At 38.0% G+C, this 288,358-nt stretch overlaps 1 pseudogene; it reads left to right on the top strand.

Moving 5' to 3' along the window:
• Positions 1 to 61,375: 61,375 nt before the first annotated feature.
• On the top strand, positions 61,376 to 250,721 carry LOC102285128 (ataxin-3-like; annotated as a pseudogene).
• Positions 250,722 to 288,358: the final 37,637 nt, after the last annotated feature.

Genomic DNA, 288,358 nt, shown 5'->3' with positions numbered 1-288,358 from the left:
TTCTCCAGGGGATCTTCCAGACCCAAGAACTGAACCTGGGTCTCCTGCATTGCAGGTGGATTCCTTACCAGCTGAGCTACCATAGAAGCCCTTATTGTATTATATCCAAGGCTTTTTATTCATAAGAAGGGCCTGGGGGAAGGGAACTACTTCATCTTGGCCTGCAAAGCATGATTTTTATCAGCCTTTGCAATTCAAAGATTTTGGTTTTCATAGGTTAAGGGTTAAAAATATAATTGGCATATGAAGTGAAGTGAAGTGAAGTCACTCAGTTGTGTCCAATTCTTTGTGACCCCATGGACTGTAACCTACAAGGCTCCTCTGTCCATGGAATTTTCCAGGCAAGAGTACTGGAGTGGGTTGCCATTTCCTTCTCCAGGGAATCTTCCTGACCCAGGGCTCAAACCCGGGTATTCCGCATTGCAGGCAGATGTTTTACCATCTGAGCCATGCAGCCCTATATTTCTGCAAATTTTTAACTTGCTCTAGTCTCTTTCATTCCTCCCCACACACTTACCATCTCTCCTCTGAACTCATTTCTTATGACTCCTCTTTAAATGCAATTTATAGTAATCAACACACACCATGTTTGTTCATTTTGTTCAATTTCTTCTTTTAAAGTTGCACATACCTTGAGAACATTATCTGCTTTCCATGATATCTCAGGCAAACATTCTAGCAAGTGCTTCCCACTGCATGAAAGTATCCCCATCTTTCCAGCCTCCAAGAGAGGTTTCTTCTTCACCTGCCAAGTGAGCATTAAGCCAGAGCCTCATATTTGACACGTCTATTATAGAAATAGAGTTCTTTAAGAGCCAGCTTCCTAATTAATCAGGTAGCAAATGGTTCCTGAAACTCTGTGGCTGAAAATAAGAAAAACTGTTTCTTTCTTTTGTTATATTAACAGCACAGCTGCCTGGGAACTCTGCTCCACACCATCTCCTTTTAGATCTAGGCTGAGGCAGGAACCACCCTCTTAAAAGTCCCCCGCCTAGTTGTGCAGAGGGCAAATGAGTGCATAGGGCTGCCTCGTAAAGCCTTAAGGCAAAAGTGATGCTCCATCCACTCACACGTCTTTGGTCATTGCTATGTTCAAGTGGGGAAGTAAAATCTCACCATGTTTGGTGGGAGAAAAAATAATCTACTATGATCAGTCTTGGTGACTGCAGTAATGACAAGGATTCTCCCATCATCCAGAGTCCTTGTATTTCAAGCAGCTGGGGCAAGAGTGACTTTGCTCTTTACGGGAAGAAGGGTGGTAGTGAGTATTTGTCAGCCAAAAAGCTGGAATTTTGCTGAACACTGTCAGTTGCTTTAAAATAATCATTTGTTTCTTGTTTTTTTATTAAACAATTTAGCTTAGAGAAGTGATGTCCTAGTACCTGTGGCGGATTCATTTCGATATTTGGCAAAACTAATACAATATTGTAAAGTTTAAAAATAAAATAAAAAAAAAAAAAAAGAGTAAGGATGATTATGTGTGCTGGTAGTTGCTTTGAGAAGCACTGTGGTTAGCATGATGGAAAAGGTCTGTGTAATAAGGTATCAAGCAACTTTGACTTTTTCCTCCATTGCTCCTTTGCAATTATTGTGTGAGCATAAAGGAAAAAAAAAATCTACTCTGTATAGCTGAACAGAAATGTAGAAGAGCTTGGCGCATGGCAGCACTGCAGAACCAGAGGTCTATTCCTGGACTGCCAACATTGAGACTTTTAATTATATGTGAAAAAATGAAGCTCTAAATGATTAAGGCACCTTATCTGAAATTCAAGTTTCATGTAGTCAGATGTAATCTAGACTTAACTGATACAACATTTAAAGGCTACTCCATCTACTATTTAGTCCACCTATTATAAATATTTATATATTCACATATACATACACCTTTATACACACACATTCTTGTTGCTTAGTTGTTAAGTCATGTCTGACCCTTTTCCAGCCCCATGGACTGTTACTCACCAGGTTCCTCTGTCCACGGAATTTCCCAGCCCAGAATCCTTGAGTGGTTTGCCATTTCCTACTCCAGGGAATCTTTGTGACCCAGGGATTGAACACCCAACTCCTGCATTGGCAGGTGGATTCTTATCACTGAACCACCAGAGAAGGATATATACACACATATATACACATATCTCTAACATCTATCTATTTACTTATCTATCTATCTAGAAAGAGAAAGATCATGTAACTTGTCCAAAATTGACAGAAAGTGGCAGAATTGAGATTTCAGTTGAAGTCATTTTGGTTACAAGATGGAATCTATCCATCTATTTATCTATCAATCTATCTTAACATATCAATCTAAATGAGTTATTGTCTACAAAGATCTTCTTTCTCTTTTCCTATTAAAAATATTTCAAAATTATTTGAAAAAATATAGATACACAAAGTGCAGGCTAATTCTGCCTTATCTCTATCCTCACAACATTCCCCATAGTTTCCATAGCTAAATATTAAATTTCAAAGGTTCTCAACAGAAAGATATTTGGTTTATATGATTTGTAGCCACAAGAGAGACAATAAGGCAAAAAGAAAGAACCAAGATAAAAGGAGGATCTTCTTATCTTCAGAACTTTACAACCACAGCTTTTGGACACATCTGGACTTCTATGGGGTTAGGCAGAACAAACTCTTATAGAAGACTCATGAGCATGATGTCCCTCTGTTTTTACTTAATTTTTTTAGAGATGCTGAGACTTACAGAATGAATGGCAACTCTTAAAAAAAAAAGTACAACTACATTCCAAATAAGAACCTGTCAAGAAGCAAATTTAAGAAGAAAATAAAATGAAAGAGATAATAGCTTTAAGCCATCACTCATTTTAATTTTATTAAAGCTTTTTTTAGTAAAATAAATTAACTTTTGTTTTTTTTGATCAAAGCCAATTCGAATTACTTGGGGGTATTTCTTATTCCTAATAATTTTGAGTATTTCTTAACCTTCAATCATTTTTGAAATTGTTAAATACATGAGAATCTACGTAACAATCTTTACAAAGACCTGGTGGCTCAGACGGTAAATCGTCTGCCTACAATCCGGGAGACCCGGGTTCGATCCTTGGGTTTGGAAGATCCCCTGGAGAAGGAAATGGCAACCCATTCCAGTATTCTTGCCTGGAAAATCCCATGGATGGAGGAGCCAGGTTGGCTACTGTTCATGGGGTCGCAAAGAGTATACTCCATGAAAACGTAACACTGTTCTCCATTTCTTTGCTTATGTATCCTCAAAACACACAAGTGGTTAAGGAATCCTCTCAACTTCTGAGAAGAGAAGACAATGTCTTAGAAGTTTCATTGGCTCTAGGTTATTCACTTGGACAAAACAATCTTCATTTATTAACCCTGCAAGCTTAAACAAACACCTTGTTATATGTATTTATGAGTTCAATTAAGTATAATAAACAGTAAGGACTGCATTCTACTTACTTTTGAATAACTTCCCTGGTATATAACAGCACATCCTGAAAACTCCATAAGCAGAAATGTTCCCATCAATGAAAACTCACAGATATGTAGGAGCAGCAATGGAATCAAGAAACAGAACAAATGCCATTTCCCTCACTTGTGTCCCCTTCTAATGTCAGCACTCACCCTCTCCCTAAAGGCAATTCTTATCCTAGATTTATAAAATTTAGCTCAAATATTTCATGATTTTTTTAATTATATGTAAGTGAAAAATGGAGTGTGCATTGTTTCATTTGCTCCTTTTACTCACTGCTATGTGTATGCTATTTAGTCTTGTCTTTGAGTATAACTGATTCATTTTATAGATACTTATAATGTATTTCATGTCCAACCCTCAGCGACCCCATGGACTGCAGCCTTCCAGGCTCCTCCATCCATGGGATTTTCCAGGCAAGAGTTCTGGAGTGGGGTGCCATTGCCTTCTCCGGCCACATTACATATCTACTTGACTTTGGAAGTGCCAGTTTCCAGTTTGGGGCTATTATAATGCTGCTATGAGCATTTATGTCCCTGTCTTTTGGTACATATGTATAGTGTGCGTTTCTATTGGATACATATGTAGAAGTAGAATTATTTGCTCATTGGATGGGTGTATATCAACTGCATAAATAGTGTCAAACAATTTTTCCAAAATGATAGGACTATAGATTGTATCTGATATACGTGTGACATATTCCTTTAGTTAGTAAGCACTTGTGATTTCTCCAGTGATGTTCATTACTTTAAAGAAATGTTAAACTGATTGATAGAATTCTTACTAACCACTGACATGTTTGTGCTTAAAGATACTGTTTTTAGAAATTTATTTTCAACAATGTTTTCTGTTATATAGAAATAAAATAGTTGTATCAGATGTACTTTTTTCAAACATTTTTCCCCCCGGGCTATGGCTTGTCTTCTCATTTTCTTGACATTGTTTTACACAGAGCAGAAATTTTAATGTGAATGAAATCCAACTTTTAAAATTATTTCCTTAATTGACTGTGCCTTTGGTGTGATGTCCAAAAAGTAATCACTAAATTCAAGCCCAATTAGGTTTTCTCCTATGTTATCTTCCAACAGTTTTATACTTTGCATTTATATTTTAATCTATGATCCATTTGGAGTAAATTTTTGTGAAAAATGCAATGCTTGTCTTTAGATTCTCTCTTGTTTTTTTTTTTGCTTGTGATAGCCCATTGTTCCAGCACTGTTTCTTAAAAAGACGATTTTTGTTCTGTAATATTGCATCTGCTTCTTTGTTAAAGATCAGCTGACTATATTTATGGGGAAAGGACTTATTTCCTGGAGACTTTCTATTCTGTTTTATTAATCTGTCTACCCTTTCAGCAATAGCATACTTCTTTGATTATTGCAATTTTGTATTAAGTTTTGAGGTCAAGTAATGTCAATTCTATGACTTTTGTCTTCTCCAACACATCAATATTGTGTTGGCTGTTCTGGGACTTTCACCTCTCTGTTTAAATTTCAGAAATAATTTGTTGATGTTCACACAATAACTTTCTCTGGGATTTTTTATTAAGATCACATTTAATCTTAAATATCAAGTTGGGAAGAACTGATATACTGACAATATTGAGTCTATGAATGTGGGATATCTCTCCATTTATTGTGTCCTTTGATTTCTTTCATCAGAATCTGTACTTTTTTCATACAAATCTTACAAATAATTTGTCAGATTTATACCTAAGAATTTCATTATTTGGTGCTAGTGTAATTTATAGTGTATTTCAAATTCCACATTTTCATTGCTGGTATTTTCGAAAGAGATTGACTTTTGTAAACTTGTAGCCTACATCTTTGCCGTAAATACTAACTAGTTACAAAATTTTTTTTTTCCCCCTTCACCTTAGGTAGGACAGGAAGACAAGAAAGACTAATATTGGGTAGTTCCCTCCCCGCAGATAGGTTAGACTTTGATAAAACCCCAGAAGATTAGGCTCCTGTAAAATAAGTTCTCTTGAGGGCAGGGTTTGTTAAGAACATAATGCTCTGGAGTATTTCAAAAGTTACTTTTACCCTCCATCTGTCTCCCGCTGCACATGATTATTTCTTATATTCTGGACATTCTGGCTATTAGTATTATAAATATAGGACCTTCATAATCCTCATATTTAGCACTCACTGGATCACAATAAACTGTGGAAAATTCTGAAAGAGATGGGAATACCAGACCACCTGATCTGCCTCTTGAGAAATTTGTAGGCAGGTCAGGAAGCAACAATTAGAACTGGACATGGAACAACAGACCGGTTCCAAATAGGAAAAGGAGTTCGTCAAGGCTGTATACTGTATACCCTGTTTATTTAACTTATATGCAGAGGACATCATGAGAAATGCTGGACTGGAAGAAACACAAGCTGGAATCAAGATTGCCGGGAGAAATATCAATAACCTCAGATATGCAGATGTGACCACCCTTATGGCAGAAAGTGAAGAGGAACTCAAAAGCCTCTTGATGAAAGTGAAAGAGGAGAGTGAAAAAGTTGGCTTAAAGCTCAACATTCAGAAAACGAAGATCATGGCATCCGGTCCCATCACTTCATGGGAAATAGATGGGGAAACAGTGGAAACAGTGTCAGACTTTATTTTTCTGGGCTCCAAAATAGCTACAGATGGTGACTGCAGCCATGAAATTAAAAGACGCTTACTCCTTGGAAGGAAAGTTATGACCAACCTAGATAGCATATTCAAAAGCAGAGACACTACTTTGCCAACAAAGGTCCGTCTAGTCAAGGCTATGGTTTTTCCTGTGGTCATGTATGGATGTGAGAGTTGGACTGTGAAGAAGGCTGAGCACCGAAGAATTGATGCTTTTGAACTGTGGTGTTGGAGAAGACTCTTGAGAGTCCCTTGGACTGCAAGGAGATCCAACCAGTCCATTCTGAAGGAGATCAGCCCTGGGATTTCTTTGGAAGGAATGATGCTAAAGCTGAAACTCCAGTACTTTGGCCACCTCATGTGAAGAGTTGACCCATTGGAAAAGACTCTGATGCTGGGAGGGACTGGGGGCAAGAGGAGAAGGGGACGACAGAGGATGAGATGGCTGGATGGCATCACTGACTCGATGGACGTGAGTCTGAGTGAACTCCAGGAGTTGGTGATGGACAGGGAGGCCTGGCGTGCTGCGATATTTGGGGTCGCAAAGAGTTGGACACAACTGAGCGACTGATCTGATCTGATCTGATCTGATCCCTACTCAGAAGTAGCTGAGGCACAATTGATTGTCTGTGTTTGGCTTTCTGACAGGATTGCCAAAACTGCCCCAGTAAAAGTGGGGTACTGACCCACGTAGCTTCTTGTGGATGAGTGGGGTGGGTGTCTGTCTTCCCTCTAGGCCGCATTCACACCAGGGAGAGGAATATGGGGTCCTGAAATATAATTTCTATTGCCACAGGGTGGGGGCAAAAGCCCAGCTGATACTAGAGGGAAGAGGAAGTGGGAGTGAGTTGCCAGCCAGAACTTCCCTGATGGCTCAGACAGTAAAGAATCTCCCTACAACTCAGGACCCGGGTTTGATCCCTGGTTTAGGAAGATCCCCTGGAGGAGGACATGGCAACCCACTCTAATATTCTTCCCTGGAGAATCTCCACGGACAGAGGAGCCTGGAAGGCTACAATCCATGGGATCGCAGAGTCGGACACGACTGAGCGACTAAGCACTAACACTAGCACTACCGCATACCAAAGGGCTGTCCTGGTAGCTCAGCGGTGGAGAATCTGCCCACCAATGCAGGAGACACGATCGACTCCATTGGTCAGAAGGATCCACTGGAGGAGGGATGGCAATGCACCCCAGTATTCTTGCCTGGAAAATCCCATGGACAGAGGAGCCTGGCTGGCTATAGTCCAGGGAGTCTCAAAGAATGAGACACGACTGAGGGACAGAGCATGGCATGCCCCACCTACCAGGAGCTCTGCCATCTCCTCGATTTATGGGTGGGACTGGGGACTGACTTCAGAGCCTGCTGACAGGCGATGTGGGGGGCCACAGTGCTGAATAGCTTGCCTCACGATGCTGGGTGGAGTGGACAGCAGCCCCCACTGAGCCCCGCGGACACTCAAGTTGCAGTAAACCTCGCGCTGAAAAGCTTTGTCCCTCATTGCGAGTTCTCACTGCTGCCAGGCGGTGGGTTTCCAGGGAAGCTTAGGCGGCTACTGGGCTCTGCGGACCCTGCTGTAAGGGAAATTAGACCATGGCTTGCCTCTGCACACGTAGGTGGGATAGCAGATCGCTAGTCAACCATATTGACATAGCTTCAGCAGGTTCGTCCACTGCTCAGGGAAGGAAGAGAGCTCTCCGCTCAGCTCTGCTGATGCTACTCTTCTGGGGGTTGAAGCGCTGCTGGCATTCACCAATTAAGGACGGATGAACAGCAGCCTGCTCGTTCCTGCTGGTATCACTGGAAGAAGAATGCAGAGGACCACTGTCTGACCTGTGCATCAAGGTGTGGGGTGAAAAATTAGCTCTCACTCAGTTCTGTTGAAACCATGGTAGTGGGGGAGAGCAGGTTTCCAATGATATTCTGATGGAATCAGTTGGGTATTGACAAAAATCTGTTTATCTTTTCTCTTATACCACTGTTTCTGAATTTTTTTGTCCAAGAAGAATGGATTTTCCCAGGCACCTTATTACTATTATTTTTTCTGACCCAATTGTCAATTCCAATTAGGAGGCTTCTGAGGTGCCATGTCAGGTATATATGGCTGGAAAAAAAGATAGCCCAGTGAACACAACTTCTCAAGTCCTGAGGATCCTAGGCAGCCATCAACCTTTCCACCCTTCAGAGTCTTCCCACATCTAATCATTTTGTTATGTTCAAGGATTTTTACTTAGAAAGAATCTGGGAGATGTAGGGCTACTTCATATTACAAGATCAGAAGGCTCACCTCTTAATAATATAACAATAAACTTTTTTTTTTTTTTTTTTTTTGTAATCCTTGTTACATCAATCTTAGTCTACAGATACATTGGTAAGCTTTGTGCAGGCTTGCACATTCATTTTGTGTTTGCATATGGTTTCCAGCATCATGAGAATTTAGTAATTCTTGAATGATTTATAAGTCCTCTTAGTGATATCTCCATTTCAGAGAATTTACATGAATTTTTTAAAGGGAAATTTTAATATGTTATTAAAAACACATTCAGACAATGCCTGTAAAATTCCTGTATTTTTATTGAATATTCTATTCCCATAATGAATTCTAAGATAATTCACTTGAAACATGAGGTCTCTATAGTTTGTAACATTAATAACTAGAATAAAATTTTCCATTCTTGTAAGGAGGAAGTTGGGAGCAGGATGGTAGGGACATTTAGGGATATTTATGGACAGAAAAAGAGAGCTGGGGCCTGTGGAGCAATGCCAAAAGCATGGACTTTAGAATCAGAGGGATCAGAACTTGAATCCAGCTTCACCAATGCTTATAGACATTTTATTATAGCTTTCAGTTCACTTTTTAATTTGTGCAATAAGAATAATAATTTAAGATATTTTTCATGTAGTGGTGTTTTCTTTCCCAAAACCATACTCTCACCATGGGTTTTCTGCTGCTTTATGGGGAAAATGGGTGCGTTCTCACTCTATCCCCACCCTCCACCTCCAGTCAGTCCTACCACTGGGTAAAGATTCTTGGCAACAACTCTAGCTGGAAATCAACAGAAGAGAGAATATAAATATATAAAGCATCTTCCTAAATTATGCAAATTGCACTGAATATAAATTCCTTTCCAAAACCCTCCCCCCAATCAGTTTGGGGATGAAAAACATCTTGTGTTTTACAACTACATTTGTTATTGCAAAAATATGCAACTCTATAAAAATGAGTGCTGCAAAACCCTTTCTTTAACAGTTCTCTCTTGCTGTCCAGGAGGCTTTATCACAGAACTATAATAAAAGCAAAGCTAGGCTCATTTCCAGGAACTTAATGAGTTTTCCCAGCTGTTATCATGAGCAAAGTATTCTTAAATATGAAGATAGAGTTACTTTGAAAACCTATACTGATTTTATCTTCTGACTAGCCGTCTGCAGTTTATGGCAACACATTTTCTCAGATGCTGCCTTCATACCGTGTAAATGATGACCATTGAAAAGGAGTATTCACTCATAGTGCTATTGGCTTTCCCATGTTTAAACAAGTCATCCTGCATCTAATATTGTGGTGTTTTTTGCATAACTACCCACAGGTCATCTCACAAAGCTGTATTTGCTATTTCATTACCAGTCCCAGGAGTAATTTTTCAAATGCTTTTCTGGTATAATGCTCTTTATCCTTCCCTTAAAAATGCCCAAATATAAAAAGGCACAATAAATACTCTAGGCTATAATAAAACTTAATTTTCTCATTCTAAATGTAAATTTACATAGATTACTGAGATAAAATTGGCATTTTAATTATAGATTGCAAAGGGAAAAGATCATATTTCATTGAATATTTCAAGTTATTGCATTTAAATGGCATTGCACATAGAGTAGCCCAATCAGTCATTCCTGGAGGCTTGATGATCTTGGATAAATGTGAAATTTGCACTTCTAAATAATTAGTTTAAGTATCATTAAGCCTTTTAAAACCCATTTCTGCTTATTATAGTTTACATATTAAAATGTATTTACTGAGGTTTTGGATAATTTCAAATGTGAGAGAAAAAAGCCAGGCAATAGATTAAAAATATATTAAGCTACAAGCATCTCAGCTGATGCAAACTGCCTACCTCTCTGATGGTGTGTCTTTTCCCTTGTCCCTGTGAACATTCTTCTACTGAACTAGAATATAGAGCACAGAGTCTCCATTGCTTCTGGACATATGGCCGTGTTCCTGTTCAATATCGGAAACAAGAAGGAAAACAGCAGATCTGTGAAGAGATTTTTCTATCACAGTGTCTCCAGAAGTACTGAATGTACTTGAGGCTTTATTTCAGTTGGTCAAGCTTTGCTTTCATATCAGAACCTCTGTGTCTACGTGCTATAATGGGGAATCAGTGTGGTCCCTCTAAACTCAATCACTTTCTGGCTCACATCAATGTCTGGGTAAATGTTTCACTGCCAGTGTTTTAAATGTTCAAAAAATTATACATGAAAATGTCTTGTAAAAGATGCAAAAACGATCAACTGGGCTTTTTGAGCTGAAGCTATCAGGTATAAGTAAACATTGTTTTTAAGGTAGATAGAAATAAATTAATAAGACTTTGTCCAGACTTCAATTCCTGGCAAGCATACATGAGAGAAAAAAAATGATAGTCAAATTTTTTTTTCTATCTTCAACATGAATGCATTGATAATGAAATGTAAAGTCAATATCAGTAGTACTCAGAATGTACCTTTAAATACTTGAGGGTCTCAAGACCCCTTCATAGAGTTCACATTATGGAAATTATTTCTTATATTGATACTAGCACTCTATTTGACATATTTGCATTTTCTCTGATGTTACCAAAGCAATGGTGTGTGATTAGTGCACCTTGGCACAAACCACAACAGTAACAAACTCTACAATTTGCTGTTATTTTTGTAACTGTTATCTGCTTGTGATTCTTTAAAACAACAAAAAAAGAAGTAATGCTAGTTTCACTTCAGAATTGCATTACTCTTCGTGAAATAGTAAGTTGTTTTTTTGACATGCCTAACTTATGTATTTTTATACATTCAGATAGGATCAGTCGCTCAGTCGTGTCCGACTCTTTGCAACCCCATGAATCGAAGCACGCCAGGCCTCCCTGTCCATCACCAACTCCTGGAGTTCACTGAGACTCACGTCCGTCGAGTCAGTGATGCCATCCAGCCATCTCATCCTCTGTCGTCCCCTTCTCCTCTTGCCCCCAGTCCCTCCCAGCATCTGAGTCTTTTCCAATAAGTCAACTCTTTGCATGAGGTGGCCAAAGTACCAGAGTTTCAGCTTTAGCATCATTCCTTCCAAAGAAATCCCAAGGCTGATCTCCCTCAGAATGGACTGGTTGGATCTTCTTGCAGTCCAAGGAACTCTCAAGAGTCTTCTCCAAGACCACAGTTCAAAAGCATCAATTCTTCGGTGCTCAGCCTTCTTCACAGTCCAACTCTCACATCCATACATGACCACAGGAAAAACCATAGCCTTGACTAGACGAAACTTTGTTGGCAAAGTAATGTCTCTGCTTTTCAATATGCTATCTAGGTTGGTCATAACTTTCCTTCCAAGGAGTAAGCGTCTTTTAATTTCATGGCTGCAGTCACCATCTGTAGTGATTTTGGAACCCAGAAAAATAAAGTCTGATGCTGTTTCCACTGTTTCCTCATCTATTTCCCATGAAGTGATGGGACCAGTTGCCATGATCTCCGTTTTCTGAATGTTGAGCTTTAAGCCAACTTTTTCACTCTCCTCTTTCACCTTCATCAAGAGGCTTTTGAGTTCCTCTTCACTTTCTGCCATAAGGGTGGTGTCACCTGCATATCTGAGGTTATTGATATTTCTCCCGGCAATCTTGATTTCAGCTTGTGTTTCTTCCAGTCCAGCATTTCTCATGATGTACTCTGCATATAAGTTAAATAAGCAGGGTGACAATATACAGCCTTGACGTACTCCTTTTCCTATTTGGAACCAGTCTGTTGTTCCATGTCCAGTTCTAACTGTTGCTTCCTGACCTGCATACAAATTTCTCAAGAGGCAGGTCAGGTGGTCTGGTATTGCCATCTCTTTCAGAATCTTCCACAGTTTATTGTGATCCACACAGTCAAAGGCTTTGGAATAGTCAATAAAGCAGAAATAGATGTTTTCCTGGAACTCTTTCTTTTTATACATTAGGTCTTATAAAACAGAAATACAGAGTTAATATGCTGTGGTCCAGTGTTTATCTCAATGAAAAACACATATAGATTGAGTTGTACATTAAACTAGTTGAGTTTTTCATGAAATAACATCTTTAATTGAAAGAATAAATGGCAGACAAATCAAGGTTATTCAGACTTAGATATTTAGGAATAAATTTCTTGAAAATGAATAGTGTGAGTCTGTCAGGAAAACAACTGGCAACATATGTTACCTATGATAATATTCTAGCTTTCAAGACAAAATACTAGCTTTTGTTTTTTCAAAAAAAATTAATGGGCTACCTTGAACTAAACATCATCCCAAAATTTACAGGCTTTTCTAATGCCTGGCTTTATTGAGATATAATTGATGTTTAACATTATGTACGTTTAAAGTGTACAACACAATGATTTCATACACAGATATGTTGCAAGATGATTATCAGAATAAGATTAGGTAACATCTCTGTCACCGTCACCTCACATAATTGCCATTTATTTTTTGTGGTGAGAATATTTAAGATTTATTGTCTTAGCAACTTTCATGTATACAATATAGTATTGTTGACTACAGTCACCATCCTCTACATTAAATCCCAAGAAATTATTCATGTTACAGCTGGAAGTTTATATTCTTTGACCAACATTTCCAGCTTGTCGTCATCTTCTTCTCCTCTGGGGCTCTGATAATTCACAGATTGTTTCTGTTAATGATATCCTATAAATCTCACAATCTTTCTTCATTTCTTTTTATTTATTTATTTTTTTCCTTCTCTAACTGGATAATTTCAAAAGTCCTGTATTGTAATCCACAGATTCACTTTTCTGTTTGATGCATTCTGCTATTGATGCTGCCTATTGCATTTTCTTTTTCTTTCTTATTGCACTTTCATTCTTCAGCTCCTGTATTTGTTTAAATTGTTTCCATCCCTTTATTAAGGTTATTTTGTTTGTCTGTTGTGTTTTCCTGTAGCCTTCTGATCTTCCTTACCGCAGTTCTTTTGAATTCTTTACTGGGTGAATCACATATATCCATATTTTAGGAGTGGGTTATAGGAAGACTATTGTGACCCTTTGGTGATATTAACTTTCCTTGATTCCTCATGTTCTTTGAAGTCTTGTATTGCTGTCTTTGCTAAAAGTAGAACTCGTCTTGAGTCTTTATTGACTTCTTCACCCACTTATAAAGAGAAGTCTATAGTTTGGGTCTTTGCTGACTATGGAACTCATTTTCCTCCATGAGAAATTTGACAGGTCAAGAGGATCTCCCATGGCACTGGGTTACGCAGCCCTAGAAGACAGGTGATGTGGGTGAAATCATGCTGTTTTTCTGACCCTTTCCAGTGTGTTCAAACTTGGATATTTGATATTTCTTGTCTCGATCTTCATGCTGGAACTTCTCCACTGGACTCCTTGACTTCCACAAAGTATTTGTTGTCTGTGTTTGGTTTTATATGTCAGTTTGGCCTTGTTTGAAAGGGGCTGGAGATAGCTCCTGGGCCACTTAAGTGTTCACAGTCAACTCTGTACCTATTATGCTACACATAGGTGGACAAGACTCCTCTGGGATCCTTTGGTGTATGTTGCTGGATCCCACATCTCCCACAAAAATATGTTTTGTTTTCTTTTTTCCCATGGAGAGTTGTCAAACTCTTGTTGTTAAATGAGGGTTATGAGCAAAGGATGTCTTATTTGGCCATCTTGCTAAAGTCACTCCTTGACTATTTTTTATTATAGACCTTCAGGTCTGAATAATTTCATCATTAATTTAGACCCATTTCCCTGAAACTCCTACCCATCTGTCCTGGTATCAGCATCTGATAAGAGAACAATTTTTAATTCCCGGTAAATTGGACCTACCTTCCCATGGATTGGATTTTCTCATTGACCAGAGTCTTCTCAAAGATTCTCTAAATCTCTAAGTCGCTCAGTCATGTCTGACTCTTTAAGATCCCATGGACTGTAGCCCACCAGACTCCTCTGTCTATGGAATTCTCCAGGCAAGAATACTGGAGTAGGTTGCCACTTCTTTCTCCAGGGGATCTTTTAAACACTTTTAATTAATTATCTTCCTTTCCTAACAGACATGTCAAGCCTTTTCCCAAACAGCCAACAATCACAAAGACTGTTCTGATGAAACTGGTGGTGATATTAAAGAATGTGGTATTTTATATTGTATTATGAAATGTGTCAAAATTTTAAAGAAATGATATATCAGTAAAGTAACCTTTTATATTTGACTAATACAAGTGCTTAGTCACTCAGTCATGTCTGACTCTTTGCAATCCAATGGACTGTAGCCTACTAGCCTCCTTGGTCCATGGGGATTCTCCAGGCAAGAATAATGAAGTGGTTTGCCATGCCTTCCTCCAGGGGATCTTCCCAATCCAGGGATCAAACCCAGGTCTCCCACATTGCAGGCAGATTTTTTACCATCTGAGCAGCTGGGAAAGCCCAAGAATACTGGAGTGGGTAGTCTATCCCTTCTCCAGGTGATCTTCCTGACCTGATCAAACCCTGAACTCCTGCATTGCAGGTGGATACTTTACCAGCTGAACTGCCAGGGAAGCCCCTTCACTGATGCATGGTATCATCAAATTATACATGGGAAAAACAATTCTTTCAAAATGCAAATAAGCCATGGCCATGAAAAGTTTAATAATATGAGTTTAGATCATACAATGCTCCTAAACATTAAAAAATTGCTTGTTTAGTTTGATATATATTTAGTATTTCATGTATCAGAAGAGTCAATAATATAGTCTTCCTGTTATCCAACTACATATGTGTGTGAGGCCTGATTTTCTTCATATATGTCAGTGAAAACAATAGTAAAAAGATCGAATGGAGAAACACAGAGATGAATCCATCTATTCTAGTTAGCTAGACATTAAAGATACTTGAAAACGTACAAAAATTTCCATTCCTTTCATTATAGTTTTTCTTTCAGAAATTGTACTTATTTTTAATTAAAGATATGTTAACAGTATATTATTTTTACTTTAATGAATTAGCACATAGAAATTTATGTTTTTAACTACAAAGCCAGTTAATATCAAAACTATGATACACAAAAACAAAATTTATCTGAGTTATTAAGCATCTTAACAATATAAAGTTTGAGGACTAATGGCCAACCTTGATTGAAGTAGGTTAGAATGCACTGAGAGAAATTTTATCAGATGGAGGAAAATGATAGATTGTTTGGTATAGTTGAGTATGTCTATAAGATGCCATCAATAAATGAGGAATTGGAGTGGTTGAGATCTAATTCACGATAAGTTTTTTAAAAGGTAAATGACCAAATTTCTCAAAGATGATTGCTAACTTTAGGGAACAGAAAGTGCAACAGTGAAAACTTCATACCATAAAACATGGTTGTTCTGTTATTAGTATTTCATAGTAATGATGATTTGTGATGAACACGAAATATCTTTATCACTCCCTGCCTACCCCTGCTCCTGTCTCAGTAAGAAAATATCATTTTTTTTTCATTTGTGTGGCCAAAAACAGAGTGGGTAAAACTAAAAAATAGTGAGTTTTTTCCTTTTCCCTTCCAAAATGGATATTTTCATTTCTTGCTGCTGCTGCTGCTAAGTCGCTTCAGTCATGTCCGACTCTGTGCGACCCCATAGATGGCAGCCCACTAGGCTCCTCTGTCCCTGGGATTCTCCAGGCAAGAATACTGGAGTGGGTTGCCATTTCCTTCTCCAATGCTTGAAAGTGAAAGTGAAGTCACTCAGTCGTGCCCAACTCTTAGCGACCTCATGGAATGGAGCCTACCAGGCTCCTCCGTCCATGGGATTTTCCAGGCAAGATTCTTTTTTAATTGCTATGGCTAAGACTTCAAACACTATGTTGAATAGATATGGTAAGTGTGAACATCTATGTCTTGTTCCCGAAGCCTTTCTTTCAGTTTTCCACCACCGGCACAATATATTGGCTATGGCTTTGTTGTAAATGCCTTTTATTATGTTGACATATGTTCCCTTTACACTCACTTTGGTAAGGTTTTATCATGAAAGGATGTTGAATTTTGTCAAATGCTTTTGCAGCATTGAAAGAGATGATCATGTGTTTTTCATGCTTCCTTTTTAAATGTGGTGTGTTATATTGATGGACTTGTGAATATTGAAACATTCTTGCAATATTGGTATATTTCAACTTCATACCATATAATCCTTTTTATGTATTGATTTGGTCTACTAAAATTTTACTGAGGATTCTTGCATGTATATCCATCAAATATATGGGCTTATAGTTTTTTTTTTTTGGTATGATCTCTGGCTGGCGTTGGTATCAGAGTGATGGTGACTTCATAAAATGTTTTTGGGAGAGTTTCTCCTCTTCATTCTTTTGAAGAGTTTGAGAAGGAGAGGCATAAATTATTATTTGAATGTTTGGTAGAATTCTTCACTGAAGCTATTCGGTGTGGACTTGAAACTGCAGGGAATTTTAAAATTACAGATTCTATTTCAATTCTAGTGACCCATCATTCAAACGGTCTGTTCCATAATGATACAATTTTGATAGACTATACATTTATAGAAACTTGTCCATTTCTTCTAGATTTACAATTTGTACCATTTAATTGTTCATAGTATTCTCTTAAGTTTTGTTTTTGTATTTCTGTGGCATCACTTTTTATTCTTCTTTTTTCATTTCTTCCTTTGTTTAGTTGTGTCCTCTTTCTTTTCTCAATGCTAAGCCTGGCTAAAGGTTTGTTGATTTTATCTTTTCAAAAACCAATGCTTGGTTTCATTGATCTTTTGCATTTAAAAAAAAAATCTAGTTTATTTTCTCTCTGATATTAAGTATGCATTTTCTTCTGCTGACATTATATTTAGTTTGTTCTTCTTTTTCTCATGCCTTTTTAGGTGGTAGGTTAGGCTGTTTAGTTAATACTTTTCTTGTTTCTTGAGAAAGACATGTATCGCTATAAACTTTCCTCTTAACACTACTTTTACTGCACCCTGTTAACTTTGTAAGGTTGTGTTTCCATTGTCATTTGTCTCAGGGTATTTTTTAATTTACACTTTGATTTCATTATTGAAACCTTTTTTAGTAGCATGCTGTTTAGTCTCCATGTGATCTTTTATCCCCATGTTTCTTTCACATCTGTTGGCTTAAGTCTCAGTCCTTCTAGTGAATATTAAGGGTTGATTTCCTTTAGGATTGATTGGTTTGATCTCCTTGCATTCCAAGGAACTCTCAAGAATCCTCTCCAGCACCACAATTCAAAAACATCAATTCTTCAGTGCTCAGCCTTCTGTATGGTCTAACTCTCACATCTATACATGAGAACTGGAAAAAACATAGCTTTGACTAAATGGAACTTTATCAGAAATGTATACCTCTGCTTTTTAATACACTGTCTAGGTTTGCCATGGTGTTCCTTCCAATGAGCAAGCACCTTTTAATTTGAAGGTTGCAGCCACCATCCACAGTGATTTTGGGGCCCAAGAAAATAAAATCTGTCACTGCTTCCACTGTTTCTCCTTCTATTTGCCATGAAGTGGTGGGACAAGATGCCATAATCTTTTTTTTTTCTTTTTTTTTTTTTTAATGTTGAGTGTAAGCCTGTTTTTTTCACTCTCTTCTTTCACTCTCATCAAGGGATTCTTTAGTTTCTCTTCACTTTCTGTGATTACAGTGGTATCATTTGCATATCTGAGGTTGTTGATATTTCTCCCAGCAATCTTATTTATAGCTTGTAACTCATCCAGCCCAACATTTTGCATGATGTACTCTGCATATAAGATGAATAAACAGAGAGACAATATACAGCCTTGCCATATTCACTTCTCAGTTTTAAACCAGTCAGTTCCATGATGAACTGACTTCTTGACCCACATACAGATTTCTCAGGAGACAGATAAGGTGGTCTGGTATTCCCATGTCTTTAAGAATTTTCCATAGTTTGTTGTGATCCACACTGTAAAAAGCTTTTAGAATAGTCAGTGAAGCAGAAGTTTTTTTTTTTTTCTGGAATTCTTTTGCTTTCTTTATGTACAACAGATGTTGGCAACTTGATCTCTGGTTCCTCTGTCTTTTCTAAACCCAATTTGTATATATTAAATTTTGTATCAATTATAGAAATAAATTTAATGGAATAATCCTAAAAATAAATATTTTTGATTTTGAAAGATATAAGCAAAATTCAAATATATTTACAAGATGCTCACCTAAAACAAAGTTATGTGAAATGATTTCATAAGAATCAAATTATATCACTTAAATAGTAAGGAAAATAAGGTAATATACTTTTCAGACCAAGTAGAATTTTAAAACTAAGTAGAACAAAATGAGTTGTTTTATGTTGTTGGTGAGAAAATTTGAAAGTGAAAACAAAGGTACAAGCATAAAATATGATACTTCACATGTATTTCAAAATTATTAAAAAGGAAATATGTATTAAAAATGTAATACAGTATGTATCATTTAAGCAAATATTAACAAGTTTATAAATGATCTGGATAATATAGAAAAAAAGTATCTATGTCTATATACTCATATATTTTATCATAATATAAACAAATAATATATAAACAAATATAAACAATTTATATTTATATTACAGCTTATATAATCATAATATAAACAAACAGTATACTTACTTATAAAAACTATAGCAGATTTACAAATTATAGTATATTGGCTCAATAGTTGTATAAGTAAGATTAACTGTCAGTTCATACTGAGAATATTCCCTCTTGTAGTATAACTGAATGAATAAGTCATATATTTGAATTGGCCACATGATCTGTCCAGACTGATTTCTAAATAGACCACATTCTGTTTATCCAGTTACCTATTGAGGAACAATGGAGAAGGAAATGGCAACCCACTCCAGTGTTCTTGCCTGGAGAATCCCAGGGATGGGGGAGCCTGGTGGGCTGCAGTCTCTGGGGTCACACAGAGTCAGACATGACTGCAGCGATGCAGCAACAGCAGCAGCTCTGAGAAGCAACTTAGTTCCTTCCAAGTTTGGGCAATTATGGATACACCAGCTATAAACATCTGTGTGCAAATTTTTATGTGGACATAAATTTTCTGCTCACTTGGGTAAACAAAGAGCATGTCTGTGGAAACACAGTGTAAGAGTATATTTAGTTTTAGAAGAAACTGCCAAACTGTATCACAAAGTGGCAGTACCAGTTTGCAGTCCTACCGGCAATGAATGAGACTTCCTGTTGCTTTATATCCTCACAAGTATTTGGTGTTGTCACTGTTTTGGTTATAAGTCATTCTAATAGGTATATAATGGTATGTCTTTATATTCAATTTGCGATTCCCTGGTGGCTTGTTACTCTGAGTGTCTTTTCACGTGCCTACTTACCATTTGTTTGTCTTCTTTGGTGAAATGTCTACCCAGATCTTTTGTCAAGTTTTCCATTAGGATTTTAGTTTTTTTTTACAATTGTTGAGCTTTAAGTGTCCTTTGTATATTTTTGACATCAGTTCTTTATAAGATGAGTGCTTTGCAAAGATTTTCTCCTGGACTATGGTTTGGAATATCTTATTCTCTTAAGGAGTACTTTAGCAAAGCAGAAATTGTTAACTATATTACCATATCCAAGGTCACTTAGGTTACTTCTTGTTATTTTCAAAATGTTTTATGGTTTTACATTTAGTTTGTGAACAATTCTGAGTTAGCTTTTTTTGTGAAGAACATAAGGTATCTGTCTAGAGTCTTTCTTTTTTTTTTTTTTTTTTTTTTTGCATGTAGATGTCCAGATGTCCTGGCACCATTTGTTAAAAAGGTAATACATTCTCAAATGAATTGTCTTTGCTTCTTTCTCAAATATTGATGATATTTGTATGGGCCTATTCTGTTTCATCAATCTTTTTTGTTGTTGTTGTTGTTTGGTTTCTTTTCTCTGCTTTTAGTAATGCCACACTTCTTTATAACTATACAGTAAACCCCGACATCAGATAATGTCAAACCTCTGACCCTTTTTTCCTTTAGCTATTCTGGATTTTTGCTTTTTAATTTAAACTTTAGAATCAGTTTGTCAATGTCCACAAAGGAACTTACTGGAACCTTGATTAAAATTGTACTGAATCTATAAATCAGACTGGGGAGAACTGACACCTTAACAGTATTTAGTCTTCCTTTTCATGTACATAAGACTATCCTTTCACTTATTTAAATTAAAAAAAAAAATTCATCAGAGTTTTGTACTTTTCCTCACATACATCTTATACATATTTTGTTAGTTTAACAACATATATATTTAGATAATGAAGGGTAAAGCATATTTAAAGGGTAAAGCAAGGCCCCATCACTTCATGGAAAATAGAAGACAAAAAGTGGACTCCGTGACAGATTTCCTCTTCTCCAATTCTAAAATCACTGCAGATGATGACTGGAGCCATGAAATTAGAGGCCCATTGTTTCTTGACAGGAAAGCCATGACATACCTAGACAGCGTGTTGAAAAGCAAAGACATCACTTTGCCAACGAAGGTCCATATAGTCAAACTAGTCTTTCCAGTAGTCATATACAGTTGTGAGAGCTGGACTATAACGAAGGCAGAGCACCAAAGAATTGATGCTTTTGACCTATGGTGGAGAGATGACTCTTGAGAGTCCCTTGGACAGCAAGGAGATCAAACCAGTCCATCCTAAAGGAAATCAACCATGAATACTCATTGAAAGGACTGATGCAGATGCTGAAACTCCAATATCTTGGTCCCCTGATGTGAACAGCCGACTCATTGGAAAAGACCCTGATGCTGGGAAAGATTGAGGACAAAAGGAGAAGAGGGCATCAGAGGAGATGGATGGATGGCATCACTGACATAATGGACATGAACTTGGGAAAACTCTGGGAGATGGTGACGGACAGGGAGGCCTGGTGTGCTGTAGTCCATGGGGTCACAAAGAGTCAGACATGACAGGGTGATTGAATAACAACAAAAACAAACCATATTTAAACTATAATAATTATAATACTTAAAAGCAATATGAAGACAGAATAGTACTAACCAGAATTCCAGTTACGTATCCAAATTATTTTAAAGAATTGCTACAGTAGCTTTCTTTTTATTTCCATTTGCATGGAATATATTCTTCCTTCACTTTCAGGCTGTGTGTGTCTTTAGATCTGAAGTGAGTCTCTTGCAAGCAGCATATATGTAGGCCTTGTTTTTGAATTATTTCTATTTATTAGGTAGTTTGGTCATGTTTTCTGATTTTGGAGATGTGGCCTTATAGCCTTCTGTAGGTTATACCCCTTAGGGTCCAGCTCTAGTAACCTAGAGCTATATGCTGTAGGGGTGCCTCCGAATTTTTCTGGAGCTATCTGTCCTGTGACTGGCTTTTCCCTCGTGGTAATACTTCAAAGCCAGGGCTCTGGAGCTGCCAGGAGAAACAATGGCAAACTGTTTACCTCTTCTGCAGTAGAACTGCTTCCTCATGATCTATACACCCATGGTAAAGCCTACACCCTGTGACTGTGTGTGGAAGAAAGCCCTAATTCTCAGCTGCACTGCTCAGAATGTAGCCTCAGTAACAGGCAGCCGGGGCAGGATGAGAAGCCCTGAAGTCCTGTTCTTCCTGGGCAGGCGTCCTTTCACCTGTAATGGGAAAGAAGGAGCTTTCTGACCTTCCCTGCAGCATTCTGGAGTGGAATGTCAAGCTTGTGAGCTGGGAGGGACTACAGAAGAAATGGTCTTTGTTCAAATGTCATGGATACTCATCTTTCTTACCAAATGTTTATGAATAGATGTTTATTTTATGGTTTCTCTTAGGACAACTTCAGGATCTTTTAAATAATTAGTTTATTAAAAAATAGTTCTTACTATTTTCAATGGGAAGGGAATCATCAGTGCTTCTCACAATTGCAACACCAAAAGTTAATTTTGTAACTTACGTGAATTGTTTTACTGGTACACATCTGAAAATGAAGAGTTTTAAATGTCAAGAAGATACCAAAGACTGAGAATTCCAGCACACTCACCAGAGAGTAGAGGGGACTCCAAGAGGGACGAGCCCCTCCGCACACCTTCCCAGAGCTGCACAGCCACATGTGACCACACCTGGTCCTGGCAAGGTCAGCTCTGCTTTTGCTTTCTCTCCCATTAAATTAAATTGTTAGACTTTGTATTGAAATCCTTAAACAGATTGATAAATAGCACATTAAATGGAAAGCATGTTCAATTAGAGAAAGAGATATGAATGAATGACATGCCAGAAACAATACATAAAGTTTTCAAATCTAAGTTTTATAAAGCTAGTTTGAAGTACTTAATGATTTTATAACAAAATGCATTTTAGTCTATCATAAGCTACTTAGTCTCTCCATTTATTCATTTTCACTTGCTAAATCCTCTAAGCTTTCCTACTTTGTCGTTGTCTCATGATACCAAATTGTATATATCATGAATAAAAAAGGAAAGTGCTCTAATGAATTCTCAGTGGATCTTATTATGAACTGTGATTTCTTAATATATTCTTAACATATTTTTTTCTACTGAAGGACTTGTCAAGTTAAAAATAACTGAGCCTTACATTATGTTCCTATTATCTATTCATACAAACTCAATGAATAAATTCTATCATTTTGCTTTAAACATAATGAAAAATGAATTTGGCATCAACTATGTGGAGAAAATATTGCTTCTAAACAATACTATTTATGCTCCAAAAAGTAGCCATAGATTCAAAATCTAATGCTAAATTACTTGAAAAAATTCAGGCAAGTAGAAAATAGAGAAACTACATAAAAATAACTGGAGGTAAATATTTAATATTTTTGATTACCACTGCAAAATAGATTCTTTGATACAAAAGCTGAAAAAGTAAATTATTAAACTTTTACATCTGGAACCAAAATATAGTACTCAACTTATTATCATATAATAACTATGCATTTATATGAAGGCTTATGTTTGGAGTCTTAACCAATAAGGCACAAAAATTCAAACTATGCAATCAACCAAAAAAACAGAGTCAAAATACCTAAAGCAACCCCCAGAATGGGTGAAAAATGTTTGAAAGGCATATATCTGATGAGGGATTAATATCCAGAATATAAAAAAAAAAAAAAACTCAGTAAATTTAACAACAAAAAACCAAAAGACAATTCAAAAATGAGCAAAAGACTTTAAGAAGAATTCTCCAGAGAATATATGCAAATGATCAATAATCACATGCAAAGATACTCAACATCACTAATCATTAAGGAAATGAAAATCACTATGAGATACCATTTCACATCTTTAAGGGAGTATTATTTTAAAAATATGTAAGGGGGAATTGTTTAAAAAATATGTAAGGATTATAGGAGAAAAATGGGAAGGAAGGGAGAAAAAAGGAAGGAAAAAAAGCAAGTGTTTGCAAAGATGTGGAGAAATTGGAATCTTTGTGCATTGTTGATTGGAATGTAAAATAGCACAGGCACCAATGAAAGCAATATGGCCATTCCTCAAAGAACAAAACACACAGCATCACCCTATGATCCAGAAATTCAACTTCTGATATGTAACAAAATAACTGAAAGCAGTCTTGAAGAGGTATCTGTACACTCATGTTCATAGCACCATTATTCACAATAGACAAAAAGTGGGAGCAAACTAAGTAACTATTGGCAGGTGAATAGGTAAATAAAATGTGGTATATACATCCAATAGAGTATTATTCACTTTTTAAAAGGAAAGAAATTTCAACACATGCTACAACATGGTTGAAAACATGTCAAGTGAAGTAAGCCAATCAAAAATTAGTACTGTGATTCTACCCATATAAAGTACTGGAGACATGTTGATTGCAGGGTCTGGGGGAAAGAGGCAGTGGAGAGTTTGATTAATGAGTATAGAGTTTCTGTTTTGGAAGATGCAAGAAGTCCTATGGATGGATTGCAGTAATGGTTTCGATTTAATGTACTCAACAATGTATAACACAATACTGCTGCTGCTGCTAAGTCGCTTCAGTCATGTCCGACTCTGTGCGACCCCATAGACGGCAGCCCACCAGGCTCCCCCGTCCCTGCGATTCTCCAGGCAAAAACAGTGGAGTGGGTTGCCATTTCCTTCTCCAGTGCATGAAAGTGAAAGTGAAAGTGAAGTTGCTCAGTCGTGTCCGATTCCTCGAGACCCCATGGACTGTGGCCTACCAGGCTCCTCCATCCATGGGATTTTCCAGGCAAGAGTACTGGAGTGGGGTGCCATTGCCTTCTCCATATTGCTGAATGGTACAATATAATTTGTCTACAATGGTATGTCTTTGTTACATTTATTTTACCACAATTAATTTTTAAAACACTAAAACAAAACATAAAGTGAAATAAACTATACAAGTTTACATTCATATTTGAGTTTAGCACATATATTTTAATATGTGCCAAAAGAAGTAAACACAATATTAAGATGTGATCAACTCATTTAAAAGAAATGATGTCTTAACTGAGAGAATACACATTGTGCCCATTAATGACAGAATATACATTATTCTAAAGAGCATGCAAATACAAAAATTCTATATAATGTGATCATAGTTTCAACACATTTTAAAAATTGAAATAATATACCACATTTTCCTTGAATGCAGGAAAATGTTGGTTTCTGGCTCAAAATGTTGAGCCAGTTTGGTTCCTGGCTCAGGGAGATCCCCTGGAGAAGGGATAGGCTACCACTCCAGTATTCTTGGGCTTCCCTGGTGGTTCAGACAGTAGAGAATCTGCGTGCAGTGCAGGAGGCTTAGATTTGATCCCTGGGTTAGGAGATCCCCTGGAAGATGGCTTAGCAACCAACTCCAGTATTCTTGTCTGGAGAATCCCCATGGACAGAGGAGCCTGGCAGGCTACAGTCCATGCGATCACAAACAGCTGGAAATGACTGAGTGACTAAGCACAACCCACCACATTTTCCCTAATGCAGTTGTATTCAGATAAAAGCTAACAGTTTCTCTTTCAGACAGTGTATAGATGGATTTTAGATACATGTCTGCATGAAAACTATGTGACACATGAATACACAAAAATCTGAGCATACTGATTCCCTGGAAACTGGAATACATCATCCAGTGGTAGTCAAGATAGGCTAGTTTATTCTCTAGTAACAAAGATCACCGAAAATCTCAGTGCAGTAACACACAACATATTCTTTCCTACTCATTCAAGTCCACAGTGAGTCTGAGTGGCTGACTTTCCACGCCTTTAGGGGAGTTTTTCTCCGTTTAGGCCAATTTATAGTCTTAATTCTTTTCTGTCTCAGGAGGACACGTTCTCCATGATCATGTCTGCAAAAGAAAGGCTGAAATTTTGACAAGGTTTTCATCCTTCTATCTGGGATATGATTCCCATCACAAACATTCACATTCCATTAACCAGAAACGGGTTCACATTTCCAGGTAATGCCAAGAAAGGTGGATCACCCGACTTCTTGTACAGCTAGGAGGGAAAGAAGAAGCAGATCTTGGTAAGTACAATTCTTTTATTCATTTTAAGTTGATTTAGAGAATGTGTGTCTCTCTTCAGAGACAACTAATTAAACATTTAATGAAAACATAAGTGAACTAATGATCAAACTTATTGCACTCACATGCACTAGACACCTATTTATTGCCACTCATCTACTGCTGATCATAAGAGCAAATAGGCAGGGATAAATACATTATATTGTATAGCTTGATATAACAATTAATTAGAAGAATGTGATGACTTTATGGGAAAATCTAAAAGTATTTAAAGCTAAATATAACTATATTACTATATTTTTATCAGCATTTTCCAAAGAAAACATGAAGATTTCCACATTTAAGAAGAATAATTATATATTAATATTTGCATTAAAATAGTACTTACATGCATTTCACTATGCAAAAAACATAAGAAACTAGTAACTTCCAAAGAGGAAAATAAAGACAAGAAACATAAGAAGAAGCTCACTGTAATTTCTACTGCATAGTTTTGTCAATTTGAATATTCTATCCAAAATTTGCCTTAATTATTTTTTAAAAAGATCAATTAATTAATAATAAATTTTGAAAATACCCCACTGTCAGTTGAAGAAAAGGAAAAGAAAAGAAAATAATTTAGTAAATTTATGAAAACTGTCAGGTGTCTCCATCCATGGGATTTCCTAGGCAAGAATACTAGAGTGGGTTGCCTTTTCCTTGTCCAAAAGATCTTCCCAATCCAGGGATCAAACCTGAATCTGCTGAATTGGCAGATGGATTATTTACCACTGAGCCACCAGGAGAGCTGTAAAGTATCAGTAGTGACTACTAATGCAGGTCAAATGAGAAAGACATTTTTAAAGATATGTTTTTAAAACTATATAAAAGGTTGTATATCATATTTCTCTATTGAATTTTCTTTCAAAAACACTTAGCTACATTAAGCACATTTTAATCAACAATTCCTCAGAAGATATGAAGACTGCCACAGGTAAGAACAATAATTATGTATTAATATTTGCATTAAAATTTTACATTACTTTTAAAGGATATACTTAAGTATAGATCACTAAAAATTTGTATGTTGTCACATTAAGGGATTTTTAATTAAAAAAAAAAGATGCATTTCATGAGTAAATGCATTGTTATGACTATGTGGACCTGCAAATCCACATAGTTCTTTTTATCTACATGCTCCTAGGGGAAGGTGGGTGCTTTCTTTTTTTTCTCATCCCTAGAAGGATTTTCTCAATTATATCTTTGAGACTTTGATTTTGATCCAAATAAGTAGTGTTCTCTAAAAGTGAATTTGAAGAAAATCTTACCAAATTGTAATATCTCTAATGGACCCAAAATTTACATCGACATTGTTCCAAAGTTCAATATCTCAGTTGGTGACACACCACACACACACACAAAAACTAGAAATCTGGGGATACACATGGGCATTTCTCATTCCAATGGTCAGTTTTTATTCCAAACCCAAAGAAAGGCAATGCCAAAGAATGTTAAACTACCACACAATTGCACAGTTGCAGTCATCTCACAGGCTAGCAAAGTAATGCGCAAAATTCTCCAACCCAGGCTATAACAATATGTGAACTGTGAAATTCCAGATGTTCAAGCTGGGTTTAGAAAAGGCAGAGGGACCAGAGATCAAATTGCCAATATCTGCTGGATCATTGATAAAGCAAGAGAGTTCCAGGAAAATATCTATTTCTGGTTTATTGACTATGCCAAAGCATTTGACTATGTGGATCACAATAAACTGTGGAAAATTCTGGAAGAGATGGAAATACAAGACCACCTGATCTGCCTCTTGAGAAATCTGTATGCAGGTCAGGAAGCAACAGTTAGAACTGGACATGCAACAACAAACCAGTTCCAAATTTGAAAAGGAATAAGTCAAAGCTGCATATTGTCACTGTGTATTTAACTTATATGCAGAGTACAACATGAGAAATGCTGAGCTGGATGAAGCATAAGCTGGGATCAAGATTGTTGGGAGAAATATTGATAACCTCAGATTTGCAGATGACACCACCCTTATGGCAAAAAGTGAAGAAGAACTGAAGAGCCTCTTATGAAAGTGAAAGAGGAGAGTGAAAAAGTTGGCTTAAACCTCAACATTCAGAAAACTAAGACCATGGCATCCAGTCCCATCACTTTATGGCAAACAGTGGAAATACTGGCAAACTTTATTTTTCTGGGCTCCAAAATCACGGCATGTGATGACTGCAGGCATGAAATAAAAAGACGCTTACTCCTTGGGAAAAAAAAATTCTGACAAACCTACATAGTATGTTAAAAAGCAGAGACCTTACTTTGCCAACAAAGGTCCATCTAGTCAAAGCTATGGTTTTTCCAGTGGTCATGTATGAATGTGAGAGTTGGACTATAAAGAAAGCTGAATGCCGAAGAATTGATGCTTTTGAACTGTGGTGTTGGAGAAGACTCTTGAGAGTCCCTTGGACTGCAAGGAGATCCAACCAGTCCATCGCAAAGAAAATCAGTCCTGAATGTTCATTGGAAGGACTGATGTTGAAGCTGAAACTCCAATACTTTGGCCACCTGGTGTGAAGAATTGACTCATTGGAAAAGACCCTGATGCTGGCAAAGACTGAAGGCAGAAGAAGAGGGGGAAGACAGAGGATGAGATGGTTGGATGGCTAGACCGACTCAATGAAGATGAGTTTGAGTAAGCTCCAGGAGTTGGTGTTGGTCTGGGAATCCTGGCGGGCTATATCCCATGGGATCTCAAATAGTCGGCCATGACTGAGTGACTAAATTGAACTGAAGATGGACACTAATCACTAATTCTTTATAGTCACGCCTTTATGAAGTCTTATTGAGTCTTTCTTCAAAATATTCTCTAATTTCTCCTACTTATTCTCATCTTCTTCACAACCATTTATTCATTATCATGAATTATAAATATCACAAATTTTCCTCTAGATCTTTAATTCTTTTCCATTCGTAATCTTATTCGCCATGAATGTAGCTCATTTCTATTTTTGATAAAGAAATGCCTTTCTGAGACTCATAGGATAGGAAGAAATACATCATTCTCATCTCCATGACCCCACATTTGTAGGCCCTACCTGTTTCTCCCTGTCTGGGTCACCATGCCCCATGCTCTGCCACATTCTCAGAACCCCAGTCACACTGACTTCTTTGCTCCTGGAAAATTTCATGGTGCATTTAGTTGCAACTCTTTTGTGATTGTTCACTTTGCCTGGAATGATGTCCCTAGATTTCCAGTATGCACATGGACTAAAACATAACACTCCTCAGAAACAAACAAACAAAAAAATACAACTCAGCCTATATGAATGAGGGTACAAGAAAGTGGAAACATCTGTCTCATAGAACGCAGGAGAGTCCCAAGGTCTCCAGGATAAATAAATGAGATTCATCCAGGTAGAAATATAACTGCTAAAGGTAAGTGGACTCTACAGTATAAACATTTTCCTTTGTGACATTTGGTGAAGTCACACTCGAGCCAGTAATTGAGCCATGCCCACATCCACATGGATTTTTCTGAGCCTTCTAAATCTAGGAAAAGACACAGAAGACAAACAGCCAAAACATCCTTAAATACAGATAAATACCAAACAGCAACAGCATGAAAGCATTTAACTATGTAAAATATAAAGACACAATTAATAGATGGATGATGAAGATTGGCAGATTATTCAAGGGGTAGAGCATCACTTTATGGCTTTGCTCTGAGGAGCCCACAAATCACCTGGGGACTGGGCATTCATAAGCTCAAATGTGTGTGGAATAGATATGGTTTTTCTGGTAATTGTGTGCTGAAAATACATGTTTTCTTTAGAGTTTATGAAAAATTAAAACTCAAACAAATAGTCAACATGTAGTCCATTAACTCTGGAGCACAGCTTTTTGGTTTTACTTATTGAGCAAAATACACCTTGGCCCTGTTGATTCTCATGCTCGTGCTTAGTCATGTCCAACTTTTTGCAAACCTTTAGACTGTAGCCAGCCAGCTCCTTTGTCCATGGGATTTTCCAGGTAAGAATACTGGAATGGGTTGCTATTTTCCTTTCCAGGGTAATCTCCCTCACTCAAGGACTGAACCTATGTTTCCTGTGTCCCCTGCATTGCAGGAGGATTCTTTACCCACTGAGTCTTCAGGGAAGCCTCACTGTTGAGTCCCCTAGCTCTCAAATTTCTTCTGTTGAAAAAAAAGAGACTGCAGTGAGGAATCAGGGTCAGCATGACTCCTTTATAAGAGGGGTTATTGTTCATTGATGGGAATACCATATCACCTGACCTGCCTCTTGAGAAACCTGTATGCAGGTCAGGAAGCAACAGTAGGAACTGGACATGGACAACAGACTGGTTCCAAATCGGGAGAGAAGTACGTCAAGGCTGCATATTGTCACCCTGCTTATTTAACTTATATGCAGAGTACATCATGAGAAACGCTGGGCTGGAGGAAGCACAAGCTGGAATCAAGATTATCGGGAGAAACATCAATAACCTCAGATATGCAGATGACACCACTTTTATGGCAGAAAGTGAAGAGGAACTAAAGAGCCTCTTGATGAAAGTAAAGAGGTGAGTGAAAAAGTTGTCTTAAAGCTCAACATTCAGAAAACCAAGATGATGGCATCTGGTCCCATCACTTCATGGCAAATAGATGGGGAGACAGTGGAAACAGTGGCTGACTTTATTTTGGGGGGCTCCAAAATCACTGAAGAGGGTGACTGTAGCCATGAAATTAAAAGATGCATACTCCTTGGAAGAAAAGTTATGACCAACCTAGACAGCACATTAAAAAGCAAAAACATTACTTTGTCAACAAAGGGCCATCTAGTCAAGGCTATGGTTTTTCCAGTAGTCATGTATGGATGTGAGAGTTGGACTATAAAGAAAGCTAAGTGCCAAAAAATTGATGCTTTTGAACTGTGGTGTTGGAGAAGACTCTTGAGATTCCCTTGGAGTGCAAGGAGATCCAACCAGTCCATCCTAAAGGATATCAGTCCTGGGTGTTCATTGGAGGGACTGATGTTGAAGCTGAAACTCCAATACTTTGGCCACCTGGTGTGAAGAATTGACTCATTGGAAAAGACCCTGATGCTGGGAAAGATTGAGGGCAGGAGGTGAAGGGGATGACAGAGGATGAGATGGTTGGATGGTATCACTGACTCGATGCACATGACTTTGAGTAACCTCTGGAAGTTGGTGATGGACAGGGAGGCCTGGCGTGCTGCAGTCCATGGGGTCACAAAGAGTTGGACACGACTGAGCGACTGAACTGAACTGAAATGAGCCAAACAGGGTATACCTAGAGGTTGGTGCCTGAAGAGGAGGCAAGGCTGAGGACAAGAGTTCAATTATTATTCTTAAGATCACAGCTAACCAACAAGATGATGCATACATCATCTTCAGCTGAAGGCCAAGACTGCGGCTCCTGTAACAAGCAAACACTTATCTTAGATGCCTGGCTACACACAGATATAGTCAGTATAAGCAATGCCATGCATTTCTCTGGGCTTCCCTCATGGCTCAGAGGGTAAAGTGTCTGCCTGCAATGCAGGAGACACAGGTTTGATCCCTGGGTCAGGAAGATTCCCTGGAAAGGAAAATGGTAACCCACTCTAGTATTCTTGCCTGGAAAATCCCATGGATGGAGGAGCCTGGTAGGCTAGAGTCCATGGGGTCACAAAGACTCAGATACGACTGAGTAAATTCAGTTTCACTTTATACATTTCTCTACTGTTGTCAGATGGTTCATCTTTCCTTAAAACTGGCCTCTGTCTTATCAGCTGCTGTCCAAGTATGCAATGTATAGCCAACTTCCTCCAGCAAGCTGATATTTTCCCTATTACATTACTAAAACTTTGGCTTGAGTGGACCCCTGGCTTGAGTCCCAAGTAACAAAAGGCAAGATTAACCAGCAAATTCTCTTCCAAGAATCCCCTCTACCATGTCCTACTACAGAGAAGTCAATCCCAAATGACATTCTGTCACCTGTAAACCCAGTAGTAGTTTCAGTTTCTGCTTAGCTTAGAGCCTTTCAGTTGCACGTAAGAGAAATCCATGACACACCAGCTTATGCAAAATGAAAATTTTGACCCCAGTAATGGAAAAGACCAGAGACCATCTACCTCCCTGTCTCAGGGGCCCTGAATGCTCACAGAACACCATCAGGGGACAAGGGGACTATGAAAGCCAGTCTCTGGGTCTGCTTGCTCCCAAGTCACCTACACGTGCTGACTCATACTCTCTGGGTTGGGAACAATGACCCAGAGCCGATGCAGGTAAAGTGGTCCTTGTAATTGATGAGAGCAGAAGGGGAGAGATCATTTCTCTAACCTGAGCTGTCATAATAGCCACTTAAACATCCCTTTGATGTTGGAGGAAGATGAACGACGGCCCTTCTGTGGTTTTGTGTGCTCTATCCAGCTTCATCCTGGGCACCCTGGCTCTCTCTGATCACCTCCAGGATAGGGCAGCAGGTCCTAAAACCGAGGCAGGGAGATGATGTAACAGACTTCCAGTAGAGTTAAGTGTTATTTTTTAGAGCTACAGAGATATTGACTTTATACCTTAAAAAATAATTCAAAAGTATTGCCTTTGGAGAGTGTGAAAAATTTTAGAAGAGATAGAACAGGAGCTTTGCTTTTCATGAAAGGTTCATCTGGTTATATTTGATAATGTATTTTATGCAGAGGTAACCTCAAGGTATATTTTAAAATAAAATTAATAAAAGGATGATGTGGTTTATGTGTGTCTTTGCAGGATCAAGAAGTTATTCATACAGCCTAGATCCAGGTAGGAGGCAAGTTTTCATATCTCCCAATGCTAAAATTGAATATTAGAGAACTTAAGACCTATACAATATGAGGCAAATGTAATTTGGGGCTTTGATTTTGGCTTTTACTTAAACTAGAAGTATAGTAATAAAATAATAATGCTCAATTTTAAACTCTGATCAAGAAAGCACAATAGAAAATGATGAGCCAATCTCAATTAAGATTATGGCTGTTAAAAAACTAAATTAAAATAAAAGAGAATTAAGCTTGATGGTATATTAAAACATAATCTACCTAGACTAAGTAGGATTTAGGCCAAGAATGAAAGGTTATCATTATATTTGGGGATATATTTCTATAATACAACAAACTAACAGACATATTTCATCATCTCAGAAGCTATTCAATGCAATGAAATACACTCCCAGATCAAAAAAGTAATAAGCAGTAGTCTTTCAAGGATGGAACATAAGGATAATTCCTTTTGCAACAAGAAATATCTCTAATCATTATTATTTCTTTGGTAAGATCCTGGGAATAATAATTTTAAATTTAGAACCACTGGTGATTATTAACATTATTATTTTAAATGCTTCTGAAATATGCAGACAATTAAATATGAATGACTATAAGATATATCAACTATTAGAGAAAGAATGAAAAAAATAATAGATTCAAAAGTGTCATTGTTTTCTGGAAAACAAAGAAAATGAACTAAACATCTACTGGCATTTAAATGAAAAAAATATGTGCTAAACATAAAACTATTTTAAATCAGAGCTAAATGTCTGCAAGTGGTCATTTGTCAGAGTTAATCTCCCGATTTAGTATTTTATTATTATAGTTCTCGAATTTCAGTGTTTTATTATAACAGTTCTAATCATTTTTGTTTTCAAGTCAGCATCAGAAAAATCCATGCAAATGCTATAATCCTTTATATTCTTAATGAAGCTACCTTGGGTTACTTGTTAATAGTTTTTTTTTTTTTTTTTTTAATCCTCAATAGCAGCTGCACTTGGTTGTATTTTCTAAGCTATTCTCTTAGTATAAGTAATACGAATTCGTTGAGGATCTTCAGCTCAAAATCTTATATCATTTCTAAAAATTCCCTGAATATATCTAGAATTGCAAAATCAAATGTGCTATTCCTTCATACTCCTTCTCTCCTTTTCCAGGGTGTAAAATGCTGAAGTTGTGTGACCAAAATATTTCATGACCACTCATGCCATAAATAGTCTAACATAAACATGTTCTAGAAATGTAAGTGCTCTTCTCTGTTAATCTGATAGAAGCACATAATTAATTATGGCTTGGCTTTGAAAATGCCACATTTAAAAATGATGAAATGAAAAAAGCAGCATTCCTTTCACATGACCTGAACCTTATGTTTAGAATGTTTTATATGGAGTACCAGCTTAGTCCTTAAACTGTTACATTCAAGTAGAGTCATAGTAGATATTTTAAAACCTTGAGAGAAAAGGGCCCCCCATAAGGGGCAACATTCTGGAAGCTTCTAGTGTCATAAAGAAAAACATGCATCAAAATAAAGATCCTCAAAACTCAGAGGTTGCCTCAGTGCAAAAGTTCTCCTCCACTCCTTCAGACATGCCCACTGGGCTCCAAAACAGCTGTTTCTATGTCAAGGGTCAGGGCACATTAGGTTAGAACTCAGTATAATACAGAGAGAAAAGAGGAAAGCTATTTCCAACTGGCCGTAGGAGAAAGGGTGTGCCCTAGTGGTTGTCATACTAAGTGTACATACTCATACAAAGTTTATATACTCTCAGCTTGGTTTATGACTATTGATTTGAAATTTATATGAAGTTATGGATAAACTAGCTTTACCCAGTTTTCTGAAGACAAGGAAAGCATCAATCCTGTTCACACACATATTCCTGCAATGTGCAATCTGTTCACTGCCTGGAGCATCTACGGCCATCCAAAGACCAAAGCCTGGGAGAAGACACTTGCAGAGAAGAAACAAAGGAATAACCAAAAAGCATACAAAAAACCTGTGACTAACCAAAAGATTATATGTGTATCCATTAAGTGTCCCTTGTGCCTACTAAGTCACATCAGTCATGTCTGACTCTTTGCAATCCTATGGACTAGCCCGTCAGGCTCCCCTGGCCATGGGATTCTCCAGGCAAGAATACTGGAGTGGGAAGTGTTCCTTACTACTGAGCTAAGGTCTGAAAGGAAAGGGGGCAGATATAAGACCTTCACTGGCCTGAGACACACTGTCATTTAGTAACATAAGTCATGTAGGAATGCAGTGAAGTGAATATGCAAGTGAGTGATTGAGACAGTGATGAAATCCAGAGGTGGAGCCATTAGGATACTGTCCAGAACAAGGCTGCTGTCCCAGAATACTTATATGGCAAATTAATAACAAGTTTACTTGGGAGTATTATTTATTTTCACATGTTGTGGTTTCTTTTTTTCTTTTTTTTTTTTTTTTTGCTGTTGTTGGAGTAAAGGGTCATTCATTTGTGTTGGCATACACAAAGATATATAGTGATAAAATATTTTTAAGTAAAATAATGTTTTGTATATTTTAATTTTTACACTTTAGAATGCCTTAAAATTTAGAGAAAATTCACAAAGTTCAGACAAAGAGTTACCATATACCCTACATCCAATTTTCTCTATTAACATCTCATTTCAGTGAACAGACTACATTATAAAAAGTCTATATTTCATTCATTTCTTGGTCTTTTCTCATTCTCCAGGATCCCATTATATTTATCCATCCAGTCTGTGGCAGTTTCCCAGACTTTGTTTTGCTGACCTAGACAGTTTGGAGGAGTGCTGGCTGGGTGTAGGTAAGATGTCCCACTACTGGGAACCCTCTAGTGTTTTTCTCATGATTAGACTGAATATATGGATTTTGGCAAGCTTCCCAGGTGGTGCTAGTGGTAAAGAATCTACCTGCCAGAAGACACAATGGACCTGTGCTCAGTCCCTGGGTCAGGAAGATTCCCTGGAGAAGGAAATGGCAATCCACACCAGTATCCTTGCCTGGAGAATCCCATGGACAGAGGAGCCTGGCAGGCTTTATTCCATGGGGTCACAAAAAGTTGGACACGACTGAGCACACACACAAAACCAGTCGATTTTGGCAAAGAAGACTCTGAGATAAAATGTTCTTTTTTGACATCATATTAAGTTAATATACTCTCAGTTTGGTTTATGACTATTGATTTTAACCTTGATCACCTGGCTGAGGTACGTTTGTCAGGTTTCTCCACTGTAAATTACACTTTTTCTTCCCTTTCCCTTATTCATTCTTTAGAAGGAAGTCGCTATGTCAGCAAGATACCCTGGAGAGAGGAATGGCTACACAGTTTGGTATTCTTGCCTGGAGAATTCCATGGACAGAAGGGCCTGGCGGGCTACAGTCCATGCGGTTGCAGAGTCAGATCAACTAACAACTGACGAACACCTCACTTTTGCTATGTATCGCCCACTCTTAAGGAGCGGGGAGTTGTCTATCTACATAAGAGTCCATAGAGTCCATCTATCTACATAAGTCATTTGGAATTCTGAGCAGGAAATGTATCTATTCTTATGCATCATTTAGTGATACAATCAGTTATCTATATCAGTTTGTACTTATAGATAACTAATTTATATAATGGGTTACATATGATTCAATTTTGGGGGGCCCAAATTGTTTCAACTGTGGCCAGTACTGTTGGCTCTTATATCCTTGTAACATGCCTCAATCAATTTGAGGCTTTGCTTTCAGTTTTGAGAACATCTTCATTTTCTAGTCTAGAGGATGTTCCATTCTCATCTTGTATATTTTCTGTCCAAGTCTTAGAGTGGGCCAGTTTTTCAGGAAGCCTCATTCCTTTTATTGAAAAGTGGAATTAGAAACTATGGCCTAGGTGCCAGGTGTACTTATAGCTTCTGAGGTGTCTATTGTTTCTAAGCCTTCAACCCTGAGGAACAAGGGAATACATGTGTGTATGTTAACCCTTGTGTATACACAAATTTATAAATACTGCTGTTTGTAACCACTGTATCTGTATAAAGCAAGGCCTGAGTTGATACTGATGTCTCCAATTCTAATTCATTACCACATAGATAATTCTAGCCACCTACCCTTACTTCTCCATAACTTTCCACTATAGCAGAGACAATTCTGATCTCAGGCATCCAACATCTATTTATCTGAAGGTTCATATCCACTATGTAAAGTGGATTCAGAATTGTTAACCCATACTTTTGTGGGAAAAAACTTTATCCAGTGGAGTACAGTGTTTACACAAAGCTCCTTTTGTCTTTAGTCTTACAGATGCTTTGCTGTTGTTCAGTCTCCAAGTCATGTCCGACTCATAGACTGCAGTACACCGGGATTCCCTGTCCTTCACTATCTCCTAGAGCTTGCTTAAATTCATGTCAATTGAACTGATGATGCCATCCAACCATCTCACCCTCTGCCTCCCTATGCTACTCATTCCAAAGTTACTTAGGTTGGCATCTCCCTTCCCTCCCAACTTCAGAGAGGTGTTTTCATATCTTTCTAATACAGTTAAATTTTATTATGACAGTCTGCATTCCATCTTGAGATCTTCATCCACCTAAATACATTTTTAAAAACACTAAGCTTCTGATGAAACTGGAGCCTATTATACAGAGTGAAGTAAGCCAGAAGGAAAAACACCAATACATTATACTAACGCATATATATGGAATTTAGAAAGATGGTAACAATAACCCTGTGTACGAGACAGCAAAAGAGACACTGATGTATAGAACAGTCTTTTGGACTCTGTGGGAGAGGGAGAGGGTGGGATGATTTGGGAGAATGGCATTGAAACATGTATAATATCATATATGAAACGAGTCGCCAGTCCAGGTTCGATGCACAATACTGGATGCTTGGGGCTGGTGCACTGGGACGACCCAGAGGGATGGGATGGGGAGGGAGGAGGGAGGAGGGTTCAGGATGGGGAACACGTGTATACCTGTGGCAGATTCATTTTGATATATGGCAAAACCAATACAATATTGTAAAGTTAAAAAATAAAATAAAAAAAGACCGAAAACAACTAAATATTCAAAAATAAAAAATAAAAACACTAAGCTTTACTATTTGTGCTATGAAGCTGAAGGGTTTTGGCAAATGCACAGTGTCATGTATCCACCAGTGAAGCGTGACATAAAATAGTCTCTTCTTCTTCACACACACAAAGTCCTATGCACGTCACTATTCAGCCACTTCCGTGAGCTGGATCCCTGGCAACTGCTGTCTTAATTACTGTTGTTCTGACTTGCCCTTTCCAAAATGTTATAAATGGAATCATATATTAATTAACTTTTTCAGGCTGATTTATTTCAATTAGCAATGTGTTTTTGTAATCCATCCACGTCTCGTGTGGTTTTACCTGCTTATTCTTCTTTTATTGCTGAGTAATCTGTCATTGTCTCAATATATCAAATGTTGCTTATCCATTAACCTATAGGAGTACATCTTTGTTGTTTCTAGGCTTTGGGGATTATAAATACTCACATTTGGGTTTTTATGTGGGCATATATTTTTAATTAGTTGGGTAAATACCCGAAGACACAATTACCAGATTTTTGGGTCAGGTTATGTTTAGTTTTGAAAGCAAATACTCAATTGTTGTCCAAAACAGCCATATCATTGTGCATTCAGGCCAGCAATGATGGAGAATTCCTGTCTCCCACACTGGTATTTAAGGGATTGTCCCACCTATTTTAGTCACTTGAATAAATGTGTAGTGGTATCTCAGTGAAGTTTAGTGTGTGTTTCCTTAATGACAAATGACCTTGAACATCTTTTCAAACATGCCGCCTCTGCATCTTCTTCATTGAGGTACATCTTCTGACTTTTTGCTCACGTTTTAACTGAGTTGTTTGATTTCTTACTGTTGAGCCTTAAGGCATGGTTTGGACACAAGACCTGTATGAGACACATGGGGTTTGTTACGTGTTTTGTCTGTTTGTTTTGGCCACACCATATAGCATGCAGGATCTCAGTTCCCTGGATCACGGATCAAACCCATGTTACTTGTACTGGACGTGTAGAGTCTTAACCACTGGACCACAAGGGAAGTCCTTGTAAATATTTTCTGATGTACATGTATTACTTATATGTATTCTCATAGCATATACAGAAAGTACAGCAAATCTACCACTTACCCACCTGGGAAGGAAACCAACTTTGAGGTGAGAGCATTTGTTAAGTGTTTTGGCAGAGGGGAGGGGAGGCAGTAAGGGAGAGGGAATCAGCAGGTGTATAGTGTATTTTGTTCTTAAGCATTGAGTTTACTGCACACATTTCTCCCTAGATCTCTTGTAGGAGAAGAAATAGAGCAAAAAACAAACAAACAAACAAAAATGATAGTAGAATAAGACCCAAAGGAGACAACGTTAGCATCTGAATAAGCAATCAACACACTGGGTGTATCCCGACCCCAAAAGCTGCAAGAGGAAGGACAGGGCTCAGGAAAGCTTCCCTGTGTGACCCCTGAACAGAGTCAGCCCAGGGGTGTGGGCTGGGGTCCCTTCGAAGGGGCTTCTGTCTTGTGACAGTGGGTGAGTTTCCCCCCACGCCCAGCCTCCAGCCTGCACTGCCTGAGCCCCCGCTGAAAGCCAGTGCACCTCTGTGTGTGCAGCCTTCTGACTTGAATAGGGCTCCCATGTCCTCCAAATTATCTAATATGACCCATGTTTTCTAATAACCTTTGAGGTTGGACAACTTCTGTTAAGATGAGTGGCTATTAGAGACATATAGAAAAGAATCTTAGAAAGGCAGAGTGTGTCTTTTCTGGATTTTATTGTTATGCTGAGTCATTTTCCTGCTCCAGGTAACCCAAATGTCTCTGAAATGCCTTATCACCTAACATCTAGAAAGTCTCAGCTTGATACACATTCAGTGATGTATTGAAACTCAAGGACCTCCCTAGAAGGAGCATCTGAAGCCTCATCTTTTAGCTCTTGCTTCTGGCAACCAGGGCCCAGGTGGGGGAAACTTGGCCCCTTTCCTTGATTTCATGAAATAGAAAAAACAAGCAAACAAGCAGTGCACAGCACCATATATGTACAAGCTAAGTATTTGAGAAAATTGCATTATTATTGAAAGTTTCAGGACTTGAGGAAATTCACAAAGCAGCAAGAGAACCACCTTGAATATCACACTTCTCCCCCTTTACAGTCCTCCCAACCACCAGAACCTGGACTTTCCTGGTGCTGCAAGCCCTGCTGCGGCCCCGCTGACCTCTTAGTATGTTACAGATTTCCCTGGCCTGTTTCTCTCATCTCTGATTTTTTCCCTTTTTCTTCCTGGCCTCACTGGTTGGCCACCATGCCAATACTTCACCTTCTGTTCAGCAGTAGAAATTATCTTGCACCTTCAGTACCACACTACATTATCTAAATCCCTCAGTACACACAGAACAAAAACATCATTTAGCCATTGTGTTAGAAATATAAAGAACAAGCAGAAAACCTGAGGTCACCTCTAACTGGCTACCTGAAGAGAAGCCTTCATCCTTGAGAGGCAAGTATGACTTAAATATGTTTTCCTCTGCGACACCTGTGTTTGTTGTGACAGCTTGAAATAAGCTGAGATGCTGCTTACTTCTCTCTGCGCCTCCGTCCTCTGACAGAAGATTAAGAACGCAGTGATCACTAAGGAGATTTGTCAAATATGAGCTCTCAGTTCCTGCATGGGGGAGGGTATGTGCACACTGGGTCAGGTCCCAACGTCTTACCATTAATTTCCCTGTGATTTTTATGAATGCTGGGAAACTCAAGCACTTACTTCATGAGAAAGTATATCCTTCACCTATGCTGAATCTCAAATTGTTTCAAAAGTTTCACTTTTCTCATAAATAAAAGTTAACTGGTTATAATTAGCCAGATTATAACCAAATTCTCAGAAATTTGAGTTATTTGTGACAATTTTCTGTGTTTTCCAGAACTCTTTTAAGTTTATAACTGAACTGACTTATATATATGTATCAGTTCAGTTCAGTCTCTCAGTCATGTCCGACTTTGCGACACCATGAATCGCAGCATGCCAGGCCTCCCTGTCCATCACCAACTCCGGGAGTCCACTCAGACTCACGTCCATCGAGTCAGTGATGCCATCCAGCCATCTCATCCTCTGTCGTCCCCTTCTCCTCCTGCACCCAATCCCTCCCAGCATCAGAGTCTTTTCCAATGAGTCAACTCTTTGCATAAAGTGGCCAAAGTACTGGAGTTTCAGCTTCAACATCATTCCTTCCAAAGAAATCCCAGGGCTGATCTCCTTTAGAATGGACAGGTTGGATCTTCATACAGTCCAAGGGACTCTCAAGAGTCTTCTCCAACACCACAGTTCAAAAGCATCAATTCTTCGGTGCTCAGCCTTTTTCACAGTCCAACTTTCACATCCATACATGACCACAGGAAAAACCATAGCCTTGACTAGACGGATCTTTGTTGGCAAAGTAATGTCTCTGCTTTTCAATATACTATCTAGGTTGGTCATAACTCTTCTTCCAAGGAGTAAGCGTCTTTCAATTTCATGGCTGCAGTCACCATCTGCAGTGATTTTGGAGCCTCCCAAAACCAAAATCTGACACTGTTTCCACTGTTTCCCCATCTACTTGCCATGAAGTGATGGGACCAGAAGCCATGATATTCGTTTTCTGAATGTTGAGCTTTAAGCCAACTTTTTCACTCTCCTCTTTCACTTTCATTAAGAGACTTTTTAGTTCCTCTTCACTTTCTGCCATGAGGATGGTGTAATCTACATATCTGAGGTTACTGAGATTTCTCCCAGCAATCTTGATTCCAGCTTGTGCTTCTTCCAGCCCAGATTTCTCATGATGTACTCTGCATATAAGTTAAATAAGCAGGGTGACAATATACAGCCTTGACATACTCCTTTTCCTATTTGGAACCAGTCTGTTGTTCCATGTCCAGTTCTAACTGTTGCTTCTGACCTGCATATAGGTTTCTCAAGCAGCAGGTCAGGTGGTCTAGTATTCCCATCTCTTTCAGAATTTTCCACAGTTTATTGTGATCCACACAGTCAATGGCTTTGGCATGGTCAATAAATAGAAATAGATGTTTTTCTGGAACTCTCTTGCTTTTTCAATTTGATCGCTGGTTCCTCTCCTTTTTCTAAAACCAGCTTGAACATCTGGAAGTTCACGATTCACGTATTGCTAAAGCCTTGCTTGGAGAATTTTGAGCATTACTTTACTAGCGTGTGAGATGAGTGCAATTGTGCGGTAGTTTGAGCATTCTTTGGCATTACCTTTCTTTGGGATTGGAATGAAAACTGACCTTTTCCAGTCCTGTGGCCACTGCTGAGTTTTTCCAATTTGCTGGCATATTGAGTGCAGCACTTTCACAGCATCATCTTTAGGATTTGACATAGCTGAACTGGAATTCCATCACCTCCACTAGCTTTGTTCATAGTGGGCTTTCTAAGGCCCACTTGACTTCACATTCCAGGATGTCACACTCCAGGATGTCTGGCTCTAGGTCAGTGATCACACCATCATGATTATCTGGATCGTGAAGATCATTTTTGTACAGTTCTTCTGTGTATTCTTGCCACCTCTTCTTAATATCTTCTGCTTCTGGTAGGTCCATACCATTTCTGGCCTTTATCAATCCCATCTTTGCATGAAATGTTCCCTTGGTATCTCTAATTTTCTTGAAGAGATCCCTAGTCTTTCCCATTCTGTTGTTTTCCTCTATTTCTTTGCATTGATCACTGAAGAAGGCTTTCTTATCTCTTCTTGCTATTCTTTGGAACTCTGCATTCAGATGCTTGTATGTTTCATTTTCTCCTTTGCTTTTCACTTCTCTTCTTTTCTCAGCTATTCGTAAGGCCTCCCCAGACAGCCATTTTGCTTTTTTTGCATTTCTTTTCCATGGGGATGGTTTTGATCCTGTCTCCTGTACAATGTCACAAACCTCAGTCCATAGTTCACCAGGCACCATATCTAGCAGATCTAGTCCCTTAAATCTATTTCTCACTTCTACTGTATAATCATAAGGGATTTGATTTAGGCCATACCTGAATGGTCTAGTGGTTTTCCTACTTTCTTAAGTTTAACTCTGAATTTGGCAATAAGGAGTTCAAGATCTGAGCCACAGTCAGTTCCTGGTCTTGTTTTTGCTGACTGTATAGAGCTTCTCCATCTTTGGCTGCAAAGAATATTACCATCTAATTTCCTGGAAGAAATTATTACATGGAGCAAACTATAACTTTATAGCTTGTCACATGAAAATTCAAAGGAAAAATGTTTTCTAACATCTGCTATTTTACTTGCTATGGAAATCATAATTCAGAGAAGCTATTACCAAAGAATATTCACAAATAGGTAAATAACATAAGTGTCCAGGATGGCCAACTTTTGCCTGAGACTATATTTAAATATATGAATCCATCATGGAGAAGGGAATGGCAAACCACTTCAGTATTGTTGCCTTTAGAACCCCATGAACAGTATGAAAAGGCAAAATGATAGGATACTGAAAGAGAAACTCCTCAGGTCAGTAGGTGCCCAATATGCTACTGGAGATCAGTGGAGAAATAACTCCAGAAAGAATGAAGGGATGGAGCCAAAGCAAAAACAATACCCAGCTGTGGATGTGACTGGTGATAGAAGCAAGGTCTGATGCTGTAAAGAGCAATATTGCATAGGAATCTGGAATGTCAGGTCCATGAATCAAGGTAAATTGGAAGTGGTCAAATAAGAGATGGCAAGAGTGAATGTCGACATTCTAGGAAGCAGCGAACTGAAATGGACTGGAATGGGTGAATTTAACTCAGATGACCATTATATCTAGTACTGTGGGCAGGAATCCCTCAGAAGAAATGGAGTGGCCATCATGGTCAACAAAAGAGTCTGAAATGCAGTACTTGGATGCAATCTCAAAAACGACGGAATGATCTCTGTTCATTTCCAAGGCAAACCATTCAGTATCACAATAATCCAAGTCTATGCCCCAACCAGTAACGCTGAAGAAGCTGAAGTTGAACGGTTCTATGAAGACCTCCAAGACCTTTTAGAACTAACACCCAAGAAAGATGTCCTTTTCATTATAGGGAACTGGAATGCAAAAGTAGGAAGTCAAGAAACACCTGGAGTAACAGGCAAATTTGGCCTTGGAATACGGGATGAAGCAGGGCAAAGACTAATAGAGTTTTGCCAAGAAAATGGACTGGTCATAACAAACACCCTCTTCCAACAACACAAGAGAAGACTCTATACACGGACATCACCAGATGGTCAACACCGAAATCAGATATATAATATTTTTTGCAGCCAAAGATGGAGAAGCTCTACAGTCAGCAAAATCAAGACCAGGAACTGACTGTGGCTCAGACCATGAACTCTTTATTGCCAAATTCAGATTTAAATTGAAGAAAGTAAGGAAAACCACTAGACCATTCAGGTATGACCTAAATCAAATCTCTTATGATTATACAGTAGAAGTGAGAAATAGATTTAAGGGACTAGATGTGATAGATAGAGTGCCTGATGAACTATGGAATGAGGTTCGTGACATTGTACAGGAGACAGGAATCAAGACCATCCCCATGGAAAAGAAATGCAGAAAAGCAAAATGGCTGTCTGGGGAGGCCTTGCAAATAGCTGTGAAAAGAAGAGAAGTGAAAAGCACAGGAGAAAAGGAAAGATATAAACATCTGAATGCAGAGTTCCAAAGAATAGCAAGAAGAGATAAAAGGCCTTCTTCAGTGATTAATGAAAAGAAATAGGAGAAAACAACAGAATGGGAAAGACTAGAGATCTCTTCAAGAAAATTAGAGATACCAAGGGAACATTTCATGCAAAGATGGGCTTGATAAAGGACAGAAATGGTATGGACCTAACAGAAGCAGAAGATATTAAGAAGAGGTGGCAAGAATACACAGAAAAACTGTACAAAAGAAGATCTTCATGACCCAGATAATCATGATGATGTGATCACTGACTTAGAGCCAGATATCCTGGAATGTGAAGTCAAGTGGGCTTTAGAAAGCATCACTATGATCAAAGCTAGTGGAGGTGATAGAATTCCAGTTGAGCTATTCCAAATCTTGAAAGATGATGCTGTGAAAGTGCTGCATTCAATATGCCAGCAAATTAGGAAAAGTCAGCAGTGACACAGCACTGGAAAAGGTCAGTGTCATTCCAATCCCAAAGAAAGGCAATGTCAAAGAATGCTCAAACTACCGCACAATTGCACTCATCTCACACGCTAGTAAAGTAATGCTCAAAATTCTCCAAGTCAGGCTTCAGCAATATGTGAACCGTGAAATTCCTCATGTTCAAGCTGGTTTTAGAAAAGGCAGAGGAACCAGAGATCAAATTGCCAACATCCGTTGGATCATGGAAAAAACAAGAGAGTTCCAGAAAAACATCTATTTCTGCTTTATTGACTATGCCAAAGCCTTTGACTGTGTGAATCACAATAAACTGGAAAATTTTGAAAGAGATAGGAATACCAGACCACCTGACCTGCCCCTTGAGAAATTTGTATGCAGGTCAGGAAGCAACAGTTAGAACTGGACATGGAACAACAGACTGATTCCAAATAGGAAAAGGAGTACATCAAGGCTCTATATTGTCACTCTGCTTATTTAACTTATATGCAGAGTACATCATGAGAAACACTGGGCTGGAAGAAGCACAAGCTGGAATCAAGATTGCTGGGAGAAATATCAATAACCTCAGATATGCAGATGACACCACCCTTATGGCAGAAAGTGAAGAGGAACTAAAAAGCCTCTTGATGAAAGTGAAAGTGGAGAGTGAAAAAGTTGGCTTAAAGCTCAACATTCAGAAAACCAAGATCATGGCATCCGGTCATCACTTCATGGGAAATAGATGGGGAAACAGTGGAAACAGTGTCAGACTTTTTTTTTCTGTGCTCCAAAATCACTGCAGATGGTGACTGCAGCCATGAAATTAGAAGACGCTTACTCCTTGGAAGAAAAGTTATGACCAGCCTAGATAGTATATTCAAAAGCAGAGACATTACTTTGCCAACAAAGGCCCGGCTATTGAAGGCTGTGATTTTTCCTGTGGTCATGTATGAATGTGAGAGTTGGACTGTGAAGAAGGCTGAGCACCGAAGAATTGATGCTGTGAATTTGAACTGTGGTGTTGGAGAAGACTCTTGAGAGTCCCTTGGACTGCAAGGAGATCCAACCAGTCCATTCTGAAGGAGATCAGCCCTGGGATTTCTTTAGAAGGAATGATGCTAAAGCTGAAAACTCCAGTACTTTGGCCACCTTATGTGAAGAGTTGATTCATTGGAAAAGACTCTGATGCTGGGAGGAATTGGGCGCAGGAGGAGAAGGGGATGACAGAGGATGAGATGGCTGGATGGCATCACTGACTCGATGGACATGAGTCTGTTTGAACTCCGGGAGTTGGTGATGGACAGGGAGGCCTGGCGTGCTGCAATTTATGGGGTCGCAAAGAGTCGGACATGACTGAGCCACTGATCTGATCTGATCTGATTGAAAAGTGGCTCTGTCCAGCTGCTTGGAGACCATCTGCATTCTGTGCTATATTTATCCTGCACAATCACTGAACTTGGGAATAAGCAGTCTGTGAGTTCAGTCTCACCGTTGTCTGTTAGTCTGTAACTCAGTGGTAGAATACATAGCAATTATTTGTAAAAATCTTCATGTTTACTCAGCTGTTAGATTTGAGATGTGAAAAAGCAAAAGTAAATCTAAACTATCTTTCAGTTCATTTCAGTCGTGTCCAACTCTTTGTGACCTCATGGACTGCAGCACAACAGGCCTCCCTGTCCATCACCAACTCCCAGAGTCCACCCAAACCCATGACCATTGAATCAGTAATGCCATCTAACCATCTCATCCTCTGTCGTCGCCTTCTCCTCCTGACCTCAATCTTTCCCAACATCAGCATCTTTTCAAATGAGTCAGCTCTTTGCATCAGGTGGCCAAAATATTGGCGTTTCAGCTTCAATATCAGTCCTTGCAATGAACACCCAGGACTGATCTCCTTTGGGATAGACTGGTTGGATCTCCTTTCAGTCCAAGGGACTCTCAAGAGTCTTCTCTAACACCACAGTTTAAAGGCATCTAATCTTCAGTGCTCAGTTTTCTTTACAGTCCAACTCTCACATCCATACATGACCACTGGAAAAGCCATAGCCTTGACTAGATGGACCTTTGCTAGCAAAGTAGCTTTTTATTTTTTGTTTGTTTTTTTAAATATAAATTTATTTATTTTAATTGAAGTTTAATTACTTTACAATATTGTATTGGTTCTGCCATACATCAACATGAATCCATCACTGGTATACACGTGTTCCCCAGCCCAAACCCATCTCCCTCCTCCCTCCCCGTACCATCCCTCTGAGTCGTCCCATTGCACCAGCCCCAAGCATCCAGTATCCTGCATTGAACCTGGACTGGCAATTCGTTTTATATATGATATTATACATGTTTCAATGTCATTCTCCCAAATCATCCCACCCTCTCCCTCACTCACAGAATCCAAAAGAGTGTTCTGTACATCTGTGCCTCTTTTGCTGTCTCGCTTACAGGGTTATCATTACCATCTTTCTAAATTCCATATATATGCATTAGTATACTGTATTGATGTTTTTCTTTCTGGCTTACTTCACTCTGTATAATAGGCTCCGGTTTCATCCACCTCATTAGAACTGATTCAAATGTATTCTTTTTAATGGCTGAGTAATACTCCATTGTGTATATGTACCACTGCTTTCTTATCCATTCATCTGCTGATGGACATCTAGGTTGCTTCCATGTCCTGGCTATTATAAACAGTGCTTCAATGAACATTGGGGTACATGTGTCTCTTTCAATTCTGGTTTCCTCTGTGTGTACACCCAGCAGTGGGATTGCTGGGTCATATGGCAGTTCTATTCCCAGTTTTTTAAGGAATATCCACACTGTTTTCCATAGTGGCTATACTAATTTTCATTCCCACCAACAGTGTAAGAGGGTTCCCTTTTCTCCACACCCTCTCCAGCATTTATTGCTTGTAGACTTTTGGATAGCAGCCATTCTGACTGGTGTGAAATGGTACCTCATTGTGGTTTTGATTTGCATTTCTCTGATAATGAGTGATATTGAGCATCTTTTCATGTGTTTGTTAGCCATTTGTATGTCTTCTTTGGAGAAATGTCTATTTAGTTCTTTGGCCCATTTTTTGATTGGGTCGTTTATCTTTCTGGAATTGAGCTGCAGGAGTTGCTTGTATATTTTTGAGATTAGTTCTTTGTCAGTTGCTTCATTTGCTATTATTTTCTCCCATTCTGAAGGCTGTCTTTTCACCTTGCTTAGAGTTTCCTTTGTTGTGCAGAAGCTTTTAAGTTTAATTAGGTCCCATTTGTTTATTTTTGCTTTTAAGCCAACTTTTTCACTCTTCTCTTTCACTTTCATCAAGAGACTCTTTAGTTCTTTTCACTTTCTTTAAGAAGACATAATTAAAGTTTTCAATCCGCTTTAAAATCTTATGTTTCACAGAAGAGCTAGAGTTTGCAAATATAAACATCAGGAACAACTTAGTACAAGTGAAATGCTGCATAAAAACCTAGCACAATTACAGTGCAGTGCAAGTGACATTCACGTGAGGAAAAAACAGGAATTGCCACAACAAGCATGAAAAATCCCACTGAAGTAGAGAAGATAAAAGGACAATGTCTCCAGTTAGTGAGCTTGATAGGACCTGTTAGTTAATCACCTCAGATAACTGCAGGTCATCACAGCAGGATATGCAGTAATAGGGACAGGAAGGACCATCTTGACATTTAGGCCCTGACCCTGGAGCCTGAATTCTAGGCACACATCCTAAGACTCAGTTTCACCCTGGAGCAAGTTCTGTGATTCCACCAGCCCACCTTGGATCCTCACCTGTGTATGGGGCAAAACAACTGCCTTACTTGAGGTTGGGTGATGATTGAATAAATACTGTGTACAGAATAATTGGCATACTACTGACTGCTGGTATTGCATGAGCAGTAAAATTACCATCATTATTTTGTTGGAAATGTAATAGTCTGTACTAGCAATAAATATAAAAGTGCCTTAAGCAAGTAAGACAGATAACTTTGAAAAAAAAATCTAAGATGAATGGGACCTAATCAAACTTAAAAGCTTTGCACAGTGAAGGAAACTATCAACAAAACTAAAAGATAACCTATGAAATAGAGAAGATATTTGCAAATAATGTGGCCAATGAGGGTTTAGTATTCAAAATATGCACAACAGCTCTTAAACTCGATATCAAAATGTAAAAAATACAATCAAAAAAAAGGGCAGAAGACCTGAACAGACTTTTCTTCAAAGAAGTTGTATAGATGGTCAACAGGCATATGCAAAAAGCCTCAACATCACTAATTATTAGAGAGATGCAGACTATATTTAGGTTCCACCTAGTCAAAACTGTAATTAGGTACCACCTCCCACTGATCAGAAAAGTCTTTATCATAATGTTTACAAATAATAAATTCTGGAAAGGGTATGGAGAAAAATGAACCCTCCTAACTTTTAGTGGGAGAGTAAATTGTTACAACCACTATGAAGAACAGTAGGTAAGTCTCTTAGATAAATGAAAATAGAACTACTATATGACCCTACTCCTGGGCATATATCCTGAAAAGAGAAAAAAACTCTAATTTCAAAATATGTATGCACCCCATTGTTCATAGCAACATTGTTTACAGTAGCCAAGACATGGACACAACCTGAGTGATGTGTGTCAACAGTTGATTGGCTTAAGAAAATGTGGGATATATATATATATATATATATATATATATATATATATATATATATGAAATATATATGAAAATGTGGGATGTATATATATATTATTTTTTTGAAATAATGTCATTTGCAGCAACATAGATGGATATAGAAATTATCAAATTAAGTGAATAAAGTCAGACAAAGAAAATATTATATGATATATGTGGAATCCAGGAAGTAACACAAATCAATCTATATGCAAAAACAGATTAACAGACATAGAAAACAAACTTACGGTTGCTGCTGCTGCTGCTGCTGCTGCTAAGTCGCTTCAGTCGTGTCCGACTCTGTGTGACCCCACATATGGCAGGCCACCAAGCTCCCCCATCCCTGGGATTCTCCAGGCAAGAACACTCGAGTAGGTTGCCATTTCCTTCTCCAATGTATGAGAGTGAAAAGTGAAAGTGAAGTCGCTCAGTCGTGTCCTGTGTCTGACTCCTCGCGACCCGTGGACTGCAGCCTACCAGGGTCCTCTGCCCATGGGAGTTTCCAGGCAAGAGTATTGGAGTGGGGTGCCATTGCCTTCTCCAAACTTATGGTTACCAAAGGCCAAATGGGAGGGAGAAATAAACTAGGAATATGGGATTAACAAGGAATAAGGATTTATTCTAAAGCACAGGAACTATAGCCAATATTTGTAATAACATATAGAAAAATTATATATATAATGTATATATAAGTTGTTAAGTCACTCAGTAATATCCAAGTCTTTTTCGACCCCATGGACTGTAGCACAGCAGGCTTCCCTGTCTTTCACTATCTTCTGTAGTTTGCTCAAACTCCTGTCTATTGAATCAGTGATGCCATCCAACCATCTCATCCTCTGTCATCCCCTTCTCCTCCTGCCCTCAATTTTTCCTAGCAGCAGGGTCTTTTCCAGTGAGTCAGTTCTTTGCATCAGGTGGCCAAATTATCAGAGTTTCAGCCCCAGTGTCAGTCCTTTCAATGAACACCCAGGACTGATCTCCTTTAGAATGGACTGGTTGGATCTCCTTGCAGTCCAAGGGACTCTTGAGAGTCTTCTCCAACACCACAGTTCAAAAGCATCAATTCTTCAGTGTTCAGCTTTCTTTATGGTTCAACTCTCACATCGATACATGACTACAGGAAAAACCATGGCTTAAATTTTATTCAGACCCTTGTCAGCAAAGTGATGTCTCTGGTTTTTAATATGCTGTCTATGTTTGTCATAACTTTTCTCCCAAGGAGCAAGCATCTTTTAATTTCATGGCTATAGTCACAGTCTGCAGTTATTTCAGAGTTCAAGAAAGTAAAGTTTGTCACTGTTTCCATTTTTCCCCCATCTATTTGCCATGAAGTGATGGGACTGGATGCCATGGTCTTAGTTTTTGAAGTTGAATTTTAAGCCAGCATTTTCATTCTCCTCCTTCACCTTCATCAAGAGGCTCTTTAGTTCCTCTTCACTTTCTGCCATAAGGGTGGTGTCATCTGCATACTGAGGTTGTTGGTATTTCTCCTGGCAATCTTGATTCCAGCTTGAGCTTCATCCAGCCTGGCATATTTCTTGATGTACTCTGCATGTAAGTTAAATAAGCAGGGTGACAATATACAGCTTTGTTGTACTCATTTCCCAATTTTGAACCAGTCATTATTTCATGTGTATATATATATATTAGAGACACCTGTGTGCTTTAGTCCATGGGGTCACAAAGATCGGATATGACTTAGTTACTGAACAGCAAATATATATATATATATATATATATATATATATATATAAAATATATGCACATGTATATACATAAATGTGTATGTATATTTAAAATTGAATCACCTTCCTGTATACCTGAAAGCAACACAATATTGTAAATCAATTATACTTCAATTTAAAACTCTAGTCATTGGTTTATATTGTTGTCTCCACTAATCAATGACTTTTTTTATTAATTTGTAGGTATTTACTGAGGTTCCACTCTGTGCCAGGACACACCAGTGACCACCACAAAATTTATTTCAAAACAAGACTCTTACAAGGTAGAAGGTAGAAAGCAAAAGTGGATATAGTAAAAAAGTTCACCTACATATATGTGTGTGCTAAGTTTCTTCAGTAGAGTCCAACACTATGCGATCCTATGAACTGTGGCCCACGAGACTCCTCTGTCCATGGGATTCTCCAGGCAAAAATACTGGGCTGGGTTGCCTTGCCCTCCTCCAGGGGATCTTCCTGACCCAGGGACTGTACCCGTGTCTCTTATGTCTCCTGTTAAGGCAGGCAGATTTCAACCAGTAGTGCCACCTGGGAAGGCCTCACCTACTTGAGCAGAACTCAAAACAGCTTCTTCTCATAACCTCAGTCTCATGACTGAACACCACTCACAGAATGAATAGTAGAGGTTGCAGAAGCTGTTGCCTTGTTGCACAATGGTGCAATGAAGCAGCATTGCAAGCATTCATACATATATTTTTACTTGAGGCAGTATGATTTGTGTTTAACCTCATTTATATAGAGAATATATTTATTATAGTATGTATATTATATCCATGCATATATAATTGTCAGACTAGTCTTTTAAACCAAAATTTCCATTGTAAAATCCTTCTAAGCATTTTAATGACATACTCCCCCTACAAAAGAATTATTAGACATTCCCAAGCAGAAAATTCTGAAGGACTGTGTTTTTACAGCACAAAGCTTATAGGTAACAGTATCGTATTGCATATGTAAAATTTTCCTAAAAGGTAGATCTTATGTTATGTATTATTACTATAAAAATAATAAATAAGTAAATAAGGCAGGAGGTGATGGGTGCATTTATGGCATAGAATGTGGTGATTTTTATAGGCATAGAATTTGCTCAAATCTCATTAAATTGTGTGCATTAGATATATACAGCTATTTGTATGACAAGCCTACCAAAATACTGTGGTTTAAAAAGACTGTGCATGTGCATATTATTACCCTCTTCATACAACCGAAATTACATCAAGGTGTGAATAACTATTGAAACTAGGGAGTCTTTTGAGAGTTCTTTGTTCTTACCAGCAGAAAGTCCTTTAGCACTTTCCACTTAGAAATGTGTGATCAATCTTTTTTTAGGAGAGTATGTCATTAGAATGCTTATAAGGTTTTTAGAAAGAGAATTTTCATTTAAGACTGGTCTGAGAATTATATATTCATTGAATTATCATGCACTGAATTTCTTTCAAATATTCATTTCATGACAAATTATCGTTACAAGCATGACATTAGAATATTTCTTATTTTAATTATATGAACATGTACTTTTCAATGAATTAAGGCTTTTGTTTGTTTAAAAAAATGGAACCATGTTTTATAACAAGGTTTCTATATAATAGATTTTTTTTTTTTTACTAACTGTATTTATTTTTTTAAAAAAGCTACAGCTACCATTTTGGGTTTTCTCAAATTGCATTTCTTTTTTGGCTGTTTTTGAAAGTTTTTTTTTTTTTTCACTTAAAATATAAAGATTTGATAAATCTTTCTTCTGTAGTGAAATATTTAATGCAGGTGTATTACTGATAGCTATTTCATTAAGTACCCATGAGTTTTGACATGATATGTACTGTAAAATCTGTAGAACTCAGGGTAAACTCAGACTACTTTCAGTATTTGAAAACATCAAAAAATCAGGACATCACTAAATGTGCTTACTTTATCATGACAAATATGTATGTCACATCATGTCATAACCTTAAAGGGTTGATGGCTACAAGGAAATATATCATTTGTATCCCAGTTCTATTAGATTTGACATTTGGGAAGTGGCGAATATATCTTTCATGTGAAAACTATGATAGCAAAGATTTTCCATCATAAAACAAGTGTGAAGTTGACATTGTTATTTCTTTGGAGGGGACCGAAGCCATCTAGCCATCTGGAGCTAGCAAATGTTAAGATACAAACACAAAGGGCGCAAAAGCCACTGACAAATCGCTGGGCTGTGATTCCCCACTCGACAAACACAAAGGGCGCAAAAGCCACTGACAAATCGCTGGGCTGTGATTCCCCACTGCAAAAGCCACTGCTGCTGTGATTCCCCAGTCGACAAACACAAAAGGCGCAAAAAAGCCACTGACAAATCGCTGGGCTGTGATTCCCACTCGACAAACACAAAGGGCGCAAAGCCACTGACAAATCGCTGGGCTGTGATTCCCCACTGACAAATTCAAAAGCCACTGACAAATCGCTGGGCTGTGATTCCCCACTCGACAAACACAAAGGCATAAAAAGCCACTGACAAATCGCTGGGCTGTGATTCCCACTGACAAACACAAAGGCGCAAAAAGCCACTGACAAATCGCTGGGCTGTGATCCCCCACTGGATTACACAGAACTCTACAGGAAGCACAACTGCAAGAGCAGCGCCAACTAACGCACAAGCAGAGCAGGCCCTTCTCATGAACACTCTAGGAGAGAACCCAGCAAACTTTGAGCCAGTGTTTAGACGTCTGCCATACTGAACTGAACTCACAGCATCTGGAAAGTACATTCAGTATAAACCTCGCCTCCCCTAGCTCTCTTCCCCTGACCAGCGCTTTCTGATTTTGGTTTGTCTTTGGGTATTTGGTTGCTGTTGCTGCCATCCACGACCCAAGTCACACACATAACTGACTTTCAATCAGACCTTTTCTAAAAATCTTTCAGCCAAGTAGGTCACCAAGCTGAAAGTACAAATAAAAAGTCGACAAGCCAGGAGACAAGCCAAGACACAAAGAGGCAAGTACAGAGTCACCCAGATGGATCAAATCATGACTTGGTGATTTTGACTCAAGAAAGCTGTCAAGTGCCAGTAAAATGGACTGTGTGTGCTATTTCCAGCGGGCTTGACACAGCACACTGGGCCAAGGTTTTTTTTTACTGAACTTTTATTTTAAAGTAGCATTTACTTTGCTTGATAGCTCCAAATGCTATAAATGTACATTGTAGTTGAACTGTAAACCATAAACATATCAAATACTAAATACAAGTTACATGAAATCCTGCCACCACTAAAATGTCATAATAATTTTGATGTATCAGTATTTACATACATACAAAGTAAGGTTTGAATTAATTTTTTAGAGCCTCAATGTGCTAAAATATAGAATATTATTTTGCAACTAAGTTCAACTGCAATAGGGAAAAACAAATCTGATTCCATATTGAATCTGTTTCTTTTACTTTAACCTTTGTATTCTATTGTTTTTTCTTCTTATTAAGAATACTGCTTATATTCTGAAAAATGCAGGATATCCCATTCTCAAGACTCTGGCATTTAAGGGTGTAACACTTTTCTATTCAGATGGAGATACAAAGTTGCAGAAAAGAAAACAAGGTTTACAGAAACAGTGTATAACCTGACTTACACCATATAGCTGCAATAAAAGAGGATTCCAACACCAAGAACTTTCATCAACTAACTACATCCCTGTCTCACATGGCCTTTAAAACTGCCTTGCTGAAACCCTTCAGGGAGTTTGGAGGTTTGGGGAACATGAGCCATCCTTTCTCCTTGAATGACACTGCAATCAATGGTTTTCTGCTCCAACTCCAACCTACCAATTATGTTTGGTCCCACTGCGTGTTAGGAACATGAACGTGTTCAGTAACACAGCTTTCTCATGGTCTCCTATATCTTCTCAATTGCATAAACTGTCAATTTTCTTTAAGTTAATTCAGTCATTTCCAAACTTCATCCTAGTCTTATCCAAGTAAAATTGGCCTCTTTTGAATAATCAGTCAGATTTTCAGGATTCCTTTTCCTTCTTCCTTCCTTCGTATTCCCTTGAGTTCTGGTATATTTCAATGAGGCTCACATATGATCTTGTCCTAAGAGAAGCAACAAGGTGGAAGGCCCCACTGGTAAATCCTGGACGTGTTTTACCAGTAAACGTGACTACATGTGTAGTCTCACAGATGTCTCACATGTGTCAATCTTGCAGCCATTTCTGATATCACAGGAGCTACAAATATCAGAACTGAGGATAGGAAATAGCTTAGCAGAGAGAGGAGACAGAGGAAGGGTGAGTAAGCCTGGCCACACATGGCTCTGCTTAACCCGATGAACAACAATGGGTTATGTCTATGTTTCTTGGATAGCAAACACTGGCCTAGAGAGATGTCACCAATGAGTGAACTAATTAAGCTCTCCTGCAGACCAGTTCAGTTCAGTCACTCAGTTGTGTCCAACTCTTTGCGACCCCATGAACCACAGCACACCAGACCTCCCTGTCCATCACCAACTCCCAGAGTTTACTCAAACTCATGTCCATCAAGTCAGTGATGCCATCCAACCATCTCATCCTCTGTCATCCCCTTATCCTCCTGACCTCAATCTTTCCCAGCATCAGCATCTTTTCAAATGAGTCAGCTCTTTGCATCAGGTGGCCAAAGTATTGGAGTTTCAGCTTCAACATCAGTCCTTCCAATGAACATTCAGGACTGATCTCTTTTGGGATGAACTGGTTAGATCTCCTTGCAGTCCAAAGGACTCTCAAGAGTCTTCTCCAACATCACAGTTCAAAAGTATCAATTCTTTGGCACTCAGCTTTCTTTATAGTCCAACTGTCACATCCATACATGACCACTGGAAAAACCATAGCCTTGACTAGACACCCCTTTGTTGACAAAGTAATGTCTCTGCTTTTTAATATGCTGTCTAGGTTGGTCATAACTTTCTTTCCAAGGAGAAAGCATCTTTTAATTTCATGGCTGCAATCAGCATCTGCAGTGATTTTGGAGCCTCAAAAATAAAGTTCTTATTTATTCAACAGAAAACACACTTCTGTTTCCTCATCTATTTACCATGAAGTGATGAGACCAGATGCCATGATCTTCGTTTTCTGAACGTTGAGCTTTAAGCCAACTTTTTCACTCTCCTCTTTCACTTTCATCAAGAGGCTCTTTAGTTCCTCTTCACTTTCTGCCATAAGGGTGATGTCATCTGCATATCTGAAGTTGTTGATAGTTCTCCCAGCAATCTTGATTCCAGCTTGTGCTTCTTCCAGCCCAGTGTTTCTCAGGATGTACTCTGCATATAAGTTAAATAAACAGGGTGACAACATACAGCCTTGACATACTCCTTTTCCTATTTGGAACCAGTCTGTTGTTCCATGTCCAGTTCTAACTGTTGCTTCCTGACCTGCATACAGGTTTCTCAAGAGGCAGGTCAGGTGGTCTGGTAGTCCCATCTCTTTCAGAATTTTCCACAGTTTATTATGATGCACATAGTCAAAGGCTTTGGCATAGTCAATAAAGCAGAAATAGATGTTTTTCTGGAACTCTCTTCCTTTTTCAATGATCCAGAGGATATTGGCAATTGGATCTCTGGTTCCTTTGCCTTTTCTAAAACCAGCTTGAACATCTGGGAGTTCACAGTTCATGTATTCCTGAAGCCTGGCCTGGAGAATTTTGAGCATTACTTTACTAGCGTGTGAGATGAGTGCAATTGTGTGGTAGTTTGAACATTCTTTGGCATTGCCTTTCTTTGGGATTGGAATGAAAACTGACCTTTTCCAGTCCTGTGGCCACTGCTGAGTTTTCTAAATTTGCTGGCATATTGAGTGCAGCACTTTCACAGCACCAAGGGCCTCACAAATATTTGGTGTCCACTGGATGTGGCTTTTCCTTGTTCTCCTACCTTTTGCCAGCTCCACACAAGTCTGCTACACTTAATATATCCAAACCTATAAGTGTGCCCCATGGATTGATACTCACTGAGATGCTCACTGCTCACATTTACAATCAAGTGTCTACACTTAACACCTACCTACAACATTGTTTGGCTTGTCTTTGGTGGCACAGTTGAAATTTCATAACTCATTCAGCAATCATGCTTGATGTTCCTTAGCAAAATGTGTCTCTAAGACTAGCCCATAGGTATCTCCCTGACAATTGTAACGTTTAAAATATGTTCTCAATATTTTTAACCTGTTTTCTGAAAAGTACCAGCAATCCTCTTCAGAGTCACAATTTATGGTAAATAAATTTGAAGGTTTTGACAGTTTGATCAACTTTTCTCCACAGACCACAGGAAAAAAAAAAAAAAGAGCTCTTTTTACAAATGCTGAGACACCTGGTGAGTTCAGCAAAAAAAAAAAAAAAAAAAAAAATGCCAAACAGATAAGATTCTCAATTCAAATGTTTCTCATATCAAAATGTGTAAATATTTCAGCTCAAATTCTTTTAGGATATTTTCAATTTGTGTGTTTCAAAGAATCTACCTTCATAGACATTATTACACAACAAAATTGATCAAATATATTATCAGTTTATTTTTCTTTGAAGGTTTTCCCAATTTTTGAAAAATTATAGACCCTCTTAACTTCATTATAATTGGCTTCAGAATGCAATTTGTTGAATTAAAGATTGACATTTCCTCAGATAATTCTTCCTGCTGGTTGAGGCATCCCAAAGTAGTTCTTGTATATTACTTCACCTGCATTATTGTCATTTACCATGTTCAATCCCTCCCTTTTTTTTTGAAGCTAATCTTTGTGTCTTTTTCTATGTAGGGTTTGTTTCCAAAGTTCACTTTTTTCTAAAGCTGAAAATATAGCAGGGTTTCCCTAGTAGCTCAGTTGGTAAAGAATCCACCTGCCCCTGGTTTGATTCCTGGGATGGGAAGATGTGCTGGAGAAGGGATAGGCTACCCACTCAAGTATTCTTGGGCTTCCCTGTAGCTCAGATGGTAAAGAATCTGCCTGCAGTGCACAAGACCTAGATTTCATCCCTGGGTTGGGAAGATCCCCTGCAGAAGGGAAGGGCTACCCACTCCAGTATCCTGGCCTGGAGAATTCCATGGACTGTTTAGTCCATGGGGTCCAAAGAGTCAGACACAACTGACTGACTTGTACTTCACTTCAGTCATCACATGGTTTTATTATCATTTTCCAAAAGAAAATGGTAATATGCAACCAATATATTAATATATGGTATATAACCAGATTTTAGAAGATGCTTTTAGTCAATTTACAACTTTATATTAATAGGTTAATAAAATTATTGACATTAGTATAACTTTAAAAAGAATCCTTCAAAGCTTACATCTTCTAATTGATTTCTTGAAAGTGTATTCTGCCATGCTGACATACACACATACATTTTATAAGTAGATATTATACTATCTATCTAAAATCTTTGTCATATGTATTCAGTAGTTGACTAGTTAAGTTACAATAAAACTGTGTGTATACATATGTTGTATATAATATTTATAATAACCACAAGAAATCTAAGGTTTTTTTTTATTTTATAATAGTGTAGGTGACTTGCACACAATATAAGCTGTATTTTTATAGCAACCAATTCAAGTGCATTTCTGCTCCAGAGGTTTCTTAATGTAATAGGAAAATAGTTTCTTCCATGATGCAGTGAATCCCCAAAATCTGTCTTTGGATTTGTATGCCACAGAAAAAAATTCTTTTATACTGAATTTTAAATCTGATTTGATAATAACATTCATGGTACTGTTTCACTTTTAAGAGATAAACATCCAAAGGTTTCTTTTGATTTTATAAATTGCCTGGAAATGAAAAAAAAAATCTTTAGTAGAATTTATCAATTCTCCATCTCAAACTACTGATAGCACTGATATAAAAGCTATCATTTAAGTCTTTGCAATTTTTTCTAATAATGGAAGCTACATGATAACAGACTGCTTTTTTTCTTCTTATATTCACAAGGAAATTTGAAATGAAAACCATAAAATTAATCTGAAAAAAGATTGCACAAGATAGATCACTACTGGCCATTTACTTCAGGGCCAGTGGGGGCAGCAGTGACCAATCAGGTGACCAGTGTGTCCCTCTGCTTAAACCTGAGCACAGTTTGTTTTCTCCGAGAGGCCCCTGTGTGTTGTTCTTAAGAGAGACATGTTAGCTCCCCTGGGTCTGGAAAGGGCTAGAGAAAGAAGAAAGGTCACCTCTGTCCATTGTTCATACTGAACCTGATGTTAAAAGGACCACTCTGTGGGCCACAGTGTTATCTTACTCACTACCAACCAGACCATGGAAGAAGCTGGAGGCAACAGACAATATTACCACTACTGTTTTCATAAAAATGTGAAAGTCCAGAGCAAATGGTAGCCTGCTGGAATCTGGAACAGCAGAGATAAATCATGATTTATGGTCACTCTAGTTTTAATGGACATGAGTGGACATTGTATTCGGGATCCCATATGAAGCTGCAATCTTAGAGTTTGCCATGCCCTTAGTGAGAGTTGAAATACAAATACAAATAATAATAGTAATCCTATAAAGAGCGGCATGAGGTGAACATGCGCACTTCAGAGGTATGCGTGTATCTGTGTGTAAGAGGCCACACAATCCCTTAAAGCTTCATGTGAGTTTGGAGTCTGAATTTGTTACATTCATATGAGCACAGAGACAACAACCACAAAAAAAAAGAAAATAAATCAGTTAAGGTACAACTCTTCCAATGTGATTTGCAAAAAGAGAATTCCTCAAGACATTCTCATATAAAAAAGATCCAACGCATGAATTCACATTTCAAATCACAAAATTTTGAGAAAGGCAGTAAAAGTCAGCACAATCAGCAAAATCAAGTTTTGTTTTTTTTTTAATGACCAGGGGTTCTGGAAATATGAAATGTAGAATAGAAAATAGGCACTTAATATGTTTCTGAAAACGAAAATGAAAATCCTTGGTAGTGTGAGATGGAAAAAATGTCCAGAAGAATTGAAAATCACAAAATAAAATGCAGAGTTTGAAAATGTGAAAATCAATAAGATATTCCAGATGAACTTATTTAACATTTAAATATGTATGCTTAAAGAGAAAATCAATGGGCCAGGGGATAGATCTACTAATAAAAAGTACCGAGAGTGTAGCACAGAGAGATAACAGATGAATCAAGAAGGTAGAAAACAAAAATATAATCTCTCAGTTAGGAGATTCTTCGCAGAGGGGATTATAGAGATTGAAAGAAAGTGTCAATGAAATAATGACCACCCTTTTTTTAGAAATAAGTATGGAGAAATTCACCTTTATTGATATTGAACATACTATAAATTAGGTTTTCAAAACTCAGTATAGCTGCAGGGGTAGACAAATAGACCTTGAAACAGAATAAAAAGTTCAAACATAGACTCATGCTTGCTTGTATGGAAACCTGACATATGATAGAGAGGGCTTTTCAGATATGTGGGGAAAGGACAGACACACCATAATGACATGACATTTGTTATCCATCAAATCATGGAGAAATCACATAGACTATGTTGTAACAATTAGTTAACTGGCTTGATAAAAGAAAAATCTGGACGCATACCTAAAAATATGTTTTAACAAATAAAAGCAACAAAGATAAACATACTTAATATGCATTTAACTACTATTTTGAGAAGACAGGAAAGTATATAATATACCAAGGGAGCTCAGCTGAGATGAACAAGGTACAAATGTCACTTCAGGTAAAAATTTCAGGGTTGATGGGCTTACAGGAGCATAGAAGGTGTAGCAGTTGTGTTTCAGGAAGAGAGACCAAGATGTGTGAGCTCCAGCTGGGAAAAGCATGACATACATGGTTCAGAACAGTTACCTTTTCTTTTTAAAGATGTGTCAATTTGATAAAATATGAGAGCTCAATGGTTAATTTGCATTTCTTTGATTTCTAACACTTTTCATATGCTTATGAGTCATTTACATTTCTTTTTGATACTGATATGTCCTTTCATCATCCTGCTCACTTTCTTATACTTAAAGCAGAAAACATATTTAATATAACTGAAATTAAAATTTCAATTTAATTGAAATTAAAATCAAATTTCTTGAAAGTTTGAGGCTGACCTCTACCGATCCCAAGACACTTCTGGCATCACTCATATCTCCAAAAGGGAAGGATCAGGAAGCGAAGATGGGTTCCCAAAACTCAAGCCACCAGGAAAGGTTGGCCACCAAACTAGAAACACAAATCAGCCTGAAATGCCAGGTATAAGATCAGAGGGTCAGAGGTTGTTTAGAAGTAGAACAGGGTAAAATATGGTGAATTTGCTCAAATATTAATTTTACCCGTGTTTTATTCATTCTTGTCTTCCTATTATTCTGAACTTGCTTGTTTTAGCGACATAGGTTGTTATGTAAAAGAAGAGTCAGTGCTGGATGATCAGAGTTAAATGCCACAATTAACTCTGCTTTTGTGCCTCTGCAATCACAATGGCTAAAGGCACAGCTGTTCAGGGCATGATGTTCAAGTGTCCTGTGTATGCCCCACGACAGCCCCCATGGTAAGCAGTCAGAAGGCAATGCTTCTGTAGGCCTCAGCTGGTACTTGGTCTCTCCTGATGCAGAGAAGTTACTCAATATATTTATGGCAAATGAATTACAATTAGATGGGTTAAAATAATAATAGCAATGAATCCTGTGTTTCTCAGGAAAGACTAAATTAAAAGATTATATGTGTTCATAAAATGATACCACCAAAAAACTAAGATCATGCCATCCCGTCCATGACTTCATAGCAAATAGATGGGGGGAAAAATGGAAAAGGTGACAGATTTTATTTTCTTGGGCTCCAAAATCACTGTGGACGGTGACTGCAACCATGAAATTAAAAGACACTTGCTCCTTGGAAGAAAAGCTATGATGAACCCAGATAGCATTTTGAAAAGCAGAGACATCACTTTGCTGACAAAGCTCCATATATGTTTTTTCCAGTAGTCATGTATGGAAGTGGGAGTTGGACCATAAAGAAGGCTGAGTAAGGATCTGTTTGTTGTTCAGTCACTCATTCATGTCCAACTCTTTGTGACCCCGTGGGCTGCAGCATGTCTGACCTCCCTGTCCTTCACCATTTCCCAGAGCTCACTCAAACTTATGTCCATTGAGCTGGTGTTGCCATTCAACCATTTCATCCACTGTCATCCCCTTCTCGTCCTGCCTTTAGTCTTTCTAAGGGTCAGGGTCTTTTTCAGTGAGTTGGCTCTTTGAATCACATTGCCAAAATATTGGAGATTCAGTATCAGCCCTTCCAATGAATATTCAGGGCTGATTTCCTTTAGGCTTCACTAGTTTGATCTCCTTGCTGTCCAAAGGACTCTCAAGAGTCTTCTCCAGCACACAGGTCAAAAGTATCAAGCTGAAGCTCCAGCATTTTGGCCACCTGATGTGAAGAGGCTACTCCTGGAAAAGACCCTGATGCTGGAAAAAATTGAGAGCAGGAGGAGAAGAGGGCATCAGAGGATGAGATGGCTGGATGATATCACCAACTCAATGGACATGAGTTTGAGCAAAATCCAGGAGATGGTGAAGGACAGGGAAGTCAGACGTGCAGGAGTCCATGGGGTCACAAAAAGCAGGACACAACTGAACCACAAGTAAAGACTTACTCCTTGAGCTGATGTGGCATAAGTAACCCAGGTGTTCCAATATTTATGTACTAACTCATTTATTTGTTGGATGTTGATATAAGATTGTGAGGCATTTACCTTCAATAGCTTTGATGTTTTGCTTATATTGACTTGATACTAACATGATGACTTATTCACAAGGTTATTATGAATATTTAAAAAGAATTCTCTGGCCTTTACTAATCTCTTAATACCCAGTGTGTGTGTGTGTGTGTGTGTGTGTGTGAACTCAGTTGTGCCTGACTCTTTGCAACATCATGAACTGCAGCCTGTCAAGCTCCTTTGTCCGTGGCATTGTTCAGACAAGAACACTGGAGCTGATTACCATTTCCTATTCCAGGGGTCTTTCCCAACCCAGGGACTGAACCAGTGTTTCTCGTTTCTCCTGCATCTCTTACATTGGTGAGCAGAGTCTTTATCACTGCACCACCTGGAAAGTCACTTGGGAAGGTGTGAAGAACAGATTCATTGGAAAAGACCCTGATGCTGAGAAAGACTGAAGACCAAAGGAGAAGGTGGTGGCAGAGCATGAGATGACTAGATAGCATCACTGACTCAATTTACATGAATTTGAGCAAACTCCGGGAGTTGGTGGAGGATAGAGGAGCCTGGCATGCTACAGTCCATGGGGCTACAAAGAGTTGGACACAATTTAGTGACTGAACAACAACATGAGAAAAGTTGCCATTTCAGGTGGGGCTTGGGGAGATTATCTTAAGCCTCACTTTCTGGCCATGTTCTCTGCCTAAGATGTCTCCTTCATGAAAGCAGCCGCTCTAGACTCAATGTTTATTGTTTATTTCACCTTTAAATTCATATGTTGAATCCTAATGCCCAATGTGATGACACTTGGAGGTGGACCTTTAGGTTGATTAGATCATAAGAGTGGAGCCCTCAAGAATGGACTCAATATCTTTATAATAGATCTTCATCCTTCTGCCACGTGAGGACACAGAGAAGCAGTAAGTAGGTCTTTTCCAGATGCCAAATCTTCGTGTGCCTTGATCTTGGATGCCCTAGCATCCAGAACAGTTAGAAATAAAATTGTGATGTTTATAAGCCACCCAATGTGATGTATTGTTATAGCAGCCTGAATGGACTAAGACATCATTCAAAATGTCCAGAACAAATCATTAAATTGGAGTTTGACTCACAATTTTGCAAAATTTTTCATCTGGGACTTCCCTGGTGATCCAGTGGTTAAGAATTCACCTTGCAATGGTGGGGACATGGGTTCAGTCCTTGGTTGGGAAATTATATCTCACATGTGATGGATCAAATAAGCCCATGAGCTGTGACTACCAAGCCCATGCACCACAACTAGAGAGTCTGCGTACAACTACAAAAGATTACTCACAACGCAAAAAAAATCCCACAAGGAAGCCAAATTTAAAAAATTAAGTAAATACACAAAATTTTTCTAGTCTGTACTATTGCACATAAATGTAAAAACAGTCCATGAAAAAAAAAATAATCAATACCAACCTAAAAAAAGAAACAGAAAATTTTGTTTTAGCCGACATGAGGATTCTAACCCAAGAGACAGTCCTTCAGAAAGCTCTTAGGACTGTTTCAGTCATTAGAGATCAAAGCACGGCTATATGCACGTTTTGGACAAAGGGTTAGACATAAAATGACATAAAGACAGCTTATACAATCCAGATATGAATGTAAAAAGTGAGTCCTGGGTCATCATGACCCCTGACAGGATTAAGAAAGAAGGTTGCTTCCTATTGGGTTGTGGCCCTTGATGAGATTGAGAAGGAAGATCATATCTTAAAGAGGTGTGGTAAATGCAGATGTACAACCCACACTAAAGGAGAGAGAGGATATCCAATCAGGCAGAGACAGTGCTTATATTTAAATTTTCATGTTTTTTCCATAAAATGTGAATTTTGTTTCATCAAAAATAGTGATATGTAGTTTTGTAGACTGATCTGAATCTTTGTTTTCACATGTCATATCAGTAGGTACATGTTGACTAATCTAATACTAAGCTACTACCTGTTCCCAAAAACCTCAGCTACAGCATTAAAAGAAGCAAAACTGTCTATCATATTCTTTTTTAAAAATTAATTAATTGATTTTAATTGGAGGCTAATTACTTTACAATATGTAGGTTTTTGCCATACATTCACATGAATCAGCCATAGGTTTACACGTGTTCCCCATCCTGAACACCCCCTCCCACCTCCCTCCCCAACCCATCCCTCAAGGTCATCCCAGTGCACCAGCCCTGAGCACCCTGTTTCATGCATCAAACCTGGACAGATGATCTATTTCACATATGATAATATACATGTTTCAATGCTATTGTCTCAAATCTTCCCACCCTCACCTTTTCCACAGAGTCCAAAAGTTTGTTTTTTTATATCTGTGTCTCTTTTGCTGTCTTGCATATAGGGTCATCATTACCATCTTTCTAAATTATATATATATGTGTGTTAATAAACTGTATTGGTATTTTTCTTTCTGACTTATTTCACTCTGTATAATAGGCTCCAGTTTCATCCACCTCATTAGAACTGATTCAAATGCATTCTTTTTAATAGCTGAGTAATAGTCCAATATGTATATGTACCACAGCTTTCTTATCCATTCATCTGCCAATTGATATCTAGGTTGCTTCCATGTCCTAGTGCTGAGATGAACATTGGGGTACACGTGTCTCTTTCAATTCTGGTTTCCTTGGTGTGTATGCCCAGCAGTGGGATTGCTGGGTCATATAGCAGTTCTATTTCCAGTTTTTTAAGGAATCTCCACACTGTTCACCATAGAGGCTGTACTAGTCTGCATTCCCACCAACAGTGTAAGAGGGTTCCCTTTTCTCAGCACCTTCTCCAGCATTTATTGCTTGTAGACTTTTTGATAGTACCCATTCTGACTGGCATGATATGGTACCTCAGTGGGGTTTTGATTTGCATTTCTTTGTTGATGATTGATTCCCGGGGTCCAGCCCCGATGGATCCAGGGAATTCGAAGGGGGCACGGAGTTGGTGGTCAGGAGATAATAGCTTAATTAAGTGTTAATTAGAGATATAAAGGGTGGTTAAACAGGGATAGCTCAGTGAGAAAATTCAGTGGAGAAAAGAGGCTGAATAACGTGGTTTACGTGGAAAACCAATAAAACTCCAAGACGAGGAGTTTGCACCACCCAGGTAGGCCACAGGCATCCTCCAGTTCTCTGGAAGGAGAGGAGACACTAAGGTCTCCCCGGTCAGATCTTAGAAGCCCAGGCAAAATTAGTAGGCTTGGTGAGCCTCCACGCTCCAGATGGGAATTCAGCCAGAAGGTGAGAGAAAGAACAACATGGGGAGACCAAGCTTCGGTGAGCAAGGCCCGTAGCTTTATTTTCAACAGGGACTTTTATACCCTAAGTTACACATAGAGGATAATAGGGGGTGTGAAATCATGCAAAGTCAGCAGTCTTTGATCCTTATCGAAACCAGGGTTTCTTTTCTGCAAACTTATCGTATACAAATGGTTTAGGTGATTTACATCATCTTCTGGCCAGAAGGCCTGTTAATATTTTATGACTCTGATGAAGGTTTGTCAACCATAAGACTTATTTTCTCTAAGAGTAATTATTTTAAAGTTTGGCGCCATCCTCCGAAAGTGTTAGATAAAGTTGCATTCCTATAGGGCAAAGGTGCAGTGGGTTTACAAAAAAAGAAAGAATTTATTACCTTAAGGGTCTAAAGTTGTTAACACCAAGGCCACTACTTATTTTTTCTACATAACAACTATATTAATTAATACACTTCCAATGATACAATACAGGGGATGTGGAAACTTGGCAGCAAGCATTGGCTCAACAATGAAATCTTCTACTAGTTCTATTCTGACAATTTCTAACTCTCCGAGAGGCTCTATACTATTTGAATATCTTAAGTTTCCTGTGCCTCTCGCGGCTAGGAGACTGTGAACAATCGTATGCATAGCTGTAGGAGTCCGGGTAAACCTGTCAGCCAAGTTAGAGAGCCATCTGAGGGGTTTGGATTTAAACACTCCTATTATGCCCAGGAGGCTAATCAGCTGGAGCTCTAAGTTGATTTCCTTCGTAGAAAAGGTGGTCGCGGGATAGGACGCCCCCTGCCCCCCCTTGGGACTGTCAGAGGAGTTGGTAAAAGTCATGAAGCAGTAAGACAGATAGACTCTGGTTTTGGGGTAGACGCTCAAGCAGGCCCAGAGGGACACCTTTCAAGTTCTGGCTTGCCTTGGCCACCAGAACTCTCCCACATAACCTTGTTATGGGTGGGGACTCCTGTGCTGGCTCCCAGCAATTGATGATGAGCATCTTTTCATGTATTTGTTAGCCATCTGTATGTCTTCTTTGTAGAAATGTCTGTTTAGTTCTTTGGCCCATTTTTTGACTGGGTTATTTATTTTTCTGGTACTGAGCTGCATAAGCTGGTTGTATATTTTGAGATTAACTATTTGCCAGTTGCTTTGTTTGCTATTATTTTCTCCCATCCTGAAGTCTGTCTTTTCACCTTACTTATAGTTTCCTTCGTTGTGAAAAAGCTTTCAAGTTTAATTAGGTCCCATTTGTTTATTTTTGCTTTTATTTCCATTACTCTGAGAGCTGGTTCATAGAGGACACTGCTGTGATTTATGTCAGAGAGTGTTTTGCCTATGTTTTCCTCTAGGAGTTTTGTAGTTTCTGGTCTTACATTTAGATCTTTAATCCATTTTGAGTTTATTTTTGTGTATGGTGTTAGAAAGTGTTCTAGTTTCATTCTTTTACAAGTGGTTGACCAGTTTTCCCAGCACCACTTGTTAAAGAGATTGTCTTTAATCCATTGTATATTCTTGCGTCCTTTCTCCATTCAACAAAAAGAATAAAATACTTAGGAACAAATCTACCTAAAGAAACAAAAGACCTCTATATGGAAAACTGTAAAACACTGATGAAAGAAATCAAAGATGACACAAATAGATGGAGGAATATACCATGTTCATGGATCGGAAGAATCAATATATTGAAAGTGAAAACTACCACAAGCAATCTATAGTTTCAATGCAATCCCTATCAAGCTACCAACAGTATTTTTCACAAAACTAGAACAAATAATTTCACAATTTGTATGGAAATACCAGAAACCTCAAATAGCCAAAGCAATCTTGAGAAAGAAGAATGGAACTGGAGGAATCAACCTGCCTGACTTCAGACTATACTACAAAGCTACAGTCATCAAGACAGTATGGTACTGGCACAAAGACAGAAATATAGATCAATGGAACAAAATAGAAAGCCCAGAGATAAATCCACACACCTATGTACACCTTATCATATGCTTTTTGAAAAAATCTGGTTATAACATAAAGAAGATTGAGGTAGATATTATTATTTTATACCCAAAAGAGCTGAAAAATCATAAGCTCTAAAGAATATAAGTTCATGGTTTTCATGAAAACACTCAACTAATCTATTCTGTGATTGTATATTCCATGCTAAATTTGCTTATGAATAATTCAAACTTTTAAAAATGTTTGTATAAGTGTACAGTTTCAGAACCAAGTCTTAACCATGCATTCACACTATCTCCCCTTGATTGACTGGGTAAAAAGTTGGGGGTAAGAAGAGAGAGAACACAAATATTTCAGAAATGGAACTTAGAGATATTAGTACAGTACCGTCATTTGGAAAATTAGATCTCATGCCTAGCACTGTATTGGTTGGTGCATGAATGTGGCCTAGACATTCCCTAGATAAAACAACAAAACCTTTTTTTTTTTTTAAGAAGCCATACAAAGTCACTGCAGTGGGAACAAACAGAGAAATCAGTAGCATTGTTTCAGGGAGATGAGACCTCCTGGCTCACATGCTTGCCACAGCAGGAATGGGGAGAAGGTCGCCCGACCAGGCAGCATGACTCTCCTCCTGCAGGCCCAGCCACTTGTGCTTTGCGTCAGCTGGAGCTGATGATGACGGTGCCTTGTTCAGACACATGCTGGAGACCCCCTCATGGACCTAGGTGGGCCTTAGCCATCATGGGTGCACCCAGGACACAGCCTCAGTTCTAGATGAGGGCACACAGAGCAGCCAAATCTGTGCCATCTGCTCCACACACAGCTGAGCTCCAGTGCGGAATCAGAGCCACGGCTGTGTGTTCTAAGAGCACAGGGGGTGTGTTAAGAGGCCCTTGAACCAGCCTTGGTTCTTTATCATTTGCTTCTCAGTGCAGTTCTCTTCAAGGGAATAGCACATGGTTGAAGTGATACACTCTAATGTGTTCATCTAAAAATTCCCTTTACTTGGTATTTACAGCTTCTAATACTTTACCACTGCAAGTAGTTGCATGCAAACAAGTTTTACCTCATTTTCCTGTTAATTGACAGAAGTCATCAATTATGCCATTAAGTCATTTCTTGTTCATAATTTCACATTGTACCTGAAAGCACTTGGAAATACAAGGTCTGCTAGTCAAATTTTTCTTAACAATGCCTCGTAAATCATGTATTTTGTCACACTCTGAAGGCCTTATTTGCAGAATCAGCAGAATTTCCTGAAAAAGTGTTACAAACCCACAGTTCGCCACATTAATCCAAGTTAGTTTATTTAGCCTGTTACTGACAATAATCTGATACCGATTACTATAACAGTAATTCTAATACCACAGTTACTTTCCCTCCTGTCTTCCCTTTGTCTATATAAACTCAATTTCATAGAATTATACCAGTTTAAAAATATTTAATATCATAACCAGTTTTTGCCATATAAATGTACCTCTTTTTGTAAAATAAGTGTGCTGAGACTTATAACACCTGACACACAGAATGTATGACTTTGTCTTAAGAAAAGTGTGTTAGTATATTGTATTGGTGTTTTTCTTTCTGGCTTACTTCACTCTGTATAATAGGCTCCAGTTTTATCCACCTCATTAGAACTGATTAAAATGTATTCTTTTTAATGGCTGCATAATACTCCATTATGTATATGTACCACAGATTTTTTATTCATTCATCTGCTGATGGACATCTAGGTTGCTTCCATGTCCTGGCTATTATAAACAGTGCTGTGATGAACATTGAGGTACATGTGTCTCTTTCAATTCTGGTTTCCTCAGTGTGTATGGCCAGCAGTGGATCACCAGTCCAGGTTCGATGCAGGATACAGGATGCTTGGGGCTGGTGCACTGGGATGACCCAGAGGGATGGTACGGGGAGGGAGGTGGGAGGGGGGTTCAGGATGGGGAGAACATGTACACCCATGGTGGATTCATGTTGATGTATGGCAAAACCAATACATTATTGTAAAATAATTAGCCTCCAATTAAAATAAACAAATTAAAAAAAAAGAAAAGTGTGGGTGACTGATTTGCTCATTGAACATAGTATGTTACAAAATATCTCAGGATGTTTGCATGGATTGTTTCAAATAACTCAATATATTTTCAGGGTAACCAGAATCCACTGTAAATCTTTGATTGTATCTTAAACACAGAAAGCCTGAATAGTGATTTTTTTTATTCTAATATAGTGTTCAAATGATTAAAAAGTGGGAATGATGAGCCTCTAGTATAATCATGCCTTTTTCTAAATTGTAGGAGAATGCTTTCCTTTCATGTTCAATGCAAATTTATTATATGTAAAAAGATATTAATTTCAGACATTTTTTCCTTGTTTTAAATTTTATTTATTTATAATTGGAGGATGATTACTTTACAATATTGCAATGGCTTTTGCCATACATCAGCATGAATCAGCCATAGCTATGCATGTGTCCCACCATCCTGAACTCTTCTCCCACCTCCCTCTGCACCCCATCTGAGGGGAGAGAAAAAATTAGCTAAGATGGCTTGTTCAAGCTGTCTTGCCCCACGTTTTGTAAATAATGACTATGTAACAGCTGAGGTCACTTATAGCACTGCACATGCACATCACAAGGTATTATTTGCTTGGTCATGAGCTACTTTGTGCTATAAGGATATGAACTCCACCGAAAAGAGCAGCGCATTACTGCTGCCTCATGGCTGTGTCTGTGGGGTCAGCCACAAGAGGAGAGAATTGTGGTATAGCTGCTGTGCCAGCCAGAAGAGAGAATAAACTTGTCCTCAGTTACTACAACTCTTAACATCTTCTTCCAGCCTCTTAGCTCATGCCTCGCCTAACCTGGGTTCAACAAATAGTGTGCACAGTAGATACAGCAATATAATTGGTGTCACGAACAGGGTTAGCAATACACCATCCCTCCAGGTTATCATAGAGCACAGGCCCTGGGTGCCCTGCTTCATGCATTGAACTCACACTGGGTCATCCTTTCTTCATATGGTAATGAATATACTTCTCTGCTGTTCTCTCAAATCATCCCACTCTCTCCTTCTCCCACTGAGTCCAAAAGTCTGTTCTTTACATCTGAGTCTCCTCTGCTATATGTAGAATCATCGGTACCATCCTTCTAGATTCCATATATATGTGCTAATATACAATATTTGTCTTTCTGTTTATGACTTACTTTGCTCTGTATAATAGGCTCCAGGTTCATCCACCTCACTAGAACTGACTCAAATGCATTCTTTTTATAGCTGAGTAGTATTCCATTGTGTATATGTGCCATAGCTTCCTTATCCATTCATCTGCTGATGGACATCTAGGTTTCGTCCATGTCCTAGCTATTATAAATAGTGCTGCAATAAACATGGATGTACATGTATCTCTTTCAATTCTGGTTTCCTCAGTGTGTATGCTGAGCAGTGGGATTGCTAGGTCATATGGGAGTTCTATTCCCAGTTTTTTAAGGAATCTCTGCACTGTTCTCCATTGTAGTCATACTAATTTGCATTCCCACCAATTTTGTAAGAAGGATTCACTTTTTTACACATCCTCTCCAGCATTTATTGTTTGTAGACTTTTTGATGATGGTCATTCTTACCAGTTTGAGATGTTACGTCATTGTAGTTTTGATTTGTGTTTCTCTAATTATGAGTGACATTGAGCATATGTTCATGTATTTATTAGCCATCTGTATGTCTTCTTTGGAGAAATGTCTGTTTAGGTTTTTTGCCCACTTTTTGACTGGATTGTTCGTTTTTCTGGTATTGAGCTGCATGAGCTGCTTGTATATTTTGAAGATTAGTTCTTTGTCCGTTGTTTCATTTGCTATGATTTTCTGTCATCCTGAGGGCTGTCTTTTCACCTTGCTTATAGTTTCCTCCATTGTGCAAAAGTGTTTAAGTTTAATTAAGTCCCATTTGTTATTATTATTATTGCTTTTCTTTCCATTACTCTGGGAGGTGGATCATGGAAGATCTTCTTGTGATTTATGTCTGAGAGTGTTCTGACTATGTTTTCTTCTAGGAGCTTTATAATTTCTGGTCTTACATTTAGGTTTTTAATCCATTTCGAGTTTATCTTTGTGATATGATGTTAGAAGGGCTTCCCTGGTAGGTTAGCTGGCAAAGAATCCTTCTATAATTCAGAAGACCTAGGTTTGATACTTGGATTGGGAAGATCCTCTGGAGGAGGACATGGCAACCCACTCCAGTATTCTTGCCTGGAGAATCTCCATGGACAGAGGAGCCTGGAAAGTTAGTCCATTGGGTCACAAAGAGTTGGACATGACTGAGTGACTAAGCACAGCATATGGTAATAGAAAGTGTTCTAGTTTCATTCTTTCACACATAGTTGACTGGTTTCCCTATCATTAATTGTTGACGAGACTATCTTTTCTCCTTTGTATATTTTTTCCTCCTTTGTAAAAGATAAGGTATCCATAGGTGTGTGGATTTATCTCCAGACTTTCTATTTTGTTCCACTGATCTACATTTCTGTCTTTGTGCCAGTACCATACTGTCTTGATGACTGTAGCTTTGTAGTATAATCTGAATTCAGGAAAGGTGATTCCTCCAGTTCCATTCTTTTTTCTCAAGATTTCTTGGCTATTCAGAGTGTTTTTTATTTCTATACAAATTGTGAAATTATTTGTTCTAGGTCGGTGAAAAATCCCATTGATGGTTTGATAGAGATTGCACTGAATCTATAGATCGCCTTGGGTACTATATTAATTTTTACTATATTGATTCTTCCAATCCTAGAACATGGTATATTTCTCCATATATTTGTGTCGTCTTTGATTCCTTTCACCAATGTTTTACAGTTTTATGTGTACAGATCTTTTGTCACCTTAGGTAAATTTATTCCTAAGCATCTTATTTATTTATTTATTTATTTTTGCAATGATGAATGGGATTGTTTACTTAATTTCTTTTTCTGATTTTTCATTGTTAGTGTATAGGAAGGCATGGGATTTCTGTGTGTTAATTTTATATACTGCAACTTTAGTATATTCATTGATTAGCTCTAGTAATTTTCTGGTGGCATCTTTAGGGTTTTCTGTGTCATCTGCAAACAGTAAGAGTTTTATTTCTCTTTCAATTTAGATTCCTTTTATTTCATACTCTTCTCTAATTGCTGTGGCTAGGACTTCCAGAATTATGTTGAATATAGTGGTGAGCATGGGCACCCTTGCCTTGTTCCTGATCTTAGAGGAAATGCTTTCAATTTTTCACCATTGAGGATAATGCTTGCTCTGGGTTTGTCACATATGGTTTTTATTATGTTGAGTTATGTTTCTTCTATGCCTATTTTCTGGAGAGTTTTTTTTTTTTTTTATCATAAATGGTGTTGAATTTTGTCAAAGGTTTTCCTTGCATTCATTGCAATAATCATATGGTTTTTATCTTTAATTTGTTAACATGGTGTATCACATTGATTGATTTGTGAATAATAAAGAATCCTTGCATCTCTGGAATAAAGCCCAGTTGGTCATGATGTATGATCTTTTAAATATGTTATTGGATTCTGTTTGCTAGAATTTTGTTGAGGATTTTTGTATATGTTCATCAGTGATATTGGCCTGTAGTTTTCTTTTTTAGTGACATCTTTGTCTGGTTTTGGTATCAGGGTGATTGTGGTATAATAGAATTAGTTTGGGAGTTTTCTTTCCTCTACACTTTTCTGGAAAAGTTTAAGTAGGATAGGTGTTAGCTCTTCTCTAAATTTTTGGTAACGTTTACCTGTGAAGCCATCTTGTTCTGGGCTTTTGTTTGTTGGAAGATTTGTATTACACTTTAGATTCACATGCTTCTAATTGGTCTCTCCACATTTTCTATTTCTTCCTAGTTCAGTTTTGGAAGGTTATAGACAGAGGATGAGATGGCTGGATGGCATCACTGACTCGATGGATGTGAGTCTCAGTGAACTCCGAGAGTTGGTGATGGACAGGGAGGCCTGGCATGCTGTGATTCATGGGGTCGCAGAGTCGGACATGACTGAGCGACTGAGCTGATCTGATCTGATCTGATAGTTTTCTAAGGATTTGTCTGTTTCTTCCAAGTTGTCCATTTGATAGGCATATAATTGCTCATAGTAGTCTCTTATGATTACTTGTATTTCTGTGTTGTTTCTTGTACTTTTTCCATTTTCATTTCTAATTTTATTGAATTGAGTCTTCTCCCTTTTTTCTTGATGAGTCTGGCTAACAATTTGTCTGTTTTGTTTATCTTCTCAAAGAACCAGCTTTTAGTTTTATTGATCTTTGCTATAGTCTCCTTCATTTCTTTTTCTGCTCTGACTTTTATGATTTATTTCCTTTTACTAACTTTGGATTTTTCTGTTCTTCTTTTTCTAGTTCTTCTAGGTGTAAGGTTAGTTTATTTATTTGATATTTCTCTTGTTTCTTGAGATAGACTTATGTTACTATGCACTTTGCTCTTAGCACTGCTCTTACTGAATCCCATAGGTTTGGGGTTGTGCTGTTTTCATTATCATTTGTTTCTGTGTACATTTTGATTTCCTCTTTGGTTCTTCAGTGATCTGTTGGTTATTCAGAAGCATGCTTTTTAGCCTCCATGTGTTTGTGTTTCTAATAGTCCCCCCACCCACCCTGTGGTTGATATCTAATCTTATAGCATTGTGATCAGAAAAGATGCTTGAAATTGTTTCTTTTTTTTTTTTTTAAATTTTAGCAAAGCTTCATTTGTGCACCAGGATGCGATCTATCCTGGAAAATGTTCCATGTGCCCTTAATAAGAAGGTGAAATCCATCATTTTGAGTATGAAGTGTCCTGTAGATATCAATTAGATCAAACTGTTCCATTGTATCATTTAAAGCTTGTTTCCTTGTTAATTTTCTTCTTAATAGCATGTGGCATACTGCCTTTTGTGTTTAGGTGTATGTGCAATTATTTTCTCTGTTAGCAGATCAGAAAGCAATCTGTACCTCAGGGGGAAGGATATAGACCACAGTTTAGCATTCTGTGGTATATAGCTGTGATCAATAGGAGGACAGACAATCTCAAAGCATTAGCCACAAAGCAGTTAACAGTGTTGTAACCTGTGCAGATAGGAGATATACTCAGGCATCTGAGGAAGTAAACCTGGCGCAGAAAAGTAGCAAAAGAGTAACAAAGCACAGATGTCAAGGGAATGGTGCTTGCTACTGTCCCTGGTCACTAGGTAAGTGGTATCCATACTGTGGATATATGGTCCTCATCCTCCTCCCCAAGTACCAGTGATTTTCATAGCAGGAATCCAGTCCTGACCCCCTCAGGAACAAATAACAAAAGAATAATTCTTAAAGTTTAATACAAAACATATAATCATTGTGTATGACTCATTCAAAGTGAAGATTGCATATGTCTTAGGAAAAACTTGACTCTTTGCTGGAGCATTTGTTCACCAGGGCATAAAGATTAGAATTGAGGTGTCCTTGCTATCTTAGATTACAAAGTTTCTGTAGCATCTGATGCCTGGCATTTGTGGCAACAAGAGAATCAAAGTGAGTGCCTTGATGGCAACACTGTCAAGAACTTTGGAGTTGCTCATACTGTGATACATCACCTAAAGGAGAGAAAACTGTTCCTCCCATCCTGGAGGTCAACTACAGACCTCTTCCTTTGACATGACTTTTTTTTATTACTATTGGTTTTTAAGATTTTTGGTGGAGTTTTGGCAGAGTCTTCTTTTTTCCTGCAGCAAACAAACTTCCATGTGGAAGAACCCCATTCCTACTGGCAGCTTTATTTTCTAACTTTTCTATAAAAAAGTAGAGTATTCTCTAAATTTTTAAGGAAAATATTCATGGGGTAGATATATTGCTTTACATGAATTTGCATAATGTGTTATTCATTTTAAAATGTTACTGGATAAAACTTTTACCAAATTCTTCTTTTATTCACATTTGGAAAATAACATAATAAAAGCATACTTAATGAGTGTTGGGGTTCTTAAAAGAGGATTATATTGATAATGACATTCAACTTCTCAAGTTTATGAAGGCAGGATTCATGAACACTGCATATTTGCACCCCCAAATTTTTTAGAATAAAGTTTTGCATATATAAAAATGTCAGCCTCAGTCAAGAATAAAACTAAGCCAATCATTCTTTTCATTCATTTATACTACTTATTGAACATCAAATATAAGACAAGTACTCTGATATGGTGAAATAGCAGCGGATAAAATATAAAAATTCCTTGCTTCCAGGAATTTTACAATCACATGGGAAATAGGTCCTACAGTAGTTAATATTTGTGTGTGTGTGCACACTTTGTGCCAAGCACAGTTTTTCACATTTTATAAGTTACTAATTCAGTTAATCTTCACAACAGCAATATGAGTAAGGACCATTTTGTCAATGGTCCACAGTGAAGGAAAACAAATACTGTATATAGAATAGATATGTGGCCAGTCCAAACCACTGAGTGATGGAGCATGGCTTTCCGTCTAGACAACCTGACTGTTGAGCCAGAGTGTGAACCCACTTTTCTGCAGTGGTTCTTCTTAAACAAACAAACTGCTTACCTACCTGCAGGGCTTCCCATGGTGTCTGGCACTGGGAGATTACCTGTTGAAGTGTATGGTTAGTGTTACCTTCTGTCTGTTTCAGGTTTTAATGGCACATAAGGGGTGACAGATAGGAGCTGAGGGAAGTACTGAAAACGTGTTTGTTGTTGTTGTTTAAATCAATGGAATATGTGTGTTTGATGTGTTGATTGCAATGCTAGAGTAAACTTCATAGCTGGAAGTTAGCAAGATCTCTGATGCCACTATAAGGGTTACAACCTCATGAGTACCAATCAAGCCTTGTTCTCAGAATGGCTAGAAGATACTGGCTAGAGAATAAGGTCCTGACCTCTACCATTGATGCTCAGTTGATCTAAAAGTCAACAGAACATAGCACCTTATTTGGATAAAGTGTCACCTTAAGCCAATGTGATGGTCTCTGAGCAGGGATCTGGGACATACATTCTCTTTTCCTAACTAACACCTGATGGGCATAAATTGCCATTGAATTATAACGTGTTTAAAGGCTTATTCTTAATTTATATTTTATGCAATGCAGTTTTCATAATTCAGGGAGGTATCTGAATACTGAAGCAATGTAAGTTTCTCTTTGCCATCCTTATGCCCTGGAGCTATATATCTGCCTTCAGATTCCACAGTAAATATCAGTCATCTAAAACCTTTTTGGGGGACCACAAAGCTTCTATTGCATCAGTGTGCTTTTTATGATACTTTGGGAACTGTTTTAAGGTGAAGGTAATAAAAAATCCAACAAGAAAGTAGTGTTGTGCAGGCCTGTCTTTTAAAGCATAAACTCTCACGATGAGAATGCAGTACATTGGTGGGTGACAAGGGGATCCCAGAGGGCTTAGGGAATTGTGAGTGAAGTGCTCAGAATGTCAATCTGAAAGTTAATCCTCCATGGACTCAATGTCTAGCCTCTAACTTCCTTGGCAAATGTGACTCCCTGCCTAATCAATAATGGCTACTTTCTTCTATAAAATATCTGTTCTGTTAACAGACTTTTGTCTATCTCTGTGACAGATTGTCTCTGACATCCACTTAGATGGACCACAAGCTAAGTGAGGGTATGGATTTGTTAAACAATTATTTTTTTAGAAAGTGGACATTTAATTATTTTTCTGTGTTATATTGCACCTGGGCTGTTTTGCACAAGAAATCACAGATGCATTCCTCTAGGCTGTGGGGGGATCTGCTTGGATATCTCTCCCATGGGCGCCCCATCCATATTATCAAACTGCAGACCAAGCAGTTAGTTCACCCTTGACAACTTACAGTTGCCAAGGGAACTAGGCAGTTAGAGCCTCCTTAATAAACAATTTTACCTTGGTGAACTCTTACGTCTCTAAATAGATGATCATGGTCTGTAACTTCTAAATTTGTAACAGAATTGATTAACACTCACTTTGGGTATACCAAATTATAATCTTTACCACATGCTTCACTCAGCAGCTGACTTGCTATTAGCCAGATTGTCATGGGACTTCCAAGCTTCAGAGAATAATTGCATGGGGATATTTAATATATCAATTACCTTGAGCTAATTTATGTGAATAGATCACATTTTTAAAGTATAATTGAACAAAAGCTTATTTCTCAAATTTTAAAATGTGAAAATCCTCAAATGTTTACAAGTGTGAAAACAGTGGATTTTAATCCAGAATGTAAAGTCCTAATTTACTGTTTAAAATGGCATCTGTTGAGTGCTGATAAAATATCTATAAAAACAGCAAAAAGAAAAAAAAATGCTGTCATAATATCTTGGAAGATAACACCAACTGTTGAGGGGGCAATGCAAAGATTTTGCTGTGGGTGATCAGTATTTTTATATTTGGACACATGGAGGATCCCCTAGAGTAGGAAATGACAGCTCACTCCAAAGTTCTTGCCAGAAGAATTCCATAGACAGAGGATACTGGCAAGCTACAGTCCTGCCAGGACTATGGGGTTGCAAAGAGCCAGATATGACTGAGTGAATAACACACACACAGAGAGAGAGAGAGAGAGAGAGAAAGAGTTACTGTAACAGGCTTGGGATCACCATCTTTACACATTTACACAATTACATCTTTAATTGCCAGTAGGGTCCTGGGCTAAAATCTGTGACTTGAGCGGTTTGCATTCTCCTGCTCTGATGTAAAATTTTTTCCTAAGTTATAACATAGCACTCTGTGCCTGCATTGTCAGTGCACACAATTTATTTTATGTTGAGAACTGCCCTTCTGGTGTCTGGAAGTTTGCTACATGTTAGGCAGAGGGAGATTACATAAGCAGTCCTCAGGAAAAATCTTGGGCACTCAGTCTCAAATGAACTGAAGTCTCAAAAGAGCCCTGGTAGAAGGCCCTTCATAGACATTGTCTGTTTCTGAAGGAATTGCATGCATGCTGTGCAACTCCCTGGGAAAGGACTCTTGGAAACTGGGTCTCGGTTTTCTCTGCATTTTACCCATGTACCATTTCCTTTGCTTACCTTCTCTTTTGCTGGGATAAATCATAGTTTTGAATAAAATTGAAAATAAAAGAAGTAGCCATAGGAAAGCATATTTTGAAAACTTTTTTTGATGCCATTGTTTTTTATGGTATTCAATGCTTTGCATGAAGAGTCATACACATTTTCTTTGAATTTTATGTGGGAAAAAATGTTTCTCTCTTCAATGTATTAGTGTGATTTACTTTATTGAACAATGACAGCTATTTACCCATTTGTTTCTCATTTATCTGTTTTTTTTTTAATCAAAATACAGTGCCATTAAGTAATTTTAGGTGTACAACAGAATTTGATATATTTATATATTGCAAAATGATTACCAAAATGTTCAGTTAACATGTATCACCATGCATAGTTACAAATTTTCCCACTTGGAATAAGAACTTTTAAGATCTACTTTTGTAGCAATTTAAATAGACCTTACAGTATGATTCACTATAGTCACCAAAGTGCACATACTGTCCATGACTTTTTGACTCATAACTAGAATTTTGTCTGAATTTGGCAATAAGGAGTTCATGGTCTGAGCCACAGTCAGCTCCTGGTCTTGTTTCTGTTGACTGTATAGAGCTTCTCCATCTTTGGCTGCAAAGAATATAATCAATCTGATTTTGGTGTTGACCATCTGGTGATGTCCATGTATAGAGTCTTCTCTTGTGTTGTTGGAAGAGGATGTTTGTTATGACCAGTGCATTTTCTTGGCAAAACTCTATTAGTCTTTGCCCTGCTTCATTCCACATTCCAAGGCCAAATTTGCCTGTTATTCCAGGTGCTTCTTGACTTCCTACTTTTGCATTCCAGTCCCCTATAATGAAAAGGACATCTTTTTTGGGTGTTAGTTCTAAAAGGTCTTGGAGGTCTTCATAGAACCGTTCAACTTCAGCTTCTTCAGCATTACTGGTTGGGGCATAGACTTGGATTACTGTGATAGTGAATGGTTTGCCTTGGAAATGAACAGAGATCATTCTGTCGTTTTTGAGATTGCATCCAAGTACTGCATTTCGGACTCTTTTGTTGACCATGATGGCCACTCCATTTCTTCTGAGGGATTCCTGCCCACAGTACTAGATATAATGGTCATCTGAGTTAAATTCACCCATTCCAGTCCATTTCAGTTCGCTGATTCCTAGAATGTCGACATTCACTCTTGCCATCTCTTGTTTGACCACTTCCAATTTGCCTTGAGTCATGGACCTGACATTCCAGGTTCCTATGCAATATTGCTCTTTACAGCATTGGACCTTGCTTCTATCACCAGTCACATCCACAGCTGGGTATTGTTTTTGCTTTGGCTCCATCCCTTCATTCTTTTTGGAGTTATTTCTCCACTGATCTCCAGTAGCATATTGGGCACCTACTGACCTGGGGAGTTCCTCTTTCAGTATCCTATTATTTTGCCTTTTCATACTGTTCATGGGGTTCTCAAGGCAAGAATACTGAAGTGGTTTGCCATTGCCTTCTCCAGTGGACCACATTCTGTCAAATCTCTCCACCATGACCTTCCCATCTTGGGTTGCCCCACTGGCATGGCTTAGTTTCATTGAGTCAGACAAGGCTGTGGTCCTAGTGTGATTAAATTGACTAGATTTCTGTGAGTATGGTTTCAGTGTGTTTGCCCCCTGATGCCCTCTTGCAACACCTACCATCTTACTTGGGTTTCTCTTACCTTGGGCACGGGATATCTCTTCACAGCTGATACCGTAATTGCTCCTTATCTTGGACGAGGGGTATCTCCTCACTGCCGTCCTTCCAGCCAAAGATGGAGAAGCTCTATACAGTCAACAAAAACAAGACCAGGAGCTGACTATGGCTCAGACCATGAACTCCTTATTGCCAAACTGGAACTTAAATTGAAGAAAGTAGGGAAAACCACTAGACCATTCAGGTATGACCTAAATCAAATCCCTTATGATTATACAGTGGAAGTGAGAAATAGATTTAAGGGCCTAGATTTGATAGATAGAGTGCCTGATGAACTATGGAATGAGGTTCATGACATTGTACAGGAAACAGGGATCAAGACCATTCCCACAGAAAAGAAATGCAGAAAAGCAAAATGGCTGTCTGGGGAAGCCTTACAAATAGCTGTGAAAAGAAGAGAAGCAAAAAGCAAAGGAGAAAAGGAAAGGTATAAGCATCTGAATGCAGAGTTCCAAAGAATAGCAAGAAGACATAAGAAAGCCTTCTTTAGCAATCAATGCAAAGAAATAGAAGAAAACAACAGAATGGGAAAGACTAGGGATCTCTTCAAGAAAATCAGAGATACCAAAGGAACATTTCATGCAAAGATGAGCTCGATAAAGGACAGAAATGGTATGGACCTAAGAGAAGCAGAAGATATTAAGAAGAGATGGCAAGAATACACAGAAGCACTGTACAAAAAAGATCTTCACGACCCAGAGAATCACGATGGTGTGATCACTGACCTAGAGCCAGACATCCTGGAATGTGAAGCCAAGTGGGCCTTAGAAAGCATCACTAGGAACAAAGCTAGTGGAGGTGATGGAATTTCAGTGGAGCTCTTTCAAATCCTGAAAGATGATGCTGTGAAAGTGCTGCACTCAATATGCCAGCAAATTTGGAAAACTCAGCAGTGGCCACAGGACTGGAAAAGGTCAGTTTTCATTCCAATCCCAAAGACAGGCAATGCCAAAGAATGCTCAAACGACCGCACAATTGCACTCATCTCACACGCTAGTAAAGTAATGCTCAAAATTCTCCAAGCCGCTTCAGCAATATGTGAACCGTGAACTTCCTGATGTTCAAGCTAGTTGTAGAAAAGGCAGAGGAACCAGAGATCAAATTGCCAACATCTGCTGGATCATGGAAAAAGCAAGAGTGTTCCAGAAAAACATCTATTTCTGCTTTATTGACTATGCCAAAGCCTTTGACTGTGTGGATCACAATAAACTGTGGAAAATTCTGAAAGAGATGGGAATACCAGACCACCTGATCTGCCTCTTGAGAAATCTGTATGCAGATCAGGAAGCAACAGTTAGAACTGGACATGGAACAACAGACTGGTTCCAAATAGGAAAAGGAGTATGTCAAGGCTGTATATTGTCACCCTGTTTATTTAACTTATATGCAGAGTACATCATGAGAAACGCTGGACTGAAAGAAACACAAGCTGGAATCAAGATTGCTGGGAGAAATCTCAGTAACCTCAGATATGCAGATGACACCACCCTTATGGCAGAAATTGAAGAGGAACTCAAAAGCCTCTTGATGAAAGTGAAAGTGGAGAGTGAAAAAGTTGGCTTAATGTTCAACATTCAGAAAATGAAGATCATGGCATCCGGTCCCACCACTTCATGGGAAATAGATGGGGAAACAGTGGAAACAGTGTCAGACTTTATTTTTTGGGCTCCAAAATCACTGCAGATGGTGACTGCAGCCATGAAATTAAAAGAGGCTTACTCCTTGGAGGCAAAGTTATGACCAACCTAGATAGCATATTCAAAAGCAGAGACATCACTTTGCCAACAAAGGTTCGTCTAGTCAAGGCTATGGTTTTTCCTGTGATCATGTATGGATGTGAGAGTTGGACTGTGAAGAAGGCTGAGTGCCGAAGAATTGATGCTTTTGAACTGTGATGTTGGAGAAGACTCTTGAGATTCCCTTGGACTGCAAGGAGATCCAAACAGTCCATTCTGAAGGAGATAAGCCCTGGGATTTCTTTAGAAGGAATGATGCTAAAGCTGAAATTCCAGTACTTTGGCCACCTCATGCGAAGAGTTGACTCATTGGAAAAGACTCTGATGCTGGGAGGGATTGGGGGCAGGAGGAGAAGGGGATGACAGAGGATGACACGGCTGGATGGCATCACCGACTCGGTGGACATGAATTTGGGTGAACTGTGGGAGTTGGTGATGGACAAGGAGGCCTGGTGTGCTGCAATTCATAGGGTTGCAAAGAGTTGGACACGAGTGAGCGACTGATCTGAAATGATCTGATGACTAGTGAGGACTAGCACACTTTCAAGTACCTGTTGGCCATCTTATGTCTCCTTAGGAAAATTTTATATTGAATTTGTCTGCCTATTTTGAAAATCAGGTTGTTATCATTGCTTGTGTTGAGCTGTGTGAGTATCTAGTTGTTTTGGATATTAGCCACTATCTGATATATTATTTGCAAATATTTTCTTCCATTCCACATATTGCTTTTTCATTTCATTGATGATTTCCTTTACTGTACAGGTTTTTTGCTCATTAGTTTTTTTTTTTGTTTGTTTGTTTACTTTGATGTGTTTGCATTCATTTACTTTTTCAGCTTTCACTTTGTTGTCAAATCTAAAAAAAATCATTGCCAAGGTCTTTACTAAGGTTCTTACAATCTATGTTTTCTTTCATGAAATGAGAATGTTTGAGATAACCTATTTTGAACAATGAGCAAGACACATCATCAGATGAAACGTGGCTACATAACATAAAGATCATGATAACTGAATCAAACGATCTCTTGAATTTCTTTAGTTAGTTAACATTGGTCTAGACATGCCTAGAAGTCAGAACCTAACACATGGCCATTTGAAACCCAGAAGATCTGTGACCAAATCGGGCTTCTTACAAGAATGTGTGTGTGTTAGTCGCTCAGTTGTGTCTAACTCTTTGCAACCCCATGGACTATAGCATGCCAGGATCCTCTGTCCATGGAATTCTCCAGGCAAGAATACTTGAGTGGGTTGTCATTCCTTTCTCCAGGGGATCTTCCTGACCCAGGGACCAAACCCAGGTCTCCTGCATTTCAGATAGATTCTTTACCATCTGAGCTACCAGGGAAACCCTACTTACTGGGGTTTTTATCTAAACTAGTCCAAAGGAAGCTAAGCAACCATTTGAAATGCATATATAGTAATGACAAAAAATATTTTTAAGGATTTACTCTGCATTAGGTTTGTTCTAAGTACTTTGTTGCTCTTCTGTTTCCATGCCAATAATAAGACATTTTCTTTTCTTAGACCACCTTCTTTACATCTTGATATAGACAGATCCTCTCAAGATGGATTTCAATTTCTTTAACAATAATAAGTACTATTTTTTTCAAAGCACTTGCCAAATACTATTTGCATGTTTGAATAGTATACCAGAAGAATTGATAAATAAATAAGGACTTTTCTCTTCACAAAAATGAATTTGATGAAGCAGCATAATGATCTTTTTTTTTTTTTTTCTTATTCAGAAGCTTTATTTTTCCACATTTCCAGAATCCTTGAATAACAAGTTATAGAAAATTTCTCTCTTCTTTTAATTAGATAACATCACAAGACATCTTGTGATAAGCATTATCATGCACCATTAAACTCATCTCTAGAGCATCTTGCTGGGTAAAACAGGCTTTACAAATTGGAAAATACTCTATGGCTGCACTAATGAAGACTTTGCTCAAATAAATGCTAGGAAATACACCTAAATATATAAAACATAATATGTATCTCTGTCAATAAAAGAAAACATTTTATATAAAATTCCATGATTTCAGGCAGATTTAAAAATATGTTCAAGAAAGCATGAACATTATTTCTCCAAGTCCATTATTTTTAAGAATCACTTCTGATGGGAGTATCAGCAACTTGAAATGTTTTAGATAAAGACTGTTGCTCCCTGGTGTAATATTAGTCACCAGATCAGGATTAGGTGTCTTTAGGAGAGATGCCTTACCCTCTAACATGCCATAAGTTACCCTACATTTTAACTGTGTGGCTTGCTTCAGTTTGGTGCCAAGCCTCAAATTTCCCTCAATGACATTTGTCTTCAGGGATCCTAAAGGCCTTACTAGTTATTAATTCCAACTTCTGTAGTTCACCTCACACTTTAAAGGTCATTTTGTTTAAAAAATTGAGCATATTAATTGTAGAATGTGGGTGCCGAGTATTATGCCTTGTTTTTCTAGATTCTTGGACATTGGACATTCAAGAACAGCAATTTAAAAATCAATATGGGTTTAGGGATGTTAACCAAGTTAACATTGCACTCCTGCTCACACCCTGCCTTTAATGAGCCTTTTTTATTTTCTACAAGACTGAGCATTATAATTATTTATGCCTCAATTAGTCAGATAAAGCAAATTGCTTTTGTTCTATTAGACTGTGCTCGATTCCACTTGCATCTCTAATATATCATGCACCTGGTGTTGAGTTACAAAATAAAAGGCAGCCACAATTCCTATTCCACAGCTTCCTAAAATCCTATTTACTTTTAAACCGAGTGTTTATTATTTTTCTCAATATATCCTCCTAACATCAACATTCTGTGGAAAGCTACAGATTTTGTTTTATTTCAATCTTTTACTAACTTCGTGAAGTGATTGTGATACAACAAAGCATGTGAAACTTCTGCTAAGTGATTAGCATAAGCACACACATGCAACCTCTCCCCTGCAGTGGACAGGTTAAAGTTCAAGTGTATTTTTCCCTGGGTTTCAAATATTTACAATATTTAAAGACTATTTTTTTTTCAACATAGAGTTAAAGCTGTAACTAATTTCATCTAGAATTTATAAACAGTCAAGGATTTATTCGATTGTAATTGACTTGTTCTCCTTCCCCAGTGGTGCTAGTGGTAAAGAACCTGCCTGCCAATGCAGGATACATAAGAGATGAAGGTTCCATACCTGTGTCTGGAAGGTATGGTATGCGGGTTCCATACCTGTGCCCATACCTGGAGAAGGGCATGGCAACCCACTCCAGTATTCTCGCCTGGAGAATCCCATGGACAGAGGAGCCTGACCAGCTACAGTCCATAGGGTTGCATGACTGAATCAACTCAGCACAGCACAGCACCAATGCAACCCAGTAATAACTTTTGCGTGGGTGTGTGCTAAGTCGTTCCAGTCGTGTCTGACTCTGCGACCCCGTGGACTGTAGCCTGCCAGGCTCCTCTGTCCATGGGATTCTCCAGGCCAGAATACTGGACTGGGTTGCCATGTTGTCTTCTAGGGGTCTTCCAGTCACAGGGATTGAACCTGGGTTTCCTGAATTGCAGGCAGATTCTTTTACCACTGAGCCACCTGGGAAGCCACATAACTTCTTTTTTTTTGTTTGTTTTTTTTTTTTGTTTTTTTTTTTTTAATTTTATTTTATTTTTAAACTTTACATAATTATATTAGTTTTGCTAAATATCAAAATGAATCCACCACAAGCATACACACAGAAATCCCTTGCATTCCTATACACTAATAATGAAAAACAGAGAGAGAAATTAAGGAAACAATTCCATTCACCATTGCAACGGAAAGAATAAAATACTTAGGAATATATCTACCTAAAGAAACTAAAGACCTATATATAGAAAACTATAAAACACTGGTGAAAGAAATCAAAGAGGACACTAATAGATGGAGAAATATAACTTCTGTGCAATGTTAACTAAATGTAAGAAAATGTAACATTTACTGTTTATTATTTACTGCTCAAATGTTCTTTAAACAACTGATCAGGAAAAAAAATGTCCTTATTTCTGTATTTTTCATCTTGAAATAAGATAAATGCATAGTTTTCAACACATTGTCTTAAAATGTAGGTCACATTATGGTTCTGACCAAGGTACAACACAGACAACTTAGGGGGAATTAGACCCCATTTGATTTAAGCCATTACTTCACTAATTGAATCAAGGGTCTAATATTCAGGATTATATTCTACAGTTAATATTCCTTCTTTACTCAATGATTAACCAAAAATAAATTTCCCTTTACTGATATTTAAACTTTAAGAGCAAAAATGTTATTACTGGATAAAATTGAAAGACTATTTTGACACATTTCAGATTTGGTAAATCCCACATGATGTCTACTCTTAGCTAATGTTTAAGTGGTTGTTATCATTATCATATGTACACATGGAAGCACACACCTATGCACACATACATGCTCTTACACATATGCACACAAACGCACACATAAAAAGTCTGCAACCATTGATTTTTAATACTTGCTATATGCAGTATTCCCTTTTACAGAAAACTTGATCTTTATTTGACCCTCTGGGCTTTTTCTCTTATTATCCACCAGAGGAGTTTGACAACAGAGTTAAGCACCCAAGAGCTTTTTCTCTTCCTTTCGTTTGAAAATAAACCTCATTCTCTGAAGCTGTAACATATTTGAATGAGAGGGTTACAATTCAGAAGTTTTACAACTTCATCAGATGTTAGAATCATGAAGGGGAGCTTTCATACCATCCTAATTGGGAGGTTTTTGGAGATGTTGATTGCATAGTTGTGGGGCAGCATGTTGTCTAGTGTCTGCAGGGGAACAGAACCAACAGGATGTGTATAGACATAGAGAAAGAGATTTATTATAATAAAGCAGATTACACAATAGTGAAGATTGGAAAGTTCAAAACAGATAGTATGGATGGCAGACTAGGGTTACAGGAAAGACTAGGGTGTGGCTGAAATATGAAGGCTGTTGTCTGCAGAATTTCCTCTTGCTGTGCTAAGACTTTTTTTTTCTTTAATTCTACTCAGACCTTCAGCTGATTGTATGAGACACACATACATTATGGAGAGTAATCTGTTTATTCAAAATTCACCAATTTAAATGTCACCCTCCTCCAGAAACTCTCTCTAAATTGACACATATAATGAACAGTCACTAGTCCACCCCTTTTTAACTTGGCATCTATATGAATCTCCTTAAATGGTACTTAATTTCCAAATGGAGACAATGGAAAGATCATGACACAACTATTCAGCATATAAGCAAAAACACAATAACCTTTTCCCCAGGAAAGATTCTGATCTTTAGTTGACATTTAGTCTTCTTAATATTCATAAAGTAAATACTGTTATGTAAGTTAATGATCTGAGAAGGCAATGGCACCCCACTCCAGTACTCTTGCCTGGAAAATCCCATGGATGGCGGAGCCTGGTGGGCTGCGGTCCATGGGGTCGCTGAGGGTCAGACATGACTGAGTGACTTCACTTTCACTTTTCACTTTCATGCATTGAGAAGGAAATGGCAACCCACTCCAGTGTTCTTGCCTGGAGAATCCCAGGGACGGGGAGCCTGGTGGGCTGCCGTCTGGGGTCACACAGAGTCAGACACGACTGAAGTGACTTAGCAGCAGCAGCAGCAGCAGCAAGTTAATGATACTTATATTTTACAGCATTATGATACAAAGTCAGTGTTTTATATAACATAAGAAGTTAAGAGAGAGAAGAAAACAAAGACTATAAATATGTGTATATACACATACATGTGTATATACACACACAGATATATATATATATATATATATATATATATATATATATATACATACACACACACATATGTATGTACATATAAAGGAGAAAATAATTCATGACAATCATGGTCCTTGTCTCTGTAACCTGTCACATGGTTGTAGCTGGTATCCGTAACTGCCTTCTCAAATACCCCTTCAAGATTTCTTTTGCCTTTGTCTCAGCAGGCACTAGTGGTGAAGAATCCACCTGCCACTGCAGGAAACAGGAGACACGAGTTCCATCCCTGGGTCAAGAAGACCCTGGAGGAGGGCGCAGCAATCTACTCCAGTATTCTTGCCTGGAGGATCCCATGGAAAGGGGAGCCTGGAAGGCTACAGTCCACAGGGTCACACAGAGTTGGACACAACTGAAGCGACTGAGCACAAAGCTAGTGCCTCAAGCCAGCTGTGGGTTTTTGCCTGATTGGGCAAGCCTAGCTTAAGTCCTGTCGAGTCCCAGGTGTTAATAGTCCTTCTTGGGTTGGCCTTGTAGATTTGCACTGACTTTAGTCACAGAGCATGGTAATACACGATGTTCTAAGAGATCCCTTATACCCAGGCGTGCTGCTGCTGATCTCCACTGTGGAGATCAGCCCAGTTCCCCTTGGGAGTCAGGATTAAACTTGCCCAGCAGCACAGTGATTCCCTCCTTTGCCTGTTGACTTAAAGGCATGAAGCAGTCAAAATGACCAGATGGCAGTTTTAACTTACAGCTCAACAGAATCATTGTATCTCCTGGTGGAAATATTCCTCCTTTGGAATTAAGAAATCTAGGTCATCAGTATATAATATCACAGGAGCAGGAGACAAAAATTTTGCTTGTGGGTCACTGGGGGTAATACTGAATGGTGTCACTCCCTCCTACATCCCTTGATCTTGAACCTGTGAATTCTGGACATGGGAGAATACACAATATATTGGACAATGGTTCAGAATATATGTGGTCTCCTGGAGAACCTGCTCCAGCCCTTCAAGTTATTGCCATCCTGTTGGCTCTGTAACCAAGTCTCGGAGAGGTTATCCCACTATTTTATCAAATCAGTTGTTTCAGAATAGTGGGGAATATGTTAAGATTTGTGAATTCCAGTGGCTGGATATACTGCTTGGATGTAGTGCCTGGAGGGTAGTCTTGGCAGAGGCATTGTGCAAAAATACAAATCTGTATCCAGAGTGCCTGTTCCATAAAGAACAAAATGTTGCACTTTCTATGATGGAAGTTGTCTAATGTAATCAATCTGCCAAGTGGCTGACTGATCACCCTGATGAATGGTGTCTATGTTAGGAAACAAAGAAACAAACAAAACCCTCAGTTTCCCCTACTGTATTTCTCCTTATTCTCACACTTTACCACACTCAAGATGATTCTGATATTTCTTATAACCAAATGGGTGGGGTTCTTTCCCCTACATCAAGCAATTCTATGACACCATCTAGATGTCCTACAATTGAACTAAATTCTGATGCTATGTACTTGGAAAAAGCATCAGACATCACAGGTTAAGGGCTCAGTCTCATAAGACTGATTCTCCCACCCCCAACTTCAGATGCCAGTCACAAACAGTAGGTCCCCAGGATCTATAAATCTATATGACGTGGCTACAAACTGGAGGTTCCCATGACCTCCTTCTCCTTGGATTCAATTATTTGCTCAAGTGGCTCACAAAGCTCTGGCAAATATTATATTTATTAGTTTGTTAAAGGCTATGACCTAAACACCATCTTAAAAAGCAGAGATATCACTCTGCCAACAAAGGTCTGCATAGTCAAAGCTATGGTTTTTCCAATAGTCATGTACAGATGTGAGAGTTGGACCATAAGGAAGGTTGAACACAAAAGAATTGATGCTTTCAAATTGTGGTGCTGGAGAAGACTCTTGAGAATCCTTGGACAGCAAGGAGATCAAAGCATTCAATCCTAAAGGAAATCAACCCTGCATATTCATTAGAAGAGCTGATGCAGAAACTGAAGCTCCAATATTTTGGCCACCTGATGCAAAGAGCCAACTCATTGGAAAAGACTCCAATGCTGTGAAAGATTGAAGGCATGATAAGCGGGTGACAGAGGATGAGGTGGTTAGATGGTATCACTGACTCAATGTATATGAGTTAGAGCAAACTCCAGGAGACTTGCAGATTTGCACTGACTTTAGTCATGTCCAAGTTAGAACTTGGACATGACTTAGCAAATGAACAACAACAGGATGATAAAGGATACAGATGAACAGCCAGATGAAGAGACACATAGGGTGAGATCTGAGTGGGTCTAAGCACAGGAAGCTGTGGCGTTTATGTCTATCATCCTTCTAGTATAAATGTATTTGTCAGCATGGAGAGTCTCTGAACCCCAATAAAAATTCTTGGGCTTTTTTTGGAGGCTTCCTCACATAGAAATAACCAATTATTAACTACATTTCCAGCCTCTATCCCCTCTCTAGAGAAGTGTGTATGTGGCAGGGGAGAGCCTGAAAATTCTAAGCTTCTACTATTAATAATAATTATGTGTTAATCTTTCTTGTGACCAACCCCTATCCAGAAAGCATCAAGGAACACACCCAGAATCCTCTCTTTAGAACAAAAGATGCTCCCAGCATGCTTATCACTTGTGCCAGGAACCAGGGGCAGAGATTAACATATTTACTAGCACACAGTGCCATATTGGATACTCAGTCTTGGTCTCTGCTTCTGGCTGATTGGGTCACACCACTGGCAATAGCCAAGTCAGCCTTGGTGAGTAGGAGCCCATTTTGCTTCAATCCCTGCCACCATGTCCCTAGTGTCCATGTCCTTGGGTAATGACAAAGTGGCTGGGGAAAGAAGCCTACAGGTAACAAGTCATTCTACCCACTTAATTACTAATCCCCCCTCCTCACTGAGGTCACCTTTTGGTGACCTTTGATGTAAGCAAAAATATCTTTACATTTTTCCCCCATTCAGAGAGTTTTGCCAAAGTTTCACATCCCCAACTTTTCAATTATGTTCCTTCCAAATCACTGGCCATTCAGCCAAACCATTACCCACAACCCTTGAATCTGTTTATAATCACAAGCCTGGTCATCTGTCCTTCTGAGTAAAATAAACAGGCAGGGTACTACTCCAAGTCCTGACCCCAGGAGGAGTTCACTTCTGTCCTTCAGGGATGTCCCAGAGATGGGCTTAGGGTCAGGGTTGTCCACTTTCAGCTGGTGCCTGCATGTCACACAGACCCATCTGTGAACTTGGGCCAGCCTTCTCTTCCCCTGCCCACTGACCATAAGGAACTCTGGATGGGACCAAAGATGCAGACCGAGAGAGAAGGTGGTATAGGAGAAATGGTGCCCATGTGTTTTGAGGCCACTTCTTCATATGCTGTACCCATGCTTTCAGAGTCTGCTTGTGTCTGGTTTCACCTATATTCCATTTCCATTTGATGATGGATGGCTGCTGTGCATATACAACATAACAACTCGATAGGTCAGATAACACCCGGTTCATTATGGACAGCTCAGAGTGCCCGGTAGTCCAGTGGTCCATGAGTGAGCATCAGTCTTTACTAAGCCCCCTTAGTAAGTCAAGATCTGTTTCTCAAAAAGTCAAATATCCCTAAAGAATGCAAGATTTGCTTCAAAATTCTGAGTGTCTTCATTGTGGCTTATCTATAGGAAGGGGTTTCCAAAGGATTCAAGTATGTCCTCATCTCTAGGTAAGACTTTGCACACCATTGGATCTGCTGGATCACATAGCCCAAATAGCAAAACAAATGTTTAGTAATTGGGACCAGTTACAGAACTATTGTCCTGAGCCCCACTCAAAACTAGTAGCTTTCCAGGTCACTCAGTAAATTGACTGGTCCTTCCCTGGTGACTCAGATGGCAAAGAATTCACCTACAGTGCAGGAGAACGGAGTTCAATCCCTGAGTTGGAAAGACCCCCCTGGAGAAGGGAATTGCTACCCACTCTAGTATTCTTGCCTGGAGAATTCCACGGACAGAGGAGCCTGGTGGACTGTGGTCCATAGGGTGGCAAAGGGTCAGACATGACTGAGAAACTAACACTTAACATACATGAATGAGGAATATGTTGCCTCCAAAATCTAAACCGACATGGTATGTTGACAGGCCTCATATCACTGGACCCTTAGAAATTGTACTGAGGCAAAAGCCCCCCCAAATTTTTATTCAGATTTATTTTACATCCTCTGGCATGCAACTATCTTTCCAGTAAGTCTGGAGTAGTTGCTACTTCTTGCTTCTCACATATAACCTGTGTAATGATATCAGTGTAATGCACCAGTGTGATGTGTCATGCAAGGGAAAAGTGATCAAAATTCCTGGGAGTTAAATTATAACACAGGGCTAGAGAATTAATGTCTGAGGTATAAAAGCAAGGATGTGTTGCTGGCCTTGCCAAACAATGGCAATGGCTTCTCATAGTCTTCATCAGCATGGATGGAGGAATGAACATTTTCCAGATCAACAGCTGAAATCCAGGCACAAGAGGACAGGTTCACTTGTTCAGGAAAAACAACCATACCTGCTATCACTGATGCAATTGTAGCCACTATTCAATTAAGCTTATGCTAATCCACTGTCATTCTCGAAGATGGATTCATTTCTGCTGCATAAATAAAAGAGTTGAAAGCTGGTGTGGTGGAAATCATTGCCCGTGTATCTTCCAAGAATTTAAGGATAGAACTAATTTTTGCAGTCCCACCAGAAATGCAGTATTGCTTTTAATTTACCATTTTTCCCCCAGGTAGAGACACTTCTAGTGGTTTCAACTTGATCTTTCCCACAATAACAACCCTTACTCAGCATGTCAGGGAAGCAATATGGGAATTCTGCCATCTGCTGAGTAACTCTATTGCAATTATGCCTTCTGTAACTGGAGAAATAACCACACAACAAGTTTAGGGAGCCAGTGAGCCCACTGTAAGATGCCCCTACACTAAGACTATTTGAATATCTAATGTCCATAAATCCCTGCTTTGACTGGTGGACCACAGTGACATCTTGGGTTTTCTGAAATTAGTGTCAGTTCTGAGCTGGTGTCCTGTAGTCACCAAAAGTTATGATTAATTCCTTTTTCTCAATTCATAGTTACCCTGGTTAAAGGCCATAAATTCCTTTGGGGAAGGCTGGGAGAAAGATCAACAGTATACATTTTTGGCAGCATACTAATTTCCTTCCTTGAGGACACCATCTTCCCATTCATTTAAATATTCTGGCTCTATAAACTGGCTCAAATCAGGAAAATAATTGAGGAGCCATAGCTTTTTTGTGTGTAGCAGGTTAGGTTTTTGTCCTCGACCTAGAACTTTTCTGCTTATACAGATGAGTAAGAAGTTAGTAGGCTTCCCCTATATTTCACTTCTAGGAGCAAGTCAATTAGCCAGTTCCCTAGGTCTGTGAGAGTCACATTATTCTGATTTTTGCCTTGACTGCACTGTCCATGGCAGTAGCCAGGCCCAGCTTGCCTTTGGTCATCAAGTGCCACCACCGCCTCTTGGTGCATGCCAGCTGGGAGCCAATTACTCTCACTGCATTTAGGGTTCTCCACTTAGTGGCCAAAGTTCCCACTGTGATGTCTGGACCACAGAGAAGAGCAATTTCAGAGCAGTAAATTAAGTAGTTCTTCCTCATGCACCATACTTTGCACCCCACTTTTAAACTTTTGCTGAAAACTTAGTTAAAATGTAGGTCTGAAAGCAAAGAGAGATGATGGGGATGGGTTCTGAGGAGAGGAAACAGTATTTTGCAAACTGTCTTCTGTCTACACAGAAGTCATTGTAGCTTCCTCTAGCAATCCAGAGTGAACTCCCTTAGCGGAGGGTGGAGACTGCTCTTGGCAAAGCAGATCTATCAAAGACTTAGGGGCTCAGTGTCCCCACTTCCTAAGGTCTCCTATGGTGCCTCCATTCCAACTTCATGACTCCATTTCTTGGAATTGCCCTCACTTTAACAATAGACACCCTGCAAGACTAGGAATTCAATGCACCTTGTGAGTCTGTCACTTTCAGAATGAGATGCTGGGTTTGGTTTTCTCAGCCCTAAGGCTAAAGAAGACAAGGTCTCTTTCAGGGTAGACATGGAAGCTTCCAGATAATCTACATACAGCTTCTGTTTCAGGAAGGAGGACCCCTTCCAGGTCCCAAAAATGGACTTTTGTCTAACACTCAGAAATGAATTATCTGATGAGATACACATGCTGACAAAGAAAGAGAGTTATTGGGAAGGCACCCAGGTGGAGAACAATAAGGGAAGGGAACCCAGGAGGACTGCTCTCTCATGTGGCTTCTAGTCTCGGGTTTCGTGTGATGAGATTGGTTTCTAGGTTGTCTTTAGCCAATTATTCTGACTCAAGGTCCTTCCTGGTGGTGCATGCATTGCTCAGCCAGGATGGAGGCCAGCGAGAAGGATGCTGGGAGGTGGTCAGACATATGGCGTCCCCTTTTGACCTTTCCTGAACTCTCATAGTTGGTGCTGACTCACTAGTTCCATATTCCTTACCAGGACCCGCATCATTAAATAACTCATGCAAGTGATTGCTATGGTCCCTGGCCAGGGTGTACAGTTTTGGTCAGTGTGCTACCCCTAACACTTTAGCTAGGAATTTGAACCCATGAAGTTATCCTTTTCTTTCCCTACTTTATCCAATGGCATGAGGAACAACCAGCCAATATTTTATACCTATTAATTTGAAGAAATATGTATGAAAGAGTCATATTTCTGGTCACACAGATCTTTGCTTCCTATAAGTGTTTGATCAGGAGGTGATTGGTGATATTTTGCATGTTTTTATTTTCAGATGATATAACAAACTAACAGGCTTCTCTGGTGGTTCTGATAGTAAAGAATCTTCCTGCAATGCAGGAGACCTGGGTTTGATCCTTCAGTTGGGAACATTCCCCTAGAGGAGGGCACGACAACTCACTCTAGTATTCTTGCCTGGAGAATGCCATGGACAGAGGAGTCTAGCAGGATACAGTCCATGGGTTTGCAAAGAGTCGGACATAACTGAGTGACTAAATACAACACAGCATCACAGACTATCAGCCCTATGTCTACTGTTGGAAATAGTCATTAGTGTCTTTAGATCTATTCAGATTTGTGAGCCAATTGTAGGAACCCCAAGACCTATTCAGAAAATTCATCCTTAAGATTCTTTTTCTCCAGAACTACTCTCAGTACCAATATCTGTATTAGAGTTCTCTGGAGAAGCAAAGCTATAGAATGTGTAAACACATAAAAGAGTTTTATAAAAGGAATTTGCTTACATGATTACTAAGGATAAAAGTAGTAGAAAGAAAGTGTTAGTCATGACCCCATGGAATACCCTAGGCAATAATACTGGAGTGGGTTGCCATTCCCTTCTCCAGGGGGGATCTTTCTGACCCAGGGATCGGATCCAGGTTTCCTGCATTGCAGGTAGATTCTTTACCACCTGAGCTACCAGAGAAGCCTGTGATTACAAAGGATCAGCTCAGTTCAGTTCAGTCGCTCAGTCATGTCCGATTCTTTGCGACCCCAAAATACAGCACGCTGGGCCTCCCTGTCCATCACCAACTCCCGGAGTTCACCCAAACTCATGTCCATTGAGTCTGTGCTGCCATCCAGCCATCTCATCCTCTGTCATCCCCTTCTCCTCCTGCCCTCAATCCCTCCCAGCATCAGGGGCTTTTCCAATGAGTCAACTCTTCACATGAGGTGGCCAAAATATTGGAGTTTCAGCCTCAGCATTAGTCCTTCCAATGAACAACCAGGACTGATTTCCTTTAGGATGGACTGGTTGGATCTCCTTGCAGTCCAAGAGATTCGCAAGAGTCTTCTCCAACACCACAGTTCAAAAGCATCAATTCTTCGGTGCTCATCTTTCTTCACAGTCCAACTCTCACATCCATACATGACCACTGGAAAAATGATAGCCTTGACTAGATGGATCTTTGTTGGCAAAGTAATCTCTCTGCTTTTTAATCGGCTATCTAGGTTGGCAAGTCCCAAATCTATAGTGTGGACCCTCGCAGTCTGCAGAGCAAAGCAGAGCTGGCAGTGCATATGGAGTCCCAGCAGAGCTTGTCATGTGGGTCTGAAGTCTAAAGGCAGTCATCTCTGACTGTTGTGTAGCAACATACCACAGACTGGGTGGCTTATAAACAGTAGAGCTTTGTTTCTAACAGTTTTGGATGCTGGAAGTTTAAGATCAAAATTTCACCATGGTTGGGTGAGGGCCTTCTTTCAAGTTGCAGACTGTCTACGTTTCACTGTCCGCATATGCAGAAGGGGTGGGAACTCAGGGTTTCTTTAACAAAGGCACTAAATTCCTCCGTGAAATCTCTGCCCTCATTTTCTTTTTCTTATTGATTTATTTGACTGTGTCTGCTCTTAGTTTCAGCATGCAGGATCTTTTCTGTGTCATGAAGGATTTTTAGCTGTGGACTAAAGTCATGTGGACTCTCTAGTTGTGATGTACAGGCTCAGTTGTTGAGACACACAGGCTCTCTAGCTGTGAGCTGAGTTGATTTGCAGCAGGTAGGACCTTAGTTTTGAGACCAGGAATTGAGTCCTAGTTCCCTGAATTGCAAGGCAAATTCTTAACCACTGGACAATGAAGGAAGTCCCTATTTTCATTTCCTAATCACTACAGAGACCCTCAGCTCCGAAGAACATCACCTGGGTGGGGGGTCAAGATTTCAACACATAAATTTTGGAGGGACACAAACATTCAGACCATAGAATCTTGTTATAGTAACTAGAACAAAGCTAAACTTTTTAAAAACTTTATATTAAAGTTTAGGGAAAAATTAACCCACCCCCTAAAATAGTAAAATTCAGATAAATGTGAATGAATATTTGAAAAGATTGAAACAGAAGAAGGTAAAATTAAAACAAGCCTTCCCTGTGGCTCAGCCATAAAGGATCCATCTGCCAAAACAAGAGAGGGATCTGAGTTCAATCCCTGGATTAGAAAGATCCCCTTGAGAAGGACAGCATACTAAAAAGCAGAGACATTACTTTGCCAACAAAGGTCCGTCTAGTCAAGGCTATGGTTTTTCCTGTGGTCATGTATGGATGTGAGAGTTGGACTATAAAGAAAGCTGAGCACCAAAGAATTGATGCTTTTGAACTGTGGTGTTGGAGAAGACTCTTGAGAGTCCCTTAGACTGTAAGGAGATCCAACCAGTCCATCCTAAAGGAGATCAGTCCTGGGTGTTCATTGGAAGGACTGATGTTGAAGCTGAAACTTTGGCCACCTGATGGGGTGAGCACACTCATTGGAAAAGACCCTGATGCTGGGAAAGATTGAGGGCAGGTGGAGAAGGGGACGACAGAGGATGAGATGGTTGGATGGCATCACCAACTCAACGGACATGAGTTTGGGTAAACTCTGGGGAGTTGGTGATGGACAGGGAGGCCTGGCTTGCTGTGGTTCATGGGGTCGCAAAGAGTCAGACATGATTGAGTGACTGAACTGAACTGAACTTGAGAAGGAATTGGCAAGCCACTCCAGTATTCTTCCCTGTGAAATCCCATGGACAGAGGAGTTTGGCAGGCTACAACCCATGGGATCACAAAGAATCAGACACAACTTTGAAACTAAAAAACAACAAACAAATCAACCCACACTTGTTTTTGTTTTTTTTAAGAATGCTAGATGTACACTGAAGCTGTTAGATATAAGTAGAAACCTAATCACTACCCTTCATCACTCATGACCAGGAGGGAGGCCCTGTGACCTTCATTTTTTCTCTCATTTCCCTATTTGAGCTGCATTCAGAGCTTCCCAAATCTCAGCAGCATGTCCTCCTCCTGGCCTCCCTCCTTAGCCTTGTGGAGTCAGTGACTTTCTCCCCAGCCCTCATTCTTTGTCTCTTCTGTCTTCTTGGAAACAAGGGCTTGGGAGACAGAGGAAAGGGCTAGAGGTGAAAAAGTACTGAGTCCAGGAGGAGGCAAATGTCTCAGCTAAGAGTCTCATAAGGTGAGGAATGCAGATGTACGTATGAATGAAGACGTGCACAGGGGCCTGGCCAGGAGGGTGGGTGGGTGGGGTGAGTCCTTGCCTGCAGTTCCCTGCAGAAATATCCCTGCTGTCATCAAGTCTCTGTGGGGAGAGCCACTTCCCCACGAGCTCTCCCAAGCAAGCCTGTACACTGTTGGTGATCAGACCTGGAAAATCACAGATGGTCTTTGCTTGGAGCCCCCTCCTCAGTCACCAAGCACCCAGCCTCACCCTTCCTTCGCTTGCAGCTCCCTCTGTCCCTTACCCCTGACGGACCACTACATGTGATCAGCCTTTCCCTCCTAACTGTGTCCTGGTCCCCCCACTTTCTCCAGCAGCCCATTCCCTGCTCTGGGCTGCAGTCGCTCACCTGGATTCCTGTGGGAGATGCCAACCCAGACGGCTGCTGGGAGGCCCGCAGGGCCTGTCCTTCACTTCCAGGCAGCAGTGCCTCCTGCTGGGACTGACCCTGCGTTCTCACTTGCTCAGGATCGAATCAGAAACCCTCCTCATTTCAAGAACATTCCTTATGTAGCTTCCCTTCTCTCTGACCTGCTTTCCAAGCAGCCCTGAACCTCCCTGACCACGTGCGTCTTGAAAGAGCACGTTTCCTGTCATTTCCAGGACTTTAGAACACAGATTTATCTTCCTGGAAACACCCATCTCTCCCTTTCCAGTCAACTCAGCCTCCGAAATTCACACCCACTCTGTCCTGTTCACTCCCTTTCTTTCACCTCAAATATCAGCCTAGACTTATTTCCTGTAAGTGTTGAAGCAGTGCTACCTAGCCATGCCAGGGTAAGTTGTTCTTCAAAGGAAGTATGTTTCTATTGCTTAACTCCTTATTCACTTCTCTATAGTTCTCACTGCCACGTGGTATGAGGGGCCATGCTGTCAGTGTGGGGTCTGGAAATGGTTGTGTTGAAGAAATAGCTATTGAATTGGTGGAATTAGCAATTCTAATTGAGCTTTAGCTTTTAAAAATGCACATAAATATGCATTGGAAAGTGAATGTATTTGATAAAATAAAAATACAATACATAGCACATCAAGGTATAGTGTTTACGGAAAAGAAAACTTGGAAATTGTAGTTCCTGTGTAATTCAAAGTGTTTATCAAGCATGTAGGTGAATGCTTGAATTCAGTCTGTTAAAGTTGGAAGAATTTTAGAAAGCAATTCAAATAAACAAAGTTTCTTATCCACCCCCCCCCCCACCCCGCCCCACTCCCTTAAATAGAACTTAAAATTGGTGTGGCCTTCGGAGATTAAAAAAAAAAAAAAATGCTGCTATCAGACTCAGTGCCTCCCAGGAAACAGATATCTTTAATTCAGGGTGAAAAAAAAAAAAAAAATCTTAAAACTTGCCTTTTCTAGCCGTTAGGCACAGTACTAAAAAATGTTTAGTTATCAGAATGTGAAAAAGCAGAATATATGTATATAGATTGGAGCTTTAAAGTGACAGGGGAGCAGCCAGGCAGGTAGCTGAGAAGGATCTATAGGTTTCCAAGGCACAGTCAGTGAAAACAAATGGAAAACACACCTGGCAGCTGCAGCCTGAATCAAGCGGCAGCCGTGCATTTCAGTGGCGGGGAAATTCTGGAGGCCAGGATTAAGCTCAAGAAAGAGTGATGTGATGCTTTTTCAGCAGCAAATCTCACAGAGAGCCCTGTGATTTTTTTTAACCCCAAGTAACATAAACTTTCTACCAATAGTAAAGTTAAAATATTTTAAAATTTATTGCATTAACCAGATTCATAGTTTCATTTCATAGAGCTGCTTCACAGAGCTGGTAAACAAATATAATGCTTCCTATCCAGGAATCTGGCAAGACTTGGGAAATTCTTAGTGAGAAGATGTGGAAGCAATGCTGTAGCAGTATGGTTTAATCTATGGAGTCTTACATACTCAAAGTGTATGTAAATCTCCTGGGGCTCTCATTCCTCAAAAATGAAATTTTGGTTTTTGGGAATAAAGAGACTTCTAAAGTACCTTCTTTGGGATTGGAATGAAACTGACCTTTTCCAGTCCTGTGGCCACTGCTGAGTTTTCCAAATTTGCTGGCATATTGAGTGCAGCACTTTCTCAGTATCATCTTTCAGGATTTGAAATAGCTCAACTGGAATTCCATCACCTCCACTAGCTTTGATCGTCATGATGCTTTCTAAGGGACACATGACTTCACATTGTAGGATGTCTGGCTCTAGGTGAGTGATCACACCATCGTGATTATCTGGATAGTGAAGATCCTTTTTGTACAGTTCTTCTGTGTATTCTTGACACCTCTTCTTAATATCTTCTGCTTCTGTTAGGTCCATACAATTTCTTTCCTTTATCGAGCCCATCTTTGCATGAAATGTTCCCTTGGTATCTCTCATTTTCTTGAAGAGATCTCTAGTCTTCCCCATTCTGTTGTTTTCCTCTATTTCTTTGCATTGATCGCTGAGGAAGGCTTTCTTATCTCTTGCTATTCTTTGGAACTCTGCATTCAGATGCTTATATCTTTCCTTTTCGCTTCTCTTCTTTTCACAGCTATTTGTAAGGCCTCCCCAGAGAGCCATTTTGCTTTTTTGCATTTCTTTTCCATTTGGATGGTCTTGATCCCTGTCTCCTGTACAATGTCACGAACTTCTGTCCATAGTTCATCAGGCACTCTATCTATCAGATCTAGTCCCTTAAATGTATTTCTCACTTCCACTGTATAATCATAAGATTGCCAGGAGAAATATCAATCACCTCAGATATGTAGATGACACCACCCTTATGGCAGAAAGTGAAGAGGAACTAAAAAGCTTCTTGATGAAAGTGAAAGAGGAGAGTGAAAATGTTGGCTTAAAGCTCAACATTCAGAAAACTAAGATCACAGCATCTGGTCCCATCACTTCATGGCAAATAGATGGGGAAACAGTGGAAACAGTGTCAGACTTTATTTTGGGGGGCTCCAAAATCACTGCAGATGGTGACTGCAGCCATGAAATTAAAAGATGCTTACTCCTTGGAAGGAAAGTTATGACCAGCCTAGATAGCATATTGAAAAACAGAGACATTACTTTGCCAATAAAGGTCTGTCTAGTCAAGGCTATGTTTTTTCCAGTAGTCATATATGGATGTTAGAAGTGGACTGTGAAGAAAGCTAAGTGCAGAAAAATTGATGTTTTTGAACTGTAGTGTTAGAGAAGCCTCTTGAGAGTCCCTTGGACTGCAAGGAGATCCAACCAGTCCATTCTCAAGGTGATCAGTCCTGGGTGTTCTTTGGAAGGACTCCTGCTAAAGCTGAAACTCCAGTACTGTGGCCACCTCATGCGAAGAGTTGACTCATTGGAAAAGACTCTGATGCTGGGAGGGATTGGGGACAGGAGAAGAAGGGGACGACAGAGGATGAGATGGCTGGATGGCATAACTGTCTCGATGGATGTGACTTTGAGTGAACTCTGGGAGTTGCTGATGGACAGGGAGGCCTGGCTTGCTGCAGTTCATGGGGTTGCAAAGAGTCGAACACGAGTAAGCAACTGAACTGAACTGAAATTACCTTCTGGAATTTACAATACTTAACAGCACTGTCACTGAAATTATTATCTTTAAAGGAATTTGGAAGCCATACCTTTCCAGAGTTTTGTTTATATATTCTCAAGACTTCTGAGTTGGAAATATCAGTGAAGATCACCCAGCCCAAACACTCATCCTGTGTTTAAAATCAGCCAATAACATCTCTGATCATGACAGGCAAGGCAGAGAATTTGTGCTTACTATAACCTGCCTTGCAAAGATGCTGATTTCCCAAGGAGGTGGCTCTCAGTCTCCTGTACCCATCAAATATCTGTGTAACATACTCAACATATAGAGACCTTGATTCCACCCAAACCTGATGAATGCCCAGAGCATGCTCAAGAGAGTAACCCAGCAGAGTCCTTGTGATCAAACCTCTGTCTCTGACTCTGATGCACATCAACTGCTGTGAACCTCACACTGTGCCTCATCACAGGAATACTACAGTGAACTAAGCAGTGCACATGCGCGGCCATACTTCTGTTGGTTTCAAGGACGCTAAAGCTACTTCTACAACATACGCCTTGACACTTAAGCAATCAGTAAAGTAGGATCTTAGAAGGTCCCAGATGGTGCACTTCTGACACTCCTAGTTCCTTCAGTCCCATTCTCACCACCATAATGTCACCTCCCGGGATTAAAGGGGTTTTATTCACTGTGAAAATTTCACACGTTGAATTACTTTTCACAGAAACACTGATAAACACACTAAAGAGTTCAGAAGCAAGGCAGATTTTGGACTTGAAATGTTTGTTTGTTCAAAGTCAATTCTTCATGAGGGTCAAGAATGTGTCCTGCAATGTGTGAGTTACTGTGGACACAGAAGGAACAAGAATGGAAGCCTCTCTCTCTCCATGGAGGCTAAGTCCCAGTGAAGATGTGACAGGCAAAAATCTGAAACCTTTGCTGCAATGCTGCAATGTTTGCACCTGGATGAATCTCTCCACCACCAACAAAATACAAAGAAACTATATGGCACTAAAAATAACTGGGCGAACTTGCAGTTGGTCCAATTTTGAACAAAAGATACAAAAACGCTGCAAAAAGCCCAACTGCCCCTGGAAGAGCCAGAAGAAAAAGGGGGTGTGCTCAGAGCAAAAGCAGGGTACCGCTCATGCCCCTGCAAACAACACTACCTAAGGGATGGGGACACCACCCAGCCACTCTTCCAGCCTCACCCCTGGACACATCCCTCCTCTCATCCCATTTAAGGAATGAGCTCACCCTTCCTTGGGGAGCAAGCAAGGAAGTCTATTGCTTGTTTTCTTTCCCTCCTGCAGAAACTCCAATAAAGTCTTGTCTCAATTTCTTGCCTGGCCTCTAGTCAAGTTCTATTGATTGGAGAAGGTCAAGAACCCTGGTTGGTATCAAGAACAAGCAGGCAATATGCAGTTAACTCATTAATGAGTACAGTAAGTTCATAGTGATGACTGCTATGAAGGGGTGAAGTGGTGTGGTGTGGTACAGAGTGACTGGGGGTAATCATAGGGTCTTTATTAGCCAGAGTGCTTAGGAAGTTCTCTGAGTTATGATAATAAGGACACAATGTGCTGTGGGAAGAGTTTTCGAGCAGAAGAAGCAGGAAACAGAAGACCAGAGTTGTTAGGAAGTGTTTGAAAGAAGGAGCGTCTAGGGCATGAGGTCAAGGCAGGACAGGGTCCAGGTCTTGTACTTACAGGCCATTCTAAGTACAAAGGCTATTTGCCATTCTAAGTACAAAGGTTAATCCCTGACAACTCAATAGTTTCAGAGTGAGGAAGAAATTGCAGTGAGGGAAAGAGTAGAAGGAGAAAAATCACTTAAGTAGCTGTACAGCAGTTCATGCAAGAAGTGATGGTGGCTTAAGTTGGTCTCAATGACAGTAGGAACATAAATAAGCACAGGTCTTATTGATGGAGATGGTAAATTTATACCAACTTCAAATATTAGTTATCTCAAAATCACTAGTTTTTCATGGAGGTTTCATCATCTTACCCATTTGTTATTTAACTGTCCCAAGTATTTATAAAATACTAAAATTAAAATTTTAACATATATACTTTATCACACATGTTTCATGTTCTATGTTTATTTACCTAATTCATTATGCATATTCAGTTCAGTTCAGTCTCTCAGTTGTGTCCCACTCTTTGCGACCCCATAGACAACAGCATGCCAGGCTTCCCGGTCCATCGCCAACTCCCAGAGTCTACTCAAACTCATCTCCATAGAGTTGGTGATGCCATCCAACCATCTCATCCTCTGTCGTCCCCTTCTCCTCCTGCCCTCAATCTTTCCCAGCATCAGGGTCTGTTCAAATGAGTCAGCTCTTCGCATCAAGTGGCCAAAGTATTGGAATCTCAGCTTCAACATCAGTCCTTCCAATGAACACCCAGGACTGATTTCCTTTAGGATGGACTGGTTGGATCTCCTTGCAGTCCAAGAGACTCTCAAGAGTCTTCTCCAACACCACAGTTCAAAAGCATAAATTCTACTATTAAATTTATATTTAATATAAATTTATATTATATTTAAATTAAATTATAAAGATATAACTATATAAATAATGACTAAATGGAATTACATTTATGAAACTAATACAATTTAAGAAATTTTCTATGTATTACGTCATTATTGAGTAAATGGAGTAATTTATTAATATTATTTAGAGCTTAGGAATGGAAAAACACTTATATATTCATCAGAGTGGTAACAGTAAACTATTATTTAACATAAATTTGTTTTGAAATCCAAATTAGCTACTTGAATTATAAACATGAAATAAATTTAGAGAAGTTTCAAAATTGGACCAGGTGGTTCTAATGGGGCACTTCAATCACCCAGACTTAGATTATCAAAACACTTCATTGTGACAGGAAGTGGAAACAACTTATTTTGCCCTGTGCAGATGATTGTATCTACGAACGTGAAATTCAGATCATTAGTGGAAAAACAAAAGGGGCAATTGGGAAAAGCCGTAGTGTGGTCACCTACATCTAACAGTGATCTCATTAGAGTACCAATATTATGTTTATTTTACTTCATTGTACTTTTCACTACACACTTAATCCAAGCTTGTTATAAAACATGCAAAAGCTCTAAGAATAGAAAAAAAATACTATCCATACTTTTACCACTAAATTTTTAAAAAATGTATATTGATATACTTTCCAAAATGTTATTTTGCCTAGGTTTTGTGTGTGTGTGTCTTCTTTTTCTTAGCGGTAGTGGATGCTGGGAGAAGTTACCCCGTTTTATCCTATTATGTATGAAGTTACGTCTGGTTTGGTTTTAGTTTGCTTTGTTTTACTTAGCCATGATAATATAAGAATTTTCATGCTGTTAGATTTTTTTGAAAGTCTTATTTGTGTATATTCTAAAATATTTCAGCCTACATAAGTATAATAAATTACTTAACAACAGTATTTCTAATGTTTGAAATCTCCACTGTTTATACAAACACACACACATAAATATGTTTTTTTGTATCTATTTTCTTTGCTTTGGATTCTTTATTTAATCCATTCAGAAGAAGAAGAAACATTAGCTCAGTATCTTAAATAATTTTCATGACTGTCACACAGAAGCATTCCACCATCCCAATCCCAGCCTCAGCTGGGCTTTTATTTTATACAGAAGTAGAAACAATCCATAAAGTAGAAAGACCCAAAGTTCTTTCCAAAGGAATTAACCTCATTTTCAGCTCCAGGATGTCATCCCAGGATGACTCTGCCCATGGTCAAGGCTACATCCACGAGGAAAAGCAACAGAAGATTCATGAGGACTGGGGTTGGAGGTTGGGGAAGAATAGCTACTACTACTACTAAGTCGCTTCAGACATGTCCGACTCTGTGCAACCCCAGAGACGGCAGTCCACCAGGCTCCCCCGTCCCTGGGATTCTCCAAGAAAGAACACTGGAGTGGGTTGCAATTTCCTTCTCCAATGCATGAAAGTGAAAAGTGAAAGTGAAGTCGCTCAGTCATGTCTGACTCTTAGCGACCCCATGGACTGCAGCCTACCAGGCTCCTCCATCCATGGATTTTCCAGGCAAGGGTACTGGAGTAGGTTGGGGAGAATAGACTTCACCAAAATAATCCAGCTACTCTCTAAACAAAGAAACGAGAAAATAATTATGACAAGCCCTGATGTGGGGCAGTATCTAGAGTTGCTATAATGTATTACCTTAAGTGTCCAGTTTCCAACAAAACTTATGGGAATTGCAAAGAAATATAAATGTCTGTCCTAAATGCAGATGAAAACGCAGAAACTGTCTGTGAATGCAACCAGATGTCAAGGTTTAAGAGAAAAATATTTCAAAATAGCCATAACAAATATGTGGAACTCAAGTTAATGTGCCTGATGCACAGCAATGCCAAACACAGAAATTTGATTTTGAGCAGAAAAAGGCTTATTCCAGGGACCAAACAAGAAAAATGGGCAGCTCATGCCCCAAAGACACAAATTCCCTGATGGTTTTCAGGGAAAGGTTTTTAAAGGCAAAATTTGGAGTCAAGGTGTGTAATTTTCTTGTGACTGGTTGGTGGTAAAGTAACAGAGTGGTGGTCAGGAATTTATGCTCAGCCTGAAGTCACCATCCTACACTTAAGTGGGGGCCTTAGTTCCTGTGGAACAACTCAGAGATATTGTTGTGTGTATCGTTTGAGCAGGAACTGGGACTCTGCTTTATTGCTGCACTATTGTTTCTTGACTATTTTTCCTTTGTTTCTGCATTCCTTTACTTCCCTAATTAGTAACTACTTGAATGTGCCCTTTGGTCTAAGTGGTTGAAACCACTTTTTCTACAAGAAATGGGTGTTAACTAAAAAAAGACACACAGCTTTGAGAGTTGTGAGTCAAGTTTTATTTGGGGCAAAATGATTACTGCAGCCCAGTAGGCAGCACCTCAGATAGTTTTGAGACACTGCTCCAAAGAGGCAGTGCAAGACAGTCAACATATAAGATTTTGGTGAAGGGGAAATTCAGTACAATTAAGCCCTCCTTTTACAAAAGGTTTTCTGCTAGTTACAAGGATCTGATGTCATCATGAAGGGGTTTAGCACTTTCCTAGATGATGAGATACAAGAATTAGGATCATAAAGTCTGTTCCTGAAAATAACTATCTAAAACCTGTCCCATCGGATTCCTTGGAGCACAGAGAACCTCTCTCCAGCCTGAACTCCCTCGGGGTGTTAAAGGTTAACAGTTGCAGCAGCAAGGGGTTCAGTCTCCACAGAAAGTGTTAACTGCTCAGTCGTGTCTAACTCTTGGCAAATCCACAGACTGTAGCCCACTAGGCTCCTCTGTCCATGGGATTTTCCAGGCAAGAATAGTGGAGTGGGCTGCCATTTCCTTCTCCAGAGGATCTTCCTGACCCAAGGATAGAACCTTGGGTCTCCCACACTGCAGAGAGTTTCTTTACCATCTGAGCCACCAGGGAAGTGCATTATGCCCTTGTTCAGCCATTGACAGTAGTCTTGGCAAGTGCCAATTAGTAGTTGACATGGGGGACATGGAAACATTTTTCTACCCAGGAGTTCCCCACAGGGTCCTGCTCAGTTTCAAATATATTCAAAGAACTAAATAATTGCCAGTCCAAGTTCGATGCAGGATACAGGAAGCTTGGGGCTGGTGCACTGGGATGACCCAGAGGGATGCTATGGGGAGGAAGGTGGAAGGGGGGTTCAGGATTGGGAACACGTGTATGCCTGTGGTGGATTCATGTTGATGTATGGCAAAATCAATACAATATTGTAAACTAATTAGCCTCTAATTAAAATAAATAAATTTAATTAAAAAACAAGTTTAATAAGATAAATACAGTTATAATGAGGACTATGTTGAAAATTCCAGATGGAAAATCATAATTAGTAAGTGAAAATTTCACTAGAGAGGCTCAGTAGAATATCTGAACTGACAGAAAAAAGAATTAGTGAACTTAGAGACTATGCAATCTAAAGAACAAAGGAAAAAAGTAAATGGACAGAACTTCAAAGAAAAAGAGGGTAACTTGAAGAAAAACCACCATATGCATAATCTGACTGTCAGAAGACAAGGGAGAGAGAAAGTGACAGAAAAATATTAGGAGAAATAATAATTTAAAACCTTTAGAATTTGGTGAAAAACATGAATCTACATATGCAAATTCAAAAGACTCTAAGTTCAAAGAAATGCACTGTAGACATATCATATAAAAATGGTAAAACCAACAACAAAGAATCTTGAAAGACATAAAAAAAAATTGACTCATTACTTACAAAGGAGCACCAGTAAGATTAAAAACACTGTTTGTCATCAGAAACAACAAACATCAAAAGGCAGTGAGGTGACATATTTAAATTTTTAAAGAATTAAAACATGTCAACCCAGAATTCCAGATCTAGCAAAACTATCTCTCAAAAATAAAATCAAAGTAAGGCTGCTCATAGATAAGCAAAAATTGAGACACTTCTAGCAAGCAGACACAGCTTACAAGATATACGAGAGTTCTTCAGGATCAAAGTAAAGGATGCCTGCCAGCAATTTGAATCAACCCAATAAAGAAAGATAATTATGGTAAAGTTAATTATGAAATTACACAACATAGGAGAAATGCATATTTCCTCTCTGTTCTTAAGTGATTTTGAAAACAATTATATAAATCAGTATGCATATGATTTTATTTTTCAACCTATAACATTTCGAATATAACATATTTGCCAATAATAACACAAAGGAGTCATGTGGAAAAAAAGTCATTTTGGCAAAGTAAATGACCCCAGATGATACTGGAATCCACAGACCTGAGTGAGGAGAAACAGAAAGGTTAAATAAGAATATTATAGCAAACTATAAATATGTAATTGTTCTCTCTTCTCTACTCAACTTCTTTAAAAAATGTATGATTACATTAAGTTCAGTTCAGCTCCATTCCTTAGTCATGTCTGACTCTTTGCCATCCCATGGACTGAAGCGTGCCAGCCCTATCTGTCCATCACCAACTCCTGGAGTTTACCCAAACTCATGTACATTGAGTCAGTAATGCCATCCAATCCTCTCATCCTCTGTCTTACCTGTCTCCTCCCACATTCATTCTTTCCCAGCATAAGAGTCTTCATCTGTGAGTCAGCTCTTCATATCAGGTAGCCAAAGTATTGGAGTTTTAGCTTCAACATCAGTTCTTGCAACTAATATTCAGGACTGATTTCCTTTAGGATGGACTGGTTGGATCTCCTTGCAGTCCAAGGAACTCTCAAGAGTCTTATCCAACACCACAATTCAAAAGCATCAATTCTTCAGTGCTCAGCTTTCTTTATAGTCCAACTCTCACATCCATACACGACTACAGGAAAAGCCATAGCCTTGACTAGACGGACCTTTGTTGGCAAAGTAATGTCTCTGCATTTTAATATGCTGTCTAGGTTGGTCAGAACTTTCCTTCCAAGGAGTAAGCATCTTTTAATTTCATGGCTCCAATCACCATCTGCAGTGATTTTGGAGCCCAGAAAAATAAAGTTAGCCACTGTTTCCACTGTTTCCCCATCTATTTGCCATGAAGTGATGGGACCGGATGCCATAATCTTTGTTTTCTGAATGTTGAGCTTTAAGCCAACTTTTTCACTCTCCACTTTCACTTTCATCAAGAGGCTCTTTAGTTCTTCTTCATTTATGTGCCATAAAGGTGGTGTAATCTGCATATTCAGGTTATTGATATTACTCCCAGCAATCTTGATTTCAGCTTGTGCTTCATCCAGTCCAGCATTTCTCATGATGTACTCTGCATATAAGTTAAATAAGCAGGGTGACAATATATAGCCTTGATGTACTCCTTTCCCTATTTGGAACCAGTCTGTTGTTCCACGTCCGGTTCTAACTATTGCTTCCTGAACTGCATACAGGTTTCTCAAGAGGCAGGTCAGTTGGTCTGGTATTCTCTTCTCTTGAAGAATTTTCCACAGTTCATTGTGATTCACCCAGTCAAAAACTTTGGCATAGTCAATAAGGCAAAAATATATTTCTTTCCAGAACTCTCCTGATTTTTCAATGATCCAACGGTTGTTGGCAATTTGATCTCTGGTTCCTCTGCCTTTTCTAAGACCAGCTTGAAATCTGGAAGTTCACTGTTCATGTATTGCTAAAGCCTGGCTTGGAGAATTTTGAGCATTACTTTACTAATGTTTGAGATGAGTGCAATTTTGTTGTAGTTTCAGTATTCTTTGGCATTACCTTTCTTTGGGATTGGAGCGAGAACTAACCTTTTCCAGTCCTGTAACCACTGCCGAGTTTTCCAAATTTGCTGGCATATTGAGTGCAGCATTTTCACAGCATCATCTTTTAGGATTTGAAATAACTCAACTGGAATTCCATCACCTCCACTAGCTTTTTTCATAGTGATGCTTCCTAAGGCCCACTTGACTTCACATTCCAGGATGTCTGGCTCTAGGTGAGTGATCACACCATCGTGATTATCTGGTTCATCAAGATATTTTTTGTACTTTTCTTCTGTGTATTCTTGCCACCTCTCCTTAATATCTGCTGCTTCTGTTTAGTCCATACCATTTCTGTCCTTTATTGAGCCCATCTTTGCATGAAATATTCCCTTGGTATCTCAAACTTTCATGAAGAGATCTCTAGTCTTTCTCATTCTATTGTTTTCCTCTATTTCTTTGCATTGATCACTGAGGAAGGCTTTATCTATCCTTGCTATTCTTTGGAACTCTGCATTCAAATGGATATATCTTTCCTTTTCTCTGTTGATTTTGGCTTCTCTTCTTTTCACAGCCATTTGTAAGCCTTCCTCAGACAGCCATTTTGCTTTTTTGCATTTCTTTTTCTTGGGAATGGTCTTGATCCAGCTGGAGCAGCAAGCAGCAGCTTTGTGGCACTGGAGTGGTGAGCCACCCAAGAGGAGATATCCAACGTCCAAGGTCAGGAGCGGCGGCTGTGAGGAGATACCCCACGGCCGAGGTCACAGAAACCCCAGTTAGAGGGTAGGTGCTGAGAAAGGGCATCAGAGGTCAGACAGACTAAAACCATAATCATGGAAAACTAACAAATCTGGTCACATGGACCACAGCCTTGTCTAACTCAATGAAACTAAGCCATGTAGTGTACGGCCATCCAAGACAGGTCATGGTGGAGAAGTCTGACAGAATGTGGTCCACTGGAGAAAGGAATGGCAAACCACTTCAGTATTCTTGCCTTGAGAAACCCATGAACAATATGAAAAGGCAAAACAATAGGACACTGAGATAGGAACTTCCTAGGTCTGTAGGTGCCCCATATGCTACTGGAGATCACTGGAGAAATAACTCTGGAAAGAATAAAGAGACGGAGTCAAAAGAAAAAAAAAAAAAAACAGCACCCAGTTGTGGATGTGACTGGTGATAGAAGCAAGGTCCAATGCTGTAAAGAGCAATATTGCATAGCAACCTAGATTGTTAGGTAATGAATCAAGGCACATTGGAAGTGGTCAAACAGGAAACGACAAAAGTGAACATCAACATTTTAGGAATCAGCGAACTAAAATGGACTTGAATCGGTGAATTTAACTCAGATGATCATTATATTTACTACTGTGGGCAAGAATCCATTAGAAGAAATGGAGTAGCCCTCATAGTCAACAAGAGAGTCTGAAATGCAGTACTTGGATGCAATCTCATAAACAACAGAATGATCTCTGTTCATTTCCAAGCCAAACCATTCAATATCATGGTAATCCAAGTCTATGTCCTGACGAGTAATGCTAAAGAAGCTGAATTTGAACAGTTCTATGAAGACCTACAAGACCTTCTAGGACTAATACCAAAAAAGATGTCTTTTTTGGAATGCAAATATAGGAAGTCAAGAAACACCTGTGTAACAGGCTAATTTGGTGTTGGAGTACAGAATGAAGCAGGGCAAAGGCTAATAGAGTTTTGCCAAGAGAACGCACTGGTCATAGCAAACACCCTCTTCCGACAACACAAGAGAAGACTACATATGGACATCACCAGATGGTTAACACTGAAATCAGATTGATTATATGCTTTGCAACCAAAGTTGGAGAAGCTCTATACAGTCAGCAAAAACAAGACCGGGAGCCAACTGTGACTCAGATCATGAACTCCTTATTGCCAAATTCAGACTTAAATTGAAGAAAGTAGGGAAAACCAATAGACCATTCAGGTATGTCCTAAATCAAATCCCTTATGATTATACAGTGGAAGTGAGAAATAGATTTAAGGGACTAGATCTGATAGACAGAGTGCCTGATGAACTATGGATGGAAGTTTGTGATATTGTACATTAAGCAATAATTGTAATAAATATGTTTGGGCTAGTAACATATACAGTTCTAACTTGTTTAATGACAAAACCAAAAAGGAGAAAAGGTGAGTAGAGCAATAATAATGATACCTATATTTAAATGGAAATAAGTCAGTATGAAAGGTGGCTGAGTGGTAAAGAACCCACCTGCTAAGGCACGAGATGTTGATTCAATACCTGGGCAAGAAGATTCCCCTAGAGAAGGAAATGGCAAATCACTTCAGTATTCATACCTAAGAAGTGCCATGGACAGAGAAGCCTGGCGGGCTACAGCCCATGAGGTCACCAAAAAGTCAGACCTGGCATGGGAATCAAACAACATGGTCAATATAAACCTGAAGAATATTTGGATACATTAAGTTGTATATGGTAAATCCTAAAGGAACCACTAAGGAAATAGCCAAAAAAAAAAAAGTCAGTATACAATGTATATGGAGTAAAATATTAATAATAAATTGAAATTTTACAGCAGAAAATATTCTAGTCTAGTCAAAGCTATAGTTTTTCCAGTAGGGATGTATGGATGTGAGAGTTGGACTATAAAGAAAACTGAAGAAAAAAAAAAGAAAACTGAGTGCTGAAGAATGGATGCTTTTGAACTTTGTTATTGGAGAAGTCTCTTGAGAGTCCCTTTGACTGCAAAGAGATTCAACCAGTCCATCCTAAAGGAAATCAGTCTTGAATATTCATTGGAAGGATTGATGCTGAAGGTGAAACTCCAATACTTTGGTCACCTGATGCGAAGAACTGACTCATTGGAAAAGACCTGGATGCTCGGAAAGGTCGAAAGCAGGAGGAGAAAGGGATGACAGAGGATGAGATGGTTGGATGAGATCACCAACTCAATGTACATTAGTTTGAGTAAACTCAGGCAGTTGGCAATGGACAGGAAGGCCTGGCATGCTGTAGGTCATGGAGTCTCAAAGAGTCAGACACGACTTAGTGACTGAACTGAAATGAACTGAGAAAATATTCACTTAATGCAAAGTCTGCTTTATTGACTATGCCAAAGACTTTGACTCTATGGATCACAAAAAACTGTGGAAAATTTTGAAAGAGATGGGAATATCATACCACCTGACATTCCTCTTGAGAAACTTATATGCAGGTCAGGAAGCAACAGTTAGAACTGGACATGGAACAACAGACTGGTTCCAAATAGGGAAAGGAATATGTCAAGGCTTTATATTGTCACCCTGTTTATTTAACTTATATGCAGAGCACATCATGAGAAGTGCTGGGCTGGATGAAGCACAAGCTGGAATCAAGATTGCTGGAAGTAATATCAATAACCTCAGATATCCAGATGACACCACCTTTATGGCAGAAAATGAAGAATTAAAGAGCCTCTTGATGAAAGTGAAAGAGGGGAGTGAAAAAAATTGGCTTAAAGCTCAACATTCAGAAAATGAAGATCATGGTATCTGGTTCCATCACTTCTATGGCGAATAGATGGGGAAACAGTGGAAACAGTGGCTGACTTTATTTTTCTGGGCTCCAAAATCACTGCAGATGGTGACTGCAGCCATGAAATTAAAAGATGCTTACTCCTTGGAAGGAAAGTTCTGACCAACCTAGATAGCATATTCAAAAGCAGAGACATTATTTTGCCAACAAAGTTCCGTCTATTCAAAACTATGGTTTTTCCAGTGATCATGTATGGATGTGAGAGTTGGACTATAAAGAAAGTTGAGTGCCGAAGAATTGATGCTTTTGAACTGTGGTGTTGGAGAAGAGTCTTGAGAGTCCCTTGGACTACAAGGAAATCCAATCAGTCCAACCTAAAGGAGATCAGTCATGGGTGTTCATTCGAAGGACTGATGTTGAGGCTGAAACTCCAATATTTTGGCCACATGATCCGAAGAGCTGATTGACTGGAAAAGACTCTGATGCTGGGAAAGATTGATGGCAGGAGGAGAAGGGGACAACAGAGGATGAGATGGTTGAATGGCATCACCAATTCAATGGACATGGGTTGGGGTGGGCTCTGGGAGTGATGGACACGGAGGCCTGGCATGCTGTGGTGCATGGGGTCGCAAAGATTCAGACACGTCTGAGCAATTGTACAGAACTGAACTGAACTGAACATGCAGTGCCTAAAGAATAAAGAAAGAAAGAAAAAAATGCATGATACATACAGAAAACAAAATGTAAATGGTAGATGTAAGTCCAATTGCTCCATTATATCAATATGAAAATTAAGTGTGAATGAATTAACCTAACTGAAAGGCAGTCTGTCAGACCTGATACAAATACAAATAAACAATCAAAATATATGTTATTTATAGAGATTCCTTCTTGATTCAAAGATGTAAAGACATTGAAAGTAAAAGGATGGAAAAATATACTATGGAAATCAACTGTAAGAATACAGGAGTGGCTAATACATCAGGACGTGACTGAAATAGAAATGAGAGGAATTGACAATTCAACAATAATAGTTGATTTCTATACCTCACCTTCACTCTCAATAGTGGATACAACTAAGCAGAATTTCAACAAATTTATACTATAAACCAAGTATTCTTGACCTGTCTACTGAACACTGTATCCAACAATTGCAGAATATATAGCTTTGTCATAGATCATTTCTAGGAAATGAAATATGTCAAGTAATTTAAATGAATTATAATAGTACCAATAAGTTCTCTGATCACAAATAAATAAAATTAGCAATCAATAATGGAAAGAAATTTGAGAAACTCACAAAAAATTGAAGATAAAGAATACGGATTTATTTATTTTACTTTTGGCTGACCTAGATCTTCATTGCTGTGCACTGGCTTTCTCTAGCTGTGGAAAGCAGAGACTACTCTTTGTTGAAGTGTACTGGCTTCCTCTTGTGGTGGCCTCTCTTGTTGTAGAGCTCAGGCTCTAGTGCACACAGGTTTCAGTGGTTGTGGCATGTAGGCTCAGTCGTTGTGGCACACAGGCTCTAGAGTGTGGCTCAGTAGTCGTGGCACACAAGTTCTAGCGTGTGACTCAATAACTGTGGACCCAGGCTCTAGAATGTGGCTCAGTAGTTGTGGCACATAGGCTCTAGACTGTGGCTGAGTAACTGTGTCACACAGGCTCTACAGTATGGCTCAGTGGTTGTGGCACACGGGCTCTAGAGTGTGGCTCAGTGGTTGTGGCACACGGGCTCTAGGTGTGGCTCTGTGGTAGTGGCACACCGGCTCTAGAGTGTGGCTCTGTGGTAGTGGCACACGGGCTCTAGGGTGTGGCTCAGTGGTTTGGCACACGGGCTCTAGGGTGTGGCTCAGTGGTTTGGCACACAAGCTCTAGGGTGTGGCTCTGTGGTTGTGGCACACGGGTTCTAGGTGTGGCTCTGTGGTAGTGGCACACCGGCTCTAGAGTGTGGCTCTGTGGTAGTGGCACATGGACTCTAGAGTATGGCTCAGTAATTGTGGTGCATGGGCTTAGTTGCCTCATGGCTTGTAGAATCTTCTCATTGGACCACCAGGGAAGTCCAATAGCATAGTTTTCAATAGCCAATGGATCAAAGAAGAAATTATAGAGAAATTACAAACATGAAGATGCAAGTAAATGAAGATACAATGCATCATATCCTGTGGGACTGATGTAGCTAAAGTAGTACTTAGAGGGATATGCATAACTGCAAAAACACTTCAGTGAAGAAGAAGCAAGATTTCAAACCAGTAACCTAACCTTCTACCTTAAGACACTGGAGAAAGATGAGCAAACTAAACATACAGAATGCTGAAGGAGAAAATAGCAAAGGAAACAGGAAATAAAGAAATACAAAGTAAAAACTGTAGAGAAATTCAATGATATGAAACCTGGTTTTCTGAAATGATCAACAAAGTGACAATTTTTTAGTCCGATTAAAGATAAAATTGTAAGAAAATCAGAAAGAGAGAGAGAGAACAATAAGACTCAATTTAGTAGCACTGGAAATGGTGTAAGCATATAATTGCTGACCTTACAGAAATAAAAATGATTACAAAGGAATACTATGAATAATTATAGGCTAATCTGTTATATGACTTAGATGACATGAGCAAATTCCTAGAAAGTCTCAAACTATAAAACTAACTCAAAAATAAATAGAAAATATGAGCAGACCTAGAATATATAAAGTAATTAAGCTAGTAATCAAAAAGCTACAAAGAAAATTGTTTTACTGTTATCATGTAAGATACCATTGTAATTTTCATAGTAGAATACTGATTTTTTGATGATTTATATATTTGATAAGAACAATTTAAAACCAATAGCAAATGTGAATATCTAATTTATAAACTAAAAAAAAAAAACTTTAATGTCAAAAACAAGAAAAAAATAAAATAGAAAAGTCTGGGCTCATTGGCTTCACTAGTAAATTCTAACCCACATCTTATTAAGAATAAATATTAACTCTTCACAGGCACTCCCAAATAATAAAAGAAAAGGAAACTCCCAATTCATTCTATGAAACTGATATTATCCTGATACTAAAATCAAAGACATCACAAGAAAAGAACCCTACACACCAATATCTCTTATGAATACAAAAATCCTCAACAAATTCTAACCAACCAAACACTATAATATATAAAAGGATTACAGGCTGTGGTCAAGTGGAATTCAACCCAATAACCCAACTTCAATTTAAAACTCAAAATCAGTTAATTTAATATCCTGTGTCTACAGAGTAAAAGTCCAAAATCACATGAGCTGAAATTCTCTAGCTTTAATATGGTTGGTTTTAAAACCTGGAGTGGGCCCAGCCCTTCAAGATAAATAGTCAGATGTTAAGGATTTCAGAGGAACAGTATATATGGATTTGCATCCTAATTCTAGTGTATGCAGTGAAGACCTATCAATCACCTTCAAATGAACCAAAGGTCCCCAGTGCTTTTGTGGGAAACAGTGCATCTTCATTATTCAAATGCCTTTTTCTTTGTTTTGCATTACCTTCATATTAAAACAAATTTTCCCTAAATTATGAAAGCTGTCCTCCACCCAAACAGACTATAATTATCACCTCTTTGTTAAATGGTAACTTGTTAGGGCCTAATTTACATTCTTTGTATTTATCAGTTTCCATATAACCTTCCAAAGCTCATCACATTAGTTCATGATTTAAATTGCAGATTTCCTCCAATGAATATATTGCTTTTGTGTATAAGATAGATTTTTTATATTTTTTTTGAAAAACTATTTATGATGATGCCTTTGTCTCTGAACAAGGCTTTACTATGTCTTATGTGAGCTATATACAAGCAAACATTTTCACAACTACCAGTTAAATATAACTGTTTATTTTAGGTATGTTTCTCTCTCTTTCTCTTTTTTTTTAATCTTTATTTTCTGAACTAGAGCTTCAAGAAATATGCCATAAGTAATTGGGAATTTGTACATAGAGCAGGTTATGGACCATCACAGATGGGTGCTGTTGTCATATCCATGTTTCCTGAATGGCTTAGCCTTGCAGAATTGTCCATTTAAATTGTATTAAATGAAATACAGTGTCATGCTCAGGTGTAGAACCTTCTGGGACCTTCTGGGACTTAACATTTGGGGAGGGAGATGAAGACCATGTGGGCAACAGTAATAGAGAAATTGGCTTGACTGTAACTCTGATTTTATAGGGATGGAGAGCATATTAAATAAATAGAATTAGAATACAGAGTGGACTATTATAGAAAATGGTTACACAGGAGAGAACAAGAATCAGGGGACCAGAACATCAAGCCACATTTGAAGCTTAGGCCACAGAAATTTATGAGGCTATACAGCCATCAGGTGGCTCAGATGGTAAAGAATTCCCCTGCCATGCAGGAGACCTGGGTTGGGCAGATTCCCCTGCATTAGGAAATGTCAACCCACTCCAGTATTCTTACCCAAAGAATTCCATGGACAGAGGAGCCTGGCATTCCATGGGGTCTCAAAGAGTCGGACTCGACTGAGTGACTAACACAGTAAACATACATTGAAAATGGAAGAAGCAGCCTGGCAGAGTGAGCTTGCCTGGAGTTTGGAGCTACACTTCTTGGGCTGGTACCCGTGTCCTAGCACCTGCAACAACACGCTTTGAATGAGTTGTCTGATCTCTGTCTGCCTCAGTCTTCTCCTACCTTAAATTTGAGGAATGGTAGTATATATTATATTTTACAGGATCATTACAAATGAATTTATATAAAGCTCTTAAAGGAAGTTTGACACATGGTGAGGATTCAATTAAATGTACTAATTTTTACTTTTATAGATTTTAACGTTGACCACTGCACACCAGAAAAAGAAGGAAAAACTAAAGACAATGTTACAAATTCTCAGATATACAGAAAAAAAAAAAAACCTTCCCAACACCTATCAAAAGTGAAAATTTGCAATGGTGCTGGACATGAAAGGAGGGAGGACAACAGGACACATTAGAGTTTAGAGGAAGATTTTCAGATAGGTATACACACCCGTAAGGGGGGTATAGAACACCCTGTGAGGACTGCAAGCCACTGGCTGCTGCTAAGTCGCTTCAGTCGTGTCCGACTCTGTGCGACCCCATAGACGGCAGCCTACCAGGCTCCCCCATCCCTGGGATTCTCCAGGCAAGAATACTGGAGTGGGTTGCCATTTCCTTCTCCAATGCGCAAAATCACAATACTCAGGATGTATGAAGCCTTCATGTAGATGAAAACAGATGCCTACTGCAGCCATCTGCTTCTCACACAGGAATGCAAGGGATATAAGGACTCAAAACACTCTGAACTTTTATACAGGGGAAACAAAGAAGCACGAGCAGAGATGAGAAGAATACACTGAGAGTGGAAACATGGATGAACTGCAAGGTTAAACGAATGAAAGGAAGTTAAAAATCAGTTCAGTTCATTTCAGTTCAGTCACTCTTTCGTGTCCGACTCTTTGCAACCCCATGAATCGCGGCACACCAGGCCTCCCTGTCCATCACAAACTCCCAGAATTCACTGAGACTCACGTCCATTGAGTCAGTGATGCCATCCAGCCATCTCATCCTCTGTCATCCCCTTCTTGTCCTGCCCCCAATTCCTCCCAGCATCAGAGTCTTTTCCAATGAGTCAACTCTTCGCATGAGGTGGCCAAAGTACTGGAGTTTCAGCTTCAGCATCATTCCTTCCAAAGAAATCCCAGGGCTGATCTCCTTCAAATGGACTGGTTGGATCTCCTTGCATTCCAAGGGACTCTCAAGAGTCTTCTCCAACACCACAGTTCAAAAGCATCAATTCTTCGGCGCTCAGCCTTCTTCACAGTCTAACTCTCACATCCATACATGACCACAGGAAAAACCATAGCCTTGACTAGATGGACCTTTGTTGGCAAAGTAATGTCTCTGCTTTTGAATACGCTATCTAGGTTGGTCATAACTTTCCTTCCAAGGAGTAAGCGTCTTTTAATTTCATGGCTGCAGTCACCTTCTGCAGTGATTTTGGAGACCAAAAAAATAAAGTCTGACACTGTTTCCACTGTTTCCCATCTATTTCCCATGAAGTGATAGGACCAGATGCCATCATCTTCGTTTTCTGAATGTTGAGCTTTAAGCCAACTTTTTCACTCTCCTCTTTCACGTTCATCAAGAGGCTTTTTAGTTCCTCTTCATTTTCTGCCATAAGGGTGGTGTCATATGCATGTCTGAGGTTATTGATATTTCTCCTGGCAATATTGATTCCAGCTTATGTTTCTTCCAGTCCAGCGTTTCTTATGATGTACTCTGCATATAAGTTAAATAAGCAGGGTGACAATATACAGCCTTGACGTACTCCTTTTCCTATTTAGAACCAGTCTGTTGTTCCATGTCCAGTTGTAACTGTTTCTTCCTGACCTGCATACAGACTTCTCAAGAGGCAGGTCAGGTGGTCTGGTATTCCCATCTCTTTCAGAATTTTCCACAGTTTATTGTGATCCACACAGTCAAAGGCTTTGGCATAGTCAATAAAGCAGAAATAGATGTTTTTCTGGAACTCTCTTGCTTTTTCCATGATTCAGTGGATGTTGACAATTTGATCTCTGGTTCCTCTGCTTTTTCTAAAACCAGCTTGAACATCAGGAAGTTCACGGTTCACATATTGCTGAAGCCTGGCTTGGAGAATTTTGAGCATTACTTTACAGCACGTGAGATGAGTGTAATTGTGCAGTAGTTTGAGCATTCTTTGGCATTGCCTTTCTTTGGGATTGGAAGGAAAACTGACCTTTTCCAGTTCTTTGGCCACTGCTGAGTTTTTCAAATTTGCTGGCATATTGAGTGCAGCACTTTCACAGCACCATCTTTCAGGATTTGGAATAGCTCAACTGGAATTCCATCACCTCCAGTAGCTTTGTTCGTAGTGATGCTTTCTAAGGCCCACTTGACTTCACATTCCAGGATGTCTGGCTCTAGGTCAGTGATCACACCATCGTGATTATCTGGGACATGAAGATCTTTTTTGTACAGTTCTTCTTTGTATTCTTGCCACCTCTTCTCAATATCTTCTGCTTCTGTTAGGTCCATACCATTTCTGTCCTTTATCAAGCCCATCTTCGCATGAAATGTTCCCTTGGCATCTCTAATTTTCTTGAAGAGATCTCTAGTCTTTCCCATTCTGTTGTTTAAAAATCAGTAGTGGACATAAAATAAAAGTAAAATCATCATTTCTGAAATAAGGAAGACAAAGTCAAGACACCTTCTGAAAAAGAAGGTGAAAGAAAGAGCAAAGCTCTTAAGACAATGGGGCTTTCTTGGTGACACAGAGGTAAAGAATCTGCCTGCAATGCGGGAGACCCGGGTTCCATGCCTGGGTCAAGGAAATCCTTTGGAAAAGGGAATGGCTACCCACTCTAATATTATGCCTGGAGAATTCCGTGGACAGAGGAATCTTGTGGGCTACAGCCCATGGGGTCACAAAGAGTTGAACACCACTGAGCAACTGACGCTTTCACTTTTCCACTTATTTGGAATAAAATAGATGATGAAAGGTTCCGAAAAGAGAACTACAGATTACAGTGAGAACAAATAATAGATAAAAACAACACCTCAAGGGATGTTGGAAGAACAGAACCTGAAAGAGGTACTTGTTCCTGTAGATTAAAAATAAACTCTCTTGCTTAAACTTCAGAAGGCTAATTAAGCTAGCTTACTGGAAATGATTTAAATATTAATATGGTAATTTAGTATGGGTGTGAAAGTAAAACAGGTAAACAAAAATAATTGAAGTGACTGTCGCTCAGTCTTATCCAACTCTTTGTGACCCCATGGACTATGCTGCTGCTGCTAAGTCACTTCAGTCATGTCAGACTCTGTGTGACCCCATGGACTGCAGCCCACCAGGCTCCCCCATTCCTGGGATTCTCCAGGCAAGAACACTGAAGTGGGTTGCCATTTCCTTCTCCAATGCATGAAAGTGAAAAGTGAAAGTGAAGTCGCTCAGTCGTATCCGACCCTCAGTGATCCCATGGACTGCAGAAATCCTCCGTCCATGGGATTTTCCAGGCCAGAATACTGAAGTGGGTGGCCTTTCCCTTTTCCAGGGGATCTCTCCAACCCAGGGATCAAACTCAGGTCTTTGGCATTGCAGGTGGATTATTTACCAGCTGAGCCACAAGGGAAGCCCAAGAATACTGGAGTGGGTAGCCTATCCCTTCTCCAGGGGATCTTCCCAACCCAGGCATTGAAAGGGGGGTCTCCTGCATTGCAGGTGGATTCTTTACCAGCTGAGCCACAAGGGAAGCCCAAACAAAAATAAACCAACAGTTAATCTTCCTCCCAAGGTGGAAAAACTTCTCTCTATGAAAGGAAATTCTTACCAGCTAGACATACCCAAGATTCTTTCTTTCTTTCTTTTACCACAAGGCATTACATCTGTGTTTCATTCTGTCTTGGTTCAAATTATTTTCTGTGAGGGTCTGTTTACACATGCACATGAAATATTTGTTTCCAATTTGTCTGCCTCATTTTTATATAGCTGATTCTTAGACCCAAATGCAATATTCTTTCCATCCAATATTATTTACTTTGACATAATTTATAAACTGCCCCAGTCAACTTATTTGATTCATCTAGAAGCCACAAAACTCACTAAAAGTTACCAAAACTACAGGAATGCAAAAAGGACACCTGAAATAATTATGGTGACTTTATATGTGAATAAAGAGAATTTTGTAGAACAGTGTATTAAATATTTCACAGTTGTCTAGTATACATGTCAAGGATCAAGGCAAAGATGTTGTACAAAACACAAAGCAATGTTTCAGAAATCCACAAGGAACCTGTGATTTCATTATTTAGAACATAGTTAACACTGAAGTTTTAGTCACTCAGTCTGTTGGACTCTTTGAGACTCCATGGACTATAGTCTTTTAGGCTCCTCTATCCATGGGATTTCTCAACAAGAATACTAGAATGGTTTGCCATTCCTTTCTCCAGGGGATCTTCCCAATCCAAAAATAATCCAGGGATGGAACCCAGGTCTCCTGCATTGCAGGTGGATTCTTTACCGTCTGAACTGAATGTAGTTAACCCTGAAACCAAAACACTACTATGTAGTTATTCAAGACATGTATTTAACACACACACACACACACACACACTAATATTACACTGCTGCTGCTGCTAAGTTGCTTCAGTCGTGTCCGACTCTGTGCGACCCCATAGGCGGCAGCCCACCAGGCTCCCCTGTCCCTGGGATTCTCCAGGCAAGAACACTGGAGTGGGTTGCCATTTCCTTCTCCAATGCATGAAAGTGAAAAGTGAAAGTGAAGTCGCTCAGTCGTGTCTGACTCTTAGTGACCCCACGGACTGCAGCCTACCAGGCTCCTCCCTTCATGGGATTTTCCAGGCAAGGGTACTGGAGTGGGGTGCCATTGCCTTCTCTGAATATTACACAGAGCAATATAAAATTTAAAATAAATGGAGCTGCATTTACTGTGTTTATCATCATTAAGATGGTATGTAATAAAGGGTTTTTTCCCTCATTTCCTTTAGAACAGAGTCATCATGTGGCATGGTTGCCGAAACTCACACAAGCGCATCTTCTTTAATAGACAGAATAGTCCTAGATTTCGTTTCCATTAAAGCAATACATTTATTTCCAAGGTTATTAGCCTGAATTATACTTCATGGATAAAAAGATGTTCTATTTATCTTTTAGAAGGGTACTTAGTAGGACTTTCTGAAAAGGGACCAGGCTCATCATCTGGCTTGAAATTGCTTAGGCTGAAAGAAAGTTATCTTTGATCACTTTAATGGCATAATTTATGCTTAACGTTTTGGTAGTTGCTATGGAGACTTCAGAATTGGTTTCATCTGTTAAATATAGTGTTCTTTCACTTGTATCTCATTTGCATCTTAAAGACCTACCTTCTATCACTTCTCCACAAGTACCTTCAGTGATGGTAGCTTTCAGCTGCTTTATCTGACAGCTTTTAAATGAAGTCCACAATTTTGGTCTACCAAAACTGACTTCACATAAAATATGTTTTCTAAATTACTCTTTGAAAGGTTTATACTTCTATTTCATTGTTAAATTAGTAGGTTTTTACAACATTCTCCAAAGTGAAGCAGTATTATCGATCACATATCCATTGATTTAATTTTAATTCCAATCCTGTTATAATAAATACTACACAAACAAATTGATAACAGAGAAAGATGACCTATCTTCTGACTTTTTCCAATAATTACAAGTAGACATATTTTTTGCCATCTCTGAGCAACATATTATTACTGATAACATGAGAGTAACACTAGTAGCAAACTCACAGGCATTCTTACCATCACAAACTGAGGCAAGAAAGCATTCACTTAAAGAGAAAGCATGGACTAATGTTTCTGGTTCAGGAAGATATAAGCTTATATGAATATTTATTTAAAAACAAAACAAGCCCAATGATACCACTCTGGGACTCCTGTACTGTGAGCCCTCCATGGCCTTGTTCACACGGACATGTGATGTCAAGTCACAGGATCAAAACTTTTGCTTCCACATAAGATGGTTTTATTTTATCCCAGCATGCTTTTAACTTTAAACACTAACAATGGGAATCTCTTGCTAAGTTTTAAAATGCTTTCCATTTATGCAGAACAGAAATACACAGTAAGATATTTTCATGCAAAGCATATACCCTCTAAATTTAAAGAAATAGTAAAAAAAAAAAAAAAGATGATGGACGTTTGAAAGCCACAAAGATTTGGTATTGATGCTTAAAAGAAAAGTAGTAGCATACTTATAAGCTGTTTTTAATTATGACTTTTCTTTTTAAAATTAAACTAGTTATATTTGCAGTTTAATCTTTTGAGTAATACTTTTTGGAAGAAATTATTATTTGTCATAATGATTCTTTCTGTTCTTTCCAAATACATTGTTCCCAATCTTAAGAAGTGGACATCTTAAATAATTCAAACATTGTAACCCTTGTTTGATAAGCTGTAGACATGAATTGTATTACATGGAGTCTGTAATTAACAGTAGTATTCTGTGTACTTTAAAATTCACTGAGAATATAGATTATATGTTAATGTTCCTAACAAATAATAATAATAACAAAGAGGTTATGAGAAAACATTTGAAGTGATGGATATGCTTATGGCATAGATTGTGGTGATGGTTTCTCCAGTGTATAATTCCAAACTCATCAAATTATATATATATATATTAAATATGTATAGAAATTTATATGTAAATTATACCTCAATTAAGTGGTTTTTTAAAATTGTAAATGAAAAAAAAATGAGAGAGGAAATTAAACTGTTCCAAATATTGATGGATGGTAACTTAAGAGTTAGAAAATAAAAAGACAGTGTTTCAATCAGGAGCAAAAAATGGTTCATTTCTTTTTGGAGTGTATTTATTTCAAGGGAGACCCATGGCTGTGCTAAGAATCAGAGTTAGGAGTTCTGGGGAGAGGGATAGCTGTCAAAATTTAACTCAAGGTTCAATTTTACTCAAAGAGTCCATCAACAAAAAATTAAAATGGACATTTTTGAAGGAGTGTACATAAATATGCTGGGAAAGACTGAAGGCAATGGATAAGAGCACAGCCGAGAATGAGATGGATAGATAGCATCACTGACCTAAAGGGCATGAATCTGAACAATCTCCAGGAGATATTGGAGCACGGGGAACCCTGGTGTGCTACAGTCCATGGGATCACAGAGTCAGACACGACTTAGTGACTGACCAAAAACAACAACACAGATATTACGTAACTAATAATATATGATGGTGAAATGTTTGAATCTGAGAGAATATCTTTTATTTTTCTGAAAAAGAAGTTACTCCTAGAGGTGTTTTCTCTGATTCTCAGACAGATGCTCAGTGGCAGGTCTCTGTCAGATCAGGGTTGCCATGAGGTTTTTAACACTCTCCATGGAGACCCAGCTTTGAACAAACATCTTATAGTTCCACACTGAAACATCAAGATGAATGAGATAATATAACCAGTTTTCAAACAATGGCAATAACACTGTAACCATTCTGCATTGTTAATATATTGGGATAAAATGTTAGAGTTTCAGTTCAAGTTATGAACAAATAATCAGCCCAAGCAGCTATGAAACCTGAACAGAATGCAAGGGTCTACTATTTCAGGATTCCAAAGAAAATAACAAGTTGATTAAGGAAAAAGACAAGAATTTGAACTATCATCTAAATGACAGTGAGTTTATCATTGTTTTTATTTTCTAGAAGCCCTTGAGCTAATCTTAAATAGCTAATATTAGAAGTGAAGCTTCTAGAGAAGCCTATAGTTATGTCTCAGGGAGAAGGAAAGTTCTAGCATCCAGAGACAGAGGGAAATGCCCTTTATTTTTGTCTTTTACTCTTTCCTTTTCAGCCTCTGTCCCTGAATATTTCTGTGGCAGCAGCAGTGATGGGAACACAAAGATTTCAGAATTCTGATGGAACTGAGGACAGAATTCTGAGAATTCTAAGGAAAGAATTCTGAACTCTCCTCTCAAATCAGAAAAGTTATGGTCCTGCAATTATGAGAAAAGCCCATTGCTATATTTTTCCTCTCTCTGTCCTTCATCTACCTGCTTTCTAGTTACAGAATCAGTGACAATATTGCTCAGCAGAAGATAATTAAAACACGAGCTCTCTGGACAGAGACTTGAAAAGGGAAGCACTGCAAGCTATAAAATTCTGGGGAGATGACACAGAAGAGAACTCAGGAAAAGACTCCTGGACTGACCTGCAACTTAGCTATTCTATTCATGTGTCCATGTGTGCTGAGTCACTTCATCATGTCCGACTCATTGTGACCCTGTGGACTGTAGCCTGCCAGTCTCCTCCATGGGATTCTCCATGCAAGAATACTGGAGTGAGTTGCCATGCCCTCCTCCAGAGACTCTTCCTGACCCAAGGACTGACCCCACACCTCCTACATCTCCTGTACCAGCAGGCTGATTCTTTCTCAGTAGTGCCACCTTTACATATGATCCTATTCAGAAGAATTTGAGACCTGAAATCAAACACAGCACCCAAGGTCCATACTGGACACAGAATGGTATGCAGATGGGATAGATCAAAATAACACTTGCAAAGAATTTGAAAACTGAAATGACAATGGGACCACAAACCACAAAATGAAGATTGAAAGTTGCAACCTGAACCTAAGTAAGTAGACCATTTGCTTGGAAAAAAAAAATCTCCATGGAATTTAAATAAGATCTACAATATAATACTGAAATATCAAAGATGAAATCCCCAACGATTTTGTATATGAATAAAAAGATTATCTCAACTTAACAGAGGAAAACACATGCAAGAGACATCAATGACAAAATGAGAGATCAATTGTTTGACAAAGACTAAAAGCAGCTATTATACAAATGTTCAAGCAATTAATTGAAACCATTTTGAGACTAATGAAAAAAAAAAAAAGAATAGTCTCCACAAAAGAAATAGAAGCTATAGAGATAAGCTAAATAGAAAATTTAGAACTGAAAATATAGAATGAGGAAGGAGAAGGAGGAGTAGTGAGGAAGAAACTGCTCACTTACTGACTGAATGGCTCTGTCAGCAGAATGAAATAAGAGAATAAAGAGTTGGTGAAGCTGAAGATAGATCAATAGAAATGACCCAAAGTTAACAACATAGAGAAAAAAAGAAAACTTAAAAAAAAAAAATGAATAGCACCTCAAAGTCTTGTGGGTCAATAGCAAAATGTCTAAAATCCATCTCAGGAGCTGTGGGTCTGAAGCTGGGACAGCACAGTCTTTTCATGCTGAGCTGTTTCACTTGTACATTTACCATGAATACTGGGTAGAACAAGACCAAGAGGCCCCGAACGGATTAACTGAGTGCCAGATATATCCTCCATTATCCCAGGATCTAGTAAAGACAGCAAAACTGTAATTCAAAAGAATAGGTTTAGTTTGACTTTCTTTTCAGGTATGTCAGCTTGGCAATGCAACAGCTAAGCAATGCCACATTTTAGAGCAGATCTCACTATGTATATAGTAAGGCTATACAATGTTTTATTGCTTGCAATAGAACCATTTAATGCTTACTCACTTTTCATAAGGACAATCTTTTTCTTTTCAACTGGAAAACAAAATCAAGAACAGAGGGGGAAAATAGTAAAGCCTAGAGCCAGAAGACAATTACAGACCAAAGAAGGGTGGGGTAGTATTAGAGAAGACTTTCGTGAACATCACAGAGAAGTGAGAACACGGTGAGTGTCCAATGGGGATTATTTTTCCTCTTTGTTCTTTTTTCTTCCTTTTTAAAAAAAATTACATGAAGTATCCCATGTAAAACCTCACCTCAGACTCCCATGACATTTTCTATGGGTAGGTTTCTGTAGATAGTGTGATAGAAAATTTGTCCTACTTGACACAGCACAGGGTAAAGACAGAGGCTGCTCTCTGGCCAGGAAGACCCTTGTGAGTCCTGAGACCCTTCTGTGCCATTCTCAAGTTCAGTTCAGTTCAGTCGTTCCTTCATGTCTGACCCTTTGCAACACCATGGACTGCAGTACACCAGGCTTCCCTGTCCATCACCAACACACAGAGCTTCCTCATATCCACTGACACAGTGATGTCATCCAAACATCTCATCCTCTCTTGTGCCCTTTTCCTGCCACTTTCAGTCTTTCCCAGAATCAGGGTCTTTTGCAGTAAGTCAGTTCTTCGCAACAGGTAACCAAGGTATTAGAGCTTCAGCTTCAGCATCAGTCCTTCTAATGAATATTCAGGACTGATCTCCTTTAGGATGGACTGGTTTGATCTCTTTGCAATCCAAGAGACTCTCAAGAGTCTTCTCCAACACCATAGTTAAAAAGCATCAATTCTTCAGCACTCAACTTTCTTTATAGTTCAATTCTCACATCCATACGTGACTGCTGGAAAAGCCATAGCTTTGACTAGACAGACCTTTGTCGGCAAGGTAATGTCTCTGCTTTTTAATATACTTTCTATGTTGGACATAGCTTCTCTTCCATGGAGCAAGCATCTTCTAATTTTATGGCTGCAATCATCATCTGGAGTGATTTTGGAGCCCCCCAAAATAAAGTCTCTCACTGTTTCCATTATTCCCCCATCTATTTCCCATGAAGTGATAGAGGCAGATGCAATTTTCCTTATGTTTTGAAGGTTGAGTTGTAAGCCAGCTTTTTCACTCTCCTCTATCACTTTCATCAAGAGGCTCTTTAGTTCCTATTTGCTTTCTGCCATAAGAGTGTTGTCATCTGCATATCTGAAGTTATTGATATTTCTCCTGGCAGTCTTGATTCCAGATTGTACTTCATCCAGTCTAGCATTTCTCATGATGTACTCTGCATATAAACTAAATAAGCAGGGTGACTATATACAGCCTTGACATACTCCTTTCCTTATTTGGAACCAGCCTGCTGTTCCATATTCAGTTCTAACTGTTGCTTCTTGACCTGCATGTAAATTTCTCAGGAGGCAGATCAGGTTGTCCGGTATTCCCATCTTTTGAAGAATTTTCCACAGTTTGTTGTGATCCACACAGTCAAAGGGTTTGGCATAGTAAATAAAGCAAAAGTAGATGCTTTTCTGGAACTCCCTTGCTTTTTCAATGATCCAGCAGATGTTGGCAATTTGATCTCTGATTCCTCTGCCTTTTCTAAATCCAACTTGAACATCTTGAAGTTCTCATTCATGTCCTGTTGAGGCCTAGCTTGAAGGATTTTGAATACTACCTTGCTAGTGGTTGAGATGAGTACAATTGTGCAGTAGTTTGAGTTTTCTTTGGCATTGCCTTTCTTTGGGATTGGAATGAAAACTGACCTTTTCCAGTCCTGTGGCCACTGCTGAGTTTTTCAAATTTGCTGGCATATTGAGTACAGCACTTTCACAGGATCATCTTTTAGGATTTGAAATACCTCAACTGGAATTCCATCACCTCCACTAGCTCTGTTCATAGTGGTGCTTCCTAAGGCCCCTTGACATGGCATGAGTGATCATACCATCGTGATTATCTGGGTCTTAAAGAGCTTTTTTGTGTAATTTTTCTGTGATTCTTGCCACCTCTTCTAAATATCTTCTGCTTCTGTTAGGTCCATACCATTTCTGTCCTTTACTGAGTCCATCTTTGCATGAAATGTTCCCTTGGTATCACAATTTTCTTGAAGCGATCTCTAGTCTTTTTCATTCTATCATTTTCCTCTATTTCTTTGCATTGATCAGTTAGGAAGGCTTTCTTATCTCTCAGAATTATTTCCATAATAATAATGACATAATTTACCTTTTTACTCCCATTGTTTCATGAGAGTACAGTAGGCATCTCCCAAGGCAGATTGAATTTAGAAGCAGATCTGAAACTCCAGCTAATTAAATATAAGCTGGACACTAAAGAAATTCACAAAAATGTTAAGCAACACTATTTTTTTCTCCTAATTTCTATGTTTTGGAGACTCTAGTTATGTCTTCACAAAGATAATGTTATTTTTGTTAACATGAAATGGATTGCTGTTTTTTATATGGAAACTGATGAGTAAGACATTAAAAAATATCTCCCAACTGACTCCTAATTTGATAAGTATGAAAAGATACAACTCACACCCACAAAAACACTTTGGGTTCACAATAATTCTTAAATTGTTAAAATGACCTGAGACAGAGAAGTGTATGATTCACTGAAGTTGAGGAAGAGACCTTGCCACCAACTTTGCAGTGGAGGCAGATGCGCTAATAGGCACATTCTTATCTAAAGTCAGTAACCGCTGAAGAAAAGCAGATTTGAGAGGAGGGGAAGGGTTTTGTGTGACATATTTTGTCATGAGCCTAAGTTCAGGAAACCACCTGTGCTGGTGAAATGGGTTTGGAGCATATCAACAAAGAGTAGACAATTAAAGCAAGGGTGACCTGCAAACACAGAGAAGAGCATACACCATAGGAAACTACCACTGATGTGCTTAGGAAGTAAGAGGAGAGAGGGACAGGCTTGTGAGGATGTGGCCAGAAATTCCATAACATGGCCTTTTGTTGTTGTGGTTCAGTCATTAATTCATGTCCAACTCTTTGCAACCCCATTGACAGCAGCATACCAAGCTTTCCTGTCCCTCACTCTCTCCCAGAGTTTACCCAAGTTCATGTCCATTGAGCCAGTGAATATATGCAACCATCTCATCCTCTGCCATGCTCTTCTTATTTTGCCTTCAATCTTTCCCAGCATCAGGGTCTTCAGTATCAGTCCTTCCAATGAATATACAGGGTTGATTTCCTTTAGGATTGACTGGTTTGATCTCCTTGGCCTTTATTTATTAGCAATTTCATTATTTATTAAGATCTATGTCACACCAAATAATATTTAGTCGCTAATATTACTTATGTATGTTAATTTAATGGATATAGAAACAGTATTTCACCATGATATACTAAACATTGTATGGATACGTGCAACTTAAGTTGCATGTGGAGTACAAATTAAATTTGGCAAATGTTTTCTATTTTTGTTGCTCTGTTTCTCTTAACTCTTCTTTTAACATGATTCAGAATCATACAACTTCAGTGTTGGACTATTAGGTGGAATAACATTGCAATTTTACTTTATTATTATTATTATTTTTTAAACTTTCTGACCCAGTTGAGCAGAATGTGGATATTAGTTCTCCAGTTAAGGATCAAACCTACATCCTCTGCAGTTCATGCACAGAATCCAACCACTGGACTGTCAGAAAAGTCTCAACATTTCAATTTTAAGCAAAATGATTCCTTGTATTGTTTGATTTCAGAATTGAAGAAAATGAAAGCGTCAGTATGTAGCCCTCAAAGTTGTCTCAGTTAAATTGCAATTGTGTGTCCCCAAACAACTAACACAGGAAACTTAACCAATACAACAGAAATAATAGATATTTGGAGACCAGAAAAATTGAAGGGTTGTTTTCAATTTCTTTCTTTTTTGCCATAGGCACCGTTTACCTTAAAGGGATTTTGATCATTTTCTGGCCCCAAATGAGAGTAGAGGGTGGGGATCTGTGGTAACTGGACCATAACTATAATTTATATCAACTCCGGTTTCTGAACATATTTGCAGCCATTGAAAAGGCAAGCTCTCTTTATTATATTTATAAAGAGGTAAGAACTCTTGCACTGAATTCTCAGAGGTCCTTCACCACATGTGCCCTTCAGTACAATACCTAGGTGTTTATCTGTCTTTCTCCTTGATTCTTCCTCGATGTGATGATTGGAGTGTATATTAAGCAAAAATTGTTTGGGTGGACTCCGGGAGTTGGTGATGGACAGGAGGCCTGGCATGCTACAGTTCATGGAGTTGCAAAGATTCGGACATGACTGAGTGACTGAACTGAACTGATTGATCGATCTTACAGGCTATCTATCTATCTATATATATATCATAAGAATCAGTTCAGTTCAGTTACTCAGTCATGTCTGACTCATGCAGCCCCATAGACTGCAGCACACCAGGCTTCCCTGTCCTTCACCAAATACCAAAGCTCGCTCAAATTCTGTCCATTGAGTGAGAGATGCCATCCAACCATCTCATCCTCTGTAATCTTCTTCTCTTCCTGACTTCAATTTTTCCCAGCATCAGGGTCTTCTCCAATGAGTCAGTTTTTTGTATTAGGTGGCCAAAGGAGGGAGTTTCAGCTTCAGCATCAGTCCTTCCAATGAATATTCAGAGTTGATATTCTTTACGATGGACTGGTTGGATCTCCTTGCAGTCCAAGGGACTCTCGAGAGTCTTCTCCAACACCACAGTTCAAAAGCATCAATTCTTCAGAACTCAGCTTGGTCCAACTCTCACATCCACACATGACTAATGGAAAAGCTATAGCTTTTCTATAGTCCATAGACGGACTTTTTTTTTTTTTTTTAGCTAAGTAATGTCTCTGCTTTTTAACATTCTGTCTAGGTTGGTCATAGCTTTTCTTCCAAGGAGCAAGCGTCTTTTAATTTCATGGCTGCAGACACCATCTGCAGTGATTTTGGAGCCCCCCAAAAATAAAGTCTCTCACTGTTTCCATTGTTTCCCCATCTATTTGCCATGCAGTGATGGGACCAGATGCCATGACCTTAGTTTTCTGAATGTTGAGTTTTTAAGCCAACTTTTTACTCTCCCTTTCACTTACATCAAGAGTCTCTTTCATTCTTCATTTTCTGCCATAAGGGTGATGCTATCTGCATTTCTGAGGTTATTGATGTTTCTCCCAACAATCTTGATTCCAGCTTGTGATTCATCTAGTCCAGCATTTCATATGATTTATTGTGCATATAATTTAAGTAAGCAGGATGACAATGTAAAGCCTTGACATACTCCTTTACCGATATGGAACCAGTCTATTGTTACTTGTCCAGTTCTAACGGTTGTTTCTTGACCTGCATACAGATTTCTCAGGAGGTAGATCAGGTAGTCTGGAATATCCATCTCTTTCAGAATTTTCCACAGTTTGTTATGACCCACACAGTCAAAGGCTTTGAAATAATCAATAAAGCAGAAGTAGATGTTTTCCTGAAACTCTCTTCCTTTTTCAATGATCCAATGGATGTTGGCAATTTGATCTCTGGTTCCTCTGTCTTTTCTAAATCCAGCTTGAACATCTGCAACTTTACAGTTCATGTACCACTGAAGCCTGGCTTGAAGAATTTTGAGCATTACTTTGCTAGTGTGTGAGATGAATGCAATTGTGAGGTCATTTGAACATTCTTTGGCACTGCCTTTCTTTGAGATTGGAATGAAAATGGACCTTTTCCATTCCTGTGGCCACTGCTGAGTTTTCCAAATTTGCTGGCATATTGAGTGCAGCACTTTCACAGCATCATCTTTTAGGATTTGAAATAGTTCCACTGGAATTCCATCACTTCCAAGAGCTTTGTCTGTAGTGATGCTTCCTAAGGCCCGCTTGACTTCACCTTCCAGGATGTCTGGCAGTAGGTGAGTGATCACACCATCGTGGTTATGTGGGTCATGAAGATCTTTTTTTATATAGTTCCTCTGTGTACTCTCACCACCTCTTCTTAATATCTTCTGCTTCTGTTAGGTCCATAACATTTCAGTCCTTTACTGTGCCCATCCTTGCATGAAATCTTCCCTTGGTATCTGTAATTTTCTTGAAGAGATCTCTAGTCTTTCCCATATATTATTTTCCTCTATTTCTTTGCATTGATCACTGAGAAAGGTTTTCTCATCTCACCTTGCTATTCTTTGGAACTCTACATTCAAATGGGTATATCTTTCCTTTTCTCCTTTGCCTTTCGCTTCTCTTTTCTCAGCTATTGGCAAGGCCTCCTCAAACAACCAATTTGTTTTTTTGCATTTCTTTTTCTTTAGGATGGTCTTTATCACTGCCTTCTATACAGTGTCGTGAACCTCTGTCCATAGTTCTTCAGGCACTCTGTCTCTTAGATCTAATCCCTTAAATCTATTTGTCATTTCCACTGTATAATTGTAAGGGATTTGATTTAGGTCATACCTGAATGGTATAGTGGTTTTCCCTGCTTTCTTCAATTTAAGCCTGAATTTGGCAATAAGGAGTTCATGATCTGAGCCACAGTCAGCTCCCAGTCTTGTTTTTGCTGACTGTATAGAGCTTCTCCATCTTTGGCTGCAAAGAATATAATCAATCTGATTTTGGTGTTGACCATCTGGTGATGTCTGTGTGTAGAGTCTTCTCTTCTGTTGTTGGAAGAGGGTGTTTGCTATGACTAGTGTGTTCTCTTGGCAGAACTCTGTTAGCCTTTGCCCTGCTTCACTTTATACTCCAAGGCCAAATCTGCCTCTTACTCCAGGAATCTGAGTCACTACTTTTGGATTCCAGTCTCCTGTAATGAAAATGACATCTTTTGGGGGTGTTAGTTCTAGAAGGTCTTGTAGGTCTTCATAGAACCACTGAGTGTCATCAAAATGAAGGAATAGAAATGTTAATGTAAAGCATTTGCGTTTGTTTTCTTCTATTAAGAAATTTGAAAAGCTGCATATAGAAACAACCTGGCAACAATAGGAGAACCACCAGTTTCAAGAAGCTTTTACTCCTTAGTTTCCATGCATGCTTTGTGTTCATCATTCAAGGCGCTCTCCTCTGGGTGTATTTCTTAAGTGACAAGGTACTCTTTTTTATTTGCTTGAGAGATTTTTTTGTGTCACAATATGTAATTTTCCCCTGTAGATGGTTTAATATAAAGCTAGGAAATAGTGTTTCATAATGATAAATCTCTTCAATTGGAGGAAGTCTTCATCACAAAAGAGATATCTAAGAAATGTGATGCACTCTCACAGTTTCCAAGTAAGAATGCATGACAGTTAACGCCTCAATAGAGAGTTATTCTAGACTTTGGAGTAATGGTGTGGTTTCCTTTCTGAGTTAATATGTGACCCAGGGCAAAGAAAGGTCATAAAAGAAAATAGTGGATATAAAAAATCAGTTACTTGATCTGCTCTCAGAAACACTGACTAATGCAACATGCATATTTTTTTTAAGTTGAACAAATCAAGAGATGACTACTGTGCCTGAAATACAATATATTCAGAATGTATTACTTCCATGTATGTACTTCTAAGCTAGTGTATAACAAATTCAGCTACTCAATTACAGCTTTGAAATTTGTGCACACATTAAAGTATGGATTATAATACTGTTCTTCTTTTAAATCAAAGTAAATTAAACAAGTGGTGCTCTCACATCTAGAGTATGAATAAACATAGTAAGATTTGATAATATACTTAAATTTAGTACTGGGCTTCTTAATATATCAATATTGATGATCTCATCTTCACAAATGACTAATTCAGGAGAGAGAATAGAAAGAACAATGCTCCATAGAACATTACAGAAAACAACAACTCTTTTTCTGGGGACACCTTCAGAAAACTGAATAACTAGTATATGAGAGTCAGTTGATAGAAGCTGAGTGATAGCATTTTCATCACTCTACATATTTGCAATGTTTATATTTTATATTCTAAGACTTGATTCGAACATATTTGAAAACCTTAAATTTCTTTTAAAACATTACTTTAATAATTGCATAATATCAATTTATAGATATATCTAAAATGTGATTTTTACACCCATTTGGACTGTTCAGCCTAATGAAAATATAAGTTGTCATTTTCTTAAAAGTATTTCTTTATTAACATTTGTCTTCATCTCATTATATTCTTAGTAAAAAAAAAGAACAAAGGAAAAGGATAAAAATATATTAAAGCTCTTGAAATATTTGTGCAGATTGCTTTTCAGAAGGGCTGTACCAGATTAATCTTTTGCCTTTTTACCTGATTTAAGGCACAGAATGTTGTCAGTTTTAGTAATCATTATAAATGTAATTTAAAACTATATTCTGAAGTTTTGGAAATTCTAAGATCAGTTATGGCATTTATTTATTTTGCTCAAATTTTCTATATTGGCATTGATTATTTTTGAGTCATTTTTTCAATTACAGATAAAGGTATTAAAATATCCTACAGCAATTGGAAATATGCCTTTACCCTCTTCTGTTACTTCTTGCATAATAGATGGTCATATTTTATATACATTTAGATTTGTAATTTTAACCAATTTCTGGTTGTTTTGATCCTGTAGTCATTTGGAAAATTCCTGTTTAAATCTAGAAATGCCCTTTGCATTAAGGTTGACTTGAGTATGGCTCTACAAGTTTCTTCTGTTGTGTGTTTGCATGTTTTCATTTCTCAAATTTTAAATTATAAACTGTTTTCTTATATTCCAGATGAGTCTCCTATTAGAAGTATAGATTTTTATAATGCAGTGAAACAGGCTTCCTTTTAACTAGGATATTGTATCCATTAATATTTAATGCGATTACAGGTGAACATATATATACAAACTTTTTCATCCTTTTCTATTGCTTTTAATTGGGGGGTTATTAAATAGGGTAAGTTAGCTATAATAATAAGCACAATCACTTTAATTAAATTATAGGTAGAGAAAGTTTGAAATTGGCATTCAGTCCCCATAAATGTCAGTCTGCTTCCCATTCATGTTTCTACTTAGAATATGTCTGGTTATTTACTGTGGTTTTGTTCCATGACAGGATCTGAATCCCAGTTTTTGCGATCCCTGTTAAGCAACTCTTATAAAACTCTATGAAATTTCTGAACTTCAAACAATATATTCAACGTACTCAGTTGCTTCTAAGAGAAAGAGACCAAGTGGTGCTATCAACTGTGTCTGCTAGTCTCTTCCAGATTTTGAGCCTATAATTCTTCACTTGTCTAAGAAACTCCAAACAAATGTGTTCTCGGAAATCATTTTACCCAACTTTCTAGCCATTTTCAGGAGGAAGGATTTTACAGAAGAATGCATTTTGCTATTGCCAGAAGCAGAACTCTGATCTGAATCAACTTTAAACTTTCAGACACGTGTTGAGCAATGCTGTTCATTCACTGTCTAGTTTATTATTGGGCTAAGTTCCAAAATTTCACTTTTCACAATTAGTTTGTTTTTCTCTAAGAAATAAAGTAATAGATATTGATTAGTTACATGCCAAGCCATAAAGTATTTTTAATTTACAACACTCTTGAACCATACTATCAGTAATGCTCCCGTTAATCATTTAAATTCACCTCTTTCTGCTCTGCAGAATTACAGCATGCACATTTATGATAATGAAGGCTTTTAGTCACTTTGGAATTGTCTGTAGAGTCTTGTTTCCTTTCTCTTCCCTAGTGTCTTCCCAATTGTTTGTTGATTTGTAGCCCTAAGGTCTACACTACCACGTGTTTCACAATGGTTTTGTGTCATTCTTGGTTTTAGCTGCAGAATATCATCCTTCCTGAGTGATCACTGACACGTCAGTTTGTCTCTCCATTCAAGGTGAAGTGTTGTCATCCATCACAGGATCTAAGATTTCTGTCATCTGCCCTAGTTCCAAAGCTTGTTTCCTGCTTCCAGATATCACTCGTTCTATCTGTGCTTACAGTACCTCTGTGGCTTTTCAGAGAGGTTCTCAAAAGAGAACCCAAGACTCCTGAATTTATTGGTGAGAAACACAAAGTCATTTTAAATCCAAGACCCAAGTATCTAGCTCAGCTGTCAACTGCCTCTCTTTTACAGTGTTGGTTTTCCCTACAAGCTCTGAGATAACAACACCTTAACAACACCTATGTCTTCCAGGGATTCCAGTTGGGAGCTGGGCAAAACCTCTATTGGTCTTCTCCTGTAGCCTAGTTAACACATTGCCCATTACAACACTTTGGCCAAAGAAAGGAGTTCAAGACACTTTACTTGACCACATGATCCCCTCAAGTTCTTGCTACTCCAAGTGTGTTCCTCCCATGGACCAGAGCCCCTGCATCATAGGTACATTAGTGAGAAATGCAGAATCGAAAAACTCCATTATTAGCTACTGAATCAGAAGCTGGATTTTAAAGACTCTAGGTGAATGTACATATCTGAAAATTGAGAACCCCTGCCTAGATTATATCTTAAAAACTCTCCAAACCTGTCTATTGTGTAGTATAGTGGCCAATGTGTCATGTCTGTCTGTTATATCTTAAAATAACTTTCTGAGTTTGTTCTTTTGTTACAGATTTAACAATTCTATTCAGGTCAGAACTTCAGGAGTGATGCCCCTCTGCACTTCCTATGAGATTTTTCTCAGGTAGTCTAATCAGAGAAGCAGAGCAGGAGGAAATGTCCACTCAAAGATTTATCACAAGAAATTGGCTAGGCAAGTGTAAAATCTGTAAGACAGGCTGTCAGGAAGAAGAGGCTGGAACACACAGGCTAATAATGCTGTTCTCAGGCAGTGTTTCTTCTCTCAGAGAAGCATTAGCCCTGCTTTGAAAGTCTTTCAACTGATTAAATCAGGCTCACTCCAATTATCTAGGGTAACTTCCCTTACTGTCAATTGATTATGGACTATAATCTTCATTTACATCTACATAATACTTCACAGAAAGGTTATTCATTTAAACTCAAGGTCCCGATTTTCACTGCATTGTTCTCTAATGAGTAACCAAAGTTATCAGCCTCAGATTATGAAGCATGACAGAGGCTCTCTCTCTGTTGAGGACTAGCTGTTTTCTCTGATCTCCTGTGCTGCCAGGAGGTAATATCTGGTGATTTCATCTGGGTGCCTCTCATCACACACCTGGTAGGTAATCTGACATTATTCCTTATGAATTCAGATGTGTGTGTGTGTGTGTGTATGTGTGTGTGTGAAAAAGAGGGTGTGGATATAGGCTATACTTAAGAACTTGAAGAGTTAAAATTTGATCAACTGGTCTTTATGCATCAATTACCTAATTAACATTTGTGACAGCTTTTATTTCATTGTTGCTGATGTTTAGTTCACTGCCTTCATCGATTTCATCCCTCTTTCATAATCAAAATTTTGTACATTCATATATATCCAAATTTATCAGCATCAATTTCTCTAGAATATTTTAACAAGTTAATGTTAAGTATTAGTATTCAATGATACTCTTTTAATGTCTTGTAATCAGTAACAAAATCTGTATAATAGAAGATAGTAGTTCTAATCCTACTGTAAATAGGGGGCCTATACCCATGAAAAAGCCAAAAAAACATCTATATAAAAATATAATATGGTAAAAATGTACATGTACAACATACACATTTAAAAGGACAAATGAAATGGGATATGCACATAAAATTAAAGCAACATACATGCAAAGGTGTGGTATAAGAAAAAATTAAAAACGTATCATGGGAACATTTTTGAGGGCTGGCAACTATTATAGTTTAGGAATAGTTAAGGAAGTTTTTGTGTGTGTGTGTGTGTGTGAAAAAGAGAGGATGAATGGGTGAATTTAATGGGTGGAATGGGTGCATTTAACTCAGATGACCATTATATCTACTACTGCGGGCAGGAATCCTATACAAGAAATGGAGAAGCCATCATGGTCAACAAAAGAGTCCAAAATGCAGTATTTGGATGAAATCTCAAAAATGAAAGAATGATCTCTGTTCATTTCCAAGGCAAACCATTCAATATCACAGTAATCCAAGTCTATTTCCCAACCAATAATGCTGACGAAGCTGAAGTTGAATGATTCTATGAAGACCTACAAGACCTTTTAGAACTAACATCCAAAAACGATGTCCTTTTCATTATAGGGGACTGGAATGCAAAGTAGGAAGTCAAAAAACACCTGGAATAACAGGCAAATTTGGCCTTGGAATATGGAATGAAGCAGGGCAAAGACCAATAGAGTTTTGCCAAGAGAACACACTGGTCATAGCAAACACTCTCTTCCAACAACACAAGAGAAGGTTCTACACATGCACATCACCAGATGGTCAAAACTGAAATCAGATTGATTATATTCTTTGCAGCCAAAGATGGAGAAGCTCTATACAGTCAGCAAAAATAAGACTGGAAGCTGACTGTGGCTCAGATCATGAACTCCTTATTGCTAAATTCAGACTTAAATTGAAGAAAGTAGGGAAAACCACTAGACCATTCAGAAATGACCTAAATCAAATCCCTTATGATTATACAGTGGAAGTGAGAAACAGATTTAAGGGACTAGATCTGATAGATAGAGTGCCTGATGAACTATGGACTGAGGTTTGTGACATTGTACAGGAGACAGGGATCAAGACAATCCCCATGGAAAAGAAATGCAAAAAAGCAAAATGGCTGTCAGAGGAGGCCTTACAAATAGCTGTGAAAAGAAAAGAAGTGAAAAGCAAAGAAGAAAAGGAAAGATATAAGTATCTGCATGCAAAGTTCCAAAAAATAGCAAGAGGAGATAAGAAAGCCTTTCTCAGCGATCAATGCAAAGAAATTGAGGGAAACAACAGAATGGGAAAGACTAGAGATCTCTTCAAGAAAATTAGAGATACCAAGGGACCAACCTAGATAGCACATTCAAAAGCAGAGATATTACATTGCCAACAAAGGTCTGTCTAGTCAAGGCTATGATTTTTCAAGTAGTCATGTATGGATGTGAGAGTTGGACTGTGAAGATACGTGAGCACCAAAGAATTGATGCTTTTGAATTTTCGTTTTGAATTGTGTTGGAGAAGACTCTTGAGAGTCCCTTGGACTGCAAGGAGATCCAACCAGACCATTCTAAAGGAGATCAGTCCTGGGTGTTCTTTGGAAGGAATGATGCTAAAGCTGAAACTCCAATACTTTGGCCACCTCACGTGAAGAGTTACTCATTAGAAAAGACTCTGATGCTGGGAGGGATTGGGGGAAGGAGGAGAAGGGAATGACTGAGGATGAGATGGCTGGATGGCATCACCCACTCGATGGACACGAGTTTGAGTGAACTCTGGGAGTTGGTGATGGACAGGGAGGGCTGGTGTGCTGCAATTCATGTGGTCGAAAAGAGTCGGACATGACTGAGCGACTGAAGTGAACTGAACTGAACTGAAGGAAGTTTAGGCTATTTCTGAGAGTTTACAAGGAAGTTTAGGCTATTTCTGAGAGTTATAGGTTGAGTGAGACAGAGATCAAAACCATCCCCATGGAAAATAAATGCAAAAGAGTAAAATGGCTCTCTGGGGAGGCCTTACAAATAGCTTTGAAGAGAAGAGAAGTGAAAAGCAAAGGAGAAAAGGAAAGATATAAACATCTGAATGCCGAGTTCCAAAGAATAGCAAGAAGAGATAAAAAAATCTTCCTCAGCAATCAATGCAAAAAAATCGAGGAAAACAACAGAATGGGAAGACTAGAGATCCCTTCAAGAAAATTAGAGATACCAAGGGAACATTTCATGGAAAGATGGGCTCGATAAAGGACAGAAATGGTATGGAACTAACAGAAGCAGAAGATATTAAGAAGAGATGGCAAGAATACACAGAAGAACTATACAAAATGATCTTCACGACCAAGATAATCATGATAGCATGGTCACTCACCTAGAGCCAGACATCCTGGAATGTGAAGTCAAGTGGGCCTTAGAAAGCATCACTACGAACAAAGCTACTGGAGGTGATGGAATTCCAGTTGAGCTATTTCAAATCCTGAAAGATGATGCTGTGAAAGTGCTGCACTCAATATGCCAGCAAATTTGGAAAACTCAGCAATGGCCACAGGACTGGAAAAGGTCAGTTTTCATTCCAATCCCAAAGAAAGGCAATGCCAAAGAATGTCAAACTACTGCATGATTGCACTCATCTCACATGCTAGTAATATAATGCTCAAAATTCTCCAAGCCAGGCTTCAGCAATATGTGAACCATAAACTTCCATATGTTCAATCTGGTTTTAGAAAATGTAGAGGAACTAGAGACCAAATTGCCAACATCCGCTGGATCATGGAAAAAGCAAGAGAGTTCCAGAAAAACATCTATTTCTGCTTTACTGACTATGCCAAAGCCTTTGACTGTGTGGATCACAATAAACTGGGGAAAATTCTGAAAGAGATGGGAATACCAGACCACTTGATCTGCTTCTTGAGAAATCTGTATGCAGGTCAGGAAGCAACAGTTAGAACTGGACATGGAACAACAGACTGGTTCCAAATAGGCAAAAGAGTATATTAAGGCTGTATATTGTCACCCTGCTTTTTAACTTACATGCAGAGTACATCATGAGAAATGCTGGGCTGGAAGAAGTACAAGCTGGAATCAAGATTGCCAGGAGAAATATCAATAACCTCAGATATGCAGATGACACCACCTTTATGGCAGAAAGTGAAGAGGAACTCAAAAGCCTCTTGATGAAAGTGAAAGAGGAGAATGAAAAAGTTGGCTTAAAGCTCAACATTCAGAAAACGAAGATCATGGCATCCGGTCCCACCATTTCATAGGAAATAGATGGGGAATCAGTGGAAACAGCGTTAGACTTTATTTTGGGGGGCTCCAAAATCACTGCAGATGGTGACTGCAGCCATGAAATTAAAAGACGCTTACTCCTTGGAAGAAAAGTTATGATCAAACAAATAGCATATGAAAAGCAGAGACATTACTTTGCCAACAAAGGTCCATTTAGTCAAGGCTATGGTTTTTCCAGTGTTCATGTATGGATGCGTAGTTGGACTGTGAAGAAACATGAGCGCCGAAGAATTGATGCTTTTGAATTGTGGTGTTGGAGAAGACTCTTGAGAGTCTGTCGGACTGCAAGGAGATCCAACCAGTCCATTCTGAAGGAGATCAGCCCTGGGATTTCTTTGGAAGGAATGATGCTAAAGCTGAAACTCCAATACTTTGGCCACCTCATGTGAAGAGTTGACTCATTGGAAAAGACTCTGATGCTGGGAGGGATTGAGGGCAGCAGGAGAAGGGAATGCCAGAGGATGAGATAGCTGGATGGCATCACTGATTCAATGGGCGTGAGTCTGAGTGAACTTCGGGAGTTTGTGATGGACAGGGAGGCCTGGTGTGCTGTGATTCATGGGGTCACAAAGAGTCGGACACAGCTAAGTGACTTAACTGAACTAAACTGAACCTGAAAATACAAAATAGTATTCATATTTATTGAGTTGTTTCCAAATACCATGCTAAGTCACTTCAGTCATGTCCAACGCTTTGCCACCCTATGGACTGTAGCCCACCAGCCTCCTCTGTCCATGGATTCTCTGGGAAAGTATACTGGAGTGAGTTGCCAATTCCTCCTTCAGGAGATCTTCTTGATCCAGGGACTGAACCTGCATCTTGTGTGTCTTGCATTGGTAGGTAGATTCTTTATTACTGAGTCACTTGGGAAGCCCATTTCTAAGTACAATACCTCATGTTATTCTCTTGTTTAATTGAATTTAGCAGGAACTAAGCTTCAGGTAGATGCAGAGATTTAATTGACCGTAAGTGAAGAAGGGGGCAGGATTCCAACCCAACCATATGGATTCCAATTCCAACCCTATGGTTGCCTGTTTTCAGAATCCACCATATTCCTATTTCTCACCATTTCTCCTTTCTCCCCAGGAGCTTTGCTGCCAGACAGTAAATATCATAAGACTGGATCAAAACCAGCTACCTAGAAATGGCAAATATTCCCTTAAATGTCTTGTACATTCCTTAAAATGTACATGACTTTTTCATGCTCCTCTGCTATGCATTCATGTTACAAGAAAATATAAGGGTTTTAATCAATATCAAAAATCTCTTAAGTCTCTGCCTGACACCAGAACACCACCTCTCAGCCCAGATACCATACTGCAGTATGACTTACAGGGGCTTATCCTCTATGGACTTCCCCCGAAAGAAAGAGAAAATGGTAGTGTAGTTAAGAACAACATAACTGAAGAGCTAGACACACAGGAGGAAAAATATATGTTGGCTAGGAATTCAGCTCTTCCCTCCCTAATTTCAACCAGGTATCATGTAAGAATGAGTGTGAACTTGGCTCCAGATTCAAAAAGCACATGCAGGAAGATAGAATGAAATGTTAGCTAAAGACAGTCCCCCAGTCTCTGGGGTGTCATATGTAAACAAACTGAAATTATCCTGAATCTTTCAAATGAGACATAAAGATGTAAACTGTATTTTAGGAACATTTTTCTGACATTGTGTTTCAGAGTCCAAACACTGAGAGTCTGGCCATAGTAGATCCATAGAGAAACGTGATGTGGTGTTCATTGGGTGGAAGAGCAGTGTGGATTCCCTAAGAGGTGATATCTCCCTCCTTTAGGAACTATCCTCCCTTTATCTTAACACAGAAACACATCAGGACATTTCCAAGCCTCCCCTGATGGGAGTACATGCATTTTGGGGAAAAAGATAAATCCCCCTTCCATGTGGACATCTTCTCTTCCTTTGCTGTCTTCCCTTGACACCTCTAGGATGCATTTGGTAAAGATTTTGGATGCTTTGGCTTTGAATTTCTAAATGGCTCTTCACGCTTTTAGAAGTACGCTCACACCTCCTGCTCTTGCTGCAGCCTAGCTGGATAGTTACCTAATTGATAAATAAGCATGTATTCCATTGGAGCTGCTGTACTTGCAGTCTATTTTGTTTCAGCCTCCCCTGAGGAAAAGAAGATTTTAAAAAGTAGATACCAAGTAATACACAGGATTAAAAGTAATAACGCAATTGCTTTTAATGAGACTCAGAAATTTTACATATAAAGGCTTGTATCCTGAAATCAGGGGCTTCGCAGATGGCACTTGTGGGAAAGAACCCGTCTGCAATGCCAGAGACTTAAGAGATGCATGTTCGATCCCTGGGTCAGGAAGATCCCCTGGAGAAGGAAATGGTAACCCACTCCCGTAATCTTGCCTAGAGAACCCCATGGACAGAGAGTCTGGTGGGCTACGGTCCACAGAGTGACAGGATCAGACACAACTGAAGTGACTCTGCACACACACACACAAACATACACATCCCCAAATCAAGAGCTGCCAGAAGTAGCTTTTATTTTTCCCATTTTAACAATAACAAAACTGAGACTGAGAACTATCTTACTTTATGAGATAAGAAAATTTGCTTGATGTGATTCAATTTCAATTATGACTTCAAAAATACATGCTTTTCCCAAATGCCATACTCAGATTTTCCATAAGTACTTGTAAGATTAGGAAAACAAAGTTTCACTCAGCTTTTGTCCCCCAAACAGAATCTACACTTCATTCAGATTGGGAAATTCAACAGAGGTTAAAGAGGATAAAACATGCTTGGGGCTAGTGCACTGGGACGACCCAGAGGGATGGTATGGGGAGGGAGGAGGGAGGAGGGTTCAGGATGGGGAACACATGTATACCTGTGGCGGATTCATTTTGATATTTGGCAAAACTAATACAATTATGTAGTGTTTAAAAATAAAATAAAATTAAAAAAAAAAGAGGATAAAACATGCTTGAGAAAGTGACTCATCTCTTTGATGGTTTTAATTGTTTAATAGTGTTATTGTTCCTGGTTTACATTATAGAAATACTGAAGTTGTCTTCACTTGAGGGAAAACATAATTCTTAAAGTAAAGCCTTAGAGACACTTAGTAGCTTACTAGGCATTTAGTAGAGCACTTTATCTGCAACCTTAATAGCTTTATGCTTGCAACAAACCTTTATAGACAGAAAACAGGTTTTTTCTTGAAGACCCCAGTACCATATCATTTCAGAGGTAGAAGGCCACTCAGAGGTCATGTGGCCCAGCTCCTCTATTTCAGATAGTGACAGAAAGACCCAGAAGTGGAAGGAACTTACTCAGTGATGTAAAACTTGCTTGAGACAAAAGCAAGAACATTTCTCTTCCTTGTATTACTTAAAAGATTTTTCCTCTGCTTGCAACTGACTCACTGATGTGTTCCCATCTGTCATGGTCTTCTTCAGAGAAAGGAGATAGGCCAGATTAAGCTGCAAAACATAATTGGCTTTTCTAATACAAACACAGGCTTCCCTGGTAGTTCAGTGGTAAAGAATCTGCCTGCTAGTACACAAGACATAAGAGATGAGAGTTCAATTACTGAGTTGGGAAGATCACCTGGAGAAGGAAATGGCAACCCACTCCAGTATTCTTGCCTGGAGAATCCCATGGACAGAGGAGCCTGGTGGGTTACAGTCCATGGGGTCACAAAAGAGTCAGGTATGAGTTAGTGACTAAAAAACAACAATAGAAACATTGCTAGCTTCATTAAAGGTATCTATTGACCAGTAGTATGTTTTATAGAAAAAGCAAGGGAATTCCAAAAAATATTTACTTCTGTTTCATTTACTATGCTAAAGCCTTTGACTGTGTGGATCACAACAAACTGTGGAATATCCTTAATGAGATGGGAATACCAGACCACACTACCTGCCTCTTGAGAAACTTGTATGCAGGACAAGAAGAAACAATTAGAAACAGACATGAAACGACGGACTGGTTCCAAATCAAGAAAGGAGTACTTCAAGGCTGTATATTCTCACCCTGCTTATTTAATTTATATGCAAATTATATCACAAAAAATGCTGGGTTTCATGAATCACAAACTGGAATCAAGACTGCTGGGTGAAATAACAACAACCTCAGATCTGCTGAAGATACTACTTTAATGGCAGAAAGTGAAGAAGAACTAAGGAGTCTCCTGATGAAGTGGAAGAGGAGAGTGAAAAAAGCTGGCTTAAACCTCAACATTCAAAAAGCTAAGATCGTGGCATCTGGTCCTATCATTCCATGACAAATAGATGGAGAAACAATGGAAACAGTCAGATTTCATTTTCTTGGCTCCAAAATCAATGCAGCCATGAAATTAAAAGATGCTTGTTCCTTGGAAGAATAGATGACAAACCTAGACAGTGTACTAAAAAGCAGAGACATCATTTTGCCAACAAAGGTCCATATAGTCAAAGCTATGGTTTTTCCAGTAGTCACATATGAGCGTGAGGGTTGGATCATAAAGAAGGCTGAGCACTAAAGAATTGTTGCTTTCCAACTGTGGTACTGGAGAATACTCTTTAGAGTCCCTTGGACAACAAGGAGATACAACCAGTCAATCCTAAAGGAAATCAACCCTGAATATTCATTAGAAGGATTGATGCTAAAGCTGAACCTCCAATACTTTGGCCACCTGATGTGAAGGGCACTGGAAGAGACCCTGAGGCTGGGAAAGATTGAGGGCAAGAAGAGAAGAGGGCAACAGAGGATGAGATGGTTGGATGGCACCACTGACTCAATGAACATGAGTTTGAGCAAACTCAGGGAGATAGTGAAAAACAGAGAAGCCTGGTGTGTTGCAAAGAGTAGCATGAGATACTAGAATCAAACATGACATAGCAAAGAGTTGAACATGACTCACAGACTGAACAACAACATGTTTTATTTTGCTGAAGTTTATTGTGTCAATTTTTAATTTTTATAAGACAAATTTTATATTTTATTATATATTCTTGTATATTAATAACTATTATATAGTTAATTATTTTATAAGACAAATTAAAGATGAATTTTTATATGCATGTTTTTGGTTGAAAAGCAACTAATCCTCAGCTTTCTAGAAAGACATGTTTAATTCTCCACCTAAGTGCAGCTATTCAAAGTTATCTTTTGATGTCAGGGAGACAGAAAGAAACAGAGAGAGAGACAAAGACACAGAGAGAGACAGAGAGACAAACAGAATGAATGTCCTTCTCTAAATGTATACCCCATCTAGGTATACACAGGGAGACCTGAAGGCCTATTTGGTTATGTGAATACAAATGTCTCATTCATGTTGATTTAATGTCTTACTTAGGACCTCAGGGGCAAGTTGGATAAACATGATGACATCTCCAACTGTAGTTTCATCACCTATCCCAGCGAGAAAACTTCTAATATGTCATTTTTTGGAAGATGCCTCACAGAGTATTAAGAAAATTATAGCTTGTTTATGTTTTAATTATAAATCAGTTTCAAATTGTATCAAACTTTTTTGTATGTCTATTAAAATTGTCATACATATTTCTTCTTTTTATTGGTTAATGTTGAAGTTAATGTTTTCTATATTGTTATATTAAATTTGTTCATATTTTCTTCAGGAACATGACTTGCTGTTTAAGAGAAAAACTGATCACATTTCAGTGTGATGTACTTTTCCAGAACTGGAATCAACATTGTGCTGACCTCAAAAAATCAGTCAGGAATAGTCTCGAGTTTAAATTTGAAAGAGACTATCTTTATAGTTTTGTTCTTTAAATGTTTCACTCTTATGTGCTGTTCCTTAAATAAATGGAATTTACTAGAGAAGTCATCTGATTCTATAGATGTTTCATGCAAAGTTTTAAAAATAGAATGTGATGTAGTACTATCAAGATATTTTCATTTGTTTTTTCATCTGTTATTATAAACTTTTAGCCAATGAATTTAGGCTTTCCTCCTAAATAAGTAAATTTGAAATTTATTGACAAAAAATTGTTCATATTATCCTTCTAGTTTCTATTTTCTTATTATCAGAAACAGAAATGATTCTTGATGTATTACTAATTAGGGGATGTTCTATTTTCTTAATCTTTCTAAAGACTTACCAAATTTTATATGAAATGTCGAGAAAAGTTTTTTTGTCATTCCTTATGTTTCTATTTTATTAATTGCTTCTATCATTTTTGCATCGTTTTTTTCATTATTCTGATTAAAACTGTTTATATGGATGTTTAATTCATTGATTTCTAGCTTTTATGGATGACAAGCTCAAATTTGTGGATAATGTTGGTCAAAATTTCTATTTACAGCCAATTTACAAGTTATTGAGATATTTGAAATATTTTCTACCACGAGTTTGAATTCCATTATTAATCATTGAAATTCATGGACTTGATAGTACATATAAATTGAAACTAAATTATTAGGCATACTCAAAATAAAAATTGTTAGATTTTTCATTTGAATAGAAATTCCTATCAGTATCTCAATTAATTCCCAGAAATGCTTATTTCTTCTTCTCTTAACTATGTTTTTCTTACTTTCTGTTACTAGTATGACTATTTCAATGTATATTTCTTTTTACTTGATGTAACTTTTTTCCTTTCTTTCATTTTCAGCCTTTCCATGTCTTTCTTTTAAACTGAATTTCTTGAAACTAGCACAATTTTTTTCAGAATGATGCATGTCACTTTTTATGTGATATTTTTAATACACTTAAATTCAGCGTAACCAGTAACATTAGTCAGTTCATTTACTCAGTCGTGTCTGACCCTTTGTGACCCCATAGACTGCAGCACATCAGCCTTCCATGTCCATTGCCAACATCCGGAGCTTGCTCAAATTCATGTCCGTTAAGTCAGTGATGCCATCCAACCATCTCATCCTCTGTTGTCCCCTTTTCTTCCTGCCTTCAATCTGTCCAGGAATCAGGGTCTTTTCCAACGAGTCATTTTTTTGCATCAGGTTGCCAAATTATTGGAGTTTCAGCTTCAACATCAGTCCTTCCAATGAATATTCAGGACTTATTTCCTTTAGGATGGATTGGTTGGATCTCCTTGCAGTCTAAGAGAGTCTCAAGAATCTTCTCCAGCACCACAGTTCAAAAGCATCAATTCTTCGGTGCTCAGCTTTCTTTATAGTCCAACTCTCACATCCATACATGACTACTGTAAAAGCCATAGCTTTGACTAAATGGGCCTTTGTTGGTAAAGTAATGTCTCTGCTTTTTAATATGCTCTAGGTTTTTCCAGTGGTAATGTATGGATGTGAGAGATGGACTATAAAGAAAGTTGAGCACCAAAGAATTGATCCTTCTTAACTGTGGTCTTGCAGAAGACTCTTAAGAGTCCCTTGGACTGCAAGAAGATCCAACCAGTCCATCCTAAAGGAGATCAGTCCTGAGTGTTCATTTGATGGACTGATGTTGAGGCTGAAACTCCCAATACTTTGGCCACCTGATGCAAAGAAATGACTCGTTGGAAAAGACCCTATGCTGAAAAAGATTGAGGGAAGGAGGAGAAGGGACTACAGAGGATGAGATGGCTGGATGGCATCACCGACACAATGGACGTGGGTTTGGGTGGACTCCGGGAGTTGGTGATGGACAGGGAGGCCTGGCATGCTGTGGTTTATGGGGTCGCAAAGAGGTGGACACAACTGAGTGACTGAACTGAACTGAACTAAGTTGGTCATAGCTTTTCTTCCAAGGAGCAAGCATCTTTTAATTTCAATTCTAGTCTCTACTCTCTAAATATTAATATTTCAATAGTTATAATAAATATCACATTATTTCTAATCTTCCATTTTTTAAACTTTTTATTTTATATTGCAGTAGAGTTGATTAGCAATATTGTGATAGTTTCAGGTGGATAGCAAAGGGCCTTAGTGATACATACACATGTATCCAATTCTCCCCCAAACTCCACTCCCATCCATGCTGCTACATAACATAGATCAAGTTCCATTCTATCCAGTAGGTCCTTGCTGGTTATCCATTTTAAATGTAGAATTCTTTACATGTCCATCCCAAACTCCTGAACTATCCCTTATCCTTATCCTTCCACCCTGGTTACCATATGCTCATTCTCAAAGCCTGTGGGTCTGTTTCTATTTTATAAATAAGCTCATTTGTATATTTCTTTTTGGACTCTGCATATAAGGTATGTTATAAAATATTTCTCCTTCTCTGTCTGAGGTATAATTTTAGCACATCTTTAAAGGCTGAATGTAGCCAGGCATCAAAATTCAGCATCCCTGTATCTCTATGTTTCAAATTGCTATTTGAGCCTTTTTTATACTCTTGATTTTTCTGCTGAAACAACTTATTTGATCTCGCATGTTGCTGACTTTTTCTATAAGAGCCTTTAACATGTTAATCATAGCCATCTAAATTCTAATAGTTTCAATAATCCCCGTTGCAGTCTGATCCTGATGACTACTGTGTCTCTTCAGATGGTGCTATTTCTTCCCTGTTTGTACGCTTTGTAATGTTCCATTGAAAGCCAGAAGCACTGTATAGTACTCAGATAAATAATTATGCTCCAGGATAAGCACACACTTCTTTCCGCTGGGACTTTGCTGTGTGGATTTGTGTTTATCTGCTTAGGAGTTGGGCTGGGTTGTAAGTGTGCTGTTGCTGTGGTTACCCTCGGTGCGACAGAGGCTTCCAGTCCCTCTAGCAATGAATCCCTATGGACAGGACCAACCACACAGGGGTTTTCGCACTGTCTAGTCTGGGTTTGACCTTAGGTCCTCCCCAGAGAAAATACATCTCTTGCAGCTCCCCTGATGTATTCTACTTAAAGCTTGTCAGTGTGGTTGCGGGGCAGGGAAGGGCACATTATGTGATGTTCTAATGAAGCCTCAGAGCTAGCAAGGGGCACTGTCACCCAGAATTTCTTCTGCTGCTTTTCTGGATTTAATGTTGAATCTAATACCTACTCCTGCCCATAAGCTGGGGCAAAGATTTTTTTCTTTCCTTTCTTTCCCTCTCTTAATTACAGTGATTTTTCACTATGTGCTCAGCAGTGTTCTCAATAGTTTTTATTGCCTTTCCTCCTTCAGATTAAGGCTTTGGCTCCATATAAAGAAATATGGAGGGATGTTTCTGGGCAGAATTGTCTCAGAGGCTGCAGTTACACTCTCCTAGTTCTACATGGGAAACTTTCCAAGGACTTGCCACAGTATTCCTTGTGAGCACCAGGTGTGTGCAAACCCACAATGAGGAAAAGCTTGCAACAGGGTCCAAATCCCTCCACATCTGTAGCCAATAAGGCTGCACACCCAGGCTGGCCCATAGTAATCCATCAGCAGTTGGTTAGAAATGTCAGGTTGAACCTTCCTCTGGGCTGATTTGGCCTTGATGATGTTTTCCCAGTAAGAAAATCCCTAGGTCCTGCTACTCTTCTCTCTTTCTAGATTTCAGGTTAGCTGTTTGCTGTAACATCAGTTTTCAGATAATTCCAAGAAACCTTTATAATTTGCTGTTTGTCCAGCTTTTCACTTGTTCAGATGGAAGTAGCGAAGACTCTGTCCTTAACCAGGCTCCAGGCAATGCCTTCTGAGTCCTCTTCTCAACAAGCTCCCCCCTCAGACCCTGAAGACTTGGACAAACACTGACATAGTTTCTAACAGCTCAAGGCTGCCCTCCTTAATATGCCTGCTTGAGAAAGCTCAAGGCTGACAGAGAATTGACTGTTTGTCCCAGCCAACACCTGAGATGGGACTGCTGTCCCCTGCCCCCACCTCCAGAAGTGCCAGGTGGAAACCCTTGTGTGTCTCAGGTCCAACCACCGCTTCCCACTTTCTGTAACTTTTCACTTCCCTGATTCTTTGGAGCCCCTGGTCACCCCATTCCCTCCTCCTTTCTTTGCCTTAAAATGCCTGTCACCTGTCCACAGATCACAGTTGAGTTCAGTTCATTGAACCTTTCCCTACTGCAGGAGTTACTGCCCATTAAGATCTGCCATGATTACTTTCCCTGCCTCAGGCTTTGTTGATCTTTACAGGAATAGCACTGTTTCCAGCCCTCTATATTTCTGAGCTGAACTTTAAAGTCTGAATTATAACATGGGTTTATGTGCACTTAAATACAATGCTTTTCTTATATATAAGTACCTCCTGTATTGCATACAGACATCCTTGACTATCCACTCAACAGCCTGAACAGAGAACCTTCAATGTCTTGAATCTGTCCAACTGCAGCACTGAAACATAAGTGTCTTATTTCTGAGAGTATCTAACTGACCCGCCAAATAATGTATGAATATAAATGAGACAGAAGATCTGAATTCCTTAATCTCAGTCTAAAGAGTCAGTGTTCCTGGTAATTCCTTGTTGCAGAAGTTGAAAGTCGTCCTTATACTTACCTAATAACTTTTCATTTTCTAACTAATACAGAAAAGTGAAGCTTTATACCTCTTGAACATAAAAGAAATTACTTTTATTTTATTCCCAAGATCTGTCAAATTTAGCTTTCCAATTCAATGCAGAAGAGTTATATCTCTCTGCATATTTACTGAGAGCCAAAGCCTTAGACTTGTGTTTCTCACATTTGAGTGGCTCTCAGAAGCACAGTGGTTGATGAAGTAAAATGCCACTTTCAGTGACTTGTGCATCTAAAGCAAAATGCTTTCTGGGAAGTCAACTGAAATGCTTTCTCTACTGATGTGATCACTTTTATGTTGGAACCATAAAGTTAATAAAAGCACAGTGGAGGGTAGTCTACCATGCCCTTTGTTTTATTTTATCCAAGGGGAGCCTAACTTTTGCAGTTACAGTAAAGTATGGTGCTGTTTCCATTATAAATTCCAATTTACATGACTTTATAGCATAGCTCTGAGAGTTCAAGACGGACTCCAATTTCCAAAGCAGCATCAGCCCAGGAGCAAGATTGGAAATGGCTTGTCCCTGTTATAAAATTCAAAGGACGGGAAATATGAAATAGGAGTTTTCTTGACTGTGTGCCTTTTTCTCTGATAAAATACATACCTATAACTGGAAATATATGCTAGCATATTGAATGCAGTATTGAAAGTCATTTCTGTTTATTGTGTGCTGCGGGCCCTTGAATATGATGTGAAGATAATGGCTTGCATAATAATAAAACTTTGAATAGCCTCAAAAACAGTCAATACCAAAAATCTTATTTTCCCTTAAATTCAATAACATAGTAGCTGAAGAAAAATTAGAATAGGTGGCATAATTATAAATAGTGTATTATAATAATTATTAAAATGCATTATTAAAATATATGACTATGAACAACAAATAACACATTATTAGAGTAAAATACTAAGCTTGAATAAAGAATATTCAATTTCAGGTACTAAACCATACATATCTAAACGTGTGGTGTTCTACCTAACATCGAAATTGAACTGGATTGAGAGGCTAAGAAAATAAGACTCTGATAATTTTGATAGTTGACATAATGGTCAAATATGCAAAAAACAAAAAGTCTACCAAATCTATCCCTTATGCAAAATCCAAATTATTTTAAAATTAATGATAAACATACTTACAAATGGGAGTGAAACTAAAATTATGAATGTAGGTTAATAATTGGTCTTTTAGGAATGGATTTGGTATATGAAATCACTTGAAATACTGTATACTTCTCTACTGTTTATTAATTTCATTTGTGAGAAAGCAATACTTACAGACTAGTTTGTCAATCTTGTGTCTTCCTTTCAAAAATATACATTAGGGACATCCCTGGTGGTCCAGTCCAGTGGTTAAAAATTCACCTTCCAATGCTGGGGATGTGGGTTTGATTCCTGGTCAGATAACTAAAATCCCACATGCTGCAGGGCAATTAAACCCACACACCACAAACAGAAAACCTGTGTGCACACCTAGAGAAAACCCATGTTCTTCAGTGAGATGCCCACATGCTGCCGGGAAGACCAAACTCAGTCTATATATATATGTTAAATGGATGGCAGAAAAACCAGCATTCTTCTGTGGTTCTGTCTACTGGATTGTTGGTATAACGAAGAATACCCTTAGTAGCTATTATTTACTAATTTATGTGGAGACATAACCTTGCTTTCCTTTTTATCCTCTTTTTGTCATTTTCTCAGATACTCAGAGTAAGTTTTGGAAGAATCATGCTAATATTGTAGCTTTAATTGAAAATTTTAATTTTAATCCCAGCCAAAATTAGTTGCTTCGTTTGGAATTCAGAAGCATTTACTGTACATAGGTTAATTGTGTTTAGCATTTGTAGAAAAAAAGTAGAATTCAGAAACATAGAATTCTGAGTCCAGGTGGAATTTTCCAAGAAAACAAATATACATAATTGACTTATTAGAAGATAATGAAAAGGAAGTAAAAATGAGCATCTTTCTTCAAGGACTCAGAGAGCAAATTTAGCAGCAGTCCTATACATTTACACTTGGATTAGTCATCATGTATGAAAATAAGTATACAAATAATCTCTAATTCTATGTATGTTGGTAGCTGTATCATCATTGCTATTGTGGCCAAGTAAATTTTAATTTTAAATCATTTATGTTAATATAATAGCTAACTAGGACTCTCAAATTGGGCTTCTCTGGTGGCTCAGAGGGTAAAGCGTCTGTGGGAGACCCGGGTTCGATCCCTGGGTCAGGAAGATCCCCTGGAGAAGGAAATGGCAACCCACTCCAGTACTCTTGCCTGGAAAATCCCATGGTCTCAGAAGGCTGGTAGGCTATATATAGTCCATGGGGTTGCAAAGAGTCTGACACGACTGAGCGACTAGGAATCTTTCAAAATAGGAAAAGATAATTTTACCACTTTCCATTATTTTCTATTTCTAATATGCATTTAGTTTTTAAAACATAAAGTAATGATATCACTGCCAGGAGAGTAATCTTCTGCAAGATTTTTAAATGTTTTGTAAAACAAGAGCAAGAAGATTGCTTTTCCTACAGCAAGACGTCGAAAAGAACAAAATCCTAAAGGGTATTTGTAAAGCACTGTAGCTGCTGTAATGAGTGTGACAAATTGTTCTCAGCACCACAGTGGATGAGAAAGCAGACACCCTGAGCTGCAGCAGGGCAGTCAGGAACCTCAGGCTGCTATTTCATGCTCTGAAAAACACCATCTCTGCTTATTTCTAGAAAAGTGTTAGGGGCTTCTACTCTCAGAAGGTGCTCATCCACCATCCTCCATGATAGCCTAGGGGTGAGACCACTTCCAGGTGAGAAGGGTTCATCTGTTTGATAAAAGACACTCTCAGTTCTCCTTCTATGAGCTGAGAAGACAAATTTGTATAGTCTTGGAGGCTCCCCTTTTCTCAGATTATGGTAACTTAGTGACAGCTGGCCCAGCAAATCTAAGGTCAGATCAAAAGGGCAGGCACAAGTCACTAGGCTTAGAGCCTCCTTTCCAGTGATGCCCCTTCCTGGTTCTGGACACTTTCCTGATTACACAGCCACTTAACTCCTCTACCCTTCACCCTATAATTATGGAGAGCATGAACGGGGTGGGTCCTTTCGAGGGAATGCTAGCCAGAGGGCATGCAGACCACCTATATCTGACCTAAAATGCCAGCTGTAAAGATGTCAATAGATGGTGGACTCCGTATCACTTCTTTACCTGTTGATGTCTCTTTTTCTTAGAAACTGGATTTTAAAAATTTATATATTGAGAATTATATGAAAATATCAATCTCTTAGGCAGTATAATTTTACCTGAAGAACATTTTCTACAATAGCACAATCATATCCATTTCCCTCTGCTATATTTGGAAAAAAAATTATTTTTAGTGATACTCTTATTAGAAATTATCCTAGTTTCAACATATTCTTATTTTGTTTCCAAGTTTAAATTATAGTGTTTTAGGCAGCCATGCATGATGACATATCCCTACACCAGAGTCACAAAGTTGAGTAGATGAGAATCTATTAGTATTCAGATGAAAAGAATTGTCTAGGCCACTGCCACATGGAAAGAGTCAGGAACAAAGCCATAACAAAGATCACAGCATCCGATATCACTGAGGAAAGTAGACTCAAAAATCCATAACAAGATTCTGGCAAACAAAATCCAACAGCACATTAAAAGGCTCATACATTGTGATCAAGTGGGCTTTAGCCCAGGGATCTAAGGATACTTGAATATACTCAAATAAATCAATGTGAGAGGCCATATTAACAAATTCAAAGATAAAAATCATATGATCATCTCAATAGATGCAGAGAAAGCTTTTGAGAAAATTCAATACCCATTTATGACAAAAACTATCCAGAAAGTAAGCACAGAAGAAACCTAACTCAACATAGTAAAGGTTTTACATGACAACAACATTATTCTCAATGGTGAAAAGTTGAAAGCATTTATCTAAATTAGAAACAAGAAAATGGTACCCCCCTCTTGCCACTATTATTCAACATAATCTTGGAAGTCTTAGCCATAGCAATTAGAGAAGGAAAAGAAATTAAAGAAATGCAGATTGGAAAAGAAGTAAAACTCTCACTGCTTATAGATGGCATTATACTATACAGATAACACCTAAAGATGCCACCAGAAAATTACTAGAACTAATCAATGAACATTGTAAAGTTTCAGGATATAAAATAAATACACAGAAATCACTTGCATTCCTATACACTATCAATGAAAAATCAGAAAAAGAAATTAAGGAAGCAGTCACATTCACCATTGCAACAAAATGATAAAATACCTAGTAGTTCAGTTCAGTTCAGTCGCTCAGTCGTGTCCAACTCTTTCTGATCCCATGAATTGCAGCACACCAGGCCTCCCTGTCCATCACCAACTCCCAGAGTTCACCCAGACTCCTGTCCATCGAGTCGGTGATGCCATCCAGCCATCTCATCCTCTGCCGTCCCCTTTTCATCCTGCCCCCAATCCCGCCCACCATCAGAGTCTTTTCCAATGAGTCAGCTCTTCACATGAGGTGGCCAAAGTACTGGAGTTTCATCTTTAGCATCATTCTTCCCAAAGAACACCCAGGACTGATCTCCTTTAGAATGGACTGGTTGGATCTCCTTGCAGTCCAAGGGACTCTCAAGAGTCTTCTCCAACACCATAGTTCAAAAGCATCAATTCTTCGGCACTCAGCTTTCTTCACAGCCCAACTCTCACATCCATACATGACCACTGGAAAAACCATAGCCTTGACTAGATGGACCTCTGTTGGCAAAGTAATGTCTCTGCTTTTCAATATATTATCTAGGTTGGTCATAACTTTTCTGCCAAGGAGTAAGCATCTTTTAATTTCATGGCTGCAATAACTATCTGCAGTGATTTTGAAGCCTCAGAAAATAAAGTCTGACACTATTTCCACTGTTTCCCCGTCTATTTCCCATGAAGTGATGGAACCAGATGCCATGATTTTCGTTTTCTGAATGTTGAGCTTTAAGCCAACTTTTTCATTCTCCTCTTTCACTTTCATCAAGAGGCTTTTTAGTTCCTCTTTACTTTCTGCCATAAGGGTGGTGTCATCTGCATATCTGAGGTTATTGATATTTCTCCTGGCAGTAAATCTATCTAAACAGACATAAAACCTGTATGCAGAAAACTGTAAGAAGCTGATTAAAGAAATCAAAGGTGATACAAATATACCATGCTCTTGAATTGGAAGAATCAATATAGTGAAAATGAGTATTCTACCCAAAGCAATCTACAGATTCAATGCAATGCCTATCAAACTACCAATAATATTTATCATAGAACTATAACAAAACTTTCACAGTTTGTATGGAAACACACACACAAACCCTAAATAGCCAAATCATCTTGAGGAAAGAAAAAAAAAAACAAAAACAAAAAACAGAGCTGGAGGAATCAATCTTTCTGACTTCAGACTATGCTACAAATCTAGAGTCATCAAGATAGTATGACACACACACAATTAGAAATATAGATCAATGGAATAAGATAGATAAACTCATGCACCTATGGGCACCTTATATTTCACTAAGGAAGCCAGTCACAAAGAGGGCAAGAATATACCATGGAAGAAAGACAGGCTCTTCAATAAGAGGTGCTGGGAAAACTGAATAGCTATATGTAAAAGAATGAAATTAGAACATATCCTAACACCATGACAAAAAAATAAACTCAAAATGGATTAAAAACTTAAATGTAAGTCCAGAAAATATAAAGCTCTTAGAGGAAAACATGGGAAGCACACTCTTTGACATCGATCACAGCAAGATCCTCTTTGACCTCCTAATGTAATGGAAATAAAACCAAAACTAGACAAATGGAACCTAATTAAACTTAAAAACTTTTGCACAGCAAAGGAAATAATAAACAAGACTAAAATACAATCCTCAGAATGGCAGAAAATAATGGCAAATGAAACAACTGACAAAGTTAATCTCCAAAGTATGTAAGCAGCTCATCAATAGCAGAAAAAAAAAAAAAAAAAGCCCAATCAAAAAATGGGTAGAAGATCTAAACAGACATTTCTGCAAAGTAGAAATGCAGAAGATCTAAACAAACACATGAAAAGAAGCTCAGCATCTCTCATTATTAGAGAAATGCTAATCAAAACTACAATGAAGTATCAACTCATACCAGTAAGAATGGCCATCATAAAAATCACTACAAACAATAAATGCTGGAGAGGATTTGGAAAAAAAAGAAACCCTTCCACACTACCTCCTGGAGTGAACTCCGGGAGTTGGTGATAGACAGGGAGGCCTGGCATGCTGCGATTCATGGGGTCGCAAAGAGTCGGACATGACTGAGCGACTGAACTGAACTGATCAACATGTATCTCTTAACTGGCATTAAAGGCACATAGTAAATCTCAGGTCTGGGAAGACTTTTCACGATTTAAATTTTTAAATATATTGTTAAAGGAAATTCTGGAGCCTCAGTTGGGACCTAGTGTCATTTTTCTCTCTGACCAAACATATGCTATTGGAACACAATGGTAATTCACAAACATTAATCTTAGCAGATTTAGAAGCACCAACCCTTGCCATAGCTTATGGTTCTACTTAGCTGGGACTACATTAAATGAGTGTTTAGGCTTCATTTTTAATCAACTTTGTCAGATGATTCAAGAGCTCTTAAGACTTTATTTGCTAAATGTGAAAATGGACAGAGTCCTCAGCAAGTATAATAATACATACCAGCTACAAAAGGAGCACTCTCCTGATTTGTACCCAACTTTCCAACTCATGTGACCCAACATTCATGCTCAGAATTGTACCATGGATGCCTTTGTGCCTGATGGTCCTTAAAAAGCATTAGATTCAAAAGCTGAAGATGAATACAAAGGGAGTTACTGTCATATTTGTGTAGCAGATTTCAGTGTCAGAAAACATTAGAGGTGGCTAGCTGTTCTAAAAACTGCTTGAATAACTGAAAAACAGTAATTTATAAGCATGATGCCTCAATTTCCTAATTTACAGAAAGTTATCAACAACATATTCTCTGAAGGATAGATGTATGACTGACATGTGACTGAGGATGTAGGGAACTTAGCACATTTCACTGATGAGCATTCATTCCTGTTGACTCTCCTCTAGTTGCTTTACATACATTTCCTTTTTCAAATGCTTAAAGCCTGGCAGTGAGTGAGCTGTACTCACTTCTCAGAAGTGCTGAGTGTGGTGCCTGTCCTGATGCCATTAGGACGCCTGCATTGGGGACTACGCTTCCTCCCCAGGATGCGATGGGCCCCTGTGTCCTGCAGGCTCCCACACACTAGGTGTTTATGCATTTACCTCTTCTAGCTGGTTCTGTCAATGTATGCATCTCTTTTATCAGACAGAATTACTACAAGCACATGAAAACAACTTGTTTTCTGTTGGAGAAAGCAGGCTTTTTCCTTGTTTATTTCACATTCCAATTATAGCATTCTGCATTTGCATAGTATTTGGGAAAAGTGTACTTAGGCTAAGTTTTCTGACAAAGGACAGCTTACTCTTCCGAAAAACTTTATACTGAATTATCTATCTGTAAAATAGATATCATCTAACTATGTATTGTTGTTGTTTAGGTGCCCAGTCTTGTCCAACTCTTTGTGACCCCATGCATGCCAGGCCTCCCTGTCCCTCATCATCTCTTAGACTTTGCCCAAGGTCATGTCCATTGCATCGGTGATGCCATCCAACCATCTCATCCTCTGACACCCTCTTCTCCTTCTGCCCTCAATCTTTCCCAGCACTGGGGACTTTTCAATGAGTTGGCTGTTCGCATCAGATGACTGCAAAACTGGAGCTTCAGCTTCAATATTGGTCCTTCCAATAATTATTCAGGGTTCGTTCCCCTTAAAATTGACTGGTTTGATCTCCCTGCTGTCCAGTGGATTCTCAGAAGTCTTCTCCAGCACCACAGTTCAAAGGCATCAATTCTTTGGTGCTCTGCCTTCCTTATGGCCCAGCTCTCATATCCATATGTGACCCCTGGGAAGACCATAGCCTTGACTATACAGACCTTTGTCAGCTGAGTAATGTCTCTGCTTTCAACACACTGCCTAGGTTTGTCATAGCTTTCCTGCCAAGAAACAATCATCTTCCAATTTCATGGTTGTAGTCACCATTCTCAGTGATTTTAGAGCCCAAGAAGAAGAAATCTGTCACTACTTCCACCTTTTCCCTTTCTATTTGTCATGAAGTAGTAGAGAAGGAAATGGCAACCCACTCCAGTACTCTTGCCTTGAAAATCCCATGGACAGAGGAGCTTGGTGCAGGCTACTATCTATGGGGTTGCAAAGAGTCAGGCACGCCTGAGCGACTTCACTCACTTCACTTCACAGTGGGACCAGATGCCATGATCTTAGGATTTTTTAATATTTACTTTTAAACTGGCTCTTTCACTCTCCTCCTTCATCTTCATCAAGAGACTCTTTAGTTCCTTTTCACTTTCTGCCATTTGAGTGGTATCATCTGCATATCTGAGGTTGATGATGTTTCTCCCACCTGTCTTAATTCCAGCTTGTACTTCATCCAGCCGGACATTTCTCATGATGTGCTCGGGATATAGATTAAGCAAACAGGGTGACAGCAGACAGCCCTGTCATACTCCTTTCTCATTCTTGAGCCAATCAGTTGTTCCATACAGGGTTCTAACAGTTGCTTCTTGACCTACATATGGGTTTCTCGGGGGATAGGTAAGATGGTCTGGTATTCCCATCTCTTTAAGAGCTTTTCACAGTTTGTTATGATCCACACATTCAAAGGCTTTAGTGTGTTAGGTAAACCAGAGATAGATTATTTTTCTAGAATTCCCTTGCTTTATCCATGATCCAGCGAATGTTGGCAATTTGACCTCTGGTTCCTCTTACTTTTCTAAACACAGCTTGGACACCTGGGATTTCTTGGTTAACATAATGCTAAAGATTGGCATGCAAGATTTTTGACTAGATTCAAGGGATCAGATCTAGTTAACAATGTGCCTAAAGAACTATGGACAGAGATCCACAGGATTGTGCAGGAGGCAGTGAACAGAATCATCCCAAAGAAAAAGAAAACCCAGAAGGTAAAGTGGTTATGTGAGGCAGCTTTACAAATAACTAACAATCATCTACACATATTAAGAGAAAATGACAGTAAGGGAAAGAGAGAGGGCAAATGTTCAAAGCTAAGTAAAAGGTATTTATACTATTAAATGCTTCAACATTTCCAAAGATGTAATTTTATGTGCCTTTTAGTCATAATTTTGATCATGAATTTCAGAATTTTCAGTATGTTTTTAATGTTTATCTTACATTTCATAATTTATTGGAAGTTAGAGCAATTCATTCCAAGTGTTTTCTGCATTTACCTGTCTAATGTCTTACATCTTTGAAAAGAACACTGCTTGTATTAAAGCTACACTTATCACAAGATCAGTGCTTTAATTTTCTATTTCAACATATATGAAATAATTAACAAAAATATGATTAAATATTTAAATAATTTCTGAAGATAAAATTGTTTCTGAAATGAACATGTTCTGTTTACATCAGCATGTCTAAGAAGTATTTTTCCCATTTGTCTATCTTGTGATATTTCAAAATTCTGGGTGGGTTTGCAAAGGTAGTTTATGAAGTGAGTGAGAGTCTGTTCCACTGTGTCCAGAATAGCCCTCCTCTGAGCCAGTTGTTCCAATATAATCAAGAATCATTTCCTTTCCTTCTTCAAGTCTGGACAAATAATAATAACCTTATGCATTTTATTGGTGTTTGTGTGCCATGTGAATCATTGTGTATTACTAAAATGCTATACACAAACTTGTGGAAATCTGGCCAGAAAGTAACAAAATTTAGTGAGAAATATCTGTTTTTATGTATTTTATATAATTTAGGTGACTATTTTAAAATGCATTTCAATATTTGGGTTAGCAATTTCAAATGTTCTTACTTTGATCCTGCCACAAGTAAGAGATTCCTTACAAACACATAAAGGAGTGACCTATGTATGAATGTGCATGTTTCCTACAAATCAGTTCAGTTCATTTCAGTCTTCAGTAGTGTCCGACTCTTTGAGACCCCATGAATCGCAGCATGCCAGGCCTCCCTGTCCATCACCAGCTCCCGGAGTTCACTCAGACTCACGTACATTGAGTCAGTGATGTCATCCAGCCATCTCATCCTCTGTCATTCCCTTCTCCTCCTGCCCCCAATCCCTCCCAGCATCAGAGTCTTTTCCAATGAGTCAACTCTTTGCATCAGATGGCCAAAGTACTGGAGTTTCAGCTTTAGCATCATTCCTTCCAAAGAAATCCCAGGGCTGATCTCCTTTAGGATGGACTGGTTGGATCTCCTTGCAGTCCAAGGGACTCTCAAGAGTCTTCTCCAACACCACAGTTCAAAAGCATCAATTCTTTGGCGCTCAGCCTTCTTCACAGTCCAACTCTCACATCCATACATGACCATAGGAAAAAAGATAGCTTTGACAAGATGGACCTTTGTTGGCAAAGTAATGTCTCTGCTTTTCAATATGCTATCTAGGTTGGTCATAACTTTCCTTCCAAGGAGTAAGCGTCTTTTAATTTCATGGCTGCAGTCACCATCTGCAGTGATTTTGAAGCCCCAAAAAATAAAGTCTGACACTGTTTCCACTGTTTCCCCATCTATTTCCCATGAAGTGATGGGACCAGATGCCATGATCTTCGTTTTCTGAATGTAGAGCTTTAAGCCAACTTTTTCACTCTCCTCCTTCACTTTCATCAAGAGGCTTTTTAGTTCCTCTTCACTTTCTGCCATAAGGGTGGTGTCATCTGCATATGCAGATGACATATCTTATTGATATTTCTCCCAGCAATCTTGATTCCAGCTTGTGCTTCTTCCAGCCCAGCATTTCTCATGATGTACTCTGCATAGAAGTTAAATAAGCAGGGTGACAATAAACAGTCTTGATGTACTCCTTTTCCTATTTGGAACCAGTCTGTTGTTCCATGTCCAGTTCTAACTGTTGCTTCCTGACCTGCATATAGGTTTCTCAAGAAGCAGGTCAGGTGGTCTGGTATTCCCATCTCTTTCAGAATTTCCCACAGTTTATTGTGATCCACACCGTCAAAGGCTTTGGCATAGTCAATAAAGCAGAAATAGATCTTTTTCTGGAACTCTCTTGCTTTTTCCATGATCCAGCAGATGTTGGCAATTTGATCTCTTGTTCCTCTGCCTTTCCTAAGAACAAGCTTGAATATCTGGAAGTTCACAGTTCATGTATTGCTGAAGCCTGACTTGGAGAATTTTGAGCATTATATTACTAGCGTATGAGATGAGTGCAATTGTGCAGTAGTTTGAGCATTCTTTGACATTGCCTTTCTTTGGGATTGGAATGAAAACTGATCTTTTTCAGTCCTGTGGTCACTGCTGAGTTTTCCAAATTTGCTGGCATATTGAGTGCAGCACTTTCTCAGCATCATCTTTCAGGATTTGAAATAGCTCAACTGGAATTCCATCACCTCCAACTAGCTTTGTCCATAGTGATGCCTTCTAAGGCCCACTTGACTTCACTTTCCAGGATGTCTGGCTCTAGGTGAGTGATCACACCATCATGATTATCTTAGTCATGAAGATCATTTTGTATAGTTCCTACAAATAGGATTACTCAAAAGTTTAGATTAATCAAGCATGTATGTTTTGAACCAAACATGGCTCCATATTCAATATTATAGGTTTACCAAAATTAATGAGATACAATTGTTATAAGGAATTATCATTTATTTGGGTGAGCAGAATGGAATAGATATTCATTCTTACTGTTTTCTATGCTTTCCTATGTTTTTCTACTCTTGGAATAACATTTCTGCTGTAGGTCAAATGTGTACCTAGCAAAATGTGATAGAAGATGACAAATTTGATGGTGAGTAAAGAGATAAGTTGTACCTTCAATTTTGCTCTCCATTATTGTACTTTTCAACCACTTCTCATCTTTCACACTGCTACATACAGCAGTAAAAGAATGTATCAGTTCTCTTTGGTCAGCACAGTTAACCAAAGTAGTGAAGACTAAGCGTTTGGCCACCAAAGACTATGCTTGCTGTTAAGCATCCATTTATAGGAGTCATCTGTGTTATATGGAATGATATCCTGCATCATTTTGATGAATTGAAATTATTCCTCCAGCTGGAGCAGGAGGAATGGACCATGAAAGTCTAGGATTTAGTGACTTAGGATTCAGGTGTTTTTTTTTTTTTTTCCTACAATGTGACAGTTCCATAGGAAAATATAATGTGCAGAAGTGTGAAGTTCAAAAAAACTCCATGTACATGTGGGTGAACTATAAAAAAATCACCTGACAGAGGTTAGAGAGCCTATTGGAAGAAGCAGAATCTGAACATGAAAAGGCAATTTGAAGATATATTTGGAAATCTTAAATTCCAGGTTATGGTGACTATAACTTATTTTTGAGCATTAGAGATATCACTATTTAATAATAGCTAGACTGAAGAGGTAAATGTTTCACTGTTTTTAAATTTAGTTGGCAAATTAAAATTAAAGCTATGCTTTTACAGGTTATAAAGATAGTGAAGAATAAAATACTAATAAATAATTATATAAATCATGCATTTGAAAAGGAATACTTTAGTGTAAGTCTACTACTACTACTAAGTTGCTTCAGTCATGTCCGACTATGTGCGACCCCATAGGCGGCAGCCCACCAGTCTTTCCCATCCCTGGGATTCTCCAGGCAAGAACACTGGAGTGGGTTGCCGTTTCCTTCTCCAATGCATGAAAGTGAAAAGCGAAAGGGAAGTCGCTCAGTCATGTCCGACTCTAGCAACCCCATGGACTGCAGCCTACCAGGCTCCTCCATCCATGGGATTTTCTAGGCAAAAGTACTGGAGTGGGGTGCCAGTGCCTTCTCCTAGTGTAAGTCTACCATATTGCAAAACTCATAAGGATAACAATTCATGCTGCAATCTATATAGGGAAATAACATTTTTATTGGAAGAAAAAGAGATGTATCATGGACTCTGAGGTTGATCTAAAGCAAGGATTCATTTGGATCTCAGAAAGAAGTAAAATCCTGACTTCTTATTCTCATTTCTACTTTTGTTCGATATGCTGCTTTTATTCTGGTTTCTTAAGAAAGAAGATTGCTTTACCAACATGGTGCAGAACATGGCAACCAACTTTCCCTTTATTTTATTTTATGGCTTCAATCATTGAATTTAGAACAAATTTACTCCATCTCCCAAAGAAAAAGATGGGTATACAGAGTCATATGTTACTAGCCTGACATGGATGTTCTGATAAAAATGCAGCTGCTGCTAAGTTGCTTCCGTTGCATCCGACTCTGTGTGACCCCATGGACTGCAGCCTACCAGGCTCCTCCATCCATGGGAGTCTTCGGGCAAGAGTACTGGAGTCCGGTGCCATTGCCTTCTCCATCTGATAACAATATGTGCATACAAAAAGACTGAGAGAGAAGAATAGCAATTTATTTTAAGAGAAGAATGCATACTGATAAATAATAGATAGCCATTAAAATCATGGGCATATAGTGATTTGCAGGTGCTATTTGATTAATTTAACAAATTTGTATAAGTCATAAACAATGGCAGACAATGGAGTACTATATGAGATAAGATTGAGTTCTTTCCCTCATGGAGGGCATAGTATACATTGTATTTTTAAAATACATTCTTAGATCTAGATTTAACTCCCAGGATGTGAGAAATAAAATGAGTTTACCTAGGTAAAGAATTTAAAGTCCCTGGTATACAGTATCAATAGCATATGTATGTATTAATAAAAAATGTTCAAACTTTTAATACCTTGAGCCTAGAGAGGTACTTACAGATCTTATACAGATTTGGATGCTGCCACCAATATCATCATGTCTAGTCAAGATCATTTTGCTTGCCAAGGAAGGAGATCTGAATCAAACTGTTTTTGTCAAAAAGGTGAAATTATAAACTCATTTAATCAGCTGACAGGATGTCAGCTGTATTGAGAGGAGTCTTTGTTAACAATGAACATAAGTGAACTTTAGAAAATTTAAACAGTTTGGTTGCTTACTGGAAAGATAAGGGTTTATTCATAATTGAGTGCAATCTGAAGAATGATGCCTCAAAGAGACAGAACTGGGAGCAGAGTGAGGAATCTGGAAGGCCAGAGGAATCTAAAGGCCAGAGGTTAGAGAAATGGATGTGGCCATCTGTGACTCTTTTGGCCCTGGTGTAACTCAGCCCAAGCTGCAAACCTTTGAAAGAGGGCTCTTCACTCACCAGTAACGGGTCAGGTCCTCCCTGTTGGCCAGAAACCCTAGATGGAAAATTTTACCAAGAATATGTTGAGCGGTGGAGGCAAAAGTAAGAAGATTTATACTTTCTAGAACAAGGGGAAATGATTTTGGAGAGAAAAGCAAAAGATATCTAGCGCACTGTTTCAGAACTCAGTGATGTCTGGGAATTCTGCCGGTTCTGTAGTTTGAACATGGAAATGCATGCTATAACTTATGAACATCATTTAAAAAAAATTCTGAACAATGCATTTTCTTTAAAATTCCTAAACCATAATTATTGGTTGTTAAATTTTTACTTTTCATTTCTAATGGCTTTCCTTTGAGGAAAACAGCAATAACAAAACACTAAATTATAACCCAAATGCCCTCTCTCTGCTATCCCACCCTCTAAGCACACTATACTATGGCTCTCTGACAAAATAAGATCTGAATTAATAATTTATATGTGGAATTAAAAGGAAAAATATTTTTAACTCTGCAGTTTGTCCTAAATTTGTATCATTATTGATAAGACACAGCAATTATCACAACTCTGTATGTAAACAGGTTTTGGATTCCTTTTTATCAGTTCTCTTATCACCAGGATACCATTTTACAAACTAAAGCAATGCAGTGAAAACACTTTTTAAAAATGTGTATGCTTATTTGAAAATTTCAAATATAATCCAAGCCCAAAGATTGGTTAAGTATTCTTTCCCCTTCTTTCACCTGAAATTCAATCCCTCTTCATAACTATCAGCAGACATTACTTAGTATCCACAGTTATCAGTTCTTTTGGGAATAAAAAGATATTTTCAGTGTTTTGGATTTCACTAGAATCCCCATTTTATATTTACAATGCAATCTGCCAGGATAGATGAACCAACCAAGTATCTATGCATTCAGATAAAAAGCCAAGTTTGCAATTGGGTAGAGACCAAGTGGCAGAGGAGGCAATGGCACCCCACTCCAGTACTCTTGCCTGGAAAATCCCATGGACAGAGGAGCCTGGTGGGCCGCAGTCCATGGGGTCGCTAAGAGTTGGACACGACTGAGCAACTTCACTTTCACTTTTCACTTTCATGCATTGGAGAAGGAAATGGCAACCCACTCTAGTGTTCTTGCCTGGAGAATCCCAGGGACGGGGGAGCCTCATGGGCTGCCATCTATGGGGTCGCACAGAGTCGGACACGACTGAAGCAACTTAGCAGCAGCAGCAGCAGCAGCAGAGACCAGGTGGACTCCCCAGCCTAGTGAGTGATGAAAGAGTCTTTATAAATCTCTCTCACACCAGGAATTTGGAAAGGAGAGACTGACCCATAGCTATTCCTACTCAAGCCACAAGCACAGGTGGCCCCAAAATGTAATTTATGTATCCAAGCTCTAATTTTTTTTTTTGTATGTTCAGTTAAATAATTCACACTCTGTGTTTCTTGTCATAACAGTAGAAAAATGTATTAATGCAAAACAGTACAGATTTCCCAGGCATGAGTTTAACTATTTTTAAGATGTCATAAAATACATATTTATCCAGGCATTTAAAGCATCCCTGGGGCAAAAAGACCCAGAGCAGGATTAAATGCAATGACCTGAATCCTGACTACTCATCTGTCTGCCCATCTTTGCTCCATCAGTTTCATGCTCCATTTTCTTCCCCAGTTTTTGGATCCACAGGTCAGGTAAAAGAGGCCAAAACCATAAATGGTATTTCAAATGATGTAGAATAAACACAAGTGGAGTAGGAAATGGCAACCCACTCCAGTATTCTTGCCTGGAAAATTCAATGGACAGAGGAACTTGCAGACTAGAGTCCATGGGGGTTGCAAAGTTGGATATGACTGAGGACACATGCACTTTCATGCAAAAAAAGCACAAAAATTAACCTGTAAAATTTACTAAAAGTCTACTCTGTTAGTCTGTGACAAAAGGATCCTTGACCTTCCTAGAGTTAATGAACTGACCAGGAAGGCGAGCTAAAAATTGTGTAATGGTAAGATATAATGCAACAAGAAACACTATAGCCTGGTTTTTGCACCACTTATCTGTAGGGTACACACAGGACTAATCTGGTGCAACATAGGCACCACTTACCTCAGTTGGAGATGATGACGGATTAAGTCACAGAGGAGCCAAGTGTTAAAGATAGTCAGGAATTAAGTAAAAGAAATGGTTACTGATAAAGGTTCTAGACAGTGGGAAAGGCATATATGCATTTATGAAGGCAAAAAAAAAATAACACTAAGAAGAAAAAAAAGTTAGGCTAAACTGAAACTGTGTCAGGAGTCAAAGCACATGAATGAAGAACACAGATGGTATCAGTATGATAAGAAACTTGGAAAGATAGAAAAAGAAGCCAGACTCAGTGCAAGCAGAGATGGATGTATGACTTGGCTACCGTAAGAGTTGATTCAGGAAGTAGGTTTGGGGTCCTGAATTTTAGCAACAGCATCCTTTTCTCATGGGATATTCCCACCAGGCAGAGGCATGGCTAAAAAGACACATCCTGAACTTTATGTCCTTCAATAAGTGACTTATTTTTTCCACCCCTCTGTATCCAAGCTCCTTGGAAAGAAAATCTTTGCATCAATGATATCAACTGCATCAATGATATCAACTGCACATATACTTTATTTTATTTTGATAGGATAAAATATGCAAAGTGCAAAGGTATTGAAAAGAAGATGGCAAATGGTAACGCACCTACTATTTACCAGGATCCTTCCTGGTTTCTCTTTCTGATCCACTCTCCTTTAACCATTCAACTCTGTACCCCAACCTGGACCCATGCATAGTGTCAACATAACCCTTTCCCCCTGATTTCTGGTTTAGTAGAGCCAAAGGGAACCACAAGTTTAAGAAAGAAAGAAGAGTGAGATATAGGTTTCTACTTTTATTTCCATCCATGATATGGAACTTCAGCAGGGTCTTTTCACCAGAAATCCCAGTTTCTATCAAAAATTCCTTTAACACCTTCTCTTCCCTCCCACCTCTGCCCTTTCTTCCTTGTCTCATTTCTGTCTCATGATAACCACTCCCTCTCTTATCCTTCCAGGCTTGTGGTGGTGAGGATGCCTCCACTCTAATTAGTCCTGGATACTGAAATCTTTTTGGTTTCCCTACACCCTTATTCAGTTCAGTTCAGTCGCTCAGTCGTGTCCGACTCTTTGCGACCCCATGAATCGCCTGATTCATGAAACACCCTGATTACCAGTTTATAAATAGTTTCTATATCACCCCCAAATCATCCAAACTGAGCGTTCCATCTGTTACACTGCCTGGACTCTGGCAGTAATCAGCACCAGGAGTCTGAGGACATAGACCCCTAGGACACTCTGCAGTCAGATTGCTCCATTTGGAGAAGTGCAGAGTGACTGCCCAGTTGGGTGAGAACAAAACTCAGATGATCGTGGCTGCAGTAGAATCGTGCCTACAGGTGCATCTCATGGTCTTGGGCACTCATGTACCTGAGGCAATGGGTCACTCTGGGATTCCAAGTGGTAAAGATGAAGCCTCAGCTGACTTCTTGATGATCCCAGTACCCAAGGAACAGAAAAAATTAATTGTTGGCCATTCAATTGATAACAACTCACAGGAAACATCAGAAACCTTCCATGACAGGTCTTAGGAGGGCTCTGTCCCTTGCAACCCCAGGATAAGTATGACAGAGTTCAAAGCCTGGTGGGAAGAATCTTTTACACTAGAGTAAGACTTCCCTGATAGCTCAGTTGGTGAAGAATCTGCCTGCAATACAGGAGATCCAGGTTCAATTCCTGGGCCAGGAAGATCCACTGGAGAAGGGATAGGCTACCCACTCCAGTATTCTTGGGCTTCTCTTGTGGCTCAGGTGGTAAAGAATCCACCTGCAATAAGGGAGACCTGGGTTCGATCCCTGGGCTAGGAAGATCCCCTGGAGAAGAAAAATGACACCCACTCCAATATTCTGGCTTAGAGAATTCCATGGACTGTATAGCCTATGGGGTCATAAAGAGTTAGACATGACTGAACATCTTTCACACTAGAATAATGGGCACTGAATAAACCATGAGACCAGGAATGGGAACATTTAAATAGACACAGAAAAGTCAGAGAGTCCCAAGCCCTAGACTCTTAAGGGAGACAACATTCTTCTCAAATGATTTCCAATTATACCTCCCGAAGTATTTGCTTATAGGAAGCTCCTGAATACACAGACCTACCATCTTCCCTTACTGTGAGGCCACTGTGAGATTTAAGTCCAGGATAAGGGAGATAAATACGATTACAAGAGCCACTTAACTTACCCTTACACTGAAAAATGTGCATTCATGATTTTGTGTAGGCAGCAGTCTGTAGAGTATGTACAACAGTTCAAGGTCACTGTAAGTCCAGATGGGACTGGGTTAATTAAAATGAGCTTTCTCACCGAGGATTTAATGGGTTGACTCATGAACCTGATACTGGCACTTACTTTCTGCTATTAGTGTAATTGGAGCCTGATGCAATGCTTTCATGAGTTAAGTAAGGTTCCGAATTTGAGACATCTTTGTTACACTATCAGAGGGAGACAAACTTTCAAGGGGTGGTGTGGTTTAAGGGACTGTGTGTAAGCAAGTCACACAGCCTCCAATCACACTTCCCAGGAAAGCTCCAAAGACACTTTCTTCACCGAGGCAAAATAATTTGATGAGAGGTGTGCAATGTCCTTGACATTTTCCTGTCCTTTGAGGTTCTGGGAGGAAAAGAGAGGTGGAAATTTTGCAGCAGAACTAGGTCCTCAGTCTCTGTGGAAGTAACATGATCTGGCAGTGAGGGTGGTGTGACCCGCACAGATATATGGGAATCCCAGTTCCCCAAAAAGAAACAAACAAAATGCTAATGGGTTGTTACAATATTTCTAGAAATGATGGGTATAAACAAGTCACTCAGTGGTATCTGATTCCTTGCTACCTCATGGACTGTAGTCCGCCAAGCTCCTCTGCCCATGGAATTTCACAGGTAAGAATACTGGAGTGGATAGGCATTCCCTTCTCCAGGGGCTCTTCCTGACCCAGGGACTGAACCCAGGTCTCCTGAGTGACAGGAAGATTCTTTACCATTTGAGCCAAGATAATAAGTTGTCCTTTTCATTAAACGGGACTGGAATGGAAAAGTAGGAAGTCAAGAGATACCTGGAAAAACAGGAAAATTTGGCCTTGGAGTACAAAACAAAGCAAGTCAAAGGCTAAGAGTATGTCAGGGGAACGCACTGGTCATAGCAAATACCCTCTTCAAACAACACAAGAGAAGACTTTACACATGGTTATCACCAAATTGTCAATATTGAAATCATATTGATTATATTCTTTGCAGCCAAAGAGGGAGAAGCTCTATACAGTCAGCAAAAATAACACTGGGAGTTGACTGGCTCAGATCATGAACTCCTTATTGCCAAATTCAGACTTAAATTGAAGAAAGTAGGGAAAACCACTAGACCATTCAGGTATGACCTAAATCAAATCCCTTATGATATTACATATTATAAGGTGACAAATAGATTCAAGGAATTAGATCTGATAGAGTGCCTTAAGAATGGTGGGTGGAGGTTCATGACATTCTACAAGAGGCAGTGATCAAGACATTCCCCAAGAAAAAGAAATGTAAGAAGGAAAAATGGTTGTCTGGGGAGGCCTCACAAATAGCTGAGAAAAGAAGAGAAGCAAAAACAAAGGAGAAAAAGAAAGATATACCCATTTGAATGTAGAATTTCAAAGAACTTATCTCTTTTCATTCTCCTTTTTCACTTTCTCTAGTTTTTCACTTTCTGCCATAAGGGTGGTGTCATCTGCATATCTGAGATTATTGATGTTTCTCCCAGCAATCTTGATTCTTGTGTATGCTTAATCCAGCCCAGCATTTCTCATGATATACTCTACATATAAGTTAAATAAGCATGGTGGCAATATGCAGCCTTGAAGTCCTCCTTTCCCTTTTTGGAACTAGTCTGTTGTTCCATGTCCAGTTCTAACTGTTGCTTCTTGATCTGCATGTAAATTTCTCAGGAAGCAGGTCAGCTGGTCTGGTATTCCCATCTCTAATAATTTTACACAGTTTGTTGTGATCCACACAGTCAAAGGATTTGGTGTGATCAATAAAGCAGAAAGAGATGTTTTTCTGGAACTCTCTTGCTTTTTTGATGATCTAGCAGATGTTGGCAATTTTGATCTCTGGTTCCTCTGTCTTTTCTAAATCCAGTTTGGATTACCATGATATTGAATGGTTTGCCTTGGAAATGAACAGAGATCATTTTGTCGTTTTGGGGATTGCATGCAAGTACTGCATTTCGGACTCTTTTGTTGACCATGGTGGCTACTCCATTTCTTCTAAGGAATTCCTGCCCACAGTAGTAGATATAATGGTCATCTGAGTTAAATTCACCCATTCCAGTCCATCTTAGTTCGCTGATTCCTAGAATGTTCACTCTTGCCATCTCCTGTTTGACCACTTCCAATGTGCCTTGATTCATGGACCCAACATTCCAGGTTCCTATGCAATATTGCTCTTACAGCATTGTTCTTTACTTCCAATACCAGTCCTATCCACAACTGGGCATTGCTTTTGCTTTGGCTGAATCCCTTCATTCTTTCTGGAGTTATTTCTCCACTCTTCTCCAGTAGCATACTGGGCACCTACCGACCTGGCAACTTCATCTTTCAGTGTCATTCCTTTTTGCCTTTTCATACTGTTTATGGGGTTCTCAAGGCAAGAATACTGAACTGGTTTGACATTCCTTTCTGCAGTGGACCACATTTTGTCAGACCTCTCGGCCATGACCCATCTGTCTTGGGTGGCCCTACAGGGCATGGCTCATAGTTTCATTGAGTTAGACAATGCTGTGGTCCATATGATCAGTTTGGTTAGTTTTCTGTGATTGTGGTTTTCATTCTGACTGCTCTCTGATGGATAAGGATAAGAGGCTTATGGGAACTTCCTGATGAGAGGGACTGACTGAGGGGAAAACTGGGTCTTGTTCTGATGGCCAGGATTATGTTCAGTAAATCTTTAATCCAATTTTCTGTTGATGTGGAGCTGTGTTCCCTCCTTGTTGCTTGATCTGAGGCCAAACTATGGTGGAGGTAATGAAGATAATGGTGACCTCCTTCAAAAGGTTCCATCCATGCATTCTGCACTCAGTGCCTCCGACCCTGAAGCAGCCCACCGCCTACCCACGCCTCCGCTGGAGACTCCAGGACACTCATGGGCATGTCGGGGTCAGTTTCTTGTGGTTTCACTGCTCCTTTCTCCTGGGTCCTTGTGCAAACAAGGTTTTGTTTGTGCCCTCCAAAAGTCTGTTTCCCCAGTCCTGTGTAAGTTCTGGTGTTTCTATGGTCAGGGTAATGGTGACCTCCTCCAAGAGGGCTTAAGCCATACCCAGGTTTGCTACACCCAGAGCCCCTGCAGCAGGCCATTGCTGACCCATACCTTCACAGGAGACACTCAGACACAGTTCTGGCTCAATTTCTGTGGGTTGGGCATGCGTTTTGTGCCCTTCCCAGGTCCGAACAGCTCAGGAGACCAGGTGCTTGGCAAGCACAATATTTACTGTTGTAAATACCTTTGGTGAGTAGCTAGATGGTTTCTTGCTTTGCATTATTACAGGTAAAGCTGTTATGAAATACTTTGCACATATCTTGATGGATATATGCATATATATGATTTATTTTGGATATAAAAGTTACAGGGTATACATATGTTTCATTTTCATAAGTAATAAGTAATGATAGACTTTTCCAAAATGACTTTATCAATATGTCATCCCACTAAGCACATAGGAATTACAATGGTTACATATCTTCACTAACATGAGTATCTGTAGCCTTTTAATTTCAGTTATTCTGGGGTGTTTGTAGTATTTTCTCATTATAATTTCACTCACCTATGAAGTAGCGTAACCAGTAGTCAAAGCCAAGTCTGTTGATTCCCCTTTATTCTCTAATCTAAAGCTTAATGGCCTAACTCTACTAATCCAGTAAAATTGACTAGTTGAAATTTCTAAATTTTAAAATATTATATTTCCTTGAAATAGCTATGAGCAAATAGCAAATGTACCATTAAGTATTTTTTTCTTTAAATTTCTAATATATAGTCATAGTTTAAGGAAATACTCAGTGAGCTATCTGTAAAAAACACTGTGTTTTCAGGACACAGATAATTAAATGAAAAAGAAAGGAAGGAGGGATGGGAGCAAGGAAGGGGGAGGAAGGGAGGGTTCTTCTTCTTACTGATGACATCACCTTTCAGCATTTTATTTGTAACAATAATTTTTTTTTTTTCCTGAGAGGAATAAGAATCCCATGCAAGAAAGTTATTTAAATTATATTTGCCAATGTAATTAAGCTTTAAATAATAGCTTAGAGGCAATGAAGTATACCTGTGTGTATCATTTCTGAAGATAATGTGCATCAGAATGTGAATATGATCCCATGTGTCTTTTGCATGGGCATCTTCCTGCTATTATCAAGTTGCAATCCTACAGTTTTCCAGTGGTTGTCATGTCATGGATCTGCCCCTTTGAGATATGCAGAGGTCTGAATGCGTGTGTGTGTGTGTTTCCAGTATTAAAGTATAGTGAAATGGCCAAAAAAATTGTGACAAATAATGTTTAAATGTATTTTCAAGATATCCTGTTTTCATATCAAGACAAATAAAACTATAGAAGCCAAAACAAAATATGAACTAAATAGTAAAAAATCTTAATATCTTAGAAAATGTTAATTTAAGCATTTAACTAGCACACAGTATAGTAATATAAAAATTAGATTTGATATACTAGAAAAAATATACTTTATATTTATATATTTTATATAAAGGACACTATGTAATGTGGGAAAGATTCAGAGCAGGAGGAGAAGGGGACAACAGAATATGAGATGGTTAGATAGCATCACTGACTCAATGTGTTGGGTTTGAACAAACTCTGGGAGATAGTGAAGGACAGGGAAGCCTGGTGTGCATAGTTCATGGGGTTGCAAAGAATCAGACTTGACCTGGAGACTGAACAACAACAAAAGATTTTAAAATTAACTACTTATGAAATAAATTACTGATAAAGTGTGAAGAAATATACTCAGTAATAATATAAACTTTTATACTTAAAATTATATTAATATTTTATGTAAATATTGATATATTTAGAAGCATTTAATCACCATAGGAGACTATATTGCTCTAAGTGTGGGCAGTCAAATGTGGTCATAATCTTATTTAACACTGCACTAACAAAGAGACTGTTGGTCATGCTCTCTTCATTAATTGCCCTCAAGTCAGCCTGAAATCTATGCTCCAGTAAAAATGCATAAGAATTAATTGCACATTTTATGTATTTATTCACACAACTATCACTTTGGTTCATGAGGAGAGAAATAGGGAAAAGAGGAAAGTACTTACTAAATTGCTCTTAAGTTGCTAAAATCTCTACACTAGAAATTGTTTAGTTGTGTATCCATGAGATAAACTCTCTCTCGATAAAACACTAAAAATAAATTTAGTAAATAAATAAAAAATACAAATGACTATGTTGGAATAAAGCCAGTCTTAAAGTGAAATAAAAATTAACATAATTTTCTCAAATTATCAAATCCATCAAGGACCAAAGCATAGAGTTGCTACAAAACTTGAACTAAATAAATTATTCTTTATATTAATCCTTAGCTAAATTGAAGATATATTTCTTTAGAATTTTAAAACAATGTGCCATATACTTGGTATGCATCTTTGAATTCTTTGGCAATGTATGCACTGGCTCATGTGCACACACATGCGTGTGCGAGCACACACACACACATACAATCACCTGCTTCTATGGCTGAGCTGAGAGGACCTTGGCATGTAGTTCATCTGTGGAGCACAGTGAGAGGACTGAGGCTTTCAGCTGCCTGGTTCAACAGAGCAGCACATTTACTTTTCATGTATCACATTCACTGGGATTCTGTGTAATATACAATTGGGGAAAAACAAAACTGGCAATCTTCTCCTGCTCTTCACAGGCAGATAAGAAATAATAGGCTCATCATGAAGGATTTGGTTTGGATAGGTCAAGAGGTAAGTCATAAGATTTCAGTAAATGCCAGCTCTCATCATCATTATCATTATATTGTTGGGAGGTTATTATCATCATTATAATTAATAAGGAAATATACTTGCATACAAGACAGTCTGAAAAACACTTTCTGCCACACGTATCACCCCAGGAATGGCCCCTGGAAGACAGAGACGCACAGTTTCTCTTCTCTCCCTGCCATTTCCACAATCATAGTTGGAAACATGTTTATGGTCTTTAGATCAAAGTGGAAAGAACACAGTTTAAGAATTACAAACCTGGTGAAAAGTTATTTTTGTAATATTTTTCAAATTAAAGATCATATTATATTTTAGTCTTCATTTGGTTTACATTCCCTGAAGGATTCCTGTGCACGTAAGGGAGATTGGTCTGGTTTAGTGTTGAAGTATTGAAGAAGTTGAAGTTGAAGAACCAGGCTTTTCTGGGTCCATGCCCAGAGCTGGAGTTGAGCTATGCCATGATGCCAGAGAGGTGACATTCCTGTGCAGAGTGGAAGGTAGTGGATAGCTATTGGAAAATCAGGTGACTGATTGCCATTGTTGTGTTGTCTGATATGCTCTAAGGTAACACATGATGCATAGACAGAAAAATGAGTTAAATACTGTTACACTGACTTAGAAATAAATGAATGTCTATCACATCACCCCAACACCCTATAAACTCACACTATTGTCACTTCCCAATCACAGGTTACTGCTCATAGATAACCACTGTCCTCAACTTTCTGATACTCCTTAACTTGCTTTTCTTTACAAACTATATGTGCATTTTTTTCTGTTCTTGCCTTTTATAGTAAATTGAGTTTCATTCCTTTCCCTTTTTCACACAAAATTATGGATCAGTCCATATTTGATAGCTGCAGTTTGTTCATTGTCATTTCTGCATAGTACTCTATTATATGAATTAGCGGTGTATTCATCAATTCTACTTTTGATGGATGTTTGTTTTCATTTGTTTCCTTTTCTTTAGCTGTCATGCCATTCCAGATACAAATCTGAAGTACACAGAAATGGATGCTCTTAAGACATCTATTCAGGAGTGAAATTTCTGGATCATAAAGTCTTTTATTCAACTTTCATAGGTATTGTCCAACTATATACCAAATGACAGATGCCAATTAATATTCTTTTTAGCATATGGAAGTTTTTGTTGTTCCAATCTGATTAATTGTTATATCCTGACACTTAAAATTTGGGCTATCAGATCATTTCTAATTATACATCATTGTGGTTTTAAATGGTAATTTTCTTGATTCAAAAGCATTTCTTATAAAGGAAACTTTACATATTCTGAGATCTTATTGATTCTGAAATGTATTATCTTCTACAGTAATTATAATATTGGTCTAAATAGTTAAGTTTGCAATCTACCTGAAGCTGAAGCTGAAATGGTAACATTCCTTTATCTCTTTCCTTCTTTCTCTTTCTTTTTGCACCTGGAAAGCCTCCTGCCCAACCAACACTTACTGAACTGACTCTTCTTCTTCTACTGCTCTGCTGGGGCACATCTGTCATACACCAGGTCAGGGAGTGGGGAAGGGAGCATATTATAGACTTTGTGTTGTCTCATTAGTCTCTCTGTCTCTCTGCATTTAAATAATGCTGTGTTATTTATATTATCTCTATGTTTAGTTGTACTAGCTGATTGAGCAAGACCTTAGCTTTATTCTTTTTCATCAAGTGTGTCTAAGTGACTCTTGATTTCCTCACCATATAATTTTTGGAATAAGCTTGTCAATTTTCATGAAATACTTTTGAGGAATTTGATTGTAATTCAGGTAAATCTACAATTCAATTTTTCAAATAATATATGTTTGATACATTTAACTTTATAATCTGTGAAATCAATCATATTTCTCATTATATAAACATCTTTAATTTTTTCCAACATAATTCTCCTACAAAGTCTTACACAGATTTTATAACATACAGTTCTAGGTAATTACAAATTTCATTTAATTTATCTCTGGCCTTTAAACTACCACCCTATATATTACTTTGATCATTTCAGATATTAGAGTATATATTTCTTTAAATTTACTTAGAGTTAATGTTGTACCATTTCCCATTAAATGTAAAAACCTTGTAATTTTATAGGTCCATTTGTTATGACCTTCATTTTTTATTCAATGGTAACCATATATACTAGTTGTATATATTCTGAAGAATTTAAGATAGAGAGTCTTTTACACTTCCCCACTGAAAAGGCAAAAAGGTATGGCACTGAAAGATGAACTCCCCTGGTCAATAGGTCCCCAATATGCTCCTGGAAAAGAGTGGAAAAATAGCTCCAGAAGGAATGAAAAGGCTGAGTCAAAGCAGAAACAACACAAAGTTATAGATGTTTCTGGTGGTGAAAGTAAATTCTGACGCTAAAAGGAACAATATTGCGTAGGAACCTGGAATGTTAGGTTGATGAATCAGAGTAAATAGGAACTGATCAAATAGGAGATGGCAAGAATGAACATTGACAATTTACTAATCCATGAACTAAAATGGACTGGAATGGGCAAATTTAATTCAGATGATCATTATATCTACTACTGTGGGCAGTAATCACTTAGAAGAAATGGGGGGTTAGTCGGTAAGTCATGTCCGGCTCTTATAACCCCACGGACTGTAGCCTGCCAGGCTCCTCTGTCCATGAGATTCTCCAGGCAAGATTACTAGAGTGGGTTGCCATTTCCTTCTCCAGGGGATCTTCCCAACCCAGGAATCAAACCCAGGTCTTTTGAACTGCAGGCAAAGTCTTTACCAACTGAGTAACTCCCAAAGTCAACGAGAGTATTAAACACAGAACTTGGGTGCAATCTCAAAAATGACAGAACGATCTCAATTCATTTCCAAGACAAACCATTCAATATCACAGTAAACCAAGTTTATGCCCCAACCACTAATGCCAAAGAAGCTGAAGTTGAACATTTTTATGAAGATATACAAAACCTCTTAAAACTAACACCCAAAAAAGATGTGCTTTCCATCATAGGGGACTGGAATGCAAAAGTAGGAAGTCAAGAGATACCTGGAGTAATAAGCAAGTTAGGCCTTGGAGTACAGAATGAAGCAGGGCAAAGGCTAATAGAGTTTTGCCAAGAGAATGCACTGGTCATAGCAAACACTCTCTTCCAACAACACAAAAAACAACTCTACACCTGGATATCACCAGATGGCCAATACCAAAATCAGTTTGATTATATTCTTTGCAACCGAAGATGGAGAAGCTCCACACACTTGGCACCACTAGGGCGGGAGCTGACTGTGGCTCAGATCATGAACTCCTTATTAAAAAATTAAGGCTTAAATTGAAGAAAGCAGGGGAAATCACTAGACCATTTAGGTATGACCTAAATCAAATCCTTTATAATTATGGAGTGGAAGTGACAAATAGATTTAAGGGATTAGGTCTGATAGAGTGCCTAAAGAACTGTGGATTGAGGTTCATACTATTGTACAGGACACAGTGATTAAAACCACAACAAGAAAAAGAAATGCAAAAAGACAAATGGTTATCTGAGGAGGCCTTACAAGCAGCTAAGAAAAGAAGAGAAGGGAAAGGCAAATGAGAAAACAAAAGCTATACCCATCTGAATGCAGAGTTCCAAACAATAGCAAGGAGAGATAAGAAAGCCTTCCTAAGTGAACAATGAAAAGAAATAGCAGAAAGCAATAAAACGGGAAAGACTAGATATCTCTTCAAAAAGTTAGAGATACCAAGGGAACATTTCATGCAAAGATGGGCATGATATAGGGCATAAATGGTATAAACCTACCAAAAGCAGAAGATATTAAGAGGTGGTAAGAATACACGGAAGAACTATACAAAAAAGATCAAAATGACCTTGATAGCTATGATGATGTAATCCTATTATAGATGGTGTAATCCTATTATGATGATGATCACTCACCTAGAGCCACACATCCTGGAGTGTGAAGCTAAGTGAGCCTTAGGAAGCATTACTAGGAACAAAGTTAGTGGAGGTGATGGAATTCCAGCTGAGCTCCTTCAAATCCTAAAAAGATTATGCTGTTAACATGCTGCACTCTATATACCAGCAAATTTGCACAACTCAGCAGTGACCATATGACTGGAAAATCAGTCTTCATTCCAATCCCAAAGAAGGAAAATGCCAAAAAACGCTCAAAATACTGCAAAACTGCACTCATTTGACATGCCATCAAGGTAATGCTCAAAATCCTCCAAGTTAGGCTTCAATATAACATGAATCAAGAACTCCCAGATGTAAAAGCTGGATTTAGAAAAGATAGAGGAACCAGAGATCAAATTGCCAACATCCGGTGGATCATAGAAAAAGCAAGAGAATTCCAGAAAACATCTACTTCTGCTTCATTGACTAGGCTAAAGCCTTTGACTGTGTGGACCACAATGAACTGTGGAAAATTCTGCAAGAGATAGGAGTACCAGACCACCTTAGCTGCCTCCTGAGAAACCTGTATGCAGGTCAAGAAGCAACAGTTAAAACTGGACATGGAACAAGGGACTGGTTCAAAATTGGGAAAGCAGTACATCAAGGCTATATATTGTCTCCCTGCTTATTTAAATTATATACAGATTACATCATTTGAAATGCCAGGTTGGATGAAGCACAAGCTGGAATCAAGATTACTGGGAGAAATATCATTAGCCTCAGATATGCAGCTGGCATCACCCTTATGGCAGAAAGTGAATAGGAACTAAAGAGCCTCTTGACGAAAGTAAAAGAAGAGAGTGAAAAAGCTGGCTTAAAGGTCAGTATTCAAAAAATGAAGATCATGGCATCCAGTCCTGTCACTTCATGGCAAATGGATGGGGAAACAGCAGAAACAGCAAGAGACTATATTTTGGGGCTCCAAAATCACTGTGAATGGTGACTGCAGCCACAATATTAAAAGATGCCTGTTTCTTGGAAGAAAAGCTATGACAAACCTTCACAGCATATTAAAAAACAGAAACAAATGTCCGTTTAGTCAAAGGTATGGTTTTCCAGTAGTCTTGTATGGGTGTGAGAGTTGGATCGTAAAGAAAGCTGAGCACCGAAGAATTGATGCTTTTGAACTGTGGTGTTGGAAAAGACTCTTGAGTGTCCCTTGGACTGCAAGGAGATCAAGCCAGTTAATCCTAAAGGAAATCAACCCTGAATGAAGCTGAAGCTCCAATACTTTGGCCACCTGATGCGAAGTGCTCACTCAGTGGAAAAGACCCTGAAGCTGGGAAAGATTGAAGGCAGGAGGAGAAAAGGACAGCAGAGGATGAAATGGTTGGATGGTATCACCAATTCAGTGGACATGAGTATGAGCAAGCTCCAGGAAATAATAAAAGACATGGAGGCCTTGAGTGCTGCAGTGAATGGGGTCACAGAGTCAGACTATACTGAGCAACTGAAATGCACTGAACTGCACTGAACATATTTATCGTTTATGATATTCTCCCTTCCTTTCTGATGATATGAGTGATTGTTGTTATCGTTTCATTTCAACCTTAATCACCTTCAAAATGTCTTGTGGTTCAGGTCAATTGATAATTATGCAATTGTTGGAAAATGTTTCTATTTAACCTTCATTGTTAAAGAATATTTTCACTGGCTACAGAGTTCCAGATTGGCAATTCTGTTTGTCATCATTTTAAGATGGTTTCATGTCTTCTGGTCTTCATTATTTAGGAGGAGAATTCACTGCTGATTTGTACTGTTGTTGTTCAGTCACTCTGTTGTGTCTGACTCTTTCTGATCCTATGGACTGTAGCACACCAGGTTTCCCGATCCATCACCATTTCCCAGAGTTTGCTCAAACTCATGTCCATTGAGTCTGTTTTGTCCATCCCCTCCTGTCTTCTATCTTCTGAGCATCAGGATCAAAATCCTTCAAGGTAGGCTTCAAGAGTATGTGAATAGAGAAATTCCAGATATTCAATCTGGATTTAGAAAAGGCAGCAGAACCAGAGATCAAATTTCCAGCATCCATCGGATCATAGGAAAAGGTAGAGAATTCCCGAAATGCGTCTACTTCCCCCACATATGTTTGTGCTGTTGTTTATCCACTGGATTATTCATGTTCGATTTTCAGTAGTTTTATTATGAAATACCTAGACATGTCTTACTTTGATTTAGCCCAGTTGGTATTCTTGAAATTCTGATAAAGATGGTACTTACAGGGCAATGGTGAAAAATGGTCTTTTTAATAAACAGTGGCTCCATTGGAGATATATGCCAGTAAAAAATGAATCTGTATTATCTCATCAAACACAAAATAAATTCCCAGTATGTTCTGGATTGAGAATGGTAAAACTTTGAGACTTTTAGAAGAAACAGAAGGACATCTTCATAACTTTGAGTTGAGCAAAAATTTTCTTAAATAAAACTTAGCAAGCACTAGTCAGTATAAAGTTAGGCTAAATTTTAATAATGTTTGGAACTTCTATCAAATGACACCATTTGGACAGTAAAAAGGCAAGCCATAAAATAGGAAAAGTTGGCTATAACATATGTATCTGATAAAGGGCTCATATCTTAAATACCTCAAGGATTAACAAAACTCAATAACAGAAAGATAGCCCCCACCCCACCCCCAAAAAATGGACAAAACTCTTGAATAAGCTCTTCAAAATGAAGCTGACAAATAATTGTATTAAAATTTTATGACCAGAGGTTCAACATCATTAGTTGCCATGGAAATGCAAATAAAAACTGTAAATGCAAATAATTAACCACCATAATAGGATTACAAGTTGGCTAAAGTCAAAAAGGCTGACAATAGCAAGGATGTGTAGTAACCAGAGCTCAACTTCACTACTATGGGAGGGAAAACTATTCAACCACATAAAAAACTACTTGGCAGAATCTTGTAAATTTAAAAAATACACTGTCTTGGCCTAGGTCTTATAGTTGCAGAATCTTAACTAAGGATTAAGAGGCCACCCTTTTATAAGAAAGATGAAAGTTCATGGCACATAGGAAGCAAGGAAAGAATAGACAAAAAGCAACATTATGTGATATATTATTTCACTGGCCATTCCTTCACAATCAGTGCAAGTTGCATTGAAAAGTTTGCATGGAGGAATAAGCTCCAAAATATTATTTGCATGAAGGAATAAGCTCCAAAATATTCTAGGACATATATAATTTTAAAAGAAAATTATCTGCCCTGTATTCTACTGGTCTAGGTTAACCTAAAGGGGAGATAATTATTCTATTTCCTATTCAGCTCTTTTAAATTTTAGCTCAGAAATGATTTCTGCATTTGAATATCAGTGGAACTTAGGGCCATTTCAATTTGGAGCTAGTAGATTTGATGCTGCTTCAGTTGTTTCTGAACAATGTTGTGGATGTGAAAAAAAAGTGAAAATGTTAGTCATTCAGTCGTGTCCAACTCTTTGTTAACCCTTGATCTTTAGCCTGCCTAGTTTCTCTGTCCATGGAGTTCTCTGTACAAGAATACTGGAATGGGACTTCCTGGTGGTCCAGTGGCTAGGACTCCAATCTCCCAATGCAGGGGGCCTGGGTTCGATCCCTGGTCAGGACATAGGTCCCACATGGTGCAACTAAGATCTGGTACACGCAAATAAATAAATATTAAAAAAAGAAATACTGGTATTGATAGCCATTCCCTTCTTCAGGGAATCTTCCTGACCCAGGCATCGAACCTGGGTTGCCTGTATTTCAGGCAGATTCTTTACCACCTGAGCCACCTACATGCACGCATTTGTATTAGTTTCATGACTAGGGGTAAATTTCTGGGCCATACGGTGTGAATGATTAGATGCACCTTTTAAGGTTCCCAGAAATGCTTCCATGTTTCAATATCTTGTAAAGTATCTCACTAGCACAATATTGGACTTTTGGTCTGAAGGTAAAATTAATTTATGTGCCATTTCCATAGCCATTGAGATATCTTTAACATTATCTTATTTTAATGTCTTGAATTATATTAATAAACATAAAATACACAAAAAAATCCCTTTACTAAAATGCCATTGTTTAGTTGCTATGTCACGTCTGATTTTTGTGACCCCATGGATAGTAGCCTGACAGGCTCCTCTGTCCATGGAATTTTCCAGGCAAGCATACCGAAGTGGATTGCTATTTCCTCCCCCAAGAGATCTTCCCAACCCAGGTATCAAACCTGCAACTCCTGTGTCTCCTGCTGCAGGCAGGCAGATTCTTTACCACTAAGCCACCAGGGCATTCCTTACTAAAATGAATTTGTTTCTAATATGGTATTTTTCATATACTACTAGACTTATTTTGTTAATGTTAAAAGATTTTTGCATCTGTGTTTATAAATGAGATAAACCTCTAGTATGTGTTTCTTATAATGTCTTTGTCAGGCTTGTGTTTCACAAGGAGTCCTGCTGGACTATATAGACTCTTTCCTTTTATCGAAAATGTTTCTGTTTTTCTACTCCTGGGAAAAATCGGTAAAATACTACTGTTTTTCTTTAAATACTTAGTAGACTTGATTGTCATTGGAGAAATATAGGATGGAATTTAATTGGAGAAGATTTTTAAATTAACATATATGAGCTATTTAGGTTTTCTCTTTCTTTTGTTTCAGTTTCGGTAAATTGTTTTTTACAAAGTTACATATTTTTTTCTAAATTTTATTTGCATAAATATAGTAAGGAGTGAGGATCAATTGCTTAAAGAAATCAGTAGGAGATTAAAAGGAAAAAATTGCAAAAGAAACTATAACTACAATAAATAGATAGGAGGTAAGGATAAAAGTGTAAAATGTGATATCCAAAACACAAAATTGGAGAATATTAGTTAAAAAAAGGTAGATTTTCTAGAATGTGACTGAACCTAAATGATTCTAGTTTAAAATAAGTAGAAATAGTTAGACATCAACATATACAAACCAATGGTAACCAAGAATCCAAAATCTACAATAGACACAGTAAAATTAGAAAGAAATGAGCACAAGCATGCTGCTGCTGCTGTCGCTTCAGTCGTGTCCAACTCTGTGCGACCCCATAGACAGCAGCCCACCAGGCTCCCCGGTCCCTGGGATTCTCCAGGCAAGAACACTGGAGTGGGTTGCCATTTCCTTCTCCAACGCATGAAAGTGAAAAGTGAAAGTGAAGTCGCTCAGTCGTGTCCGACCCTTAGCGACCCCATGGACTGCAGCCCACCAGGATCGAAACCACAAGGGAAGACACAAAAATAAGAATAAATAAACAAAGAAGAGCTAAAAAAAAACCAACAACACCAACAACAAAAAAACTGGAAAACAGGTAACAAAATGGTAATAAGTACAAACGTATCAATAATAACTGTATATGTGAATGGACTAAATACTCTAACCAAAAGATGTAGGATGGCTGATTGGACATTTAAAAAAGAGAGAGAGACTTCAATATGTTGCCTACCAGAGATTCACTTCTGGGCTAAATATATACACAGAGTGAAAGTGAGGGGATGGGAAAAGAAATTTTATGAAAATGGAAATGATAAGAAAGTGGGAGCAGTGATACCCATATCAAACAAAATAGATTTTAAAACAAAGCTAATAACAAAAAGACAAAAAAAGGCATAATACAATGATAAACATATTAATACAAGAAAAGGATATTATACTCATTAACATAAATGTACCCTGTACAGAATCATGTAAATACATGAAGCAAATAGTAACAGTCATAAAGGGAGAAATTGAAAACCACACAGTAATAGTATGGGACTTTGACACCCCACTTACATCAATACACTGAACATCTAGACAGAAAATTAATAATATAACACAGATATTAAATGACAAAATAGACTTGTTGGAGATAATAGATATCTACAGAACACTGCATCCATAAATAGCAGAATAAACACTTTTTTCAAGCGAATATAGAATGTTTTCAAGTATAGATTACATACTAGGCCACACAAGTCTCAATAAATTTAAGAGGATAGAAATTATATTAAGTATTTTTTCTGACCACAACCAGTATGAAACTAGAAATCAAGTACAAAAAGACAAATAGGAAAAGAATGGAGACTAAATAAGTTGCTACTAAATAATGAATGGGTCGATGAAGAAATCAAGGAGGAAATCAGAAAGCACCTCAACACAAATAAAAATGGAAATACAGCACTACACATTGTATGAAATGTGGCAAAGGCAGTTCTAAAGAGGGAAGTTTAGAGGATACCATCCTCAACTCACCAAAAAAATAAATAAATAAATAGAAAAACACCTCAAATGAACTGTGTAACCTACCACCTAAAAAAAAAGAAGAACAAATAAATCCTAAGGCCACAAGAAGGAAGAAAATAATAAAATCAGAGTAAAAGAAAATAATAGAAATAATAATATGGAAAAGATAAATTAAAACAAGAGATGGTGTTTTAAAAAAGCTTTAAAAAAAAATGGTAAAACTTTAGCCGGTCTCACCAAATAGAAAAAAGTGAGAACACAAATGAAAAGATTAAGAAATGAAAGAGGAGAAATAACAACCAATACCACAGAGATACATAAAGTTATAAGAGAATACTATCAACAGTTACATGTTAATAAATTGATCATCCTAGAAGAAATGAAAAAAAAAAAAACAGAAATGAAATAAGAAAACTGACAAGACTGAATCAATAAGAAACAGACAATTTGGAAAGACTAATCATTAGTATGGCAGGAGGGTTCTTTACCACCAGCACCATCTGGGAAGCCCTCACTAGTTAAAAAAAAAAAAAAAAATCACGAGATCATCTCAATAGCTGCAGAAAATGCATTTGGCAAGATTCAGCATTTGTTCATGTGAAAAGTTCTTATCAAAGTGGCTGTAGAGGAAATGGGCCTCAATATTACAAAGACAGTTATGAAAAGCCCAGAATAGATGTCATATTTAATGGTGAAAGCCTGAAAACCCCCTTCTAGAATCAGGAACAAGACAAGATTGCCACTCTCACCACTTCTCTCCAGCAAAGTATTGGAAATCCTAGCCACAGAAATTGGACAACAAAAATAAATAGAAAGCATCCAAATTGGAAAGGTAAAGGTAAGACTGTCAATATTTGCAGATTACATAATACTTTATAAGTAGAAAACATTTAAGTGTCCACTCAAAACCAATTAGAACTAATCAATAAATTCAGCAAAGTTGCTTTATGCAAGATTAATGTACACAAATCTGTTGCTTCTCTATACCTTAAAAATAAACTATCAGAAAGAGACAGTAAAAACAATCCCATTAAAGAACTCATCAAAATGAAAAAAAAAAAAAAAAATAACTAGGAATAAATTTAACCAAAGTGTTGAAAGGTCCGTACTTTGAATACTATAAAAAATTATGAAGGAAATTTAAGATGATACTAATAAATAGAATGATATCCCTTGCTCTTGGATTGGAAGAATTAATATTGCTATAACATTCACACACATACACAAAGCAATCTTCAGATTTAATGCATTCCCTATGAAAATATCCATGACATTTTTCACAGAACTAGAACAAATAATTCTAAAGCCGTATGGAACCACAGAAGATCCTAGATTGCGAAGCAATTTTGAGTAAAAGAACAAAGCTGCAGCTTTTACCCTCTCAGACACAAAATCATAATACAAAACTGTGATAATCAAAACAACATGGTACTGGGGCTAAAACAGACACATAGATCAAGTAACAGAATAGAGAGCCCAGAAATAAACCTACACATCCATGGTCAATTAATCTATGACAAAGGAAGCAAGAATACATAATGGAGAAAACACATTTTCTTCAATGAGTAGTGCTGGAAAAACTGGACAGCTACATGTAAGAATAAGATTACAACATTTCCTCACATCATATACAAAAAAAAAAAAAAAAAAAACTCAAAATGGATTAAAGGCCTAAATGTAAGATCCCAAAACATAAAATTCCTAGAAAATAACACAGGCAGAATACTCTTCAACAAACTAGAGCAATTTTATTTTTTGTCTCTGTCTCCTAAGTCAAAATAAATAAATAAAAGCAAAAATAAAGAACAAAACCTAAATAAACTTAACAGTTTTTCACAGCAATGAAAATCATTGCTAAGATAATGACAAAACAAAAAAACAGCCTACTGAATGGGAGAAAATATTTTCATATAATATAATTGACAAGGCATTAATATACAAAGCATTTAATATGAATATTAAGTAAAGAGCTTATACAACTCAATATCAAAAACAAGAACAACCCAATCAAAAAATGGACAGAAGATCTAAATAGACATTTTGCTAAAGAAGATACACAGATAGCTAACTAACACATGAAAAGATGCTCAACATCACCAGTTATTAAAGAAATGCAAATCAAAACAATAATGAGGTATCACCTCATACCTAACAGAGTGGCAATTATCGAGGAATCTACAAATTCCAAATGTTAGTGAGAGTGTGGAGAAAAGGGAATCCTTTGTATATTGTTGGTGAGAATGTAAATTGGTGCAACCACTATGGAAAATATTATGGAGGTTCCTCAAAAAAACAAAACATAGAACAACCATATGATTCAGCACTTTCATTCATGGGTACGTACTTGGAAAAAATAAAAACTACAATTTGAAAAAAATGAATATATAGCAGCACTATGTTACAATAGCAAAGCTGTGGGAAAAAACCTGAGTGTTCATCAACAGATAAATGGATAAAGATGTGGTAGATAGACCATAAAATATTATGCAGCCATGAAAACAATAAAAAATTTTCCATTTGCATCAAGTCAAGGCAAATGGACATAGAAAATACTAAGCTCAGTAAAATAGGTCAGACAGTATAAGACAAATACTATATGATGTAACTTACATGTGGAATCCAAAAAATAATACAAATGGTTATAGCAAAATAAAAACAAACACAGTAAAGAAAACAAACTAGTTGTTACCATAAGTGAGAGGAAAGGGAGATGGGCCAAATTAGGGGTATAGGATTAAGAGACACAAGTCACTATCAACAAAATAGATAAGCAACAAGAATATACTGTTTAACCTTTCCTTGGTGGGCTCAGATGGTAAAGAATCTGCCTGCAATGTGGGAGACCCAGGTCAGATTTCCGTGTCAGGAAGATCCTCTGGACAAGAATATGGCAACCCACTCCATTATTCTTGCCTGGAGAATTCTATGGACAGAGAAGCCTGGAGGGCTATAGTCCATGGGATTGTGAAGAGTCAGACTTGACTAAGCAACTAACACACACATCTTATAGTAACTTTGAATGGAGTATAAACTGTAAAAGTACTGAAATGCTATTCTGAACAGCTGAAAGTAATACATATCTATTGTAAACCAAAACTACACTTCAAAATAAAATTTAAAATATGAATTTTATTTGCACAGATTTGCTGATATTATTTGATTCCCTTTTAAATATCTGCAGTATATTTTGACCGGTATTGGTCATATTTGTCTTCATAAATACTCTTATTCATTCCTCCAGAGATTTACTAATTAATCACAATCACCTGAATCAATTATTATATAGGATGGGCAAAAATCATGCTTTTCATGATTCATTCAGTTATTCCCTATTTATTGGCTGGCATTATTCTTTAGGAAAACAAACAAACAAACAAACTATGCTTTCTGAAACAACAAAACGTTCCATACTCACACTGATGATATTATTGTTTTTTCTGCCTGGAGCTTATAATTAAACCTTTTTTTCCAAGGTATATCAGTTCTTTATAAATGGAAAGAGATTTACAATCTAAGCTCTAGGCGCTCTCATCACTAATTGGCTATAAATGCTTCTGAGCAGTGAATTCATCCCAAAACCTCAAATTCAAATATAATTTCTTTTGATTTGAGAAATCCACTATTTGGATTTGTCCTCAGATTTCTCCACCTATATGGATTTTTCCCTTCTCCCTTAGTTGGTTATAAAACTAGCAATAATTTTACTCCTTTAATGTATCCTACAATACATATAAAATTAGTTTCAGGATGCTGATATTTACAAAATTTGAGACAAGCTTGCTATGTAAATTTCAAATATTTTTGCAGATTTGTTTTGGTTTTTGTTTTGTTTTCCTTGTTTGAATTGCCTGCATATTTTGTGGGTGTTGTTTGGCCATATCATCTCTAAAGTAAATTTATCTAGCTCTAGAGATAGGGGTTTAGGGGTTTTTTAAAGTATAATTTCATAAAACATATAAAATATATAAAATTTCATATAACATTTTGCAAAAGGAGATTAGATTTACTCATTAAGGTGAATCATCCAATCCAAGAACAAGACTTTTTATTTCAATTTGGCTCACACCTATTTTTGTGCTTCTGAGGGATATTTAATAATGTTTCTTATAGATATTTTGCATATTTCTCATTACACTGCTGTACTAGGTATTTTTAATTTTTGTTACCAAAATGAATAGGTAGTTTCTTTTCCTTATATCACAAAACAATGCATTGTTTGTATATATAAAAGCTACTGATTTATATACACAAACTTACTGAGATATTGCAAAAGTTTGCACCATCTACTTTAATCTGCTTTGACAAATATAATCACCTGGTAATGACTGTCAAAACCAGATGTAGACTATTTCCTTCATGTTAGAAAATTGCCTGACATTATTATGTAGTTAATCTCCTACTCCCAGCAGCAGACCTGGGCTGTCACTGCATATTAGGCTTTGTTTGTTTATATATATATATATATATATATATATATATATATATACATAATTATTTACTTATTCATTTATGTATTTATCTGACCATGTTGGGTCTTAGTTGCAGCACATGGGATCTTTTGATGAGGTGCATGGATTCTCTAGGACTTCCCTCATAGCTCAGTGGGTAAACATTCCTCCTGCAATGCAGGAGACCCAGGTTCGATCCCTGGGTCAGGAAGGTCCTCTGGAGAAGGAAATGGCAACCCACTCCAGTATTCTTGCCTGGAGATTTCCATGGACAGAGGAGACTGGCCGGCTATGCAGCCCATGGGGTGGCAAGATTCATACATGACTTAGCTACTAAACTGCCACGACCACCATGGATTCTCTAGTTGTGGTATGAGGGCTCAGTAGTGTGGTGCACAAGCTTAGTAGTTGTGGCACATGTAGGCTTAGTTGTAGGCTTAGTGTGTAGAATCTTAGTTCCCCAACCAGGGATCAAACCCGCAGTCCCTGCGTCACAAGCTGGACTCTTAACCACTGGATCACCAGGGAAGACCCAGGCTTTATTTGTTCTTGAATTTCACAAAAATATGTTCAAACAAATGGTGTCAGAGTGACGTATACACATTAACCCCTCATATCTGTGAATGTTGCCTTACATTGCAAAAAGAAATTTATCAATGACAAGAAACAGTCTGGAGAGGCACTATACACATTGTGAGGAGATACAATGGCGGGGTGGAGTAGGGAGGAGAGAAAGCCATACACAAGCCATACACTCTCCTTGAGTGAGCCCCTGCTGTACATCCTAACATCTGAACAAGGAGAATCAGTCATCGTTTTCTGTCTGTTTCCTTTTTCTCACTGCAATGTCATTGAAATTCATCCATGCTGTCATCTGTTTTAATGTTGAGAAATATTCCACCATGTGTTCATAACACAACATATTTATTCAGTTCTCTTGATGTTGTTCTAAGCAAATGACTATTATCAATAAAGCTGCATTTTGGAATGATAAACTTTCATTTATAATAAGCGACAAGCAGAATAGCTGAGACATTAAGTCATTTTATGTTTAGTTGTATAAGCCATGGCCAAGTTGTTGTTGTTTAACAGCAGTTATATAATTTTATACTATCATCAACAGTGTAAGGGAGTTCCTGTTGCTTCATCCTTTCTGGCCATGGGTTCCAGTCTTCTTTATTTTACTCAGTCTGTAATGGTGTCTCATTCTTATCTTAATTTGCAATCCCATTTTTGTATTCTATTAACATTTCAATTTATATCTCACTTTAAACAGTATTTGTATATTAAAAAGTAATCCCCAAATATAACAATTAAATAAATAATTAAAACTCATATTAAGGGTGTAGACAGTATTTGTTCATTAAAAAGTAACTCCCAAATATAACGATTAAATAAATAATTAAAACTCATATTAGGGATTTTTTTATTATTAAATTGTAACAGTTCTTTATATCTTCTGAATAGAAGACCTTTACATAAATATATATCACGAATATGAGCTAGCAGCTTGACCTGTCATTTCTAAATATTTTTAACTTTTTATTTTGTATTGGGGCTTAGTCAGTTAACAAACTGTGATAGTTTCAGGTGAACAGCGACAGGACTTGGACATACATATATATGTATTTTATTTTAACTAAAATTAAAAAAATATATATATATGTGTGTGTGTGTGTGTGTGTGTGTGTGTGTGTGTGTGTATATATATATATATATATATATACAGGTATTCATTTTGCCCGAAACTCCCATCCCATTCAGGCTGCCGCATAATATTGTGCTATAGAGAAGGTCCTTGTTGATTATCCATTTTAAATATAGCATTGTGTACACGCTCATCCCAAACTCCCCAACAATCCTATCCCCATTCTTCCTTTTGGCAACCATAAGCTGTTTCTTGAAGTTTGTGACTCTGTTTCTGTTTTAAAATTCATGTGTATCATTTAGATTCTACATATAAGGGATGTCACGTGATATTTCTCCTCTCACTTGCTTCACTCTGTATAACATTCTCTTTCACTTTTCACTTTCGTGCATTGGAAGGGGAAACGGCAACCCACTCCAGTGTTCTTGCCTGGAGAATCTCAGGGACGGGGGAGCCTGGTGGGCTGCCATCTATGGGGTCGCACAGAGTCGGACACAACTGAAGTGACTTAGAAGCATCATCAGCAGCAGGTCAACCCATGTTGCCGCAGATGGCGCTATTTCATTCTTTTTGATAGCTCAGTAATAATCCATTGTATATATGTATCACATATTCCTTATCAGTTCCTCTGTTGATGGATATTTAGGTTGCTTCAATGTCTTGGCTATTATATATAGTGCTTCAATAAGCATTAGGGTGCATATACCTTTTTGGATCATGTTTTTCTCTGGATATATGTCCATGATTGGGATTTCAGGGTCATATGGTAACTGTGCATGCATGCTCAGTTGCTTCAGTAGTGTCTGACTCTGTGCAACCTTACAGACTATAACACACAAGGCTCCCCTGTCCATGGGATTCTCCAGGCAAGGACACTGGAGTGGGTTGCCATGCCATCCTCCAGGGGATCTTCCCAACCCATGGATTGAAGCAGCATTTCATGTGTCTCCTGCATTACAAACAGATTCTTTACCACTGAACTGCCAGGGAAGCCTACATATGGTAACTCTGTTTTTAGTTTTTCAGGAAACTTCATACTGTTCTCCAAAGTAGCTGTACCAACTTACACTCCCACCAACTGTGGAGAAAGGTTTTCTCCATTCTACACTTTCTCCAGCATTTCCTGTTTGTGTGGACTTTTTCATGGTAGCCATTCTAGCTGGTGTCAGGTGATACCATATTTTAGATTTGATTTGCATTTCTCTAATAATTAGTAATGTTGAACATCTTTTCATATGCCTATTGGACATCTGTATGTCGTCTTTAGAGAAATATTATTTAGGTGCTCTGCCCATTTTTTTGAGCGGGTTGTTTGTTTTGATGGCATTAAGTATCATGAGCTGTTTGTAAATTTTATAGGTTAATCCTTTACTGGTTACATCATTCACAAATATATGCTTCCAGTATGTGGGTTTTCTTTTCATTTTGTTTATTGTTTCTTTTACTGTGCAAAGCTTTAGAGTTTAAGTAGGTCTTTTGTATAATTTTGTTTTAATTTTCCTTATTCTGTGAGACAAATTAAAAAAGATATTGCTGCAATTTATATCAGAGAGTATCCTGCCTATATTTTCCTTTAGGAGTTTTACAGTGAACATACCTCAACATAATGAAGCCCATATATGACAAACGTACAACTAGCATCATGCTCAGTGGTGAAAAGTTAAAGCATTCCCTCTAAGATCAGGAATAAGACAAGGATATCCACTTGTATTCAACATAGTTTTGGAAGTCCCAACTAAAGCAATTAGAGAAGAAAAAGAAATAAAAAGCAATCAAATTGGAAAAGAAGAGCTGTCATGTTTGCAGATGACATAATACTACACATAGAGGTTCTTAAAAATGGTACCAGAAAACTGCTAGAACTCACCAATAAATTTGGTAATGCTGCAGGTTACAAAATTAATACACAGAAATCTGTTGCATATCTATGTACTAAACAATGAAAGATCAGAAAGAGAAATTCAAGAAACAATTCCATCTGCCATCCCATCAAAATAATAAAATATCAAGGAATAAACCTACCTAAAGGATACAAAAGACCTGTGTTCCAATAAAGGTAAGACTCTGATGAAAGAAATCAAAGGAAACAAACAAATGGAAAGATACATGTTCATGGATTTGAAGAATCAATATTGTCAAAATGATCAAGAAAATCTACAGACTGAGTGAAATCCCTATCAAATTACCAATGTCACAGAAATAGAATAAAAAATTATTTAAAAAAACTCAAAATTTGCATAGAGAAACAAAAGACCCCAAGTAACCAAAGCAACATTGAGAAGGGAAAATGGAGCTGGAGGAATCAGACTCCTGACTTCAGACTATACTACAAAGCTATAGTCACCAAAACATTATGATAGTGGCACAGACATAGAAATATAGATTAATAGAACAGAATAGAAAACCCAAAAATAAGCCCATGCACCTATAGTCAATTAATCTTTGACAAAAGATGCAAGACCACACAATTTTGGAAAAACAATCTGTTCTACAAATAGTGCTTGGGAAACTGGACAACTATATGTAAAAAAAAAAAAAAAGAAAGGAAGAAATTAGATCACCCTTTAGCTCCATATTGGAGAAGGAAATGGCAACCCACTCCAGTATTCTTGCCTAGAGAATCCCGTGGAGCCTGGTGGGTGCTGTCCATAGTGTCACACAAAGCCGGACACGACTGAAGCGACTTAGCATGCATAGCGTGCATTAACTCCATATACAAAGAAGAAAAAAAAGCTCAAAATGTATTAAAGACTTAAATATGAAACTGGACATGATATTCCTGTTAAATTTACTTTTCCAACAATCAGAAGCTAGTGTTAATAAATGAGACTGAGTCAGCTAATCTATAAATTGTTGCTATTCATTTAAGTCTCTTTCTTTTCTTTTGGAAATGTTTTGATGTTTAAATGTGTAGCTGTTGTATATATCTTGTCATGTTTCCTGTTCTTTTACTCTTTTTCACAATAAAAGGTATTGCCTCTTGCTTTATTTCAGCAGATTGCTTTAATTTTGAACATATGAAGCCTATTGTTTTTTATTGATTTTTTTAATTTTGAAAGTGATACTTAATATTGGTTTTCTAGTTTTTTCATTAGTCAAATATAAAATTTTAAACTTTTGATTCTAATTTTTAAAGCACCCACTTCAATATTCTTACCTGGAGGATTGCATGGACAGAGGTACAGTCCATGGGGTCACAAGGAATTGGACACTACTGAGTGACTAATATTTTATACCATTAATTGTTTGCTTATTTGAATATAATAGATTCTCCAAAAATGTTAATTTATATTTGACATAGTTGCCTTTCTTTTATAAATATCTAAGTAGAAAAGTCTCTAGCATTTTCACATTAGGTAAATTGCTAGCTATTGAGCTAGGTATATATACATATATATATATATGTCACCTATAGTCAATTAATCTTTGACAAAGGATGCAAGACCACACACACATATATATATATGTATGTATGTATTTTGTCATGTTAAAGATTTATCAATAAATTTTCATTGTTTGCTATTTTGAATATGAATGAGTATTTAAAATTTTAACAGCATTTTTCACATCTATGGAGATAACCCTGCCATTTTCTCCTTAGATGAACTAATATAATAAATTATAACAATGGTCTCCTAATAGCAGGCCAATTTTACATTTCTGAAATAAATCCTTCATTTTGGTTTGTTAGCTGTTTACCATGCTGTTGAATTTTGTTTGCAAATATTTTACCTAGGTATTTTATATTACCATATTGATATGAAAGTTTTATTTTTGCTATTGTTATCAGGTTGGAGTGTTAAAGGTATCCTCTCTAGACAGCAAGAAATTGAATTTTTCTGTATTTCTTCTTCTTATAATTTGTGAATTATTAGAACCTCTACCTTAGAAGGATTTACATAATACTTATGTAAAAACACTGGGCATACTGATTATTTGTGCAGGCTCTTGGATAAATTTGGATAAATTCCTTTGTTTTCAATTGTAACATAGTATAATTTCCTCAGAAATTATCCATATTACCTGGGTTTCCAAATTGATTTGTAAAGAGGTATTCAAACTTAATCTCACGGTTAATTTTTTTTTCCTATTTAAATCATTTCCACTTATGCCAACATTTGCATACTTATGTTTTCTTGGTTTTCTTTATTGTATACGTAATAGTTTATTCATGTTGTTTAAAATTAAAAATTAGCATTATGATTTATTTTGCAGTTCTCTGATTTTTCTATTTTCTATATTAGTTTTAGATGTTGCCTTGTCTTTCCTTCTTTAATTTATTTTCTCTTTTGATTCCTATGCTTTTTTGATTGGACATTTACTTATTTTTGTTATTTCACTTGTATTCATATAAATATACAAGACTATGATTTTTTTTAGGGAGCTCCTTTACTTTAGTGCATAGATTCTAATTTGTAGTGCATTATAATTGCACTATAAAATTTTCAAATATATGTGACAGTTTTTCTTGACTGTTGTTACTAATCTATGGTTGTATTGCATGGGATTTCCCATACTATTTAGTGAGATTTTTGCATGAAAATAATTACCAAGATTATTGTGTTCTGTTAAAATGTTAATAACTCTTTTTTTTTAAAAAAAAGCTGCATTTACTATTATTGTTATTTGAAAATCATATATACATATATATATATATGTATAAGCTTTAAACAAATTTTATTATTTATGAATTCTGTATTTTAACTAGACTTCCGGGTGGTACAAACAGTGAACAATCTTCCTGCAATGTGGTAGACTCGGGTTCCATCTCTGGGTCTGGGTTGGGAAGATCCCTTGGAGAAGCGAATGGCTACCCACTCCAGTATTCTTGTCTGAAAAATTCCATGGACAGAGGAGCCTGGCAGGCTATAGTCCATGGGTTTGTTTAGAAAATTGACACTGTGTTATCCAATGTATACTGTGTATTTTATGATATTTATTGTGTTTTATTTCTCAATGTGATTTGCCTTTTTAAATTTTATTATGCATTCCTTTTTGTGCATATGAAACTTCACATTTTTGTGCAAATAGAATACTTTCATACTTCTTATAATATACTGAACTCTAATTTTGCTCATTTTAGTTTTTATTTGTTTATTTTTAATAGTATTATCTGAAGTGCACCTATTCTTTAACGTAAATTAATACTACCCTTATCTTTTTGTCACTCTTTTCCTCCAATTTTAACTTGTTTTTATTTAACTAAATCATATAACATTGTACTAAAAAAATCTTCTTCCATTCCAAATTTACTTCTTTTTAAATCTGAGATTTATAATGAAATTCAGTTGATGGTTACTGCCAGGCATATTCCCTCAGTCACTTTTTAATGCATTAACCAAGTTTCTCTCGGATTCTTTACAAGATGCTTTTGCAAATACTTTCCTGATATTAGGAAACGCATACTAAAACTACAATGGGACACCACTACTCATATATTGAATGAATTTTAAAAAACACTGGAAATATTGAGCTTTGGCATAGACATGGAGCAATTTGTAGACATTGCAAGTGGAATTGCAAAATGGTGCGACTGCTTGAAATAAAGTTAGGCCATTTCTTAGAAAATGAAACACGATATAACCTAGCAATCCACTTTTAGCTATTTACACAAGAAAAATGAAAACTAATATTCAAAGGAAATAGCATGTCTTGAATACTTTTTGGCATTTTAGATCCCAATAAAGTAAGAAATTCTTTCTCAATTTTAATGAGTTAAAATCAGTCTGGGGAGAATTGACTTCTTTATATTTTTGAGTCTTCATTAAGAAAATAAATATTTTTAATATATTATATTGCTTTTTGCTGGAATAAAACACAGAGTTAACTAACATATTTTGACCTTTTATCCAATAAGTTTGAGAACTAGTGATATCTTCTAATGATTTATATAAAAATGTTTTTAAGATTTTTAACATACATAAACATGTCTTCTGTAAAACAAGATTAATTAAACCAGGAATTGGTTTGCCTAGAAGCTGGCTTGTTGATGCAACTTAGTGTTGAATGAAGATACCAGGTCGCCTCTCCTTCCTTGTTGAAGATCACTTTTTGTCTCATTAGCCAGAAGAGTGTGTTCACATTTTTGCCTACTTGTCAGTTTCTTAGCCCTTCTACTGGAAGCAGAAACCAACAGACAATACTGTTTTTATGAATTGTCAGAAGCTTCCAGAGGAAATATGGTCCCAAATACTGGATCCACTATTGTCTCAGTTTCTTTAGTATTTCAAGCATAATAGTCAGCCTTCAGTTAACTTAACACTACAAATTATCAGATAAAGCAAATTATGAGACAAATTATGAGACACTATGAAAAGATCATAATGTCCTTTATGTGATATTCTTGTCAAATTGCAATGGTAAGTCAAATCATGAGAAAACATGTGAAATGAAAAACATAAGTACTTTTTCACAATGATTAGTTTGTAATTTTCAATACTGTCATGATGAGATAATCATTTCTATACATTCTAGCTGATCAATGGTAAAGTTTTTCTAGAATGGCTGGGTGTAAAAGGTGAGGTCAAGTTTACAGCTTCCAAAATTACAGTCCTTCACACCTTTAAGAATCCTTTAAAATTCATAGGCAATGAGCTCTCTGTAAATATCTGGATCACAAAGAAAAATTATTTCATTATAAATAATTTGCTGAATGATTTTTCATATAAATATATTCACAAGCAGAAAAGGGAAGAGAAAATAAGGTAATATTCAGATCAGATCAGATCAGATCAGTCACTCAGTCGTGTCCGACTCTTTGCGACCCCATGAAGGTAATATTTGTGTTGTTATTTACTTGTGTTCCAAGATTTAGTCAGTAATCTGTTAAGAATAGGTGTCCATGAGAATTATCAGCTTTTCCACAAGTTTTCTAGCTTGGGATGAAATAGTCAGAGACTGAGATCCTAATACTTTTCAACAATAGTGATCCCCATACTTTGTAAACCTCTGGAAATTGGCTGGGATTAACTATGTCAATGCAAAGAACAGAGAAGCCTGGCATGCTACAGTCCATGGGGTAGCAGAGTCAGACATGACCTAGCAACTAAACAACAACAAACAGTAGATGAATACAGCAACTCTTACTGTAGAAGATATTCATTTTCACAAAAGTGTAAGAATCAATCCAGAATGATTTTATACAAAATCAACAGAAAAGAAAGTAATTTGTCTACTAAGAAAATCAGAGAGATTTTCTTCTCTAGAACATTTACATAAACTCAAATTTCCCAAAAGCACATTAAAATATGATCAAATTCAATCTTCTGGTAACAAAGATAAACAATAAACACAGTACAAGGCAGCTGACAATGATGGTGCTGAAGAATATAACAAAACTTATTATATCATAAGACAAATCTTGATCCCTAAGATTGTGAAAACATTTAATCTCATCATTTGTTTCTTGACAGAGTTCCTTAAAGGCTAATGACAGTTAGGTCAATATTGAGTTAATCATGACAGGTGATAAATCAATCAATAGCAAGAGAAGATATATCTTCTAAATACTATGCCACAAGTAGTGTACAGCTTTAGATCTTTGAAGTGAAGGACTACCAAGCCAAATATTTAAGAAATATGTGTTTAATAGCACAGTGTTAGAAATAACTTCTAACCAGAGGAATAGTTCATTTGAAAGTGCTTCCTGAAAAACCTTATCATAAATGAAAAAAAAATGTATATATATTTATATCTATCTCAAATCAGATCAATCACTCAGTCGTGTCCGACTCTTTGCAACCCCATGAATCGCAGCACGCCAGGCCTCCCTGTCCATCATCAACTCCCGGAGTTCACTCAGACTCACATCCATCGAGTCAGTGATGCCATCCAGCCATCTCATCCTCTGTCATCCCCTTCTCCTCCTGCCCCCAATCCCTCCCAGCATCAGAGTCTTTTCCAATGAGTCAACTCTTCGCATGAAGTGGCCAAAGTACTGGAGTTTCAGCTTTAGTATCATTCCTTCCAAAGAAATTCCAGGGCTGATCTCCTTCAGAATGGACTGGTTGGATCTCCTTGCAGTCCAAGGGACTCTCAAGAGTCTTCTCCAACACCACAGTTCAAAAGCATCAGTACACATACATAAATATATATGGCCTTCCCAAGTGTCACCTTCTCAGGTGTCAGGCCACTTCCCAGGTGGCCTTCCCACCTGTCACTGGCAGGTGGGTAAAGGACCCACCTGCCAACTCAGGAAACATAAGAAACATGGGTTCATTCCTCAAAAGTTCCCCTGGAGGAGGAAATGGTAACCTACTCTACTATTCTTGCCTTTAGAATCCCATGGACAGAGGAGCCTGGCAGACTACAGTCCACAGGGTCTCCAAGAATTGGGCACAATGGAAGTGACTTAGCAGTCATGCATGCATATGTGTATATATATATATGCTCTTTAAAAAGATTTCTTTATAAGCAGAACAATCTTAAATTACATATGAAAGAAAAATATATTTGCCTTTTCTGACAAACTATTTTTTATAAGGTAATTTGTAAGGAATTAATTTTATTATAAAATAAAATTAGTGTTTGTAGAAAATTCAGAGAATAAAGAAGCTAGATTATAATAATTCTGCCATCTAGAGATAATTAATGAAAACATTGCATTTTCTTAGGGAAAAAAAAAAGCCTATCTTGCAGTATAATCTTGTGAGACAGACTCTAGATGCATTGCCTTTTCAAATTCCTGGCTTCTTTCGCTTGTGACTCATTATTATCTGTCTCTTTGAAATGTTGAGTGAAGTCACGTAGTCATGTCTGACTCTTTGCTACCCTATGTACTGTAGCCTACCATGCTCCTTCCTCCATGGGATTTTCCAGGCAAGAATACTGGAGTGGGTTGCCATTTCCTTCTGCAGGGGATCTTCCCGACCCTGGGATTGAACCTGGGTCTCCCACATTGTAGACAGACGCATTACCGTCTGAGCCACAAGGAATGTTAGTCTTTGTGAAATAAACTACTCTCTGAGATATTAGATATCCACCAATCCACTCCCTGCCCATGTCCCAGAAAAGAAAAATGTTTTAGAGGACAGGGATCAAAGCTGAGACTCAGAAAAGGTTGAAATTAATAGACTGTGTTTCTTTGGGAATCTCGTGTTTGCCTATATAATCTAGACTAAAAAGAAAGCATGATTTCCATGACAAACAAATATATCATCTTTTTGCTTTTATCATTGCAGATGAGTGACATATTCAAATTTATAAATGTAGTTAGGAGCACAAATGGGGACATTTCCCTTGCTGATAATAGTAGACTAGATAAACCAAAGCAACTCTTCTACTGAGAAAAGTGGGAAAATCTGATGAAAATATTGTAAAAGCCCCCTGAAAAGAAAAAAAAATGTTTAAAAAGCAAATATGCAAGGATAAATAATTAATGATTGTAGAGATCATTATTTGAATGGTGAAGCATTACTAAGTGAAGAGAAGGAATGACTCAAGAAGGTCGGTTCCCTAATGAGAGCATCTTTGCACTTGACTAGGTATTTGGGAATATAGGGGAGAGCTGGAAAGCTCTGGGTAATTTTGATAGGCTCAAGGCGCTCAGAGAATGGGAATTGAAGTCCAGGACTATGTAGAGGGAATTATGTGAATGCTCTTCACTTTGAGTTGTGATCCTAAAGAATTATACCATAGGATAAATGTAACCAGAAATAAATACATAGTCAATAAATATATTGTCTAAATATATTGACTAAATAATATATAGTCAGTTAAATTATAATTTAACTTAATTCTGAATTATTTTGATCCCCAAAATGTTTCATATGGTTTCTATAAACGATTTTGGCAAAACAAAGCATGGACAGTACAAAGACTATAACAAGAGACAAAGAAGGACATTGTATAATAATAAAAGGATAAATCCAAGAAGATATAGCAATTGAAAATATGTATGCACTCAAAATAAGAGCACCTAAATAATAAACCAAATATTAACAGAGATAGAGATATTGACAATAACACAGTAATGTGGGATTTTAACATTCTATTTTCTTCTAGGTTGTCCAATAAATTGGTCAATTTTTTAGAAATATACAGCCTGCCAAAATTAAATCAGGAAAGAAACAGATCATTTTCTGTGGACAAATCATTAGAAGTGAAATAAAATATAATGATAATAAGACCCTGAAAATCAAAGTCCAGGACTGAATGGCTTTACTAGGGCAATATATTAAACATTTAAAGAGGAGGTAACACCTGCCTTTCTGAAACTATTCCAAATATCTAGAGAAAAGTATTCTAAACTCATTCTTTAAGATCAGCATCACCCTGATACCAAAACCAGACAAAGATATTACACACAAAAAGTAAAGAAAATTAAAGGCAAATATCACTGGTGAACATAGATGCAAAAATCTCTGCAAAATGTTAGCAACCCAAATTCAACAATACAGTAAAAGGGTCATACACCATGATCAAATGGGATTTATCCCAGGAATACAAGAATGGTTCAATATCTGTAAATTGATCAGTGTTATCACATTTATAAATTGAAAAATTAAAATCATAAAATTATTTTATTAGATGCAAAAAAAGCTTTTGACAAAATTCAGCATCCATTTATGATAAAAACTCTCAACAAAATGGGTATAGAGGAACACTCCTCAGCATACAAAAGGCTATATATGATAAGCCAACATATAACTTTATACAAACAATGAAAAGTTGAAAATATTTCCTGTAAGATCAGGAACAAGATAAGGATCCTGACTCTTGATATTTTTACCCAAGTTAGTATTGAGAGCAAAAGCCACAATAATAAAATAAGAAAAGTAAATAAAAGTAGTTCAGATTGAAAAGAAGTAAAACTGGCACTGTTAGCAGATGACATGACATGTACATAGAAAAATCTGAAAGGTACTACAAGAAAAACTGTTATAGCTCATCAATGGATTTGGTAAATGTTCAGAATACCAAATTAATATAAAAATTAAAATAATCCCATTTTCAAGAATAGACTGCCTAGGAGTAAATCTAAGGATATAAAAAAACCTTTACTCAGAAAACTATAAGATCCTGCTCAAAAAATTGAAGAAGAAATAAATAATGGAAAGATACACTGTGTTCATGTATTAAAAGAATTAATATTATTAAAATAACCATACTACCCAAGGCAGCCTACAAATTCAAAGTAATCCCTGTCTATTGCCAATGGCATTTTTCACAGAGCTAGAATATACAGTTGTAAAATTTGGTTCAGGATGGGGAACATATGTATACCTGTATGGATTCATTTTGATATTTGGCAAAACTAATACAATTATGTAAAGTTTAAAAATAAAATAAAAATTAAAAAAAACAACAACAACAACAAAAATAAAATTTGTATGGAAACACAAAAAGCCCCAGATAGTCGAAATAATTATAAGAAAGAAAAACAAAGCTGGAAGTGCCATAAACCCTAATTTCAATTATACCATAAAGTTGCAGGAATCAAGAGTATAGAACTGGCACAAAAATGACACATGGATCAATGGAACAGAATGAAGACCTCAAAAATGAACCCCCATTTATATGGGCAGTTTATTCAGGAAAAAGAAGACAAGAATATTCAATAGGAAAAACAATCTCTGCAATAAATGGTGTTCTGAAAATGGACATCTACATGCAAAATATTAAACTGAACTAGTCTCTCATGCCATGCACAACATTAAATTTAAAATAGAAAATTCAAACACAAGACATGAAGGCATACAGTTCCTATAATAAAATACAGGCAGTACAGTCTCTGATATTGGTCTTAGTGAATATTTTATTGAGTATTCTCCTCAGGCAAGGAAAACAAAAGCAAAAATAAACAAAAGGGACTAGTTTTAAATAAATGATTTTGCAAAATGAAGGAAACTTATCAGCAAAATTAAAAAGCCAGTTACTTTTGGGAAAAGATATTTGGAAGCATTATATCTGATAAGGGGTTAATACACAAAAATAAAGAAATAGCTCATGCAACTAAACATGAAAAAAAAAAACAATTAAAATGTGGCAGAATATCTGAGTAGACATTTTTGTAATGAAGGCATAGAGATGACCAAAAGAAATCTAAGAAGTGCTAATCACTAATCATCAGAAAAATGCAAATCAATACTATCATCTGATATTACCTTATACATGACACAGTAGCCATTTTAAAAAGGATAACAAATAACAAGTGTCTGCCAGGATGCAGAGAAAAGGGAACACTTGTGAAATTTTGGTGGAAATGTGAATTGGTTTAGCCACTATTGAAAACTTCAAAAAGCCACTATCAGATCAGATCAGATCAGTCGCTCAGTCGTGTCCGACTCTTTGCGACCCCATGAATCGCAGCATGCCAGGCCTCCCTGTCCATCACCAACTCCTGGAGTTCACCCAGACTCGCGTCTATCCAGTCAGTGATGCCACCCAGCCATCTCATCCTCTGTCATCCCCTTCTCCTCTTGCCCCCAAGCCCTCCCAGCATCAGAGTCTTTTCCAATGAGTCAATTTGGCATGAGGTGGCCAAAGTACTGGAGTTTCAGCTTTAGCATCAATCCTTCCAAAGAAATCCCAGGGCTGATCTCCTTCAGAATGGACTGGTTGGATCTCCTTGCAGTCCAAGGGACTCTCAAGAGTCTTCTCCAACAGCAGAGTTCAAAAGCATCAATTCTTCGGCGCTCAGCCTTCTTCACGGTCCAACTCTCACATCCATACATAACCACAGAAAAAACCATAGCCTTGACTAGATGAACCTTTGTTGGCAAAGTAATGTCTCTGCTTTTCAATATGCTGTCTAGGTTGGTCATAACTTTCCTTCCAAGGAGTAAGCGTCTTTTAATTTCATGGCTGCAGTCACCATCTGTAATGATTTTGGAGTCCAGAAAAATAAAGTCTGACACTGTTTCCACTGTTTCCCCATCTATTTCCCATGAAGTGATGGGACCAGATGCCATGATCTTTGTTTTCTGAATGTTCAGCTTTAAGCCCACTTTTTCACTCTCCACTTTCACTTTCATCAAGAGGCTTTTTATTTCCTCTTCACTTTCTGCCATAAGGGTGGTGTCATCTGCATATCTGAGGTGATTAATATTTCTCCCGGCAATCTTGATTCCAGCTTGTGCTTTTTCCAGTCCAGCGTTTGTCATGATGTACTCTGCATAGAAGTTAAATAAACAGGGTGACAATATACAGCCTTGACGTACTCCTTTTCCTATTTGGAACCAGTCTGTTGTTCCATGTCCAGTTCTAACTGTTGCTTCCTGACCTGCATACAAATTTCTCAAGAGGCAGGTCAGGTGGTCTTGTATTCCCATCTCTTTCAGAATTTTCCACAGTTTATTGTGATCCACACAGTCAAAGACTTTGGCATAGTCAATAAAGCAGAAATAGATGTTTTTCTGGACATCTCTTGCTTTTTCCATGATAAAGCCACTATAGAAAACTTCAAAAAATTAAAAATAAAACTAGCCAGCAATTCCACTCCTTGAGATTTTCCCAAAGACAATTAAAGCACTAATTGGAAATGATATTGTTGTTCTTTGGTCACTAAGTCCTGTCTGACTCCTTATGACCCTGTGGACTGTAGGCCATCAGGCTCCTCTGTCCTCCACTACCTCCCAGAGATTGCCCAAATTCATGTCCATTGAGTTGGTGATGCTATAGAAGCATCTCATCCCCTGTGGCTCCCTTCTGCTTTTGTCTTCAATCTTTCCCAGCACCAAGGTCTTTTCCAATGAGTCAGGTCTTTGCATCAGATGGCCAAAGTATTGGAACTTCAGCATCAGTCCTTCCAATAAATATTCAGGACTAACTTCCTTTAGGATTGACTGGTTTGATCTCCTTGCAGCCCAAGGGACACTCAAGAGTCTTCTACAGCACAAGAAAGCATCAATTCTTTGGTGCTAAGCCTTCTTTATGGCCCAACTCTCACATCTGTACAAGACTACTAGAAACACCATAGCTTTGACTATACAGATCTTTTCCATCAAAATAATGCTTTTTCTTTGTAATATGCTGTCTAGTTTTGTCACAGCTTTTCTTCCAAGGAGCAAACACCTTTTAGTTTCATGGTTGCAGTCACCATCACAGTGATTTTGGAGCCCAGGAAAATGAAATCTGTCACTGTTTCCACTTTTTCCCCTTCTATTTGCTATAAAACAATGGGACTGGATGCCATCCAAGATCTTATTTTTTTTTTTTAATGTTGAGTTTTAAGCCAAATTTTTCACTCCTCTTTCACCCTCAAAAAGAGGCTCTTTAGTTTCCTCTTCACTTTCTGCTGCTAGAGTAGTATCATGTGTGTATCTGAGGTTGTTGATATTTCTCCCTGCAATCTTGATTCCAGCTTGTGATTCATCCAGCCTGGCATTTCACATGTTGCACTCTGCATTCATGCTAAATAAACAGGGTGACAATATACAGCATTGTCATACTCCTTTCCCAATTTTAAACTAGTCTTTTTTCAATGTCTGCTTCTAACTGTGCTTCTTGATCTTCATACAGGTTTCCCAGGAAACAGGTAAGATGGTCTTGTATTTCCATTCTTTTTTTTATTTTATTTTTAACTTTAAAATATTATATTGGTTTTGCCATATATCAACATGAATCCGCCACGGGTATACATGTGTTCCCCATCCTGAACCCTCCTCCCACCTCCTTCCCCATACCATCCCTCTGGGTCGTCCCAGTGCACCAGCCCCAAGCATCCAGTATTGTGCATTGAACCTGGACTGGCGACTCATTTAATATATGATATTATACATGTTTCAATGTCATTCTCCCAAATCATCCCACCCTCTCCCTCTCCCACAGAGTCCAAAAGACTGTTATATACATCAGTGTCTCTTTTGCTGTCTCGTATACAGGGTTATTGTTATCATCTTTCTAAATTCCATATATATGTGTTAGTATCCTGTATTGGTGTTTTTCTTTCTGGCTTACTTCACTCTGAATAATAGGCTCGAGTTTCATCCACCTCATTAGAACTGACTCAAATGCATTCTTTTTAATGGCTGAGTAATACTCCATTGTGTATATGTACCACTGCTTTCTTATCCATTCATCTGCTGATGGACATATAGGTTGCTTCCATGTCCTGGCTATTATAAACAGTGCTGCGATGAACACTGGGGTACACGTGTCTCTTTCCCTTCTGGTTTCCTCAGTGTGTATGCCCAGCAGTGGGATTGCTGGATCATAAGGCAGTTCTATTTCCAGTTTTTTAAGGAATCTCCACACTGTTCTCCATAGTGGCTGTACTAGTTTGCATTCCCACCAACAGTGTCAGAGGGTTCCCTTTTCTCCACACTCTCTCCAGCATTTATTGCTTGTAGACTTTTGGATCGCAGCCATTCTGACTGGTGTGAAATGATACCTCATAGTGGTTTTGATGTGCATTTCTCTGATAATGAGTGATGTTGAACATCTTTTCATGTGTTTGTTAGCCATCTGTATGTCTTCTTTGGAGAAATGTCTATTTAGTTCTTTGGCCCATTTTTTGATTGGGTCATTTATTTTTCTGGAATTGAGCTGTAGGAGTTGCTTGTATATTTTTGAGATTAGTTGTTTGTCAGTTGCTTCATTTGCTATTATTTTCTCCCATTCTGAAGGCTGTCTTCTCACCTTGTTTATAGTTTCCTTTGTTGTGCAGAAGCTTTTAAGGTTAATTAGGTCCCATTTGTTTATTTTTGCTTTTATTTCCAATATTCTGGGAGGTGGGTCATACAGGATCCTGCTGTGATGTATGTCGGAGAGTGTTTTGCCTATGTTCTCCTCTAGGAGTTTTATAGTTTCTGGTCTTACGTTTAGATCTTTAACCCATTTTGAGTTTATTTTTGTGTATGGTGTTAGAAAGTGTTCTAGTTTCATTCTTTTGCAAGTGATTGACCAGTTTTCCCAGCACCACTTGTTAAAGAGATTGTCTTTAATCCATTGTATATTCCTGCCTCCTTTGTCAAAGATAAGGTGTCCATATGTGCATGGATTTATCTCTGGGTTTTCTATTTTGTTCCATTGATCTATATTTCTGTCTTTGTGCCAGTACCATACTGTCTTGATGACTGTGGCTTTGTAGTAGAGCCTGAAGTCAGGCAGGTTAATTCCTCCAGTTCCATTTTTGTTTCTCAAGATTGCTTTGGCTATTTGAGGTTTTTTGTATTTCCATACAAATTGTGAAATTATTTGTTCTAGCTCTGTGAAGAATACCATTGGTAGCTTGATAGGAATTGCATTGAATCTATAAATTGCTTAGGGTAGTATATGCATTTTCACTATATTGATTCTTCCAATCCATGAACATGGTATATTTCTCCATCTATTAGTGTCCTCTTTGATTTCTTTCACCAGTGTTTTATAGTTTTCTATATATAGGTCCTTAGTTTCTTTAGGTAGATATATTCCTAAGTATTTTATTCTTTTTGTTGCAATGTATTTCCATTTTTTAAAGAATTTTCCACAGTTTGGGGTGATCTACACAGTCAAAGGTTTTATCACAGTCAATGAAGCAGAAGTAGATGCTTTTTCTGGAACACCCTTGCTTTATTCATGATCTAATAATTGTTGGCAATTTGATCTCTGGTGCCTCTGCCTCTGCTAAACCTAAATTATACATCTGAACGTTCTCAGTTCATATGTTGCTGGAATCTAGCTTGAAGGACTTTGATTATCACCCTTATATGCATTACAACATAGTTTACAGTAGCCAAAATATGGACACAATCACTGATAGATGAATAGATAAAGAATATATATATATGGAACATATATAATGGAATATTATTCAGCCACAAAAAGAATGAAATCTTGTCATTTGTAACAACATGGATAGATCTAGAAGATATTATGTTAAGTCAAACAAGCCATACAAAGAAAAATAAATGATGTATAATTTCACTTATATGTGGAAATAAAAAAATGAACAAACACAATGAAACAAAAATAGTTTTATAGATACAGAGAAGAAATAGGTGGTTACCAAAGAGGTGGAATGAGAGGGGAGTAAAGAAATGTATAAGGGAGATAAAGAGGTACAAAATTGCAATTATAAAATAAACAAATCATAGGAATGAAATATAAAGTGTGAGAAATATATGGTAACCTATCATGACTCATTTATCATGGTGAACAATTTGAAATGTATAGAAATATAGAATCACTGTGCTGTGTAACAGGAAATGAAAAAATCCTAGACCTTGTATTATTTCTATAAACAAATTTGAAAGACAATGCCCAGTGCACAATAAACAATAGCCAGACATATCTGGAGAAAACACACAGTTTAAAAACAAATATAAGCAATAGAAAATAAAAACAGACCAATAGAAATACTCAATATTCACATTATCGTGCACAGATACTAACATTGTGCTCAGTCTTACAGGTAAGATGATAACATGGGAACAAGACTTGATCTATTCAATCCTTCCTCTTTAAACTGATAAATGAAGTAGGATAACAGAAAAAAAAAAAAAAAAACAAGTCCAGATGATATCTTCAAAAATAACTGTTATAGTATTTTTCTAAAGATATCAGATACTATGTTAAGAAAAATATTAACAGAAAAGAGGCCAACCCATCAAGAGTAATTATAAAATATTAATACTATTTCCCCCAAAAGGAAATCTCACACTTTAATTGAATACTCAATAGATAGATCTGTGACAGCCATTGAAACTGTGTCAAACCTTGACATTTTCATGATGACTATACCTAGTAGGGGATGGAAGAAAACGGTGAGTATGATAAGGCAAACTAGGCCTTCAAAATCTCAGAAATATTCTGAGAAATGGAAAGGTTTACATTGATCACAAGTTGATCACAATAGAATAGAAATTCTTCATACAGATAACTCTGATATTGAAGCAGAGAGATTCCTTGTAGGCAGGAAATAAGAAAGGACATATCTCTGAAAGAATTGAAGAAATTATCTTAATAAGAGATAATTTTCTTGAAGACTCTAAAGTCAGAAATTCCACTCTTGGGTATATATTCAAAGAAACAGATATTGAAGCAATATCTGTACTCCCATGTTCATTACCACCAAGAAATGGAAGCAATCTAAATGTCTTTCGTTGGATGTATAGAGAAAATATGGTACACACATACACAATGGAATATTATTCAGCCATTCAAAATAAGGAAATGCTGATATTTGCAACCACATGGATAGAATTTGAGGGCATTATGCTAAATGATATGTCAGAAAGAGAAACACAAACATTGTATATCACATATATGCAAAATGTAAAAAAAAAAAAGCTTATTTCATGAACAGTGGCTAGAATGTGATTGTCAGGGACCCGAGGCAAGATTATGTGGTATTTGAAAAACTAATGGCTGAGAACCTTCTGGTTCTAACAGAAAGCACTGGGTTATAGTTTACAAAGGCCAGCCCAGCAGCAAGGGGCAGGACTGGTGGAAAGCACGGGAAAGAGAGACACAGGCCAGACCAATACCCACAAAGAAATAGAAAGAAAACTGCCATCCCACATAAGTAAAACAAAGAAATAAGAAAATGGTAGCAGAAAAAATTACTGACAACTAGAGTTAAAATCTACCATTAATATATTTCAAGAATCAAGGATGGAAGATATTTTCAGACAACAAAAGGAAAGAAAATGTGTGACCCTGATCCACAGACCTCTCATAAAAGAAAGAAAAAGGGGTGTTTTTATCACAGAAGAAAGAACATCTTAGAGGGAAAGTTCAAGAGGTGAAAAAGAACAGAAATCAATTGTTGTTCAGTCACTCAGTCACGTCTGACTCTTTGCAACCCCATGGACTGCAGCACACCAGGCTTCCCTGTCCATTACCAAATCCTGGAGCTTGCTCAAACTCATCCATTGAGTTGGTGATTCCGTCCAACCATCTAGTCCCTGTAGTCCCCTTCTCCTCCTGCCTTCAATCTTTCTCTGCATCAGGGTCTTTTCTACTCACATCTGGTGGCCAATGTATTGGAGCTTCAGTATCAGTCCTTCCAATGAATATTCAGAATTGGTTTCCTTTGGGAATGACTGATTTACTCTGTTTGCATCCAAGGGATTCTCAAGAGTCTTCTCCAACACCACAGTTCAAAAGCATCAACTTTTCAGAGTTCAGCCTTCTTTATGGTCCAACTCTCACATCCAAACGTGATTACTGGAAAAACCACAGCTTTGACTACAGACTTTTCTTGGGAAAGTAATGTATCTGCTTTTTAATACACTGTCTATGTTTGTTATTGCTTTCTTTCCAAGCAGCAATCGACTTAATTTAATGACTGTAGTCACTGTCCAAAGTGATTTTGGAGACCCAGAAAATAAAGTCGGTCACTGTTTCCATTGTTTCCCCCTTATTTGCCATGAAGTGATGGGACCAGATGCCTTACTTTTTTAAATCTTTTAAATGACTTTATTGAGATAAAATTCCCATACCATATAAGTCACCCATTTAAAGTATACAATTCAATGGCTTTTAGTATATTCACAGAATTGTGTGTCTATCACCACTATAAATTTTGAACATTATTGGTGGTGGTGGTGATGGTCTAGTTACTAAGTCATGTCAGACTCTTGTGACAATATGGACAGTAGCCCACCAGGCTCCTCCACTCGTGGAATTTCCCAGGCAAGAATACTGGAGTGGGTTGCCATTTTCTTCTTCAGGGATCTTCCTGAACCAGGGTCTCTGGCGTTGCAGGCAGTTTCTTTACCGACCCCAGAAAACTTTGAACTTTAAGTCTCCACTTCTCAATACTCTTAAATCCTCCAGGTCTAGGCAACTACTAATTTTCTGCTTTATGTCTCTACAAAGTTGTCTATTATGTACACTTTATCAAAATGGAATTATAGAACATGTGGTCTTTTATACAATGGAATATTATTCAGCCATAAAGAATATTTTTGATTTTTGAATGGTGAGTTTTAAGCCAGCTTTTTCTCTCTCTTCTTTCACCTTCATTAAGAGGCTCTTTAGTTCCTCTTTGCTTTCTGCCATATGGGTGGTGGCATCTGCATATCTGAGGTTATTGATATTTCTCCTGGCAATCTTTATTCCAGCTTGTGCTTCATCTAGCCCAGCATTTCACATGATGTACTCTGTATCTAATTTAAATAAGAGAGTGACAATATACAGCCTTGATGTACTCCTTTTCCAATTTGGAACTAAACAGTTGTTCCACGTATGGTTCTAACTGTTGCTTCTTAATCTGCATAGAGGCTTTTCAGGAGGCAGGTATGGTGGTCTTATATTCCCATCTCTTTAAGAATTTCCAAAATTTGCTATGATCCATACAGTCAAAGTGTTTAGTGCAGTCAATGAAGCAGTACTAGACATTTTTCTAGAATTTTCTTGCTTTTTCTATGAGCCTACAGTTGTAGACAATTTGATCTCTGATTCCTCTGCCTTTTCCAAATCCATCTTGAACAGCTAGAAGTACTTGGTTCATGTACTATTTAAGCCTAGCTTGGAGAATTTTGAGCATTGCTGGTCATAGCAAATACCTGCTTCCAACAACATAAGAGACAACTCTAAACATGGAAATCAGCAGGTGGTCAATAATGAAATCAAATTGATTACATTCTTTGCAGTGGAAGATGGAGAAGCTCTATACAGTCATCAAAAACAAGACCAGGAGCTGACTGTGGCTTAGATCATGAACTCCTTATTGCAAAATTCAGACTTGAAGAAAGTAGAGAAAACCTCTAGACCATTCAGGTATGATCTAAATTGAATCCATTACAATTATACAGTGGAAGTGACAAATAGATTCAAGGGATTAGATCTGATAAGCAGAGTACCTGAAGAACTATGGTCGGAGGTTTGTAACATTATACAGGAGGCGGTGATCAGAACCATCCTCAAGAAAAAGAAATACAAAAAGGTAAAATGGTTGACTGAGGAGGTCTTACAAATAGTTGAGAAAAGAAGAGAAGTAAAAGGCAAAGGAGAAAAGGAAAGATATATCCATCTGAATACAGAGTTCCAAGGAATAGCAAAGAGAGATTAAAAAAATTAAAAAAAAAAAAAAAAAAAGCCATCCTAATTGAGCACCGAAGAATTGATGCTTTTGACCTGTGGTGTTGAAGAAGACTCTTGAGAGTCCCTTGGACTTCAAGGAGATCCAACCAGTCTATCCTAAAGGAAATCAGTTCTGGGTGTTCATTGGAAGAACTGATGTTGAAGCTGAAACTCCAATACTTTGGCCACCTGATGTGAAGAGTTGTCTCATTTGAAAAGACCCTGATTCTGGGAAAGATTGAGGGTAGGAGGAGAAGAGGACAACAGAGGATGAGATGGCTGGATGGCATCACCGACTCAACGGACATGAGTTTGGGTAAACTCCGGGAGTTGGTGATGGACAGGGAGGCCTGGAGTGCTGCGGTTCGTGGGGTCGCAAAGAGTCGGATACGACTGAGTGACTGAACTGAACTGAACTGAATGGATCAATGCAAAGAAAGAGGAAAGCAATAGAATGGGAAAGATTAAAGATCTCTTCAAAACCTTAGAGATACCAAGGGAACATTTCATGCAAAGATGGTCTCAATAAAGGACAGAAATGGTATGGACCTAACAGCAGCAGAAGATTTTAAGAGGTGGCAAGGATACACAGAAGGACTATACAAAAGAGATCTTAATGAATCAGATAACCACGATGGTGTGATCACTCACCTAGAGCCAGACTTTTGGAGTGCAAAGTCAAGTGGGCCTTAGGAAATATCACTACAAACAAAGTTAGTGGAGATGATGAAATTCCAGCTGAGCTATTTCAAATCCTAAAAGATGATGCTGTGAAAGTGCTGTACTCAATATGCCAGCACATATGGAAATCTCAGTAGGGACCACAGTACTGGAAAATGTTAGTTTTCACTCCAGTCCCAAAGAAAGGCAATGCCAAAGAATGTTCAAACTACCACACAGAAATCAATGGAAGACATAATTATATGTGGCCACATTGTCTTTAAATATGGGTCCCTAACCTCATATTCCAGTGTTCATACCAGGCTTCTAGGCAGCCTGTTCCCAAACCCTCAAAACCACCACCACATACCTTCCTTTTTTCTCTCAGTGGAAAGTCTTCTTCTTCTTTTTTTTTTTTTTTTGCTCTAATTCATGAAAATTGTTACAATCCACATTTCTACAAACTGTGGTGATATGCTATTAATATTATCAACACAGTCAAGAATCATGATTTCTTCTGCAGTTCCTTATTCCTCTCCACAGCTGCTACTGTGAGGTCAGCTTAATTCACTTTCCTATTTTACAGGGAGTTGCAATAATGTACCAAATGATGAGAGAATTTTCCAAGCCTAACTGTAGTCTTTGCTGCACAGTCAATATTGGAAAATACAGGAACTGAATTTCTTAACTGCTGTCAGCTAGATGAAGCCTTTTGTCACAGCACAGCCTGATAGAAATGTGCATCCTGGATACTTATATACCAACACTATTTCATGTCAGATACTGATTTGGTGCCACTGGACATTCACCTTTTTCTGAAATTACAGAGTGTTTCTATTTCAAATGTTTAGGAGATGTCAGAAATACAACAATTTCTATTTCTTTCTTCCAGATGGATTTTTCTTTATCAAATACATGACTGAATGGTATTGAAAACCAGTTTTCCCCTAAGCAAAAGTAGAATAGACTGTAGTATGTGAAGTGAGATTTGCTGCCTTAAAGAATGATGCCTTTGTTATTAGGTTCATGCTAGGAGCTTAATTACCTAACAGTTCACTCAGGGGAAGAAGAAGAATAATAAGAAAAAGGAAATTTTCCTTATTGAACATGATTTTAATTTCATTCCTCTAGGTGCTTTTTCCACTTTCAACAGAGAAATGTTAAATCGGTCACTGAGGTGATTACCTCCTATGCCTTAAGCACAAAGACATCAATTTACCAAATATCACCCAAGATGACATATGTGGTTGCAGTTTTTCATCGACAATAAAGACTCCTCAAATATTATCAACTAGTATGAATTGATACTTTAATCCTTTTAGCTTTGCTAATCATAATCATTTTCACTTAGTATCAAAAAAATATAACTCAAGTGTGCTAGATTTCCCAGCCATTTTATTTCCACTGTAGTGCTCATTCTATCTTTGTACAGCAGGTAAAGGCTATGTCTTCCTCCCTCGTAAAGGTAAGTAGGTTCCATCAGGTATGTGTTTGGTGTTTGTTTTGTCCTATCATGGAAGTTGTCAGTTACATTAGAGTGACAGAGAAGGGAAGTATACAGTTGGATTATTGAACTTACAAAGAAGGATCTAATACATAGTGTCTGCCATATTGGAAGATCATTTAAAACATGCAAATTTGAAGAATTGATAAGTATCTGCAAATACACTATGGCCTGTGGTTTTCACAACATCTTAATGTAGTTTATACTATTATTCTTTAGTGCCTTCAATCCTCATTTTCAGTTGTAGGAGAGACATGATTGTTCATATATGTTTCTTGAGCCTTATCTAATAATGATAAATAATCAGTCAGTTCAGTCCTCAGTCATGTCTGACTCTTTGTGACCCCATAGGTCACAAAGGATTGTAATGAAAAATGAATTTTCCAAACCTAAAGCCACTGGTAAGTTTTGAAAATGTGATGGCATATTGAGTCCAGCACTTTCACAGCATCATCTTTTAGGATTTGAAATAGCTCAACTGGAATTTCATCACCTCCACTAGCTTTGTTTGTGTGATGCTTCCTAAGGCCTACTTGACTTTGCATTCCAGGATGTTTGGCTCTAGGTGAGAGATCACACTATCATGGTTATCTGTGTCATTAAGATTTCTTTTGTATAGTTTTTCTGTGTATTCTTACCACCTCTTCTTAATATCTTCTGCTTCTGTTATGTTCATACCATTTCTTTCCTTTATTGTGCCCATCTTTGGATGAAATGTTTCCTTGGTATCTCTGATTTTCTTGAATGGATCTCTAGTTTTTCCCATTATATTGTTTTCTTCTATTTCTTTGCATTGATCACCTAAGAAGGCTTTCTTATCTCTCCTTGCTATTCTTTGGAACTCTGCATTTAGATGGATATATCTTCCTTTTCTCCTTTGCCTTTCACTTATCTTCTTTTCTTAGCTATTTGTAAGCTTTCTTCAGACAATCATTTTGCCTTTTGTATTTCTTTTTCTTGGGGATAGTTTTGATCACTGCCTCCTGTAAAATGTTATGAACCCTGTCCATAGTTCTCCAGGCACTTCTGGCTATCAGATCTAATCTCTTGAGTCTTCCACTGTAACTTCCATTGTATAATCATAACTTCCACTGTATAATAATTTAAGGAATTCAATTTAGGTCACATCTGCATAATCTATTGGTTTTCCCTACTTTCTTCAGTTTAAGTCTGAATTTTGCTATAAGAAGTTCATGATCTGAGCCACAGTCAGCTCCTGGTCTTGTTTCTGCTGACTGTATAGAGCTTCTCCATCTTTGGCTGCAGACTATAATCAATCTGATTTCAGTATTGACCATCTGGTGATGCCATGTGTAGAGTCATCTTTTGTGTTGTTGGAAGAGTGTGTTTGCTGTGACCAGTGTGATCTCTTGCTAAAACTCTGTTAGCTTTTGCCCTGCTTCATTTTGTACACCAAGACCAAACTTGCCTGTTACTCCAGATATCTCTAAATTTCTACTTTTGCATTCCAGTCCCTTATGATGAAAAGGACGTCTTTTTTTTGTGTTTGTTCTAGAAGACTTATAGGTCCTCATAGAACTATTCAACTTCAGCTTCTTTGGCAGTAGCAGTTAGGCCATAGACTTGAATTATTGTGATAATTGAAAATTTGATATGATCACATATTCAGTCTTCAGAAGTTGCTCAGTTGCTCATTCTGACTCCTTGCAACCCCGCAGTAGCCCACCAAGATTCTCTGTCCATCGGATTCACCAGACAAGAATACTGGAGTGTGTTGCTATTTCCTAATCCAGGGGATCTTCCCAACTCAGGGACTGAAACCGAGACCCTTGTGTCTCCTGCATTGTCAGGCATATTACCACTGAGCAACTCTTTAGAATGCTTTATTTCACAAAGTCTATGATACTGTATATTTTTTCAATTTCCACGATGGAATACTCTGCATTATGGTTTTGCTTATATCAATATATGTGTGTATGCAATATATACTCTTTCTTGATATTAACCAACATTTAAGTCTGAAACTCTAAGCCTCAGAGAATTGCTTGAACAGCGTAGAGTCCTTTCCACTTTCATTCTTGTCTGTATTATTTATCTTATTCAAACATCAAGACACATAAATATCTAAAAATGATACTCTTTGGAAGGGTTGTTTTTTTTCTTTTTTCTTTTTTTGGTGAGTATTTTTACTGAATATGGGCTTAGCATTGTGCCCTCAACTTCCACAGAGAAACACATAAGAATCATACATCCACATAAAATGTGTGCTTATGTTGGGAACGCTATTTGGGGTGTTTACAACATCACAATTTGCCTCTTGTATGAGGACTCAAGGGAGTAACTTCCCTTCAAATTTCTGTGTTCCTTTCCTGAGAAAATGGTTTGTTCTTCTCTTGAGGACATATTTTATTTGCTTCTCTGAGCAGTTACTTAAGACCTTATGATATTCCCCATCTTATTATCCTTTACCACGGACTTCTCTCAATATTTAGGTCTCAATGTACTTGAGATATTTCTATACCTTTTCAAAAGAATGGCATGCAGATGAAAGAATATAATGCAGTACCACCTTCAATACTGTTGGAATAAGTAAGTCTCAGAGAGATTAATGACACATTTTTTAAATCAGGATTGAGCTTCCACGATTAATTCAACCTAGATTCTGAAATTTAGTATCTGATTCTTCTGCCTATAAATCTGGAAATGAGTCATTACAATGCTAGCAAAAAAAGAAGTCTGGATAAACTACAAAATTGTAACATATTCTGAAGCTACCTGACAGCTGAGGTTATAGGGAAGCTAAGGAGCCCAAGGTCTGAGGAAAGGCAGGCCCCAGTATGGACAGATAGGATGTGCAGACTGGAAAACCTGGCCAAAGCACAGAAGTAAGGAGTAGCTGCCATATGTGGGGGTGAAAGTAAATCAGCTAAAATTCCAATGATTGTTTGCTAGCAGGGAAGAAAAGGGACTCTGGGAAGTTAAGACACAGGGAAATTAATACTTGAAGTCTCTTTCCCATGGACCTCCACTAAATGTTCCCAAGAGAGATAAGGGGAAGAGCTGGGGACCAGAGAGTATCTCCCTATGTGGGACAGATGTGCAAGAAGCAGCCAGACTTGCAGGAAAGCATGAAGCCCATACCCTCCCTCCTCCTTGCTTCTATCACATAAACCAGTCAAATTCAGCATTAGCAATCAACTGAAGGTCATTATTCCTCACAGTAGGGGGGAAAAAAAAAACACTTACACAAGTTGAAAAATATCAACTCTCTTAGAGTCATCAGAGAATTGAAGTTATAGGTCAAACAGCTGCCCCTAAACTTTGGAGACATAGATGAATAGAAAACCAAGGATTATCAGGAACAGAAGCTCATGATCAGAAATTGACTGTGGGTACCTGTAGAAACACCAAAAGTGTGATCCATGAATTGCTGGAGGTTCTATGTGGAAGAGATTGAGATAAAAGCAAACAAACAATCAAAGTTTATGTGATCAATCAGCAGGCAAACTAATGAAAATGGTGGTATATCCATATAAAAGAATATTATCAGTAATAAAAATAAATGAGCTATCAATCCATGAAAACATGGATGAAACTTAAAGAAGCATCTTGCTAAGAAAAAGAAGTTAATATGAAAAACTATTGTATAATTCCAAGTATATGACATTCCAGAAAAATAAAAAGCTAAGGAGACAGTAAAATATCAGTGGTTTCCCAGGATATGGGGGAAAGGAGAAAGGGCTGAAATCAGGGGATATTAAAGGCAGAGGGTATAGAGTAAGACAACCATTCTGATACAGTGATGATAGATACAGATCATTATACATTTATCAAAACTCACAGAGAACAGTCCCCAAACTTGGTTCAGATGTTAAAGAATCTGCCTGCAATGCAGCAGACCCAGGTTAAATTCATGGGCTGGGAAGATCCCCTGGAGAAGGGAATGGCAACCAATTTCAGTACTCTTGTCTGAATCCCATGAACAGAGTAGCCTGGTGGGATACAGTCAATGGGGTTGCAAAGAGTCGGACATGACTGAGTGAATAAATACACTTCAACAGAGAATGGAACTCAAAGAGTGAAGTCTGATGGACTTTAGCTAATAATATGTATCAATAGTCATCTGTCTTTTTCCAGTAGTCATGTATGGACGTGAGAGTTGGGCTATAAAGAAAGCTGAGCACCGAAGAATTGATGCTTTTGAACTATGATGTTGGAGAAGACTCTTGAGAGTCTCTTGGATTGAAAAGAGGTCCCACCAGTCCACCGTAAAGGAGATCAGTCCTGGGTGTGCATTGGAAGGCCTGATGCTGAAGCTGAAACTCCAATACTTTGGCCACCTAATGCAAAGAGTTGACTCACTGGAAAAGACTCTGATGCTAGGAAAGATTGAGGGTAGGAGGAGAAGGGGATGACTGAGGTTGGATGGTATCACCGACTCAATGGACATGAGTTTGAGTAAGCTCTGGGAGTTAGTGATGGACAGGGAGGCCTGGCGTGCTGCAGTTGATGGGATTACAAAGAGTCAAACATGACTAAGAGACTGAACTGACTGAACTGAGTCATCTGTCTATTGTAATAAATGTAACAGAAAATGCAAGATGTAAAAAAATGAGAAAACTATGGGGATGGGTGAGTTTGAGGGTATATGGAAACTCTGCTTTCTGTTCAATATTTCTGTAAATTTAGTCACACTAAAAAGCAAAGGCTATTAATTAAAAATTTTAAAAGAACATCAAGCTACTGCTGGAAGCAACACAGTAGAGATAAACTCATTCTTGAGAACAGATAAGCATACTGAAGGGAAATATAAAAGGTGAGGCTAGAAAACATAGAAAATTTCTCTGGACTCTCTTCTCACTCTCATCACAAGATGCTGCTATAAAGATATGACACCTACAGTGCTTGTATTGTCAATTAATCTGTGACAAATTAGCCAAGAATATAGATTGGGGAAAGCACAGTCTCTTCAATGAACAGTGTGGGGAAGATTGGACATTTACATGCAAAAGAATCAAACTGGACTATTTTCTCACTCCACATAAAAATAAACTCAAAATGGATTAAAGATTTAAATGAAACACCTAAAACCATAAAACTTCCAGAAAACTGGAGGCAATATTCTGGGCAGTATTCTCTTAAACATCAGTCTTCGCAGGATTTGTTTTGGGATTTACCATATGAACGGTTTTATTTCTAGACTCTCTGTCCTGTCCCATTGAGGTGTGTGTCTGATTTGTATCAGTACCATATTGTTTTGCTTTCCATAGGTGTGTAGTGCAGTTTAAAGTCAAGGAGTGTGATACCACCAAGTATTTTCTTCCTTGACATTGCTTTGGCTACTCAGGGTCTTTTGTGTTTCCACACAATTTGGAGAAATGTGTCTGAATCCTGGGGAAAGGGAAACAAAAGCAAAAATAAACAAAATGGACAAACTGAAAAGATTTTATGCAATGAAGTAAGCTATCAACAAAATGAAAATTCTGCTTACAGAATGGGAGACATTATTTGCAAATGGTATATTAAATAAGGGATTTACATTCAAAACAAATAAAGAGCTCATACAACTCAGCATTAAAAAGCAAATGACCTGATTAAAACACAGACAAAGGATGTTGCTTTAAAGAAGAAATACAGATGGTCAACAGGCACTTGAAAAGATCTTTGATCATCAAAAAGACAACAAATAACGTGCATTGGTAGGATGTCATGCACTGTTAGAATGCATATTGGTGCAATCACTTGGAAAACAGTGTGGAGGTCTCTCAGAACACTAAAAATAGAACTTCCATGTGCTCTAGCAATTTCACGTTCCTTCTCAGAATACACACATACAGACTGGAATATTATCTAGCCATAAAAAGTTAAATCTTGAAATTTGTGACAGCATGGATAGATATAAAGGGTATTAGTGAAATGTCAGACAGAGAAAGAAAAATGCTGTATAATTTTACTCAGTTACAAAATCTAACACCTCCTCAAAAAAAAAAAAAAAAAAAAAAAAAAGAAATAAAACAGAGGGAGAAAGAAATGGAAACAGTTTCATAGATAACATAAAACAAACATACATATTTGTCACAGGACAGTGGGTGGGGACTTGGGTGAAGGGGTTAAAAGGTATAAATACAAACTGCCAGAGAGAAAATAAATAATCCATGGGGATGAATATACAGCATAAGGTCTATGGTCTATAATATTATATTAACTGTGTGGTGACAGATGGTTACTACACTTATTATGCAAATATCAACTCACTATTTTATACATACTAATGTACTTAGCTATATTTCAATAACTTTTAAAAATTAAAAAAGTAAATTGGTAAAATCTCATAAAAAACTAAATAAAAGAAAATAAGAAAATTCACTAGCACAATATGAGAGGAAGTAATTGGAAATAACATTATAAGTTTCTTACATTAGAGATGATGCAGTATAATAATTTGAATGTGGATAATAATATATCAAAATTTTATATTGTAAACTCTATGGCAACACCGAAGATGTTAGAAAAATGGTGTAGCTAATTAGCCATAGTGAAGGAAAAATGGATCACAAAATCAAATATTCAGTAATCTAAAAACAAAAAGAAAGGAACAAAACATAAACAAAACAGAATAGAAAAAATACAAGCAAAATGATAGATTTGACTTTAACCATACCTATAAATACCTTGGAGAAGGCAATGGCAACCCACTCCAATACTCTTGCCTGGAAAACCCCATTGACAGAGGAGCCTGGTAGGCTGCAGTCCATGGGGTCCAAGAGTCAGACACGACTGAGCAACTTCACTTTCAGTTTTCACTTTCATGCATTGGAGAAGGAAATGGCAACCCACTCCAGTGTTCTTGCCTTGAGAATCCCAGGGACAGGGAGCCTGGTGGGCTGCCGTCTATGGGGTCACACAGGGTCAGACACGACTGAAGCGACGTAGCAGCAGCAGTAACATAAATACCTTAAATGTAAATAAATATAAACACATCAATTAAATAACAGAATTTTAATACAGAGTTAAAAAGCAAGACCAAATTATATATAATAGCAATACATTTTCTTTAAATTTGTAGATATAATGTTACAAAATTTAAAAGATAAACTGAAAAAGAAAAATGAAAGACACCTTATTTTAACACTAAACAAAAAATGCTGAAGTGCCTGGACTTCATAACAAGGAATGTACCAGGGATAAAATGAGAAATAAAACCATAAGAAAGGGACACATTTCTCAGGAAGATAACGATCCTGTGTATCACATAATAGCAGAGTTTCAAACACAAGAAGCAAAATTGTAAAACTGAAAAGATCACAGGCTCATCCATTATGAAAGCCAGCAATCTCAACATTCTCCTTAGTCATCAGCAGAGCAGGATGCTATAGTTACTATGAACAGAGGAAACCCTAACACCATACTTCAATACTCCACTCAACAACAGCAGACTAACATTTTTTTAGTGAATGTTCACCAATACAAACTGCAGCTAAAACTTTAAAATTTGTAATGCTCTGTCTCCATACTTAGTGTATTTTTTGACCACAATAAAATTAAACTTGAAATCAGTAACAAAAGATACCTGAAAAATAGGCAAATATTTGTTAAACAACATATCTCTAAGTAGCCCTTATATTTACAAAAAAAAAACCAGTACACAGACATGTATAGTGCATTTACTCCTAATATTCAAACATTGAGAGAAATGCCCAATGAACTATCAGATAATCAAACTTGTAGATCATCCCAGATACTATTTAGCAATAAATAACCAGTTACTAAGCAATGAAGTAACAAGAATGGGTCTTAATATATTGTAATAAAGGAAAAGAAGCCAGACTCAAAAAGGTGCACAGTTCATAGATCCATTTACATTCTGGTTTGGAAAAGGCAATCAGTTCAGTTCAATTCTGTCATTCAGTTTACTCTGCAACCCCAAGGACTGCAACACACCAAGCTTCCCTGTCTATCACCAACTCTCAGAGCTTGCTCAAACTCACGTCCATCTAGTCGGTGATGCCATCCAACCATCTCATCCTCTGTCATCCCCTTCTCCTCCTGCCTTCAATCTTTCCCAGCATCAGGGTCTTTTCCAATGAGTTAATTCTTTGACTCAGGTGGCCGAAATATTGGAGCTTCAGCTTCAGCATCAGTCCTTCCAATGAACATTCAGGACTGATTTCCTTTGGGATTGACTGGTTTGATATCCCTGCAATCCAAGGGACTCCCAAGAGTCTCTTCTTTACCCTTGGACATTGGGTACCTTTTTTTTGTGAGATCCAACATTCTCCTGTCAATGATTGTTCAGCAGTGAGTTGCAATTTTGGAGTTCCTGCAGAAGAAGATGAAAAAGACAATAAAATGGGATCAGAAAACAGTTAAGTAGCCGCCAGTGACAGGGGTTGGGAAGAGCAGCTGTTTGCAGTGGAAGAAAGGGAACATTTTAAGGTAAAGATTTGAAATGTGAATCTTGATTACTCTAGTAGTTACTATGAATCTGCCTGCAATGCTGGAAACCAGGGATCAATCCCTGGGTTGGGAAGATTCCCTGGAGAAGGGAATGACTACTCTCTCCAGTTTTCTTGCCTGGAGAATTCCATGGACTGAGGAGCCTGGCAGCCTACAGACCCATTAATTAAAGGATTATGAACACGAAAAATGAGTGTTGTATATAAAGCATTTTGTATTCAAAGAGAATAATCTTAGAATCTAGTCTATTTATGTTGCAGTTTTAGCATATAAAAAGGAATTTAACTGGAGCCTGAATTCTTTTAAAAATAGAAACTTACTGGTGAAAGAAATCAAAGAGGACACTAATAGATGGAGAAATATACCGTGTTCATGGATCGGAAGAATCAATATAGTGAAAATGAGTAAACTACCCAAAGTAATCTATAGATTCAATGCAATCCCTATCAAGCTACCAACGGTATTCTTCACAGAGCTAGAACAAATAATTTCACAATTTGTACAGAAATATAAAAAACCTCGAATAGCCAAAGCAATCTTGAGAAAGAAGAATAGAACTGGAGGAATCAACCTGACTTAAGACTCTACTACAAAGTGACAGTCATCAAGACAGTATGGTACTGGCACAAAGACAGAAATGTAGATCAATGGAACAAAATAGAAAACCCCGGAGATAAATCCATGCACCTATGGACACCTTATCTTTGACAAAGGAGGCAAGAACATACAATGGAAAAAAGACAATCTCTTTAACAAGCAGTGCTGGGAAAACTGGTCAACCACTTGTAAAAGAATGAAACTAGAACACTTTCTAATACCATACACAAAAATAAACTCAAAATGGATTAAAGATCCAAATGTAAGACCAGAAACTATAAAATTTCTAGAGAAGAACATAGGCAAAACACTCTCTGACATAAATCACAGCAGGATCCTCTATGACCCAACTCCCAGAATATTGGAAATAAAAGCAAAATAAACAAATGGGATCTAATTAAAATTAAAAGCTTCTGCACAACAAAGGAAACTATAAGCAAGGTGAAAAGACAGCCTTCAGAATGGGAGAAAATAATAGCAAATGAAGCAACTGACAAATAATTAATCTCAAAAATATACAAGCAACTCCTACAGCTCAATTCCAGAAAAATAAATGATCCAATCAAAAAATGGGCCAAAGAACTAAACAGACATTTCTTCAAAGAAGACATACAGATGGCTAACAAACACATGAAAAGATGCTCAGCATCACTCATTATCAGAGAAATGTAAATCAAAACCACTATGAGGTACCATTTCACGCCAGTCAGAATGGCTGCTATCCAAAAGTCTATAAGCAATAAATGCTGGAGATGGTGTGGAGAAAAGGGAACCTTCCTACACTGTTGGTGGGAGTGTAAACTAGTATAGCCACTATGGAGAACAGTATGGAGATTCCTTAAAAAACTGGAAATAGAACTGCCATATGACCCAGCAATCTCACTGCTGGGAATACACACCAAGGAAACCAGAATTGAAAGAGGCACCTGTACCCCAATGTTCATCACAGCACTGTTTATAATAGCCAGGACATGGAAGCAACCTAGATGTCCATCAGCAGACAAATGGGTATGAAAGCTGTGGTACATATACACAATGGAATATTACTGAGCCATTAAAAAGAATACATTTGAATTTGTTCTAATGAGATGGATGAAACTGGAGTCTATTAAACAGAATGAAGTAAGCCAGAAAGAAAAACACCAATACAGTATACTAACGCATATATATGGAATTTAGAAAGATGGTAACTATAACCCTGTATGCAAGACAGCAAAAGAGACACAGATGTATAGAACAGTCTTTTAGACTCTGTGGGAGAGGGCGAGGGTGGGATGACTTGGGAGAATGGCATTGAAACATGTATCATATCATACGTGAAATGAATTGCCAGTTCAGGTTCGAGGCATGATACAGGGTGCTCAGGGATGGTGCACTGGGATGACCCAGAGGGATGGGGAGGAGGGTTGGAGTGGGGTTCAGGATGGGGAACACGTGTACAACTGTGGTGGATTCATGTTGATGTATGGCAAAACCAAAACAATATTGTAAAGTAATTAGCCTCCAATAAAATGAATAAATTTATATTTTAAAAAGATATTGATATAAGATCTTTATCCCATCTATTTTTTGTCTTTGTTCCTTGGAGGTCTTTGGGATGTAAATATACTCAACTATTTTTCTTTTAACTTATTAATGTAATATCCAGCTGTTAGAGACTTCAGGATTAGTTCCTGAGCCTGTGATCTCAGCCTGCGTCTGGCTTCCCTTGTGGCTCAGATGGTAAAGAGTCTGCCTGCAATGCGGGAGACCTGGGTTCAATCCTTGGGTCAGGAAGATCCCATGGAGAAGGAAATGGCAACCCACTGCAGTATTCTTGCTTGGAAAATCCCATGGAAAGAGGAGCCTGGCAGGCTGCAGTCTACGGGGTTGTAAAGAGTCGGACACGACAGAGCGACTTCAGTCACTCCATTGCTATTTGCCAACGTTCATAGCGCAAGGCATTTAGAATGGGAATCCACGTGAAGCAGGAGTAGGGTTACTGTGTGCAAAGTATACCCTAAGACACCTAACATAAAAACGGTGATATCTCTTTCCGTCTGCCTTACTGCAGAATATGCTGAGGCTTTGTCCCTGGGAAACAAAGCATAACTTCTGTGGGTGATGGGTGTGGGAGAAGTCTAGTTCTACCCATCTTTGAAAGCAGGACAAGTCAGACAGGAAAGATTAGAAGCATTGTCAGCTATGATGCCATAGGTAAAATGGCAAAACTAAATTGATGGATAAAACCAATTTATTCTAAGGAAACCCTGTTTCTTTGCAATGAAAAGTTAGATGGAAAAGATAACTTTAAATTTCAATTTTTCATTGTTGTAGGAAGAGTTAAATATTTATTCAGCAAAAAAAAAAAAAAAAAAAATCCAAGCTGTAGAAGTATATTATTTTCCAAAGATACTTAAAATTTTCAGTCTTAAAAAAAAAAAAGACTGTATCAACAATGCATTTCAGTTGCTTCCCTGGAAGCTGCAGTCTATTTTTGATGACTCTGGAATTTCATATAGCTAAATATTTTAAATTATATTATTACTGTGTGTATTTTGTAAGAACATGCATTGAAATCTGTTAAAAATTAAAAGGATCTTCTCAGGTGTATTTGGTTTTATTTGGTATCTTGTGTCTAAGTCTAATGAGGGCAAATTTATATAAAGTTCATGAGTCAGTGACCAAAGCAGCAACATTAAGTACTTTATTTTCAAATATAAATTATTTGAAGATGTCAATAGTGTAAATTTAATGTAATTTTAAGTTAATTGGTGGGTCACTTTGTCAGTTGTTTTATGAAAAATATTAGAGCTACAAATTTCATTGCTCTTCTAGTAAATGCATCCAGATTCAAGCAAAATAGGGTCCTTGCACTACAAACAAGTGTGTACTTAAAGTTCATCATGTAGGCTCAACAGTAGAAATGTCAGGGACCCTAGAAAATAGTATATAGTACCAAAGGCACTTTTTTAGTCAAGTTATTACTTGTCTTATAAGCCTCAGAATACAAATGTATAGCTCCTCCATACAGCTTTATTTAAACTATTTTTTAAATTTGAAGTTTAGTTAATTTACAATGTATTGTTAGTTTCAGACATACAGCAGCAAAGTTAACTCAGTTATAGGTATATACATATATCATTTTTTCTGATTCTTTTCCTTTATTTATTATTATAAAATGTTGAATGTAGTTCCCCATACTATAGAGTAGGTCCTTGTTGAGTATTTTATATACAGTAGTGCATGTGTGTTAAGTTGCTTCAATCATGTCCAACTTTTGTGACCCTGTGAACCATAGCCCACCAGGCTCCTCTGTCCACGAGATTCCCCAGGCAAATATAGCAGAGTTGATTGCCACACCCTCATCCAGGGGATCTTCCTAACCCAGGGATCAAGCCCATGTCTCTTGCATCTCCTGCTTTGGCAAGCAGGTTCTTTATCACTGGCGACACCTGGGAAGCCCAATGCAGTACTATGCCTCTGTTAATCCCAAACTCCTCATTTATCCCCTCACCCCTTTGGTAACCTTGTTTGTTTTTGCTATGTCTCTAATATATTTCTGTTTTGTTTAAAAGTTTGTCTGTATGACTTTTTTAGATTCCATGTATAAGTGGTATCATATGATTTTTGTCTGACTTACTTATTTAGTATGATAATATATAGGTCCATGCTGCTTCAAATGGCATTATTTCATTCTTTTTATGACTGAGTAATATTCTGTTTTATATATGTACTACATCTTTATCCATTCCTCTGTTGATGGATATTTAGGTTCCTTTCATATCTTGACTATTGTAAATAGTGCTGCTCTGAACAGTGAGCTGCAAATATGCTTTTAATTAGAGTTTTCTCCAGGTATATGCCCAGATATGGGATTCCTGGGACATAAGATAGCTCTATTTTTAGTTTTTAAGAAACCTCCATACTGTTCTCCACAGTGGCTGCAACAATTCACATTCCCACCAACAGTGTAAGACAGCTCCCTTTATCCACAGCTTTTCCAGCTTTTATTATGTATAGACTTTTTTAATGGTGCATTCTGACTCTTGTGAGGTAAAACCTTATTGTGGCTTTGATTTGCTTTTATCTAGTAAATAACAATGTTGACCATCTTTTCAAATGCCTGCTAGCCATCTGCATGTCTTCTTTGAGAAATATCTGCTTAGCTATTCTGCCTATTTTTTAATAAAAGACTTGTCTAAGGATAATGTCTACTTTCATTATTCCATCCAACTGAAATATTGAGAAAACAAGTTAAATGTTTTCTGTTTCTAGTTATGTAAGCTACCCTTTAGTACTCATCCAAAATGAATAAATATTATAAATTTTAAAGATAAATCTTTACAAGCCATCTGTTATATCAAAATATTAAATTGTATCTGTATAAGGTTGTGCTCAAAATCCTTCAAGCTAGGCTTCAGCAATGTGTGAACTGAGAAATTCCAGATGTACAGCTGGGTTTAGAAAAAAGCAGAGGAGGCAGAGATCAAATTGCCAGATCAAATTGCCAAAACTTTTGGAACATACAGAGAGTAAGATAATTATAGAAAAAAAAACATTTACTTCTGCTTCATTGACTACACTAAAGCCTTTGACTGTGTGAATCACAACAAACTATGGAAAATTTAAAAGATGTGGGAATACCAGACTTGTCTCCTGAGAAACCTGTTTGCAGACAGAAAAGCAATAATTAGAACCTTACATGGAAGAAATCACTGGTTCAAAATTGAGAAATAAGTACATCAAGGCAAAATATTGTCACCCTGCATATTTAGCATCCATGCAGAGTACATCATGTAAAATGCCAGGCTGGATGAATCACAAGCTGGAATCAAGATAGCCAGAAGAAATAACAACAACCTCAGACATGCTGATCATACAAGCCTAATAGAAAGTATGGAAAGGAACTAAAAGTGAAGTTGAAAAGGAAGTAAAGAGTTTCTTGATGAGGTTGAAAAAATAGAATGAAAAAACTGATTTAAAACTCAACATTAAAAAATCTAAGATCATGGTATCCAGTCCCATCACATCATGGCGTATAGATGGGGAAAATGTGACGGCAGTAACAAATTTTATTTACTTGAGCTCCAGAATCACTGCAGATGGTGACTGCAGCCATGAAATTAAAAAAAAAAAAAAATTGCTTGCTCCTTGGAAGAAAAGCTGTGACACACCTAGACAGCATAGTAAAAGCAAAGGCATCACTTTGCCAACAAAGGTCCATCTAGTCAAAGTCATTTATGGATGTCAGAGTTGGACCATAAAGAAGGCTGAGTGCCAAAGAATTGATGCTTTTGAATCATGGTCCTGGAGAAGACTCTTGAGAGTTCCTTAGGCTCCAAGGAGAAGAAACGAGTCAATGCTAAAGGAAATTAAACCTGAATATTCATTGGAAGGACTGATGCTAAAGCTGAAACTCCAATACTTTGGCTACCTGATGCAAAGTGCTAACTCATTGTAAAAGCTCCTGATTCTGGGAAAGATTGAAGGCAAAAGGAGAAGGGAGTGAAAGAGAATGAATTGGTTAGATAGCATAACCGACTCAGTGAACATGAATCTGAGCAAACTCTGGGAGATATGAAGGACAGGGAAGCTTGAAGTGCTGCAGTCCATGCAACTGAACAACAATTATCTTATCTAATTTATAAGATAAGAATTCTATTTCATATTATTTATTTTCCATCACTAGAAGTTATTTTGAAGTTATTGCAAATTCTGGATTACAGAAAAAAATTATCAGGCATGCAAACAATGTGGATGATATGATTCAGTCAACAGACTGGCAAACAACAGATGTACTGACACTAGCAAACTAGGACCCAAATCATGTTATAAATATGTCCTATGTGTAAAGGTGAAAGAAACCATAACCGGTGTATTTTGAGTGGTTAGTTTTTATACATATAATGTAATCATATGTGTTTATATGGGACAGAGGATGAGATGACTGGATGGCATCACTGACTCGATGTACGTGAGTCTGAGTGAACTCTGGGAGTTGGTGACGGACAGGGAGGCCTGGCGTGCTGTGATTCATGGGGTCACAAAGAGTCGGACACGACTGAGTGACTGAATTGAATTTAATTAAATGTATTGTTTTCCTGGTTTTCAATTATATATATACTGCTGCTAAGTCACTTCAGTCGTGTCCGACTCTGTGCCACCCCATAGACGGCAGCCCACCAGGCTTCCCAATCCCTGGGATTCTCCAGGCAAGAACACTGGAGTGGGTTGCCATTTCCTTCTCCAATGCATGAAAGTGAAAAGTGAAAGTGAAGTTGCTCAGTCGTGTCCGACTCTAGCGACCCCATGGACTGGAGCCTACCAGGCTCCTCCATCCATGGGATTTTCCAGGCGAGAGTACTGGAATGGGGTGCCATTGCCTTCTCCTATATATATATATATATATATATATATATATATATATATATATATATAATTTTCTTGGTTTCTTTGGATGAGTTGACATTTATGTTATTCTATTTTAAAAGCTATTGGACTTTTGCTATACCTTCTCCTTCTTAATGTATTATTGTAAGCCAAGGTTTTGTGGTAAGTCTATGCAATTCTGTGCAACCCTGTTTCCAAGTGTTAATCATTCAGTTGTGTCCAACTCTTTGTGACCCCATGGATGGTAGCCTGTCAGGCTCCTCTGTCCATGGGATTTTCCAGGCAAGAATACTGAAGTAGGCTGCCATTTCCTTCACCAGGAAATCTTTTCAACCTAGACACTGAACACAGATCTCCCACATCATAGGCAGATTCTTTACTGTCTGACCCCCAGGGAAGACTCAGAGGCCTGTACAAAAGCCAACAACTCAGCAGCCCAGAGCTCTTTTCTCCATCCCCTCACCTCTACAGGACTGTTCATTCTGTTAGGCACATCCTTCCTGCCCTTCATTCTGAAATGTACTTCCAGCCAAAAAGCCACTTTGATATGTTGCCTGTTTCCTATTCTCAGAGATCACATTATTATCTAACCTCTGAAAAGACTTGCTTCATATCCTCTCCAGGTGCATGGTTTCTGAAGGCAGAATGGCTAGTCTGGTAGTAGATACTTCATTATGACTAGAATCAGGTAGAGAATTTATCAGTTTTTTTAATCAATATAATTTATGGCAGATTGTAAAAGAAAAATGTGAAGGTATGATTCCTTATTTGTCTCTGGAAGAGCTAATGCTGTATTACTATTATTTCTATCTAAAACAATGGAATTCACTATTGACGTCAAAGTTTCAAATTTTCTTTTAAGGTATGTCTTATTATAAAGCCAAATCCATTAATAGATGTAGGACTATTAAGTAGTTATGAAATAATTACAAGAGCCCTGAAACTAAAGTTTCTGTAAAAGAAAAGTGTTTGCTTCAGATTTCCACAAATCCTAACACCCACAGCTTCAAAGGGCTTTATATTGTGAAACAAGTGCTCTATCCTCAGAGAGGCTATCATTTATGTGTGAACAAAGGAATTTAGACAAGCAAGGACTATGAAAGTATAATACCCACGTATCCTTTCTAAAAAAGTTACTTCAAATATTTCAGCAGCTTGAGAGATGAATGAACCTTTCAAATCAGTGTTTTTATAAAAAGAAGATGAAAAATGAACGCCAGAGAAAATTTTAAAAAAAATGGGCAAGAGGGAAAAAACTACATATAAGCTAGTTTTAAGGGAAAAATATAAAGTAACATGATAGAATTAAAAGCATACATAAATTCATTTATTTTTTACACAATGATGGCATATGGATCAAAGTTGTAATTCTCCTATGGGACCAAAAACAATGTGATACTAAAAGAGTTGAATATAAGAGATGGGCAATGACTTCCAGTTGCAAATGATACAAATTCAACTCCTATCAACTTGAAAGACCCCATGTTAACTTACTTCACTGGGATGTGGACTGGTTTTAAGCACGACGTCAAGGCTGTATATTGTCACCCTGCTTATTTAACTTATATGCAGAGTACATCATGAGAAAAGCTGGACTGAAAGAAGCAGAAGCTGGAATCAAGATTTCTGGGAGAAATATCAATAATTTCAGATATGCAGATGACACCACCCTTATGGCAGAAAGTGAAGAGGAACTAAAGAGCCTCCTGATGAAAGCGAAAGTGGAGAGTGAAAAAGTTGGCCTAAAGCTCAACATTCAGAAAACGAAGATCATGGCATCCGGTCCCATCACTTCATGGGAAATGGATGGGGAAACAGTGTCAGACTTTATTTTTCTGGGCTCCAAAATCACTGCAGATGGTGACCTCAGCCATGAAATTAAAAGACGCTTACTCCTTGGAAGGAAAGTTATGACCAACTTAGACAGCATATTCAAAAGCAGAGACATTATTTTGACAACAAAGTTTTGTCTAGTCAAGGCTCTGGTTTTTCCTGTGGTCATGTATGGATGTGAGAGTTGGACTGTGAAGAAGGCTGAGCGCCAAAGAATTGATGCTTTTGAACTCTGCTGTTGGAGAAGACTCTTGAGAGTCCCTTTGACTGCAAGGAGATCCAACCAGTCCATTCTGAAGGAGATCAGCCCTGGGATTTCTTTGGAAGGAATGATGCTAAAGCTGAAACTCCAGTACTTTGACCACCTCATGCAAAGAGTTGACTCTTTGGAAAAGACTCTGATGCTGGGAGGGATTGGGGGCAGGAGGAGAAGAGGACAACAGAGGATGAGATGGTTGGATGGCATCACTGACTCAATGTACATGAGTCTGAGTGAACTCCGGGAGTTGGTGAGGGACAGGGAGGCCTGGTGTGCTGCGATTCATGGGGTCGCAAAGAGTCAGACATGACTGAGCTACTGAATTGAACTGAACTGAACTGAGACAACATGTCCTTACCTTTCTCCATTTTGGGTCTCTGTGTATCTCTAACTGACCCAATAAGTAAGTTTATTTCTCCATGCAAGACTGAAAGCTACTGGAGTCCCAGCAATCCATGGAGCCAGAATTGTTTAGGCTTGATTCATGATCCCACCTGGAATCCTGGAGATGGTACAGAAACCTTAAATCACATTGGGTGTCTTCCTTCTAAGAAAAAACTATATCCATAAGATTGGGGGAAAGAGTTCTAAATCAATAAAACAACAAAACCAGAACAGAAGACAAGAGAAATTAATAAACCCTGGCCATAGTTGTTTATATTTAACTCATTTCTGTGTGTGTATAATCTATATTGTAAACAATAATCACATACTTTTAATATTAATTATGAATTGTCATTTTTATTACAATGAGTGGAGAAGGCAATAGCACCCCACTCCAGTACTCTTGCCTGGAAAATCCCATGGACGGAGGAGCCTGGTAGGCTGCAGTCCATGGGGTCGCTAAGAGTCAGACACGACTGAGCAACTTTCCTTTCACTTTTCACTTTCATGCATTGAGAAGGAAATGGCAACCCACTCCAGTGTTCTTGCCTGGAGAATCCCAGGGACAGGGGAGCCTGGTGGGCTGCCGTCTATGGGGTCGCACAGAGTCGGGACACGACTGAAGTGACTTAGCAGCAGCAGCATTACAATGAAAAGATAGGATTCCTCTAAAATAAAGTGTCTTGAAAACTATAACCAGAGATGAATAATTTTATAATTTAAGTGAATTTATCCCAGAAAAACATATTTCAAAATATTGCCGCACTGTCATCTTTAATGGCTTCCTAGTATTTCATTTTGCATATGGAATTTAAAGTTCTGTCTAATAAAGAACATTGAGATATTTCAATTTAAATATGCAGGTGTGTGTGTTTGTGCATGCATGTAGGGAGAGAGAAAATTCCTTACATGCTTAAATGTAGCTGTAAAACCACATAAAACAGAGAGCCTATCAAAGAATATGCTAAAGCTTCTGATATGTTTAATGTATTTGAATTTTCATTCAATCCAAATAAAGTTAGTACTAATAACAAAAATATTGCAAAATATGGAGATTTTCTTTTGCATATTGGGTGTCATTTTTTCTGGACATTTGCGATTAGTCCAGGAGGAAGGACGAGCTGGGTGCTGAGTGGTTAAGTTGGGCTATGGAGTCAACTTAGTGGAGGCAAATAGCAGGCAAAAAGGCTGGAATGATGGCTTGAAAGTTTAAGTCAGCATCCAGTCATGATGGATCAGGAAAGCTGGGTTGAAGGCATTGAGTTTCTATTTTACTCAGTGAAGAAAAAAAGAGATTAATAATATTCCCAAGTCTCTTCTTTAGGCAGTGAATTGATGGGAATAGGTAAACTACTGTATGGAGACAAAGAGTAGAATCTTTTATTATTTAGGTTCCGTGCCACTTTTCTCCAGATTTTCTTTGCAGGGACTACTTCAATGTTCTGTTTCTTTCAGGTCTGCACAGTTAATTATGGTAATGTTCAGCCCCAATGAAAGGTAAAAATGTCTGTAAATGTAGCTTATGTTCTAAATCTCTCAACTTCAGGTACAAATAGCTTTCTTTTATGGCTCTCTGGATGTGTATCTCTTAGTGCCATATATCCTCTTGATCTTGCAAATACACTGGAGGCTCTATATTACTTGCAAGTAAATTATAACTAAATAGTATAGACTAACACTATACCTTGGAGCTATAATTCTTTATTAAATGACTCTGTATAACGACGTTAACTAAAATGTACTGTGAATTTAAACTGTTTCTGTTCTGTCGGGCTTGTAGCAGGTTTACTGTAAACAGTTTCTACACAGGCCTTGCACTGGTTTACACTGCGTGTTGTTTATGCCCTGTGCTTCCTCTGTATGTTACTGTCTCTTACCAAGCCTGGGTAATGGCAAGCAAACTATGGCAAGCAAACAAAACAGAAGAAAGTTCTTGCGGATGTTAGCCAATAGCAACTATTTTTTCCTTTGCCTCTCAAGACATCAGTTCACTTTATGATTCCATTAATTTTAAAAATACACATCTGAGAATTGAAGAAATAGCTACAGGCAGTAAGCCTGCCTAGAACCATTAGTCCTACTCTTTTTTTTGCTTGCTACTAAGGTTTATTAAAAAAATAAATTTTCCTCTATTTTAAAATTATCTTTTAAGCTTAGTTTGAGCATTTTGTGTCAAGAAAGGATGTAATAAATATTAAAGAAACTGACTGGGAAAGATGAGAAACAATGATAAATACATTTAGATACTTCTCACAATAAACCCTATACTTGAATACTTTGTGAAGGAAGAAGAGCCACAAACAGAGCCTATGGTCCCTTCAAGGACAAAGTGTGTGTCCTAAACTAGAGCTGATTCTGCCCACCCCACAGAAGTGATGAGATGGGGTCACAAGTAAACAACATCTGCTTATTGAAAGAGGCCGACATAAAGCTAATCAAGAAATAACTAAAAGGTCCAAGGGAGTAGATCCAGAAGCAATAGATACAATTTTTACGTGAATAGTTTTGTAGATAAGTCATTTTTGTCATATTTTAGATTCCACACATAAGTGATAGATGATATCTATGAAATAGAAACAAACTCAAACACAACAGACTTGTGGCTGCCAACAAGGGCGTGTAAGGACAGGTTGGAGGAGGAGTTTGAAGTTAGCATATACAAACTATTATATTTGGATGGATAAACAACAAGCTCCTACTGTATAGCATAGAGAACTATATTCAATATCCTGTGATAAATCAGAATGGAAAAGTATATATATATATATATATATATATACATATACATATATATATATTCTTATATAGAAAAGTGAAGTGTTTGTTAGTCAGTCATTTCCATCTCTTTGCCACCTCACAGATTGTAACCTGCCAATCTACACTGTCCATGGGATTCTCTAGGTAAGAATGCCGGAATGGGTTACCATTTCCTTTCCAGGGATCTTCCTGACCCAGGGACTGGACCTGGGGTTTCCAACATTGTGGGCAGATTCTCCACCATCTTAGCCACCAGGGAAACCCTATATTCTTATATATATGAATAATTTTGCTGTACACCAGCAAATAACATAGCATGGTAAATCAACTGTATTTCAAATATTCATTTAAAAATTATTTAATTGAAATAATATTAAATGAATAATTTCCTCAAAATATGAGGTTTGAAAATAAGAACTATTTAACCCTGAAATGGTTTTTGTAAGAACCAAGTTAATTTCCTTCCATTTTGAAGTATTCAAGGATGTAGTCACACATTGTAGAAAGGATTTCTGATACATAAGGAAAAAAAAAAAGGTTGCCTTTTATGCAACTGAACATGGACTGAAGGGAACTGAAACAACTTTACCTTAAAGATGTGGTTTGATACATCCTTAACTGAATGTTAGTTGAATGTCTACTGTATTCTTAGTTGAATGCTGCAAACTTCATATAATTCTGTAGTTCACTCACCCACTCCTGATCACATTCATTTTGTCTTCCTACAGCCTTTACAAAACTTCATTAAGCTCCCCATACCCAACGCTTGCCTTTGCTTCATCAGTAGCAGACCTTGTCTACTAACTCATTAAGAACATTGAAACCAGTGTGTGAGCCACATGAATCTATTTCATATGAGAGGTGGTGATGATGACTCAGTCTTTATTATTAGCATTATTTTCATGTTGGTGTCATTTTCTATTGCTGTTATTAATGATAGTTTTATTTCTTAATATTTTATATATGTGTAGAAACCCATGAGTAAGGAATCTGGCTTCAAAAACAAGGAGACTTGGAGACTAAGTTGCATCCCCAGGACTTAACTGGTCCCCTTCCTTCCTTGGCTTACTATGATAATGAGGTAAATTTGTAATACTGATAAAGAAGATTTCTCTTCTTGGATCAATAGTTTAGAAGAATTGGCCATCGTTTTCAGGAAATTGCTTGGAAGGATGAATAAAGGAAGTAGTAAAGCAAAAATTTTCCAGAAGGGTTCAATATCCCATCCAATTACACTAACTTAGTAGATAAATGGAAAGATGATTGGAGATCCAAGTGTGCCTCTGATCACTCTTAGAGAGAGGAGTAGATGGTAATCAGAAGTCCATATCAAACATGCATTATGTTAGTTTTATTTTTAAAAAAAGAGAGAGAACAATTACAATTAAAGACAATATACAACATAACCTTTCTAAAGTCCAAAAATTATATAGAAATAAGGACAATAATAAATACAGCAAAAAGGTCAAAAATAGATATTGCCCAAATAAAGGCAATGTCAAAGAATGCTCAAACTACTGCACAAATGCACTCATTTCACACACTAGTAAAGTAATGCTCAAAATTCTGTAAGCCAGGCTTCAACAGTATTTGAAATGTGAACTTCCAGATGTTCAAACTGGTTTTAGAAAAGGCAGAATAACCAGAGATCTAATTGTCAACATACGTTGGATCATTGAAAAAGCAAGAGAGTTCCAGAAAAATATCTATTTCTGCTTTATTGACTATGCCAAATCCTTTGACTGTGTGAATCACCACAAACTGTGGAAAATTCTGAAAGAGATGGAAATATCACACCACCTGACCTGCCTCTTGGGAAATCTGTATGCAGGTCAGGAAGCAACAGTTAGAACTGGACATGGAACAACAGACTGGTTCCAAATAGGAAAAGGAGTATGTCAAGGCTGCATATTCTCACCCTACTCACTTAACTTATATGCAGAGTACATCATGAGAAACCCTGGGCTGGATTAAGCACAAGCTGGGATCAAGGTTGCCGGGAGAAATATCCATAACGTCAGATATGCAAATGACACCACCCTTATGGCAGAAAGTGAAGAACAACTAAAGACCTCCAGATGAAAGTGAAAGAGGAGGGTGAAAAAGTTGGCTTAAAGCTCAACATTCAGAAAACTAAGATCATGGCATCTAGTCCCATCACTTCATGGCAAAGAGATGAGGAAACAGTGGAAACCGTGACAGACTTTATTTTGGGGGGCTCCAAAATCACTGCAGATGGTGACTATAGCCATGAAATTAAAAACACTTGTTCCTCGGAAGAGAAGTTATGACCAAACAAGACAGCATATTCAAAAGCAGAGACATTACTTTGCTAACAAAGGTCCATCTAGTCAAAGCTATGGTTTTTTCAGTAGTCATGTATGGATGTGAGAGTTGGACTATAAAGAGAGCTGAATGCTGAAGAATTGATGCTTTTGAACTGTGGTGTTGGAGAAGACTCGAGAGTCCCTTGGACTGCAAGGAGATCCAACCAGTCCATTCTAAAGGAGATCACTCCTGCATATTCATTGGAAGGACTGATTCTGAAGCTGAAACTCCAATACTTTGGCCACCTGACGCAAATAACTGACTCATTTGAAAAGACCCTGATGCCGGGAAAGATTAAAGGTGAGAGGAGACGGGGATGACAGAGGATGAGATGGCTGGATGGCATCACCAACTTAATGGAAACGAGTTTGAGTAACCTCCAGGAGTTGGTGATGGACAGGGAGGCCTGGTGTGCTGCAGTCCACGGGGTCGCAAAGAGTCGGACACGACTGAGTGACTGAACTGAACTGAACTGAAAAATAGATATTAAAACATAAATCATGATACAAATTGGCAAAGGTAAGATTAATATTTGAGTCAATTAAGATTAATAGTTTACATTTCTCTATGAAAAGGCAGATTCAGTAAATGAAAAAGCAGAAGATATTAGAAAATATATATAATTGGATAATAAAGAAGACAGATTAATCTGTAATAACATATGCTGAAATACATTTTAGGTTAATTGCAAAGTTGAATGTTCCTAAATAATTAAGGAAATAATGCACTTTGTCAATTCTAATATATATATATATATATATATATATGTCAACATTTTAGTATCACTAAAAGAGTGATGCATTACAATGAATAGCATGTCATAGTTTTATTTCATAGGAGTGCACACAGTAATTGTGTATCTTACAGCCAAGATGTCTTGATTTTGATGGAGAATGATAAATATGTGCTGTGTGTGCTCAGTCGTGTCCAACTCCTTGCAACACCATGGACAGTAGCTCACTACGCTCTTCTGTATGAAACTCAGTAATTACTTATCATGAGGTTGAGAAGAATTTCTAAGTAATCTGGAAATTATTCAAAAATCATAGAGAAAACTTCTGTTGATTAATAATAATAAATAATGATGGTGTTAAGGTACAATAAACTGGAAAATTTTGGAAAACCAACTATGTATAGTAATAGATTATGCAATTTTTTCATTGTACATAATTTCATATATAGAAATTAGAAAGCTAGAATAAAGAATTTCAGTATGCTCTTCACAAAGATTCTTCAAATGCTAACATTTTCCTATAGTTGATTCAGCTTTATGTCCTTCCATGGCAAGATAGATATAAACATTATGCATCTGCATATACTTTGAAAATAAGTGACAGAGATACTGTTCTTCAATCAACAAGGATATTCTCACATAATCACAGCAAAATTTAAAAAGAAAACTAACATTGATATAGAAATTTTAAAAAGTATTTCAAAAATTTTCTTTAGAGAAATAAACTTTCAGATTTTGAGTTACATTGAGTTATTATGGTCTTATTTTCTTTAATCTGGAATTGTGTTAAATTTTACTTTCTTTAGTGACTTGAAGATTTTGATAAGTACAGGAAAACTAATTTCTAAAATGCCCATCAATTTTAATTTGTCTTCTTTTTCCTCACCGTTGAATAGATTTTATTCATGTTTGTCAGAAATACCCTAGAAATTGTATGATGATCTTTTCATTGCCTCATATCAGAAGTCACAGAATATCAATTTGTTTCAATACAGATTTTTATCAACCACTTGATTAAATTCATGTCTGCCATATTTCTCCAATATAAAACTCTATTTTCCTTTTATAATCAATAAGTATCTATGTGTAGATACTCTGGAAGAAGGAAGGCAATCCACTCCAGTATTCTTGCCTGGATAATCCCATGGACAAGAGCCTGGCAGGCTACAGTCCATGGGATTACAAAAGTGTTGGACACGGTTTAATGACTAAATAACATAGATACTCTGATAACATGTAAAAGTGCCATTATTCATCAAACACTCTCTCTCTAATTTTAGCATCTACTCATGTGCCTTGCATAAAACAATTATTACTGCAATGGTTACCATGTTATAGTTTCCTAATTCTATCCTTTCTATAAATATTAGTTGGCATTTTACTGTAAGAAAAAGCTCCCTACCATTTACTTATGCAAATATAAATTTGTGGATTCTTATTTTATTTCACAGGTAATAATCAATCAGTATAATTTATTTTGGCATGCAGATTGTCTCAGGATAATCTGATGGGAGTCTCTTAAATCCAGCTCTGGTATCTGTGTGTGTGTATGTACATGTGTGTGTGTGTGTGTGTGCGTGTGTGTGTCTTGTCCTTAAGCAACTCCTTACGTTTTGGCACAGAGATGTTGCAGGTTCATTTGTCATTTCTCTGGCTCAGCCATGGCCCCAGCCTTTTCTCCAAGGAACCCTGGTTCTTTCAGTTCTTTCTAGTGAATATGTGCAATAGATTTCCTAATTATTACTATGGTATCATTCCCTAGCCTTTCTCAAAGAACAGAGCTGATAGATAGATAGATCACATATCTTGATAGAGAGAGAATATAATTAGATACATAACATACAGATATAGGTAGTTATACTCAATATGTATATATCTCTTCACCTATATATCTACAGTGAGACTGAGTAGTTATACACATACAACTATTGATGTATGTAATTATATCTAAATATAATTATATGCAGTCTCCACATTGCAGGCAGACGCTTTAACATCTGAGCCACCAGGGAAGCCCTCTGTGTATATATAAACATGTAAATATATATTATCTAGTATTCCATCTATATAAAACTATAATTTCATATCTGTGCCTTTGATTTCAACATAATGTTGCAGGATTCACTTTATATTTATAATTTTCATATCTGACAGTGAGAAACCTAGTTCCCATTAGCCACAGTATGTTTATTTATTTGTTCAGTCCTAGAGTGTACAAAAAGGCACTTCAGAATAGCTAACCTATATATCTGCAAGAAAAAATAACCAGCAGTTATTACCATTTTTCTGCTCGTTTGCTTTAGCTTGAGGGTATAGAGTCAAAGTACTCTGCAAATATTACTTGAGTTTGTTCTTGTGTCTCCACCCACTTTTGCAATGGTATTAATTTTTAAAAGCATTAAGTATATTTGTTTCTATTTCAGATTAGACCTGTTTCCCCATCTTTATTGAAAGTGAAATACACAGCTGTGTGTGTGTGTGTGTGTGCACAAAATATGAAACATTAATAGAGCTCCAAATGTCAACAATCTAAGAAGTTACAGTCAGAGAAGTGACCCTCTCAATTCTTTTTATGTCCTTCCCAGGATATCACTTTCCTTCCCATTCTTACCAATGAATGCAGGTATTACCAACTACTAAAAATAAAATAATCATCTGCTGAGGGACATTAGGATGTTTCCATGCCCTAGCTATTGTAAACAGTGCTATAATGAGCATTGGGGCACATGCTTCTTCTTCAATTATGGTTTCCTCAGGGTATATTCCCAGTACTGGGATTGCTGGGTCATATGGTAGTTTATTATTAGTTTTTGAAGGAATTTCCATACTGCTCTCCATAGTGGCAGTATTAATTTGCATTCCCACCAATAGTACAAGAGGGTTCCCTTTTCTCCACACTCTTTCCAGCATTTATTGTTTGTAGACATTTTAATTGATGGCCATTCTGACTGGTGTAAGGTGATACCTCATAGTTTCAGTTTGCATTTTTCTAATAATGAGCAATGTTGAGAATTTTTTCATATGTTTATTAGCCACCTGTATGTCTTCTTTGGAGAAATGTCTGCTTAGGTCTTCTGCCCAACTTTTGATTGGGTTGTTTGTTTTTCTGGTACTGAGTTGCATGAGCTGCTTGTATGTTTTGGAGATAAAGAAATTGAAGTAGATGCACGCAATGGAATATTATTCAGCCATAAAAAGGAATGCACTTGAGTCCATTCTAATGAGGTGGATAAACCTGGAGCCTATTATACAAAATAAAGTAGGTCAGAATAAGAAAAACAAATATTGTATATTAATGCATAAACATGGAATCTAGAACGATGATACTGATGAACCTATTTGCAGAGTAGCAATAGAGATGAAGACATGGAAAACAGACTTGTGAACACAGTGGGGAAGGAGAGGGTGGGACGAAGGGAGAGAGCAGCATGGATACACGTACGTTACCATATGTAAAATAGATAGCCAGTGATAATTTGCTCAGACCAGTGCCCTGTGACAATTTAGAGGGATGGACTAGGGTAGGAAGCTGGAGGGAGGGTACATATGTGTATCTATGGCTGATTCACGTTGCTGTATGGCAGAAACCAGTGGATTTTGTAAAGCTATTATCCTTCAATTGAGATACATAAATTTAAAAAAAAAAACTGAAACTGTTATATTTGACATAAAGGCTATATATCATATAATTTGTATATAATACTGGAAATAATACCTTTGTTTTATGTCTCCAGAAGCACAGCTTGAGTTAAGGACACACGGGCAAGCTAGTTATTGAGGACATATCCTCAGAAGGCATTGAAGAAACGAGCGGAGAAGAGAAAGAAGCCCAGCAGGTGTGGGATTTCAGGTACACTGACATTCTGAGTATTTGGGAATCAACAGAACCAGTTGACAAAGGCTGGCTCTCTGATGGTGGTGGACTCCATCAATTAGAAGTTAAGAATGCAGAAGATGGAAGAGCACAGCTCCCAGAACAGAAAGAACTGGATGGAGTATCGAAATCCTCTATTCCAACATGGCTGTCGAAATACAGTCACTCAGCTTTATTGAAACATTAGTCAAATGAAAATAGGAAAACGAGGATGTGGATATTGCATAAAGCCATGAATAAAATTGAACATGTCTAAATAAAATTGAACATCTTCACTTACACGTTTGATGATTCTAATATCAGGTTTGCCTCTAATCTTTCCAACAATAAAAATGGAAAAAATAATTCACAATGACCATCAGTTAAAAGATAGGTAAATATATAAATAGATAAGTAGATAGACATAATTATGTACAATTAATGATGTACAGATATAAATGTAGTAAGCTACAACTTTTCTTAGTATAATGACTGAAAATTTTTCATCTCCTTGAGTATATAAAGATAATTGTGAAATACTATGAACAGTTTATTCACAATATGTGTACTATAAATCCAGCTGGTTTTTGCTGTGACCTTTAAGTTCAGCTGTGCTTTTATGCTAAAGCAGAATTCAGTGTTAAATGTTGTATAACACATACATTTCATGAAGACATTTCACTTTTATAATTCTGATTGATTTTATAATTCTTAAATTATTTTTCTTAATTTGTCAGTAAAAGGTCTATTGAACTACCACTATTCCACATTTTATAACAGAAGATAAAGCTTAGCATCATTTTCTCCTGGAAGTTTGGTCTTTCACAGATAGAGAACTAAAAGGAAAGTCAAGATGGAAATTGGATGTGAAATAATGTCCCAGATTTGTTCAACAGTATCTAGCCATCTAGCTATCATCTCTGTATCTATATCCATCCATCATTATATCTATATCTGTTTATACATGTGGCTTAGTGGGGTTGGGAAGATCCCCTGAAGAAGGAAATGGCAACCCACTTCAGCATTCTTGCCAGGAGAATTCCATGGACAGAGGAGACTGGTGGTTGCAAGTCCATGGAGTTGCAAATAATCGGACATGACTGAACAACTAACATATAAGAAAAGTGAAAAGAAAGTGAAAGTCGCTCAGTCGTGTCCGACTCTTTGCAACCCCATGGACTATACAGCCCATGGAATTCTCCAGGACAGAATACTGGAATGGGTTGTCCTGCCCTCCTCCAGGGGATCTTCCCAACCCAGGGATCAAACCCAGGTCTCCCACATTGCAGGCAAATTCTTTACCAGCTTAGCCACAAGGGAAGCACACATAAGGAAACATACATATATATACATTATAAATATAATTATACTTATAATTTATATATAAATATGTGTATATTTATATTATTTATAATATTTATATATTATAATTATATATATTATACACACATATAATATAATACACACACATATGTATATTATATACACACACACACATATATATGCTGCTACTGCTGCTAAGTCACTTCAGTCATGTCCGACTCTGTGTGACCCCATAGAAGGCAGCCCACGAGGTTTCCCTGTCCCTGGGATCCTCCAGACAAGAACACTGGAGTGGGTTGCCATTTCCGTCTCCAATGCAGTAAAGCGAAAAGAGAAAGTGAAGTCACTTGGTCGTGCCCAACTCTTAGTGACCCCATGGACTGCAGCCTACCAGGCTCCTCCATCCATGGATTTTCCAGGCAAGAGTACTGGGTAGGGTGCCATTGCCTTCTCCAATATATATATATATAATATCCATCTATATAAAACTTTGAATTGACATTGGTGTCCCTGACTTCAACCAACATCACAAGATTGTAAACAGTGACTAATCAGGTATTTGACAGTCCAGTTCAGATAATTTCCCAAACTGCAGACAAAGAAGGTTCAGATAGCAGATTGTCTCATTATATCCCAGAACATGTCAAGAAGACCACACACAGGATTGTGTGACCTATAGCAGGAGGGACATTGACTCACTGAACTGGATCCAGAGGAGAGCTTTTTTGCAATGGGAAATAGCCTTGTAACTGAGTCCTATGTGGCACTGTCAAAGGAACTTGAATATATAGCTTGTAGAAGAGAAGAGTTAAAGAACAGAAGAGAGTGTTTTCAAGTTTTGAAAATTATTTTATGTACTGGAATTTAGAATTTATACATAGTAAATTTGCTGAGTTGAAGTTAATTTATGGATTAAAGGGAGACAATTGAAGAAGGTGAATTTTGAACAAATAAAGCCCCATTGTCCCAAAAATAGAAATGCCATGAGAGAAAACTACTTCCTAACAAGTCTTCAACTAGATGCATAAGATTTGGATGATATTTCCATATTCACATCAAATTTCTGATGTTAAAGTAAGATACTCAGTCACTCAGTCATGTCCGACTCTGCAACCCCATGGACAGTATCCTACCAGGCTCCTCCATCCATGAGATTTCCCAGGCAAGAATACTGGCATGGGTTGCTATTTCCTTCTCCGGGGGATCTTCCTGACCCAGAGATCAAACCCATGTCTCCTGCATTGGCAGGCAAATTCTTTATCAGAGAGCCACCGGGAAGCCCATTAATTATTTTCAGAAAAGAAAATACAAGAAAAATTAAAAAATAAACCTGATACATAGCAAAGGAGCTAAAAATATCAATTTACAAAAAAAAAAAAAAATTGACCTGACACATAGTGGAGAAGCTAAGAATATTAATTTACTTCCTTCCTTTTCATTCCAAGTTATAGAGTTTGTATCAAGATCCACTGAGACAAAGACTTGAAAGCACATAGTAAGATACACAACAATATCTCTTACACATAAGACTCAGTGGATTTATGAGAAGACCAGTAAGCAACTGAATCTTGAAATATAGTCCCATCCATGTCCCTGTAAGTCTATTTCCTCATTGCAAAACAGAGGAAATGTCTTCATTTATCTCATAGGGCTGTTGTAAAATAAAAAGATTAAAATGAACTTTGATAAAGTAATATTAAAATCCTATGTGATGATAAAACCAGTAGCCTATTATTATAGTCATAACACTGTAAGTAAAGTGTGCAGCTGAAATGAGGCCTAGGGTAAAAATATTCTTTTCTTGAATAGCTTTCCTATTTTAACTAATGGAAAATTTTCTTTGGATAAATGTATGTCCCATGATCAAATTTCAGATCTGAGTATCTGGGGAAGCTGTCACATCAAGTCATGTTCATGCCCCTCACATTTAATTCTTAGGTCACAGACCTACAGTGTTGTCCCAAATTTTATCACTAACAGGGTTCTTGGAAAATGGCAAATAATCTTTCTTCATAGTTTAATTAGCCTTCACAGTCTAAAAACCAAAATTCTTACTTATCAGTGCCTACCCAATCAGAGCACTGCTTTTAAAATCTTATAATGCTTCATCTATTTCATAGAGTAGGATCATTGCAAGGACTCACAAGGCTTCATAGGGTGAGCTCATGTAAAGTTTAAGTAAAGATAAAGAATACAGACAAAAATTACCCAGTCAGGCATTGGGTACCTAAGAGAATTATAAACATCCTCCTCACTCCTGGGTCCTTTCTCAGATGCACAGAATTTACCTTGCATTAATCAACCTACTATTCCTGGCACTTTCCTAGTATTAGCATTTAAAAGATCACATTCTAGGAAAATCTTGAGTACAGATACCTGGAGTGGTTGGTCACCAAAATCAAGCTTCAACTTCAGAATAGGAAAAAAAAATGTGCATGAAGAAACTTGCCTTCAGGAAGCCCCAGGCAAAAGTTCCCAGTGAGATCTATATATCCCACTGGTCCTGCAGCAAATTCAGGCTGAATAACCTGGTGTACACAGATATAAACCCCCAATCAATACATTTCTGAAAAATGTAGAGACACTAACCTTGAGTGCCTCCAGGGAAATTTCAAACTCTAAGCAGCACATTATAATTCACCAGCTAGCACATCTCATTCTTATCCTGGACAAGTGTCAGTACCAGACTTTCAGGCCTACCAGGAAAAAAGCAGAGAGTTGCCCCAGTTAAGCTATAAGATTATCCCATCTTTTGCATTATTAAACTCAGAATTTAAGAACTTTAGAGTTGTAGAGCAATTTTTAGAGTAATCAGCCCATGCAAAGTGGGAAGACTCTGAGCTCACCCCTTCCCAGTGAACACCAAAACTAGAACATATAGAAGAACAGCCACCTCTGAGAAGGAGCTGAAGACCAGCAGAACAGATTTTCTACAACTAAGAATATAAATAAAAGGCCATGGGGATGGGGAGGAGGGGCAGAGATGTGGTGCAATAGAAGCCATACCTCCAAAGCAGAGACTCACAATTGGGGGAATATTCTAAATGTGGAGGACCCTTGAAAAAGAAAGGGCCCAAGTCCCAATCAGGCTCCCCAGAAGAGGAGACAGGCGTCGGTAATATTTGACTTTGAAAACAATCAGAACTTACATCTGGAAAAGCGGCTGTGGGAAACCAAGACTCCTCTCTTAAAAGGCTCCCACAAAGAACTCGCTTCAAATCCCAGCACAAAGGCAAGAGCTTGAAAAACACCTGGATCATAGGAGGAGACTCACTGATTAATTTTAGGGTGGGTTCCATAGGGGCAGAATCTGATAGAAATTCCTCCAGGGATAGAAGTGCTCACAGGTACATTTTTTTAAATTCTCCTTCTACCTAGTTAGCTCAGTCTGATTGGCAACTTTTATGTCACTTTCCATCAACTTAACTAACACTGTGCACACCACACTGTCATTCCCTTGAGGACTAGCCCCACTCAATTCACCCACCCAATGGCTGGCATTTCCAAAGCACCTCTGACCCTCCACCAGCTGGGTGGAGGGTATTGCTTGCTCATGCCACCAATCCCCCCAGAAGCAGCTCACCTTCTGGGAGGCCAGATCCACACAGCAGCAAGCCCATAAAACTTATGGTTGAGCCTCACAGCCAATTGTACAGGAGCCAGCTTTGCTCTCCAGTGCAGCCACAATAGTCATGACATAATCAAGCCTCATGATAATCTAACAAATATACCTAATACATAGAAAGAAATACAGAGAGACAAAATAAAAAGGCAAACATCTTCCAAACAAACAAGACAGAACAATATAAAAACTCAAACAAAGAACTAAATGAAAAGGAGATAAGCAAAGTCATAGTCACAAAAATCTCACTGAACTTAATTAAGGAAAAAACATGAGGTTGGCATAAAAATGTAGTGATTTTGGAATCCACTCCATCTTAAACAGTCATCAAATTAAAATAGACTTATACATAGATTGTTAAACAAAAACCTCATGTGAGCTACAAAATGAAAATCCACAATAAATGTAACAAATAAAGAAAAAGAAATATAAATACAACACCAAGAAAGTCATCGTATCACCAAGGAAGAGAAGAAGAGAAGAAAGTAACAGAGAATAACAAAATTCAGAAAAAAAAAATAAAGTGAAAATAAGTCCATACACAGCAGTAATAGCTTTAAAGGTATGTGTGTTTAGTCACTCAGTCATGTCCACCTCTTTGGGCTACACAAATATTCTTGCAACAGGTTATTCAAGCAAAGGTGAATAGCCCACCAGGTTCCTCTGTCCGTGGGGATTCTCCAGTCAAGACTGCTGGAGTGGGTTGCCCTCCCCTCCTCCAGAGGATCTTCCCAATCCAGGTCCCCTACATTGCAAGCATATTCTTTACCATCTGAGCCACCAAGGAAGCCCAAGAATGCTGGAGTGGGTAGCCTATCCCTTCTCCAGGGGAACTTCCCAATTCAGGAATTGAACCGGATCTCCTGCATTGCAGGCAGATTTCTTTGCCAGTTGAACTACCTGGGAAGCCCATGAATTAAATGCTTTGATCAAAAGACATAACAAGACTGAATGGATTAAAAAAATAAAAACTATATATGCATTCTACAAATGACTCTGTTCAAAACTAAATACCCATGTAGATTGAAAGGGAAGAGATGGAAAGGAAATTTGGGGTAGGGATACTCAGTTCCAACAAAATAGACTTTACAACAAAGGCTGTAAAAAAATACAAAAAAAAGGATATTGCATAATGATAAAAGTAACACCCAAACAAGAGGTTATAACATTGTAAATAATTATGCACCAAACATAGGAGCTCCTAATACATAGAGCAAGTATTAACAAATATAAAGGAAGTAATTGAGAGTAATACAATAATAGCAGGGGAATTTAACATCCTACTTACATCAATGGTTAGATCATGGAAACAAAATCAACAAGGAACACTGGCTTTAAATGACACATAAAAGCAGACTGATTTAATCCATATACATAGGACATTTCATCTAAGAGCAGCAGAATACACATTCAGTACACATGAAGCATTCTGCAGGATGGATCAAATGCTAGGCCAAAAAACGCATCTTATAAATTTAAGATTGAAGTTATATCAAACATCTTTTCTGACCACAATCACATGAAATTAGACATCAATTACAAGAAAAAAACTGGAGACTAATAAAGATGCAGTCCATCTTTCACACACACAAAAAAAGGCTCACTTTGTGCTCAACTTTGCCTGAATAACCTATCGCAAGAAGAATACTTCAGGCCTGGGGAATTATCTTCGGTTGCACACCAGCTAGATGAGTAAGAGGCAATGAGAAATGGCAGAAGCAGAAGTGCTAGTGAAGATTATAACACATTTTTGCAGCAGCCTTCTGGAAATACGGACCACAGGGCTTTTTTCTCTATTCAAGTTATAAGCAATGCCTTGAAAGTTCAGGGCTTAGAACTAATCCTCTTTAGCAATCCAGAGTGTCAGAGGCTCTGGATCAATCCCCAAAATGAAAAATCACTTATATACAATTATAAAGAACACTGGTTTATAGTTAGAAAATTAGGAAACAGTGGTTCAACTTGAAGTCTCTCTTGACAGGTCCAGAATTAAGATCATTTTTCTTGCATTTTTCTTGCTCAGTTATAACAGGAAGGTGATTCTATATTTGTTGTTAAGGATGATCTGCCAGATAGTGACCAACTCCTACAGATGATCAGAGTCCAACAAATGTATCGACCAAAACTTACTGGAGAAGAATTAGCACGACTCAAAGAACAGAGAATACAGAAAACAGATCTAGAACATGTCTTAGAATAAATTATGGGTCAGTAATGAGAAATAGATTTAAGGGATTAGATCTGATAGATAGAGTGCCTGATAAACTATGGACGGAGGTTCGTGACATTGTACAGGAGACAGGGATCAAGACCATCCCCATGGAAAAGAAATGCAAAAAAAGCAAAATGGCTGTCTGGGGAGGCCTTACAAATAGCTGTGAAAAGAAGAGAAGCAAAAAGCAAAGGAGAAAAGGAAAGATATAAACATCTGAATGCAGAGTTCCAAAGAATAGCAAGAAGAGATAAGAAAGCCTTGCTCAGTGATCAATGCAAAGAAATAGAGGAAAACAACAGAATGGGAAAGACTAGAGATCTCTCCAAGAAAATTAGAGCTACCAAAGGAACATTTCATGCAAATATGGGCTGAATAAAGGACAGAAATGGTACGGACCTAACAGAAGCAGAAGATATTAAGAAAAGGTGGCAAGAATACAGAGAAGAACTGTACAAAAAAATCTTCATGACCAAGATAATCAGGATGATGTGATCACTCATTTAGAGCCAGACATCCTGGAAGGTGAAGCCAAGAGGGCCTTAGAAAGCATCACTATGAACAAAGCTACTGGAGGTGATGGAATTTCAGTTGAGCTATTTCAAATCCTGTAAGATGATGCTGTGAAAGTGCTGCACTCAATATGCCAGCAAATTTGGAAAACTCAGCAGTGGCCACAGGACTGGAAAAGGTCAGTTTTCATTCCAATCCCAAAGAAAGGCAATGCCAAAGAATGTTCAAACTATTGCACAATTGCACTCATCTCACATGCTGGTAAAGTAATGCTCAAAATTCTCCAAGCCAGGCTTCAGCAATACATGAACCATGAACTTCCAGATGTTCAAGCTGGTTTTAGAAAAGGCAGAGGAACCAGAGATCAAATTGCCAACATCCGATGGATCATGGAAAAAGCAAGAGTTTCAGAAAAACATCTATTTCTGCTTTATTGACTATGCCAAAGCCTTTGACTGTGTGGATCACAATAAACCGTGGACAATTCTTCAAGAGATGGGAATACCAGATCACCTGACCTGCCTCTTGAGAAACGTATATGCAGGTCAGGAAGCAACAGTTAGAACTGAACATGGAGCAACAGACTGATTCCAAATAGGAAAAGGAGTACGTCAAGGCTATATATTGTCACCCTGCTTATTTAACTTATATGCAGAGTACATCATGAGAAATGCTGGGCTGGAAGAAGCACAAGCTGGAATCGAGATTGTTGGGAGAAATATCAATAATCTCAGATGTGCAGATGACACCACCCTTATGGCAGAAAGTGAAGAGGAACTAAAAAGCCTCTTGATGAAAGTGAAAGAGGAGAGTGAAAAAGTTGGCTTAAAGCTTAAATTCAGAAAACGAAGATCATGGCATCTGGTCTCATCACTTCATGGGAAATAGATGGGGAAATAATGGAAACAGTGTCAGACTTTATTTTTCTGGGCTCCAAAATCACTGCAGATGGTGACTGCAGCCATGAAATTAAAAGACGCTTACTCCTGGGAAGGAAAATTATGACCAACCTAGATAGCATATTCAAAAACAGAGACATTACTTTGACAACAAAGGTCCATCTAGTCAAGGCTACGGTTTTTCCTGTGGTCATGTATGGATGTGAGAGTTGGACTGTGAAGAAAGCTGAGCCCCAAAGAATTGATGCTTTTGAACTGTGGTGTTGGAGAAGACTCTTGAGAGTCTCTTGGACTGCAAGGAGATCCAACCAGTCCTTTCTAAAGGAGATCAGACCTGGGTGTTCTTTGGAAGGAATGATGCTAAAGCTGAAACTCCAGTACTTTGGCCACCTCATGTGAAGAGTTGACTCATTGGAAAAGACTCTGATGCTGGGAGGGATTGGGGGCAGAAGGAGAAGGGGACTACAGAGGATGAGATGGCTGGATGGCATCACCAACTCATTGGGACATGAGTTTGTTGAACTCCGGGAGTTGGTGATGGACAAGGTGGCCTGGCTTGCTGCAATTCATGGGGTCTCAAAGAGTCAGACATGACTAAGTGACTGAACTGAACTGAACTGAATGTTAGACAAAGATGAGCAGATTTGCAAAAGGCTCTGGCACTAAGTCTCCAGGAAATTGATGTGGAAGTTGAAAAAAACAGATCTCTGCAGGGCTATTCAGCAAAGTATGCAAGGTATTTCCAGTAATACATGGCAAGGTATTTCACAGACATCAGTTTCACATCTTACTTTAGAAGAGCTATGGAAGAGATGAGAAGCCTACTTTGAAAAGTAGCAGCAGCAGCAAGATCCACCAGGACAGCTTACACATCTATGTGAAAAACTGAGCACAAGTTCAGGAGCACTTATCAGTGATCTAGGTGATTCTATGAATGAAGAAGAAATGCTTCAGGCAGCTTTAATGATGTCTTTAGAGACTGTTAGAAGTAATCTCAAAACAGAAAGGAAAAATATCTTTCCCAAATCATTTAGATATTCAGTCTTTCCAATATTGTCCTATGTGATTACAGCATAGGGTGCATTTTGATAATGTGTCAAGGAGAAAATTTTTCAACAGAGGAAATAAGACTTAAGTGGTTTGCAAACAAAAAGATGAGAGGGTGAAAAATACATCAGTTATAGATAATGATCCTCCAAACACTAGTCAAAGAGGCATTAAACAATTAAATTTAAAATAATTTTCTAACTGTTCTTTTGTTTGTTTGTTTGTTTTTTGAATGTGCAATATCTAACTCTTCAAAAATTAGGGCATTTTTCTTGGATCTCTTTGCAGACCAACTAATTATAACTAGCTCTGGCCACAGAATTTCCCCACATTTTGTCTTCTTTTCCTCCCTTCCACATAAGGATTTGGCTTACATTTATCCTCTAATACTTGCTCTTATTTCTCTGTAACCAAATTAACCTTGTAGGACAGTGCCTTGCCTCTGTGTTGATAATAGCCATGGTTCCAGAAGGATACATTTTTCCCCCTCTGACTGTGTATCATGCACTTGCATGCTTTCTCATGTTATTTTCTCTGATTGCCGTTTCTCTGTTACTTGGTTTTCATCATTTTCTACAACTCTTTTGAAAGATGGTAATGTTTCTTGAGTTTTTAAGCCCTTTAAGAAGGGATCATTATTTCATGATTCTGGTGCATTTCTAAACTCTGAAATCAGCTCTGCCCAAGTATTTGAAAATAAATGAGAGTTTTGTTCATGTGTGAAAAAAAAAAAGAAAACTGGGGAGGGGAATTACAAATATGGGGAAGATAAACAACATAATATTAAACAACCAATGAGTCACTGAAGAAATAAAAAATGATATCAATAAATAACTGAAGGCAAATGAAAACAGAAGCACAACATTCTAAAATCTGTGTGAGCCAGCAAAACCAATTTTAGGAGGAAAGAGTACAGGAATACAAGCATACTTCAGAAAACAAATAAACAAAATTTTTCAGATAAATAGTCTAAACTTATACCTAAAGGAATTAGAAATATAAGAACAAATAAAGCTCAAAATTAGTAGAAGGAAATAAATAACAAAGATAAGAGTGGAAATAAATGAAATAGAAGCTGAAATTACAGTAGAAAAATTCAATGAAATGAAGAGCTGGTTGCTTGAAAGAGATACATAACTGGTAAAGCTTTAGCCACATGCTTAAAAAAAAAAAAAAAAAAAACACAGAGAAAAAGCCTTAAATAAGTGAAATCAAAAATGAAAGAAGAGCAATTGTAACTGAGAAAACAGAAATATAAAGGATACTAAGAAGATACTATGAATAATTGCATACCAACAAATTAAACAATCTAGAAGAAATGGATAAATTCCTAGAAAGGTACAATATTTCAAGAATGAATCAGGAAGAAATAGATAATATGAACAGGATAAAATACACTAGTAGTGAAATTGAATCAATAATCTAAAAAGTCCCAACAAATAAAAGCACAGAACCAAATAGCTTCATAGGTGAATTCTACCACATGTTTACAAAAAAATCTTATGAAAATATCTATCCTTCTCAAGCTACTTCAAAAATTAAGAGAAGTAAGTAAGGCCTACAAATTCATACTCAAGCCAATATTATCCTGATTACAAAATTATAGAAAGATACTTAAAAAAAAAAAAAAGGAAATTGCAGTCCAATAACCCAGATGAATATAGACGCAAAAAATTCTCAACAAAATATTCAGTTCAGTTCAGTTCAGTCTCTCAGTCGTGTCTGACTCTCTGCCACCCCATGAATCACAGCACACCAGGCCTCCCTGTCCATCACCATCTCCTGGAGTTCACTCAAACTCACTTCCATCGAGTCAGTAATGCCATCCAGCCATCTCATCCTCTTCGTCCCCTTCTCCTCATGCCCCCAATCCCTCCCAGCATCAGAGTCTTTTCCAAAGAGTCAACTCTTCACATGAGGTGGCCAAAGTACTGGAGTTTCAGCTTTAGCATCATTCCTTCCAAAGAACACCCAAGACTGATCTCCTTTAGAATGGACTGGTTGGATCTCCTTGCAGTCCAAGAGACTCTCAAGAGTCTTCTCCAACACCACAGTTCAAAAGCATCAATTCTTTGGGGCTCAGCTTTCTTCACAGTCCAACTCTCACATCCATACATGACCACAGGAAAAACCATAGCCTTGACTAGATGGACCTTTGTTGTCAAAGTAATGTCTCTGCTTTTGAATATGCTATCTAGGTTGGTCATAACTTTCCTTCCCAGGAGTAAGTGTCTTTTAATTTCAAGGCTACAGTCACCATCTGCAGTGATTTTGGAGCCTCAAAAAAGTCTGACACTATTTCCACTGTTTCCCCATCTATTTCCCATGAAGTCATGGGACCAGATGCCATGATCTTAGTTTTCTGAATGTTGAGCTTTAAGCCAACTTTTTCACTCTCCTCTTTCACTTTCATCAAGAGGCTTTTGAGTTCCTCTTCACTTTCTGCCATAAGGGTGGTGTCATCTGCATATATAAAGTTATTGATATTTCTCTCAGCAATCTTGATTCCAGCTTGTGCTTCTTCCAGCCCAGCGTTTCTCATGATGTACTCTGCATATAAGTTAAATAAGCAGGGTGACAATATACAGCCTTAATGTATTCCTTTTCCTATTTGGAACCAGTCTGTTGTTCCATGTCCAGTTCTAACTGTTGTTCCTGACCTGTGTATAGGTTTGTCAAGAGGCACGTCAGGTGGTCTGGTATTCCCATCTCTTGAAGAATTGTCCGCAGTTTATTGTGACCCACACAGTCAAAGGCTTTGGCATAGTCAATAAAGCAGAAATAGATGTTTTTCTGGAACTCTCTTGCTTTTTCCATGATCCAGCAGATGTTGACAATTTGATCTCTGGTTCCTCTGCCTTTTCTAAATCCTGCTTGAACATCTGGAAGTTCCCAGTTCACATATTGCTGAAGCCTGGCTTGGAGAATTTTGAGCATTACTTTACTAGCATGTGAGATGAGTGCAATTGTGCTATAGTTTGAGCATTCTTTGGCATTGCCTTTCTTTGGGTTGGAATGAAAACTGACCTTTTCCAGTCCTGTGGCCATTTCTGAATTTTCCAAATTTTGTGGTATATTGAGTGCAGCACTTTCAGAGATCATCTTTCAGGATTTGAAGTGGCTCAACTGGATATTAGGAAACTAAATTTAACAATATAGTAAAAAGACCCATAATCAAATTGAATTTATTACAGAAATAAAAGGATTGTTTAATATTTGCAAATCAGTCCACATAATATACCAATGGAGGATAAAATCATATGATCATCTTAACAGATGCAAAAAAAAAAAATATCTAACGAAATTCAACCTCCATTTACAATAAAAACACTCAATGAGGTGGATAAAGAAGAAACAAAATGAATATCATAAAAGCCTCAATATAACAAAAACCAAATATGCCAAATTCTCAACTAACATCATATTAAATGGTATGAAGTTGAAAGCTTTTCTCTAAGATCAAAGACAAGACAAGGATGCCTTTTATTTTTGCCACTTTTATTCACCATTGTATTGAAGTTCTCTTCATGGCAATTAGACAAAAAATTAAAAAAATAAAATAGGACATTCAAATTAGTAATTAAGATCGAAAATTGGCACAGTGCAGACACAAAAGCGATACATAGAAAACACTAGTAGCTTCACCAAAAATTAACATAGGTAATAAATCAATGCAGTAAAGTTGCAGAATATACATTTAGTGTACACAAAAATATGTTGCATATCTATACACTAATAATAAACTACCAGAAAGAAATTTTAAGAAACACAGTTCAATTATTCAAGAAGAAAAAAAAAAAAAACGTACTCTGAAAACTAAGACACTAATGAAAGAAATTTAAGATGACACAAATAGAAAGATATACCACACTCATGGATTAGAAGAGTAAATATTGTTAAAGTATCCACACCACTCAAAGCAATATATGGACTCAGTGTAATTCTGGAACAAACAATTGCAATATTTGTATAGAGCCCGAGTAGCCAAAGTAATCTTAAGTAATTGGAAGAAAGTTGGTGGTATCATGCTTCCTGATTTCAAACTAAACTATGAAACTAAATAAATCAAAACAGTATGATACTAACTCAAAATCCTCCAAGTTAGGCTTCAACAGGGCAATAACGAAGAACTTCTAAATGTACAAGCTGGATTTAGAAAAGACAGAGGAACCAGAGATAAAATTGCCAACATCTGCTGGATCATAGAAAAGCAAGAGAATTCCAATAAAACATCTACTTTTGCTTTATTAACTATGCTAAATCCTTTGTGTGCATCATAACAAATTGTGAAAAGTTCTTCCTCAAGAGATGGGAATACCAGACCACCTTACCTGCCTGTGATAAACCTCTATTCAAGTCAAGAAGCAACAGTTAGAATTGGACATGGAACAAGGGACTGGTTCAAAATTGGGAAAGGAGTATATCAAGGCTGTATATTGTCACCCGCTTATTTAACTTATATGAAGAATATATTATGCAAAATAATGTGCTGTATGATGCACAGGCTGGAATCAAGATTGCCAGGAGAAATATCAATAGCCTCAGATATGCAGATGAAACCACCCTAATGGCAGAAAGTGAAGAGGAACTAAAGAGCCTCTTGATGAAGATGAAAGAAGAGAATAAAAAATCTGGATTAAAACTCAACATTAAAAAAAAGAAGATCATGGCATTTGATCCCATCACTTCATGGCAAATAGATGGGGAAGCAATGGAAACAGTGAGAGACTTTATTTTCTTGGGCTCCAAAATCATTGTAGACGGTGACTGTTTAGTTCAGTCAGTCAGTCATGTCTGACTCTTTACGACCCCATAAACCACAGCATGCCAGGCCTCCCTGTCCATCACCAACTCCCGGAGTCCACCCAAACCCATGTCCGTTGAGTCTGTGATGCTATCCAACCATCTCGTCCTCTGTCGTCCCCTTCTCCTCCTGCCCTCAATCTTTCCCACCATCAGGGTATTTTCAAATGAGTCAGCTCTTCACATCAGGTGGCCAAAGTATTGGAGTTTCAGGCAGCATCAGTCCTTCCAATGAATATTTAGGACTGATTTTCTTTAGGATGGACTGGTTGGATCTCCCTGCAGTCCAAGGGACTCTCAAGAGTCTTCTCCAACACCACAGTTCAAAAGCATCAATTCTTCAGTGCTCAGCTTTCTTTATAGTCCAACTCTCACATCCATACATGACCACAGGAAAAACCATAGCCTTGACTAGATGGACCTTTGTTGGCAAAGTAATGTCTCTGCTTTTGAATATGCTGTCTAGGTTGGTCATAACTTTCCTTCCAAGGAGTAAGCGTCTTTTAATTTCATAGCTGCAATCACCATCTGCAGTGATTTTGGAGCCCAGAAAAATAAAGTCAGCCACTGTTTCTTTCCACTGTTTACCTATCTATTTGCCACGAAGTGATGGCACCAAATGCCATGATCTTAGTTTTCTGAATGTTGAGCTTTAAGCCAACTTTTTCACTCTCCTTTTTCACTTTCATCAAACGGCTCTTTAGTTCTTCACTTTCTGCCATAAGGGTGGTGTCATCTACATATCTGAGGTTACTGATATTTCTCCCAGCAATTTTGATTCCAGCTTGTAGTTCCAGCATGGTGACTATAGCCAGGAAATTAAAAGACGCTTGTTCCTTGGAACATAAGCAATGACAAACCTAGACAGCATATCAAAAAACAGAGGGAATACTTTGCCAACAAAGGTCTGTATAGTCAAAGCTATAATTTTGCCAGCAACCATGTATGGATGTGAGAGTTAGACCATAAAGAAGGATGATTGCTGGAGAATTAATGCTTTTGAACTGTGGTGTTGGAGAAGACTCTTGAGAGTCCCTTGGACAGCAAGATCAAATCAGTCAATCCTATAGGAAATGAACCCAAATGTTCATTGGAAGAAATGATGCTGAAGCTCCAATATTTGACCCACTGATGCAAAGAGCTGACTCGTTAGAAAAGACCCTGATGCTAGGAAAGATTGAAGGCAGGAGGAGAAGGGGACAACAGAGAATGAGATGGTTGGATGACATCATAGACTCAATAGAAAGGAGTTTGAGCAAGCTCTGGGAGATGGTGAAGTACTGGGAAGCTCGGTGTGCTGTAGTCCATGGTGTCTCAAAGAGTTGACAGGACTGAGTGACTAAGTACAATGATTCTCACAGAAACATACAAATAGATCAATAGAACAGAATAGAGAACCTCAGAATAAATTCATACTTATAGCAAGATGGCAGCAGAATAGGACAGGGAGACCAATTTCTCCCCCACAAATTCATCAAAAGATCATTTGAATGCTGAGCCACTTCCACAAAACAACTTCTGAATGCTGGTGGAGGGCACCAAGCACCCAGAAAGGCAGCCCTTTCTCTTCAAATGGAGATAGGACAAAATATAAAAGACAAAGAGAGAGACAAAAGAATTAGAGACTGACACCTGTCCTGGGGAGGGAACAGTGAAGGAGATGTTTCCAAACAGCAGGAAACCCTCTCACTGGTGGGTCTGTGGGGAGTTTTGGAATCTCAGAGGGCAACATAACTGGGAGGGAAAAACAAAACAAAACGCAGAATGCATGCCTAACCTCAACTTTCAGTGCAGAAGTAGCCCAGATGTTTGCACTTACCACCAACAAGCAGAGGCTGGACAGGGAGGTGCAGAATGCGTGCTTAGGGTAAGGACCAGACCTGAATGCTCTGAGGACAATTTGAGGGAGCTAATGTGAGGTAGCAACCCAAGCTGTGGGAAAGCCAGAGAGGGAAAAAAAAAAAGAGAGAGAGAGAGAGAACTTTCCTGTGAAAGACTCTAACCTAACACGCAGTCTGGCTGGCTCACAGAAAAAAGGATTGAGTAAATACCAAAGGAGAGCTAGCCAGCTGCCTACAGGCTCCTCCCCTGTGCTGGAGGCAGAGAGGCAGGCAGGTGACAGCCAGAGCAGAAAGGCAAGGGGCACTCTCTGCCCAAGACACAGCATCCTCCACCAAACTGTGAGCAGGCTCCCAGTTGCTAACCACATCTTCCTGGAATCCTGGAAGGTTGACATCTGTCAGGAGGGTCACAGCCTGAGATCAGCTCCCCAGAGGAGGCACATGGCACACTTGAAATGCTGCTCTCACAATGCACCCAGGAAACCGAGTGTCTGGGACCCAAGCAGCTGGGACAGGGGGTGGTGAATAAGACACATGGCCCACCGGGGACAGTGCAGTCACCATGCACCTGGTCACCTGAGCTGTTCGGACCTAGGATGGGCACAAAACGCAGGCCTGAGTCTGCACCCATGTGGAGAACGGAGAACCTGAACCTGCGCAGCTTAGACTTGGGAAATGCACGAAACGCAGGGCCTGCTTTGGACCATATGCCTGCAGAGCAACCTGGAGCCTAAGCAGTGTAGACCCAGCAGTCACACACCACGGTGAGCTGGGGCAAACCCACTGTGGTCCATACACTGTGAGCACTCCCCACACACACCAGCAATATTTGTTTGCAGTGTTCCTCCCTTCTCACAACACAACTGAATAAGTGAGTCTAAATAAGTGACCACCTTCACTCCCTGTGTCCGGGTGGAAATTAGACACTGAAGAGACTTGAAAACTGAGGAACCCAAAATAAACAAAGAAGAGGGAACTGCTCTGGAAGTGACAAGTGCAACAGATTAAAACCCTGTAGTTAACATTAACTGAACATTGGAAGGGGCCTATAGACCTTGAGAACAAGTACAAGCTGGAACAAGGAACTATCTGAAACTGAACTGACCCCACATTGCCCACAACAGCACCAGAGAAATTCCTAGATATGTTTTTACTATTATCACTTTTTATTTTATTTTTATTTTTAAGTTCTTTATTACTCTTTTATTTTTTCTTTTATAATGGGAAGCCTGTTGGGCTGCCATCTATGGGGTCACACAGAGTCGAACATGACTAAAGTGACGAGCAGCATTACCTTGCAAAAAGAAACCCTATTTTTAAAGCAAATTTCATATATATATTTTATATAATTTTTATGATTGATTTTGTTTTGTATTTTTAATATTGCGCTTTTTAGAGTCTAACCTCTACTCTAAATTTTTAATCTTTGCTCTTTGGTGCTTGTTATCAATTTTGTACCTTTAAGAATCTATTCTTCATTATCCATTTTCACTTTAGAGTGTGATTACTGGCTTGATTGCTCTCTCCTCTTTTGACTCTCCCTTTTTTCCCCAAGTCATCTCATCTCCTCCCTCCCCCTTCTCTTCCATATTTAGCTCTGTGAATCCCTCTGGGTGTTCTGGGCTGTGAAGAACACTTAGGAAACTGATCACTGGCTAGATTGCTCTCTCCTCTTTTGATTCCCCTCTTCTCCTCCTGGTCACCTCTATCTCCCTCCTCCCTATTCTCTTCCCCATGTAACTCTGTGAACCTCTCTGGGTGTCCCTCACTGTGGAGAATCTCTTCACCATTAACCTAGATGTTTTATCATCTGTGCTGTATGGATGGAGACGTCTTGAGACTACTGTAAGAATAAGACTGAAAACCAGAGTCAGGAGGCTTAACTCCAAAACCTGAGAACATCAGAGAATTCCTGACTCCAGGGAACATTAATCAACAAGACCTCATCCAAAAGCCTCCATACTTAAACTGAAACCAAGCTCCACTTAAGAGCCAACAAATTCCAAAACAAGACATACCACACTAATTCTCTAGCAAAGCAAGAACACAGCCATAAGCACTAAAATACAGGCTGAAGGAATGATGCTAAAGCTGAAACTCCAGTACTTTGGCCACCTCATGCAAAGAGTTGACTCATTGGAAAAGATTCTGATGCTGGGAGGGATTGGGGACAGGAGGAGAAGGGGATGACAGAGGATGAGATGGCTGGATGGCATCACTGACTCGATGGACATGAGTCTGAGTGAACTCTGGGAGTTGGTGATGGACAGGGAGGCCTGGCGTGCTACGATTCATGGGGTCGCAAAGAGTCGAACACGACTGAGTGACTGAACTGAACTGAAAGCCATGCCTAACTGAAAACTCACTACTGGCCACTTCATTCACTCCAGAGAGCAGAGATCCAGCTCCACCCACCAGAACACAGACACAAGCTCCAGTAACTAGGAAACCTTGACAAGCCACTAGTCCAACCCTATCCACAGGGAGCAAGCTCCACAATAAAGAGGAACCACAAACTTCCAGCCTACAGAAAGGCCACCCCAAACACAGGAATCTAAACAAGATGAAAAGGCAGAGAAATGTTCAGCAGGTAAAGGAACATGATAAATGCCCACCAAACCAAACAAAAGAGGAGGAGATAGGGAGTCTACCTGAACAAGAATTCGGAATAATGATAGTAAAAATGATCCAAAATCTTGAAAACAAAATGGAGTTACAGGTAAATAGCCTGGAGACAAGGATTGAGAAGATGCAAGAAATGTTTAACAAGGACCTAGAATAAATAAAAAAGAGTCAGTCAATAATGAATAGTGCAATAAATGAGATCAAAAACACTCTGGAGGGAACCAATAGTAAAATAACTCAGGCAGAATATAGGATAAGTGAGGTGGAAGATAGAATGGTGGAAATAAATGAAGCAGAGAGGAAAAAAGGAAAGATAATTAAAAGAAATGAGCACAACCTCAGAGATCTCTGGGACAATGTTAAATGCCCCAACATTCGAATCATAGAAGTTCCAGAAAAAGAAGAAAAAAAGAAAAGGCATGAGAAAATACTTGAGGAAATAGTAGTTGAAAACTTCCCCTAAAATGGGGAAGGAAATAACCACCCAAGTCTAAGAAACCCAGAGAGTACCAAACAGGATAAACCCAAGGCAAAACATCCCAAGACACATATTAACCAAATTAACAAAGATCAAACACAAAGAGCAAATACTAAAAGCAACAAGGGAAAAACAACACAAAACACACAAGGAGGTCCCATAAGGATAATAACTGATCTCTCAGTAGAAACTCTTCAAGTCAGAAGGAAATGGCAGGACATACTTAAGTGATGAAAGAGAAAAACCTACAGCCCAGATTACTGTGCCCAGCAAGAATCTCATTCAAATATGAAGGAGAAATCAAAAACTTTTTACAGACAAGCAAAAGCTGAGAAAATTCAGCACCAGCAAACCACCTCTTCAGCAAATGCTAAAGAATCTTCTCTAGACAGGAAACACAGATGAGGTTTTTAAAATCAAACCCAAAACAACAAAGTAAATGGCAATGGGATCACACTTATCAATAATTACCTTAGATGTAAATGGATTGGGTGTCCAAACCAAAAGACAAAGACTGGCTGAATGGATACAAAAACAAGACCCCTATATACGCTGTCTACAAGAGACAGACCTCAAACCAAGGGATACGTGCAGACTGAAAGTAAAGATCTGGAAAAAGATATTTGATGCAAAATAAGACCAAAAGAAAGCAGGACTAGCAATACGCATATCAGATAAAATAGACTTTGAAAAAGGCTGTGAAAAGAGACAAAAAGGACACTACAAAATGATCAAAGGATCAATCCAAGAAGAAGATATAACATTAAAAATATATATAAACCCAACATAGGAGCATTGCAATACATAAGGCAAATGCTAAAAATTATGAAAGGGGAAACTAAAGTAATAGAATAATAGTGGGAGATTTTTATACCCCACTCACACCTATGAGTAATCAGCAAGGAAATACAAACTTTAAATGATACAATGGACCATCTACACCCAACTGATATTTATAGGACATTTAACCCCAAAACAATGAATTTCACCTTTCTCTCAAGTGCACATGGAATATTCTCCAGGATAGATCACATCCTGGTCAATAAATCTAGCCTTGGTAAATTTAAAAAAAAAAACTGAAGTCATTTCAAGCATCTTTTCTGATCACAATGTGGTAAGATTAGATGGCAGCTACAGGCGAAAAACTATTAAAAATACAAACATATGGAGGTTAAACAACACACTTCTGAATAACCAGTAAATAAGAGAAGAAATCAAAATATGCATAGAAACAAATGAAAATGGAAACATGACAACCCCAAACCTATGGGATTCAGTAAAAGCAGTGCTAAGGGGAAGGTTCATAGAAATACAAGCTTACCTAAAGAAACAAGAGAAAAATCATATAAATAACCTAACTTTACACCTAAAGCAACTAGAAAAAGAAGAAATGAAGAACTGGACGTTAGTAGAAGGAAAGAAATCATAAAAATTAGGGCAGAAGTAAGTGAAAAAGAAACAAAGGAGACTATAGCAAAAGTCATAAAAACTAAAAGCTGGTTCTTTGGGAAGATAAATAAAAAAGACAAACCACTAGCCAGACTCATTAGGACAAAAAGGGAGAAAAATCAAATCAATAAAATTAAAAATGAAATTGAGAAATCACAGCAGACAACACAGAAATACAAAGGATCATGAGACTACCATCGCAACTATATGACAATAAAATGGACAACGTGGAAGAAATGAACAAATTCTTAGAAAAGTATAACCCTCCAAAACTGAACCAGGAAGAAAGAGAAAATCTTAACACACCCATCACAAGCACAGAAATTGAGACTATAATCAAAAATCTTCCAACAAACAAAAGCCCAGGACCAGATGGCTTCACAGCTGAATTTTACAAAATATGTAAAGAGGAGCTAACACCTATCCTACTCAAACTCTTCCAGAAAATTGCAGAGGAAGGTAAACTCCCAAATTAATTCTATGAGGCCACCATCACCCTAATACCAAAACCAAACAAAGATGACACAAAAAAAGAAAACTACAAGCCAAAGTCACTGATGAACATAGGTGCAAAATCCTCAACAAAATTCTGGCAAACAGAATCCAACAACATATTAAAAGATCATACATCATGACCAAGTGGCCTTTATCCCAGGGCTTCAAGGATTCTTCATTATTCACAAATCAATCAATGTGATGCACCACATTAACACACTGAAAGATAAAAACCACATGATTATCTCAATAGATGCAGAGAAAGCCTTTGACAAAATTCAACATCCATTTATGATAAAAACCCTCCAGAAAGTGGGCATAGAAGGAATATACCTCAACAAAATAAAAGCCATATATGATAAACCCACAACAAGCATTATCCTCAATGGTGAAAAATTGAAAGCATTTCCCTAAAATCAGAAACAAGACTAGGGTGCCCACTCTCCCCACTGCTATTCAACATAGTTTGGGGAGTTTTAGTCACAGCAATCAGAGAAGAAAAAGAAATAAAAGGAATCCAGATTGGAAATGAAGAAGTAAAACTCTCACTGTTTGCAGATGACATGATCCTCTACATAGAAAACCCTAAAGACACCACCAGAATATTACTAGAGTTAATCAATGAATACAGCAAAGTTGCAGGATATAAAATTAATATACAGAAATCCCTTGCATTCCTATACACTAACAATGAGAAAACAGAAAGAGAAATCAGGAAATAATTTCATTCACTACTGTGATGAAAAAAATAAAATACTTAGGGTAAATCTACCTAAAGAAATAAAAGACCTATATATGGAAAACTATAAAACATTGATGAAAGAAATCAAAGATGACACAAATAGATAAAGAAATATATCATGTTCATGGATTGGAAAACTCAATATAGTGAAAATGAGTAAACTACCCAAAGCAATCTATAGATTCAATGCAATCCCTATCAAGTTACCAATGGTATTTTGTACAGATCTAGAACAAATAATTTCCCAATTTGTAAGGAAATACAAAAAAACTCAAATAGCCAAAGCAATCTTGAGAAAGAAGAATGGAACTGGAAGAATTGACTTCAGACTCTACTACAAAGCCACAGTCATCAAGACAGTATGGTACTGGCACAAAGACAGACATATAGATCAATGGAACAAAATAGAAAGCCCAGTGATAAATTCACACACCTATGGACACCTTATCTTTGACAAAGGAGACAAGAATATACAATGGAGAAAAGAAAATCTCTTTAACAAGTGGTGCTGGAAAAACTGGTCACCCACTTGTAAAAGAATGAAACTAGAACACTTTCTAACACCATACACAAAAATAAACTCAAAATGGATTAAAGATCTAAATGTAAGATCAGAAACTGTAAAAACCCTAGAGGAAAACATAGGCAAAACACTCTCTGACATAAATCACACCAGGATCCTCTATGAACCACCTCCCATAATACTGGAAATAAAAGCAAAAATAAACAAATGGGACCTAATTAAACTTAAAAGCTTTTGCACAATGAAGGGAACTATAAGCAAGGTGAAAAGACAGCCTTCAGAATGGAAGAAAATAATAACAAATGAAGCAACTGACAAATAATTAATCTCAAAAATATACAAGCAGCTCATGCCCCTCAATACCAGAAAAACAAATGACCCAATCAGTAAATGGGCCAAAGAACTAAACAGACATTTCTCCAAAGAAGACATACAGATGGCTAACAAACATGAAAATATGCTCAACATCACTCATTATCAGAGAAATGCAAATCAAAAACACAATGAGGTACCATCTCACACCAGTCAGAATGGCTTCTATCAAAAAGTCTACAAACAATAAATACTGGAGAAGGTGTGAAGAAAAAGGAACCTTCTTACACCGTTGGTGGGAATAAAAACAGTACAGCCACTATGGAGAACAGTGTGGAGATTCCCTAAAAAATTGGAAATAGAGATGCCATATGACCCAGCGATCCCACTTCTGGGCATACACACCAAGGAAACCAGAATTGAAAGACATGTGTACCCCAATGTTCATCACAGCACTGTTTACAATAGCTAGGATTTTGGAAGCAATCTAGATGTCCATCAGCAGATGAATGGATAAGAAAGCTGTGGTACAAATACACAACACAATATCAGTCATCTATGAAAAAGAATACATTTGAATCAGTTCTAATGAGGTGGATGATTATACAGAGTGAAGTAGGTCAGAAAGAGAAACACCAATACAGTATATTAATGCATATATATGCAATTTAGAAAGATGTTAACGATGACCTTGTATGCAAGACAGCAAAAGGGACACAGATATAAAAAACAGACCTTTGGACTCTGTGGGAGAAGGTGAGGTTGGGATGATTTGAGAAAATACCATTGAACCATGTATATTACCATATGTGAAATAGATTGCCAAGTTCTATGAATGAGACAGGGCAATGAAAGCCAGTGCACTTGGACAACGCTGAGGGATGGGATGGGGAGGGAGATGGGATGGGGATTCAGGATGAGGGATACATTTTCCCCCATGACCGATTCATGTCAATGTATGGCAAAAACCACCACAATATTGTAAGTAATTCAGTTCAGTTCAGTCGCTCAGTCGTGTCCGACTCTTTGCAACCCCATGAATCGCAGCACACCAGGCCTCCCTGTCCATCACCAACTCCCGGAGTTCACTCAGATTCACGTACATTGAGTCAGTGATGCCATCCAGCCATCTCATCCTCTGTCCTCCCCTTCTCTCCTGCCCCCAATCCCTCCCAGCATCAGAGTCTTTCCCAATGAGTCAACTCTTCTCATGAGGTGGCCAAAGTACTGGAGTTTCAGCTTTAGCATCATTCCTTCCAAAGAAATCCCAGGGCTGATCTCCTTCAGAATGGACTGGTTGGATCTCCTTGAAGTCCAAGGGACTCTCAAGAGTCTTCTCCAACACCACAGTTCAAAAGCATCAATCCTCCAATTAAAATAAATTAATTATTTTTTTAAAAAGTTCATACTTATATGGTCAGTTAACCTACAACAAAGAAGCCAAGAAAATATATTGGTGAAAGACAATTTCTTTAATACTGTTGAGAAAACTGGATAGCTATCTGAAAAAGAACAAAAGTGTACAATACACAAAAATAAACTCAAAATGAACTTACCTGAAACCATTAAACTCCCAGGAGAAAATGTAGGATACGTGCCCTTTGACACTGGTCTTAAGAATACATTTTTGGATCATTTTGCTCAGTCAAGGGAAACATAAGTAAAAATGAAATGGGACTACACCAAACTAAACAGCTTTTGTAGAACAAAGGAAATCATTTCCAAAACAAAAAGACAACTTAATGAATGCAAATGATACATTTGATAAGAGGTTGATTTCAAAATATATAAAGAACTCATGAAATTCAACAAGAAAAACATAAGTGAAGTGAAGTCGCTCAGTCGTGTCTGACTCTTAGCAACCCCATGGACTGCAGCCTACCAGGCTCCTCCGCCCATGGGATTTTCCAGGCAAGAGTACTGGAGTGGGGTGCCATTGCCTTCTCCAATTATGCTTAAGACACCCTCCAACTGGCCACCCTTCACTGTCCTCCAATGGATACCGTGGCCATGCAGTATCACATAGGAAGACCAGGTGTGTCTTCTTTAAGCCCTGAGGATCAGATCTATCCCAGTTTTTCAGGATACAGTTCAAAGGAGTGAGGCTGGAATTGTTAGCTCCCATCTTGTCCTGAAGGATCCCGGACGAGCCCCCAAGATGAAAAGTTGTTGTTGAATCATGCAAATACACCAGGATTCTTGGCCCCCGGAGGAGAAGAATTCAATCTGGGGCCAGAGACGAGGCTTGATCGCTCAGAGCTTTTGTGTAATAAAGTTTTACTAAAGAGTTTAAAAAATAGGCAAAGGACTTTAATAGATGTTTTCCAAAGAAGATACACAGATGGCCAACAGAAACATAGAAAAATGCTCAACATCACTAACCATCAGGGAAATGCAAATCAAAACTATTCCACAACTGTCAGAATGGTTATTCGTGAAGTAAGTTAGACACAGAAGCAGAAATAGTGTATGACATCCCTTTTATGAAACATATAAAAAGACATGATACAAACAAACTTATTCACAAAACAAAAGCAGACTCACAGACAGAGAATGAGTTTATAGTTGCAGGGAAGGATGAGGGGAAAGGATATTTAGGGATTTGGAGATGAACATGTTCACATAGCTATATTTATTAATAAAATGGATAACTAACAAGGACCTATTGTATTGCACAGGGAACTCAATGTTATGTGTCAGCTTGGATGGGAGGACAGTTTGAGGAAGAGTGGATACATGTAGATGTATGGCTGAGTCCCTTTGCTGTCCACCTGAAACTATTACAGTATTGTTAATCAGCTATACTCAATAAAAAAATTAAAAGTTTAATTTTAAATTAATGATTATTATCTAAGACAAATAATGTGATGGTGAGGATGTGAAGAAATGTGCACCCTTGCATTCTGTTGGTAGAATTGTAAATTGGTGCAGCTACTTGGAAAACAGTATGAAGTTTCCTCAAAAAAATTAAAGGTAGTTAGTTCTACCACAGGATCCAGCAATTGTACTTCTGAGTATTTATTAAAAGAAAACTAAACATTAATTTGAAAAATTATGTGCACCCCTACGTGATTTGTACCATTATTCATTATCAGCAAGATATAGAAACAGCCCAAGAGATAAAGATTGAGAGATAAATGCATAAAGGTTTTTACACACACACATATATATACACATAAAAATATTACTCAGCCATAAAAAAATTTAAATATTTTTCAATATTTGAGAGAATAAGGAATGACCTAGAGAGTGTTATTCTAAGTGAAATGTTAGACAAAATGAGACAAATATCCCATGATTTCACTTATATGTTCAATCTGAAAGACAAGTCAAATGAACAAAAAATCAAATAGAAGCCAACTCATAGAAGCAAAGAACAAACTGGTGATTTCCAGAGGGTGTGGAAGTAGGAGTCGGATGAATTAGGGAAGAGATTATGAGTACAAACTTCCAGTTATAAAATAGTCTAAAGGATGTAATATATTGCATATGTAATACTGTCATAATATTGTATTAACTTTGTATAATGATAGATGGTTACTAGACTTACATAGTTTCAATACTTAGTGTCAAATCATGATGTAGCACACCTAAAATAATATGATATTGTATGTCAACTATACTTCAATTAAAAAAAAAATCTTAAAAAGAGAAAAGAAAAAGAATACTCAGCCTGTGGTGGGCAGTATTCTAAGCTGACCTCCATAATTCCTACTCCTTGGTGTGAAGTGAAGTCGCTCAGTTGTGTCCAACTCTTTGCGACCCCATGGACTAAAGCCTGCCAGGCTCCTCTGTCCATGGGATTTTCCAGGCAAGAAAACTAGAGGGGGTCACTATTTCCCTCTCCAGGGGATCTGCCCAACCCAGGGATTGAACCCGGGTCTCCCGCATTGTAGGCAGACGCTTTTACCATCTGAGCCACCAGGGAAGTCATTCCCTGGTGTACATACCATATATAACCCCCCACCTCTTGTGGGCTAGGCATGTGAATACGATGGACCATCATTCCCGTGGTCAAGATTCTGATAAGCTGGCTTTGAGTTCATCAAAAGGCTGATTGTTGGGCTGCACTCAATCAGATGAGCCCTCTAAAAGAACGTGAAATGTCAGAAAGACCCTCTCCTGTCCTGGAAGGACAGTAACAACAGGGACCTGCCTGCAACCTCAGGAAGTGGAGAGTAGCCCGTGGCTGACAACCATCAAGGAAACAAGACCTCGGCCATGTGCTACAAGGGACATGCCAAACACCAGTGATCCTGGAAGCTAAGAGCACAAGGCTTTTTATACTACCTCTGGCATCTCAAAGATGGCGTCAACTAGCCAGGCTGAATCAACACCTTGTATGTCTTCTTCATTCTACTTATTTGTCAAGATAACATTGGTTTATAACATTATGTAAGTTTCATGTGTATGAAATATTTTGACTTCTGTTTATAGGACAGTATGTCCAACCCTCAAATTTGATTTCTATCCATCACCAGACAAAGGACCCCATACTCATTTTGCCTTCCCCTAAAGACCTCCACACCCCCACCTCTGGAAATCTCTACTCTGTTCTCTATATCTATATATTTGTTTTTTGCTTGTTTTATTTATTCATTTAGTTTGTTATATTCTGCATATGAATGAAATCATATTTCTTCACCCTTTAAAATTCATAGCAAGCACTATCAAAAATCAGTTTATTCATGAATAACATGACTGATCAAAGGGCTGAAAATTAATTTCAATAGATCACTCTCAGTGGACTATTGAATATAGTACAAGCTAAGCAACAGCCTGAAAATGTCGTGATCTTTAAGCCTCATCTGAAGTCATCATTAGCACATGAAGAGGATTAAAATCACATTGAAAACATTACCTAACAATCACTAAAACAGTGGCATGTCACTTCTTTTCTTCCTCTTGCTATCTTCTAACAGGAAGGACATGCATTTTGGTAAATGGATTTAACCTTTTATACATACAGAAATAAGAATATTTCCATTTTATTTCTCTTCTAAAAAGCTAATGTTAAAATAAAGCCTCTTGAGCTACTGGAATTCTAACAATGCATGGTATAACTTTGCAACACTTACACATCTAATCATATATTTACCAAAGAGATTGTTACCTTACCAAAAGTTTCTGGTAGAAAAATGGTGTTAGTTACTCAATCATATCTGACTCTTTGTGACTCCATGGACTGTAGCCCTCCAGGCTCCTCTGTCCATGTAATTCTCTATGCAAGAATACTGAAGTGGGAAGCTATTCCCTTCTCCAGGAGATCTTCCTGACTCAGGGATCAAACCTGGGTCTCCTGAATCACAGGCAGATTCTTCACCTTGATACACCAGGGAATCCCCAGCTAATAGAGGTCAAAACTATCATTGTATTGTTGCTGTTCAGTCACTCAGTCATGCCCAACTCTTTGCAATGGTTGGACCGCAGCATGCCAGGTTTCCCTGTACTTGGAAATTAAATTCTTGGAAATTGCCAAGCATTTAATTTTCTACACTAAATTTGATTGTATCAAGGAAATAATTATTGTAAACATATTTTTTAACACCAATATCGAAAATATCATTTAATAGAACACTAATTAGAATTTATGAAAAATATAACTATTTAATATTTTGTGAGGCCTTAGTTCTTAGGATCAGGAAATAGGAGAAAGATAAGACTCAATCCTGTAATTTCTGTGAAATTTCTTCCTTTCCTATTATTTTTCTCTTCTTAATTCATGTTTATTGTCATATAGTTGATTTACAATGTTATGTTAGTTTCAGGTGTACAGCAAGAGTGTCAGTTATACACACACACATCTCTGCTCTTTTTCAGATTCCTTTCCAATATAGGTCATTTCAGAGTACTGAATAGAGTGTCATGTGCTATTACAGTAGGTCCTTATTAATTATCTTTTTTTATATGTAGTAGTATGTATATGTCAATCCCAGTCTCCCAGTTTTTCCTCCCCTCCTCCTTAGAGATTGTCATACTGATTGAAGCAAGTCGGACAGAAAAACAAATATCACACAATATCGCTTATATATGGAATCTTAACAAATGGTACAAATAAACTTATTTATAAAACAGAAAAGAGTCATAGGTGCAGAAAACAAACTGAGAGCTTTCTTTCCCATCATGACAATGATTCTCCTGCAATGAGGGCAACCTCATTGTCATTCTTTATTTTACTGAGGAATCTCACTTCCCTTCTTCTTCCTAAGCCAATTCAACCCCTGACTCATGTAAATCATCTTTCTTTTTAAAAAACTCATTCTTATCCTTCTTGTAGGGTAGAATAGAGTCAGCCACGCCTTATTTTATTCATGAGTGTCTCTTGTTTAATCTGTGCTCTCTCCTCAGTAGTTGCCCTTTTGAGATTAGAGACCATGTTTCTATTATTTTACACAACTTGCACCATGGTCTTCAGGTGGAATTGTCTTGGAGGATACCTTGACTCTCAGCTTCTCCTCAGGTGTGTTCATCTCAGGCTCCTGAACTATGGTTCCAGTGTTTTCCTTCCTCGGATCACCTCTGTAATTGGTAACTGTAATCCTTTTCCCTGTGCTCCTATGCTGTCTACACTGGGAATTCTGTTGGAAGTGAGGCATCACTAGTGAAAGTTACTCAGCTCTGAGTGAAGCGGGGATGCTATGGGCTCAAGCACGTCGATCTCATTGGCCCTGGTTTACCGATCATTATGAAGCTGTGTGAGCACATGAGACTAATGCCATGTGGGTCAGGAGTGTCTGCCTAAGCTTGGGAGGAAGAGATGCTTATTCTTAGAGCAGATGTGATTCCACAGGAGATTCTAAGGGAAAGACAAGTGTCATCCAAAATCAGCAAGACAGATGATTTCTGATTTCTTGCTGTATAAGATAATTATAGCTAAAGCTCATGATAGCTGGTGCTCTTTAGCTATCCCTTGTCATCAGAATCATGTAGGTGTCTCTAAATGATCCTTGGCTATGTGGGTAACTTCATATCTTAGCATCATGGAAGCTTTCTCTACAAGTCCAGGGCTCATGCATCAGGCTAGCATTCTGATTTTCAAATAAGGCACAGATATTAAGATACAGAATTGCATCCTTTCTTAGGATAAGTCAGCTATGGAAAAGAGAGGGTATGACTGGCTGCCACTTTCCTAATACCATAGAGGTGAGTGTCCTCACTGAGGCTCTTTATGTGCTTATTCTTGAATTTAACAATAATGGCTGCCAACTGAGTGGTTACATTCTCTACCCATCTTAGTGTCCAATACTGTAAATACTGCATTGTAAATAGTTTTAATTACTGAGGGCAGTCTCATTAAAGTGTGACTCTCAGGTCAAAAAGCAGCACATTTTGGAGGCATATTCTTTAACGAGCCATGAGCAGTCACAGTGGCAGCTGACACATTTGACAGTTCTGAGATATGACACCAGCAAAGGTTTAAGCATTTCAAAAGGTCCCGTCACAGGGGTAGTCAAGCTAGTGCCATTGTTGCCATTGGTAACAGTCATTTTTTGTCAGAGCTATGAGAAAAGAATAATAAAAGAGAAACTCTTCTATCAAAGCTATTCCATGAAGACCTCAGCCTTTGTGCATCTTTCACCACCAGGAAAAGCAAAGCTTCATGTTCACTGGGAAACAAGCACCATTATATCTGAAAAAAAAATCAGATTTTCCACAATAGCAATGAAAATTACTTGTTTGAGTCTATCATAAATTAATTCTTTACATTCTTGCCAATCAATCTTTCAGTGCCAATAGTTCTGCATCTATGATCTCAGCTTTCTACTAAATGTACTTCCTTATGTAGAGGGATATTGACACAGGAGTAAAGAATGTCAAGGTCATTAGGACTTACTGCACCCTTCGGCAGGTCTCCAGTCCATTGGAGAAGGATGTAGGTGCCAGAACTTAAGACATGGGACTGCATTCAATGATGAGGCTATTTTGAAAAAGTTATCTACAAAATATATCTCTGTTATCATAAACTCAACTTCTGTCTTTCCATGTGAATCGTGTTTCATGCTTTTTTTATTGAATGTTGTCTATTTTGCTTTCATTGTAAGGCATACAATCTGTATATTTTACTAAGTACAAGGAACTGAAAAGTAAAAAGAAGCATCTTACAATTTATTCATTTACTTAATTTTTTTCTTTTTTTTATTTACTTAATTTTTGATAAATATTCAAAATACTGTACAATAAATGTTTGTATAAAAATCTGTATTTTTTATAAATACATACATTTTTTATAAAAAATGTATGTATTATTTGACAAAACATACTTTTTATTCCTCCTTCATTTTTGTCTTCTGTCATCTTTGTCAGTTGCCAGTAAAAATTGTTAATTCTAAGAATTTTCATCTCCTCTCCTTATCCATTTTAGTAGCTCTTCCAAGCCACTCTATACTCTGGCACATCATATCTGAAATGTACATTTTTGGCCACACTCCTTTTCCATGATTTGCTTTACTGAAATTTCTGCATTGCATTGCTTTTGATGCTGATTTTATTTTACCTGGTGCAGTTTTGCTTGAAGTGTAAAAATCTGTCTTTTACAGTTTTCTTCTTTGGTTAAATATATGTTGCATGGGCATGTGCTTACATCACTCAGTCATGTTTGACTCTTTATACTCCATGGACTGTATCTCACCAGGCCCCTCTATTCATGAGATTCTCCAGGCAAGAATACTGGAGGGGGCAGTCATTTTCTTCTCCAGAGGATCTTCTTGACCCAGGAATCAAACCTGGGTCTCCTGCATTGCAGGTGAATTCTTTACCAGTTACTCTGTTTTTAATCTCATTATCTCATTGATAAAAATACTAATAGAGTCCATCAATAGATGGATGGAAAAACAGGATAAATGCTCAATGGAATATTACTCAACCATTAAGAGTATGAAATTCTGTCATTTTCAACAACATGGGTGGACCTGGAGGGTATTACGTTTAGTGGAAATAACTCATACAAGTTTATACGATATCAGTTATACTGGAATCAAAACAAAACAAATGAACACAATAAAACAGAAACAGACTCACAGTTACAGAGAACAAATTGGTGGTTACCATTGAGGAGAAGCTTTAGAAGAGGGAAAGATATGTGAAGAGGGTTAAGAGACACAAACTACTATGTGCAAAATAGATAAGTGACTAGGGTGTGATGTAGAGCACAGGGCATACACCCAACATTTTATAATAAATATATATGGGGTATATTTTATTAAAATATTGAATCACTATGCTGTACACCTTAAATTAATATAACGTGGTAAGTTAATCATGCTTCAATAATAATATAAAAGAATAACTTTAAAATATCATTTTACTTTTATGTAAATAAATAAAAGGAGAAAATGTACTTAACTTTCTTAAAGTTGAAAATTACTTTCAGCAGTTATTATGTAAATATCACTGTAAATTAATCTTCACATCTTAAGTAAGAATGAATATAGTTAGAGAACATTATACTGACATGTGCTAAGGATGGAAATTTTGGTCATGGGTGTTGAAGCACAGAGTTCAAAAGACTGGAGGGTGTGGGTAGCAGAGTGATAGCATGAGGGACTCTTTATGAGTGTAGAGACTTGGAATAATGAGGAAGACAGTGAAATCAAGCTTTTTAAGCCAAAATGTCTATCACTGGTGACATCTACCAATGTTTTTCCAGATGTCACCAAAAGCTATCAAACCCCAATCTGGCATGTCCCTTGAGCCACAGTGCCAGCAGCATAGTAGGTGCTCTTATAGCACATCTGCCAGAAAAATAAGTGCACAGATTAATATACTAAAAGGAAAACTAAGCTAAAAAGGGAAAACAGTGAGCAGGAGAGAATAAAAGAGAAGAGAATAATCACATGGGCTCAGCAGCTTCTCCCTCTGTTCATGTCTAAACCTCAAAGAATTTCCCAACTCATAAACAGAACCAATTCCCTTCACAATATCTAGGTTTGCTAGAGTTGTGGATAAAATTAGAGGCGTAGAGGCTCACTTTTAACCATAGCACTTTATTGAGCATTTTAAAGTTTACGGAGAGCTTTAAAAAATGCATTATCTAATTTAAACTCATTTTTGGCTGGTGGTTTCCCGGATGAGTGTCAATATATCTTCACAAAATTTTTAAATGAAAGCATTCATATTATGTGAATAATACCACTCTACTCATAGCCACTTTTTTTTTAATGTTTAGAGAAACACACTGTTTTTGTGTTTAAACTCATAAGCAAGGAGACAGAAAATTCATTCAACAGATAAATGAGATATTCTTCTGTTAAATCTATCATAAATTGCCTCAAATTTAAGACAGATTTCTTCTCTGTCCAGGAATTAGAATAGCTGATCCAGGCTGGAAAATCAGAATATTCTTTTTGTTTGTTTGTTTTGGGATTTTTTTTTTTTTTGGCTTTGCTACACAGCTTTTGGGATCTCAGATCCCTGAGCAGAAATTGAATCTGGACCACAGCAGTGAAAGTCTGGGATCTTCAACACCAAGCCATCAGAGAATGCCCAGATTATTGTTTTAAGTAAAAGAAAAAGTTTTGACCACTGCCATTTCCCCAAATCCTGGAGTAACTTTAGACATAGGAATTTGAGCACAGTGGTGGCATCTTCGCTGGGGTCAGAGTAATGCTCATGAGAACAGCCCATCCTGACTCAGGCAAGAAGCAGTGCCTTGATTATGGAGAATCCAACAACAATAATATAATCAACCAAAAGTCATTCATGTTTTGATGTCACCATGCCCTTGTCGTTATATGTAACATGTGACGTCAGTAGTAAAACGCTCCCCTACACTAACGGGCAGACCACAGCCCCATCCCCTCCCCTACCTCACAGCAGACTTGGAGTTAAAACACAGAAGGTTCAAATCAAAAACTCTAAAATGGAAATACCTTTACATTTTTACATTTTACAAAAAGCCTTTACACGGTTCAGTTCACTGTCAGGCCCCTGACTCTTTAAGCTTCCTAGATATATCAGTGCTGATTTCTAATACATATCACAGTATATAGCTGTATCAGGAAATTAATGAGATCTAAGCTCACCTAGATAATTCACTTATTATTCTAATAATAAGCATATTACATTATGGAAGCTAATTTTTCCTGAAGGATAAAATGATGCTATTTCAAATGTCATATTTTGGATGTTTGAGTTTAAATCCTCTTATTAATCACCTACAATAAACTGATACCTGTAATAATACAGGTATTAATTTTTGATCCCATCTTTTGCTGCTGGATTATTAATGACACAAGCAAAAATGCATCGTTACAGAGTTTACCATCAGTATAAAGTTTATGCAGAGGATTTTGGAGATGTGGCTTGATAAGAAGAAAATAAGTGAAGAGTGATGTGGAATGATTATCTAAAGTGATTTAAATAGACATACAATCTAGTTAGCTGAAAAGAAGTCTCATTATCAATCCTGGACTAACTTTTGGAGAAGATGGATTCACTTGGGAATGCTTCCTTAGCCAGGAGGCAGGATTTGTTCTGGAAAAGGAATAAGGGAAACTTCAGGTTTGCAGAATCTGAGGCTGTGGCTTGTCTTTTCACCAACTCCACACCTGCAGCAGCTTCTTTCATTTACTGGCTTTAAGGAAGCAGCATATTCAGAGCCTTCCAGATGTCTTTGAAATCAAGGGTAATGCTCTCTGATTTATTTTCCTCTTTTCCTCTTAAATGGCATTCAAGTGCTGCAAGAATTAAGTACTGCATGATTTCGCCTGGTGAATTTAAGAATATGTAAAATCAATCTTCTTATAAAGCATGGTTTCAGTGTGTGTAACGGTTCTACTTTAGCTCAAGCTTTAAGTACCCAAGAATAAGAATGAATTACTGATGACAAAGCAATTATTTCAACTCTTGTAGTTCACAGTTAAGCTAGAATAAAAGTAATTCAATTGTAAGGAAATAAATAAATCAGTCCGTAATACGCATAGAAAAGATCTGGGAAGAAATTTCTCTTGCATTTGTATTTTTGCATGCATGAACTGACCTTCCTTTTTGTCATTCAAAAAAGATAAAATGAAGGAGAAAGGAAACAATCATTTACTGAATTTCCCTATGCCCCAGGCTTCTTTGTCACACAAAGCCCATGAACAGAGATACAGGTCCATTGTAATGAGCACACGAGTCTTCCTATGGACATGAGCTCATATGACCAAATGACCCTGGACCATGCATCTTAATACTGGTATTCGGGCATCATAGTTGGAGGGAAGAATGTTTCAGGTAACATGCAAACCAGTCCAAAAATCAGTTCAGCTCAGTTCAGTCACTCAGTCATGTCCAACTCTTTGTGACCCCAAGGACTGCAGCACGCCAAACTTCCCCATCCATCACCAACTCCCAGAGCCTACTCAAACTCATGTCCATTGAGTCGGTGATGCCATCCAAACATCTCATTCTCTGTCATCCCCTTCTCCTCCTGCCTTCAATCTTTCCCAGCATCAGAGTCTTTTCAAATGAGTTAATTCTTCACATCAGGTGGCCAAAGTATTAGTTTCAACTTCAGCATTAGTCCTTCCAATGAATCTTCAGGACTGATTTCTTTTAGGATGGAATGGTTGGATCTCCTTGCAGCCCAAGAGACTCTCAAGAGTCTTCTCCAATACCACAGTTCAAAACCATCAACTCTTCAGTGCTCAGCTTTCTTTATAGTCCAACTCTCACATCCATACATGACTACTGGAAAAACCATAGCTTTGACTAGACAGACCTTTGTTGGCAAAGTAATGTCTCTGCTTTTTAATATGCTGTCTAGTTTGGTCATAACTTTTCTTCCAAGGAGTAAGCATCTTTTAATTTCATGGCTGCAGTCACCATCTGCAGTGATTTTGGAGTCCAAGAAAATGAAGTCTGTCACAGTTTCCACTGTTTTCCTATCTATTTGCCAGGAAGTGATGGGACCAGATGCCATGATCTTAGTTTTCTGAATGTTGAGCTTTAAGGCAAATTTTTCACGCTCTTCTTTCACTTTCATCAAGAGACCCTTTAGTTCTTCTTTGAAAGGTTGGTGTCATCTGCATATCTGAGGTTATTGATATTTCTCCTGGCAAACTTGATTCCAGCTTTTGCTTCATCCAGTCCAGAATTTCTCATGATGTACTCTGCATATAAGTTAAATAAGCAGGGTGACAATATGCAACCCTTTTCCTATTCGGATCCAGTCTGTTGTTCCATGTCCAGTTCTAACTGTTGCTTCCTGACCTGCATACAGGTTTCTCAAGAGGCAGTTCAGGTGGTCTGGTATTGCCATCTCTTTCAGAATTTTCCACAGTTCATTGTGATCCACACAATCAAAGGTTTTGGCTTAGTTGATAAAGCAGAAATATATGTTTTTTTTTCTGAAATATTTGTTTTTTTGATAATCCAATGGATGCTGGCAATTTGATCTCTGGTTCCTCTGCCTTTTCTAAATCCAGCTTGAACATCAGGAAGTTCATAGTTCATGTACCATTGAAGCCTGGCTTGGAGAATTTTGAGCATTACTTTGCTAGCGTGTGAGATGAGTGCAATTGTGTGGTAGTTTGAGCATTCTTTGACATTGCCTTTCTTTGGAATTGGAAAGAAAACTGACCTTTTCCAGTCCTGTGGCCACTGCTGAGTTTTCCAAATTTGCTGGCATATTGAGTGCAGCACTTTCACAGCATCATCTTTTAGGATTTGAAATAGCTCAACTGGAAATCCATCACCTCCACCGGCTTTGTTCATAGTGATGCTTCCTAAGGCCCATTTGACTTCATGTTCCAGGATGTCTGGTTTTAGGTGAGTGATCACACCATGGTGGTTATCTGGGTCATGAAGATCTTTTTTGTATAGTTCTTCTGTGTATTCTTTCCCCCTCTTCTTAATATCTTCTGCTTCTATTAGGTCCCTACCATTTCTGTCCTTTATTGTGCCCATCTTTGCATGAAATGTTCCCTTTGTATCTCTAATTTTCTTGAAGAGGTCTCTAGTCTTTCCCATCAAGTTTGGAGGGATCTGACCACCCTATGTCCCCTGAAAAAGAATTTATGTCAGATCTTCCTTCCATATCAGACAGAGTGACACAGCAAATGCCAGCAAAGCCCACACTAAAGGAAAGTATACCCACTTTTTACACTGGGGAGTCATTTTGATGTTCAATTGTATTCTTCCATCTAATCCTCTGGAGGGGAGGTTAGGGTTGCAGAGTTCATGTCATGAATCTTTTGGATGAAAAGATTGGTGTATAGAGTTTGGAAGGAGGGGCAAAAAAGCTCAGATGACAGAGCTAGTGTGAGCATGCTCAAGCAGCCATTGGTATGAGAAAGCAATAAATCTGAGTTCTGAGTGCATGAGACATACAAATATCCAATCTTATGTCAGCAGCCCTAATGACCAAAAATATGGATGGCTCACTAGTCTCTTGAGAACTTTTGGTCAATTACTGGCCATACTCATTCTGGGATTTGTCCAAGCCGCTCCTTTTGACCCCTAGAGAGCCCAGAATTATGTTCTCCCTTTAGGGAATACCTCAGTGTCTGAAAACACTTTGAAGTATCTGTAATATAGGAGAGAAATGAAAGAATCCTTCACTATTTATTAAGGATGCTTGGTCTTCTCTCCATGCAGTAAGAATAAGCTGAGAGTCAGATTAGAGTCTTAGTCTCATCCAAAGCAGATCATGTTTAAACCAAACACATATATTTACAAAGGTGATCAGTATAACTCAGGATTCATTTGCATAGGTCTGTAAATGAGAACATTTATACTAAATTTGAAATACCATCCTTTACCTTTGACTACCATTAAATGCAACTTTCCCCTTAAATCTCAGTTCTGGATATTGCTAAAAAATTCCCAGGACTATTTAAATGAGCTATGGGAGTATCCTTCATGTGTTTAGGCACACTAGCCCTTGGAGCCAAGCTCCCAACAAACCCAGACCTCCTGGGCTAAATCATGGTTAAAACGATATGCACTAGAATGTTTATTGCAGCAGTATTTACAATTAACAAAGACTTGAAACAACCTAAATGTCTGTTGACAGATGAATGGATAAAGAAGATGTGGTACATATACCCAATGCAATATTACACAGTCATTAGAAAGAATGAAAGAATGCCATTTGCAGCAACATGAATAGACCTGGAGATTATCATTCTAAGTGAAGTAAGTCAGACAGAGAAAGACAAATATCATATGATATTTGTCATATCATATTGCTTATAAGAGGAATTTTTATTTTTAATTTTTTTAATTTAAATTTATATTTTTGTATTTTTTTATTTTTTTTATTTTATTTTTAACTTTACAATATTGTATTGGTTTTGCCATATATCAACATGAATCCGCCACAGGTATACATGTGTTCCCCATAGTCTATTTCTGTTTAGTAAATATGCTGATTTGTATCAATTTTTAAAAATTCATGTTGATGTATGGTAAAAACCAATACAATATTGTAAAAAGTAATTAGCCTCCAATTAAAATAAATAAATTTAAATTTTATTTAAAAAATAAATTTTATTTAAAAAAACAAATTAAAAAAATAAAATTTAAATTTATTTATTTTAATTGGAGGCTAATTACTTTACAATATTGTATTGATTTTGCCATACATCAACATGAATTTTTAAAAATTGATACAAATCAGCATATTTACTCAATGGAAATAGACTCACCTATATCAGAAACAAACTATGGTTACCAAAGGGGGAAGGTGGAGAGGGGATAAATTAGGAATATGAAGTTAACATATACACACTACTATATACAAAATAGATAAACAGAAAGGACCTAAGGTATAGCCCAGGGACTCTACTCAATATTTGGTAATAACCTACATGGAAAAAGAATTAGAAAAAGAATAAATAAATATATATATATATGTATATATAACCAAATCATTTTGCTGTACACTCAAAATTGAAACACAACATTATTAATCAACTGTATGCCAATATAAAATAAAAATTAAAAAAAAAAAGAACACTGCATCCATCACATCCACCCACTACAGGAACCCTGGAAGAGAGGAGCAGCCTATTATTCAGGAAAAGCCAGAGTCTCAGGTTCCCAGAGTGGAATCTAGAAGGGGGGTGAGGGGAGGGCACAGTGAGGGGCCTGCCACAGCCCAGGACCCACATTGAGATTGCCAGTAGGCCTAAGGCCAAGGCAGAAGAGAAGCAATGAAGGAGGTGGTTTGCTGTCATCTCCAGGACGCATTTTGCAGTAGAGCCACTCATCTGAGCTGAAGTCTGCAGGTTCAGCCCATTAGATAGGTGCATCTCTGAATGTCAGTGATTCCCAAAGAGACCTTCCATCCCAGGGAAACTGGGGTAGGCCCTGAATAGCTGTGTTAAATATTCTTAAATATTTTATAACCTTAAAAATCTTCTCTGAACCTACTTTCTGAATTGAGAAATTGGACTTTTGGAGTCCACAGACTTAACAATCTCTCATATCATCAGCTTAGTTTTATGTAAGGATTTTCTCCTGAATTCCCATGTTGACTTTGACAAAAATATTGCTGTCTATCTTTTGCAGATGAAAAAATGTTATGAAAGATTAAGTTGGGTAACTTTATTTAATAACTTATAACAAAATATAATGGGAAAGAATCAGAAAAAATAGATGAATGCAATTATATACATGCATGTATATAACTGAGTCACATTGTCGTACACCTAAAACTGGCACAATATTGTAAATCAACTATATTTCAGTTTAGAAAATAGTCAGTCAAACCAAATTTGATGTATTTTTTAAAAAAGGAGAGAAAGATTAAGTCACAGAAAAATTTAAGTCTAGACCTTCAAGATATATGGACTTTCCTTTATAGCCATCTGTGTCCTAAAAGGAATTTAGAAATATTCCCCTCTGATCTGCCCCCACACCCAAAATCAGAACCCCAAAGACAGGGAATTAATACCAGTTTGGGGAACTGAGAGGCAAGCTTCTTAATCCCAGTACTATCCATGTACTCAGTAATTGTTCAGTTCTTTCCTGCTTCCTCACCATTGCTATATAGAGTGGTTTCTTTGCACTTTTTTTGTTTTTCACATGGGAAACAACTGCTATTATGTTTTGCCATTTTGCAGAGGCCACATAAAGACATACTGTGCATCCCATAGTGACCAGATTTGAGGGCAAGTTTCAGAAACAGAGGTCAGAGCATGTGCGTTGCTAGAGGAAAAGCATATTTTTATGTTCCCTTTTTCAACTTGGCAAGCAGATGGCTGGAGCCTTAGAGGAGTGCCAGGAAGAAACAGCTGGCAAATCAAAACATACTGAAAGTGGTTAGAAGTGCTTATGAGCATTTGGAAGAAACAACATTTTTGAAAAGAGGGGAAAAGTTCAAGCCATACTTAACATGCAGAGCTGAACTTGAAGCAGGAAACTGGATGCTGCAGATGCCTTGCAGGGAGGCAGGATCTGGCTCTGATTCCAGCCCTTCTGAAGGCATCTGCTGGGCTGGGAGATGGTGGCTACAGTAACATAACGGAAAGGTAATTCAAAAATGGTGAGAAGGAGAATGGGACAGAGAGTGAGATGTAAAGAAGAGGCAGAGATGTTGTTTTGGCACCTCCGTAAGAGCTTCCCAGGTGAGATCTGAAACAGGTCCCCACATACACAGAGCAGGAAAAGAACAAAGAAGGAGATAGATTCTCCAAATGGAAAGGTGGCAGGTTTAAAAAGCAGGGAACTCACTTTATGATTCTTGTCTTGGCACCACAAGAAAGGTAGATCTCCATACCTGCCAGCCAGAATCTTGAAAGTGTATATGGAGGCCTTCACTAGGTCCAGTCACGAATACCATCTGAGTGGTGTTAACAACTCTCTGTGATTTCAAGGCTGTGTCCATAGGCAGCTTCTATCCTGGGAAAGGCAAACAGGTCACATCTTCCAAGAACAGGGGAGGAGTGAGGAGCCTCCAGTTGCCCTGGTCCTGCTGGAGAGTCAGCTGACATTTGTAGAAGATCAGTAAGAAAGTGGAAGTGTCAGAGAAAGGAGAGTAATGGGAAGAGTAGGAAGCATGAGAGAGAACAAAGGAGAGGGAATTTAAAGGAGTGTCCTGGCTCCTAACACAAGAGACTTCAAGTCCTTGGAATCTCCTGAGTGATTCTCTTTTATGTTAAAAAGATGACTGATAGGTGGAGTCTCTAGATAGTGTCAGGATGGGGGTTTCCAGAAAGACCACCACATGGCTAAAGGTTGGAACTTTTAGCCCTATCCCTCAAACTTTGGGGAAGGGAGAGGATTTAGAGTTTGAGTCCAGATCCTCCTCATTGGTTCAGGTCATTGGCCATTGAATCTCCAATGGCCATGATTTAATGAATCATGTCTACACAATGGAGCCTCTATATAAACCCTGGAGGATGAGACTCAGAGAGGTTTTGGGTTGGTAACCACATGTAGGAACTGGGAGGAAGGTGAACTTGGGAGGGCATGAAAGCTCTGTGAAGTCCTGTATCCTTTATAATAAGCCAAGAATAATTAGTTTTAAAAAGAAAGAAGGAGAGGGAAAAAACAAGCAGGAAGAGGAGGAGGAGCATAAGTGGAAAAAGAAAGAAAGATGACAAATTATTCTCAACTGCAGTAGTCAGCATCACAGGATGCCAAGGTTCTCACTCCTTTTCAATCTCTGTTTCACCACCCTATTTGAGCATTTCAAGTAAAATTGTTTGGTCCACAGCACCTCTCTTCTTTCTGCACAGGAAAAGAACTGAATGATTGCTAGCGAGGCAGAATGTAAAGATCCTCAAAGATTTTTCTAAATGGAGCTTTCGTCTTTTTTTGGTCTCAGATAGGAGCAAAAATGTGGAAAACTTCCCAGGCTGTACCACTCAGACCCAGGGTAGCCAGGGGACAGGCACCTGAGGATAGGGTATCATCTCAAGACTTACAAGTGAAGAAAACAGTGAAAAGAAAGTGAAAATCACTCAGTTGTGTCTGACTCTTTGCCACCCCAGGACTGTACAGTCCATGGAATTCTCCAGGCCAGAATACTGGAGTGGGTAGCCATTTCCTTCTCTGGGGGATCTTCCCAACCCAGGGATTGAACCCAGGTGTCCCACTTTGCAAGCAGATTCTTTATCAGCTGACCCACCAGGGAAGCCCTGAAGGGAAAAATAAATAACATCAGATACATCAATCTCTGGGTGGTGCTATTCTCTCTGAGCTTTGGGCATCTCATTCAGAATATAAGGATAACAACTACTTTATGGGCTCCAAAATCACTACAGATGGTGACTGCAGCCATGAAATTAAAAGAGGTTTACTCCTTGGAAGGAAAGTTATGACCAACCTAGATAGCATATTCGCAGAGACATTACTTTGCCAACAAAGGTTCGTCTAGTCAAGGGTACGGTTTTTCCTGTGGTCATGTATGGATGTGAGAGTTGGACTGTGAAGAAAGCTGAGCGCCAAAGAATTGATGCTTTTGAACTGTGGTGTTGGAGAAGACTCTTGAGAGTCCCTTGGACTGCAAGGAGATCCAACCAGTCCATTCTAAAGGAGATCAGCCCTGGGATTTCTTTGGAAGGAATGATGCTAAAGCTGAAACTCCAGTACTTTGGCCACCTCATGTGAAGAGTTGACTCATTGGAAAAGACTCTGATGCTGGGAGGGATTGGGGGCAAGAGAAGGGGACGACAGAGGATGAGATGGCTGGATGGCATCACTGACTCGATGGACGTGAGTCTCAATGAACTCCGGGAGCTGGTGATGTACAGGGAGGCCTGGCGTGCTGAGATTCATGGGGTCGTAAAGAGTCGGACAATACTGAGTGACTGATCTGATCTGATCTGATAGGCTTGATGTGGGAATCAAGTGATACAAAATCCAAATCATCAAGCAAAATGTTCTGTGCACTTGGAGATGTTTAATCAATGCAAAGGAAAAGGCCCTCAGAAAATAGTTATGAACTATAACAATTATAAAATTATGATAGATATCATTTGTTCCACATTACTCCAGGGGTAGGAGTTTCCATATATGGTCATTGTGGTCTAGTCGCTAAAGTCGTGGTCGACTCTTGCTATCCCATGGACTGTAGCCTGCCAGGCTCCTCTGTCCATGGGTTTCTCCAGGCAAGAATACTGGAGTGAGTTGCCATTTCCTTCTCCAGCAGATCTTCCTGACCCAGGAATTGAACCCAGGTCTTCTGCATCAAAGCCATATTCTTTACCTACTGAACTATGAGGGAAATCACATGGTCATTAGTATTTGAATTTTCCTACTTTTATATGAGTTCCCTGGTGGCTCAGACGGTAAAGCGTCTGTCTACAATGTGGGAGACCGGGTTCGATCCTGGGTCAGGAAGATCCTCTGAGAAGGAAATGGCAATCCACTCCAGTACTATTGCCTGGAAAATCCCCATGGACACAGGAGTTTGGTAGGCTACAGTCCATAGAGTCGCAAAGAGTCGGACATGACTGAGCGACTTCACTTACTTACTTACTTTTATATGAAGTGTTTATTTTTCTTCAATATATTCAATATTTGAGAGTTATAAGAATAACTGATTTTAAAAAGGAGAGATTGAACATGAAATATTTTTGTGTGAAACTCTGATAACATTACTACTTTACCTATTGGAAGGGCTAACATGAAAACGACAAGAGTTAACAGATGTTGATGAGGCTGTGGACAAAAGGGAGTTCTCATGAACTGCTGATGAGAATGTCAACTGATGCAGCCACTATGGAAACAGTATGGAGGTTTCAAAAAATGAAAGCTAGAACTATCATGTGATCCAGCAATCCTACTTCTGAGCTTATATACAAAGGAAAAAAATCACTATTTTAAAGATATTTTCACCCTCATGCTCATTGCAGCATCATATACAATAGCCAAGAAATGGAAACAACCTAAGTGGCCACTGATGAAAGAATATAGAGAAATACAAATCTATAACTTGTATTTGTGATGTAATAATTTCTGGAGATATAATGTACAGCAAGGTGACTATAATTAATAACACTGTACCATACATTTGAAACTTGCTAAGAGGGTAATATTAAAAGTTCTCATCGAAAGGAAAAAAAAAACATATGGGTGACAGATGTTAACTAAACTTGTGGTAATCATTTCACAATCTGTACACATATCAAATCATCATGAGGTTATATGTCAATCATACTCAAATAAGACTGGAAAAATTAATTTTTCTACTTTGAATATTTTGATGAAATCTATCCAAGGCAGACTAATTAACTCGAATATTTAGCACCTAACTGGAAACTGATTCAATGGCTTTATAGACAGAGTACAATAATTGAGCCAACATGTCAGGTGATTCAGGATTCACATGAATGTCAGCTAAACCTAAGATATATATTTTAGCCTTTGATTGAGAATGCTCATTTATGAAATACATTTATAAATACAATGTATGGATTATAAATAAATACAAATAAATGCAGAGTATTTATTATAAACTACAAAGTATGGATTATATGAACTGAAGATCTCTTCCAACTTATGACATGTCTTACTGTGGTGGACCTAACGCTCTTTTGCTGAATAGGACTCAGGCGAATTCATAAAGGAGAAATTGCTCTCTTTCTGTCTTTAATAGAGTTTTCCCTTGACCACTCTCAGCTTCCAAATTCTTTCAAAGTTGCCTTCTAAAAGCCTAAGCTTCTCCACCATGGCACCACCAAGAATTCATTCTGGTCAAGTTAAGAACTGGTCCTGTTAGGAACTGGTCCTGCTCAAAACCTTCCTGGAACCTCGTAGTTATTATTTTTTTTTAAGTTTTAATCAAACAAGTCCTATTAAGACTAGAGATAGGCCCAAGATGTGAGTAAAAGTGTGTATGTTGGAGGAAGGAATAATTTTAAGGCAGATCTGAAATAGCCTCACATCTACTGTATGGATTGTAGACCCAGCCCAGTGTATTTGCAAATCACTGGCCAGCTCCATTCTTCACAGCATTTTAAGGCCT

This window comes from Bos mutus, chromosome 4 (genome assembly GCF_027580195.1).
Source record: "Bos mutus isolate GX-2022 chromosome 4, NWIPB_WYAK_1.1, whole genome shotgun sequence".
Taxonomy (NCBI): Eukaryota; Metazoa; Chordata; class Mammalia; order Artiodactyla; family Bovidae; genus Bos; species Bos mutus.
This window is presented reverse-complemented; position numbering and strand designations above follow the sequence as displayed.